At 43.0% G+C, this 277,273-nt stretch overlaps 15 protein-coding genes across 37 annotated transcripts; 5 read left to right on the top strand and 10 right to left on the bottom strand.

The window, feature by feature from the left end:
• Nucleotides 1-21,602: 21,602 nt before the first annotated feature.
• On the top strand, nucleotides 21,603-34,512 carry LOC118236671 (double-strand-break repair protein rad21 homolog A-like). The gene is made up of 14 exons (XM_035435229.1): nucleotides 21,603-21,758; nucleotides 23,363-23,549; nucleotides 24,030-24,159; nucleotides 25,692-25,791; nucleotides 26,216-26,322; nucleotides 26,729-26,929; nucleotides 27,353-27,478; nucleotides 27,625-27,753; nucleotides 28,544-28,767; nucleotides 29,169-29,322; nucleotides 29,519-29,667; nucleotides 30,043-30,216; nucleotides 30,466-30,549; nucleotides 33,463-34,512. Exons 2-14 carry the CDS (start codon nucleotides 23,406-23,408, stop codon nucleotides 33,652-33,654), a joined length of 1,914 nt encoding a protein of 637 aa, XP_035291120.1. The 5' UTR covers nucleotides 21,603-21,758; nucleotides 23,363-23,405; the 3' UTR covers nucleotides 33,655-34,512.
• A 390-nt stretch (nucleotides 34,513-34,902) lies between these two features.
• LOC118236676 (RIIa domain-containing protein 1) lies at nucleotides 34,903-37,948 on the top strand. The gene is made up of 4 exons (XM_035435241.1): nucleotides 34,903-35,323; nucleotides 35,578-35,654; nucleotides 37,296-37,342; nucleotides 37,521-37,948. Exons 1-4 carry the CDS (start codon nucleotides 35,243-35,245, stop codon nucleotides 37,583-37,585), a joined length of 270 nt encoding a protein of 89 aa, XP_035291132.1. The 5' UTR covers nucleotides 34,903-35,242; the 3' UTR covers nucleotides 37,586-37,948.
• Nucleotides 37,949-39,696: 1,748 nt separating this feature from the next.
• On the top strand, nucleotides 39,697-56,401 carry otoa (otoancorin). Of its 2 annotated transcripts, none has more exons than XM_035423561.1 (29): nucleotides 39,697-39,859; nucleotides 42,217-42,311; nucleotides 42,763-42,866; nucleotides 43,364-43,385; nucleotides 43,613-43,652; nucleotides 43,773-43,923; nucleotides 44,467-44,535; nucleotides 44,962-45,152; nucleotides 45,366-45,574; nucleotides 46,347-46,462; nucleotides 46,742-46,878; nucleotides 47,210-47,318; nucleotides 47,538-47,759; nucleotides 47,947-48,108; nucleotides 48,612-48,752; nucleotides 48,842-48,897; nucleotides 49,053-49,173; nucleotides 49,495-49,613; nucleotides 49,867-50,002; nucleotides 50,529-50,722; nucleotides 50,813-50,903; nucleotides 51,202-51,376; nucleotides 51,638-51,819; nucleotides 52,015-52,167; nucleotides 54,191-54,333; nucleotides 54,457-54,593; nucleotides 55,227-55,324; nucleotides 55,408-55,591; nucleotides 56,106-56,401. In XM_035423561.1, the coding sequence occupies exons 2-29, from the start codon at nucleotides 42,254-42,256 to the stop codon at nucleotides 56,186-56,188; spliced, it is 3,603 nt and encodes a 1,200-aa protein (XP_035279452.1). In that variant the 5' UTR covers nucleotides 39,697-39,859; nucleotides 42,217-42,253; the 3' UTR covers nucleotides 56,189-56,401. The 2 variants fall into 2 exon arrangements, with proteins under 2 accessions (XP_035279452.1, XP_035279443.1); XM_035423552.1 differs by having other exon boundaries at nucleotides 42,212-42,311.
• A 1,985-nt stretch (nucleotides 56,402-58,386) lies between these two features.
• Nucleotides 58,387-68,827, bottom strand: znf687a (zinc finger protein 687a). 3 transcript variants are annotated; one of them, XR_004765852.1, is made up of 8 exons: nucleotides 67,884-68,273; nucleotides 64,864-67,465; nucleotides 64,195-64,487; nucleotides 63,870-64,054; nucleotides 62,827-63,003; nucleotides 62,553-62,715; nucleotides 61,256-62,194; nucleotides 58,387-60,845 (listed from the first exon to the last, which is right to left on the bottom strand). XR_004765852.1 is itself a non-coding variant. In XM_035423536.1 (7 exons), exons 2-7 carry the CDS (start codon nucleotides 67,442-67,444, stop codon nucleotides 61,910-61,912), a joined length of 3,684 nt encoding a protein of 1,227 aa, XP_035279427.1. In that variant the 5' UTR covers nucleotides 67,445-67,465; nucleotides 68,291-68,827; the 3' UTR covers nucleotides 58,387-61,909. The 3 variants fall into 3 exon arrangements, 2 of the variants coding, with proteins under 2 accessions (XP_035279427.1, XP_035279416.1); XM_035423536.1 differs by lacking the exon at nucleotides 67,884-68,273 and adding an exon at nucleotides 68,291-68,827 and having other exon boundaries at nucleotides 58,387-62,194; XM_035423525.1 differs by having other exon boundaries at nucleotides 58,387-62,194.
• Nucleotides 68,828-68,878: 51 nt separating this feature from the next.
• On the bottom strand, nucleotides 68,879-74,514 carry LOC118230485 (26S proteasome non-ATPase regulatory subunit 4-like). The gene is made up of 10 exons (XM_035423574.1): nucleotides 74,409-74,514; nucleotides 73,361-73,501; nucleotides 72,521-72,635; nucleotides 71,378-71,464; nucleotides 71,173-71,241; nucleotides 70,692-70,907; nucleotides 70,435-70,543; nucleotides 69,847-69,984; nucleotides 69,441-69,511; nucleotides 68,879-69,313 (listed from the first exon to the last, which is right to left on the bottom strand). Exons 1-10 carry the CDS (start codon nucleotides 74,432-74,434, stop codon nucleotides 69,143-69,145), a joined length of 1,143 nt encoding a protein of 380 aa, XP_035279465.1. The 5' UTR covers nucleotides 74,435-74,514; the 3' UTR covers nucleotides 68,879-69,142.
• A 1,750-nt stretch (nucleotides 74,515-76,264) lies between these two features.
• Nucleotides 76,265-95,281, bottom strand: LOC118231811 (phosphatidylinositol 4-phosphate 5-kinase type-1 alpha-like). 3 transcript variants are annotated; one of them, XM_035426090.1, is made up of 17 exons: nucleotides 95,113-95,281; nucleotides 94,336-94,489; nucleotides 87,716-87,750; nucleotides 87,272-87,361; nucleotides 86,625-86,755; nucleotides 86,305-86,422; nucleotides 85,924-86,076; nucleotides 85,212-85,511; nucleotides 84,466-84,692; nucleotides 84,265-84,348; nucleotides 83,965-84,013; nucleotides 83,787-83,871; nucleotides 83,511-83,672; nucleotides 82,437-82,572; nucleotides 82,211-82,273; nucleotides 81,792-81,895; nucleotides 76,265-80,636 (listed from the first exon to the last, which is right to left on the bottom strand). In XM_035426090.1, the coding sequence occupies exons 2-16, from the start codon at nucleotides 94,379-94,381 to the stop codon at nucleotides 81,814-81,816; spliced, it is 1,761 nt and encodes a 586-aa protein (XP_035281981.1). In that variant the 5' UTR covers nucleotides 94,382-94,489; nucleotides 95,113-95,281; the 3' UTR covers nucleotides 76,265-80,636; nucleotides 81,792-81,813. The 3 variants fall into 3 exon arrangements, 2 of the variants coding, with proteins under 2 accessions (XP_035281981.1, XP_035281971.1); XM_035426080.1 differs by lacking the exons at nucleotides 94,336-94,489; nucleotides 95,113-95,281 and adding an exon at nucleotides 91,070-91,906; XR_004766160.1 differs by lacking the exons at nucleotides 76,265-80,636; nucleotides 94,336-94,489; nucleotides 95,113-95,281 and adding an exon at nucleotides 91,070-91,909 and having other exon boundaries at nucleotides 81,810-81,895; nucleotides 82,211-82,308.
• A 1,046-nt stretch (nucleotides 95,282-96,327) lies between these two features.
• Nucleotides 96,328-104,027, bottom strand: LOC118212491 (extracellular matrix protein 1-like). The gene is made up of 10 exons (XM_035390386.1): nucleotides 103,665-104,027; nucleotides 102,889-102,963; nucleotides 102,605-102,679; nucleotides 102,192-102,266; nucleotides 101,835-102,097; nucleotides 100,872-101,101; nucleotides 100,231-100,489; nucleotides 98,867-99,084; nucleotides 98,472-98,559; nucleotides 96,328-97,179 (listed from the first exon to the last, which is right to left on the bottom strand). Exons 1-10 carry the CDS (start codon nucleotides 103,735-103,737, stop codon nucleotides 97,000-97,002), a joined length of 1,536 nt encoding a protein of 511 aa, XP_035246277.1. The 5' UTR covers nucleotides 103,738-104,027; the 3' UTR covers nucleotides 96,328-96,999.
• Nucleotides 104,028-109,319: 5,292 nt separating this feature from the next.
• On the bottom strand, nucleotides 109,320-141,586 carry rorc (RAR-related orphan receptor C). Of its 2 annotated transcripts, XM_035389557.1 has the most exons (12): nucleotides 140,954-141,586; nucleotides 132,291-132,320; nucleotides 115,787-115,872; nucleotides 115,256-115,397; nucleotides 114,538-114,894; nucleotides 114,227-114,361; nucleotides 113,603-113,724; nucleotides 113,036-113,168; nucleotides 112,804-112,911; nucleotides 112,476-112,586; nucleotides 112,001-112,110; nucleotides 109,320-111,122 (listed from the first exon to the last, which is right to left on the bottom strand). In XM_035389557.1, exons 1-12 carry the CDS (start codon nucleotides 141,012-141,014, stop codon nucleotides 110,958-110,960), a joined length of 1,560 nt encoding a protein of 519 aa, XP_035245448.1. In that variant the 5' UTR covers nucleotides 141,015-141,586; the 3' UTR covers nucleotides 109,320-110,957. The 2 variants fall into 2 exon arrangements, with proteins under 2 accessions (XP_035245448.1, XP_035245457.1); XM_035389566.1 differs by lacking the exons at nucleotides 132,291-132,320; nucleotides 140,954-141,586 and adding an exon at nucleotides 130,452-131,465.
• Nucleotides 141,587-146,260: 4,674 nt separating this feature from the next.
• On the bottom strand, nucleotides 146,261-151,289 carry them4 (thioesterase superfamily member 4). Its single transcript, XM_035403056.1, has 6 exons — nucleotides 150,356-151,289; nucleotides 149,964-150,156; nucleotides 149,629-149,791; nucleotides 148,914-149,024; nucleotides 147,309-147,433; nucleotides 146,261-147,021 (listed from the first exon to the last, which is right to left on the bottom strand). Exons 1-6 carry the CDS (start codon nucleotides 150,509-150,511, stop codon nucleotides 146,987-146,989), a joined length of 783 nt encoding a protein of 260 aa, XP_035258947.1. The 5' UTR covers nucleotides 150,512-151,289; the 3' UTR covers nucleotides 146,261-146,986.
• Nucleotides 151,290-155,395: 4,106 nt separating this feature from the next.
• On the bottom strand, nucleotides 155,396-158,054 carry si:dkey-87o1.2 (uncharacterized protein LOC796684 homolog). The gene is made up of 4 exons (XM_035410088.1): nucleotides 157,613-158,054; nucleotides 156,895-156,949; nucleotides 156,189-156,294; nucleotides 155,396-155,549 (listed from the first exon to the last, which is right to left on the bottom strand). The coding sequence occupies exons 1-4, from the start codon at nucleotides 157,907-157,909 to the stop codon at nucleotides 155,516-155,518; spliced, it is 492 nt and encodes a 163-aa protein (XP_035265979.1). The 5' UTR covers nucleotides 157,910-158,054; the 3' UTR covers nucleotides 155,396-155,515.
• A 1,102-nt stretch (nucleotides 158,055-159,156) lies between these two features.
• zgc:174935 (uncharacterized protein LOC796019 homolog) lies at nucleotides 159,157-166,939 on the top strand. The gene is made up of 5 exons (XM_035410060.1): nucleotides 159,157-159,800; nucleotides 160,783-160,831; nucleotides 161,431-161,545; nucleotides 162,658-162,902; nucleotides 166,397-166,939. Exons 1-4 carry the CDS (start codon nucleotides 159,504-159,506, stop codon nucleotides 162,866-162,868), a joined length of 672 nt encoding a protein of 223 aa, XP_035265951.1. The 5' UTR covers nucleotides 159,157-159,503; the 3' UTR covers nucleotides 162,869-162,902; nucleotides 166,397-166,939.
• A 5,665-nt stretch (nucleotides 166,940-172,604) lies between these two features.
• On the top strand, nucleotides 172,605-176,871 carry pmvk (phosphomevalonate kinase). Its single transcript, XM_035410075.1, has 5 exons — nucleotides 172,605-172,893; nucleotides 173,021-173,084; nucleotides 173,498-173,650; nucleotides 174,147-174,276; nucleotides 175,431-176,871. The coding sequence occupies exons 1-5, from the start codon at nucleotides 172,796-172,798 to the stop codon at nucleotides 175,580-175,582; spliced, it is 597 nt and encodes a 198-aa protein (XP_035265966.1). The 5' UTR covers nucleotides 172,605-172,795; the 3' UTR covers nucleotides 175,583-176,871.
• Nucleotides 176,307-204,787, bottom strand: LOC118223441 (tropomyosin alpha-3 chain-like). 10 transcript variants are annotated; one of them, XM_035409997.1, is made up of 10 exons: nucleotides 204,508-204,787; nucleotides 202,824-202,949; nucleotides 192,870-193,003; nucleotides 192,023-192,140; nucleotides 191,863-191,933; nucleotides 189,151-189,226; nucleotides 185,359-185,421; nucleotides 185,207-185,276; nucleotides 184,965-185,043; nucleotides 182,402-184,020 (listed from the first exon to the last, which is right to left on the bottom strand). In XM_035409997.1, exons 1-10 carry the CDS (start codon nucleotides 204,619-204,621, stop codon nucleotides 184,017-184,019), a joined length of 855 nt encoding a protein of 284 aa, XP_035265888.1. In that variant the 5' UTR covers nucleotides 204,622-204,787; the 3' UTR covers nucleotides 182,402-184,016. The 10 variants fall into 10 exon arrangements, with proteins under 10 accessions (XP_035265879.1, XP_035265857.1, XP_035265921.1 ...); XM_035409977.1 differs by lacking the exon at nucleotides 189,151-189,226 and adding an exon at nucleotides 190,665-190,740 and having other exon boundaries at nucleotides 183,427-184,020; nucleotides 204,508-204,786; XM_035409988.1 differs by lacking the exons at nucleotides 182,402-184,020; nucleotides 184,965-185,043 and adding an exon at nucleotides 176,307-177,832 and having other exon boundaries at nucleotides 204,508-204,785.
• A 466-nt stretch (nucleotides 204,788-205,253) lies between these two features.
• Nucleotides 205,254-214,092, bottom strand: zgc:101785 (uncharacterized protein LOC450032 homolog). 3 transcript variants are annotated; one of them, XM_035409938.1, is made up of 14 exons: nucleotides 213,859-214,091; nucleotides 213,663-213,813; nucleotides 211,577-211,636; nucleotides 211,228-211,324; nucleotides 210,806-210,894; nucleotides 209,585-209,698; nucleotides 208,908-208,998; nucleotides 208,648-208,727; nucleotides 208,255-208,314; nucleotides 207,669-207,759; nucleotides 207,442-207,537; nucleotides 207,004-207,062; nucleotides 206,615-206,725; nucleotides 205,254-206,282 (listed from the first exon to the last, which is right to left on the bottom strand). In XM_035409938.1, exons 3-14 carry the CDS (start codon nucleotides 211,622-211,624, stop codon nucleotides 206,220-206,222), a joined length of 999 nt encoding a protein of 332 aa, XP_035265829.1. In that variant the 5' UTR covers nucleotides 211,625-211,636; nucleotides 213,663-213,813; nucleotides 213,859-214,091; the 3' UTR covers nucleotides 205,254-206,219. The 3 variants fall into 3 exon arrangements, 2 of the variants coding, with proteins under 2 accessions (XP_035265829.1, XP_035265837.1); XR_004764443.1 differs by lacking the exon at nucleotides 207,004-207,062 and having other exon boundaries at nucleotides 213,663-214,092; XM_035409946.1 differs by lacking the exon at nucleotides 211,577-211,636 and having other exon boundaries at nucleotides 213,663-214,092.
• Nucleotides 214,093-214,267: 175 nt separating this feature from the next.
• Nucleotides 214,268-276,876, bottom strand: LOC118223396 (rho guanine nucleotide exchange factor 2-like). 6 transcript variants are annotated; one of them, XM_035409900.1, is made up of 28 exons: nucleotides 276,742-276,876; nucleotides 272,295-272,386; nucleotides 271,742-271,998; nucleotides 269,077-269,260; nucleotides 267,943-268,078; nucleotides 266,808-266,847; nucleotides 266,358-266,565; nucleotides 240,491-240,653; nucleotides 230,328-230,395; nucleotides 229,405-229,468; nucleotides 228,667-228,796; nucleotides 227,050-227,159; nucleotides 226,696-226,839; nucleotides 226,252-226,502; nucleotides 225,502-225,627; nucleotides 224,713-224,830; nucleotides 223,962-224,210; nucleotides 223,417-223,493; nucleotides 223,042-223,214; nucleotides 221,824-221,891; nucleotides 220,603-220,791; nucleotides 220,209-220,307; nucleotides 219,968-220,023; nucleotides 219,700-219,741; nucleotides 219,394-219,444; nucleotides 218,936-219,265; nucleotides 216,842-217,016; nucleotides 214,268-215,851 (listed from the first exon to the last, which is right to left on the bottom strand). In XM_035409900.1, the coding sequence occupies exons 2-28, from the start codon at nucleotides 272,328-272,330 to the stop codon at nucleotides 215,772-215,774; spliced, it is 3,624 nt and encodes a 1,207-aa protein (XP_035265791.1). In that variant the 5' UTR covers nucleotides 272,331-272,386; nucleotides 276,742-276,876; the 3' UTR covers nucleotides 214,268-215,771. The 6 variants fall into 6 exon arrangements, with proteins under 6 accessions (XP_035265791.1, XP_035265795.1, XP_035265793.1 ...); XM_035409904.1 differs by having other exon boundaries at nucleotides 227,050-227,123; XM_035409902.1 differs by having other exon boundaries at nucleotides 229,405-229,462.
• Between the last annotated feature and the right edge of the window lie 397 nt (nucleotides 276,877-277,273).

The following is a 277,273-nucleotide window of genomic DNA, read 5'->3' as shown; positions in this document are numbered from 1 at the left end:
CAAAAATGGGATTCCAAGGAAGAAACCACTGCTGACCAAGAGGAACATCAATGCTCGCATGTGCAAAAAAGCACTTGGATGATCCCCAAGCCTTTTGGGATAACGTACTATGGACAGATCAGTCGAAAGTGGAACTTTTTGGATCACACAGGTCCCATTATATTTGGCATAAAGCAAGTACAGCATTTCACAGCAAGAACATCATACCAACAGTCAAACAATAATGGCAAGCTGTCCAGGTCCTGAGGCAGAAAAGCATCCCCAGACCATCACACTACCACCATCACAAAGGAACCATCTGTGAGCTGAAGTGCAATTGGGTTATGCGACAAGACAATGATCCAAAACACAACAGCAAGTCCACATCCAAATGGCTGACAAGAAACAAAATTAAAGTTTTGGAGTGGCCTAGTCAAAGTCCTGATTTGAACCCAGTGGAGATGCTGTGGCAGGACCTGCTTTCATTCAGACAAACCTCCCAGTTTGTCTGAATTAAAGCAGTTGTGAAAAGATGAGTGGACTAAAATTCCTTCACAGCTGTATGAAAGACTGATATCAAATTATAGGAAATGTTTGGTAGCAGTGATTGCTGCTAAAGGTGGGGCAACCAGTAATTAAGTTTAAAGGGGCAATTACTTTTCCACATGGGTGATATTTGTGTTTGATAATGTTTGTCGAATGTATGCATTTTGTCTAAAGAAGAAGAAGAAACGTGAGTATTTTAATATAAATGTTCTGTGATCACATGCCGACTTACTGTTTTAAATTTCACACCCCTCACGTTTCTTCTGCCTGCAATATCCGATTACACGAGGAACTGAAACGTAAAGCAATTAAGACAACACAACTGCTGGCATGTTATATTTGGCACTTTTTTCAACAAATAGGAGTTGCAAGAGGGACATAAGGTAGTAACAATGTTTCAACGGTTAGTGGCGGTAATGCTTCTTTGCCATTTCATTAAAAAGAACATTAAAATGATGCAACCAGATGTGCTCGTTGCCAAAGAACCGTGCAGTGGTTGTAGCATTATCAAAATACTGTACGCTGATGCAACCGGCGCAAGCACTTCTGCCGCGCGAGCTCATTGGCTGTTAAATGATCAGCAGCTATAATGGGCTGGACCAATTGCAACCAATAGGCACACTTTCGTATACGCAAGAAGCGCTTTTTCGAAGAACTTCTCAAACCTCACATGACCGTTTCAGTTCAGGGCAGGCTGTCGGGATAGTCTACAACATGATTCGTTGGATAATGTACGCGCTCTGTGGTAAGTGTCAATATTTTATACTTATTTAGATTAACCGAATTAGCAAACAACCAGTGGCGTAAATGGAACAAGCTAACAAGCTTGCTAGTTTCTCCCACGAGATGCAACGAAGCAGTATTAGCAAGAAACCAGCGCCTAGCAACAGCTACATTAGCCCGACATCGTAGCTACCGCTATATATTGTTAAAAGTGAAATTGTTATGACAATAACAAGAATGGACATAGCCGCTGGGTAGTTAGCGAACTTTATAACTGTTAGCTAATTACATAACTTATTTGTAGACAAACTTAAATACTTGGGGTCACCTGTTCAACGTAGCGGGGAGTGCGGAAGAGAGGTGAAGAAGAGAGTGCAGGCAGAGTGGAGCGGGTGGAGAAGAGTGTCAGGTGCTCACAGAGAGACAGGAGACAGAGCTGGAGGTGGCAGAGTTGAAGATGCTAAGATTTTCGTTGGGAGTGACGAGGTTGGACAGGATTAGGAAGGAGTAGGCTATATTAGAGGGACAGCTCAGGTTAGACGGTTAAGAGACAAAGTGAGAGAGGCGAGATTGAGATGGTTTGGACGTGCGGAGGAGAGATGCTGGGTATATTGGGAGAAGGATGCTGGAGATGGAGCTGCCAGGCAGGAGGAAAAGAGGAAGGCCAAAGAGGAGGTTCATGGACATGGTGAGGGAGGACATGCAGGTGGTTGGTGCAACAGAGGAAGATGCAGAGGACAGGAAGAGATGGAAACGGATGATCCGCTGCGGCGACCCCTAACAGGAACAGCCGAAAGAAGAAGATTTGTAGACAAACTTTGCTAGCGAGCTATTTACCATATCATGTATCTGACTAGCTTGATCTGACTATGATGAAGATTTTGTGAGTAAGGTATTCGTGTCAAATTTTACCAGTAACGTTCACCCACATCCAGCCTCTCAGTTTTTATTAAAAACCTCTGTCGTCGCCCGCGGCCCCTCGGTTGTTTACCTCCTTGGGCGTTGCTAGACTCCTTTTACTGGGGTACGTGCCCCAGTATTGATATGCTGTGCCCCTGTACAGTCTCATGTTCGAGACAAGATCCTATATTTGGCAGTGGATTAATTTGTATTGATAATAATGGGAAAAGAATGGATTTTTTTAAAATCCAAAATGTCAAAGCAACACAGTTTAACCCAAAATACAAGCTGAGGCGCGCACCTTGCGGTCTGGGTCCGTACACCGAGGCGCGCACATTACTGTCCGTGCATGGCAGTGTGCATTTCGTGGCCATTCAAGAAAAAAATAGTGATTTGAGTAATGGGGGCCCGGTGCCCCAGTAGAGCTTTATGTCTAGCAACGCCCCTGTTTACCTCTAACGCTATATTCACATTCCAGAATCTGCATTTCTCAATGTCATGGATGTACCTCTCGATCCAATTTCTGTAGCCCTTCAGCAACATAGTTCAGTCAAAACCTTGAAAACTTGAAATGCAGTATCATTGACGACGAAATAGTACCAGTAAATTCACAGACCATTTCTAATCATTTTAGCCTACATGTTTTTTTTTTTTTTTTTTTGTGAGATTTCTGCGGCTTGAAAATATTTAGACGTGGCTATCTAAGACATTTTAATGCAGGAAAAACCCTGAGATTTTCTGATTCTCAATTTCATACACATCAGTGATTCTCAAATGTACATTACAAACTCACCTGATGCCATATTTTGCCATTAGGCTATACAGTGACCTGTCCTTTCACCCAGCCCAACCCGATTGCCAACGTTCTGGATGGACAAACCCTTTGATTACAGTACATTACATGATTAAAAATCTTATTGTCGAATAGACAGATGAACAGATGAATTTGTTCATGCGCGCATCCTCGGTTTGAGGACTTTTCTAATAATTGTTTAAATGTTATCATATGCCTGTTAAAATTAAATGCACAGTTCTTAATGGGCACCAGGATCTGTGAAAAAATAACAGGCAATTTACAACATCCAAAACATTATCATGTTCAAGGTGTGTGGGATTTTATATCTTAGTTCAGTAGGAATTCTGGATTTTCCTAAGCATTCAAAGTGCATGTGGAATTTGCTTTATTACATGTCTCCTAACAAATGAGGAAGGGAGCCTGGTTGCTGAGGGCTCCTAATTGAGCTTGACTTGATGGAGGTCACAAGCTGCTGCAGCAGCAATGCAACTATCAGTTAGTTGGAAATAGCAGATTTATTTGTAAATATAGAGCAGATGCTCATCCTAATGGTGTAGTTTGTGTACTTTCTTTTGTAAATTCTGCAAAAAAGGTGCACGTAAGCACCGTATCAAATCCCACAGTTGTGCAGAATGAGAAGCATGAATGGGATGGCTGAACATTTAACGTTAGGTAAACTATTTGACACACAGTCTCAAGCCTCACAAAGTCTGATAAATTTCGGACTTTGTGGTTACCGTCATGTGTACTGAAGCGGATATACCACTGGGAGAATGTGTACAGCTGCCATTGCTGCGCAAAAATTCAAAAACTTACACCAGGCCATAAGCTTTATATTCATATTGGCAGGTATATCCTCTGGCAAGTTACAGCTTAGCGGGGCACTTTTCAGCATTTTCAACATAAATAACCACAGTGACTCACACACATTCACACGTCCACGCAATGAATACATAATTATAAATGCTCCGGTCCCACAATCAGTAATTCCCCCCCCCCCCCACTGGACGTTTAGCTACATCTGCCAATAACAACATGTGATCTGGAAAGTAGCCAATTGCAGGATGCTCGGATATGCATGCAAAATGGACATATAAGGAAGTGCAGAAAAAAAATTTGTGGTGACCAATTTTGTATTGTGTGGAAGCTAGTTTGCTTGCTAACAAATAATTGTCAAAAAATTAAAACCACTGCTTTTACAGCTGTATAACCTTTTGGAAACTCATTTATATTTCTGAAATGCACTCTCTATCATCTACAGATGTTTCAATTAATTAACTTAGACAGTGCATGCGTGAGTAATCTGGCATTTTTGTACATTGAAAATGTGTTTTTGTTGATGATAGTATTCACTGCCAACAATCAGTGTATTCATACATTGCTGTGCAATAAAAATATTTCACTTTATTGTTCTTTGTATGTTGTGAAAGAGCAAGTCTTGATAATCTCTATCTTTTATGAAGTTCTAGCCCTGCTGTCCTGTCAGGTAGTCCATGGCCTGAAATGTGAGGTGTTTCAGCATGCCAATGGCTCCACTTCATACAACCTCACTGGTGGGCAGTCATCAACAAACTGTTCATTTCAGTGGTCTGATAATGTAAGTAAAAGTCGGCCTGACCTTATTAATGTTATGATGCTGCTTTTATTTCCCACTCCAGATATCAAAGCCATAGCTGCCCCTGTGAAAAACTAATACTCGTTGAGTCACAGAATCCATTTTTTTTATTTTGAAATTTTGAAATTTATAGTGATAATAGTGTCTCATACTTTCTATTACTAGTTTAATAAATTATATGGTCTTCTCGTTTAGAATAGTATTTTTTGGATCTACACACGTTGAATGTATTTAACTTGGTCTTGTTTCCAACACTGGAGAGAGACCTGCTGAAGCTTGAAAGTTTGATGGCCTAGAGCCCAAATGCTTTCCCTTATTCCTGCAGAACGTGAGGTGTAAGTTGCCAGTGTGGAACATGCAGATCATTAGAACCCAAACAATAGGGGGGGGGCGGGGAGGTGTACTCTGCCAAGTGAGACCGAGCCTCCCCGAGCAAGGCTGTGACCTAATGCAACCCTGCAGGACTCCCAGCCACAGTTGATTCAACATGGTGCCAGTAAATGATGACTCAACAGTTAGGTTGTTCTGTTAGTAGACTTCCTGTGCTATTATGTTATACAGTAAAAGCAAAAACAAAGTGGCTTCTTCTATCGATGGGCATTTGAATGAATTTAGGTGAATTTTGATAGATTACTCAAGTGCTCATTTTCTCTAGGAGGGTGGGGAGGTGAAGAATGGTGGGGGGATTCCATCATTATTGCCATTTTTGGCAGTTGCATGACTTCTCACCCTTTTTCTTTTTTGCTTTGTAGTAAAATGGCAGTGACAATATGCTTCATCAAAGACTGAAACCTTGCAATGTAAAACATGTAGTACCAAACAAACTTTAAACAAATAAAATCTACACATGGTAGCCCAACCCTCTAATTATTTTAACTTTAATTATTTTAACTTTTGAACTTCAGGCACTTTTGTTACTGTTTCTCCAGTTGTGCATGTTATTTCAGATGTTTCATGTATGTAATCTATTAATTTAATAAATTAATGTTTTTAAAACACTACAACTCTGCACAGACCTCTCCTCCACATTGTTTTTGCATAAACCTCAACTTCCTTTAGTCTTATCAATGTAGAGCCCAGAATGTAGGTGTTGGAGTGACTCTCAACTTTGTTACCTACTGGTTTAACATAATGTATCTTACTCTAAATGTAAAGGTATACTTTTCTATGCTTTTGTAATACATTATTTTATGAATAGAGATATTGATCATAATTACTGGACTGATTGTATTATTACAGTTTGTGTAAAGGTTTAGAATAGTGGATTGTCTGCTTTATTTAGATGCAACTTTCTGAATTGCTTTTCTTCTTGAACGGCCTGTGAATTTAGGGGACAGTGATTGCACATGAAGATGAAATTGGGAGCGAGCAACATGAGGAAGTATTGTCCCAAGATTCTTACCGAATCCTTATGAAGACTTGTCGGGAAGGTGTCCATTACAAGGAAGACTGTCCTGCTTCAGGGGTAGGAATATGTATTTTTCTGCTTGTGTGTGTGTGTGTGACAGAGAAATGAAAAGCCATGGTATTCATATGGTATAGCCTATACCTGATCTGGTGAAAACTACAGTGTGAAAACTACAGGTTTTATTGATTTTCTCCATTTGCAGATGTGCTTGTGAATTAATACCTGGAGGAAACAATGCTGGTGAATTACCTTGTGCAATAGAACAATATTAATCCTAATTTAACTTGTACAAGGGGATGAGGGTGGCGTCATGTTTTGTTTTTGCTCTGTGTCCAAATTGCTTCTTGTCTGTCTAGTTTTGACAGTATGAATATTGAAGAGCATATGTCCATAACAGTGGTCTCCCTGGGATATATTAGTCTATTTACAGTGGTCCTTATTTTCATTTACCAGGTATTCAACAGCGTCCAATGTCCTTGTGAGTATAATCCACTTTGTTCTCTGTATTCACCTTGTAAAGTATGTGCTTTTATTATTTGCACATACTGTAGTCCTTACTTCATATCTCCTTAAACTATAGTACAACAATAAGCAGGAATACATTGCAAAAGTTTATGTTGTAGCTTTGTGTTTGGTGCTTTCAGTTTCACTTTAGTCTTCTGTTTCTAGTTAGAATGGAATGAGACTTCCCATAAGAGAGAAAAAAACTGATTGCCAAAGAAATTGTGCAGTCAGACAGCCCTGAGGTCATGTTAACTCCAGTTAGAGTGAAGTAGGTGTGTTTATGTAAAATGCATCCATGTGCTTGTATTTTACAGATAACTGCAGCATTAGAGATGCAGACCAACCCAAAGTAAATGGTATGGAAATCCACATCTCTGAAGGTGTACATGCATGTGTTCACTTGTGTGTTGTGGACCTGTTTTGTGCGGCTTCATTTTATTATCTATTTTTTTGTAGAGGTCAAGGCCTTATTTTACCTTACCGTTATGTGTTGCCTAAAATCCTGAACCCAAACAGTAACCTTTAGGATCATCTTGAATTACTTAAAAGTTTATTATCAATAATAAGTATAACAACAACAATGCATAACCCCCAGGTCCTAAGTTTGGGTAAGTTTGTATCCATTTGTGTGTTGAATTAGTCTCTCTTGCATTCCATCCATCCAGGGGGCTCTTACCGGACCCACATTGTGCCGATTGCTATTTTGATTGTCTTCCTTCTCTTCGTCGCCGTACTCACCATTGTGTGCTGCTGCAGGGGAAATAGTTCTGGGGGGTATGTACTTTGAGAGACGTTTATGTGAAAGAGGATGTTTGTAATATGTGCATTCATGCAATCTTAGCCCATTTTCTCATTCGTGGTTTGCAATAATTGTAAATCTTTTATAAAACGCTGTGGCTTATTTTTTTATCTTTATCTTTCAGCTGGTGTGCAGGAGGACTGAAAGGGGACAGGCACGGGTTCCTTGTCTAGGAGATGAGTACTGCAGCACACCGTTACACCACAGTGAAGGCTCAGTCGTCTGGACTGTGTTCCACGGCACTGAGGGACACATTCGGAAGCATGTCTAAATGCCACAGTACCATTCTTGCACATTTATGTGCGTTTTTATTGGTAGATTTTAGTGTACCATTTATCCTTTTTTCTCTGTCAACTTCCGTTGTTTTTTTAAGAATCGGTGGGTAAAAGGGGAGCTTGCATTTAGTTGAAGAATTACCTACCGATAGATAATGTAACCTTTTACAAAATCAATCAATGGTAAATGAATCAATGTGTGGCACATAACAGATAGTGGAAGCATTAGTTGCCTAAATTTGACATTGCAGACTGAATGTTCTTCTGTTAATATGGAATTATTTATTCTTTTCAAAACGGAATTATCTGTCATTCTGAGATTATTCATCCTCATCACTCTTGATGCTTCAGAAATTGGAATGAAGCTTAGAACAGAAAACCCACATACACAGGGTAGTCCAGGACTAGAGTCGAAAACCAGTGTTTAATAATGATATTGAAGAGCACAATTTTATATATAAAACACTTAAAACAATGTACTGTATATTTAATTATATTACCTATTTATATTTGATGCGTAAGTATTTATATGTAATATATAGGCTAGTTTTAATGAACATATTTTTATTATTACTGACATATTTTTTATTATATACAGAAATCCATAGCATCTGCCACACTGAATTCTGCAAACGTTAAAAGCACTAGGAAATGGCAATGTAATGGAGGCAGAAAATGTTTGTCACCATTTCTAAGCTTGCCAATTAAGATGTCTGTAGCTGTACTGTACTAAAGTAAGAGGTGGCCAAAAGTATTCAACCACCCCCCACCCTCTTTTTTATGATACCGCTAAATGTCTACAAATACTGCAAGCTGAAATGAACTGGTTTTTTTTTCAAAATTGTCAGAAAAAGAAACAATTTGATATAAAAATGAGTTTAAGAGCACTTTAATCATACTTTAAACTTTGAAGCCACGGAGTGCTATAGTATTTATTCAGTTGAAGCATTAAAACGGTTCCATCTTCACCGTATACCTGTAAGCATTTGTAAAGTGAATGGACAAATGCTACTTATGAAAACGTCTTGAAACATCAGTCTGGGCATTACTGTCAGGACAGTAGATCTGAACTTTTTTTTTTGTCCCCATGACTTGTGATGACACGCTCAACGCTCTGAAACCCTCTAGCTTGTGTACGCCTGCGACCGCATGCGATCATTTACATCAAATTACACTTTTTTCAATTCCACAACGGAAAGCTAATGGCTTGAAAGTGCGATGTGTAATCTGTGTGGGCGTTCTGTCAGACCATACAGTTCACATGATTTCAGAATTGTGGCAGTGGTGGTGGTGCCAGTTCTACAATTGGTTATTTAGATTGTCTGTGGTATAGTCGAATAATTCACCTGTGGGACTTTCATGCTGTGGAAGGTGAGGTCTCAGGCAAATGTACAGTCCATTTAGATAATAAATTGTCACATTCATTGCCTATGCTTGGGGTGCACAACTCTGGTCCTAGAGGGCTGGCCTGTGTGCTGGTTTTTGTTCCCATCAGTTTTCTGACCACTCTGTACACTGTGCTGGTTCACTCCTGTACTTGAGCGCAGTAAAATCTTTAGGATACACTTGTAGACTGCAGCTGGTGCTTATACAAATGTCAGTTCAAGATGTGATTGAGCTAATTGAATAACTGAGAGCTGAAAAAGGAATCGGGAAATGGATCGGCCCTTGTTGTGCACCTTGACCTATGCCTAATGATGCGTGAATCTTATCTTTCATTGAATGGATGCAGAAATATAGTTAGTAAGCCAAGGACACAGCCATTAATATGATGGAATTTCATGTCGTTGTCCTCAATTCAGAAGTTGCACAAGGGCAGAACAGACAGTGCTATGAAGTCAGAGATGACTGCTGGAGTCTCTTGTTTGAGCCGAGAAGAAATAATGAAGTACTCTTGGTAAATGGTAAATGGACTGCATTTATATAGCACTTTTATCCAAAGCGCTTTACAATTGATGCCTCTCATTCGCCAGAGCAGTTAGAGGTTAGGGGTTAGGTGTCTTGCTCAAGGACACTTCGACATGCCCAGGGCGGGGTTTTGAACCGGCAACCCTCCGACTGCCAGACAATCGGTCTTACCTCCTGAGCTATATCGCCCCTTACTCTTGGTCCCAGAGTCACTCACAGAATGACTGGGAGAGGGACATTATCATTGGTGTGCATGTTTAGTCAGTTTCAAGTGGCTTGTATAGGGTCAGGTGTAAACTAGTGCATACTGTTATACTTTTATACACATTAAATTAATTTTTTGAAAGTTGGCCATATTGAGCCTGAAATCAGTGTACCATTAATTGTGTTGCATTTTTTGCTATGAAGCATGAGTCCACTCGTCTGGGTCATCTACCGAGTTACATCTAGTTGTCCTCGGGCATAAGTTAATAAATAAATAATGATTTCAGGGGATATCAGTATTTTTCCATTTATTTTAATCAGTAGTGCCTAAACTAATTATGATTAAAATGTGGCACAAAACACTTTTATCCTAACAAAGGGCATGTCTAATAATTTGGATTGGCTGTGAGATTATGATCTTCCCTTTCCTACATTGTTGAGGGTCCAGCTTGTCTGCTGCATGTCAGTGTAGTAATAAAGGGTAATGAAGTGGGCTTGTAACCTAAAGGCTGCAGGTTAAATTCCTGGATAGGACACTGCCATTGTATCCTTGAGGTACTTAAGGTCCTTAGCCTACATTGCACAAGTTTATATACAAGTGTATAAATGGATGCAATGTAAATGCTATGTGAAAATGTTGTGTAAATCACTCTCGATAAGCTAAATACCTGTAATGGGGTGACCTCTTTTGCCCTCTGACATGGCAAGCTGCTCTGTTGTAGTGCTGATGAAACTTTGGGATCACAGGCTGGTCCTTGTGATTTCTAAGTCTTCCATCTAACATTGAAGGAAGCGATTCATTTGCAGCATTATAAAGGCTAGTCCAAATAGCTGCTTGAACAGAGTTACTTGTAAAAGATGAGTCTTGTAAGAATGAAGTCTAGTTTTTTTTACTTTTTCCCAGGGCCTAAGAATTTGTTCTAATATGATGGAGGCAATATGATCCAAACCTGTTGGCCAGTTCTAATGTCGCCCAGAACAGTTTGTGGGTCTTCAGGTTTCCTTTATTTGTCCTTCGATCGTCATGTATTGCTTGTTTTCTGGTGTTGCAGTCCTCAACCAGTGTCTGGTTTATAGTACTATGTCTTGGCTGACAACACTCAACTGCCATCTTTGGGTTGATGAACTGTTTATAAACTGAAGACATTGTAATGCAAGTTCCACTCTCAATAAAAAGCATACCCATCTAGGACAAGTAATTCATTAGAAGAAGAATGCATTAATTTTGGGTTTCAAAATGTTGACCAAGTGCCAATCCTCCTTTACCAACTACTGTGACTAGTAAACCTTTATTATGGTGTTTCAATTCAATCATAATACATATGAATATATAGCAATATATTTATTACAATTTAATCATAATACATATTATTATTATTATTATTATTGTTATTATTATTATTATTATATAATGCCTAATACATCAATAAGTCAAAAAATGTTAAAACCCAAAAAGGACTTCTACGACATCTGGTGCATCATTTTCCCACTCTAACTGATTCAAAGCTACTGCTTTAGCCTACTAACAAACAGAGGAGCTCCAGCTGCTTCTGTGTTTGTAAAAGGATCTCAGCAGGGTATGCTAGTCCCCTTGCCTTCGGATATTCTTTTTAAATATCAGCTTTGTAATTGAACTTCAGCTAACAGTTTTTAATGGCCAGAGCAATCGCAGGTAGCCATCTTGTTTTGAAGCCTAATAGAAAAGCTAAAAAAAGATTGGGATCATTTTTGATGTAATTGGAGCCTATGCAATTTAATTTACTGAAGGGTGATAAGAAGTGTCCCTGTCAATGTCATAGAAAATACAAACGAGACCAATTGCAGCTGTTATGACATTGCATAGGTGTGCACAACATGGCCAACACCTGACATTCAACATCTCATTCAAAATTACGGGCATTAATATTGAGTTTGTCCACCCTTTGCTGCAATCACAACCTCTACTCTTCTGGGAAGGCTTTATACTAGATGTTGGAGAATTGCTGCTGGGATTTGCTTCCATTCAGCCAGAAAAGCATTAATGAGGTTGGACACTGATTGGTGATTAGGCCTGGCTCGCAATTGGCTTTCCAATTGATCCAAAACGTGTTGGATGGGGTAGAGTTCAGGGCTCTGTGCAGGATGGTCAAGTTCTTCCACACCATTCTTTACAAAATCAGTTCTGTAGGGATCTTGCTGTGTGCCCAAGGGCACGGTCATGCTGAAACAGGAAATTACATTCCCCAAATTGTTGGGAATGCACAGAATCATCTAGAATGTCATTGAACACTGTAGCATTAAGATGACCAGTCCAAGAGGTGTCCAGATACTTTTGGTCATATAGTGTACTTTCAGTTAAATATGGAAAGGTTGATTTATGAATGAACAATGGAACTGAATGTTTGAGAAATGTGTGTATATGCAAATAAAACTATCAAAAAACAATATGCAAAGAAAATTTAGTGCAAAAGTAAATTTTTGATTTATAAATAAGCTATTTGAAATACTGTAGGTGAAGGTTGTGATCAGCTTAAGTGAAACTTTGTGCCACTGTCCCTTTATGTTGCATTTGTGATGTTTTATTAATCTTATCTGTCTCTATCTTTTTCAAATAAATGGTTGGTGTACAACTTCTGAAAATGTGGTCTTTGGTTTCGTATTTACACAGGCACCATAGTTATACATACTACATAAAACATACACATACTTCTTTACAATTGGCACAAGGTCAGTCCCTAATGAAGAACGCCCTTATTTGATTAATGCTAACCTTAAGTAATTTGTTACTATTAAGTGATAGTAGATGATGTGGAGTTGTTATTAGGTTCCTTGTTTTAGAATACTATGATATTCAAGTCATTGCTTCCTTTTTTACTCTCTACTTTTCCTTTTCTCCCTCAATTTGGAAGGCATAACTGTTCAGTAATTGCACACCTGTCCCATCATTGAAATATTCTTTGCACACTTTATTTGGGAGTGTGCACAGTAGCCATGTATACCGTGACCTCCAAAAAGTTTGGAACTATGGAAGAAAATAAGGTTTGAAAATATTTAAATTTAATAACATTCAATGTAACAGATTTGAATTTAACTGAATTCAATACATTTGAATTCATTCACTCGGAAATTTGTTTTGAATTCACATCTCAAAAATTAAGTTTCCAAAAATTCAAATCTTTTAAAACCAGGCGCCCAAAAATTTAAGTTTAATTTTCCCAGTGCCTCGAATTCATATTGTGATGCTCCTATATTTATACACGTTGCATGAACGGGAACACATTTCCAGGAGGACTTCGTAACACTCACCAGCGCCCACCACATATTTTTTTAACACGCCCCCAAACAGCCAGGCGACGTAAAGCACGCGTCGACACGCGATGTTTGACGCTGCAGACATGTGCCGTTAAAAACACACAGCTAGCAACTCGTCAACCGTATTGCCGGAAGTCTCTGTATGGAGCTGAGCGACGCCCGGCAACACGAGAAACTGGACCACCGAGCAACCAAAGTTGCCCACAATTGAACTTTTCGCGGGCATCAACTTTGGTCAACAGCCTATCAAAATTATTTTTATTATACAGTTCAGGGCTCAACCCAAACCACAGAACTGATTTAGAACATTTGCGTTCATTTGGATACAGAAGCAGTATAGTAGTCACTTAGCCGTGCTGGGCAGGTAAGTGCTACAATTATTAACCGTGACTTCTTTGAGAAGCCAACACTCAAAGTTAAACTTGATTAACGTTAACTAGCATAGCTGGTGTAGTATAGTGTCTACTCCAGATTGGGAAATGTGTGTATTCAATGTGTGTAGTTTAATGCACTTACCTCGAGTTTAGTGGTCCCACCAGGGAGGGCCCAGTGGTAGAGAGGACAATCGAAAAATTTATTTCCGGAAATTAACATAAGTATTGTGATTAAAATACCAGTTTACCCTTACATTAACGTATTGTGAACAGCGATAGTACATATATGGAAATGTGCGTAGGCAGAACGCCTCCTTATGTAGGCCTACGGCGCTGCTTAAATTACGGTAATCGTTCATTAATACTTCTCAATCTAATGGTAGTTTGTTAGGTGCATGTTTTTTTCGCTAGCTGATAATTGTTTTAAACATACCATATGACTATATATGGAGCCTGTCATGTTTGTGGTGGCTACTCCATAGGCAAGGGGTGTATTTCAAATTAAATGAAAAGAAATTGGGCAGTGGCGAGGATAAACCGGCAGTTTATAATTCAAAACGGGACCCGACGATTAGTACCAATGAATTAAATCTAGCTCGCTACACTCGTTAAAAGTACATATCTTTAAACTAAAAATACAACTGATACTTTACATATTGCGTTATTCATTAACACTGTACCATTTTATTTATATACCAACTACTCACTGTGTACCATTTTCCTATGACATGATTTCAGTTTCGAATCCGAGAGAGTAGCCTACACTAGACTCATCCGCCATTACCGTTGTTCATGCTCGCTATGCGCACTCGGAGCATGGAAGTATGCGGTTTGGGACACAGTCCATGTCTATTTTGTGTATTCCACACAGAGACTGTAAAAAATATGGACAAAGCTACTGTGACGTCACCCATTGCCTCTCCGTGGGTCTGTAAAACACGTTTTGAAGCTCAATGGCGGGCGCGGCCATGTTCTCGATTTGGAGCCAAAACCATAGAGTTAAGCGGTCTTGTGATTTTTACAATTTGATTGACAGTCCGGTGCGGAAAAGCCCATCAACCTGAACGAGGCTAGCTGACTGTCTGCCGTTATGTTTTAAAATATATTATCAGATGTTTACGGAGTTTAATTTCCATCCGTGACTGTACTGTGTCATGTAATCACGTTATATGTATGACATTAAAAATACAATTAGGCTATGTTCAGTTATCTTCAATTTATGTTTCTCAGCAAAACGAATATGCTTAGCTAGCATATCAGCTTGCCAGTGAGCTAGGTAGGCTATCCGTGGTTAGCTCACGCATTAGCAATATGAACCACAGGGGAAGAACATTGACTACACTGATGGTCAATCAATCGGGGATGTGTAGGCTACTGGTGATTTGACTAGGCTAATTTTCGTATAACTGTCTGGTAGATCTGCTGTTAACCGAGCAAGTTATCGTCGTAGGTTTTCGCCAGTCAGTTAATGAGCCTGCTACTACTAGCTACTCCATCGCCGTTTGTGGTGTTCACTTGCTGGGTGACGCTAGCTGACCGATCATTCGCAAATCACTTTCTACCGAATAAAAATTAACACTCAGCGGTGATTAACAAATCTACCAAGTATTTTAATAACTGATCTGCAGGCGTGTAAATATGACAACGCACTTTGTACAGCAAGTTTTCCACCTGGTGCATGAAGACAAAAATAATGTAGCCTACGTTGAATTTCTCATTATTATTAGGCTATTATTTTTTTCTTGTAAATCATCAAAACCAATGGAGAAAAGCCAATATACGCAAGGAGCCCCCAGAACCGATTCTGAGAACCACTGTCTTAAATGCCTAGCTTGTCGGTCTCTTAAATGCTAAAAACATGTTCCTTTCTAAATGCCGAGATGGTTAATTTCGTTAAATTCTGTGTGTGTGATTTCATCGTGTGTTGTATATTCAGCAAATGAACCTTGAGACTCTTAATTCGTTTCGTGAAACTGAAAAAGTGTTTATCCCAAAATCGGGATTATAGTACCAGGAAATGAGCTTCAAAAACGAAGTCTGGTTTTGGCCGCTTGATTCCACACAGAGACAGTCTCTGGACTCACCGCGTGTTTCCACTGCCACATGAAATGCATGTCGATGTGAGAGCGTTTCATACCGAGCCATGATTTGAGTGACACAGGTACGCGTAAGCTAGGTATGCGCGGTCACAAAAATTGAGCTTCGCGCGGACATGCCAAGGCGGACGTACGCTGAGGTCCGCTATTTCGTCATTTTGACCGCGCGGACCCCAGCTGAGTCCGGTCCGTGGCGGAAGTTCAAGATGTGAAGATATTTAACGATAAATTTTCTGTTTTTGCAGAGCAAAATGGTTGTGTCACATATCTCATTCGAGTGTGAAAAGATCCGAAAAGCCCCTCGATATGAGTACCTGCTACCTGCCACCAGTTCTGGAAACCGGTCAGACCCCGGCTGTGATGCATCTTGGACTCTTAAAGTAAGCAACCAAATTAATTCACCGAATTCCTGATATGATCGCATAAGTAATGCTTAATTTTATGCTTGAGGAAACTTGAATGGTGTCTAACGTTAGCTCTCTCCTTTTATTTGAGAATGGGACAGTGATTGCCGTCCGCGGTCCATACCCTAACTTCACTGCCCCTGCAGTCCATGTTGAAGATGACCGGCTTCTCACTGACCACTGTGAGAGAGATCTATTTTATCATATGGACTGCATCGATGGGGTAAGGTGGAGGTGTAGGCAAATAATGTTAACCTTACAATTATGATTTCGTTTTAATGGTTAAGTGATGTAAATGTATAACTTTTGCTGGTCTTTGGTGCAGTCTTGCCGATACAGAGCATATTGTGGAATATTGTTCAATATGGTGATGGTCTAATTTAATGGGTTTGTCATTTTACAGATTTCTGAGGAAATCCAGTTCCACAGTAAGTAGCATTCCATTTCATTGTTCCCACAAAACCATCTTAAAACATTGCTTGGATTTGGCTTGCATTCTCTGTGAACCACATACAGTGAGCACCATAATTCATTGGACAGTGACACATTTTTGTTATTTCGGTTCTGTCCTCTAGCACTTTGAGTTTGAAAGGACATAATGACAATGAGGTTGAAGTGCAGCCTGTCAGCTTTAATTTTAGGGTCTTTTCATCCATATCGGATGAACCGTTTAGAAATTATAGAACCATTATGCATGTACCCGTCTGCACATGCATCTGTAGCTCTCTGTGTCTTACCCAATTTTGTGTTGCAGGCAGTGACCCTACCAATGCTGCTGATAATGGTGAGTTGCCTATGCAGCCTGGTGCATTCATGCGACCTTTAGTTTCGTTTTAATGTAAAGAGGTGGCTCGTCCTAGCCCTGGAGAGCTACACCTCCTTTTTAAAATTTTGATGTTAATTCACATTTAGTTAACTTTAACACTTCATTCAGTGCACATTACAGTACAAGAGTGATCTGATGAGGTGGATCTTATTGCAGGGCAGACCAGTAATTCTACGTACATCATCCTCATTTTATTAGTGGTGTCCCTCTGTTAACCTAACACTATATGCATGTAAAATAAGACACAAAACTGTTGTTATTTACTACTTCAAGTACTCAAGTGCATGTAGTGTCCTGAATCCAAACTGTTTTTCATTCTAGTTTTCAGCTCTCTGATGAATGTTTCATCATCCAGTTAATTTTTGTTTGAACTTTTCATATCTGTGATCACTATTGCTGCACCACAGAGCCTGTTTTTATTTCCCCTTCTCATGGTTTGCAGGGTATTGGTGGATAGTTCTCATACTCATCGTCGTGCTGTGTTTGGCTGCCATTCTGGTATTCCGCAGACTTAGAAGGGGTCGACTTTTTGGGAGGTAAGTCTGCTTCGGACTTTGGTGTGCTGCAGATTGGGACCCCAACACTGCTCCTCCACAATTCAGACAGTGTCATCCCCTCAGAAGGTCCTTTGATTTGTCAATGTAGTAACAACAACCGATTGTGTGTGTGTGTGTACATGTATGTATGTATGTGTATATGTATGTATGTATGCGTATATATATATATATATATATATATATATATATATATATATATATATATATATATAGTCATTTACAGACACTTATACAAGGTGACTTGAATACTTTACATATGTTTACAGAAGCAGTTCAGGTAAACAAAATTCTGCTGATTGGTGCAACAGCAGAAGCCCATCAGGGATTGAACATGTAGCATATTCTAGTTATCAGCCTAGATCCTTCACCACAATTGTTGCATAGCGGAGGTACAGCAGTCCTGCTTTCCCTGAAAGTGTGAGGGTAAGATGCCGAGCAGGGATAAAACTGACATGTGTCAATGCAGTGTTAACCCACCCAAAAAACAGAAATCCCAAATGCAAAGCTACCCTTCGATGATTTTTACAGTAAGTATTCATTTCTACACCCCACCCCTTACACTTACAGGAAGGAGCCCTGCCAAAATGTCGACAAATCATCCAGCGATGAACCTCTGGTGTAGGAGCCACGAAAGACCTTTAGACAGCCCGTGAAACAGACAGACAAGGGGACGTTTGGGTGCTTATCTTTTCTTTGCTGCTATTCCTGTGAATTTTTATTGCTAAATGTATTCAATCAAAAGCATTGTGTTCAATTTGCTATTCAACAGAAATAATTTTACATCGTGCCAAAAGTATGACCTAATAGCCTTAACTGTTACGGAGCTTCATATAAGTTGAAACAGTGGACGTTATAGTGGATATAACTAAAGTGAACCTTAAGCATTCAGCCAAGCCGTTGTATATAATATAATATAATGTAATATTATATTATACAACGGCTTGGCTGAATACTTGATTCTGATTGATCCAAAGGGTGGGCATTGTTTGTCAGTAAAGGGACACCTCAGGCCTTTTAACAGTTCTAAAATTAATGTGCTACAAAAGGCTGCGGAAGAATATTTCACTTTGATTTGATTATGTCGATAAAAATCAATAAATATAAAGTAACCATATATTATATTATATTATATTATGTTATATTATATTATGTATTGGGGTGCAATGGTTCACAAAGCTCATGATTCAGTTCAGTTTCAGGTCTGTGCCTTTGGTAAAGCAGAGAAAAACTACCATTGCCAATGGCAGCCTGATTTTATCTGACATTATCCTGAGCAGATGGATGTGCTGGATTTTTTATTTCAATGAAGGCAGCATGAATTAACTGACCCTTGTTTTTGTTATTTTAAGTGTTGTATATCAAATGTAAATGGCACAAACCTATAGTTAGACATAAAGCAACATTTTTAAAGCAAGTGAACTGAACCTTGGGCGGTAAACCAAGCCCCCCCACCCCATGATGTTTTGCACTCCCGCTATATATATATATATATATATATATATATATATATATATATATATATATATATATGTGTGTGTGTGTACTGTATGTATATAGTAAGATTATGCTGTATTAAATGGTGTGATGTTATATGTACATATCAGAAGACTTAAATTTACATGAACTATATAATTTTATATACATATTAATGATGCAAAATGTATATTACACACAGACAATATTATATTCTCTTATTATTACAATATACATGCACAGTGAATGTGCATTGTACTAGGACTTTTCTAGGAGCAATATGAACAAATTTGATCATATCTGTCAGCGTCTACCAAAATAGATAGCGATTCATATAGAGCCACACTACTGGTGAAAAGAGGCTATAACCCCTCATTTGCAGTCTCACTCTATGTATAACTCTTAGCACAGCGGCAAGGTTAAAACATTATTTTGGAGATAATATTAAATGAATCCAGTTCTGGTAGCACCAGGTAAGACTACATGCGACCCTTCACCACTCTGATACACTACATGACCAAAATTATGTGGACGCATCACAACAGGTGTCCACATACTTTGGCCATGTCGCGTACTTCTGCTATTTGGTGTATCTGAATTGAGATTCTTAAAGTAAAATATGGACTTTGCACCAGAAAGTAAAACTTTACACAAAATGTGTATTATATTATGTAATCTGCATATTGCATCATTTAGATCTGTTAACCATTTTCAAATATATATATATATATATATATAAATATTTACAGTATACTGTATAATTTGTGAGAGCTACTACAGTGCCCTTTATAATGTTTAATAATGTTTTTATTGTTTTGCCTCTGTACTCCACAATAAATTAAAATTTGTAATTAACAATTCATGTGATTAAAGTTCACATTTCCAGCTTTTATTAAAGGGCATTTTTATAAATTGGATTCACCATGTAGAAATTACAGAACTTTTTGTACATTTCCAGGCATACTTTTTCTTTGATTTTCTTTCCTTTTTTTCTTTTAATACCATTTCTACTATGCTACTAATACTATATGGGCATTTTAAATAAAAAAAAAACAAACCCCTTGATGGTGAAACCTGCATCTGAATTTTTATTTTTTTATTTGCTTTGTTTGAACCAAGTATTTTAATAGTTTTCCAGAGATAGTTAGCATAATTATCACAAATAGATTAAATGTATTTGAGCAAACCTCTGAAAAATGGTGATGGACCCAGCTGTCACTATAAGCACCTTGCATACATATGCCTCACTTAAATGATCAACATTTCATATGCATGACCATGTATAATTATTTTCATATGTCACACGTGTGCTCCTTTTTGACCAGATATGTAAATGTAGGCTATACCTTATTTAATATTTAAACAACAACAACAAAAAAAGGGGGTGGGGGTAAAATAAATGGAGAATTTATAAACTACTGGCATGTATTTTTACGTAAACTTATAAACTGGAGAAATGCTATGTAAGGCAGTAACATGCTAATGTATAAGAAGCCATACTGATCCAGGAAACTACAGCCCTGTAAGATTACCTTGTATCTCATGTAAAATCTTGTAACCCATCAGGGACAATTTGGAATTTTTTCCTGAAAAAACATTATCTTACGGGACCACAAACATGCCTAACAAACCTCCTTGATATTGTGCGCACTTGAGGGGAACCACGTGACATGCAAGATACAAGCCCTCGAAGTACAATGAAAGGCAACTAAATTGGTTTCTGGTATGAAAATTAAAATTTTTGTTGAAAAACTTGGGACATATAGGGTCAGTTTCGCAGACACAGATTAAGCCTAGTCCTAGACTAAATTTTATTTTGAATGGAGATTCTCCAAGCAAAGCTCAATTTAGTCCAGGACTAAACTTAATCTGTCTGTGAGACCAGCCCTTAATCTATTCAAGACCCCCCTGTAATCCTTTTGTGAATTTAAGATTTATTTCCCCACTTTTCCCAGCAAATAAATGAGTGATCTTTGCCTAATGTGAGTTTGGGTGAGGTTGGTGTTCTTTAGCAAGGTGACAATGGATCTATCGCCTGCCACTGTGTGAGTATGTTTGTGTCTGCCCAGGATCTGTGGCTGAAAAAAGGCTTAAGTACGGTGGGAACCACAGAAATGGCAATCCCCTGTATGAATCTACAAATGCTCTTTCAGACTATGCTGCATTGCAATTACATGCACTGGTTTTTGTCCCAAACTCCTGGCTTAAGATAAGATAACGTAAGGTAAGATAACATTTGCTGGCCACTCACCGCTTCAATTTTTTGGTCAGTTCAGGATCTGCCCACTCCAAACATGGAAATACATTGCTTCAAGGTCAGGGTTCATACTAAAATGAAACCTGCTTTATTTATACTTTTCCTGTCCAAAAATGATTAATGCTAAACAACTACCATTCTTTAACAGAAAAGCACTCAAATTATATTTAAATAAAATATATTATCAAGATACTGCAACACTTAACAGTACACAGGCAAATATGCAAATAATTGCATATTGTCCGCGTGTTTTTCCCACTGACCACAAGATGGCACTCAAGGATAGGGTGCTTGCAGAATTGCGACGCTTTTCGTAGTCTATTTATCCATGTATTTCCCTAAAAAGATAGTCATCTTAATCACACATTTTAAAAAACAGAATCACATTTTAAAAAGCAGAATGATAAATGAAAATACGCGCATTGTTTTTTGCAGGGTTTCTTTATGGTCATACTAAAACTGGTTATAGTAAAATTCTACTTCTATAGGATCAGTATCTGTGCAAATAACTGTAATTGTAATAATTGCAATGAAATGTACATCTTTTTGTACAACTTTTTGTAATGCATTATCTTTTATTATGCTTTTGTTGCGGGATATATACATACATATATGTATAGGGCCCCCGCACCCCCTACTTGGATATTTTGACTGTAAACATCCTGTAGATTTAAAAGGAGTCGAGCGGGAGGAAGAAGAAACAAGTCGGCGCCATTTTGTTTGTTTAAATGTGAGCCCATTCGGAGGGAGGAGTTGAAAAAGTAACATTAGCGTGACATAGTACGGATACCTTAAAGCGAAGCCGATAAAAGGAGTTCAACTTGTAAGTAATATACATTATTTTGAATGAGCAAATCGAGAAATAAAGCGCCAGTTATTTTAACGTATTGGTAGCGGAGTTGCTCCAGTTATGCCTAGCTAGTCTGCTCTGTTTTGTCCTGTCGTAAGAGTCGATTAGCAAGCTAGCGTTAGCTAGCCTAGTTAGCTAGCTGAGCTGCATTCAGGGATTCTTTTCTCTACATGTTGTGCGTTTGCTTCGGTTTGCTTGCTAGCCTGCTTGCTAACATAATCTCGCTACAGAGATAGCACATTGGCTTCTTGAAGTAATTAAATGAACTTTGGCCACTTAGCTGCAATTGCAATTCGCGTGACCCCCTTTGTCAACCCAGTTTAGCAAGGAAGCTAATCTACAGAGTTGCGATTTGCCACTACCAATACAAATCGTGGGATGGGAGTGTTAGGAAAGTGGCAGGTCGCACTGGCCCGCTTATTTTGGTTGCTTGGTATAGAAAAATCCACTGCAAAATGACCACTTCTGTTGAAGGTTCAGCTAATCAATTGACTGCAAGATATGTTTCATTGGTCCAGTAACTGACTAATTATTTTCGCCCACAACGGTATCTGATTTGACCTGGGCACGTAACGTTAGCTATATGTACGTTAGCTAGCTAGAAGTTGCATTTTATCTTGGCACACGGTTTGATAATAATTGTAAATGAGTTTAAAATTGAGGATAAATTGCCAGGTCTTTAATGCGACCTAAATTAGTCGCAGTGTTTCATAGCTTTCCAACATCAAGGTACATTCTGTAATATTTTACAGTATTGTTAATTTGTGGGTAGTTATTGTCAGACTTACCAAGTTACAGACGAATGGTGCATACCATAAGCTGCTTAGTTATATCATTAAGTTACTTTGGTTATTATCACAGAGTATGTTACGGCTGGTGTGTAGAGTACGGGAGTGTGTTTCAACAAGCAAGATAACGTTTTTTTTGGCTAATGACACGGTTTAGCTGTACCTTTGAAACATTGTTTTCAATTTGTCATCTTAGCATGTCGTAATTACATACATGCTGTATTTTCATTTTTTAGGTTAATTTTTTATGTTTAGCCGCATGGATCAGAGATTCTCATGGCAAAAAACCTTCACAAAGTAGAAAATACATTTCTCTGTCAGATGCATTTAGCGAGAAGGTACCGTTCGGACGTCCTCATGGTTTTGTCTATTGAATTAATGTTTGTAACTTTTACCCTTCCAGAATGAACATTTTGCATACTGCATGTCTTTAGGATGTACTGTGTCGCCTTCCTCTGACGTTATGTTGGGAACAGAACAATCCAGGAGTAAAAATTCTTTTTTATAATAATAATAATAATAAGTCCAACATTTTTCTTGAATCCTAATTTCCAGAAATTGTTCATGACCTAGATCTCAAGCACTTAGGCGAAGACCACATGATGAAAGTTAAGCGTGTCATTCACCTTTTTCCATGCACCCATGCACATTTATATGGGGCATTACTTCTGATTTGTCCCTTCAGAGTAGCCAGCACAATCTTAACCATTTTTATATTCTTGTCACCACATTATCCCGATCTCCTTGTCTGCTTGTGTGACGTCTGGCGTAACTCTTTCCGACTTGCAGGTTTGGCGGTCCCCCTTGCTGGGCGTGAGAAGGAGCAGGGGCGATGTTCTACGCCCACTTTGTCCTCAGCAAACGTGGGCCGCTGGCCAAAATCTGGCTGGCGGCCCACTGGGATAAGAAGCTGACCAAAGCTCATGTGTTTGAGTGTAACCTGGAGAGCAGTGTGGAGAGCATCATCTCTCCCAAGGTGAGGGGCTGTCTATGCGTTCGCCTGCATACACCAAGGCTACCTGCAGTTATTCAGCCCTGCCTCTGGAGGGCTCTGGTGTCACAAGGCTTTTGTTCCACCCAGCTAATTTACCTCTTTTTTTTTTCTTTTTTTTTTTTTTACCTAATCACAGTTTTGATTGAACAGATGTAGCTTCTCTGTGTCCTTGTTTAATTTCGATATAGCGGACAGCTGTTGGATGTGACATGTTACCGTTATGCAGTACTAGAGTAAAGTAACCTCATATACATCTATTTTTATGCACATCACAATTCTTACCAGTATGTGGTGCTGTTTTATTTCAAATGGGAATGTAGATCCCTTGTTATTTCCTGGCTCGGTGGAAATTATTTTCTGGTCAATTTAATGTGCTTTGTGTACATTATAAAGCATAAAGTGTTACATTATATACTTTTGTCCCAAGTTTATTTCATCTTCGTTCTTTGTTTGATTTCATAGGTGAAAATGGCATTGCGGACTTCTGGTCACCTGCTCCTTGGTGTCGTCAGAATCTACCACAGGAAAGCAAAGTATCTGCTGGCTGACTGTAATGAGGCGTTCATCAAAATAAAGATGGCCTTCCGTCCAGGTAAAGTCTCCTGAGTGGAACTGTGGAATAGTTGTATTTTATCTGTTGGAAAAAAGTGAGTCGGCTATTATGTCTGCTTAACAGGGCCTTGATGGGATTTTACTGTCTCGCAAGTTGCAAATTCAGGATAACCTTAAAGTGCAATATGAAAAAGAGCAATGGGTTTGGTGTGTTTCTTTCTGCTTAGTCTTTTTCATAGGTGTCACAAAAATATGAATATAGCTCAAGATTCTGACCATGGTAATGTCACAGGATTCAACTTGCCTGTTATTTACTTCCTGTTGATTTTCATTGGTTACGATGTTGTGCTTATTTTCTTGCTTGTTTGGAGAGCCTTTTTTTTATGCTTCATTGGCAAATTAAGGAAAGAAAAATGGTGCTCCAGCCTCCCAGATGATGTGTCAAACTAAAGCCGCAGCCCTTTGTCCAGTGGTGTTAGTGGAAAGCTAACCGTGCCAGTGCCGACTGGCTGGGAATCCTGTGGGACCAATGAGAAATCGACTGTAGTGTCATCCAGGGAGGGTTTTGGACAGCAAATTGCTCCCGCTTCATTGCGCTTGACTGACTCCAGCTTGATCAGGTGCCAGCTGCTTGCCAGCTCCACCTGTGCTTGAGGTTTTGCTTTCCCAGTTCTGACTATGCAGCTGAGCTCTAGGACTGCAGAGATAAAAAAAAATATATATATAATATATCATACCTGCTCTAGAAGACATGCGTGGTAGTCTGTGCTTTTTACAACTGAAGCGATGGTATGGGGGCTGCTGGGTGGGTCATCCGTTTAAGGCACTGTTCTGTTACAATTACGGGCCTCGTCTGGTTTCTAATCTGGACTGTGCCAGTGCCGACTGTGGCTGGCAGCCTGATTGGCTCTGGCATTGCCTAGGAATGGGAGGGCTGCGGTTGAGATGTCCTAAGTAGAAAATCAAGTTTGTTTATAAAAATTGATGGTCTTTTGAAGTTTTTGTGAGGCAGGGCTGGGGGTGGCCACTGCTCACGTGGTGAAGAGACCGGAACAAACACGAAAAGAAGTGTTTGGCGTACTTCTTTTTATTGGTACAAAATGCCAACGCAACATAAACAAATCAAGAAAAGACCAGTCTGGCAACCAAACGGCTAAAAAGCCAAAAAACAAAAAAACTGGCAGCAACCCACCACACTGTATAACTGCATAACCCTACTCCCAAACACTATCACAGCTCTCTCCTCACTAGGCCTGTAAGCAAGGCCTCTTGTAGAGCCCATAATTAGGTAATGGGCCGCATCTGATGTGGTTGTATTGAACCACAGCTGGGCCATACCTGTCTGTCAGGCCGGTGCTGCCCCCTGGTGGGCAGCACCCAAATTTGCTTCCTGACATCACATTGTATAGCGGAGGATGTTCTGCCTCTGCAAGGGATGCTATATTGTAGGATCCTTAGGATGGGTTTTTAAGTTTGGTGGTCTTGCACATCCCTGTGCTTCTGTATGAGACGTGGGGAGCCTGACCAGCCGTGCATTATCCTGCACTTTGCTGCCCTTTCTGTCCACCTCAGGTGTGGTGGATCTGCCAGAGGAGAACCGGGAGGCTGCCTACAACGCCATCACCTTGCCAGAGGAGTTCCATGACTTTGACCAACCACTACCAGATCTAGAGTGAGTCCCTCCATGGGAAGGAAGTCCTTTGCATTTTTTATTTCATGGCATGTTAAATAAATAAATAAATGAAATAAAAATCAGTGTGCTTTATGCTTTATGTTTAGCTTTCCACAGGACTTAGTAGTGGAACAGATGTTTAAAAGAAAAAGAGTTTTATTTCCCTTATTTTCCTACATTCCCAGCTTCTGTGTCCACACATACTATACTTAAGCCCAATCTACAAACTTTATAGATGTCCATTGGTCAGAGCTTTGTGAGATGGTTTCATTTGCTGTTTATTGGATCTGATGGGGGGGGGGGTATTTTTACTCCAGATTAGCTGTGCTTTTTCTTGTTCCCCGCTTAATGTGTTCTGATAACGCTCAGATGAAGTTTTAATGATGCCGTTAATGTTTATCGCTGTCGTCTGGCTGCGCTCCAGTGACATTGATGTAGCGCAGCAGTTCACGCTAAACCAGAGTCGAGCTGAGGAGATCACCATGAGGGAGGATGTGGCAAGCCTCAGCCTCCTGCAGGAGAATGACTTTGGTATGTTCCCTCCAGCTCTGCATGCAATCCTACATAAGTAAGCCCAGGGTGTTATTTTAACCAGGGTTAAAACCAGGAAGTACCCGATACAAGTACAGCCTTTATGCTTGTCATACTTTATGTAGCTGGAGAAATGAGATAAGTAGGAAAAACTGTAGTCCTGTGAATGAATCATTATAGAATTTTGAACCAAAGGAGGCTGTGTATGTGTGTGTGTGTGTGTGTGACTGTGTTTGAGTGAGTGAGTGAACTAAAATTATATACAATTTCCCACTGGATTCAACTGGTACATAGCACATAAACCTACATAACCAAAGTGGCGGCATACTGACAGTGAACGTTTCTGTTTCCTGTCCGCTGGTGAGTATTTAGCAGTTTTGAACTGAACTGTGTTCTCCTTGCCCAGCTGACTTCGGCATGGACGACCGCGAGATGATGCGGGAGGAGAGCGGGTTTGAGGTGGACATCATCCACGGCTCCTCAGGCACCACCCTGCTGCTGGAGGCGGAGCCGGGCGCGGGCCAGATGGCCGAGAAGTCCAGCCACCTGCAGTACGACGACGACTTCGGGGACAACCCCATGGAGAGCAGCGAGGGGGGCATGCTGGGTGAGTGACTGTGCGGGCGCATCACGGTTAGTGCGGCGCATGAACGGGCACAAAGCCTTCGTCGCTTGAGTGGTTAGCAGGGCTGTACAGGGCTCCCGTTTTAGGAGCATTTGCCCCTGAAAATTGATGTGTGCTGACTGTAAAAATAATTCATGAGCACATCTACCGATTGGGATGCATTAGTTTAATTTAGGAGCATGTGATCCTTGTGATGAATGTTATTGTAGAGCCCTGGTTAGACAGAGGCTGGCTGGGTTAGAGGGATTTAGGGGGAGCGCAGTAGAACATTGACCCCAGGAGTGATTTCGGGAAAGTTGTGGAGACGTGTGGCGGGGATTGGTGTTCAGCTAGAATAACATGCAACAGTGTGGAATGGATAAGATGAGAGTTCTGCACTCAAGTTCCGGAAATTTCTTTTTTCAGTGGACAAGCTCCTCAGCAACGAGGGTGGTGGGGGCATTTTCGACGACCCCCCAGCCATTACTGATAGCGTGATGATGCCCCCGGATCATGGTGGCGACGACGAGGATGACTTCGACAACTTGTCGCGTATGCGATTTTAAACAATTTTGAGTGGGAATTTTGTGTTCACTGTTTGACCAGTGAGAGGGCGCCATTTCCATGCTGTGGATTTGAACGTAGCTGTTGCGTTTAAATAACGCGTTGCTTTTCGCTGTCGTTTTGTCTGTGTGTAGCGGGTGGGCCAGACAGCCCAGGCTCGGGTCCTGTGGAGCCCCTCCCCACTATGACCGATCAGACGGAGCAGACCACCCTGGTCCACAACGAGGATGAGGCCTTTGCCCTGGAACCCATTGATATTACTGGTGAGCACCTCTGCCTGGTGATTGGCTAGAAAGGCAAAGGGGGTTGTTAAATAGTTTATCCTGTCTACTTCATGAACTTGAGAATAAATAATGAAATTGGTCTCCTTGTACAAAATGTAATTTAACCACAGATTAACATGTATTTATTTATCAATCAATCAGTTTTATTTGTATAGCGCTTTTAACAAAGGAGCTTTGTCACAAAGCAGCTTTGCAGAGAACCAGCCCCCAAAGAGTAAGCCTAGGGCAACAGTGGCAAGGAAAAACTCCCTGACTGATAACAGGAAGAAACCTTGAGCAGAGCCGGACTCAGAGAGGGAACCCATCTGCCACGGGCGGGCGCTGGTTTGTTTTATTAGATAGACTTTTAGTGCTGAATACAAATGATTAGCTACAGCCCGTAGCACAAACCTACCTGCCTATTGTTTGGCAGGTGTTTTTTTTTTTTTTTTTTTCGTTTGTTTGTTTTTTGGCGCAGTTTCTCTGATATGTGACTTAGGCGACTCAAAAAAAAAAAAAAAAAAAAAAACACTTAGGCGGCCCGCCAATGCTGGAAAAACCCTGTCATGATACCGGAAACACCCAAAGTTCGCTGGCTAACCCACTTAGCCTGCTCTGTGATACAGGCCTCAGGGCACTCGAGTAACAGATTTTTTTGTCTCAGCGGTACAACCTGGTTACACAAATAAACATAAATCTTAACGGCTCCAGTTGTAACCGTTATAGCAGGCTTCCTTTAAGTGTAAGAAATCTGCGCTGAAATCATGTCTTCCGTCGGTGTCACCTGCAGTGAAAGAGACCAAGGCGAAGAGGAAGAGGAAGCTCATTGTGGACAGCGTGAAGGAGCTGGACAGCAAGACCATCCGCGCCCAGCTGAGCGACTACTCCGACATCGTCACCACCCTGGACCTGGCCCCGCCCACCAAGAAGCTGATGATGTGGAAAGAGACGGGCGGTGTGGAGAAGCTCTTCTCCCTCCCCGCCCAGCCTCTCTGGAACAGCAGGCTGCTCAAGGTAATGAGTCCAGGGAGGGCAGAAGGCTGCAGCGATCGTATCATAAAGCATTTGGAGCAGCATTGCAATGGGACCTACCGCACTAACCTGTGTGGAATTCAGTCCAGTTTAGCTGTCCCTGCCCTGTTAGCTGCCCTGATGGTCTGTCTCTCAGTGGCGTTACATTTTTACCACATTGTTGCTTGAAGTAAAGTAGATAAGCACTTTTACCCGATATTGTCATACTTCTTGGGGTCTGAGGAATGGGAGTGTGGTTTTTTAATTAATTTATTTATTTATTTATTTATTATATTTTATTTATTTATTTATAAAAAATGTTGTGTCCTGTTGCGGAAGCCATTTTGATCCCTTCTGGCCCTGTGGCTCACTGGGTTTGCGTGGGGAAAATGTGCTCTGCGCAGATGTTCACACGCTGCCTGACCCCGCTGGTGCCGGACGACCTGAGGAAGAGGAGGAAGGGCGGCGAGGCCGAGAGCCTGGACGAGTTCCTGAAGGACCTGGAGAACCCCGAGGTGCCCAGGGAGGAGGCCATGTCCCAGCAGAGGGACATCATCGGTGAGGGCCTCGCAGTGTGTGTGGCTGTCCCGCACGCCGCGCGGGTACGCTGGAACCCCCTCCTCAGGCCCCAATCCAGAGCGGCGCCAGCCGGGCTGTGCGGGACCAGAGCCTGTGGCCCGGCGGGACGGTAGGACACGCAGGGCGCGCATGAGCAGCCGCGCCTGACATCACTCTGTGTCCGTCTCCATCGCAGACCAGACCATCCTGGAGGAGCCCAGCATGCTGCAGGCGTCCACCATGGAGGGCAGCAGGACCGCCCTGGACGAGTCGGCCATGCCCCCCCCGTCCTCGCAGCGTGGGGTGAAGCGCAAGGCCCAGCAGGACACTGAGCCGGCTCTGCCCGTACGTGCAGCCCTTCACATTCCTCCTTTGTCTTCGTTTCAGGCAATGTTTTCGGGTGGCGACTGCTCTTTTTTTTTTTTTTTTTGACAAATCATAGGTAATCAAAATGGACTGCTTTTGTGGTCATTCTTTAAAAAATATAAGAAGGCATATAGTCTTTAAGACCAGAATGCATGAAAGTCTTCTGGTCGAGCTCCTAACAGAAATGCTTGTCTGCGTGTGTGCACGTGCGCGTGCATGCGTGTTTGTGTGTGTGTGCACGTGCGCTTGCGTGCGTGGGTGTCTCTGCGTGTGTGTGTGCGTGCGTGTGTGTCTGTGTGTGTGTTTGTATGTGTGTGTGTCTGTGTGTGTGTTTTGGTGTGTGTGTGTTCACAGATGGGGGCGCTGGAGCCGCAGACTGATCGCTCCGCCCTGTCCCAGCAGTTGGACATGCCCCAGGTGGAGCTGCCCCCGGAAGAGACGGCCAGCCTCAGCCAGCTCATGCCGGAGTTCGACCTGCTGAGCGAGAAGGGCAAGAACAAAGAAAAGGATGATGAGGAAGAAGAGGAGGTGAGGAGGCACAAACAAACTGTTACCTTTCAGCCTGCATCAGTGACATGGCGAGAGGGAGGGGGAATATGTGTAATTTGCCGTTACATTTCATAGCAAATTGGGTGCTGGTTTGTGAGTACAGTAGTCTATTCAAATCCACCAGAGGCAATGGCAGATGTGGTCATTTAAGTTGCCAAAGTACTATGTTGTAGTTTGCACTGGATGATTAGTTGGTGTGCGGTTTGATATTGCTTTTTTTTTCGCCAGGAGGAAGAGGGCCAGGCTGGGGATCAGGATCAAGAAGAGAGGAGATGGAACAAGAGAACCCAGCAGATGCTTCATGGTCTGCAGGTAAGCAAATGCAAATATCGGAGCACTTACGGACTCATAAAGGAGCAATAGGTAATTTGATACCCCATCTAGTGCCCACAACGGAGAACTACAATCCCAACCCAATGCAGGACACTGCCTCGCTAGTTGTTCTCCTGTGAGCGATTGTCAGGTTTTCTGGTGGTGGTATAGTGCTGAATGTAGTCTGAGGGGAAGCTGGCTATTGTAGCGTCCTAAATATCAAGTGATGAGTCTTATGCAAGCGGCAACAGCCCACCTCAATTTCTGAAGTCTTTTTTTCCCAGTGGCTAAAGAGTGAACAAAAAATATGAAAACACATTTCAGCATGTTAGGTATGTTAGGTAGCCAGGAGTGCTTGTGTAACTTTTCAGACATAAAACATATTAAAACATACCAGTGAGTTGGGCTGGGATCAGTGGCTTCTTTAGCTAGACTAAGTTACTGCTTCCAACAGCCAGCTGAAAAATCCAGGCCTGAATCTCACCTTCCACTACCCCATAGCAAGTGGATGCCTTCATTACAAGGCAGAGAGACCTAAAAAATCTTAGCATTTCAGCATGGTCGTACTGGGAGGGTCCTCTTGCTACAGGCAGCTGACAGCAGGCCTCTGGTTCCAGCTGTCCTAACCTGCAGCGAGCTGCTGAATGCAAGTGCATGTGAGGGAAATAAATTTAAAAAAACATGGTAATTAGCGTGGCTAATTCCTGTAGTCATGGACTCCACCCTTTCGCTCCACTGCACTTGTGTTGGTTGCAAAAATACAATGGTGACACTGTTTTGGGCTTCATGCCTCAGTGGGCACTAGCCATAGAAAATGAATGGGTGACGTCATCATGGCTTCGTCCTTTTTTTTCCTACGGTCAGAAGTAATGAATAATATATTTATATAGCAGCTTATTGCAATGCCACTGCACAACACAACAGCTAGGCCTGCTTTCGCTACCTAGATGCTTATACAGGCTAAAATTACAGAACGGGTTGCAAAATTCTACATCCACTATTATGTTTACTAGCTAGGCTAGCTCACTGATTGTCTGCATTCTGCACAACACAACTATTTCACGAGCTCCGAGTTAGGCTGCATGTGATGTTTTCACCACAAGAACTAGCTAACGTTAGCAAACTGCTGTGTCTCTACATACAGGTACCATGCAGTTCTAAAATCACGTTTTAGCCAAATATAGCAAATGTTCAGATGTTAGCCTGTCAGGGTCCTGTCTGACTAATGAGATCGTAGGCAAAGCTTGGGCTGGGTGACATGGTGATATCTCAATATTTTTATATTGAGCTTTTCTGGCGATACGTGATGTGTATCTCTGTTAATGCATTCTATGCTTAACAGAGTGATTTTAAATCAGAATCATTTACTTAATGGCCTATATACAAAACTAATGTATAACTGTCAAATTAAAATAAATTATTGCTCATTGGCTCGATGACATGGCATAAAAAGGTAAACAAAAATTCTCCCCAGTACACAATATTTTTTTCAATAGATCCAAAATATAGAGTGGGGTCTGTGGGATACACAGGTAGAAATAGTGCACTCTGAATGAGCACAAGGTACACAGAAAACAAAGTGCAAAAATGGCTTCTTTAAGTAATTTTTCCACATATTCCCTTTTATGTTGGCGTGCATGGGCCCTGACTTGTGTAAGGCAAACTTGTTCTCTGGCTGCTCAGCTCCTCTTACAAGTTCTTTTAGCCAGAAACACCAAGTCTGTCTAGTTTCTGGATTGAGTGATGCTTGGTGGCATGACACAATGTTGCCACTGGAACTAAATGCCCTCCTAGGGAGTACGACAAGCCAGGGCTCGTTCAAAAACCTGAGTCAACCTTGAAACTGCTGTCCTTTGACGGGGACAGCTATCAAGACAACGGAGATACAAAAATAGAACCTGTATATAAATATTAAACGGAGGTGGGACAGCAGAATTGAGAATAGAGGCGACTTTGTTTGTAAACACAGGACCACGGCAAAACTAAAACTCCAGCATAGTATGCCTTAAGAGAAAGTATTATTCATTAAAGCATGACTTGAAAAATGTAACTAATTGCGATTTCATTAACAATAATGTGCAGGGATTGTTAAGCATGTTTCTAAAGACAGTGTCTGAGCAGCCCGTTATAATCTGTTGGTGCACTGTGCGTAGAGCGCTTTCGGTGTTGACTGACATGTTTCAGTACCGCTACTTGTACAGAATCCCCAAAGGTTAGCGCACTGCTCCCGTCGTCCATGTCTGCCGAACAGGTACGTCTTCTACGTGCTGCATGGTTACGTCGACTGGCCGGGTCTTCAAGAAACTAATTTAGTCACAGAAACGCGCAGTATAAGCACATTCTCGATGTTGCTTATTTTGTGTCCCCTACAAAATGATGTTGAATATTTCAACAACTCTCAGAATCTCTCAGCTTTGATAGCTGGGTTTCTAGGGCTGGTGCTGGTTGGGCTCAGCTGGCTCTCTGGTGGAGCCGTGTGCTTACCAGCAACGTCAGCTGGCAACCTGCTATTCATTTCATTCATGAGAAAAAGATGGATGTGCTGTTGGGTCAGGAGCGTTGTTGGATGTGGTGACCTCAGTGTATGATGTCACAGACAGACATTAATGCAGCATTGTTTATGAAGTGTAAAATATATTTGAATTTACAAATTAGTAGTCAATATAATTTTTATTTTTTAGGAAAAGCAATACTCTTGTCTACAAGTTGAATAGCACAGCTTTAATAGTTGGCTCGGTATTAGAGGCATTGGGAAAGGTCCAGAGGTGATGATTGGTTGAAGTTGTTGAAGCAAGTTTGTTCTCGTTTATTATTATCATCACCATTATATTGTCTTTTCAGGATGTAGCTTTTTGAGTACGGCATACTGTTGTCGAGTGGTTGTTGGCTGACTCTTTACCCGGTTGTCCGCAGAGAGTCATGGCGAAAACAGGAGCAGAGTCGGTCAGCCTATTGGAGCTGTGCAGGAATAACAACAAGAAGCAAGCGGCTGCCAAGTTCTACAGCTTCCTGGTACTGAAAAAGCAGCAGGCCGTGGACCTCACGCAGGCCGAGCCTTACAGCGACATCATCGCCACCCGTGGGCCAAGATTCCACATTATATAGACAAAACAAAACCAGGGGGCTGGGGGGATGGGGGAGATCTTGTGACTGGCAGGTTTTATTCTTTCAATTTTTTTTTAATGGTTATTTTTTGACCTTGTGTTTTTGTGTTTCATGTGATTTGGGGGAAGGCAATGGGTAGGGTCAGGGATTGAGACCTTTTTTATTTTATTTTTTTATCTACATCTTATATATATGTGAGATGTTGCATTTTTACTTCACAGCCAAGAGGATTGTGTTATATTGGATGTTAGCTTTTGAAACTGTCAATCATTGAGGTATGTGTGTATAGGTCTTTGAATGCACTTGGGTCTTCTCTTCACTCCCTTCATTGCATTAAGGTCACTCCTGTGTTTACACTTAGTTGCAATATGTCACTTCCACATGTTTTTATTGAAGCCCAATGATGTGCACTCATTAACTTATCTGCTTTACACCTTCCCATGTCTTAAAAGGAGCTTATTGGGGGCAAAGAAAGCCCTGCATGATTTTTAAAACATATTTTGTAGATAACTTGTATTATATGCATCACTGAATTGCTTTTTCCCCATATAGTTTTAAATGGAATTATGTATTATTAATTGTTAATTTTAAGGTCATTTTCTTGTGACATCCAACCTTTATTTTAGACTTTCATTTAAAAAATTAAAAAATAATAAAAAATATGCATAGTGACCATTGCAGACATAATAATGAAGACATTTTTTGACAAAGAAACATGCATTCTTTTAGTCTTAAATCAACTAATTTGCTTGCATTAAATCACGTATTTTTGTTTCTTGACATTGTTATTTGTACATGTATACTTGCATTATTAATTGCATAAAAAGAAGATTAAAAAAATGTTGTTTGGTATTGAAAGTTAATGTTTGAGCAGCTTCTCCTTCCTCCAAAAATTCCTAGAGTTTTAAAACTCAGCAGCTGAAATATATATAATTTTTGGTGTTTGGCTGTTGGAAGATTACTAGTACTAAGAAAACATGTTGCAAATTTCAATTTTATTTGAAAACTGAAGGGGCCTGATTTTCATATCTAGACTACAGACTTAAAAAAAAAAAACAAGGATAGTGTGACAGTGACATCAACCTCTGATTTTCCATAGGCTTTCAAACATTTTCCATGGGCATGCAAAAAGCGTTGTGAAGCCATGGAAATCCCGTTTTTGTGGCGCTATGTTATAAATTGTAGCGAGAAACCACGCAGTACGGAAAAGGCGGTACCCTTATCTTGTTCAGGCGGGGTCCGGGTCATCCAGTAACCCCCTGATATACCGCCCCATGCCCCAAGTGACACACAAATCACATTCACATTTCCATTCAGTTGATAACTTACCATTTTTGCATTGATCAGGCTAGTCAGGCCACGCTTCAATTGGTTTCACAAATGTGATTATGTTAATCTCATAGATCTGAGCGCACAAATGTAAAACATACCCTATTATTTTCGAACACCGTTATTAGTAACAATAATAAAAAATGATGAAAGAATCCACAATTTCACAACATAACGTTAAAATCTAACGTGCCTTTCCATAGAAAGGCGTGGTTGCCCTAGGAACGACCAAACGACAACGACAACAGGTGGTAAAGAGATGGCGGAAAAAAGTGGTATGGAGAAACTAGATATTGGTGCACTGAGCCCAGAACAACAAGAGAAACTCCGCCAATTCAAGGTAACAAGTACATAAACAAGGATAAAAAACCAATAATAATAAATATTTAATATTATTAACATCAATAACTGGCCAAATGAACTAGCTAAAGACCTTACTAGTGTGCTAAGGTTAGCAGAAGAAAGCTTGCTAGCGAAAAATTGATTTTCTTGACTAGAAAAACTGAAAAGATGTAGCATGTTGCTTAGCTATAGAGACCGAACCTATTTACGAGTTTATTGATGATTTTCTAATATAGTTTCATATTTCTTTAGATAAACACGAGAATTGGTAACGAGAAATATCTGAGATCTCACCCGGAAGTGGAGGTGCTGTTGAGCGACTTTTTAAGGTAACGTTACTAGAGGTCAGCTGGAAAGCTATGCTCTGGTTCAGAGATCTGGAATTTTGCTCAACTTGACAGATTATGAATTGATTGTAAAGAATAAAACTGTAAATAACTGATTGTAAAGAATAAACCATAAATTGGATCCGAGACAAAGCCATCTTAAAATGGTTTATATTCATGTTACTGCACAAACCAGAGTGGCTCATTTTGCATGAGAGTGGCTGTTTGGAACAAAAAAATTAGCTAACGCCCCAAGAACAAAAATAATGTTATAGCGCTGTGTTAGCTTGTTATAAACAGCAAAATAACCTCTGACATGACTTTTCTCAAAATAGCCTCCTTTGCATTTAATTACAATTATATTATTGTAAGTCTGTCCAGTCGTTTTTCAAAGTGGGAGGTGGAGCGGTGGGAGGGAGGTGGAGGGGTAGTTAAATTTATTGAAATCTTATCTACCTTAATTGTTTTTAAACCACAGGTAGCCTAATACCATTTCCCTGTAGTGTGAATAAAATAGGCACTATAGCTACAATAAATATGGCGAAGGAGTTAGACTTAAATGTGCAGAGCCAAGTAAACATATTGTGGCAAGGTTATTCCCAGTGAGAAATTGCAAGGAAGCTTACGATTTCAAGGTGCAGTGTTTCCTTCTTTTTACTTCTCCTGTTAACATTGCTGCCCATCAGCTGGACCCTCTGAGTGTGTGCTCTGCAACTTGAAATCTTAAGCTTCATTGTAATTTGTTGGTGGGAATAAACTTCTTGCGACACTATGTTTACTTGTTCCCGCACATCAAAGCCTAACTGCATCTTTCTTGCAACTTTAGGGCCTACTTTACTTATACCTCATGCAAAAGGTATTAGGCTAACAATGGTTTTTAAATAATTTCTTGTAAGATAAGATTTCACTCAATTTAAGTACCCCTCCCCCTCCTTCCTACCCTTCACCTCCCGTTTTGCAAAACGATTGGATAGACTTACAATCATTTTTAAAATTGTAATAAATGCCAAAGAAGACTATTTCAAGGAAGGTACTGTCTTAAGTAATCTAATCTTTTTGCATTATTATAGGTAAAAATAGAAAAAAAATATTTATGCATTGGTTTGTTATTCAATAAATTCACATATACTAACTGAATTCTTCTCTGCCTAAAGTTAAAAAAATTAAATTAAAAAAAACCCACAGGTGGCTTAATATCTTTGGCCTGTTCTGTATATGCAATACGATCTTGTCCTACTTGCTATATTTAGTAAATAACGTTTGCATTACCTGCATTTCAGATAACAGATAACATCATGCAACTGAAAGACACTATTAAGAGGAATCTCATATCAATAACCCATTTTTGACCAAAATGTGAATTTGAACCCTGTAATTGTACAGTCCGGAGTTGGTTCTCCACTTGCAGTGGACATTCACAGCACAAGGCTGAAATACAGGATTAAAATAAGGATATATGAAAGTTTCAAGCTAAAATTCAAGACAAGGAATGTATTTAACGTAAGAGAGATCAAAATTAAAATGGAATTTAAGGTGAGTTGAGTTGACATAGCTTAAACCAACAGCAATGTCTTTGTATTGTATTTAAATTGTTACCTTTGTCAAACAAGATGTATTAAGTATTATTTTTCTTATGTTTGGCAGGGAAGTATTTTTAAAAAGACCAGCCGATATTCGGGAGTTTGCTGCAAGTAAGTATGACAAAATGATTTTAGTTATAGTACCTACAGTTAAAAATGATCATGAACTTATTAAATAACTATAAAGCTAGGGGCAAATACTGTAGATGATATTTGGAGAGGTTAAAAATGTTAGTATGAGTCAGTGATTGATTGATATTAAGTGCATTGTATGTTTGTTTTCCCTCAGATCACTTCACTGACCCAGACTTAGCGAAGACAATCTGCTCTAAGCTTCAAGGCAACTTTGATTGAAAAGTATTCAACTTTGATTGAAAAATTAAAGTATTTATCGAAGTATTATTTATTACTTATTAAGACAATTAAACCATGAGCTTATTTACAAGATTTTTGCAATCTGTATCTTTGTTTTAAGTATAGATTGCTGCCTGCATTCATAACTTTTGTATGTTTTTCATGTGAACTATAGTAGATCATGCCAGTTTAAAGAATCTTGTATACTTTTTCTCATTAGCCTTCTTTGATAATTAGACAATAGTATTTCCATTGTTGGGGGATTAGCAAGTTTGGGCTTGTTTATCTGTATTTAAAAAGACAATGCCACTCAGTAGTTTTTAATTTTGTGTTGTCATTATTAAACTCATGGTTTTGAATCAATAGATCTGTATGTTTTGTCCACCTTAATATGCACCTTCCCAAAAAGGTACTTTATTCCATATTTAGGCTTGCTACTCTTCTATGTTCAGTTTAATTTGTAATGTTAAGATTTCTCTATGGGTTAGAAGGCTCCTTTGCCCAATGTTGGGACTGAAATGGGCAGTTCCTGTTCACTGACATTTTTTGTGAATGTTAGCCCATACCCACAGAGCTTGGAATAGATGTTCTGAAAAAAGTGGGTGAGACTGTGCCCGAGAGTAAGGGGGGGGGGGGGGGGGGGGGGGGGTGTATGTTGACACGTGCTAACACGTTGAATGTAAGATCACTCTGAATATATTTTTTGTATTATTTTGTTATTTAACACTTAAGGCACAGGCAAGACAAAGCCAGCCGGACTCTTAACCTCCGCGTCCACCAGTGCCAGAATTCTGTTTTCTTGTTTGACCGGTGGCAGAGCCGTGGGCTGTTACCCACGGAATTGTGGTATTTTATGACAGTTGGGTGAAAGTGCAAATCATCACCGCAGCAGTAGAGGAAAAAACTCGACCGAAACTCGTAACGATTATTAAGACTGGCTTTATCTTACATCCTTAAATCCGGGTGCACTTTTATTTCTATTATGTACTGTATTGTTAACCAGAGGCAGATCTCTTATGTTTTTTTCTCTTTTATATTCCTCCTTCAATGTGTAAAAAGGGTTGACCATGTGGGATTGGGTGTACAGCTGATTTGATTGTTGTTTGTTAAGATCAACTTATGGTTACTTATGAGACCAGGCATTTTAAAATATATTTCTTTTAAGGGTGAAAAAAGTAGGAAATACAGTTATTTAAATGCGGTTTTTGAAATCCCTTAAATGTAATTGTGACAGAATATGACAGACACACAGTTTGGGTTTCGTCATTCCCCGCATGCAAATCATGACATTATCATCTCCGCCGGCTCATGGAACAATGCATGACATTTCTAGCTGCCCGCTTTCATTGTCCTCTTTTGACAATAGCATTTTATTTTTGCTCGTCTTCATATCAAACACTGTTGACTTTCCCACATTGTGTTCTGAAAATAGGAAGTGTGGTTTTTTTCCATTCAAAGACCAAAGGGTCCTTTCCCCAAGGTTCTTCTGTAGTTTTATTTTGACATAAGGGAGGAGGCTTGTCTGAGCAGTTGATAGGATTAAAGTTCATCCCGATGTCTCTGGTGTGAACCAACTGATACTTATCTGTCATAGTGAAATTACCCCGCGGTCCAACTTCTTTAATGCTGAAAGTTAAAGTAGAGAAACACTGGGTAGCATTTTAAACATCCATACACATTACATCCATAACATTTGATGCAGGTTTGATTTTGCTGGAAGGCACTGAATCCCTAAAATTTTTGAGCAATGTGAAACACTCAAAACGACATTGAACCAGAAATATTAAAATATATATATGTTGTATTTTAAAAGACAGGACGAGTGTAATTTATAAACTTAGTGTAGGTCTAATATGTGTCTGTAAAAGATTTGTCTAAGGGTTTTTGTATCTGTAAATCTCGTATACGTGTGCATTTTTTGTCGTAGTTACCATAATCACTATATTGCATATGCAGGACTGAAATATTAGCAATGTAATTAGAATGCTGTCCTTTGTGAGTAAGCTGTTTGGCCTAGCTTGACCTTGGTAATCCTCTGTTTTCATTTCAAAACACAATGTATTTCTGTACTGATACACACCCATACAACACATGCACCTGCATGCACTGCACACCTGGGCTCAACTAAGCTCACAACCTGTAGGACAGGAAGAGAGAGGGGCAGCAGGACTAGAGAAAAGAGAACGCAACGATCCTGCGGCGTCATTCTGGGGAACGCATGCTCTGCACCTGCTACACTTCCCTGCTGTTCAGATTTTCACCTCTAACGGGACAGTGAGTACACCTCTGTTTTACGTGGTTACAGCTAGTTTTTGAACAGTTGTTTTTAAATAGGTTATTATGAATTCAAATACGAAATCATTATCTGTCTAATAATAATCATTATTATAAATATGTCTGACAATATATAAAAACATGATTAACCTCTTATTAAATCCAAGTAAATAGGATATATTGATTACAGTTGACTTGGAACTTCATTTATGATGTGCGGAACTTGAAGCATACATTTGAAATGTGCTAGAGAACATGAGATGAGCTTCAGGTAGTCCATAGTCACAGGTGCTCACGGACTGGGAAAATTATGTAAGACCAAAAAAAGATTTTTATTGATCCACAAAAAATGTAACGTGGTATATAAAATTTTTTTTAAAATACCACGCATTGCAGCTTACAATTTACTGAGGGCGTGGACAAGTTGTTTTTTAATGCTCATTCACTCGTCTAAATAAAGGCTTTTACATCATACCCACACGAAGGCTTGGACATTTGATTTTTATACCATGTTACATTTTTCATGGATCTAAAAAAATAATTTATTGGTCTTACATAATTTAAATGTCCTGAAACTTGAAGAAAAATTCTGCCAGGCAATAATACCTTTTTTCCTCTTACATCAAATACAAATTATCCATGACAGAGTAATGTATGGAACAGAAATGTCTTGTTTTAAAATAATGCAAACTGATATTTCTGAAGTGGATTTAGGAAGTACAAATAGTTGTTATGAATGGTACAGCATTTTATTTAAGGTTTTATTGGTGGCTATTGAGTTGTTAAACAGACAAGGAAGGATGTGGTGCACAGACAAGAACATATTCAAATAAAGAATAGGAGGAACAGGAAACTATAGGACAATCACGACATGCTTCATTTTTTTATTTAAATCATGGAAAAATAATGTGATGTAGATCATTAGTAGACAAGAATAGAACATCGGGCCTGTCTTTGTTTATCTTTCACCTGTATGTTAAACAATTTCATAAACGCATCATTAAGAAATGCAACCGCAACAAAAAAACATTAAAACAGTACTGTATGTATTGCGTAAGTACAGGCCAATGTTTTTCTCACTGTGTTCCTTTTCAAGTCCAATGGGATATTTCCCTATGGGTGGGTATCTAGGCAGCTATGTACTTCAGGCCACAAAGGTGGAAGTATTAGGATGGAGGGGGCATTTATGAGTCAGCTCACATAGTAACCAGTACCATGACAACAGAATAAGACAGATTTCAGTCCTGTAATTAAGACATGGTAGCAACAAAAGGGAACTTAGAAAGAGCATGATTTTGTCTCAAGAGACATTTGCTACCCACAGAGAGGTTTTGTTCCTACTTTACATCAACCAAATAAACAGCAAGCACAATGTTTGAGTTGCTAGGGTTTCATAATGCAATAATTAGACACCTACAAAAAATTATACAGGCTTGGTCACTGGATACAGAACATTCAACAAAGAATACCTTGGACATATCCTGAGTTGTGGTCCCTCAATTTATTTTTTGTTTGTATTTTTACTTTATTTCATTTTCTTTTTTTTTTTCTTTTTATTCATCCCAATGAGATTAATATCTCTTATTACTCAATGTAGAGTGTGATTAGATGCCATTAAAATCTGGTGACAGGGATTTAAATGTATCATTGTTTCACTGCCCATTCTTTAAAACAGAGGAAATTGTAAAGACTAGGAGCCACATTTGAAACAATATAAAGCCAGGAGGGTGACAAAGTAGGCCTACTTCTTCATTTCAACACTTCAAATGATATTTCAGAAAAACGTTTTTTGTGAGAATTGTGACCATCATCAGTGAACTAATGCTTGTGTGTGACCCTTCACTGACAATAATGAGTAGCCCTGATTCTAGTGGTTGTAAGAGAGCTGCACAATCAACACCTCAAATTGAACATGAGAATGTGCCGCTTCTCTCCTTGGTTAAGCACCACTTACAAACCTTCATCTGTAATCAAATACTGAATCTAGCTGCTACAGTACCACATCAGTCCCTCCACGGTGATGATGAATCAAACCTATAGGTACAGAGAGATATTAGACCTTTCAAGTAATTACCTTCAACTTCTACAGTTACCTAAATTAAGTCTCTTATTAATCTTAATGAACTCTTAATAGTTTTATCAATACAAGCACAAGGGCCTCAACTTTGACCTAATGTCAGAGTTAGCACCTATTAATTTAATTCATTTCCACTTTCTCACTGGTGTGCCAGTTCTTCTCGAAATGATCTCTCTGTACTACAACCTCAGTCATATTTTGGTGCCCAGGGAGTGAGCAGCCCCAGAAGGATTGAGTGGCCTTTTCATCACATTCCCCCCCCCCCCCCCTTAAAGAACAAAGCTTGCAGAGTGAAGAAAGGAAGATTGTGATTCACCATGTCTGCATTGAGAGTGACAGTTTTCACCCTGTTCCTCACCTTCCATGGACTATTAGGTGAGCTTTCCAATGACCACATTCTGTGACACAGACTGTCTTCATTCAGTAGTCTATCTTTATGTCTTCATTAGAATATGAAGTTATGTTTTTGTGTCTTCACATCTTTGTTTTATATGTGGCCTTGCATGACATGCTTGTTATAAAATCTGGCGACTGCATCTGTGTGTTAGAGAGATGTTTTGGGACAATGACATTATATACTTAACTTGCTCCATGCTCAGTTTTATGCAACTTTGACATTACCACGGACAAATACAGTTATAACAGGGTAACTATAGATTAAAACATTGATTGATGCAATTTCATTGAGTGAGTGTGTTCACCAGACTCTCTCCCACTTTGTAGCTTTGTCTTTCTTGTACCTCTGTTTGCTTGCAATATCTCTGTTTGTCTATCCCTTTCTGAACTGAGATCAGTGAGTGAGAAAATGTGGTGTATTCCCAATCAGCTTTGAGCCCTGATATGGATTTAACCATGATGCCAGGCTTCAACGACTCAGTGATCCGTTTTCCACCCCTGAATCCAGAATTCATCAATGCATCACACGCACTGGTAACTCTGTTTTTTATTTGTCCCATTAATGCAGTATCAAGTGCTACAAATGCTTTAGCATTGTGCAATATTTTCACACTCCTTACTATGCCTGCTGGTCAAGCTGTCCATTACTTGGCCATAAGGCTAGTACGTAACACATAATGACAACAATATGACTGATTATAATCAAAATGTAATGCATGATTATAATGATTTTATTACATTTTGACAGTGGTCTGATTCAGATATGGTATGCACTGTGGTTAATTTTACTTTCCAATAGTGGTTTTACAGATTCCTGTATATACTTATGCTCACCTGCATAAGCACAAACATATACAATGCTGACATTCATTGGCTATGATAATGATTTGTTTGTTAACATTACATCTGACATCTGGCAGGTAAAGTTGTAGCAGTAGTGTGGTTGCTTTTTCACTGCATAATTGTGTTTATCGGAAAGAAGACCCTGACCAAAAATGTAATATACTCTTCCTGTCTTTGTGTCCTCACAGATGGCTAAGTGTCTGAAAATGGGTGAGATTATGATTTGTTATAGTTGTAGTTGCATACAACTTGAATGTGAAGATTCGTGTTTTATGTCCTCTAGGAGGAAGGTCAAGTAAAGAAGGACTTTAAAAAGTGTGTTTAAGTTATAGTGTGTATAGTGTGTGTTCATAACTTTCTGAGCAGTAAGAGTTGGTTTTAGGACTTGTACACACGACCCTTTTCTCTGGCTCAATTTTCCATGTGCTATTGTGCAGGACATAGGGTACCCATGATGATGTATGGAGCTCCAAACAGGTGATCACTCATGAATCATATTGTCATTGATCTCTGTCAAGCAAGATTTTACAATCTGTCAATTAATTTCCCCCACCCCCCTCTCTCCCCCATCTCTCTCTCTCTCTCTCTCTCTCTCAGTTCCATGGGTTTGGATGCCATGGTACCCAAACCAGTAGCTAAGCTTCACCAACTTCTTTCCTCATTTGCACATCACCCCATGGTTCCCTCCCATCCATCACCATCCATTATGCCCAATGGCACCATGGAGCCACCCTATGACATGGACTGGGTAACATTTGTAACCCCTCCCTGCTCCAGTGTGCATGCATATGTGTGTGTGTGTGTGTGCGTGCATGTGTGTATATTCGTGTGTGTGCATGTGTGTGTGTGCATGTAAGTGAGAGAGAAATACTTTTTTTGTTTTTTTTTGTTCTGTATTGCAACCAAGTATGTACAGTATAGATGTGTCTGCATGTGCAATATGTTCACCTGTTCTGAGTTGTCTGTCCTGCATTTGTCAAACATTCATATTCATCTACATATGTTTTACAGTGTCAGTCAAAAAGAGTATATTGCCAGAAAGAAATCCATCAGATGAATAGTGATATTTTACATGATATAATACATACATTCATTGATCCTGTCACCCCTCTTTGGTATGTGGTCAGGCACAGTTACTGGAGTCTGGAGCACTTTATTGTAGTCTGGGTGGTTATACATTACCATAAGGCATGACTGCTTTTTGACTGCCTGCAGGTATGTTGTGGGATGCCATGTATCTTTCATTTATCTCTCTTCTCCTTCTTTTTTGAATGTCTCTTCCTGCCCAAAGAACATGACTGAAAGGCTACAGAACTGCTCCAGCATGCCACACATGGTTGCCCTCATAAGGAACATTTCGGTCAGTGCTACCATGCCACTGTCGTGGCACATCCTCGCAACGGCCCTCTTTCACCTTTCTTTGCCCTGTTGTGCTTTGTGTCGTATGTCTTGTTATTTTTGCTGTGTCTTTTACTACCTCCATCTTACGTTACCATCCTCCATTTTGCCTTCGCTTCTCTGCCTCCTGCTTCTCACCTGTTTTCACCACACTCTTCTTTTCTGTACTACTCGATCTCCACACTTCACACCCTCCTTTGTTCTCTTATCACTCTCTGCACCCTCCCATGTCCCTCATTCCTCCTATTCTCTCCTGGACTCTTTCATCACTTCTCTTCTTTCTGCCCTGCTCTCTTTCTTCCTTGTGTCTATCGGCGTCTCCTGACTTGCTGCCCTCTTTCTCTTCTTGCACCTCCTCCTGACACACTCTGCTCCTCTCTCATGGCAGGATGGTCCACAGTGCTTCATGCGGGCTTTTATGGCTCCCTTCTCTTGGATGGTTCTGAAGGATAATGGGTCAGAAATTGACCCAAGCCAATTCAAGATGCTGCTCTGGGTGGCCAAGCCTTTCATCCAGGACATGCTGCCCTCTGAGCTGGTGCTGCCCGCTCACCTGCGCCCCCCACAACTGGCTGAGATGTGAGTCAGGGGCTCTCTGTTGGGGGGTGGGGCTTGGAATGTTATTCAGCTGGTTCCCAAAATGCCATGGCATATCCTTTGGAGTCCATATTAGATAGTAAAGTGGGCATGACGTGTGATGGACAGTTTTGGTGTTGGTCTCTCCTATGTCAGTCAGTGGAGCCATTTATTGTGCAGGTCAGTGGTTAATTTCTCTGTCTGTGTCTCTGTCAGGGTGAATATGTTCAGTGAGGTGTATAGCTCCCTGACTCCAAAGCATCATGATAAGATCCATAAGTGGATTATGGATCAAATCAGACCAAACAATGTCAACTGCAGTAAGAATCCACCCAAACCCACACAGCGTCCTGATCACACTCAAGGTCATGGTCCAGGTAAAAGTGAAGATCGACCTCAAATTCCACTTCCAGCTCAAGGTCAAGGTAAACTATTATTCCGAAATAGGGAAATTCAAGTGGTCACAGTGCACACAAAAAAAACATACATTTAAGATATCATACAGTCCAAATAAGTATAAAACTTTCCCTCATATCCCCCTACTGCACACACTCTTACCTACACAAAAACACCACACATGCACACGCTCAATATAATAAGAACCGAAAATGTAACTGTTAAATTGGTTACATAACCTAAGAAATGCATTGCATTGGAATGAAAACCACTTCTCTTTCTTTTAAATGGAAGATGTATTACAGTATAGTCATGTACTATATGTCTATAATGATTTAAAATAGTATGATTATTATTATAACTAACACAAATTAACCAGGACTTAATTATGAATTAAAAAAATTTCTTTATGATTTTTAAAAATTATTGAATATTTGTATATATATATATATATATATATATATATATAATGTCTGAGTAATTAAACTATAACAACTCAAAATTCTCCCAAAATGGCAATAGGAGCAAGCCCGCTTTGTGGAGCAGTGGGTGTTGACAACACATAGACAATGGGAGAGGGTGAGAGGAGAGGAAGAGGCAGGGACAGATAATAGAAACGTTGAGTGAAGCATGGGGAAGAAAAAACTGAAAAGAAGAAGAACAGGGAGGAAGAAACAGGATAGGAAAAGGGAAGAAATGAAAGAGAAGTTGTCAGTTGCAAATATATAAACAGGAGTCATCAGATGAGGGAGGCTGTGTTTGAAAAATAATCACCAAATTGCCCCCTACCCCACTCCCCAGATGACAATGGCCCATGCCAGAGGAAGAACTGGCTGAATGCTACAGAAATGGAGATGATGGGACAATTCGTCACACTTCTACCTGTTGCTGAATTTGAAAATACCCCTAAAGATGAGGTCCTGAGACATTTTCATTCTAGCTTTCTCAATATTTCAGCACAGTGAGAGCTGATTGTATAAATACATTTATGTGGAGGTTATAAGATCTTAAGAAGTGTGTGTGTATGTGTATGTGTGTGTGTGTGTGTGTGTGTGTGTATTCATTCTAGCATACATTACAGGATAATTGGGTACATGCTAGCAATATTTCTGACTGTTCATTGTGGTAATAATATGAATGGTGATGTTTAAAAATCTCCCCCCCCTCCCCCCCCCCCCCCCCCCCAAAAATCTCAGTTATGTGCATTCTTCTGGAAACCACGATTTCAAACCTCATTTCGTGGGGTAGTCCCTCGTCCACTTGGCAGGATGTTGCTCAAAATGTTGAAGAAGTGCTTCACCGAGAGCTCTGAGTTCCCCCAGCACCTGGACAGGTGTGTACCATGGTCCGATTTGAAATTTACAAATATTTTTAGCGTTTTGTTTTTGTGCTGTGCAGTTGGCAATGTTGATGACCCTCTGCCCAGCAGCATTTGGATTTGTCTTTGTAATTGAATAGAGCAGTAGGCTAAATTGACCACTAATAGTTCTGCTATTCACTATTGTTATGTGCAGGGGTTTAAAGGGGTTAAAGTGTATAGTAATCTTTAGGGTTGGAGATCTTCCATAGGATGATGCAAAACTATTCCCATGTATCAACCTCTTGAAAGTTCCAGCAAGTGTCCTTGACTGCACCCCCTGACTGTTCTATTCCTCACCAACCAGAATTGGCGGCCTGGCATGTTTCTTTGACGATCCTAAGGCCCTCAATTCATCTGAGAGCTCAGTTCTCCTCTCCCGACTCAGGGAATGTGACAACCCAGAATCTGTCATGGTAACCAGCAAGCACATTTTCTGTACTGGCCATTTAGAGCTTAGAGTTTCATATTATTCTTTCTAGTTACTGTTTCGTAATGCACTAAAAAAACTACATAACTACATAAATTTCCACATTTGTCATACCTCATCTCGTCTTTGTGTTTCATCCTTCTATTCCCTGGGTTTTGAACCCCCACTTTCGACACACTTCACTTTCCTTCTCTTTTCCCCACAGCTGAAGAAGGAACTGCTGATGAAGGTTTCCTCTCAGGGAAACGGACCTCTCAGTCCTGACATTCTGCAGTCTGTGGGCTCAGCAGCATCGGTCCTGTCCATGTCTCTGTTGAACAGGTTCACCCCGTCTGCCATAAGGGATAACCTGCCCTCCATGGGCAAGGCCCAGTGGAACCCAGCCCAGGCCAAGGTCCTGGCCGACATGCTCATGAAGGAAGCCACGGTGGGCTTTGGTTTTGTCTCTCCCACTAGCATGCCTTCTCTCATTTACTCTGGTGTGTTTTTTTTTTTTGTCTATTAGTTTCTCTCTCGTTTTTTTTTTCTGCATTTCTTAATATTCTCGTTCCCATTCTGTCTGTTGGGTTTTCACGTCCCCTGTCTCCTAAATTTTCTGCACCTCCCCCTCCCAGGAGGTGTCCGGAAACGAGCTGATTTCTCTGGGGTCGGTGGTGCGAGGCGTCTCCAGCTCGCTGCTGCGGAAGGCCAAGCTCACAGGGCTGCTGGGAACAGAGGAGATGGACACGCTAAGCCACAGGCTTTCCGCACTGCAGAGGGCAGCCCTGCTGGATGGGGTGAGACAGGGACGGGTGGAACACGAGCAGGGGCAAAGGGGAAGGAAACACGGGGGACGAGAGAATAAGTATGTGTATGGTGCAGTAGTGAAGCTAGGAAAAACACTATTCAGCTTAACAGCATCGCTGAGGAAGGCAGTTAACATGTCACATTACACGTCAAGAGCATAAACCTGAGTTATAAAGTAAAAGGTCTTAGCAGTAATGCTGCCCTCTTTTTATTATGTATATTTTTTATGTAATTCAGCATTCGTGATATGTTTCATTTGAAAGTTTGAATTCATAGTAGAGTGCATTTCCATCTCTCAAAATACATGGGCAAAACAAGGGAAAAAACTTTGGGGAAGGTTAGGGGGGCGAGGCAGAATGGTGAAGAGACAACATGACTTTCAGTCTGTACTCCAGGTCAGCTAGCTTCATACCAGTGTCATAGCACCATGGTAGCCATGCTGGGGGTGTACTTAGCACAGTCATGTCACAACCTTGTCCCCATCCACCCTTAGCTGCGCAGTGAAATGAACGCATCACAGTTGGTGCGTAGTGTCTCCGGGCCCCTCCTGGCCAGGCTGTCCTTGTCCACCCTTGAACAGGCTAACCTCACGTCTGTGGACCAGCTGGAGGGGAAGAACTGGACCAAGTCTCAGGTAACCTTCATTCCCTGGAGCCCCACCACCTCACTGTCGCGGTGCATCACGGTTTTCTGTACACTGCTTCTCTTTCCATGTTTTTGCAGTCTGCTTTACTGGTGAAGAAGATCCTGAAGGGGAGGTTGAGACCCAGTGACATCATGTGAGGGAGCTTCTCTTTTAGCTTTTTTTTTGCGTGTTGTTGGCGTCTGCTCTGGCATAACTGCAGTTTATGGTTATTGTGTCTGTGAAGATTAAAGTTATACTGGTGGAACCGTGATTATTTCATTTATAAAGTAAAGAGGCTTATTTTGACAGGAAACTGCAGTCAGCGGTGCAGGGTGTGACATGTCAGATGATTGACAATACCAATCAGAGTGACGTCAAGGAAGTGTCTCAGGCTCTAACAGGAAGCATGCACTGGCTGTCCAGGACACAGGTTCATATTATCTCAAGTCTGTCAGATGTGTGAACATCAGTGTATTATCTCTTTTGAATGTGTGGTGGTCCTCATACACACCCAAGTAAAAACAGTATATCCCCTTCCACTCATTTCAATTTAAGTAAAAAGTGTTGTATAACCATATAAATAACAAAAAAAATCAATGGCATACCATGATAACAATAGTAATAATAATGTTGATTGCAGTACTAAAACTATATTTTTACTTCCACCCCTCCCCCACTCTCTCCCTCTTTCTCTCTCTCTCTTTATCGCTCTCTCTCTCTCTCTCTCTCTCTCTGCTTCTCTCTGTTTTAGGTGGGCTGTGTTGCTAAGAAGCTCTACAACAGCCTGGAGAATGAGAGAAAGGACTACTTCAACAACATCACAAACGCTGAACTGGATGCCATTCCCACACCACTTCTGATTTACATGCCGTCAGTTCTGGGTCTTTTTGTGTCATTATGACTTTCTGTACAGTCTGTAAAGTAGTATTTAATGTTACAACTGCACATCTGCACCCTATTGGTCACTTTTCATCCACCATGTGATTTAGGGATAGATAGGAATTGGCTAAGTCATTTGTCGATTCTTCTGCATTGTCCGTGTAAACTAAATGTTATAAATCATTTTATTTTTGTCGTCTTTGTTTCTTCTTGCTGTTTCGTCCCCCTCTGTTGTCCCCTTAAGTGTGAAGGCAATCATGGCGCTCCCACGCTCTGTGTGTGCCCACTTCCTGGACAAAATGTCGCAGGCCAACCTCACCACTCTTCCCCTGAGCTCGTCCGCTCGCTCTGCCCTGACCAACAGATCGCTGAATTGCCTGGTAAATACAGAGGGACAGCTATTCTCACTTTGCCAATTGAGACGACTTAACAAACTTAGATCACTCTACCGCAGAGTTACATCACTGGAACAGCTGCTCCTAATCTGTAGGATAAGGAACAGCTTTTCCAATACAGGCCTGTGGTCTACAGATTTAAATCTGAGGTTTACTCTCGAGCTAAACTGGTTGCATTTACACCATTATGGGTGACGTTAGCTTATTCAGCTTACATGCACTTCCTGTGGGCTCATTCTTTCAGCTTCCCCAAAGTGCTGAATAGTTTTAGAAGTTTGTAAGGTTCCAGATCTATTGGCTACTTTTGCAGCATACATCAGTTTAGTTATAAATATCATGTTCTAAACTGTTCTGTGCATAAATGGTGGCCAATTTTCATTTTATTTTATGTTAATTAGTGTAAATGTTTTTTTTGAACATTGCTCTGCAACTGTGTTTTATTGTGATTTGACTGTGAATTCACACGTGGCGACACCGCTGACGTTGCACGCTTCCTTCCACGTCTCTACAGGGTAAGAACGTGTCAGATCTGAACGCTGGCGACATCACCAGGTTGGGGCCGCTTGTGTGTGAGCTGCAGCCTGCTCATCTGACTAACCTGAGTGCCGATGCTCAGAATGCCACCCTGCAGGCCCTGGCCAAGTGCATCCAGATTAACCGCCACCACACGCATGCCATCGTCACACTGCTCAAGGCACAATATGGGTAACGGATTTCTGTTTCCATAGTTTCATTCATCTGTTTCTGTCTAAAATTTTAAAAATTAAAACGTTTTTTTTCCTTGCCATGGGACAGACCGCCCTCAAATTGGTCCTCCAGCACAATGACCTCTTTTGGAAGTCTCCTTCTACTGAATGACACAGAAATCAACTCACTAACCTACAAGGTGAGCTTTCACACTGTCTGTATAATCTACCTTGCATTCTGTATTTTTGTATTTCTTTCACCCTTTGACTATATTGTCATAACATTAAAAAAAAAATACCATGCCCAGTGTTCCATCTTTTTTTCTCAATGATTTTTAATACCATGTCCTGTATGTGCAGTATTATGTCATTTCAACTGTTTTATTCCATGTAAGGTGACCTTGATTATTCAGAAAGGCGCCTGATAAATAAAAAGCATCATCATAACAGGATCCTAAATCTCTTCCATGACATTTGTCTTGTCATGTCTCCACAAAGTCTGGGCTGAAGGAATCCCTCATGGATGTGCTAGACCGTCTGCCCCCTGACCAGTCGCAGTCTGCTCCAGAGGAGTTTCGCATCAGGCCCAGTCTTTCCGCGGTACGCAAGAAGCTCTTCTACCTGATCACCTACCCTGCACAGCCCAGCCCTGCCGCCCGTAGAAAGAGAGCGGGTAAGTGCGATCACGCAGTTTCCTTCACCCTAATGCTGTGACGACCTCCTGTGGTACCACTTACCATTTCTGCTTAATATGTGTTTGGCTGCAGGAGTACGCTCAAAGAGAATGTTTTCCTCAATCTCCACGTCCTCCCTTCGCCCTTTAAACATGTGGCTGTCTTTCCCACAATCCCTCGCTTCGCTTCTCGCCCAAACTATTTCTCATCCCTCTCTCTCTCTGCCCAACTTTGTCCCTCTCTCTCTCTCTCCATCTCAGCTTGTGCGGACGCTCCCACGCTGTCGGCCATTATGGAACTGGGGGAGGGGAACGTCGAATGGACCCCGGCCCAGCTGGCCTGCATTTCCACAGACGACTTCAATAGCGGGGTGCAAATCCTTGGGGGAATCGTCAACTACAACCCCCAACAGCTGGAGGCTCTGAAGAGCAAAGTCATCCAGGTGCTGCACTGTGGGCAACAGACTGGAGGGGTAGAGAATGGGTTCCCTATTTGTTAGGCAGTGTTTAGGCGAATGGGGCAGCGAATGAGGACTTCTGTGTTTGAAGGTAGCCACTGTATTTGCCCCCCATGTGGGAAGTCCCCTGTGAATGACTTCCCACATGACAGGCCTCTCCTGGCGCTGTGCTCCCTGCAGGTGTGGGGCAAGCCGGGCTCCCTGTCTGCGTCGCAGGTGATGCAGCTGGGCTGCGTGGCTCAGGGCTTCTCCCCTGAAGAGCTGAAGGTGCTCAACATCACCTCCCTGGACACCCTGGAGCTGCTCGAGTCTTGCAACTGGACGCAGCAGCAGGTCAGGAGCCAATCATACCTAAAAAAAAGATAGTGTGGTGGTGGGTTGACAGTGGTGGAAAGGGTGAACATGGCAACCAGAGCTATCACAATGGTAACCATTTTGACTACGGTGATGGTGATCATCATTCTGATCATCATCTTTCTGATGAGGATAATGATGATAATGATAACAATGAGGATGTATATGGAAACACTATGAATGGTCCCCCTTGTTTCTCTGAGAACATGAAGCCCGCGTGTCTGAAAATGCAGTGGTGCTAGCTGAAAATGCAACCCTAACCCTAACCCTAACCCTAACCCTAACCCTACTAACCCTACTAACCCTAACCCTAACCCTAACCCTAACCCTAACCCTAACCCTAACCCTAACCCTACTAACCCTAACCCTAACCCTCCTAACCCTAACCCTAACCCTAACCCTCCTAACCCTAACCCTAACCCCCTAACCCCCTAACCCCCTAACCCCCTAACCCCCTAACCCCCTAACACCCTAACACCCTAACACCCTAACACCCTAACACCCTAACCCTAACACCCTAACCCTAACCCTAACCCTAACACCCTAACACCCTAACACCCTAACACCCTAACACCCTAACCCTAACCCTAACCCTAACCCTAACCCTAACCCTAACCCTAACCCTAACCCTAACCCTAACCCTAACCCTAACCCTAACCCTAACCCTAACCCTAACCCTAACCCTAACCCTAACCCTAACCCTAACCCTAACCCTAACCCTAACCCTAACCCTAACCCTAACCCTAACCCTAACCCTAACCCTAACCCTAACCCTAACCCTAACCCTAACCCTAACCCTAACCCTAACCCTAACCCTAACCCTAACCCTAACCCTAACCCTAACCCTAACCCTAACCCTAACCCTAACCCTAACCCTAACCCTAACCCTAACCCTAACCCTAACCCTAACCCTAACCCTAACCCTAACCCTAACCCTAACCCTAACCCTAACCCTAACCCTAACCCTAACCCTAACCCTAACCCTAACCCTAACCCTAACCCTAACCCTAACCCTAACCCTAACCCTAACCCTAACCCTAACCATAGCCCTAACCCTAACCCTAACCCTAACCCTAACCCTAACCCTAACCCTAACCCTAACCCTAACCCTAACCCTAACCCTAACCCTAACCCTAACCCTAACCCTAACCCTAACCCTAACCCTAACCCTAACCCTAACCCTAACCCTAACCCTAACCCTAACCCTAACCCTAACCCTAACCCTAACCCTAACCCTAACCCTAACCCTAACCCTAACCCTAACCCTAACCCTAACCCTAACCCTAACCCTAACCCTAACCCTAACCCTAACCCTAACCCTAACCCTAACCCTAACCCTAACCCTAACCCTAACCCTAACCCTAACCCTAACCCTAACCCTAACCCTAACCCTAACCCTAACCCTAACCCTAACCCTAACCCTAACCCTAACCCTAACCCTAACCCTAACCCTAACCCTAACCCTAACCCTAACCCTAACCCTAACCCTAACCCTAACCCTAACCCTAACCCTAACCCTAACCCTAACCCTAACCCTAACCCTAACCCTAACCCTAACCCTAACCCTAACCCTAACCCTAACCCTAACCCTAACCCTAACCCTAACCCTAACCCTAACCCTAACCCTAACCCTAACCCTAACCCTAACCCTAACCCTAACCCTAACCCTAACCCTAACCCTAACCCTAACCCTAACCCTAACCCTAACCCTAACCCTAACCCTAACCCTAACCCTAACCCTAACCCTAACCCTAACCCTAACCCTAACCCTAACCCTAACCCTAACCCTAACCCTAACCCTAACCCTAACCCTAACCCTAACCCTAACCCTAACCCTAACCCTAACCCTAACCCTAACCCTAACCCTAACCCTAACCCTAACCCTAACCCTAACCCTAACCCTTTCTCTGTGAACATGAAGCCCGCATGTCTGAAAATGCAGTGGTGCTAGTGATGGCGATGAAAAACGATGATGCTTAGAAAGTACTCTCCCCCACGACAGAGAGAAGGAATGTGGTGCGGTTATGTGAATCGCACCGGGCACACAGTGAGCACGCTGGGAACAGTGGAGATGGTGGGCCTGGGCCAGTTCATCTGCGGGCTGAGCCCGGAGGAGCTGCGGAACCTCAGCACCAACGCCTTCAGGTCAGACGCCGACATCGCATGGCCCGGCTGCGGCTGACGGGGACGGTGACGGGAAGGTTATGCCAAGGTCATGCCAAGATGAAATGAGGAGACGTGTGACACAATGAATTATATGTTTCGCAGGGAGGCCGTGAGCGACATGGGTGGCGTCAGTTGTCCTGTTTCCAAAATGGAGCTGCTGAAGAGCAAGGCGGTGCTTCTGTTCGGCAAACCCAAGGACTGGACTGAGGCCCAAGTCAACAACATGGGAAACATCATCGGTCTGTCGTCACATTTCCACTAGGATGTCACAAAAGATTTACTTTGGAGTGCTAGAAACAGAACATCATTATTCATTTGTAATTGAGAATTGGTCGAGGCATTTTAATGCAACCAAGGTACAGGGTATGTTTAGCTAATTACAGTTGCTTGTCTTAATGTGCGTTATTTCACTTTTCCCCCAAGGTCCTGTGCAGGAATATGTCCCTGTGCTTAACAACTTAATTTGAGTCATTTAGGTTATTGATAGGCTTAAGAGTCTTCCCACCTTGTTTTCAAGACCTACATTGGTTGCTGATTGAAAGGAAACCACAAACAAATGTGCATGCTGCAGCCCTTCAGTTTGTCTTTAGTACTTCCATAACAATGCTTATTTCCATTAATCAGGTTGTATGAAATGAGAAGTGATATAAATGCCAGAGGAACCTTAGCGCTTGTCATTTGTTCCTCTCCATGCATTATCTGTTTATTCCCATTTTGGGTCTTGCTCTGTACAGTACAGTACATCAATATTTGTTGGCCAGTGCTTGGCAGTCACACAGTTGCCAACCGTGCTCAGTATAATTTTGAAAGTGGTACAGAAATTAAACTGTTTTAAAGTGACACTGCCCTTATTTTCCATGTTTCTCTTTCAGCTGGCCTGAATGAAACAGAGCTGCAGAGTCTCAATGGGTCTGTCCTGTCCTTCATCAGACAGTCTGCCATTCCCCTCATCCCCCCGGCACGCTTGGCTGTGAGTTTGTGTTCCTCATTCAATCTTTTCTTTCTCTTCCTCTCGTCCATGCTTATGTCATCTTGCGTGCCATTTTTGTTCAGGCACTGTCGGTCAGCCAAATGCAGGCCTTGGGTGCTGACAATTCTGCCATGGTGACCACTGCCCAGAGAGCAGTGCTTAGTGAACAGCAACGAGAGGCCCTGGGGAGTGCTTTGGGGGTTCCCTACACCCGAAGTGAAGTCACCACCCAGAAAACCCCAGCTCCAGTACTGCCACCAAAAGGGAGTAAGTGTAATGTAGGAGATGCAGAGCAGAGGACCCAGTTTACACAATACTGAAGCTGAAGAGTGGAGCTGAAGAGTGGAACTGGAGACAGTTCTTAACACATTCAGTTTCTGTAGTGGCGCACCTACACAACTTCTCAATAGCAAATTTGATGATTGCACACACACACACACGCATATATATATATATATATATATATATATGTATGTGTGTGTGTGTGTGTGTGTGAAATCGTCACATTGAGAATTTGAGTATATACTGTATATACATATATATACATATATATATATATATATATATATATGTATACTGGATGGGTACATAATTAATACCACTACTACTTTGCAGAAATTGTTGACAATATAGTATGGCTGCATTATATAATTATATAGCATTTAGGGAGAAAATCAACAGAGCAGGAAGAAGGTTGCTGTGTTGTGAGAAGAGGACAGGAGACAGTGTTGCAGCACAAGTATGTAATTTACAATAACATAATTATTTATTTTTCTTTCAGATGGAGTCTCCAGGGTGGGAATTGTGGGAGCTATAGTTTTCTTGCAGCAATTCCTATTGCTTACACTTTGGTATGCTGTCTAGGTTATACTATGACATAGCAAACCTGGCTTCAAAATGAACTGAACTGTCTTCCTGTATCATTTCTATCCATAACCATAATATAATCAAAAGAAATATATGTACGAATGCATTACCTACATACATACAAGTGCTGTAATTGCTGACATATACTGTAGACCTAATCTTTTAAAAAGTGTGTATGTTTTATTTCCAATCTAATGTGCTGCAGTACTGAGCCAAAACTGCAAAAATTGTCACTCTCTCAGTAAAAATGCATTTAACTATACATGTATATATATATCTTGAAAATCTGCATATAATAAATGCTGGCATGATATCTGATATGTTGTGTTTATTATCTTCCGTGACAAAATGCTTGCGGCAGTGCTTTGAATGAGAAGAATGGCAGCAGCTATGGTTGAATGGTCAGGTGCTCCAAAGAAAAGCTTGCAGCACAGAGTCTGCCCTGTTCTTTACCTTTGCTCTTTTTAATGAAAAAGCATTGCAATATTGCTGTGCTAAACGTCCAGATACTTCATGGCATAGGATCATAGCTACCTTTATTTGATTATTGTCAGTGATAGAGCTTTTCAAAGTTTAATGGCAGAAAGCTCTATATGTAACATGTACTACTATAGCTGTGCATAATTTCTGGAGGCAAAAAGTGTGCATACTGCGTGCATAAGGATCCCCCGCCCCCACAACGACACACACGCACACACACACACGAGCGTGGCATTGCTACTGATGCAGCAAGCAATTCATTATAGAACAGCGCCTGGGGGTGAGTGATTGAGAACTATTCCAGCTGAAGAGGCTTAATTAATAGCGGCCTACAATCGACTGTTTCCTGGCTAAGCCTCTGTAAGCAGAAGCATCAGAGCCCCTACTGATCGGCAGACGGATTGATTTACAGAAGATAAACACTGGTTTCCGAAAATCAATCATGTTATTGAGAACGTACATTTCTGTTCCCTGCCAGTTTTCTCCGTAGGCCAGTATATCATGTGGTGAATGAAAACAAACATACACAGGGTAATGGAATTTACACCGTTTATTCACTCTTTGAACTCAAAGAAACGATCCTTCCATTCGGCAATTTTTTTAAAAATCCCATGGTTTTTTGAAGAGCAAGCACACAGCTGTGGCTGGGATTCGTTTTAATGAGTTTTCCAACTGAATTTTGATTTAAGGTATTCCATTCCATGTTGCCAACACAAATACACTTTTATTAATTCAATGGCAGTTTCAGTTTCACCCAGTGACAATCCAATTATCCCACCCACCAACGTAGCCTACATCTATGCACTCTGTGATCAACAGCTCTTGCGTTTGGACTGTGCAGCTGTGGGATCTTGCGCTCACCTGTTTGTAACTGGATATTGTTGTGTCCATTATGCAAAAGATGTTTGGTGTGTGATATCAATGTCTGCCATTTAGCTCAAAGAAGCTTTTATTTTTTTTAACTTTTATTAAGCTATTATATAATTGAATGAATGAATCATTGCATTTATATAGCACTGTTCCAAACGCTCCCAAGTGTTTTACAGTGATGAGCGGGAACTAACCTCACCCGCCATCAATGTGTAGCACCCATCTGGGTGATGCACGGCAGCCATTTTGCACCAGAATGCTCACCACACGTTAGCTAAGGTGGAGAGGGAGAGAACATATTTTAGCCAGTTAAATCAGGGGATGATTAGGTAACAAGTTTGAGAGAGCCAGGTATTCAAAACAATACACCTATTCAAAAAATATTTAACAAAATAATTTCAAATAGTTTTCATCAAAGCCCTGTGAAGTTTTGAAGCGCAAGTTAACAGCTATGACTAGTATTAATTTCAAAAACCTTTACTGTAGAATGTGGAAATCTGGAATTCTAAAATCCTTCATATTGCTGACCACAGTATCACCAAAAGTTTACTAATAATATTTCCAATTGTTTTCACAATATTCTAAAATCAAGATAGCTGGACCTTGTGTGATCTTTGAACGTGTGATCTTTTTATAAAGTGGAATTATCCTAGCCCACTTTAAGTCTGTACTGGTTTTGAGTTCTTGATTATTTATCATGTAAACAGTACCGGTTCATTGAGTTTATTTTATGTGGAAAAAGTTTTTTTAAACATTTTTTTATGTGTGACACTTGGACACCTGAAAGCTCCAGCTTAGAGCACCTGAACAAAATGCTATTTAAAAAATCTTACTCCCTCCCACTGTTCTGTTTCTACCTTTATTTTATTATGGAAGCACAACATAATCTTTATAAACACTCAAGCAAGACTGTGAAGGCAAACGGACAGGACTACCGATTAAATTTCAAAACTGGGGCCAACTTCAGCCTCTCGTCACACCGAGTAGTAATATAGTTGTTTTTTTCTCAGGCATAGTCACCTTCCATTCATGATAGTTCTCAAATATAAAACAAGACAAATGTGTTTTCAAATTTATTTCAGAAACCACCCAGATCTATATGCAGCAAGTCACTGCTGAGGGCAAAAAAACAAAATGAACAAAAAAAGAATGACAAATTTCATAGCAATCTATAAACATCACATGACTGAAGGTTAAAAAACACAAAAAGATCCTTTGACAGGGACACATATCACTAAAACCAGATAATATAAAATTGTATATGGCAAGAACTGACTCTGTGACCACGGTCGTGTATTGAAAATTTTGTAAAAAAAAAAAAAAAACATTAAATAAAACCCTCATTTTTATCTAATTTTAAATGATTTCATCACAATATATAATTACAACACCTCATCGACACTCACGCCTTTGTCTACACTCATTTTCGGCTCTCAAACCATTGAACTAATAGGGGAGATTTCAGGATTGTGAGTATGCAATATTTACACTTTTTCTAAGAAATGTTCCGCCAGTTGTAGCTCTAGAACAAAAGCAAAAATGGGGTGGAGATTTCTTCAGTTCAGGCTGAACAGGTAACATTGTTAACATAATTCACAATTAACCACACCCCTTTCATAAACATTCTATACAAAAATGTACACAAAACTGGGTGGAATTCTGCGCTTGTGGGAATTTGGTGCTTGGAATCCTTGAAAAGACTGACTCAGAAGTTGAAAGACAGAAACTTAGACCCTTAATTTGAATATAAATTCATTCACATAAAATAAACCATATTGATGTTTTTGCGTATATACACAGGTATACAGACACATACAGATAAATCAACAGTTATGCTACTGTGGCATTAATATGTAACTTTCAAAAGATTTTATATGCTGGTTGAAGTTGAAATAACGTTTGTAACTAGCATATAGATTCCAAAACCACACAGTTAAAAAAAAATGCATTTTCTGTATATTACTACCTCTATTTATTAGTTCTACATGAACTTAAGATTGCCATAAGCAATAGTGTCTGAAACTCACAAATCACAAAATTACAATTTCTCACTTGAAACCCAAACAGAATGGTCATCTTGGTGAATTTAGCCCAAGACATGGGACAGTGTTTCTAAAAAAAATCTTACAAAAAAGGACCCTATCAGGCACTGTTCAACAGCAACAACCTAGTGGTAAGACAGTGTTACTGCAGGAGCTGTTCACTCCAGTCTTCCTGCAAGGGGGGCCATGTACCAGGGACACTGCCTTCCTCTGTTCACAGCCAAAACCTGAACACCTATAAACTACAGACACTGACACTACTCCATAACAATCAGTTTGCTCCCTTCTTGTTGCTAAACCTCATTCAATGTGCTGTGTGTATGATGAACTTTATTATTTGAACTTTTTGAATCTTCTGAAAATATGGATAAACTGACAGTACTGTTACGCTCGAATAACAGTCAGAACAGCAGCAACAGACTGGGGCTAATATAGTGCATTACAGAAGACACATGCAGGGTCAGGTGATTTAGTGTTGCAGTACAGCTCAAGGTAAATGTAGAGTTGTAAGGATCAGTCTTACAGTCTTACAGTTAAAAAAAAATAAAATAAATAAAAAACCCAAAGAGGAAAAAAATCCAGAACTCAGGGAGCTGCATGACGGGAATCACACTGCCAATACACTGCTATTATAAACTGAGACAGCCAAAATGTGACTGTAATGAATTGAGGTCCCCTCTCCCCACCCTTCAGCAAGCCCTCCAGCATGCCCCCCTGAACCAGTGTGTGTTCAGCTAGGCTCTCCAGTCAGACTGTTCCCATGTGTGGAGTGCTGTAGTGGCATTTTAGTGTTATCGTCTCTCCTGTGAGCACGTCACTGACGTGCCCCAGGACTGAGACAGAGAGCTCAAGGCACAGGAAGGAGGAGAGAGGGAGAGACTGCAGAGGACAGACCAGTGGACTAACAGCCTAAGAAACTCTCCTGCCTCCCCCCCCCCCTCTCCACCTCTGCCCTCTGCTCTTAATGGAAGACCCTCCCTCCTTCCCTCCAGACTGGCCTGTCAGTCTTGTGTGCAGTAACGAAGGCCACGCCCTACGTGTGTTCAGAGGCTGCTGAGGACGGAGGCCCTGTCGAAACTGCTGGCCACACCCCCTGCGGTCGGCCCCGCCTTCGGCGCCCTCCCCCTCCTGCGGCCGCGGCAGGGAGTCGCCGTCGGCGCTGAGGTCAGGGATGTGCGGCAGGAACCCGCGTCTTCCGGCCTTTCTCAGCGTCTGCCGCACACCCACCCCCTGGCCCCCTGAAGCAGCCAGCAGGCAGAGCTCTGCAGGGACAGACACAGGCAGCGACAGGTGCTGGGCTGGGTTAGGGAGGAACAGAGAGGAGAGACCGACGGACTTCAGGAGAGCCAGGACTGACTCCCTGCACTGAACTTCTTACAAGTGAGTTACTGTGAAACGGCTGTAACACACCAAACCATTTACATTTTTCAAGTACAACTACAGACACCCTTACATTTGCCCCTGACATATTACCCATATATACAGCTAGATATTTATGGAAGAAATCCAGGTTCATTATGTTGTGTAACCCACCTGGAAATTGAAGCTGCAACCTGTGGCTTATGGGGTTACATCCTAAAATTACTCAAATGTGCAGCACAATTCTCAAAATCCCTCCTGTGTTAACTGGGCTAGTCCACATTAAAGGTCCAGCAAAGGTGGGGGTTTTGACCTGGCTATTTCCAGGCTGCAGGGGTGTCTGGTCCCAGGCTCTGATCTCATGTTGGACCCGCCCCCTCCGAACCGACCCGGCTGCTAGAAGGTCCGTTCTCCTGCCGTGCAAGAACCCGCACGCCAGCAGTGCCGCCGGTGTTCCCTCGTTAGCGCGCGAGAGAGAGACAGAATCCCTCCGGTGTGCGAGAGGGCACACGCTCAGGGGCACTGAAAGACTCTCCCAGGGCCCTGGCGGGTGGTCTGAGTGTGGCGCTGCAGGCTGTGGGTGGAGCTGAAGGAGAGCTCATACAAGCAACACGGGGGGTTCTTCATGGGCTGCGTCGGCCAGGAAGGCCCAAAGTGCACTCATCAGCATACGTGTACTGTACGTCCGGGGTTTACAACTGTCACTGTCCCTTTACATAAAAAAAAGTGTCATATAGGACAAAGAACAATCCAATAGGAAGTCACAGGGCTTTTTTGTGGCGGATATCACACTTGTTTTTACAGTTTTACGTGAAAGTATATTGTAAAAGTACCGTTGGCTGAAAATTTTACAAACAAAACAACAAAAAAATTTAAAAATAATAATAAATTATCAAAAATCAACAAAACGGAGCAGTCTGAAGGATGCGCTCGGTGCATGGCGCCCCCTGGTGGCCGTGCTCTTCCCTCATGTGGGAGACGTGGTGGTCCCTCTCTGCGCAGCGGGTTTGGCGCCCTCTCTCCACTCCGCAGGGGCCGCCTCAGCGGCGCTGGCGGGGTAGTCGGGGTCCTTCTTCCCCTCTCCGTCGTCCCCCTCCTCCTCCTGCTCCCCAGCCCACTCCTCCCCGTCGGAGCTCTCCGTCTTCGCGGGGGCCTTGGGTTTTGGGAGGGAGGAGGAGGGCGGAGCGGGGGCAGCAGGGCTGGAGACGGTGTCTGGGGCTTCCGGTTTGACGGACAGGGCCCTGTGAGCCATCTGAGGGAGGAAAGGTGGAAAGGGATCATGGGAGAAAGAGGAAGAGATGGAAGTTGACATAAAAGGAAGTGCTGTCAACCTGTGCTTGCTGTAAAAATGTATAGATTGTTATGCTCCATTTACTTGTGGTGTGGTATTTTGAGGATTTTAGTCCAGTATTGAAACAAAAAAGAACTGATAATAAACTTGCTTCTAGCAGACAGTTAAATGTTAATATAGCAATTGTGAATGAATTGTGAAGTTACAGCACTATATTTTTTATATGTACACATTCAGCACACATCATATATACACATATGACACTTGATTTCAAAATCCCGACCCTGACATATATGTCAAACAGAAATGTAACCCATACTTTGATGTGTTCCATCATGGAGCCCTTCTGCGCGTACAGCTTCGTGCAGTCGGGGCACTTGAAGACGTGCACCTTCTGCTTGGCCAGGTGCGTGTCGAAATGGACGTAGAGCAGGGGCTTCTGGGTAAAGACCGTGTCGCACATCACGCACTTGTATATCATCCTGAAGAAGACAGAAGACAGCGGGCCCGTGAGAACATGCACAGAAGGGCCCACGCAGTGCGCGGTACACAGATACGGACCGGGGGGGGGGGGGCTCTGCGGCGGCTCGTACTTGGCCTGCGGGGCCCCCAGGGCCGGGTGCTGGGTGCTGATGTGGGAGTGAGCGCTGGGCGCAGATTTGAAGGCCATGGGGCAGCTGGGGCACTTGTGGAAGACCTCGCAGTGGGCCGTCTGGATGTGGGACTTGATGGAGTTCAGGCCACCGAACACCACCTGACAACTGGAGCACCTGGATAGCAGAGCAGAGCAGAGCAGGAGAAAGCGGGTGAAGCGGGAGGACGAGGGGCGGGGCAACGGGGAGGGTCACTGACAAGTGAAAGCCACTGATGCTGCCCCATGTGGAAATTCTGGGGCTGATATTAATAACCATTATTCAGCTGGCCATTTTGGCCAGTTCCACATTCATGGAAGAAGTAGAGCAGCGCAGACTTAACTTATAAAGGAAGAAAATAATGCAAATAATGCTAATTCTGCTTGTATCACAAAATATTTCAACCTGCTTACTTAAGCAGAGAGCATGGGAGCATTTTACTGGTTGGTAAAAATTACAAGTAGTAAAATAATAATAGTAGAGGTACAAATGACTGATTAGGCTACTTCTTGGGGATGACATTTGTAAGCAGGGCCGGGCCAGAATACTGGCTCATCATATCGGCAATAACATTATTGGCTGATGCTGCTTAGTTTGTTTATAGCTATTAACGGCAGATACAATATGACCCTAACAACACTGTGCATCCCCAGCTAATGGTGTAATAAACCACGATTCACTGCACTGATGGATGACTCAAATTGTCCCCTGTGAATGAAAGACCGAGACGCCTGTGTGTGCGGGTACATGTGTGTATGCGTGTGTGTGTGTGTGTGTACATTTGTGTGTGTGTATGCATGCATTTGTGTTTTTGTATGCGTGCATGCGTGTGTGCGCGTGTGTGTATGCGTGTGTGTGTATGTGTGCGGGTGTATATGTGTGTGTGCGTGTCTCCGTATATGCGTGTGTGTGTGTGTCTGAGTTTGTGTGTGTGTGTGTGTGTGTGTGTGCATGTCAGGCAGCAGCTCAGAGACAGGCACAGCGAGGCGTGCGGGACAGCTGACCTGTAGCCGATGCGGCGGGCGAAGTGCAGGCAGGCCTCGTCCAGGTGGGTCTGGAAGCTGGCGGGCCGAGCCACGCCACCGCACTCGGGGCACACGTGCGGCGAGCGGTGCTTGTGGATGCGCTGGTGGGCGGCGGCACTGCAGGCGTTGGGCAGCATCATGGCGGGAGAGCACAGCATGCAGGTCTGCAGAGGAGGGCGGCCATTACAGTACTCACTACAACAGCTGCACTCAGGGACGGGTCTGATCGAGACCAGCTTTCACATGTAAACACAGCATACGGTCTCTGAACGCCCGGTTTGTACGCTCGTGTGTTGGGACTCACTGTGGTCGAAGCAGCTTTGACCTCCTGGAAGTGGGCCACCAGTTCCGTCTTGCCCCCGAACTGGGTGCGGCACTCGGGGCACTTGTAGTTGTGGTACTGCAGGCTCTCCCCCTTCTTGCAGGGCAGGGGCAGGAGAACCTGGGGGCTGTCGGGGGCCCGGCGGGCTGGGGTTGGCTGGGTGGCCTGGTCTTCCTTTGATAGGCCGGGGGCCGCAGAGGCCGCAGGGGCCACAGGGGGCACTGTTGTAGTAGCCGAGGCAGTGGCGGGAGAGGAGAGGGAAGGAGAGAGCATGCCTGTGACAGGCAATGAGTGTGAAAACGCTTAGTCGCCGTTTGACAAAGGACAGCAACAAACAGTCAAAGTAGACAAACAGGTAAACTACATTGCAGCACACGCAAAACAATTACACAAGTACAACTATCCATCAAGCTTTAGAGTTTGACACAGCACATCAGACTGATACCAACAGTCACAGGCACATATTCAAACCTGTAAACTTCAACAAGGTGAGGGCAACAAGACCACTGCAGGACTAGTATGATGAGAGGACCAATCAAAAGCTTTGATTCATACTTCTGTTCATGCTGTGAAAACACACTCCTGGACAGTGCCCTGCTTGCTGAATATTTGCCACTGAGAAACAAGCAGTCGAGAAGGGAAGAAACTCACCGATGGGCGTGGTGTCCTGCTGGCCAATCATCTGCTCGATAGAGACGGGCCGCATGACGAGGTGCGAGCACTGCATGACCAGGCCGCGCTCCTTGTGCTCGCGGGCGTGCAGCAGCAGGCTGCACTTGTTGAAGAAGGCCAGCCGCTTGGCGCAGTGGTTGCAGGTGACCTCGATGCGCAGCGAGCGGCGGTCGTAGTGCCGCGCCAGGCTGCGCTCCAGGGCGAAGGCGTCGCCGCACTCCAGGCAGCGGTAGCCGTTGGCGGGCAGCGGGAGGCTCCACTCGGGGGGAAGCGGGGTGGAAAGGTCGGGCCGGTAGCTGGGCAGAAGGTTCTTGCTGTTGAGGATCTTGTTGAAGGCTTCCACCAGGGTGGACTGGCTGCGGGAGATGACGGCGCCCGTGCTGTTGACGATGGAGACCGGTTTGGAAGCCTGCGGCACCGGGGCTGTGGCAGGGGCGCCATTGACAGTCTTCTGTCCCACGGGGCGCACACCGATCCCACTGGTCCCCGTGCTAAATTTGGGGGATGCGGCAGCAGTGGAAGAGGATGATGAGATGGAGGGGAGGGCTGCACTTCTGGTGATGTTGACGGCCGTTGTGGAGACCTTGGACTTTTCGGACGAAGATGCCATTTTGTTTTGGGCCTTGCTGGCCGCCATAAGCATGGCAGTGCTGGCATCCTGGATAGTTGACACTGGTAGGATGCTGCCTTTGGTGAAATGCTGCTGGGAGCTTGCTGCTTGGCCAGTGGAGGAGGGGGTACTAGTTTTCTTAGGCCTGTTGGCACCTTTATGCCCTACGGACTGAGCTTTGGAGGCATCCTTGGAACCCACGGACCCCGCCCCTTTAGCTGCCACCCTTGTCACTGTTCTGGTGATGCCCCCCGTGGAGCTCTTGACCGTCTTGATGCGGACTTTGAGAGGCCTGGAGGAAGCAGCAGCCGTAGTGGTTGAGGAAGTCACAGTTGTGGTAACGGTAACCGCAGAAGAAGCCTTACCTCTGGTAGCAGCTGCCCTACCAATATTCTCTCCATCATCCACGTCCATCTTTTCATCTTCTGTCCCGCCAACCTGCTCTAGCGCGCTCTCTGGGTTGAGTTTGTCGACAGTCAGCCCGGCGGCCTTGCTCTCCAGGGCCTCCCCAGCTTCTTTAACTCCCTCCATCTCCCTCTCCACAGAGCCCTGGCGGGCGGCGGGCAGCGGAGAGGAGGCCACGGCTGGGCTCAAGCTCCTTTTCAGGGATGTGGACACTGATCCCGTCGAGACCGCTGAACGAGGGGCTTCAGGCTCTGGACTTTCAGGCGAGTCCCGCTCCTCGATCACATGCTCCAGACCTCGGTCCCCATGGGTGGGGCTCTCTGCGTGGGGTGAGGGGAGCCAGCTCTGCGAGGCCTGGGGGCAGGTGGACGCGGAGGGCGAGGACGGCGCTGGGGCGACGTCTCCCGTTTCGGTGTAAGCGGACGTCGGGGGAGCTGGGTGAGAGTTGAAGATTCTGGAGGGGGAATGATGGCGACGGGGGAATTTTGGAGGAGTGCAAGCCGGGGAATCGGGGCTTTCCTGGATCACTAACGGACTCCCGAAATCAGGGTCCGAGTCCTCATCATCTGATTCCAAGTGACGGAATGCGACCCCTTGGCCGTTAAAAGGCTGAGAGGTGGGAACCATGGGTGAAGAGATGGTCCCAGAGGGGTGAGAGCCCACCTCATTCAGGGAGGACTGAGAGAGACAGGAAGCGATGGGGTGGGAGGATGAGGGGGTGGAGGGAATCGGAAGCACAGGTAAGGGGGCGGGAAAGAAAGCTGATGAGATCCCAGCTGACACAGGGCCATGAGAGGAAGCAGTGTTGGAAGAGCCCAGAGCTTTGGATGGGTCAAGCCCTTCCAGGCCAGCCTCGTGCTGCTGCTGCTGCAAATGCAGCATTTTCCTGGCCTTGCCTATGGGATCCCCAGGACTCTGAGCCATCAGGGGCTTCAGTCTGTTGAAAATGTTGGCGCCGTGTTTGCCGGTGCTGGCTGATTCCACTCCCAGCCCATTGCCCCCTCCCTCGCTGGCAGTTTTTGGAGAGCAGGTAGGCCATATTTCCCCGTTAGACTGGGTCTGGGCCTGACGCAAGGCGGGGTCGGTGGAAGCTGCCGTGGCCTCGAACCCATTGTGGACGAGCGGCTCTGAGGGGGCCATTCTGGGTCGGGCGCCCATGACAGCTCCTCCCACCCCGTTCCCTGGCCCAGCTTCTGCACTGCTGCCCAGGCCCTCTTTATCCAAGTCTACTCCCGCCTCTCCAAAAACGTCAGGACGCACCCTGTTCTTCACAATTACACTGACGACAGGGGGATCGCCCTGCGAGGAGAGACCCAAGGTTTGGGGGTGGTGCTGATGGTCTGGAGGGCTGGGGGGTCTTAGGGAAGGACCTCCGCTCCCTCCACCTCCTGCCCCACTGCTGCCTGACTTTCCCACGCCCCCCGCAGCTCCATGGTGTCCCTCTGCTTCCTCTGGGGCAGACTGGATAGCTTCTTTTGCATCAATGTCCGGAATGTCAAAAGCCGCCAACAAGTCGTCGAAATCTGGGGTCTTCATGTCCCCCATAACGGGATAACGGACAAAAACCTGCAGGACAAAAAGGAAAAACCAGATGAAAAAATGATCAAGTGTAAGAACACGAGCAAAGGAAACTCAAATTCAGCTCTCTTTGTAAATAGGTTCCGTAAAATTGTTCAGTAATTAGCGGTTGAAAGCAAATCATGTATATATTAAAGCAACTAAAGCAAAAAATGAGAGCACTAGCCAATTAAAAGTGCAAAGAGAACAACGAAAAAGCTGTTAGTCCTGTCATGGAAACAGTAGTACGAAGGAGGTACAATAGCATAGCATTGCGATACAATCCACTACGGTCCACGCATTGCAAACAAAAATTATGGAATAAATTATGGAATCAACGACCAAATAACCACTTTTTAACGACAAAAATGATCTTGATTCTATATATTTTTTAAATCCGTTCAAAACAGCCACAGTTTAACCTTACCGGTCCTAGAGACTCGGGGTGTTTCATTTATATTGTGATATCTTGCAGCGATACAGCCATTCACTCCGACTGTAATGAACTAGCTACTGTTTCCACAATTTTCTCCTTGTTGTACAAAAAACTAACAAAAAGAGCGACCACCGAAATCTACCTAAACAGTTTACAGCCATCTTATTTGCTGCCTGCATTAAGGCAGCGCTATAACTACAGACTAAACCCAAAAAATCTGCACAGCGCGAAGGGTCATACAGATAGCGGCCTTATCGGGGCTGCAAAGCTTTTGTTTTGAGGCGATCTGGCGTGCTTTGGTCCTATGCTTATGTTTCCACGTGCCTAAATATACAGTGTTGCGTAAGAAAACAGATTGCAATTTGGGGGTTTCCATGAGAAATGTTTCATTTGTTTACCTGGTTCAGAGACTCCCGACTTTCCTAGCTCGTTGCAGCGCCTGAGTTTGACGTCACTGGAGAAAGGCAGGTCCTGACAGCCAAAAAAATTTTTTAAAACGTAAATCCTGACCTCGTGTAATCATAATTATGTATTCGGTATGAATTAGTCTTGGAAAAATATCAAAATCACAATGATTTATAAGTCATTTACATTTTGCACGTCTTCATTAATCGTAATCAATTCATTAATCGTTCATTTTTCTTCTTAGACCTTAAACTATGACGTTTTTTTTTTTTTTTTTTTTACACCAACAGAACGTCGGCAGCAGGTTAAAATATTTACATTTCTTTAAGTGTTGCGATTGGACTCTAAAACACGCGTTTTTCCGACCCTCCACTCTGTGAGTGCAGCTGATCGATTTTGAACTGTTCGTTCGTCCATATAAATCCTACGGATTTGCTCTGATTGTAAACCCCACCATTTCTACACAATACATTTTTATCATAATCCAATATCACAACACGGGGTGACTACCGGAAATCCGACACCAAAGATGTAATACAAATAGTAACGGAGAGAAAAGGAAAAAGAGCCTTCATAGCTAAATTTGTTCATTTTTTTAATGGCAATGCAAAAAAAAAAGAAAAAACAAGGCGGATACGTAGTACATAAGGGGAAACGCGTTTGTGTGTTTACACGTTTTCGTTGAGGTCATCAATCAGTCATGATCAGAATTACCTACAACAAGGTGTGTGTGTGTGTGTATGTGTGTGTGTGCACGTGCATGTGTGCGTCATGAGATCATGTTTGTTTCAGGTTTTAAATGTGTGCTGGTCCAATTGTCAGTTAGTGAGGTCTCAGTGTAGGTCTCATTTTTTCTTCTCCTCATCCCTCTTGTCCTCAGGTGGCTTGGAGCCTGTCTGTGAAGCCAGGGAGCCCATGGCGTTGCGAATGGCTTCGTTGTTCGGATCCACGCCTGGCAGGTTTTCCAAGACGCTTTGCAGGAACTCCGGATCCTGCATGTCGTAATCGTCTTCCTCCTATAGAGGGGGGACAAACCAAACTGCCATTGAAGGGTGGAGGGGCACCACTGACGGCCAGTTATATCATGGGGAAAAAAAAACACGCATATAATTTACGAATTTACAACATTGAAATCAGCCACACCTTAACAACAGATTCTGCAGTCTCCATGGGGGCCCCAGTGTCCATGTCCAAAGACTCAGCTTCACCATACTCTGCTCAAACATATTTGATATTTGGTGGAAGAGGAAGGGAGGGAGGAGCAGGGAATGGGAGAGGGAGAGGGAGTGAAATTACAGCTGGCAGAACACAACACAGCATCCATAAAAAATGGTACGGGCTAGAAAAACAATAAATTTCAGCAGCGGTAACCCTACAATTTACAATTTAAACATTTGGATGCTTTTAGCCAAAGAGGCTTACAAAGTGATGTTAATCTACCAATGGCACCCCACTAAACACGGGGCAGTCTATGCGGTGTGAGTAAAAAGAGTGAGAGATAGTGTTGCGCTGTGAGTGAGGAGCAGTGTGGACGGTGATTGTAGCATACCACCACCAGCCCCCTGCAGGGACATCTGCATGGCATAGGCAATCTGCTCGTCCTCTGTCATCCGGCTGAAGTCCGGCAGGCCTGGGGAGCCCGTCTCCGGCTGTGCCACCGACATCTGCAGCAGGGCCTCGTCGGACTCTGACAGAAGGGGCAAACAGAGTGTGGAGAAAAGATCAGTATGCAGCACCCACCCAGATACAGCTCCAACAAGAGCATACAAAGGAGAATATTTTCAGCCTCCCCTCTCTTTTTTTCTAACTCTCCATCTTCAATTCAAATGCCTTTCATCCTAATGATCAAACTTTTTCTTACATTCTGCAGTAGATGAGGTTATAAATTTGAACAAAGGGAACCGTCCGGCTCCTGGTGAGCTGGCGTTGAAAATGGTTCCTCTCGTGTTTGGACCAATCTGTACTCTACTACTCTGAGAGCAGCAGTCCTCCTGGGCCTGCTGGAAATACTGTTTTCCACCAGCGCAACCTCTTGGGACAAATGTGTTATGACCCCCCACCCACCCCACCTCCTGCCCTCACCTCCTCCTCTTCCCCTTCAGCCTGTGATAGACCCTGGCCCCTGCCCCTCACTCACCGTCTCCGGTGGGAGTGGGGACGCTGACGTCTCCTGTAGACACAACAGCTGCCCTGCGCGCCTCCTCTTCCTGACGCTGTCTCTGCTCCTCCATGGACACGCGCAGCGCCTACAGACAGGGAGGAGCTGGCTCTGGTTACCGGTACAGCCACCACAGCATCAAACCGCACACCCTCAATTACTGCGGACGCATTTATGAAAGAGCGTCCTGATTTCATGTTTCTCTCTATTCCTACACCCTCCCTCTCCCTTCTCACCAGTGCTAGCTCGGGGTCCGCACTGGGGTCGACTCCAAACTCAAAGTCGTTGGCCCCCAGGCCCAGCACAGAGCCTCCCTCCCCAGCCAGGACGGGAGAGGACAGCAGGGCGTCGGCCAGGCTCGGGCCCGGAGACACGGTCACCAGGTGGGAGCCTCCGCCCTCCTTCCCATTCAGGGCGTTAACAAAAGCAGTCAGCTTCTCTGTGTTCCTCTCCTGGGGAGTGACCGACACGAAGAGTCCGCACAAGCGATGAGAAAGACACAAGGGAGGATGGAGAGAAGTGAAAGGGCGCATGAGTAGAAGAGAACAGAGTGAACATGGGTGCTTTAAGGAGGAATAGATGAAAGGTGATTCTGTGGAGGGTGTAGGCAGCTGAGCCTGGTGAAGGTGGGTGAGTGCAGAGAAATGGTCAGAAGGTGAGGGAAGAAACAGGGGGATTAAGAAAGAGGGGTAGTAGTGCTTGATGTGGCACGCTTACCTCTTCACCGAAGTTGATTACGTCCACACTGACTTTCTCTTTCTTCAACCGTTTGGCCATTTTAACCAGCTGTACAAAGGAACAAGATGGTGAATGGGTTAGAGATTTCTGGCTTACAAAACAAATACAAAGGGTTCCATGCATGCCTTTTGTCTTCTGGCTCAGAGAGACAGAAAGAGACAACACAAAGTGAAGGGAAACTCACATCCTTCTCGTTATCCTCCACTGGACTTCCCACGAACGCAATGATGCGCATCTTGTGGTTCTTCCCCTGCCTGTGTTTCAAAGCCAGCTGGGGAAGCAGAAATCAAGATGGCAAGTTACAAAGTGGCAGCCTTACTCGATAGTTGATCAACAGTTGAAAAGATCTACAGCATCACTATAGACATAGGTCCAGTAAAATTTCGAAAGCATGCACATCCTTACGAGAAAAACTTCTAGAATCACATTCTGTTGTAAATATAAGTCTCAAAAAATTTTAAATTTTTAAAGGAATTTAATGAGGCATTTCCTGTGTTTAAAACATTAAAGTATTTCAAATGCATTTTTAAAGGCATACTATGCATGAGTTTTACCTTGAAAATATTATGAAATAGCCATGAGGCATATCTATGATGCACTGGGTATCTCTGCCTTTACTTAATTTTGCTGAATGCAAATTTACCTGTATTTGTTATTCTACAATGTGTTTGGGACGCTTCCGGGCGCAGCACTCTTTTCTGTATCAGGAGGGTTGGGTGTGGCTACAGAGCAGCAGAGTGTTTGTTGCTAGCTAGCTAGCCGCTGTAATGGCTCAGATACAATGAAGCAAAAAGAAGCCGGCAGGGCTCATTCGGGAACTAGAGTCAACCTTGGAATTGCTTTTCCTCCAGGGTGTCAGCCGAAGTTAGCCAAGGGGATGAAAAGTGTTGCGGAGTTGGCTTGTTTTCAGTTGGACCCGTAAGTAACATTATCTCTAGCTATCCAGCTAGTTATCAGATGTCTGATGTTATTTCACCAGAATGTCCAGTTTTCAAATTATTTATATAAGTGGTTGTAATGTACAATGGAACAATGTAATGCCCAGTCAGAGTAATTGATGGGAGAAATTTACTGGTAGTTTCTAATGAATTTGTGTGTCTGTGACTCGGTTGGGAACTCTGCGGTGAGTAGACGGAGTTGAAGACAGGGAAAGTGACTTCTTTGATTGTAAACACAGGAGAGCAAGGCTAAAAAATTGCTGCGTAGTATGCCTTTAACCAAGGTCTTCCACTGTGTCTAAAGCTCTGCACTACAGTTGATGTCCCAGATAACGCCCTTGTTTAGTTACATGTCCAATATACAAAAAGAGTATAGCAGTGTTACTCACGTGCGCCACCCTAATGCCTGTGCAGAAGCTGATGGTGCCACGCAGCTGGATAGCGTGCAGTTTGGAGAGGATCCGCCCCGTGTCAGGGGTCAACGTAGTGAGCACTTCACAGTTACTACACACATACAAATACAACATTTACTTCACTACTATTGTACATGCCATTACATAGCAAGGGACAAACAAAAGATTCATAGAGCCGAGCATAGATATGACAAGCACCAGCTCATCTTGCACACAAACAAATTCGATTATGTGATCAAATGTAAAAACATATTAGTGTTGGCTAACAGTACTGCATAGTTCAGGATGGGCAAGAAAGACTGCATCACTTCACATACTTAATGTAAACTCCTGTTTATAACGTGACGAGGCAAATGATATGCATCATCTGTCTTTTAAGCTAAATTTACTGATAAGCTCACAAATCACGACTGACGGGGGTGCTGGAGCCTATCCCAGCATGCATTGGGTGAGAGGCAGCCTGAGAGGCAGAATACACCCTGGCCAGGTTGCCAGTCCAGTACAGGGCACACACACTATTCACTGACACACTCATACCTAGGGACAATTTAGACTCTCTAACCCTAACCTAACCTGCATGTCCTTGGACTGTGGGAAAAAACCCACACAGACACAGGGAAAACATGCAAATTCCACAAAGCAAGGCCCTGGCCAGGATTTGACCAAGGACCTTCTTGCTGCACCACCATGCCACCCATTGTGTGTTTTTGTGTGTATTATTTAAAAAAATAAAATAAACACTACTTGAGACATACATCTCTTTCAATAATAATAGTGCTCACAAATGTACTAGCAGACAGGCATAGGCCTTCTTACTTTGCCATTGTGATTAGGCCCACGTTGTTCTCAGGGTTGCTGCGGGTCTTGGAGTGACATACAATGTTGACAGCGTCCTGCTGGGCTTGCAATCTTGTGGGCAAGAAGTCTCCATTCCGCATGTACTCACTGTTGTCCACACTGAGAGACAGACATTACAAAGACCAATTCTGAAATTAAACTTAAATTTTACATGAAGTCGTCAAAGCTAATTTTGGGTCAAATACCGGGGCGTAATATTATTTTAGCAAGTGTGATTAAGCAGTTGACAGGCTTTGACTGAATTTAATCCATTTTGATATATTATTAACTGAAGTCAGTAGGTTAGGTTAATGGCGCTTCAAAATATACACAGCTGCCTAGAAGTATGTAGGAAATAAACATGGTGATTCTAGTTCTGACACTAGTAAGAGTCTTCTATGGCTTGTGAAATAACAGATGACTGACATTACCGTTCGCTCATGTCAACATTCTATAGCTAAATGCAAATATCACGGAAGAATAAGGAAAACGCGATAAACTTCCAAGGCTAATCGATAAAGGACATAACTAGCCTGGGAACAGCGATAAAAACAGATACTGGAGACAAAAGACGAAACTGGCATGCAAGCTACCAGGTTCATTACCAAGCTTGTAAAATAGACTGGAAACAAAACAGAGTAGCCAGTTAGCTCAAATAAATAAAAAAACATAAATGATTTAGGTTACGGTACCTCGGTATTTACTCAACCAGCCAACGTCGGATAAGTTCGATAACTAGCTTCTATTACTAAATATCTAAGCGTTTGTTTTTTTGTAGTTACCTAGCTTTCCACTACGTTGGTGACATTAGCTAGATGTCTTTGTCAGACAGTAATGACTCAGGAAAACAGCTAGCTAACTAACCAGACAGTTTATCCGGCTACGACACCCCATCCCCCGTTTATTGTAGCCAGCGTCCTTAAATCTAGCCACATTTCCCATCTTCACCAAATCAATACACATTACAACTTAACAGTAGCCACATTTTAAATAAAAGTTAAGCTGTATATTGCTTTTAGTTTCTTACCAGACCATAGTACTTTCGAGTACCATGTTTGCAAAGGCTCTACCGCTCACAGAGATTGGTAACTACACATCTTCCCATTGGCTACCACTAGGGCTCTGGGTCAAGCCAAATCTGTAACCCGGATACAAAGTAGAGGCGATGTATTCTGGTAAATGTAGTCATCAGGCGCTAACGGGCCTTTTCAAAAAAAAAAAAAGAACTTACTACCTGAACATGGCGAGGGCCTCCCCATTTCATCTCATTCGTCGGTTTGGTGTTTTATCCTCTGCTTCATCTCCTTACAAATATCACAGCAGTCAGGTAAATCCAATGGAGGTCTGTTCATAGGTCCATCAAGTCATGGCTAAAATAACCTAGACACTGCTGATGGGGTTGTAAATGGTAAATGGACTGCATTTATATAGCACTTTTATCCAAAGCGCTTTACAATTGATGCTTCTCATTCACCCATTCATACACACACACACACACTCATACACACACCAACGGTGAAAGGCTGCCATGCAAGGTACGAATCAGCTAATTTGTGTGTAGAGTGTGTCGGCAGAAAAAGCGTTTTTACTGTGCATTGCTGACATTTGACTGTGGGAATGTTGTTGTTATTCCCCATTCAGATTTTGTATTGTGCACAATTCTTTCCTGTGTTGGATCTCTCATTACAGGCATTTCGTGACTTACGCAGCTCTGTACATTACATTTACATAGTACACATTCATACATTACATTACAGGCATTTAGCAGACGCTCTTATCCAGAGCGACGTACACAACTTTTATCCATTTATACAGCTGGATATATATTGAAGCAATTTCGGTTAAGTACCTTGCTCAAGGGTACAACGGCAGTGTCCTACCCGGGAATCGAACCTACGACCTTTTGGTTACAAGCCCAGTTCCTTACCCACTGTGCTACACTCCGTCGTACTCATACAGCAGGATATACACTGTATGGCCAAAAGTATGTGGAAACCTGACATCCAAAACGTATCCAAAGTTATGGGCATTAATATGGAGTTGCTCCACCCATTGCTGCTATAACAACCTCTAATCTTCTGGTAAGGCCTTGTACTAGATATTGGAGCATTGCTGCAGGAATTTGCTTCCATTCAGCCAGAAGAGCATGAGTGAGGTTGGGCACTTATTAGGCGATTAGGCCCGGCTCGCAGTTGGCTTTCCAATTGATTCAAAAGATGTTGGATGGGGTTGAGGTCAGGGCTCTGTGCAAGCCATTCAAGTTCTTCCACACAGTCCTTGACAAAACCATTCTCGCTGTGTGCCTGGTGGCATTGCCATGCTGGAACAAGAAAGGGCCTCCCCCATACTGTTGGGAAAGCACAGAATTGTCTAGAATGTCATTGTATGCTGTAGCATTAAGATTCGCCTTCACCGGAACTAAGCCCGGTGACCTTTAGGTTACAAGACCAGTTCCATACCCATTGTACTGCACTAATCTCTCACTGCCCCATTGCATTCAGCCAGAAGCCTTTTATAAATGACAGCAGACAGTCAAGTTAGACAGGTTCTTGGAATACACCCTTTTGCACTGGACAGGCACAGGTCTCATGAAATGTTTAACTTGTTGCTAATTGTTTAGCTCTTCTTTTCAACCTTGCCATCAGGCTGCATTAAAAATGCATTCTGGAACCTGTATAATATTACATTTAGTTTTTATTTTTTACATTCCTTGATTGTATATTTGTACATTTCATCATACAGATGTGATATTGCATATATTTATAGCCTAGAGGAAAACTATTTTGACATTGGGGACACTACTCATAATTACTGAATCAAGGGTATCATGGAAGTCATACAGTCCTGGTAATGTGAGCTAAAATCAGCCACATGCATGCAGAATAAAAAATCCCAACACAATATTTTATTATATTTTGCTTACAGGAAAGACTTCAGCTACAACAAAAATATCCTTAACAAAAATACTATGAAAAATTTCCTTAGTTGTAGTACTCAAAATGGTACATTTTAATTGTTACAGTAATACAATCATGCTTAGTTATTTTGATGATTTATTGAATAAATAAAACTTTACCTTTTAAAATATATATCCCATTACCCTGCAATGACATTCACATGAAAATACTTTTTCCTCTTTATTTAAAATGAAAATGAGTATGAAAAATACCACCACCACCACATCACTAAAAACATGGCAGTAAAGACAAGTAATTGCAACAGCAAGAAAAGGCATTTCCGTGACTCCTATATACATATAGTTTATACAGGCAGGGTAAAAATATAATCACCGAAGCAGACTGCAATCAGCACATAACAGTGTAGATGGAAATATGTCTGATTGTGACATACTGACAGAAAAGGAAGGGGAGAACACTCTTTAGCCAAGAATACCTATAAAAGATGTGTAAAAACCCTCAAAAAATACAAATTAAAAGGCTGAATTGCCAATGACTCCCCTTCAGTACTGACTTCAGTATCAGAAATAATTTCTGGCAGAATACATCATAAATAATACAGTCATCTAAGATATATATATACTTCAGTAATAACCATAAATGACAAAAAGGTAAAAAAAAAAAATTTAAAAAAGGTATATAAATATAATCCTTGATTTCTATCTGTGTAGCTTTTTAGATGGCAGAAAGCAGTTTACACTGCAATACAGATGTAGGAACTAGACTCGATGTAGTGATTGAGAAAATCATATGCAATCATGAAAATCATGCAATTACACTTGCATATAAAGCATCTTTTCTGAGAGTTTGTTGGGTAAATTTACACAAAATTTTACCCTATCGAGCATAATACCAGATGGACCAAACAAAAGCTTTGGACTGACATTGTCAGAATGCAAATTACATTGGTAACATTATCACAAATACAAGCCCCACATATGAAAGGTGTGATTTGGTTTTTGCATTAAAAAAAAAAAAAAAAAAAGCACAGATTTTAAATCAACAGGTGAAATGATAGATTATGACAGGTGCCTTTGGCAATGAACACTGGGAATCCTGGGTCCCGCACTTTTTAAAATGTCGATACATGGGGGTAGAAATGATTACAGCAGAAATGATTTAATAAAAATATTGTAAAAATGAGCTAGCACTGTGGCACACACATATACCAGAACAAGCCAATGAGTTGCCCAAGTCTATACTTTCTTTAATGACTGCATTTGGTTATCAATAGCCCCCCCTTAACTGCTTGTAGAATTCATATGTCAGAAATAAATGCTTCATAGAGCACCTGCTAGAGCTGACAACACACATCTACAGAGAGGGAAATGAAATGTTTCATAGGATCCAGTCTCTCATCGTCAGCCTGAAAAGTAATGAATATGCCGAGACTGCCCATATCACAGCCATCTCCAGACCTTAAACAGCAGACAACTGAAACCTTATTAGCCGGGAGAAAGAATAAGCAGCAAGAATAAATGCATAATGTAAAATAATTGGAAACAACGCAACAGAAAGCCGCAGGCGCAATTGTTTCCTGGTAAATTTACCAGGCTGATCCCAGGCCTTCGTGTGCACCTCAAAGTTATAACGTGCATTTTTAAGCCCCGTCAGTCCCAGAGAAACCGTGACTTCATTGCACAGACTTCAAAGGCATTTCCAAATATGTCTGATGCCCTTGCTAGAAGTTGTCTGACATCTCAGGTTTGAAACCACACAGCCCACGTAGAAATAAACATAGTCCATATTACAACTCAGGTGCTGAACCGGTAATGTGCAGCTCATGGTTCTGAGGCTAGAAGGAAGCCACACATGCCTCAACTATTAAGCAATATGAATTAATTATGGACATAGTAATATTCTCCAAGGATTTGTAACTTGCACATTGATCTCAAAACGCACAGAAAATGTGAACACATTGCGGGATGCTTTACCTCCCTCTACTGTGCTCCTGCTTCAAAAGCATTCATATTGAATAGACTGCATGTCTACTGTGTGCAGATCCAGTTAAATGTAATATCCTGTACATGGTCCTGTTCATACATGGAACAAACACACAGTGCGTTGACTTAGCCAGCCCCTTTGTACAAAACCCCTGCCCAGTTCACCGGCGCAAGCACAATTCAAGGCCGGTCTTCACCTTCACCGTCCACTCATACTTTACGCAGCAGTGCGTGCTCCGTGTGGAGCGGCGTGGAGCACTCCCTTCTTAAGCTCCGGCCTGCACGTCCGTGAAACCCCAGGACTCAAACGCAGATGCTGCAGGAACTCTCAAACGTTCTCCTAACCCTAACCCTCATTTTTGTTCATCTCCCAATGGAAGCACAGATAGCATCACTACCAGTTTTATTCACACCCAGTGACCACTACTTTAATATTGGGGTAACACGTCAGGCAGTATTGCGTCGACTGCTTAAAGAGGAGGGCAGCAATTTACAAGATTGATCACACAAAAAAAATCCCCAAAAAATGACATAAAACCATCATTTAAAAACATTTCCCCCCCCCCAATAGAGCGGAGATTAGTTGGTCCATTTGAAGATCTCTAGCTATACTGACTGAATGTACTGTCGACAGAAGACACTGCGGTTGCAAAAAAGAAAAGTGGGGGGAAAAAGGCAGTGATGCCAACGTAAGCACTTTAGGGTCCACGTGCATAACGATCCTCACGTTCCCCTACATGGGCGGTGCAATGGTGCGTACGCTCCAACCGCACCGTATGAAAATCTCTGCTCCTCAGCTGCCCCGTCCCTGTGAACCGGCATTGGGAGCAGGAGCAGCCAGCAGGGCTCCAACACAGCCAACACTCAGACGGACGGGGATCTGAACGAGCACGGGCAGGCGAGCCATTCGAGCCGACTGGCTACTCGGAAAGGACAGACGCGCGCGGGCGCGCACGCACACACACGCACGCAAGGCACGGTTTACACGAATGAAGACAGACAAACGCACGCACTGCACCGGTCCGTCTCAGTCACACTGATGCTCCTGTTCCACCAAAGCTCTACACACCAGGCACCACAGGTCAGTATATCAATGTCCAGGAAATGAAAAGGTCAGTGACGCTTTGGTTTGTCGCTTCATTTCAGCCTCTGTGTTCCCCCCACTGCCACATGGGGTGAGGCAAGAGGCAAACTGCAGAATAAAGACACAAACAGGGAAGCAGAGCTGCGCCACTCGCACACTAGACTACGCTGGCCTCATTTCATTCAGTCCGTTTAAAAAAGCATTATTGGGAGAGGAAAAAAAAAAAAAAAAAAGAGAAGCAATAAGACAATGCAAAACAAATCATAATGACAATGTAAAATTAAACATCCCAGAAAAATAATACACCTTGTTTCAATGGAAGGCGATGCCATGAGAACATGTAGGAAATCTTACTGTCGTAAAGAGTAGAGAATGACTAATTCCAGCCAAACTGTCCCATTTCCTAAGCACAGTTCACCGTGAGCAGTGGGCAGTATTGTAGCCTACCACACTGTACCAGTGTGACATTATAGAGCAGGAATAGTACAGGGACAGTACAATCAAATACAAAAAAGAACAACAGCAGTCCTTACACAGACATGACCAACTATACATAATTGAAACATGGGAGCAAGACATTATTCGTAGTTGAATTTCACTTTCTTAAAAATAATTGCCAATTTGTTTCTTATGCCAGTCAATTCAGTCTTTTTTTTTTAAACCATCAAAGACCTTTCTTTATTTTTTGAACACACGTGATTCCCCTTTAAGTGTAAGCGCTCCACAGAAAGTCCAGCGGTAAAGCACACTGCTGAGGACCAGGGTATTCCCCCTGCCACACAGCTTTCTTTCACCCTGCAATGGGAGAGGTCCAGAACCATCACCTCTACTTCCCATCTGTCAACCAAAGACTCAATTCTCATACAGAGTCCGTATCCATCCTGTGGCTGGGACAGGGCAGCTTGTACTCACTTTCTTAACATCGCGTGGCCCTGTTTGAGGCCACGGGGCCGTTGTGACACTGGGACTCGGGCATCTGAAGTCAGTTCGGTAACACAGCACCTGTAATGTAGTCGCAGTTGGATTTACTAGCAGCAACACCCGTGTTGGGCAAGACTAGCCCGGAGATAGCCCAACCTCCTCCTGTTCAGCACACGCACTCCATTCTTCCATGTTCCCCCACTGTCCATTCAGGAGCGCTTCCCCAAATAAACTCCCTTGAGAAAAAGAGGAAGGGGCCTTTTTCCTGCAAGTTCTCTCACCCTCCATTCAATCTTCACTCTCTGAGATTTCTCCCTTTACATGACCAGTTCTCTTTTTCTTTGTGTTTACTGTAAGAGACACAGGAGGCAAGTCAGCAAGATAAAGCGTATATAACATGCAACAGTGTAACATTTTATTTAGCAAAGACAGAATATTACTACGAAATAACCGAAATAAAATCCTGACTCAGATATTCAGTTCAGTACTTGAACAAGGTGTGGCAGAACTATAAAAATGAATAATAAAAGTGGAACACACACAGGATTAACAAGGAAGACAAACACAGAATAGAGGCAGAGGGAAGACCTACCGACTGATAAGAGGTAGGACTGTTAGTGAGCCTTAATACAATATATGCCTGCCAAGAATTTCATGAAATGAAAATATTTTCATGTGCTTTGTATTTTAAGTGACATTACAACATTACACTTATTTCCATATAGTGTTCCCACAAAATTACAGGCAATAAATGAAATGAACATAACATATCAAAGTATGTCAACTAGCAAGCTCATCTTTGGCTTTTCACTTAAATTCATTGAATACATTTTCTGTTGACTCATTGTTTTCAGACGTGGTGGTCGACTTGGAGTCAGCCGGTTGTGCAACTGCGGAAAGCAAACTCTCGAGCCAAAAACGTCTTCAAAAATACATCTCATCATGGTTATTTTTGACCTGGTGTCATGAAGGCATTATTGCTTGCCTCAACATGCTTAAAAGAACCTCAGCCAATAGCAATGCAGGAACTGTGTGTAGATTAGCATATTGCATCAAGGCATGTGTTGATGCATTCTGTTATATTCATGAGTTTGTGATGTAGCCCTTAACATAAGTGTCCAGAAAGAGCTGACGCATTCTATTACATTCATAAGATCAAGCTATACCCCTTAACGTAAGCCATACATCTCAATCACCTCAACACATGAAATTTTATCACATCGAAAATGAATGCGTCAACACGTCAAATTTTAATGAATCAAATTTACACGTTGACACGTTCATTCTATCAGTCTAAACAGTTTTCCCATCTACGCGACTATTTTTCCCATGTCAACAGTTCTAATGCAACCTTGACGAGATGAACTTTAAGATTTTTGGCACTGCTGCCTTTCCAAATGCAATGCACATCAGATATTTCTTTCACCAAGAAGTCAACTGTGAACTGAAACCCAAGTTCAAAAAAAAAAAAAAAAAAAAAAAAAAAGCTTTAAGCCCAAACTTACTGGTTAACAACGAAGCACTCGGTCACATGTTGGTCTCGGGAACATTGCCCTTGAGTGAAGCGGCATCATCGCTGTTTGAGAGCTCTTCAGAGGTAGCTTCAACGCTGAGGGACAGATGGAGGAGCAGGCACTTATCAGCTCCTTGTCAGTACAGTTTGGGTGCAACTACAACTACAGTCAATGAAAAACCTCTACTGGGGGTTATAAACTCAAACCCTAGATTTTGCTTGATTGGGCATTTTTCAAAATGCTCCGATTATTATAAGGAACAGCTACCATCTACAATTCTGCAAAAATAGCAAATTACAAATTATTACCATAGCAGAGGTTGACTCAAAGCAACACACACTAATCCTTTGGGTTCTACACCTACACAGCAGTGGTGAAACATTTTGATTGTGTGCAAGTCAGTCTCCTACCTGTGGGGGGTGCTGTGTTCTTGATCTGTGCTGGCTGACTTGTGCACCTCCACTCCTACTGCCCTGTAGAAAGACGTTTGACGTGAGGGGCAATACACCTACAGAGTGATAGGGAAAGAGAAGAAGAGAGGACAGACTCATGGAGCGAGAGACAGGCAAGGAGGATGGGCAGATAAAGGCAGGCAGGGAGAGGAGAGATGTGGAAGACGGAGCGATGGAGACAAACCTGAGGGGGGGAGAGGTGGAGGCGGGGCCTGTGCTTCCCAGGGAGGAGGTGGAGAGTGTGGTTTCCACAGAGTCGCTGGTGACACCTTCCAGGGGAGGAGTCCTTGGAAGAAGATCTGGACGGCCCGACTGCATACCTGTACAGAAAGAAAAAAAGGACACAAAATGGCACAGTTGTGCTGAAATGCTGAAAGGCCAATGAATTTCTTATGCAGGACCACCTAGGTAATTTTAGCACTGGGCTCAAACATGTTTGTAGTTACTGACATTAAAAGCTGCATGCAAAAAATGCATTTTGTTCTGCAAACAGTCATAATTTTAAACTTCATTGCTCCAAAATCAGATGATGTTCAAACTCTTATTGACACTCGATTATTCTTGTCTGTGATGAATGCCTGTGTGTCCTGCTCTTCCTGCTCTGGCTGAATCTGTGTGGGAGTGCCCAACCAACGGTAATAACCGACTGCTGACTAACACACGGTGGAACCAGTCAGACATTTACCGTGCACCAAAAACATTCCCTTTGGCAAAACGTGTAGTGCAAGTAGTTAAATACTGTGACTAAGTTCGACAGCCACTGAATTCTAACAGGGATGGTAGCATACTTTTTCCAAACCCTACATGACTGGTCTGCACAAAGAAGATTATATTCAAATACTCTGAGTAATATATGAATCACCCAGAAAGCCTTCAGGATTTCAACTGGTTTTTGTTCTCCGAGACGCATCTAGAGCCAATGTACAGCACTTCGGTTCCCATCAACATTTTAGGTATTTTCACATGGAAAAAAATGGCACCAACTGTTCTTAAGGCTATAAAAACATGGCCCATTTTCTTTTTTAGATGAAATCCTCCCTTAAATAATATCCAGCTAACTGTGATGGTCTGGATAAACTTGATGCAAGACAAGCCCGATGGCGCCTTTCAAGGCCTCACCTGCCCTTTAACCCTGTCACTTCCTTACCTTCCCACTGCAGAAGCCTTCTCAGCCCCCCCACATCCTCCCTCTTCCCCCAGCATACGTTATCTTTTCAGCCTCTCTGCAGTCAGCGCCCTCCCCCCCCTCCTCACTCACCGCTCTCCCCCTCCGCCTCGGCCTGGGTGAAGTGGGAGTGGTAGACCAGCCGGGGCTCCGCCAGCATCCCGGCGGCTTGGGGCTGCGGCCCCACGGCCGTGCCGGTCCTCCGAGGGCCGCCCTGACCCCCGCCCCGGCTCTTCTTAGAGGGGGAGGACTTCACTGAGGGAAGGAAAGGGCGAGTGAGCCACGCGTTACAGACGGTGCACGAACACGCGGGAGAGAGATGTGCGCAGGAGGGTTCAAACTCTTCAAACGAGCACCGAGTTCACTCACGTGGGATCTTCTTAAAGACCGTGCTGCACATGAACTGCTGGAAGCGGTCTGCATAGAATCCGGGCCTGTGCACTGACACCGTGTCCTAAGGACAGTAAAAGGCCGTGTGTAACATGGGATTAACACCAGGACTGCAAATTCAGTTTGGACGAAAATGTAAAGCACAAAGCACACTTACCCCATCGTGAACCAGGGCCTTCCACGAGTGCTCCAACTTCTTTACGAACCTTGAAGCACAAAGGGGTTGCAATGAAGAGATGCAAATGGTCCTAGAGCAAATTAACTCGGTGTACACTTCCACAGATCTACAACCTGTGGGCCACCTGTACTGAGTAGTAGAACAGCTAAGAAAATCCGTTGGAAAGACCGAGTGTCTCCAAACCACTTTCTTCTGTTTAACATGTGCATTCCCCCCCCCCCCCCCCCCCCCCCCCCCCCCCCCACAAACCATCCCACAGCGCTGAAGCCGAGCGGTCACCTGTATGACTGCAGGATGTCGATGATGCCGATGTACACCAGCATTCTATCGCCCTTGCCATTGCGTGCTGGAATCCCGCCCAAGCTGTTAACAAAAACAAATCATCGCAGGTCATCGGCAAAGGCAGCAGGAACACCGCTAGTGATGACTCACCGACCCCAGCGTGAGCGGAGGAGGGGAGGGGCGAAAAAGCAGACTCACTAGTCCTGGTCCTGCTCGGAGTCCAGCGCTCCCTTGCCCCGCGCCTCCCCCTGGATGGACTCCATGGCGGTGCTGTACAGGGCTTTCTGGGCCTGAGGCCTCCTCTGGTCGGGCGTCATGGCCGCCTCGGTGCCCACGCCCTCGTTGGCACGCTCGCGGCACGCCTGGTCCAGGTTGTGGATTCCCATCAGCAAGCTGTAGTCCATGATCTTGAAGCTCTGCAGCAGCTGGGGACGCAGCAAGGACAAATAAGCATTAACTGTGATATATATTTATATATATACATATATAAACGGGAAAATGAGTGGTGCGAAAATAAAGACTTATTAGATGACAAAATATTTGGTCGGTCTAATTTGTTAAGGAGGTCCTCTTCTCACACGCACACACGTACAAATGCACGCACGCACACAGGTGTGCAGGCACGCACATGCACAAGCACAAACACACATGCCTACCCACAGAGACAGACAGACAGGCAGAGAGGGAGGGACACACAGAGACAGACATACTGAGAGGGAGGGACACACAGAGACAGACATACAGAGAGGGAGGGACACACAGAGACAGACATACAGAGAGGGAGGGACACACAGAGGGAGACAGACAGAGAGGGAGGGACACACAGAGACATACATACAGAGAGGGAGGGACACACAGAGGGAGACAGACATACAGAGAGGGAGGGACACACACAGGGAGACAGACATAATGAGAGGGAGGGACGCAGAGAGGGTCAGACGCACCAGGCAGTCCCTCTGGATGGTCTTGCTCAGGGCGTTGTAGTTCTCGGGCTCCAGCAGCAGGCCCTCGGGCAGGTCCTGGATGAAGTCCAGGTCCTTGAAGGTGGGGATTTTCTTCTCGCGCTCCTTGGGCGACGCGCGCCGCTTGTAGGTGGAGCCCTTCAGGTCGTACTTCAGGTGCATCGGCACCGCGCTGGGCAGCAGGTTGTTCATCACCACGATGCGGATGTTCTTGCCTCCGGCTTGCACGCAGTACAGTCCGTAAAATTTGGGAAGGAGTGTGCGCTTGTTTTGGTTCAGGTTCTAGAGAGGAACAGCAGGTTAGACCTTTTTTTTACCTTTGCAAAAACAGACTGAACCATAAATGTCCACCAAAATAACAAATGTTCTCAAAAATTGCATGTACATTATACAAACTAGTTACAGTGCAGTTCGTAAGTACTTAAAAGGGCTGCAATTCCTACATGGATCACTGGATATGGATGCAAATGTACTTAAACCTGAGAGTCTGCACTTACAGCAGTCCCCATATTCATTGCTTAATTTCAAATCCAATGTGATTGAGTAGAGACAATACAACAGAAACTGCTTAATACTTACAGACTACACTGCACATAGTCATGGCTAAGCCTGTTATAGCCTGCTAGACCTTAACATGATGAACACAGAGATATTGTGAGATGCTGTGTCACTGAGACACAAGCCCCTTATTCACCATGAAGTATCCAGGCAGCAGTTTCTGCAGGAACTCAGCCTCCTTGTGCTGCACTGTCTTGATGATAAACTCATCATCGCTGGAGACGTAGAAGATGGAGCCACTCGCACCAGAGTTCGACAGCTCAATTAAGGACTCATTACACAGGGAATACTGCAATGCAAACAATGACAGAGGCAATTACAGAAATTTCATAAACATCCTCTTTTAAAAATGCAAGCGATGCAGCTATTCGTACACCGATGATTCCGAAGACACTAAAGATCAGTGGTTCATTCTGATGTCATTCTGGTTATTATTTTCATCAAATGTACTTCCCATTTCTGATAAGATGTGAGAGTAAAAGAAACTGAAGAGTGTGAGTGCTTCACTGAGACTGACCAGGTAGTCATCTGGCCGGATTCCAAAGAGTTCTCGGAAATAGCGGAAAGCGATGGGGGCGTAGGTCTTGAACCTGAAATCGCTGTAGTGGTGCGCTGGCGTCAGGTTACTGCCCTCACTGCGTGAGAGACACAAAAAAACATAAGCAGGTGCTGGCTGGGAACTGTAGTCAAAGATAAACTTCAGATGCAAACAAAAGGTAATCACAACCAAAATCACAACGCAACCAAAAAATAACAAATGGCAACAGTCATGCCCCCCCTGCTGAATGGGAGGAGGAAACGCATGCGCGTGAGAATACATTCTCATTTCCCGCAGACCTTGGGAAGAATATGCTCTCCACCACCACAAAGTCCTGCATGAGAACGTCCCTCTCTGCTTTCTGGCTCAGAGACCCCACCGTGTGAGTGATGCCAAGCTGGATGGCACCTTTCAGGGCAGAAGAAGTTGTCTGTGGGAGAAGGGGCAACAGAGGATAAATAAGGGCACAGGGTGAGTGGGCAAAGATAGTACAGTAGAGGGCTCTAATTGGCTGCTATTATTGGCCAGTCTATTGTAAACTCATTGCTATACTTGCAGCGATGATTTCAAATATCAGCTGAGCACTAGAATCACCAGCCAGCCAGCCATTTCAACTGTTCTCACTTCATCCAAAACTGTAATTCTATGTGGCTGATCATTATACATTAAAATTTTTACAGTGGTATTTCTGATTTTTTTTTTTTTTTTTTTTTTTTGCTCCTTGCCGAGATTTGAAATGTGAGGTCCTTAGCGAGCATAATCTGGACTAAGCTCTGTGCTGCTCAAAGGCTTCTTTTCACCCGGTGCGGTTGGTCTTTTTCTTTGGCTCTTGTTGTCTCTTCATTAGATCCTGTCTCTCGCTGCAGTGTTAAGTCCTGTGGTATTTTAAGGGTCACGGTTTGCCACTACACTCTGACAGCGCGTTGACCTCTGAACACATGCTGACCTTCTTGTAGGTGGTCTCTCCGGTGGGGTCAACCCCCCGGTGACCGATGGTCTTCTTCATGGTCTGAGAGGTGCCCGAGGAGCCGGCCGCCTACAGGGAACAATACAGGGTCGTCCGGGGAGGCGGAGGGGACGGGGATACAGAAAACCGCGAATGCTACTTTTAAATAGCGGGAGGACTAATAATATTCTCTAAATGTTTTACGTGTTAAACTGATACAGCTAAAACTGAAGCATTTCTACCATGCACATGTACAACTAAACCAAAGCGGAGCCAGCCGGCTGCTAAAATGCAAAACTCTGCTCAGTGACTCACAGAAATAGCAGTCGGCTTGAAATCTGACAACCGCAGTGGTCATTAATCTTGGGATTGAATGATACCAAATAAAATACTCCACCGACAAATAAATAATATTACAGCATTAAAAGGTCCATCTTTGCTTACCTCTGGCGAGCCAACCTTTCGAGCTCCACTGGACCCTTCGGTGAGAAAGAGACAGACAGACAGACATGAGAAACTGTGGTTTAAAGGGCCTCCTTTAAAGACCGCCACATTTAAAAGAAATTCTCTTATTTTTGCTTTTCGGTATACAAACTACCTTTTGGCCCTCATGTCAATGTAAAAGCTGCTTTGAAATGTGATTTTTAAAATGGGACACTCCAGAAGGAAGAGACTAAACATCACACAAGTATTTTGCAGTTAGCACTTAAAATGCCTTCAGCCCACAGCAGCGATGTCAAACTCCAGTCCTGGAGTGACGCACTGTCTGCTCAGCGTGAGACCTTGAGAACAGGATGTGTAGCCATTCAACAGCTTAAACGATTCACTGGTGCTGAAACTCACCAAAAAAACCAGCAGACACTTCTGACACAACGATGGCCCACAGGGTTGCACAACGGGATTGTGACAGATAGCCAACTTGTCAATAATCTTAAAATTCTGCACCAAGCTTTTCAAACAGCTGACTTAACAGCTGACAAAGACTAGCTTGCATACTAGAGCCCATCTGTGCATTCAACACCAAAGGTGAATGATGTGCCAATTCTCAACTGAGAGGTTTCACCTACTTAAAATTATTTTCACAGTGGCACGTCATTACATGACATCTCAACTTTCAGTATTTAATGTCATGGCTTTGGAAAAACTTAAATGCTTTATTGGAATGAAAAAGGCTAATATGCATTTGGAAATAGATGCTACTCTGACAAAAATATTTCAAACATTTACTCAAAACTGTGGGAGCAGTCACAGTGAAACATCCTTTCTTGCTGATCCAAAACATAAAAAAACAAACATCTGAACTAATCGCAAATTTCAATCCTGCTTCGTCATTTAAACAGTCTTACGCACAGCAGCTGACGTTCAGCTGATGAAATGCACAGCGGATGGACTGACAGGAAAATGATATTTCACAAGACTAACAGAATCAGCCTCTGTGGCAGGAAAGAACACAGCTTGCAATTCAGCACGAACTAACACTCTTCATCACAGTTAAAGTTACAGAAATGAAGCTGCGCTATGCAGAAAAACGCCAGTGTGAATGAACGCTGTGTTCTTGCTCCCAACATTCTAGAGCAGGGGTCCTCAATCTTATCCAGAAAGGGCCGGTGTGGGTGCAGGCTTTCATTCCAACCAAGCAGTTACACACCTGATTCTGCTGATCAACCACTAGAGTCTTTGCTAAGGACCTTGATTAGTGGAATCAGGTGTGTAACTGCTTGGTTGGAATGAAAGCCTGCACCCACACCGGCCCTTTCTGGATAAGATTGAGGACCCCTGTTCTAGAGTGCTTGGCCCATACCACAGCAGCAGCAGAGGTAAGCTGTCCCTCACTCCAACCACACATGCCAGAGCACCAAGCTTGTTTCGTTAACAAACAACTCAGTAAGTAGTAATAGGGCGACATAGCTCAGGAGGTAAGAGCGGTTGTCTGGCTGTCGGAGGGTTCCCGGTTCGATCCCCCACTCTGGGCATGTCGAAGTGTCCCTGAGCAAGACACCTAACCCCTAATTGCTCCCAACAAGCTGACTGGTACCTTGCATGGCAGCCTTTCACCGTTGGTGTGTGAGTGAGAGTGTGAATGGGTGAATGGGTGAATGAGAGGCATCAATTGTAAAGCACTTTGGATAAAACCGCTACATAAATGCAGTCCATTTACCATTTAATAAGAATTGCAACTACCAAATGCATTATCAACAATAAAATGTTTCATGTTATATGACAAAGCAGTTCTCTCCTGTAATACATCCTCCTGTGTATGTATTGGAAATGCGCGGCAAGTAAACAATCCTGTTTCTTCCACGCCTCAGAGTAAACATTCCACAGTCAGTCCACAGTCCTGTCAAACTTGTTTTGACCATACTGAGCATCACGTATGAAAACAAGGGGAAATACCTATCCCAGTGTAGGTTAGAGAAACTGCAACCAACACTGAGTCCCTGTTGCAGCCAAAGCCAAACACGGGCTCACTGTAAACACTCCAACGCTACAGCTGAGGCCCTTCTCCCAACTACAACAGCAGGGACGAAAACGCCACCCCAGTGCTGGCACCGAAAAGCCTGTCCACTCAGAACATCTGCCAAAGAATTCAATGGGCAGGAAATGGAGCGGTATCGAATTCAGTCTGCGAATCTGGTGTCCAAAACAGAGCAGTGACTAAGAGGCTAGAGCGAGGGGAGAAGGCAGGCCCCTGCCGGAAAGAGGCAGTGACGAGCTTGGCTGTGGGACAGGGAGGATCAGATGGCCAGAGCGTCTACCAGTGCTCCTGTCCTTCAGCCTTAACACAAACTGAGCAGACCCTACGGGACCGTGTGAGAAATGAAGGAGGCCTGTACAGTACATGCGGCAGTGGCCAAAGCAGATGCTTGACATACTCGTAAATAGGGCCACCAAAATGTCTCTATGTGACCAGCAGGGATTTAAACTTGTATTATTTAATCAACTTAGATTATAAGTGGTGGTATAAATGGGATAATTGCTTGAGAAGGAGCTTGCCAAAGAAGCTATGGCGACCACTAGCTGGCAGAGGACTGACGAACCATGATAGAAAACAAGAGGAGACAAACCGATGAAGCACCTACTCATAAAGGACCAATGACCCCATGCACACATTACAGTTAACATCTCAGGTGTCTGTCAGAAAGACCATCTCAGGTGGCCCAAATCATGTAGGCCTGTCACACCCACTTGAATGGGACTACAGGCGTGTAACCACTAGCAACAATTATTTCAGGACATATGCTGGTACAAATACTACAAAAGCTGGTGTTTTTTGTTTTTGTAAATCAAGATAATAAAGACTCAGAGCGACAATCTAGTCAGCATAGAACCAATGAATAAATACCTTAAGACATGGGATATACTGTGAGACATCATAGCTGTATGAACATACGATCCAAATCATTCACTAAATCAATGAGTAGTAAATGAATTTCCACGGAGAAAAATAAAGACAAAAGCTTTAAGTTTCTGAAGATGATAATAATGAATTTGGATGCTGACATTGGTGCGTCTGTTAAAAGTACAGAAATGTTTCCTGCTTCCTGTTCAAAACATCTCTAGCTATCACAAATGCATCAACACCCCTGGAAAGCATAGGGCACACACTGAAGCAGCAGAGGGCCACGCTCAGCTAAAAAAATAAACTCATATGTGTAAAGCAGTGTCGAGATCATTCTACAGCAGGACTCTTAACTCACACACTGCGCGCACACGCATACTGCGTGCATACACACATACTGCGCACGTACACACATACTAGCACGTACACACCACAGCACAGCACTACCATGCAGGTACCTCTGCGAGAAGCTATTCTCCTCCAGAACTGAGTCCTCAGGTCTGTGGGGCAGGACATGTCAAGTTAGACATCATGGATACAGCACTCATGCAAAATGGTCACTCACCACATCATTCTAGGAGTTTTGAGCTGAAAACATGAAATCAGGGATTTGATATTTTCTCAACAGAAAAAGAGATGTCAGACAGTAGGCATGGAAACCTCACCATTCCATCACAAGCTATTCAAGTACCCTGCGGCTCATTGTTTTACCAGACAGGGCAGTGTTACTTAACAGGCACTTCGAACAACCTGTTTGGCTAATTTTTCATTTAAATTACCAAACTTATAATGCAGAGGCACCACCCTCTCCATTTTCACCCACCAGAGTATCGCGCCCTGTTCCAGTCCCATTTATGGGTTTAAATATAGAGCTGGAGAACTGCATGCATCACCTGATCCTCTGTGTTGTTTATCAACCTAATTTGGGGCTGCAGAATCACACTGCACCCTCAAAAACAACCAGACATGTTATTTTTCACCAGTGACTAAAAGGAAAAAAAAAAGATACTGGGCACCAGTAAGAGATCCAAACAGTCCTGAGGGAAGTGCAAGGTTTTAGGACTGAGGAAGGATTTAAGAAGAGATTATCACATAATGAATTGGCTAGACACTCAATTATTCCATCATGTGCATTTCATAAATAGGTAGGTACTGTAGAAACAGGGCCAAATTATAAAAGGTAGGAGCAAGAGAGCTTATTGTGCCCTTTAAATTAAATGCTTTGAAATGCAGACATGGACAGGAAGCTCATAATTAATATAATTTACTACCAATCTCTTAAAGGTTCTGAGGTTTTTTCATAACCCTTCAGCTATGGGACCCTTGAAGTAGGAGTTTTTTAAAAAAAATATTCCCTCAACAGTCCTGTTCATGTGTCTCTGGGACACAGTAATAACATAAATTTTACATCAATGATTGCAATGTTTGATTTGCATGAAACACTGACATAAACGTGTTTGTCAGATGTAGGCAACAATAAATAAATAAAAATATATATATATGCATGTCTGTGTGTGCATGTCTATGTTTGTGTGTGCGTCTCATAAAACTATGTAACATAGTCAGTAACTATGATGCCCTTAAGACTGGCAAAAACCAGTCCGCCAATGGGCGAATAGAAGTGCACCCCACTGGACCCCAGGTTTCAGCTTTTGTCCCCGATTGTAGGGGTCCTCACTGGAATTGCACTATAAATGAGATATGCGACTGAGGAACCCCAAGTAACATTCTTATAGTGTTAGAATTGGCACACACCCAGTTTTGTGTTAGGGGATCAAACTTAACCCAGCAGGTTCTGACATTACAAAGCACTTACAATACAATGAGTATCTACTATGCATAGGTCTACCTCATAACAAACTTACTGTTCATTCAAAAACATAACATCTACACTTCATTTAGTATTTTGTAGTCTTTTCCAGAGTAAATTGCTGGAGATTTCTATTCAGATTTTGATGCCGTATTTTCCTGGTTAGATTGAAATACATAACCTGAAAGGACAACAACCTCTGAAAGGGACCAGGCATTCCTTTAGGCTTCAGTACATTCAAGCCCTGGATTGTAAATATGCGGCAAGTGCTCCACCCATTTATCCCAAAGAACAAACTTGACATGGTGAGCAGGTCTTGTTTCATGATGGTAAAATGAAATAGCCTACCTCTCGAAATGACACGACATGGTCTGCAGCGACATAGTAGCACAAAAAGCTGCCTGGCCCGATTCGGCATCCCACAAGCAGTTTCACCTAGCTCTTTCCAGCTATTAGCAAGCATAAGGCTCCCTTCCATGTTTGTCATGGGGGCCCTCTTCCTCATCAGAGCTCCCTTAATCTCGGTCAGGATGATACTCAACATCATCCTCCATCCCAGACACTTTCTCCTCTCGTTCACTGTCATAATCAAAAATATGATCAAGAACCTCATGGGTTGTGAATCTAATTTGCATGTGAAATATGCAGATGCTGCTGCAGAATGAAATGGGGATCAGACCCCCCAACCCCACTACACCCCAACCTCAAAATATGGAGTGAGGGTGGGGAGGGGTAGAGTCCATGTAGAATCCTGTTTCGGTCAAATTTCATCAACAGAACTACCCATAACTTTTTTATGCTGCATGACATCAACAACTAAAATTCTTTGCCGGGTCAAATCTGGCCCATAACAACAGAGGCAACAAAATTATATAGACTTAAAATGTAATAAAATGGACAACACTGTATTTGTATTGTTTATATAATTATTCTTGAGGATATCATGAAGTATGGTTCTAATAAAACAAACTATATGGCATTTCTCAACTTGGAAATGGGTCAGAATTGACCATAACACAAGTGGCGGTTAAATAGTTAGTGATCTTACAAAACAGGTGGGGGAAGCTAGTTGCGCAAAATTTGTTTACTTTTTGATATGGTGGCACAAACATACCCGACCACAATTTGATCGAGATTTCACTGATAAGTAATAACTTCAACAGCTGATCAACAACTCCATTAGTCATAAATAAATTACTGTGTAACTAGATGATAACCGAACTTGTCCAACATTAGCTAGGGCTGGCTAATTGGGAAACCTGGAATGAAACCAGCAAGTTGCACAATGCCAGAAACATCGACCAGCTCAACTTGATTTACAGCAGCTAGCTGAATAGCACTATTTAAAAACGAAACTACCAATTAGCTAATTGCTATCCTGTACACCAAAAACGGGACTCGTGTATATTTCAAGTACAACTGGCAAACAAGCACACTTTGCCTAACCAACAGAATGTTGACGCGGGTTGATATCAGTAACTAGCTACCTAGCGAAGTTACCTTGTTTGCCAATGGAAAATTACAGTACTTCCATCTCCAGACTACGTGCAAGCACAACTGCCTTTAACTGGCCATTTAGTTAGCTAGCTAGCTTACTCATACAAGTAATGTAGCTAGTTAACTCCAAAACAATTACTCCACATACAGAGGTAGTTGACACAATATGACACACAACAGTGAAACAACAAGCTAACATAAGCTACCACACTAACATGATGGCGGATGTATAACTTCTACTAGTCTATGCCAACAATTTTAAAGTTTAGTTAGCTAGCTAGCGAACACAAACGTGTACGTCAATAGCCACTAGCTTGCTCCCTGTATACCTCCACAATTTCACACAATATGTCATATTTGTTTTTAGATATTCATAAATGTGTTAAACTAAAAAAATCTGGCCAGCGAGAAACATACCTGTTGGAGCCATCGATACCGAATCAGCTGGACCGGCAGACGCCATTTTGGTTTCGTTTGGCGTTGGATTTTCCTTACTGCCTTGATTCTATTCAGGCTGCACCCTACTGCACGTCCACTCCCACCGGTTAGATTAACCCCTTCTCTGTGGTGTCTTTCGTAAGGTTTGAGAAAAACGTTCCAAACGAGTACATGGGCACTATATGTACCATCGCCAAATAATTTCGAGTAAGATAAGCCAAAGATAAGCACTACACGTTATCACAAACAGCTAAATTAGCTAGACTAGTAATGTTCGACAACCGCCTAACCTATCACAAGTTGTAGACTATACACTGCATGCGGAACACTACATAAACATCACAATTCCATAGCGAATATAACAGACGCAAATGAATGTTAAATAAAATACGTGAAGAAAACTTCACAGTATGAACCAACTAGCTACTAAACCATTAAGTTACAAACACAGCTACTCAGCCTGCTACCTTACATCCATTTTCTTGAAAATGATCACTTCATCAAGATATCGGTCTGGTTGGCAAATAAAGTTCATATTTTGGATCGATGTATCTTAGATCTAGCTAGCCAGCTGAATAAATTAATAATGTCAACACGCGCATAACCAAGAATAGCTCTAGCTCGATAAATAGCTAGGCTAGCTCATAAATGTTCCAACAAGCTCAGGAGATATAGATAAATAACAGTATAGACTAATTTATCAAACCAACTGGTAACGACGGTTTATGGTTTGTAATTTTCCCACGGGAAGAATACACTTTGATTTCCCAGTCAGCTGTTGCTGGTAGTCTGCACCCAAGTCCAGATGAGTACACATTTAAAAAAAACATTCACTGTATTCCACAATTCACGTCCTGTGTGGGCTAGCTAGCATCATTATAGCTAGGTAGCTACATGTTTTTAAATCTACACGAGAATATCGTCAGGTTTACTGTCACAATACGCATGCGCAATATGAGGCAGTCAACCACACAACCGCTGCCTGTTTCAGTCTCACTCATTCAGTCACAGTAATGTACAGTATATACCGCTAGATGTACATCAACAAATCATTTCTAAACTACATATAGGTGTCATGCCCCATAACCTGGGGGCATAACTTTCTATCCTAATAATATGAAATCACCACAACATTCTATCCTAATAATATGATAGCACCATAGCTCCAGTTTTGTAAGATCACTCAACAGAACGCAAGGCCTTATTGAGTGTTCCGTGTACTGAGTACTAACCTGCAGATAGCTAGCCTACTTCCTGTGATCGTGAGAGTGGGTCACCATTAATTGTGGTAGTCTAGCTTCCCATCAACCAGATCATAATCACAGCCTTGTAAATGTTGAAAAGTCTGTCTTGCAACTGCATATGGACAAGCCACCATGATTAACAATTACGCACCTGACTGATGTATGACATTATTATTGATTAGTGTTCTGAATAAGGCCACAGCCACAATATAAATTTTAATCAGTCGAAATTAAATGATAGTGTGCAAAAGTATTGAACATAGCCATAATGTAAAACAAACCGTGTGACAAGCTTAAGAAACCAATTGTAGGACACGTGCATTTCTGCATGACATGTGGCCTGACATGTTTAAGTATGCCACCTGACTTGTCCACCCATTTTGAACAAGGTACTGACTGACAGCCCAAAATTAAAAGCATGCTGTGATCTTAAACTGAAATCCTTAGTAATAATTGGTATTGCTGACATCACCCCATTCTTGTGCATTGATGGGAAAACTCTCAGCACAAATTCAGTTCACAGTTTGGGTCAGCAGAATGAGTTGTATCAGCACAGAAGCACACAGCAGTCCAGACGCAAACTTTTAAATAGACAGCACCACAGACTGCACTTTCATAATTCTGCATAATGCATACACTCATGTTTATAAGCAATAATAACATAATGGGGAAAGACACCCTCCTTTGCCATATGTTTGAAAACCATCTCTCAAGTTAAAATAGAAAATAGTTTATGTTGAAAATATCTACATTTATTTTAATGTTTATTCGAGTACAAGATTGCAGACAGTGAAAATTAAGTTCTGGGAGTCAGAGATGTGCAAAAATACACTTATGTGTTTTGTTCTGAAACACTAAATACCTTTCCAATAAATGTATCTATAAACTACATTCAAAATAGTGGAAGCATAGGTTGTTTTGGAGGTGTAAATCATACAAAAAATAAGGACAACATCCCTTGTTACATATGAAATGCATATGTACAAATGCATATACACGTATTTGAACTACTGGTCATCCCAGCTAGCAGTGCTGAAAATGGTGCAGAGAAAATGTACCTTACAAACATGGCAAATAAATTCAAATATAACAAGTATCATTTTAGTGGTGACAAATACAAATATCAAATACAATATATTTAAAGCTATACCAGGGGGCACTTCTCCTTGAGTCCAGAATACAGCGTAACAGGTATCATATTAGTAGTGACAGAAATACAAATATCAATGTGCCCATGTTCTAATTATATCAAAAGAAAATATTTTACAAGCGCATAATTGATTATTTGAACCTGCAGAGACATTTTTATTCCAATTTCACCCAAATTTCATCTGAATACATCGATGATCATCAGCAGAAAAAAGCACTTCTGTGAAAGTCAAGGAAAATTAATCAGAAGCTAGACCAGGGGGCACTTCCTCTTGATTGGAGAATAACGTTTTGCTTTGATGAGGGCATCTTCCAGTAACTTGAAGAGACAGTTGGCTACAGGAGGGGAAGTCTGCAAGCAGCAGTCGGGGGAAACGGTTGGAGGCAGGGGTTCTTTTTCTGTACACATTCTCTCCATCAGGTCATCCAGCTATATGAAAAGAGGCAAGGTGGAGCAATTGTTTTTCACATGTACTATATAGTCTCAAACGACTTTCTGTCAAATATTTGGGGACTCATTTATACAGCTGGTGGTTAACCTTTAGACCCCTAGTAAATGATAAAACATCTATGTCACAACAGCATCTTTGCTGGTACGCAAAGGATTCTTAAACACTGCTATAAAGTACTGCTATTCCTTTGCCGTAACTTCAGTTCACAAAGAGACATAATCCAGAGTCTTTCTATCCATACTTCCCTTTGTTTTAAGAAAGTTTAATTCTCTAACTATAGTGTATAGAGCATGTTTTCTTATTTTACAGATTAGCTATTAAATAGCAATAATGTGCCCTTCAAAACAGACAAGACATTGGAAAGATACCAGGCTTAATTGTGATCCCACACAATCTATGGTCTATCCCTGTAAAGTCCACTCAGGACTGACTGTAACAGTGTGCTAGAATGAACTGATGTTCAAAATTGTTGAATACACCAGTAGTTGGATGGATGCAACGTATGTACTTTGTACAGAATTTGTATTTTTGCATTATTCTTGGTTACTTAGCCCACATAACTTTGCTTAGTGCTTTGTTGATGTTGCATCTGTACCTGCTGGTCTGGAAATATTGTTAGTAATGTGTGACACTATTGTTCATATTACATAGATGAACGTTCTCATACATCATAAATCACTCTGGATTAGAGCATCTGCTAAATGAATGCAGATTAGACCAGTGGTTCTCAGACTCGGTCCTGGGAACTCCTGCCTATGCTGGTTTATATTTGAACCACAACTGCAATCCCAAAATTTTATGAAGCAGGTTCATTTTTACTGATTAGAATGCTTTTTATATTTTGAGGGATTATTTACCCTCAGAAATAGAATGTTGTCAGAAATAGAAATATGCACACCATGAAGAATAAAAGTATTCACCTTGTGCTTATTGATTGCGCTGTATTGTAAATGATTACATAAAACGGTTTAAAAAAAATAACTGATCATATTTGAGGTCCATAGGCTAATAATATAATTGGTGAGAGTGTGGGCACCTAGCCATTAAAACAAACCATTTATTAAAAAATTAAGAATTCAAAGACAAAGCAAATAAGCCAAACCTACATTTTGTTAATAAGTTTAAGGGGAAAATGATTAAAGAACGTAAACTTGTGTGTTCAACAACCTGAACTGAGCAAGAGATTGGTTGTAACGGTTGTAACAAAAACCATCTTAAACATGGGTCCCCAGGACCAAGTTTGAGAACCGCTGGATTAGATCATACCCACCTCTCCTTGCACACATGCTGTTCTCTGAGCTGCAGGTAGGTGACAGCACTGACTTACTAAACCTTTAACGGGAAATGGCACAGGAAATCTGTGGGAAGAGATAAGAGCATCAAGTCCACCACTTAATTGAGCCATTTGCATTTTCTTCTGTAAAAAAATACCTTTGTGTTTTTTTTTTTGTTCAAAGAGTCAAATTTAACGTTTACTAAATCTCAATAAAATATATGCAAAGAAGACCATGTAAAGAAGTAAAACAACCTTGGAATGAGATGATAAAAGTGTATTCAGTCTTATTCAATTTTATTCAAATTCTCACAAAAACATTCATGTCATACTAGCAAGACTGATTGCCTCTCATGTACCTTTTATAGGCAATTCGAAAAATAAAATCTTACTTCTTTGCGAGCAGCTTGTGTGTGTCACAGACCAGGTCGAGTTTGACGAAAACAGAGTCGATCGGTCTTGGGCGTATTTCATATGTGTATGTTGAGTCGGGTGCGCTTTCCGAAATACAGCTGTAACGGTCTTGTCCCTTGGGCATATCACAGCAGGAGAAGACATTGCTTTTGACAGACCGCTCCTCCTTACAGTACCTGTCCATCTCCGCCTGCCACTGAGAGACCACAGGAAACAGAAGATCCAAGGCTCAGGTGAATACGAAATGCACCAAGACCTGATGACAGTGCATTCAATATGATGGGGCTGCGACTCTGGTCAACACAGTATATTTCTGTGACATTTGATGGTTAAATCATTTTTCTATTACGAATGTGTGGCACGGCACATCACTTCTCAGCCAGCTGTAATAATTGATACCATATCTGAAATCGAAAGTATGCCAACAAGAGGATATATTTTACAAGATTTACCATGCCATAACACTAGGTGTCACTGAAATGCAATTTCAGTAAGCCAATACACTCTTTTCTGAATATCACTTCATTAGCAATTCCCTTCGCCCAATTTTTACTTGCATTTCAGAATCCAAATGCTATACCACCCACACCCATGCAGAAGAGCAGTGCAGCTGAAATTCATGCACTGCTCCGATAGGCTCGCCCATAAGCCAGGGCCTATATTCCACACAGCAGGCCACGCAGCACTACAGGAGAGTTAATGCGAATTGAAGGAGGAGCTGATGATGCACTGCAGGTGCGTCATTGGCAGGAATTCACAGAGCAGTTACCTGGAATCCTGGCCAACTTAAACACACCTTTTCCTTAAATGTGATGAAGCCAATTTGAGCTTACTACTGCCAACTCTGGAACATAGTAGATGGTTCTGGTTCTGGTTTTAAAAAGTCTTGGGTATGGTGCCCAGCCTCCACTAGTGAGTAAAACACTGAACCACTCCCTTTCTCGTTTTACATGTTGATTTCCTAACCACATTGGTAACATCACCACACGTAGCTATTCAATAATCAAATATTAATATTCAAGTACAAGTGAGGTGTAAGTGTTTATATACATTCACCAGAATGACTTAACAGAAGATATTTCTGAAGTCTTTAAATTTGGTCGTCTACAAACCTTTTAGAAAATCTATTCCTTTCATACGCAAATGCAACTGTTTTCCAAATCTGGTGCAAATAGCAGCATGTCCCAGCAAATAAGAACAATAAAGTAAGATTTGTCTATCATGTTTGGGCTAGCATAGCTGTGCACACCTTCACATGACTAAACAGATAGAAGGCAAGAAAAACAAGTGGTGAAGAAATATACCACATATCTCTTTCAGAGCTCAAACGGCTTTCCCTTACCTTTCCATCAGCACAGGCCAGCACCTCATCCTGCCCCTTACAGCACTGCTTTATGCCCTTCTCCAACCTGTTGATGGCCTTTGACTGACGTGCAAGCCAGCCATATCTGTCACTTGGCAGACATTTGAGGTCGTATCGGGGGCGGATCTTGCGGAGATCGCAGATCATTCTTATGTTGGAAGAAGTGGGCCTACCAGGTGGGAAGCGGATGTCTGGAACTTTTGGATCTTCACGAAACTCCCTGGGCTCCAAGTCTGTCCTGGAGACAAAGAAAACGTCTGTGGTGAAGAATGCATTCTGAAACAGCTAAGACCGGCTTTGGAATGCCCGAAATGTACAGCCAGAGTCAGAATAGGTTCTCCCAACATCAGCTCGCTTTAACCTTCATCATCTACTCAACCTTAATTTGCAGTCGGCTTCCTTCTCACCGAACAGAAAAATACAAATTCCACTTGCTCTCTCTCATCCTTTCCCTTTCCTTTCATCTTCATCTTCTTCGTGTCCCAACTCTTCTTCAAACTCACCTAATTGTTCTTATCCTGCTTCTCTAATCCATGTTCATCCTCCCTTTTCTACTCCCACCTTAACTGCCCCTCGTTTTCCTTTCTCAATCCCTTCTCCGCCCTCTTATATGTACATACCGCTGGCAGTTGTCGGGGTTCCAGTTAAACTCTGACTCTGAAGGTGACTTTGGGGCCACTGAACCCTTGCTGGTAGGCTGGTAAAATCTGTTGGTAGGCTGGTAAGATTTGTTGGGAGCGCCCTTCTCAAAACAGCTCCACCGGGCTACACTCCGCTTCCTGCAACAATGGTAATGGTTGGTCTTGATGGAGAATTCTTCATCACAGAAATTGTTGAGAGCATGCTCCCACTGTAAAAAAAAAAAAAAAAAAAAAAAAAAAAAAAAAAAAAAGCAGTCTTTAAATGGTAATACATGAAGATGGTTCCTGTGACAAACACACTTGAAGAACACCCATACCTTCTGATATTCACATACATTCACTGTTCATTGTGAAGCACAGATCACAGATTGAAAGTTCCACTGTATTACTTCAAACAAAAAAAAGTATGTGCATGTGTATGCATATGAGTGTTAAACAAGACTTCCCGGAAAAAAAAGGTGGGGTAAGAGCCTTCAAGAAAATAACACCATATCTGCAGAATGAGCTGAAGGGGAAAACATGACAGGACAATACCTTGCTTTGTCTACATGCGTTTAGATTAGTCTAAACGGGAAAACAGAAAGCAAAGCCCTATTATTCCTCTCATGCCGTAAGTACAGGCAAACATCATAATACATTTTATGATTACGAAAAAATGGTAGTCCTGCCCGTTTGTAATACAGGAGAAAATGAAAAATTAACATGGCATTTTAGATCACATATCCAATGCCAGTAATGCTACCCTGGGCCACATTAAAAATATGTGTTTTTCTGTGCTATTTTTCCATAAGGTAAACTTTTTTTTTGTTTAATTGCAAATGTCGCAGTTTGAATTTCACCTTACGGTTCTTTACAAGTGTGGCGTGTGCCACCCTAGAATAATAGCACTGCGAACACTCTTGAGGTGCAACAGATGAAGCAGAAAAGGACACGGTGACTCACCGCCTGTTGAGCACAGCAGAGGGAAAGCTTTGAGCCCAGTGTCCCATTCTTCTCGCAACAGAAACTGTACAAGGACTCAACATTGCCGATGGCATCTCCCTGTCTTTGCAGGTGTGTGAAACGATCCTGGGGGAAGGAGCTTCGTGAGTATTTATGGCGACCCTCACCATGGTGACAGATGGCAGGAAAGTTGTGCAAGTAAGGGCGGGCAGGAGGAAATGGCAGTTTGGGTTCGAAGGAGCGAGGGAATAACATTGGGCGATCTGAAAAGGGGTGACATGGACAAAAATCAACAGTTTTATTCAAAAGAAGAACACCAATCTGTGTGCAAAAAGTCAAGTGTAGAGACAAGCCTACCTATTTCCTCAAAATGACCATCGAGAACAGGATCCACCATCCTTTGTGTCATATCTGGTTCCCCCCTCCTGGATCCTGAATGCGACCACATACAACACTGAGAAAAGTCTCACTCCCTGGGTTATAACATTACGTACACAAGCATGTATGATTAAATGCAAACTGTTCATGATCCAGTTGAGGCAGTGTAGTTATTTTTCATATCAACATACAATACAACATGAATGCTTTTTGGCATAAAGAGTCAGATGCCATGTCAGCAACCTGACGATTCTGAGGAACTAATCACCCAACTTAACTTAACAAATACGATTTTTCTATGGGAATGACTTATGGTTTGTGTTGCAAAAGCCTTAGGAAAAGAGCAGATCGATACTGTGATTTAGCCATCTGATGCCTGTCCAGGACCCCACCTCTTTCTCTCAAAATTTTGGGAAGGTCAATGGTCACTTCTCTTTGGGTCACATCAGGGTCAGCTTCTGGGAGTTCTGGAAACATATTATAGAACATACTGCAGCGTTATCTTTGTGCAGGTACGTATGAGGGAGATGCAGTAACCATCAACATAATAAACTAGTTTAAGGAAATGTTTTCTATACTACGCCTTTCAAAACATGACATGATATATTGCTGTGCAAGAGGCAGAACATATACAAACACAGAGCACTTGTATGTACAGTTAATTCAGTGGACAAACCTATGTGTTCCCAAAGATCTTCAAGGTCAAAGGTCACCTCTCTCTGGGTAATGTCAGGGTCAAGCTGACTGGTACCTGAATGAAATGGAAATAAGTGTCAATTTCAGTACTGAACATATGTAAACAAGACAAGCACATTGTACAGACGTGTATGAATGCAAGCAGGCTCACACATGCACGCACCGTAAACGTGTCTGAAACAAAATGAACGTCATTAATTTAAAAGTCTACAGAACAGTTCAGCTACCTCACAAATGTCATCTCTCGCTGGGTCATGTCGGGTTCAGCTGGTTATTTTTTTACAGACGATCAGACAATAACAACATCAGTAAGCTATTATAAATTGCGCAGTAGTTACGATACATTCAAACCGTGGATAAAAGCGTGGCATCTCAAGGGTGTACAAAGCAGTGCTACAACAAAAAACTGTTTTAGCTTTTATTCCCATGTTATTTTCTCCTGTGGCATAACGGTTGTTAGTGCATGATGTGACTTCATCCAATGCCATAGACTGAACGTAGCGCAAATCACTGCGAATTCAACTTATTGTTAACAAGAAAGGCGATGCACTGGAGGACTATGACTACGCAGGATTCAGAACGTAGTGACCGACCAACAGCAAATCCGACATGCAGGGTAAATAAACATGGGAACAGAATGAGGAAAGAACATGAAGAGAAGACATTGTATAAAAGATGTCTACAAGAACACAAAGGTAGTGTATAAACGAAGAACAATAACCGGATCACGTATTATAAATACACAATTATAAATACCTTCCAATGCCGAGCAACCAAATTCCAGAACAGCGACTACTACCAACAAACTTCTGAGGACCAAAGATCCCATAGTTAAGACACAGTCTGTTTGTCCGTGCCGTTAATTGACTACTCGTAGTCTATGATAAATATGTAAGGCTGATAGGGAGACAAAACGACGTCTTCTCCTTGTGTGCTTTCTTTTTTTCTGTCTTCCGTTGTTCCAACCGTGGATGCCCGTTTATATTTGAGCGTAGAAGTGCAGGAAACGACGCGAACCAGTTTTAACTCCCACAAGTATAATGCATTGACAGTAAAACAGCTAGGTAAACGAATAGCCTACTGCTTCTAGGTGCTGTGGTTGCGCAAACTCTGAGGGTGGGGTGGGGCTGGGGGTGGGGACTGATATGGGTTAGTGAAAAAAAATATTTGGAAGCTTTTATGAAAAAAAAAAGCCCGGAGAAGAGACCGGAAAAAATGGCAGTTTTCTCAAATGAGTCATCCGATATAACTCTGTTATCTGACAACAATTCTGGCGTGCATCCGTTCCATATAACTATATTGCAACCACTTCACAGGTCAACAGCGTGTATAGCCTTATCTAGGTTTTTATGAGTCACCAAATTTTGTTTACAAGAATGTAACTATTTCTTTCCTAACCACGTGTAGCATATATTCATATAGGACATCTTCTCTGATGGTCACAGGCAACTCTCAGATGCAGCCAATCTACTTTCTGTCTTGCCAGTTTAAACTGAAAGTGCGTTCACTAATGATATTGTGCAAAAAGTTGTGTAAGTCGCTCTGGATAAGAACGTCTGTTAAATGCCTGTAATGTAATGTAATGATGTGAAACTGGATTTCCAAAACATTTTAGGCTACACTAAACGGAAGGCTGGGTTCCCACGAGGCAGAAACGTGTGAATCATGGGAAATGTGACGGGTGACGATCGAGTGGCCACGCTGTCAAGGAATATTTTGGAAATAATCTAATACCGAAACGACATCAGTACACCCGAGAAACTCGAAATTGTTGACAGCCTAAATAATAGGCTATATCTAGATGAAATGTCATTCATTCGCTACTCTGCAAATGCAAATAGTCATGTGGTGATGTTGAAGAGAATTTAACATGGCACAATTTAACGTTCAATTTAAAGGAAAAATTGGTCGTAAAAGGAATATTGCTAGTTTGCTACAATTCTTAGCAATGAATTTGGCTACATCTTGTTTTTTTTCCGTGAAGCAGGTCAGGGTCAAGAGACGATCATGACTGAATGAAAATCCGTCAGGATCAGACTGTTCCGCCCACGCTTATAAATAAGCTGGAGTTTCTCAGCAGTAGCCAGAACCGATCGCACGGAACACTGAGTCAGCACTGTTTGTCTTGGCCAACACAATTACGAGAACTGGCTTTAAAACGCCCACGAGAATCTCAAATTGAATGAAAAATAATTCTACTGAAGTTAGCGTGGTGACGTATCCGATGTTTCCCCCCATTAAATCATTTTATTTTGAGAATTTCTACGAAAAGTTTTACATGAGTGATTGTGATTTCCTGACAGGGAACTGAAAGCCATTTAGAATAGCCGGACAAGTCTTCTAAGTGATACACATTTGTACTTCTTAAAGTATGGGCCCCATCCCGGCTGGGAACCAGATGAAGATTAGGCTACTGCCGATTAGCTGCTTAAAATATTAAAATAACTGTAGGAGCGTAAATGCGCTCATCCGATTTATTTGAGTAGGCTAATAGTGTCAACCTGGACAACAACATAAACTGACCCAGGAGTTTACATGTAGAATCACAAAAGCAGCAATGCAATTAACATTCACATTCACGATTTAACAAATCACCTATCCCAAGCAAGAACCAAAATATTATCTTGCATTCATAAAGATTACATCCATTACAAGTCATAAGAAGACAAAGCTAAAATCATAAAAAATATCTTAACCTGAACTAATACTGAAGTTAGGAGTGTTTGGCGAGGATGTAGTCTGAAGAGTTTGGTCTCTTGATGGACAACGGTTCTGCTGTCTGGATCATGAGTTCATTCCATCACTCAGGGGGCCAGTACAGACAGGCATTGTGTCTGGTAGGAGTGACTTCTGGCCTGGGGAGGACACAGCCAGTCGCTCTGAGATTGTGGAGATCTGGCTCGGGTATAGGGTTTAAAAATTGACTGGAGGTGTGGGTGAAGCTGTTCCGTTCTCTGCCCCCTTGGCTAGTAATTTAATATTTTAAACTTGATGAGAGCAGCCACTGGCAGTGAATGAAGTCACATGAGGAGGAAGCAGTGTGACATGAAGATTGCTGGCAAGTCATGTGGCTGCCTTGTCTATTAACTGCAAGGGTTTCATGGCACAAGCAGAAGACTGACAAGAAAGCAATTGCAATAGTACCAGGACTTGGACTGAGAGCTGCGTAGACCAGGTGGTAAGCGAGGGGCACATTGTCTGACTGTTGTATAGAGCCTGCACACCTGACTCTTTGCTGTTATATGGAAGGAGAAGGAAATCTGATTAACTAGGTTTAACAGTATATACCCTTAACAGAATAGTGCCCTCTTCTAACATCAAGACTGAGGGAGAGGTCTTTCAATGTTATGGACTTGGTGGGAATGAAAGCATTTCAGTTTTGGGCCCGGTTGAACTTTAGTAGACGATCGTCTAGCATGAGACCTCATTCCTGCTCAGTAAGACCTGTGCGTCAGACAGAGGCAAGAAGAGGAAATGAGAACCCATTGGAGGACATGACAGACCGAAGAGACTGGATATAAAGGGAACAACATGAGGGGACAGTTGCATTGGTATGAGGTCACTCACCATCACAGGAAACCATAAATGACTGTCTAGAAAATTAGGGCTGAGTCCACTTGGGCCTAAGATCCAAAGTGTAATTAGAATGGAGAGGAGGAGCTTGGAGTCTCAGTGTTTTTTTGTTTTTTTAAACAAATGTAATGCCTACTAATCTCACAACTTCAAACCTGGCATCGTTTGACCCTGTTAATGGGAAAGTTGCTAGATTTCCCCTAAACTCTTCCAAAATTCCTACAAGCGGAATAATGCTAGTGGGAAGCTGATTTGGCCTCAGTGCATTTGCCATCTGCAGCTGTCTTTTCAGTGTACTCAGGTTTCGTTTTCGGTTTGCAAAGTTGACCACAGGAGAGAAACGTTTCTTCATGCACATGCACCCTTTGTGAATAAATAAGAGGTGTAAGCCACCAATATTGTTCTCACTTTGTTTTAGAGGAAAATGTTACAGAGAAACAAGAAATATGAGGCAAAGTTAATATAAAACATTTAAAAGTTACTCCATAGCATATAACATTCAGTATTGGTATAAATTGAACCCACTTCATGAAACCTTTTATATTTTGGTTTTGACTCATGACCATTATTTTAATATGTGGTGATAAAGAGCAAGAAATATCTAAATGAATTTAATTTTCCATTAGAATGTTAGGGAAATTGGGATTGTACATGCAACATGAATTGACGGAGTTGTGGCATATTCCCAACTTGGAGAAATGATCTGAAAGCAGGGTTAGTTTGGCTTAACTAAGTTTGTACTTGTTCATTCTGGAAAAAAGTGGGAACACGTAATATGTATGCCATTTCTAGAATATCTATGCATATGTCCTATATACCATAGTACCATATGCCAATTTAATAATTATATGCATGCCTTATAAGCTGAATGATGTTATAAACTTGCTATGATCCTTTACAAGCTGCTCCTGCCTACGTGCTGAGGTTGCTGATATTGTTCAACTATGTTTCCCTTTATGAATTAGCCTGTATCGCTAACTTTGCTGCTTTGTTATCATTAACTATTAGCCTACTTCATTCATTTCTGGCTTTGCGTTAGTTGAGCGTTGGAGAAAATGTTACCTGATCAAATGGGCAATGCAGAGAGGAGAACTACCATCAGTCCAGTCTGTTCATTTAATGGATTGAAGCCACTAATGTTTGCGCTTGGCTTTAAAGGGGGTTGCTCGATGGTATTCAATAAAAATTCATGGCTGACATCCCAACCTGGATGGCTAGGCATCACCTGAAGCTCAACCTTGAAAAGAACGAACAACTCAACTTCATCCCAAATGGGTCCTTGCACTACAAGAGCTTGCCATCACTGTCAATGGTACTACAGTGGCTCCCTCCCACAAAGAGCCTGGGGGAGGCCCTGGATCACCGGCTGGACTACAATGACCAAATAACTGCAATCACAGGCCTACAGGTTCCTCCTGTTCAATTTCAGGAGGATTCGGCCATACCTGACCACTTTCTCCACCCAGCTACTCATCCACACCATGGTAATCTCATGTCTAGATCACTGCAACTCGCAAACCTATGAGCTTATGCCATATAGTCACTACAACCAGAATGCGACTGCCTGAATTCTCTACATTCAAAAATTATTCCACGTCACTCCCCTGCTGAGGTCACTCTGCCTGGTCGCCGCCAGGGTCAGGTTCAAAGTCCTTGCTCTGCCCTACACTGGAGCCAATAGGACAGCCCCTTCCTACATACAGGACATAATTCAGCACCACACACCAGCCCAACCACTCTGCTCTGCTCCAGCGGGGCGACTTGCACTTCCTGTCCTCCATGGGAATGGTTTTCACTTGTCTCGAATGCAGAGCTTCTCCATCCTACCTCCCCAGTGGTGGAACCACTCAGACTCTACCTTGACTAACTACCACTACACTCCTCTGCAGGGAGTCGAGTGTAACACTTGTATCGAGCTCTTCTACACTTTCATGTTGCACTCTTTCATCATATCTCCACTAGCTAATCATGCCTCACTTCTAGCTTAAGACTCAGCCATAACTTTATTGACTTAGCCAATGCTTTACTGTGTGAACTAGACATTATGCTCATGGCTATGGATAGCTGCTTCTTTATGAGAATTGTACTTATCTGACCTGTGTTTGTATTTGTTTCAGTGACAAATTGGCAAGTACATTGGTTTGGATAAAAGTGTCTGCCAAATGAAATGTAATGGAATTATGAAACCACAGATGGTGTGGCAGAGGAATTGTGATATTGCACAGCAGCTGTGTAGTAAATATATCAATAAATATAATTCCACACCATGTCAGTACAAGCATGTCTTTGCTTAAGGTCAGTACAATTCTCATTTTATACATCTAGAACACAGAAAAACATGAATATTTTCAATAAGATTGCATTAGGCCACATCAAGCTGGTCAGTCAATTAATACATTTCTTGTGTTTCAGAAGTTCAAATCTTCTGGAAAAGAAAAACAAAATTCCCTTCTGTAAATCAGTTTGTTTAGTCAAACATCCAATTAATAACAAAAGACTGAACTATATGTGGGTATAAAACAGGGAGGCACTCAGCTGGAGTTCTGAAAAACTAAAAACTGAGTTCTAACCACGATGCCACTGATTTACAATTTAATTTTTAAATGTTTCCAGGATGGAAGATTGATGGTGATGTTTTTTCTTGCTATTGTGGCCTCTGGCTTGCTTTGTGGGGGTTTAGGCGAGGGTATACACGGGTATACAAACTGTGAAAAATTCTTTGGAAAATGCACACTATAACTAAAATTAGATTGGCTGATTGAGCACCCCCATGGCACTTGAATAACAGTGGGTGTAAGGGGATCACCTGAAAAATTTACCTGAAAGCAGAACACACACTGCCATTTCACCAGTTTATTACAAGCTTCTCCTTGGCAGAATTATAGATACATAATTAAGTGCTAACAAATAGAGGTAAATTGAGGGGTTAAAACATAAAGAGCATTTCCAAGAACGGACCCACGAGTAACCTTCATGTTAAAATTAAAACTGAACAACATGAGTATGTGACTAAGCCACACTAATCTTTCCACAGTATCATGGTGGAACGCTGACAGGAACATGTCATTTTCATGAGGGATAATTTGGTTCCTCAATTTTGTAATTTTGCTGCAATCATTTCTGGGTATCCGCAGCTTCCCCAAAACAGCCAATCAGAGCCCACTGACAAACTATGGATCTGTGGCAGAGCCGACTCGAGCCAATACACGACGTAGGCAGCTGCTTAGGGCCCATGATTGCCAGATATATAATTAACATATATATCATTTATAATTTTGGGTTGGGGGGCCTGTTTAGGGTCCCTCGAAGGCTAGGGCCATTACTGTCTCTGGTGCTTGTTTCTAGCCGAACTTGAGCCACATTCATCCAGCAGATCTATCGTTCAAAGCATCTCTAAACCCTCAGAATCTCCAGGAACAGCAGTGGACACCAGTGCTGTATTATCAGGTCTATTTTGAGAGTAACTGGGAGTAATGTGACTGTCGCAAAGTGCAGATTTTAAGGATGGGGTATAAACTCAACCCTCCTGCCCTGCTCTGGAGCCATAGTTCTACTATTAACACAGCCATTACTCGCAAAGTAAAACAAGAATGTGGTTGATTTAAAAATGAACAATCTCCAGACAATGGAGAAGCTCCAAACCCCGTGTGACTCTGGTGCTCAAGCACCAGAGCTGGATATAGTAGCTTAATACATGACAATGCTAAAGGGGTAAAATAATTGACCCTGTCTAAAAACACAATAATTGCATGTTCAGATAATGTAATGCATGATCTGATGTTATTCAATTCCAAATAACACATCTCTTACTGATAGCGCCATATTCGTATTTAACGTAATTTTACAATGAGCTGTATTTCTTCAGTACCTGATTATTTGCTCAAGAAAGGAGCCAGACACTCACATTCACAGAAGCATACCCTCATACACAGTAAAACACATCTTATCACTATCAAATATAATCAGCAAGATTATCATTCCCAAAATTGCTTAAAACATTTTCTGCAAATTCAATACATTTTTTCTGCAATCAATCAAAGCCTTCAAATACCTGAATAATTACTTCACAAAACATTTAACCCTATAAAATTATCTTTCAATAAAAATAATTTCAATATCAGTTCTCATCCTACTATGTATTATAAATGCAACTATTTTCATTTTTCTGAATTACAAAAATATAATTACACAGCAGGTAGACACATTGATTGGATCACCTTTTTACCACTTAATGTGCATGTGCTTGCATATGTATGTGTTTGTGCATGTGCGTGTCTGTGTGTATGTGTGTGTAAATTGTCATTTATATATGTCAATGTTTAGCAACAGCAGATTTACATCAGATATCAAATAACCTTCCACATGGCAAGTGTACTGACAGCAACAAAAAAATCAATGCGTCTTCAAGTAAAATGTCAAAATCTGAGTAACACTGTCAGTAGAAGTACATGTGACTGGGGGGATCCATGATGCAGTTCAGTGTGTGGCCAGAGGGGGCATGTCTGAGTCTGAGCCAAACAGCTCTTTATATAGGGGAGGGAAGAGGGAGTGCACAGTGAGAGGATAGAGCTGCCGGAACCAGCGTAGTTTCTCAATGTGTAGACTGCACAGGGATTTCAACATCGCCACCTTCTGGTAGAGCTGGGGAACAAGAAAAACATTTAAGCATTTAAAGGTGCCATCAGGACAAACACGATACTCATTTTATTTAATTTCATCACTACAATTATTTTCATTTTACTTTCACAGTTTGACATCCTCTGAAAGTAAGGGACACATACTGATAAGGGTTTTAACAGCACAGATACATCTTTTTACAGCAACACAGCCAACAAACAAAAATAATAAGTAAATGGGATTTTCTTCATAATATCAACATGAAATAAAGTTTTTAGATATAAAATTATTTAGATAATTGTATCAAAAATAAAACATAAGTTTTAATTTTGATATAATCTGCTTTGTATTAATATGAGTTATTTTTTTTGAGATCACTGTAAATACATTAATAAGGTACACCTATGTTGATTTTGAATCCACCTGTGTTCAATTACATGATTTCAGAATAAATATCACAGACTGTGATGTCTCACAACTGAAACAACAGATCCGAGCAGTCACACTTACATGAGGACAAATGACTTGCGACTTTGAGATGAAATTGTTAAGAGGCAAATAGTTGAAGAAAGTTGTTTAAAAAGTTGGCAAAGCCATTTAAAAAATAACCCTCCTTGGGGCACCAATTAGTGCAATGTAAAAACAATAATAAAAACGACCCAAACCAAAATCCGGCGGCAAAACTGAGCAACTGGACAAGAAGGACAGTTGTCAGAGAAGTGACCAAGAAGCTAGCTACAACACTGACAGAGTAGCAGAAACCACTAGCACCCGAAAATATTCAGCAATGTAATTATTGCCAAAGGCCCATCTACAAAGTATTGACTCTGTGGGGTCAATACTTTTATGAATGAGAAATGTAAACCTTTTATTTAAAAAAAACAAAAAAAAAAACAGCTCACCTTGTGCAGTAGAGCCTCCTGGTTATCTCTGCGCAGAGTGTGGTTGAAAGCCAGCTCCACCTCTTTCCTCGCTCTCTCAACTCTACCCCTCTCCTCCAGGCATGGGCGATCTACACACACACACACACACGCACATGCACACACACACACACACGCACGCACGCACGCACACACAATACAGTAGTTTTGCATTTACATATTTCCATTAATACAATAAGCAAGCGTCAGGAGCTTCACAATCCATTCTTTACACTGAATGGTTGTAAGTCTGTTAGATGTGTGTGGCACACAACGACTGCAAAGCTTCAATGTGCAGGATATAGGCTGCTTCTTAAGTAAAAGAAATTGAGCAACTGTAGGAGTTCTAGTGCTGCAAGAGTTCTGTGCAAAAAACATGACAGTTTTTCTGCTCCCTTTTTTGGCCTAGTGCAGTGGTGTGGATGGAGCCTCCTTGTATTGTTGGTGTAGTTCCTACCTTCATTGATGAGCACCAGGGCACTGAAGAGCGCCACCTGCTGTTCAGTCAGCCGCAGAGCACACAGGCTGTGTGCAAGGTCAAACACTGAAGTTATCAGGTCATTGCAGGCTGGGAGAGAGAGTTTAGGGGGGTATCAGTCAATATTGAAAAAGTGTTCAACTGTCAGACGGTGTGTGTGTATTCGTTCATCAGTGGATGGTCAGCTTTTTAATTAATCCAACATCTCCCCTGTAACTGGTTTGGTGTTTTTGTGTGTCAGTCAGCCGTGTTTGTGTGTGGGTGTGTCATGTTCATGCCAGCCAGCTGTGAGGCTTTCATTTCTCACCCAGGGACTTGAAAAGCTCTTTGCCGGCAAACTTCCCGTCAAAGAAGACTGTACTGTTCTCTGTATTAAACATTCTGCTCATCCTCACCAGAACCACCTCCATTGAGCCTGACAGAAACAGAAAGAGTGAACACACGTAGCGCTAATCCTCGCTTTAGTCATAAAGACAGGGTTGGCATAGCAACCCTCACCGCCCGCCCACCCCATCCTTGGTGCTCCATCCTGGCCTCACCGGACTTGAGCAGGACGATTTGGTCGTTCTGACAGAGCTGGCGGAACCCTGGGATGTGCTTGGCGAACTCCACCACGTACTGCACCGCGTCCGTCAGCCTGAGCGCGCAGTGCTGCCACATCTCATCCACCGACTGCAGAGGGGGGAGAGGGGAGGAGGAGGAGGAGGAGCTTCACTCAGGAGGCTACGTGCCCCTGTTCCGCTGGGCTCTGCAACAACATCTGCACAACAAAATTCACACCTGCCCCTACTGAGAATGTGCTTTATCATTCCATCATCTGTTCCGCGTACAACAGCGCTGGAATGTTCTTCCCCGTTCCTACTGCTATTGCTGACAATGACGCCCACTGCCCTCGGGAGCTGAACCGTGAGGGAAATAACTGAAATATAAATGGCAATAACTGCATCGGGTGCCTTTGTGATTTGCTTTTGTGCTTAAGCTGTATCACAGGACTGTTCTATGTACTTCCTGCTTCCTCTGCCGTGTGACCTATGACCTCAGGGAGCTGCACGCTGAGGGGTGGCGGAGCTGCACTCTGGTCTGTCTGGCGTGCTGGTGTACGGTACCTTGCTCTGGTAGGCGTGGATCTCCTCTCTGCTGAAGACCTTCCACCTCAGGGCCTGCAGCTCCTCCACCCGGTACTGGCTGGTCTCCCGGTGAGAGCGCACGATGCTGGCACACACCTCCTCTGCACAGCCACACGAAACCGACAGAAAATCGACACGGCCTTACAGTCACGAGAATGCTAACGCCAAGTGCCCTCTGTGTGGGATAACGCAGGGTCTGCGTATAAGCAGTACTAAACAACAACACGGCACAATCAGCACACACCACAGGGGACACAACCAGGCAACACAGTTGCACATCATCTGAAGGAAGCCAATGGTACTCCCACTCACCAGAGAAAAAGAATGATTGAGCTGTTTTTTTTAAGGTAATACATACTACCATCAATGATGCTGCATCTCACTAACTAAAAATAGAATTACATTATCACAGTGACATGCCCACAAGGTGAGTCAGTGTTCAGTGAACATTTGTCCTTAACTTTGACTCAAGATTTAATATGTTCAGTTCTTTTATTTTCTAAAGCAATCATGAAATAAATTAGCCACACGGTGTGAAAAAAAAGAACTGTTTAATTTATTGCGTGAATCCTGGTCACAGCCTCCTCTGGCTTGTGCTCTCACCTATGTGCAGCAGCGACGACGTGGGGTAGGGGCAGAAGATGTCCTCATAATTCACCCCAATGTCCCCTCTGGACATTCCCAGCCCAGGCTGATCAGGGGACCGCTGCTGAGAATCAAACACTTTAAACCTCTGTCCTGTGGATGGGGTGACAAAGGGAGAGAGGGTGGACAGGGAGGGCAGGAAGAGGCAGTGGGACAGAGGAAAAAGGGATGGAGAGGCAATAGAGGGAGGGTGGAGAGGGAGGTGAATGAGAGATTTATACATGCTGATAATTTGGGCATTGTGTGGAGAGAAGAACCAGCGCACACACCTCTCCCCTCTCCCTGGCCACCGCAGTCCCCCCGGCTCTGTGAGCTGGGCACCGGTAACATGAGCGAGTGCCTGTAGGCCGAGGCCAGAGCCGGGGACTTTCCTTGGGAGCAGCCCAAGTAGACGTGCATGTCAGGAGGGCAGGAGGGAAGCTCTGGTTCCATGTGGAAGGGGTAGGCTGGAGCGGCAGGCTGGTCCAGGTGCGGCGAGCGGTCACGGGGCTCCTTGCTGTGGTACGGCAGAGTGGGCGGGGCCTCGTCAGGGCTGGCCTGGAGCTGCTGCTGCTGCTGCCGGTGCCTCTCCACCTCAGCAAAGAGAGAGTCCCGCTGCCGCTTCGACATGCGACCAAACTTCACAGCTGCAGCAGAGTTAGGAGTATCAAGGAAAAGATCAGCCGTGCAATCTTTTCCTTGATCACCTTTCTGTCTTCTCAAGCAAAATGCCACATTGATAGAAAAAATAATTAAATGGGCTGCTATTAATAAATAGCTGAAGTATAACAGTAATGACAGCAACCATGAAAGCAATGATAGCCACTGATACTGAGAACATTGTGACGTCACAGTCGCCTGCTCACTCACTCCCCTCCTTCCCCCTCCCCACACACACTCTAATTACAGCCCCATCTCCTGTGTCCCTCGTGCCCAATGACACCATCTCTCCCTGTTAGCGTTCGAGAGTGTCTTTCCGCACGCTCAGCCCCGAGACGCGAGCCTCACCGTCTCGACTCATGCCCTGGGCCACGCACTTCTGCAGCCGGCAGCTCTGGCAGCGGTTGCGGCTCGTGCGGTCGATGGGGCAGTTGCTCTGGCGCGAGCAGGAGTACGACACGCTGGACTGCTGACTCCTCCGGAAGAAGCCCTGAAAAACAGAAATCAAAAGAGGGGGAGAAAGCGAGAGGGAGAGAGAGGGAGGCAGGGATGGAGAGAGAAGTGGTTTACAAATGAGGAAAGGCAGCAAGCAGCAGTGGGAGAAACCACTACTGTGCTACCAGTAAGACACGTTAGGTTAGGGTGTTCAATTTGCAGAGTAGGATATAAGCTGGAGTCCTGAGTGAGGCAGTGTTCTTAGGGCTCTCAAGCAAGAGAGACTCCCTTATTTCTTCAGCAAATATTCAGACGTGTTAACAAATAATGAGTAGATTCATGATGAGGACGGGCATTTTCTTTTTGCCAAGATAATAAATGTTGTGATGTTATGAACATTAATGAGGTGGCTGTTAAGGCTGTAGTAAGGAGTAGTTGACCCACCTTGCAGCCCTCACAGGTGATGACTCCATAATGTACTCCTGATGACTTGTCACCACAGATCTTGCAGGGAATCACCTCAATCTGAGCTGCACAGACGAACATAAACAACACCCACACAATTACAAAGAACCCCAGATGGAAAGCAAAGCTGCTGTTGAATATATTGCCCAGCAGGGGGTAGCGGTGAGTGTATTTTCTGTAGCAGCAGTCGTTTCAATTCTCTTCTATTGCAATCTCCCAAGTGTTCCTTTGTCTCTCCAATAAATACACAGAAACATGAACTGACATCATAACAGCACAAAGGGAAAGGTAGGCTATTGAAAAGAACAACATTCGCAGTCCATGCTTCCACAAAGTGAACAGGGAATATTTACTGAAATACCCACACGTGCATGTATATATGCGCGCACACAGGCATACACAAATGTTGCGTAATGAAATTAATCCTGTGCGGCCACAGAGAGTAATCCCACTCTAATTGAGAGAGCGGGAGATGGAGAGAGAGAGAGAGAGAGAGAGAGAGAGAGAGATCAGGGTGGGGAGTAGGAGGAAAGGGACAGTTAGGGGAGTTAGCAAGGAGGGAAGGCTGGGGAATGGTAATGAGTATAATGAGGACATAAAGAACATTAGTAAAACAGACATGTAGAGCACAAACACCTTAAAAAAAAGAAATGGCCTATGGGTGCAGGTGCTCCATGTGTGTGTGTGTGTGTGTGTGTGTTCTACCATGTATATTTCAGTAAATCTAGCCTGTTGACTTCTTGGAAGCCTGGTCTGTGAATGTGGTCATGTGGTCAAATGCAAGTGGCCTATCACAAACCAAGCAACTGACAACTGCCACACACACAAATGCGCTAAACAATTTTTTCAGCAGAATTTTATTTTTTGCAAGGAAACCCACTTTTTAATAACCGCCGTAGCGACACTGAAAAAGTGACTTGTGCGTCAATGCCATTTCTGCACATGCACAAATCAGTATTTGATGAATAATAACAAGGATCAAGCCAGGATAAATGAGTAATGTTTTCAAGGGACTCAAGTCCCTGTTATGTCATTTTATCTGTAGGGTGGATTACGAAAGTGTGCCCCTTATCAGACCCCCAAAAGAAAACAGACTGTGTTTACTGTGTTGAAAGGGAGTCTGCAGGGGTACATCTTACTGGATCAGCATTAAGTGAACCTTAGTTTCTCCACAATACAGTGTAATCATGGTATGCTTACAGAGACAGTGCAAGCAGATTTCAGTGATGTACTGTTTAGTTATGATTGTGTCTTTATTTGATGGCTTGGGGTTTTCCTTTGATCTTTTTTTTGGGCATATAAGGGTAAAAATGTAATGGTTCGGGGAGACTCGTCAGCACGGCCTCCTGCGCATCATATGCGTATAGCCATTCAACTACGCACGCACTTTTGCACCATTGCATATTTCCATTATTGAACGCACTGCACTGACCTGCCATTTCTGTTTGACTGTTTTTAACACCAAGCAGTTTTAAGGTCCTAAGATATACATAGAACTCTGCACACCGTAGTCACTCACCGATACACTAGTGTTAGAGCAAGATACACAATTATATCTATGCAGGCTACACAAGCTAGAGGCATGTCTGCATATACCAAGACAGACAGCGATCTGTACAGAGCCACACTACTGGTGGAAAGCAGTCTCCTCCTTCTATGAGTAACTGTTAGCACAGTGGAAAGGGTAGAATTTTGGAGTCCGATAATCGAGATACCATTTACTGAATCCCATTCCAGTAGCACTGGGTAAGACTACACGCGTTCCTTCACCACTCAGATACTTCCACTGTTTGGTGTATCTGAGGAGTTTCCTACAATCTGATCAGAAAATAAATGCTTTTAATAAATGCTTTTATCCCAATATCCAAAATCATCAGTCAAACTGTTCATCCATCCATGAAATTTGATTTAGTATTTCCAAATTAATATAACAGTGCACACCAGACAACATTATGCCAAAGATGATGAGATCACAGGGCAGTTACTTCTTTAACAGTGAGAAGTGATTAGATTTAGTTTCACACTGGAGAAAATTAAGGTCAACATGAAACAACATGAAATCTTGATGAGTGATAACACTGAATACTCAACTGAATGAATTTCTGTAATCATCATATTTATTCTGTTCTTTTATAACTACTTTTACTGGCAGTTTTATCTTATCTTCAGCAATTTCAGGATGTAAGTTCCTATTTTAATTGTTTTCTGTTTATCCACACACACACATATATATATATGTATATATATAGAGAGAGCGAGAGAGAGTGTGTTTTTAAAGAACAGAATAGTGTACAGGACTGTTGCCAAGATAAAACATAACATTGAAAAAGCCAAAAGATATCAGAAAAGGGAGAGGGTGGAATATTTAAGGCTGGAGAGAGGCGGAGGCTTCGTAGGTGTCAACCTCAGGGTCTTTTTAAGTGGTTTACTGACTACTCTTTCGGTCTGACTATCCCTCTTTCAAGCTCTCTATCTCACTCTTTCCCACTCCTTTTCTCACTCACAAAAGACAGGGCTGCCAGTAATACCGTCTTTCATCTCTTCTTCAATTGCCAGGAATCCCCATCCCCCCCTTCTCTCCCCCCAGTTGTCCTCTCCGCCGTTCTGTTGTTCTCTCTCTCTCTCTCGTTCTTTCTCCCGCTCAACCTATCTGTAAACCATTACAAAAAATGAACAGGAACCTACAAAATAGAACACAATACAAAATAATACAGTATTATCCCCCAGTGGTTACAAGAACGTAGATATGTCTGATATGTACGACATAATCTAAAACAGGTTTATTATGTCTGACAAACCTGTTTTAGCTGCTATGAAGCCTGTAGGCCAATTACTTATCAGCTGTTAAGACATAATCAAACTACTCATAATTCAGTGGAGGTACTGTACCATCTAGGCATTCCTAGATCACACCCATAAAGGTGCTCACTGATTCGTGATCATGTGAGGTGTGCCCACGGTCAGCGGTACGCGTAGGTTTTGTGTGAAGACATCTTCGAGGGATAGCCAGGAAGTGGCAGAGAATTTTAAATGAGTTATTGGTAAGAGGGAAGTGGAAACCACATATTGAACCGAACATAACGGTTTCGCTTTGCAAGTCCGCTCGTTTTGTACGCCAAGACATTACTTTGCATTACTTGTGCAATCACAAAAATATATATTGTGCAAAGGGGAACACTGACGGCCTTGAGTCTGCACTACATTAACACACATATGAAGTGTACCTCGAATATGATGTTGACGTATTTGATATTATGTTGTATATCATTTTAGTTTCCCATTGAAGAAATGATAAAGGCATAGCTGCATAAAACTGCAATCACCTTTCACACAGCAATCCAAACTGACCTCGATGACTGAATAAAACAGGAAGGTTATGAGGAAAAGCTAATCCATGGCCATGTGTTTGTCCAGAAACAAGATATTTCAACTCTCGCTAGCCAAGTAAAGACAGACGTTGAAGGAAATTAATAAAAATATGGCCCCTGGTGGCCATAGGCCTGCAGGCCGACACAATGGCAGGTCTTTATACTCCATTGATGCGGTAAGCTGCATGAACTTCTCAGCTGCTTTCTTCCCGATCCTTCCTTTTTGTGTCATCTTGTCATTTTTGGAATATTTTCGATTTATATGTTTCTCAATGTACCTTATTTATCCAGAAGGGCACACACCGAAGTGGCTGTTAGCCAGGTCAAAGGCTTTTTCTGTGTGTCTCGTTCATTCACTACCTTACACTCCCACCACTCCTGGACCACGACTGGCTGGCCGTCTTTCCAAATGACCTGTTTGGGATGACTGAGTATAATGCATCGCACAGGTCAATGCTGATTATTCTGGCGTGGATAATTATTCCAATTTTCCAAACAGGCCACCAGCTTGCTCTACCAGCTTAACCAGCTTGGTCCAGCTTGAAGCCAGCTTTGATCAGCTTTGATCAGCTTTGATCAGCTGTAGACCAGCTATGACCAGCCACAGACCAGCTATGACCAGCTAGAAACATCAAAAACACAGTTTAAACGATGTTAAACCAGCTTAGAATCCCAGCTGCGTTCAGCTGGAATTTTCAGCAGGGTTATTTTTTGTCTGTCACAGCATACTCCCGCTACTTGTTATATAATTTTTCACAGAACAGTTTTCCATTCTCAAGGATAGCTTGAGTACTCACTACTTTTTCTGCATAGTTTTTTGTGCCATGGCATAATCTTCCCAGGCAGGGAGTGACATTAATTTTTTGCCTCAACAGCCACTGAGGCAAGTGGTTTCCCAAAGTCAGTAGCCACTCAGCATTTTCACCAGCCCAAAATCCCCCCCTCCCCCCAAAAAAGTAAAAAATATAGCCTAGGTAATTGTATCTGCATGCATTTGTTTGGACATAACATTTTATTTGTACAGAACGATTACAGCTATCCAACCTGAGGAAACAGTCTGTGTGTGTGTGTGTGAGTAGAAAAATCTGTCTAAAAAATCTAAAGTTATCTTTAATAAAACATGCACTTCTAAGATCGTTTAAATTTCAAAATCTGTACACTGCAGATCTTTGCCACAAATATGAGAGTTGTAGTATCATGAAGTATCACCACGAATTGACTTAACTATTTCAGATGCCTTTTGGAAACTACAATAATTGATGCTATCGAAACATCACCCGCCAAAGTGGCTAGTAAGAATGAACGAGTTGCAAGCCATTACCAAATTGTACCCGCATAATGTCAAACCCTGCTCCCAAGACTCACTCAATCTGTGGTTATGCAGCAATATGAAGAAAAAAAACGATCCCTAACATGTATACAAACAAATGCAGACTTGATCAAAAAAAGGTATCGGAAATGTTACACTGTTTGAGTCCTTCTCTGTGTTTGTGCTATTTTAGTGTGTCAGTGTGCCAAAGCATGTGTGTCACTGTGCCGATTTATATGCCCCAATTTTATGCACAAGGAAGGAACTCCCAGAAAGCACTTGAGAAAATAGGCCTGCAAGCACAAAGGACGCCTAAGGGTGACACAGGCATGGTGTTTGATGTAACACCAGTACAGCTGAAAAAATGTGAAATAACCAGACAGTCTCAACAATTACAATGCAGAGGTTTGCTTTTACAAGAGAGCAAGGGTGTGGTTGTGCCAGCTTGTGGGAACAGTGAAAACCTATGGCCACATATTAGGCATATATGACCAAGCAAGTAGGCATCTCAAGTAGAACAGCACAACATTTTGTCTCTGTGCACTCGGAAACCTGGGAAACTGGGATGCATGTGTTTCTGTGCGAACAAACGTGGGTTTGAGTGAATGCGAGAGTGAATCTGAGTGCCTGACAGTGACTTTGAGTGAACAGTGAAAGGTTGTGGGTCAGGATGGTTTCCTGTTGTTTGTGGGTGAGAATCAGAAGTGAAATACCTGAGAGCTGAGACCACTGAATGTCTCTCTTTCCAGCCCCCTTGTCTCTGTCTCTCTGTCTCTCAGACACACACACACACACGTACACACAAAACAGACACACACACACACACACACACACAAAACACACACATACACACACACACACACACACACGTACACACAAAACAGAGACACACACACACACACACATACACAATCACATACAAAACACACACATACACACACACACACACAATCACACACAAAACACACACATATACACACACACACACGTGCACACACAAAACACACACACACACACACACACGTGCACGCACACAAAACACACACACATACACACACTATCACAAACCCACTCACACATTCACAAGACCAATATATGCACACAGGCCAATGCAAACAGAGAAACATACACCCACAGTCACATACAAATATCAAAGCGCTTTGACCTTCATTAGTTTTCTTCAATCAGCAATTTCTAAGGCCTGGAAATACCTCACCTACTACATCAAATAAAAGAGAAAGGGCTACAGAGAGAAGTATTCACATCTCTCCTTTGGCTTCCTTTGGTTTAAGCATTACCATAATACTCTACAAAATCCATCTGAGGTTAATTTGAGGAGAGGGATATTAACTGCAAAAACCAAATGACAAATGAACAAATGAGAACTGTGTTGCATAAGACAAGCTCAATTTCAGTACATGTTGACTGGCATGTTTGTTAAAAGGTACTGAGTCCATGCAGGGGGAAAGCTATAGCCACCTGATGTACCCCCCTGTTCACTGAGAAAGGCTCACTGAGAAAGCTTTTTCTCTAAAATTCAGATGCCACTGCCCTCGGCCCTATATGATCACCATCTATGCCGCTACAATGACACATTCCCTGTAGTGAAAAAACAAGGCTGATAGAGAGGGCAGGAGATTCTCACTGACATGGAGTTTAAACAAAATTTTTGAAGCTAAAGTTGAATCCCAAATCTGCTGATATGGCCCTGCAACAGAATTTGTGACACTCAAGCTTTTTCAAGGTTAACACCCGAGGCCCACACTGACACCACAAACCCCACACAAAGCCAGAGAATAACACTTACTCACACACTTGCATAGTTACCCACTGAGTGCACAGAGGTATCCACATTTAATGTGCAAATAGTATATTTCAGAAACACACACACTCACTCACTCACTCACTCACACACACACACACACACATACATTAACAGACAGACAGAAAAACAGACACACAATATATTCTCTCTCTTTCACTGAAATTAGATCAGTTGCGGCAGTACCAGCCACATTCTACAGCCAGATTATTTGAATTCAAAAAGGGCACAAACTGTGGACGAGCACTCGCAGGGCACAAAACTGCTGAAAACTGCTGTCTCTCCGCAAACCGCTGCTACATCAAACCAGCCCAGATATCCAAACATCCCCTGCCACCTCAGCTCCAGGCCTCAACCGACACATCCTCTCGCTCGTGACCTTTGGGCGCTTTCAAAAACAGTCCTGAGGAAGAGCACAGGGCCACGAGCAGAAAAAGACGGGAGGAACTGGACGATGATTGCTCAGAAAAATAAAATGCACGCGAGGAAGAGGAGGAAGACGTAGGTAGAAGAGGAGGGCGAGAGTGAAAAGGTGGAAAAGGAAGTTCAATTCAGCAGCCTTCTGAATGAAACTCAGCATCGATTGGAACAGACCCAATAACTACCTACTCCGCCTCTCTCTTTCTCCCTCCTCTCGCTAACCGAAACCACAAACTGATAGAGGACAAATATCTCTTCATTTTCCTCTGCCTTGCTGTCTGTGTCTGTGTCCTCTCAAACCACATGCTGATACAGGCAAAAATGAAGCTGTGCGATCACCTCTCCAGCTCTCATTCTTTATCGCTCCACCCCACTCTATCGCTCTTTCTCCAACCAAGACCGCACAATGATAGAGAACAGAAGCAGATATCTTAAGTTTTGACAAAAAAAAAAGTAACCAGTGGAAAGCTGGTTAGTTCAGTATCTGATAAGAGATGAGGCTGATATGTGCACCTCCCTGCTCTCTTCGTTTAGTTTTGCTCCTGAAAACTGATTAAAATACAAGCAAAAACAGAAAACGGGCTTCACTCCCAAAATTTGTTTGAAACTTTCAGAGTGCTGGACCAAAAAGTGTAAATCAATAGAGTCGGGAAAAAAAGGGCCGCACTTTGCGTAATCTGATTTAATTTTTTATTTTTGTCAGAACGTCTAGGCACAGACGCGTTTCGCGCCGACAGACGCGTTCGTGCCGAAACGCGTCTGTGCTGAGACGTTCTGACAAAAATAAAAAATAAAATCAGATCGTGCAGAAGTGCGGCCCTTTTTTTCAACTTTATTAAAACACAAGCAAACCGCTGCTGAAAAAATCCATCACAGATATATATGAAAGTCAGCGTTGTACAGGCCCAACTGGGTCTGTGTACCTGGCTTTCCCCAGTATGCTGCATTTTCGCAGTGTCATCTAATCTCCGTTCAAATTACGTCAAGTCTTTGTTGGTTCTTTACAACTACAGTGTAAAGATATGCGCCTGGCCAACATGAACAGTGTACTGTGGGAGCTGTGGCCATGCAAGGAGAACGGCTCGGTTATCGGCAGTTTCAGTTGTAAATATTTACAGTTGAGTTCGGATGTATCTCGTTCGGCAATCTCATACGATGCCAGTTCACTTCACAGAAGTCTTGAGTAAACCCACAGAGGCCGTGGGAGCAGTATGAACAGCTGAATCAGCAGTAACGGCCTCTTTTAACACGTACACCGTATGCCTATCTAAAAACACATCAACACCAATGACTTAAGACCATTTCTGTTGTGTCCCTGATTTGCTTCCTTCACATTCAATCAAAACTCTGCCTTAGTCACATCTCTTATCAGTGCTATGAGGCATTAAACAGCAAACATACTATACTAACTTATGTAATTCATCTGAAAATCATTATATGGTGCCCTTTGCAGACTACCGGTTTGTCCCCAAGTTATCCTGGCTCAATATTTCCAAATATTTACCTAGGAAACCGACCCTTTTATCAGCTTTACTCAATTACAAAGCCTGTCACAACAACCCAAGCAAGCTCAATGAGAACATGGGGTCAAATTCAGAAGACACACGCAAAGCCTTGCAGAAGAGAGAGAACCTGGATGCGCAAGAGAGATGTAAAATGATTTAGTGACGGTGATAAATGCTACCATTATGCAACTCTGAGCCGCAGACAGATTGGTAATCACTATCTCGCTCTGTCTCTCTGTACCTCACTCTCTCACAGTACCTTGCTCTCCTACAGTAAATACCAAATACCAGGCAAACGAGAGATTTTTGTCAGTGGAGGATCCAGTGAAAGAGAAGGACAAATGGAAATGTACAGAACAGAGGAAGACAATGGAAAATTGTTTGTAAAATGAAGTTTCTGGAAATAATTGTTCAAAGGGTTTAGTAAACAAACAAGCTCATGAGACACACACATACAGAACAAGTTGAAAGTCATAGGGGTTAAAAAAAACGAAATCAGCAGTTTTTGTTTTCAAAATTCCCCCATCAGCACATTGCACGGTAAACTGCAGAAAAACCTCAATCTTCCACAGACGGAAACCCTCCGTAACTACAGAAAGGAACTCAGACGTGCCAACATGTGACAACAGAATTAAAAAAAGTTCAGTACCTATACCAGGTAAATGAAAATGTTCAAATAGCAACACCTAACTTCTGGTGTTTTATATGAAGCTTATGCTCACAAAGTGTTAATCTCTCTCTCTCTCTCTCTCTCTCTCTCTCTCTCACACACACACACACACAGACAGACACACATATACACACAAACTAGATGTAAATTATGACACAAGGGCCATTTTAATTAAAACAGACTATGCCTTGACAGATTTCAAACTTCAAATTTCAATGCTGTCATATAGGTCCTAGATGTCAACTTCTGAAGTGATATAGACAAACAGGGAAGAACGCTCATATAAAAACAACAAAAAAAAGACATAAGACACGCAGACATAAGCACATTTAGCTAACAATCTTTGGTTTCCAGGAAACTCCTGGAAATATTTTTTTAAATTCCAAAATGTAAATTTGTCCCATTTGCTGGATGTCCCTTGTTATTTTTAAATCATAAGGAACACTGTAGTAATATCTTAGAACACAATTCCAATCTTAATTCCAGTCGGACTCAAATTTGAATCATAGGCGGCACTGATGGCTACTGATGTCAAATTCATCAGAAAAATTAGCAAGGAACCTTGCATTTCAGTTTTTGCTTCAGATGGCATTACAAGTATGCAACATCCCTGGAAAACATTTATATGACTCTACAGAACTTGCTTAGAACAATAAATTATTTCTTAGACTGTTCGGAGAATGTTCTCATCATAACACTATCTCATAACCAAAAGGGAATCTAAACAGATTTCTCCCCAACGGCCTTGAAAGGTTTAGTATTAGCTTATCAAAACCAAGTAATCACACACTTATAGTAACAGTTACATACAATCGGCACACCTATGCACTTACAAATTTGGGTACAAATTTAATCATTCAAGAACAATATCTAATTGAGCAGGAATGCCAAAGTGATGAAGAAAATAAACAAAAATAATCATTATAACAGACAGTCAGAATACACAGAAGGTATAATAAAATCTGAAAACAATTCAGATAAACAAAAAGCATTTAGAAAATCCATCTTGCTCTAGCATGATTAATAAAAACTGGAAAGAATGTACTACATATACAAAAAAGGTTAGTTCTTCAGAAAATGAATACTCTGGATTTGGAGAAAATATTAAACTAGGAACCCCATGGTAACATATCCTGCAGTTAAAAAACTTAGTTTGTATAAGTCTGCAGAATGATTTTAAGTACTTTTTTATTTTTAACAATGTACATATTTCATGACCAATTATGTGCAGGAACAATTATGTCATATTGTGTTTAATTAAATCAAAACTTTAAAGGTTCCTTCAACACTTTTTTCCAGAGTAAACACAAATAAATTGTCTACATATTTTAAACCAATGCATGGTTTACCATCAGTAATTAGTATATCTAATCAGATAGGGTCCACGTTTTTACTTCAAGCAATCAAGACCGTTCAGCACCAGTATCAAGACAGACAGGAAAGATGGAGGGAGGAAAAAAATGTCAAATTATAACAATCATACTCTCACAGAGAAAGTCTCATGGTTGTCATCAAGTTACAGAAAGTGTTTGCGTGAAGTAATCAAGAGTTAATAGGCGGCTGAGAAAGTAGAGGTGTAGGAATAACTTAAAAAGGTAGAAATGTGAATGTTCTCTTTGATTTAAACGGGTTTTTTGCAAATATAAAAACTATGATTTCAGTATCTTCTCTTTGAAGTACAAGAAAGCTTAGCTTAAAGGTAGTGACTGCATGCATGACTACAAGGCAAGCACTTTGATCTGAGACACTCATACTGAAAGAAAAATCGCCCCCCAAAAACGACATTTACCTAAAGTCTACAGTTCTATTCATTTTTTAAAATCTGAATTTGTCTTGTAAATATACTATAGTGAACTTAGATTTATACATTGCTATTATATACAGTACCTAAACAATAATCCACAAATATATGATGAAAAAAAGCAGAATGCATTTCTGTGCACTGCTCCTGATGTTCAACTAGGTGAATTAATGCAGTAATTTGGGAGACATGTTAAGTTGAATTTACTGGGACATTTTTTAATGTACATTATTTTTTGTGAATAAATCTTTGACATCTAACAACAACCTATGAACATTTGCGTACTTAATAGTAAAACACACTCCATAATAGCCGTAATCCATAGCCCAAAAATAGTAGTCAGTTTAAGTGCCACAATTACAGTATTTATGATTGTATTATATGACATAAAGTCAGCATCTCTCGATCTCCAGCAGGTAAAATAAATTCTTTTGTCACCTTTTGTAAATAACACCAATCATATTGCTCTGTACAAAACTACTCTATTTGCGTAGGGTTAACATTTCAATAATATGAAATTATGCAATCCTACGTTCAAAATGTTAGTGGTTCATGTATGTCAGCACCAAACCAAAGACGTGTATTTAACTTGAAAGCAGTGCTGTTTTAGCTTAATCCCACTGAATCTGGAGACAAACGGCAAAGGGGGAGGTCTGAGTGGGCCTGCCCGGACTCAAGGTTTTTAACCGATATTATGAAGACAACACCCGAGAAAATGTCAGTGTGTTCGGACCTAAACCGAGTCCACTGCTCAACGTCAGGACTCATATCGGCTCCATAAACATCTGTGGCACCACGCCCAACGCACCATTATCTTCCTAATGAAATCAAGCCGGCTAAATTTAAGCGTCTAAAGATCGCGGTCGGCATTTACGCTCGTCCGCGAGCGCTGTAAACTGCAGGAGCTCTCAGCACTGTGACTGCGCAGAGCTGCCACTGCCGCTGTAACCACAGCACGACAGTATGACTTAAACGGTGAGCTGCCGTGTCTCCGGTGACATGACGGCAAAAGGGCAATATTACCGCCGGGATCCTAAATGGCCTTCGCAGCCACACGCCCTGTTTAAGATAGATGTTGTTCCAATACAGGTGTGTGCCCCCCCCCCCCCCCCCCTTGTGCCATGAGGACCGGAGCTGCAGCCAGCTGCATTGGTAGTGCATCGCCCGCGTCGGGAACAGACGACCACAGCCAAAAGCAGCTGTGCTCTGTTGCCCGAGAGCGCGGCAAACTGGTGCAGGGTGAGAGCTGTGGTTACTCCGCTCATCTCCAGCGAGGCTTCAGACTGCAGTATTTATAAATGTAAAGTTTATAAATACATCTTTAAGCTTTTCCTGTGATCCCTCTGCCTCGCACATTCACAAGGCTGGGTGAGCCAGCTATCGCTGCGCTACCTGCCTCAACATCAATCTCTCCATCAATCACTTCCTTTTAGGCACGAAAATGCACATTATCACCATATTATGTCTCTCCAGCGAAATGGTGTGCTTGGTATTAAATCTCTCCAGCAAAAGGTGTTCTTGGTATCAAATGCTATGAGATGCGTTCACTGACACCCTTAGGTTCAAGTCTTACTTATGGCTTGCAATTGTTCCACCAACAAATGCTGTGACTGTGACAATTTCTCTTAGTACTAGATTTAAGTCTTGAATATGGACCTGGAAACAATCATTCCCTAATTATTAAATACAATGTAATAATTCAGTTACCTAATATGAAGAGGACAAGTGACTAAATAACTAAAATTAAACTTACTCTTAAACTGCTTGCAAAAATATGCACAGGAACATGCCTAAAAAATCGCTCGACTCCGTGGTTTTTGCCAGTGAGTGATGTGGGGTGACACAGGTGGAATTTTTTTTTCTGTTTTTGATACAGGTTTTGAAAGTGTTGAAAAAAGGAAAAAAGACAAAATATATAGTCATCTCAAAATAGAGACATTTACCACAAAGGTGAGACGTGTGCTTCAGAGCAGAAAAAGTGGTGGCTGATTATCCACACCAGCTGCGTGACTCAAAATACTTAACAATCTAAACTCAAATCACACATATTTCAATTATATTACAGTCTTCTTATTTTACTAGTGACAACCTATCACAAAGTAATAGCACAGTATCCTGTTAATACAGGCCACGTATCCTTTCAGATTGCATAGCAATGTATGCAAGCACGCAAACAATGATTTAAATGTTTAATATGACTTGATTAAGAAGTACGTTAAAATGAATAAATGACTGTGTAAATGCACATAGAAAGAGATCAGAGTGAAAAGGAAATATTATAAATCAAACTATAGTAGCACATTACACAATGCATATGCAATATCCTATTATTTAAATGAGTTTAAGTTGAATACTATGAAAGATCCTTAAATTTAGCAAATAGAAAAAGTTATAATTGGTCTTTGAATTGAAGCTTATGAAAGTAGCTTAAAATATTTAGCTATTTATTTATTTTTGTCACAATACCTCCTTATTAAAAGTAAAAGAAAAATATTATGATAATATATTACATTTATATTATTATTGTTGGTATTATTATTATTATTATTATTAGTGGAAGCAGCAGTACTAATACTCATATTAGTAGGCCTACTATTAAACTCATCGTATCATTACTGGAATACCATTCCCGTAAATAACATTGATGTCATCAAAATTGCAACACTGATTTTGTAATAAGAAAGTTGAAGACATTAAATACACAGAAAGAAAAATAGAACAGAATGATAGAAAGAGAGAAATAAAAGAAAGTGGACAAAAGATAATCTATACTTGTTGAGAGAGGATGACAGCAGACAGACAAAAGAACGACCTGATCTAGTTCCTTCTATGTTGTGTTTCATTTGCGCATGGTTCATAGCACAGAAGTGGTTGGACAACAGTAATATAACTCTGGAAACCAGTTCCATTTCATGATACCTATTTTTTAGTCTAAGCTCTGTGGTATTCAATATTAAATGCCAGAGCAAGTAATGTGGACAATCAACAACTCAAGCAACAACACATTATGTAGAAATCAATGCAATTCAGTATGAGAATGAAGCAAACCTGTGGGTTTCAGAGAAGTTACATTTATTCACAATATAGCCAACAAATACAATTCTACCAAATATTCTAAATTTACCTATTCTAAATTTACCTGCTTTTAAAAAATCCACATCCAAGTAAAACAAAATCAGAAACAAATATCTTGTCATTTTGGAATTTATGTGACTTTCATATCCCTTCTCTGAATTTTGATTTTTAGTGTTTGTATAGAATTTGTGTACACCGAATTACTGATAGATACAAGTCCTATCAGACACAGTAACTTGACTGGATGTAATAGATTCTATTTTTACAGATGGACCATATTCAGCCAGGAAAATAGGTGGGAGGGTGATAGATCAATACAATTCATCTTTGAGATTATAATTTTCTTTTAGTTTTTATTTGACAGCAAACACCGTTATCAGCCCTACCAACAAAGAGTCTGAGGGGGCAGTGCTAAGGATATTGAACAGAAAGTGAGACAAAAGATCAGATAATTTCATTAATGAGTTGATCTGGGAAAACGGAAGCTATGCATTGACATTCTACAGCATCCTTCTACAGCTTCAGTTTCCTACAGCAGACCAAACAGACTGCACAGTGAACACTGGCATTAAAATCGTTAAGCAAGAAAAGGTATTAAAGTCGTTAAGCAAAGGTATATTAATGTTCTGAAATGACAGTGAATGGTAATAACTGCAGCAACCCAAAAATCCTACCTCTCATGTCTTCACTTCAATTTCTTCTGGTCTTCTTGACTTTTCCTTCTTACCCTTGATCTCTATATTCTCTGTTTTTTCTGACACTGAAACTTTGCTCTCTTTCACCAAAACAGTGACTTGTTCTGACTGAAGCCTCTATCAAGAGGTTCAGGCGCTTGTCTCTCTTTCTGTGTCTACCTTACTTTTCTCTAGACCTCAAAATAAGAGTAGGTGGGCCTGCCCCTGACTGTGTGCGCGCGCGCGTACACACACGCACACACTCACACACGCGCGCACACACACACACACATACACACACGCTCAGATACACACACACACAAAAACACACATGCACACACACACAAACTACTCAGTGGTTTTTTGATCGTCTACTCGCCCCCTTCTCTACATCTATTTCCTTTTCCCTTCTGTTTTAGCACCTGAATAAGCAAGCTTGAGAGAAACCACACTCAACCAATCTAGCACCTGCCTGCCCCCGTCTTCCCCACTTTGTGTCTGTGTTCCTTCACCAACGCCTGAGTGTAATGCAGCAAACACTGCATCCTTCTCTCTTTCCCTATAACACCATCTCACCCATCAAGTCACGGGAAACAGCTGGGATGCAAACCACGCCCATAGCATTGATTGACATCATTCATAGCCAATTGTGGGAAAGTGGAGGAAATGCCATGCCATTTAACAGTAAAGTAATGAAGTAATAACTAAAGTAGTAATCGTTTCCAGAATATAAATAATGGAATTACATTTTGCACACCCAAATACATTTCTCAAAATATGAATGAGCTCAGGTGAAAGATTGATGGGTATCTACACATTCATCCACAAAGAAAAACTTGAATAGGTGAAAAAATATGCAAGGAAACAGCTGCAAGATAACTATTTGTTTGATGGCGTCAGTAAAATTTGCACAAAGAAACTTCCAAAACATCACAGGTGTGAGCATTCACCCGCTAGCATATGTTAGCACATACAAGCGTGCTGTTTTAACCACACTCAAAGCAGTTATGCACAAACACATACACAGAAACATATGCACACGCACAAACACTCACGCATGCACACACACACACACACACACGTGCATGCACACACACACACACACACACGTGCATGCACACACGTGCGTGCACACACACTTAAGGGGAACTATGACTAATCGCTGACAACAAAGTACATTACATGAGCAAAATGTTATATATTGTATCAAAATATGTAGCATCAATTTCCTCATAAAATTTTCTCAGGCAAGTGTATCTGAAATGCATGATCACCATGAGGAATGTTATAAAATATATGCACTACCTCTTCTTGACTATATTTTTAAATATATAAAATACATGGAAACCACAACCACCTAGATAAAACGATCTATACATTATGCCACAAATAGTTAAAAATAATACAGCACAGATGTATATAGACAATACAAAATGCACATAGACAAGGCAAAATGTAACATAAAAAGGCATTCATCTGTATTACATTCAGACAGACAGACAGACAGACATTAGTATATCCAGGGTGAATGGGTAAAGAAAAGTCTTAGAGGTAAAGGAAAAAGTCAGACACTCGCTCTTCATACGCCATGATTTATTCATTTAATTATTTTAGGTATACCCTGTTGAAGGCTCTCTGCCAAAACGGTGGTGGCTAAAATGAATCGCGGTATACTGAGAGTATGCGTGCGTCTTTTTCCTTTAGTTTTTAGACTTTGTTCCGCTGTCTGCACCTCATTGGGTGTGTGCGTGTTCTTTCCTTTTTCGTAACTAAGGCCGAGTCCTAAGCAACAAAATCACAATACTGTAATAAGCACAGCGATGAAAGGACTGTACTTACTCAAGTGGGTCTTCTTAGCCGCTGCATTTCCTGTGAGAGAGAACGGTACACATTAGAGTCCATTCACACACTCCCGTGCCATCCACTTCTACGTCACACTCTCGACAGTGCCGATCGGCGTGCTGTAGGAACACAGGCCCAGAGTCACATTGTTACCACACAAGAGAAGTAAAAGAGCATTGAACTCACAGTTCCACAGCCTGCAGTACTCTCGGACCGCGGGACTGAGGCTGCACTGCCGGGCAACATTAGTTTTCCCCCCCTCTGGCTCAAAACAAGTATCTGAAAATTCCAATCGAAGCTGAAGTGCTTTATGTCGAGGATTCTTTCGCCCCTCTACACCTCCACCTCTAAATTCCAGCCTCTTCTCTCCCCTGGCTACTGTACCACCCGCAGGCCAATCCCTTGCACAAAGGCTTCCATACTGTGTCTGTATGACAGGAGTGCTCAGTTTATGCATCTCAGCGGTCACAGATTTGGAATGTGTGAAATCCATACAGTCCGTGTGTGCTGTTCTTACTCTAATTCTGCGGATTAGTGAATATTTAGCAGTGCTGGCTGATCTTGGCTGTAGTGCCAGTGCAGGCTCCTTCCCCCCTACTGTGGGGTGGTCTGCACAGTGACCCTGCATGTGGTCCATTGTGTACATGTGTGTGTGTGTGTTTGTGTGTGTGTATGTGCATGTGTGTGTGTGTCTTATAAGTGCAGTGGAGGGGAAGCTGTGGACTGAGTACACTGCATGTCCATGTCAGCATGCCAAACCTTGCACATCCAACTGCGCGGCATTATTACATCACATTGTTTGTTTTTTTCTGCCTGTAAAGGAAACGGCTTAAGAATCTTCAGCCCTGCGCCACAGGGAATCTGACTGTGATGCCGACTGTGAAGGAATTCATATGCATTACCATAATGTTTTACACATATTCATATACAATTATGCATTACTGCTATCTATCTATCTATCTATCTATCTATCCATCCATCCATCCATCCATCCATCTATCTATCGATACAGACAAAATATAGTTATGATACTGTGTATGTCACACATACACAAGCAGATATTCACACAATAAAATGGACCTATCATTATTTGAAAAAATGATGAAGAAACAAGTTTCCATCACAGAATCTTCAACAGAATCATTAAATCATTCCAATGAAACGTGTCGGGAAACTGCTGCTTTACACACAAGAATGAATGGGCGGGGGTGTTTCTGTTGGCGCAATAAGACCCCTGCCTGACCACATGTTTGAGAAAGTTAAAACTGGATCATGTTTGGGTGGGGGGGTTGTTTCCGATATTTATTTTTAGTGCCATTTGCGTGTCTAGAAAGAAAAGATCAAGGAGATAAGCATCAGTGGGGTGAAGCAGAAATCACTCTCCTCTTTGTCTTTACCTTTGAAGGCCTATGTGGGTTTTTTTTTGTTTTTTCATAAAATCGGTTTTGCTTGTTTGGCAGAACGCAGTGGAGCGGTGTCACACAGACGCGTATGGAAACAGGCGCGCCTAGCTACACACACACCGACACACACATACACAGACACACTGACAAGGCACACAAAAAGCTTAAAACACTCTTAAGGGAACACTATATTTTTCACATCACATAGACAGCTGACAACAGGCCCCTTCAGAGATGGAGGGTAAGTGGGCAGAGAGGGAGGAGGAAGAGAGGGGGGCATGGAGGACTTTTTTTCACTTTAATGGTTTAACTAAACAGCAATCGCTGATGAGCTCCATATCTCGTTATCATCCTATCACATATATCTAATAAAAACAGAACTACATTTAAGCGAAATGTAAAAATTGATAAAATAATAAATAATAAATTGATAAAATTCTCATTAAATGTAGAGGTTTTTTTATTAACCTAATGGGAAGAGAGCTGCTCTCTTTATGCAGTCTCCACAGCTCAGGCCCTCTCTGATCTAGTCTGTCAGACTAACACCAGGTCATGGTGACATCACTGCATTTATCCCCCCGACACCAAAACCTGCTGCTGCCAATGTGCTATTTTATTATGTAAAAGATTTGCTAATTAATGTAAAATACAGCCAACAAAATAGACTGCTCATAAAGTACCAACATTGGCAGTGCTTTTGCCCATTGATTAACAAACCAAGACAGAATACTACAGGAGCCAATTTCCAATGCTTAGCCTGCTGCCTGTTAAACTCAGGAGTCATATGACAAATGCACTACAACTGTTGGCTAGTTTTACTGTATGAACGTGTGTCTGTCCCCCTCTATGTAAACGGAAATATGGCACAAGACAAATTTCGGAAAAATCTGCACATGAAGTATAATCTAAATCTAACAACCCGCCAGTAGGTACTATAAGGGACACTAAATTAAATTGGTAACCCCTGCCCTTCACCCATGTGAGTCTGTCCCACAAGACACATCACTGAGCCCCAAGAATGGGAGATTCGTCATGGCGATGGAGAGCGCTGAGACAGACACGCGCAAGCGTGCACGTACACACGCACACAAACACATACACGCGTTGCCTAACACTTTTCTTTCCATTATCTTGTCCTCTTCACCTTCGTCTGTCACCTTGAGTGCACACACAGGTCAAGAGCGGTGGGAGGAATTTTCAGTTTAGTTTCCCACAGTAAAGAAGCGAGACTTCTCGCTTATTAGATAAGATAAAGTTTATTTATCTTTCTTTCCTGCTCCACTGCAAACAACCAGTCCTATATTTTGGCCTACAGTAACACATTGTCGAATTTAAATTTAGTGTTTAACTCATTTTTATTGTCTACAGCAGTGTTTCCACTACATGGCTGTGCTTTAGGAAACTACCGATTTTTTTAGTTGAGACTTTGCACGGTTCATGAGCACATATAAAATGAGGCCAATAGATAGTGGACGGAAATCTACATTTAAATAGGGATCTTTGCAAATGTTCCGTCTTTGTGTGCATCACAGGTGCGTGATACTTTAATGAATGTCCATAGGAAAAGGCTATCCACACACTGTGGCTCAACCCTCTTCCCCACAAAAGTCCAAATTATGCCAGAGTATTTTTCTCTTTGCAGTGATCTTCAGAATAGGAAAACTAATGTAAAAAAGGAAGCCACGGGGGCTGCTGGGCTGCTCGTTTGGTTAAGGCACCACGCTGTGGTGCATGGATGAGTCCTGCAGTCTCCGATCGAATCCAGACTGTGCCAGTGCCAACTGTGGCTCGTAGCTCCATAGGGCGATACACAATTGGCAGTTATGGGAGGGCTCAGTCGGCTAGGGTCCGCATTTCCTCCTTATCTAGCGACCCCTGCTGGTCAATCGGATGTCCATGGGCTGCATGGTCTTCCTCCGAACTCCGCTCTGCGTGAGCTTATCTGTAGCATGTGGTGTGTAAAGAAGCAGCTGTCTACACTAAGTACAGAGGATGTCTGCACTCTCCGAAATCGGCAGTGGGGTTCGCGCATGAACGCAGCCGCTGTTGCAGATAGCTGAACGTACCAAAGCTAGGGTGGGAACTGGATATGTACAGCCCCACGTTGGGTGCTAAATTTATAAAAATGAATACATTTAAAAAGACAGGCGCAAACACCTCAGTCACAGGTTTCCATTGGTGAATGGTGAGTCATATTCACATTCACAGCGATGATCAGCGATGTATATGGACACACGGAAACGTTTCCAGATGACTAAACTGGTGTTACCCGACCCTTCATCTCTCTGCCTCTTTCTCTCTATTTTATATCATGCCTCCTCTCTCTGTGTACCTATGCCAAAGATGAGCTTGGTAAACCTGTGCCCAGACCACAAAGCAGGTGCTTCTATTTTCCCCTCTCTCATCACCATTGCTTTTTCCTGTATATCTATTAGTGCAACAACGTAGATGCGACATAACCACACTGACACACATACTAAAACACGCACAGGCATAAGACACGGACACAGACGCACAGAGAGACAGAGATTCTCAGCCCACTGACACAGGAACCGACATTATCAACTTCTCCCACATACTCACAGAGTGACACTTGTGGACTGACAGACACAACCATACCAACAGAGCGACGCACACACTGACAAACAAGCTCAAACACTCATGTCTGACTAGTCACAATGTGAAAAATGTCACAAATTCATGAAAACTGTCACACACACAAAAAAAAAATGCATACACACTGACACAAAATAAATTAGTATGGACTCTGCACAGTCACACAAAAGCACATTGACATACACACACCCCTGCAATGATGTCACAGTCAGCCAATGAGGTGGCATCTGTCCTCAGCTATGCTGAGTGATTGTTACATAACAGCACTCGCTGCAAGGTCCCCTGCAGCAGCACAGGCAGCCCAATGAGAATGCCTGTCAGGAATCATTGCATGCCATGTACACGCCTCTCCTCATTAATGAATAACTCTCTTTAGCAATCAGTTGCTCAAAGTGTCCTTTAATGTTCCCATTAAGTGTCTCACAATGGTTATATTTGCACATGTCTTTTATGCCTTTTAATCTGATGTATGGTCTATTTACTGACCTTTATTCAGCTGGTAAAACAAGGGGGTCTCAGCTACAGTATTAGAAAGCTTGAATGGGGTATTTAAATTTGGCTGCTTCCAACAAGTGGAGGGATGATTATGGTGCCTACTGTGTGGCAATGTCAGAGAGAACTGTCACACCATTACAAAAGGAATAAAACTGTGTGTGTGTGTCTGTATATGTGTGTGTGTGTGTGTGTGAGAGAGAGAGACAGGGAGAGTGAGTAACAGAGAGGAAGGGACTGTACCACTGAAGCGTGTGAAAGGCAAATACGGAGATCACAGAAGAAAAGCAAACGAAAGAAAAAGTGTGAAAGAGTGTGAGAGCAATTTATGTGAGCAAAATAGCACATGACGGGTAGGCAGTCAATGAATGACAAGACAGAGCCTGTATGACCCTACAATCCATTACATTACATTACATTACAGGCATTTGGCAGACGCTCTTATCCAGAGCGATGTACAACAAAGTGTATAACCAAAACCAGGAACAAGTGTGTTGAAAACCCTAGAGTGAAGAACAGTTCCAAGTGCAGGGAACGACCACGTAGTTTAACTTGGACCCTGTAGGTTAATCTGATTAACACAACAAAAACAGCAACAAAGCAGTCTATGCAAATAAAACAAGCAATAGTTGAATAGGCACAAGTGCAATAACTAAGTCAACTAAGATAAACAGCTTACCTAGCTACAACCCTAAGATCACATAGTCAATTAGAGACTACAGGGATGGAGAGGAGAGACACCACCGGCAATAATAATAACACTATTTATAGACTGCTTTTCATACATAATGCTCAAAATGCTTTCCTAAAAGGGCTTTCCAACACTATGGTATCAGCAAAGAGCAATCAAGTGAGGGTGGGTGAAGCAATGGACTTCGGTGTGTGCTTCCAGATTAGTGTGTGTGCCCTGTGAGTGGACGAGAGGGCGGTGATGTAAGCAGCATGCTCAGCAGCACTGCCAGCTCTTCTTGGTGTGTCAGATTAGTCTATCTGTACGTGCTGAGCCAAAACCCTCTCTTGCTGGGTTGGGCCAAAAACACACTGTTGTTTTCTGTGGACACCGTCCAGCCTACAGCCCTGTGCTGACATCACTCCGTTCACACACCCATCCGCCGTCGACTCTGTTCGGGTCTCAAAGTAACAGGCCAACGCTCCAATCACGAAGGCAGAAGCTGTCCGCCTCTCCCTCTGTTTCAGACACACAGTCACACACAATCGACAATCTGCGTCGCTCAACCATGGGTGGAAGCTCACCACCACACACTTGCAAATTCTACTGTTGTCTTTTCTTGTTTGATCAAAGCAATTCAGTATGGGCTGTCCCCAACTCAAACAATCATTCTAATTATGAAATGAACTGCCCCTCCTTCTCCTCCTCCTCCTTGTCTTGCTTCCATCCCCTGTCTCAATTCCTGGCCGCTCTTCTCCTCAGTCAGAACCACACACTCCCACACCTCTTCCCCAAACACTGGACTGCCCTACAGGTACTCTGGACTGCTTGGCAGACTCATTAGTGTCCTCTGCACAGAGAGGCAGTGCAAAGTGAAGCTGAGGACTGGAGTCTGAAATTAGACAATCAGCCCCCTAGAAATAGAGCTGGACCAGAAACAGACACACAAACTGCAAATCCAGAGCTTAGACCAGATTAAGTCCACTCATAACCTACGGCGGTGTGACTGGGAGAACATACACACACACACAGACAGAACAGACATGTGCACACACAAACACACACACACACACACACACACACACACAAACAGAACAGGCACATGCATGCACGAACACACACACACACACACAAACAGAAACATGGTCAATGGATAATGAGGAGTGATAGAGGAGCCTGGGAAATTGTGAGATGAAGCATTAAAGAGAGAAAAATGAGTCACAAAGAAGGGCTCATATTAAGGTGGATGAGGCTGAAAGACTGTTAGAAAGATGAAATGCAGAACAGGAAAAGGAAGAAAAAAATGAACCAGTTTTCATGAACATTCTAAATAAAAAAGCTGAAGAAAAAGAACAAGCAGGGGAACTCTGTAATTAGGGGAATGAGCTTCTATAAATCTAACAATGCCCACTGCTGCTGTCCCCTATAAGAAAATTCATATGAATTGCTTCAGTGAAAATGCAGCTATATAACTGAATGATATGTAAAAACTTATGTAAGAGCACCCACTAAGCAAATCAATTATGTGATGTCACAGAGAAAAGTGAACAAGAATGAGAACTGGGAGGCCACAGAAATAAGACAGTGACGAATGAACAAACTGAACCAAGAAAGAGAGTAGGGGGAAATTATAGAGAGAGAGAAGGGGAGAAGGGTAGATAAGCAGAAAAAGAGTTTAAGATATAAGGGAATTAGGAGAGCAAGGGGGTAGATAAGCCTCTGCCTGAGGCACAGGGGGGCTCACGAAGACCTGCATTACTCCTGCTGCAGTCCATGTATATCTACTGACAGCACATTTAGTTAGTTTACAGCACATGTAAACGTAAGTCCATTTACAGTAAGACTTTTTACCCGTACCGCAACACTTAACGATCGCATGTGGACCAGGTCACTAGAACATTTCACAGAGGCCCCTGTTGGGTCACAGTGACAAGTCAGAGCTGATTAACAAACAGACTTGTCATGTGTAACCCAAAAATGCCAACAAAATACATAAAATCTGCAGAATATTAAATAATATAATAATGAAAGACTAAATTTACTTTTAACAGCTAACTTTTTAGATAATGCAAATGTGATGAAAAATAATGAGGCCTACCTTTTGCAGTAATAAGACCATTTTGATGGCTCAGGTATAAAGGATGTGTACTTTACCTACGCATATGAAACAATTACTGGATATCTTTAAAGCTACACAAGCACAAGACCATGATTTCAAATTGGACTAAACTGAAAGCCATCTTCAGTCACATCCTCAATCTGCAACTGTATTTTAAATACTATCCACGTAGTCTGCTTCCATGACAAGTATACGCAACCACACAGAAAAAAACTTGCCAGTTAAGAGCATAACTATTTTAATTCAAATTTAAATTCAAATTATCTGTTTTTGCAACAGAAAGAGTTTGTGACTGTTGTTCTCCACTTGGCAAAAACTGTGTATTGCAAAGTCTTCTTCACTAAATAATTTAAGTGTACACTAGAATTGAAATATATTGATCTGATATCAGTCTGGCATCAATCCAAGGAAGGTAGCCTTGGCGTTACTGGCTTCTGGAGTCTGACTATATCTACAGTATCCAACAGTGTTGCTGGTGTAAGTGTTGTGGTGGAGTTTTAGCTTGATTGCATAATAATTTGCTGACCTTTAGCAAAAGACAAGGAACAGAATATTCTGCAACACTGCATTTGAAATCTTCCTGGCGCACTCCTTTCAGTTTCTCACATGTTCACCTGCTGTAAAGGCTCCAGTGAAAATGGCTAATCACTCAAGTTATTGTATTAAAAAAAAAAAAAAGCAGCATTAATTTTAAATCAGCATGAAATGATTATATAATGGGTGCTATTGGGAACCTACATATAAAAGGCCGGCTGCAATATACCTCTGAGTGGAGAACAGACACAGGGCACACAAGATGACCGTGTCACAAGTTTGTATACTCTGTCCATTACTGTGATGTCACTGGCCTTGGTGCATCCGTTTCATTATTGGTGCCTTGCAAGCACGTTTAAAAAAAAAAAAAAAAAATCATGGCCTACTAGTCACTGTTTCTTTCAATTTTCTCTTTGCATGTCTGCCAGTGCATGCCCGAAATTCTGAAAAACTGATCGTTCAGAAATTCACACGCACACACACACTCCCTCTCTTACACACACACATACACACACACACAACTAGTAAGATACATTAGTACACCACCCCTCTATTTTGCATGAATATTGCATCATACCAAATTTACAGTATTATAGCAGTGTCCGGGAAACATCTACTGCTCTGTAGATTAACGTCATTATACCTGAAAGAAACACTTCAACTAAATGCTTTTCTACAGAGCACAAATGGTTATTATTATTATCAACAACAATAATAACAACGTTATTGTTATTACTTGACTATCGTTGTTATTATTGCTGCTGATGGCAATAGTAGCATTTACAGCGCTCGGTGTGAAAAGTAGTGATACAATAAAAATTCTCACCTTTCTTGCATGGTGCGTCGCTGTTAGTTGGGTCCGGTGACTGCGGGTCGTCATTTTCCATTACTTTTCGCTTGCCACACTATCCACTGAAGCCTACCGCCCTGAGAATATCTCACTCGCTTTAGAGAAATAATACAGGTGTACTTCCTACATTTAAATAGTTATAAACGCGGGCCAATGTTAACTTCTGATAAGTATTTGCTTGAAAGCAATACTTATCTGTACAATCCAGAACTACTGCTCTAGCGCCCCGGCCGTCGCAAACGTTTTAATAAGTCTACTGCCATTTCACACTTAATCTTATAAATATTTATCTCGGTTTTTAGTGTTGTCTGGTTGCGGTTGTTGTTTTATTATTATTTCTGTCACGCTCTTTAGATCTCCGGCACCCTCTTCGTCTCCCCCTTTCCTTCGGCTAAAGTTGGACTCCAGGATCAATTCTAAGGGAGGGAGAAGTAGCTGATCGCAGAATAGTGCAGGACGACAGAGCAATGAACTTTACCGTCAATAAACAAACCGCTTTAGAATGGTTGCAGCTCACCCACTATTTTGTTAACATTTTTGTCGAAAATCCTCTTTGTGTCAGGTCAAAAATGGGCAATTACGCAATACTGAAATTTTGGGTTATATACTGTTCTTCGTGATGAGGTTAGAGATTACGCGTGCTGGCTGTAGTTTTCCATGCACACTAGCTACCAATAAGCCTGCTACTATAATGATGTACATTCGGCTGATGATAGCCGAAAAAAAGTATTTCATAGAAACTAATGAAAACATATTTCAAAAAATTGTTTTGCGTTTTTTGCGCTAGGTAGGTACATTTGCCTAGAGTAGCAGTTTAATAAACCAAGACATATGATAACATGAGCTGTAATGACTGGCTAGTTGTGACTGATTGGACCTACAAAAATGATGGGATTCGTGCTCCTACATTTTTGTAAGAACTGACAATCACTATTAGCACACTCCGAGTTCATTCCGAGTTGAAGCTGGACAACCCGGGGTTAATATCCCAGTCGGCTCAAGCTCACTGTTATGTAATCAACAGCAAAGCACAAATTTACTTTCGGTGTAAAACCGAATTTTGAACACGGAAGCTGCACGTTAGTTTCTCGCAATATATTTGCCTTGTGCTGTTGCGTTCACTTCTAAATTACTTTCTAACTATTTCAGTGCACGGCTTGCAGCGTTCTGTTTTGAGGGCTCACTAGTACTTCCTAGACAGATGTAATCCAATGCAGATGCACTCGAGCACACAGGGAAACGGAGCTACTTTTCGTGTGGATTTCTTAGAACCGGGGTGAAACACAGGTTGTCAGACTTTGGCTCTTAACGCCAGAGTGGTTCGAAATACCCATTTTCTCCGTATTGACCCATGCCATTGAAGGCTAGCATTATTTTTCATGATTGCTTGGATTAAAAAAAAACATTTTTAATGAGATGGTTCTGTTTTTTCTTTACAGGTGATTTACGGTCGCATTATTTGCTGGCCAGTTTATTTAATCAATCAAACCAGAAGAGAGAAAAACTAAACGGAGACCGGTGTCAAAATTCATTAATTACTAAATGACCAAAATAAGATCACCCCATTCTTAAATATAGGCTAATGTATTGTGTCGTTTCTACCAGTAAATAAAGTTGTAAAACTGTATTGTAATGGCATACTTTTTCTTTAGTTTTCAAACAGTTGATGTACCTCCAAACCAAAGCATGTAATAAAACACAGAAGCATAACGTAGGACTGGTTCTCCACAGTAAACCATTTGACAGCAATGGAAATTATTGCCTTAACTTAAAAAAGCCCTTAGTGTCGGGTGGCAGCATCAAATATAGGACAGTTTTGTTAATCCGAAGGTTCGCCTAGGCCATTAAATTATGGACAGATGCGCAGATGTTGACATAGGTGCAAGTTACATTTTTCATTTCAATATCATTATATTTTTGAATGTCCTGTTTTAAATAAACGGGCCTATGTATTAATTTTACAAGTAAAATAAGTTTTAAATAAACAGGCCTATGTATTAATTTTACAACTAAAATAAGTTACATAAATAACACCCCGTGGTTGTTTGCATTAAAAACATGCATAAAAGCAGCTTTGTATTGATTTCATACCAAATCCCTTAAGTTGACCAGCTGTCAATTTAACAGTTACAGTAAAGAAGATCATCGCTTAATCTGCTATTTAATGAGGACAATGACTCTGTAATCAGCCAATACAGCCTTGCGGATTCAGAGGAGTGGAGTGGTTCTGCAGGGACTTAAACTACAAGTAGTAAGGTTGCACTTCTAAATAAGATTGAATAAAAAATTAAGAAAGTGGAAAGGAGCTGTTATCAAAACGAAGACCTGCATCCACCATTTTTGATCAAGCATCCTTAACCAATCAACCCCAAGTGGAGGGACACAAAATTCAATGTTTCCGGTAACCGTTTTCATCAATCCAGCACATTCCACCCACTGTCTGCTAGCATTATGGCGCAGACCCTTCTACCCTATTTCACAACCTTGCGTAAGCCAGACTGTTAAGAGTTAATTTTTGTTGTTTTTTTGTTGGGGCTGTGTGCGTACGTGTGGTTTCCTCTGGACTTGAAACAGTAACTGATTTTCACGTTTTCTAAAGTGCATAAAATGGAGCGCAACAAAAACATAAGGTAATCTGCATACCTTTTCCATGTCTCAGTGTCCCTAGGCATGGCTGCACATCTCTATATTGATATCTGTATCTATGTGCATTTGTGTTTGTGCCCAGACACCAAAAACTATTAAAATATCTTCAAATATCGGTGCATTCTACTCAATAAACAGCTTTTGGTAGATATCTAAAGTTTTCCTGAAGCACATTTTGGGTGAGCAGTTTTCATGTGTATAACATTAGATTTCAAAATATGAGAAGACATACTATTTCATATAAATATTTTGACATAAAGACATAGCTTTGACTCAGGTATAGTTTGCCAAGCAGTGATACTGGAAAGTTGCTTCCTTTCTGTTCAAATGCTTGGGATAAATTTACAGGAGTTACTTAGCTATAGTCATTTTCCTTGTGCCTTTAATTAACTTGAAGTCTTGTTCATTAAAAAAATGTTTTTTAATTACATTATTTGGCATTTAAACATTGGAACGCAATTTGTCTAATATAAAAATGCACTGGCATTACTGATAAATATTTTACTATGTTAAAATTTTTTACTTGGCAGACAAATGTACTGCATACCTGCAAAATTAAAAAAGCATACTGCACCACCTCAATGTAAAGAGGTACAGTAATAGTTATTAGACCCTTTAGGCCCACCCAATGCAAGCTTTCCCCATTTTTGTTTTACAGCCTGTCGAGAAGCATGAACAGTGCTCTCCAAAATTATTGAAGCCTTGATGAAGAGCCAAAAAAGGCTGCACAGCTGACAAGCTATATTGTATGCTTTTTTGTAAAATTTTCAACAAAGAAAATTTTATGTTGAATTACATGCATAACAAGTAAAATGTAATTTCTGTGGATCGGGATTCTCAGTATGATCCAAGCACACCTCACAATGAACCATAAGGATGCACGTGAACACCCTCTGGTATACTAATCTCCACACGCAGCTTTAATGTAAAAAGCAGGCCCCGAAACGCATCCGCACGCCCCCTGCTCTTTTCCTGACCGCTATCACCCAAACCAAACCCTTATCTTGAGCTATACCCTCAGCATCAGCTATCTGTAGGCCCCCGCTGGTGTCCTAAATACCTTCACCTCACAGCTATGTATGAGGGGCCTCCATTAGTATGGATATTCACAGCAGGTTACCACAGAGGCTCAGACAGCATGAGACACGACGACACTGAAAACCACACCAGCCAGCCCAGACTCAGGGCATGGACCAACGTCTGTCAATTCAACCGTGTGGGTTCTCGTGGAGGGGAACGTGGGGGGTTAAAAAAAAAAAAACTGAAATTTGACCTCTTTACGTTCATATTAAATAAGTACTAGTGTTGCAAGGGAATGTCGTTATCATCCATTGTTAATGTTCATTACTTTCCAATAATAAAAATGGAGAGACAGTATCATTTGTATCAGCATGGTATACAGTTCTGATCAAACAGACAGGGTTAATTTCAATCAATGAGACTATTTTACATACAGTACAAGTCAGGGGAAACCAACTATGAGAACGTAAATATCTGCATAATTATCTTTTGCAGATATACTGCTTCACCGGGGACAAAGTTTTTAATGACTCATTATTTCATCCTTTCATAACAACTTTGTTATTGGTCTAGAACACCATGTGGTAGTCCTGAGTGAGTAATCAAGCGTTTGATCTGGTGGGGCTTCTGTTCAAAAGCGTTCTTGAATGAGCTGTGCACCATCAGATGTGGACAACGTCTCAGTTGTTACAGTAACATTCGGCCAGTTGTCGCACAAGCATTACCGGAACATCTCCATTCATAAACTTAGAAGTTAAGAGAGGAGCGTGAGAGAGTGGGCGGACATGAGATCCTTTTATCATCTCATTACAATTTCCTTGCCTCTCACCTCTTCTCTGCCTTTGTGTGCCTCTGACTTAATTCCATAGGTTTTTGAAACTGCCTAGGTTTGTCAAACTTGGCAGTCTCGGGTCCTGGAAAGCCCCATACCAGAAAATGTTATTCACCTGCAAGGTCTAACTTTCTTTGTGTGTGTATGCATGATTTCTCACATGCACACACACACACACACTAACTTGATGATCCATAAATGACATAAGGAATCAAACACTGTTAAATGTCTAGTACAGAAATTAACTTTTCACATGAATGTCTTTTTGACTTTAATGCATGCACGATAAAAGCAGACAGAACCTGGGTAGTATGTTTTTCATACATACACTAAACAGGCCATGTCTTAGTGTAGTGCAGTCTTTTTACTTTGTTCATTCACACCAATTTTGTGACTTCATTAAAAATCCCATTACCTAACACACAGAATCCGACCATCCCGTTGGCTCTGGAATAATCTCCTGCGGACTTTACAGCCCTATATCCAGCACTGGTTTCTATCAAACTTAGCAGATATGTGAAAGCTATTTGATGGCACCATCTCTTAAAATGTGTATCTTGCGGTCAAAATGCATTTGGAAATTATTTAAAAGTGTGATGTACACAATAAATTTACACTAGCAAAGAAAAACACAGAGTGTGTGCTAGCGTTTTTTGCTGGTGTAAATTCAGTGTCTATATCAGACCTTTAAATAAATTCCAAATGCATTTTGCCCTCAAGGCTAAAATGTATAAATCTTTCTAAGTACATTTGGGACAGCATTAATTCACAACAAAGCCTTTGACTTGGTGTTCAGATCAATGCGATTTACTAGCAGCAGCCAATGACCATAAACAATTTAGCAAAACTTGAAACAAGGCAATAAATGGGCAATACATATTGCAGTACACCACTGTTTATTTCTAGAGTTTTACTGTTTTTCCTTCACCATGCAATCACAAGAAAACTAAGAAAATTCAGAAAACAACCAAGCACTTTTCATATATATATAGTGTAGAAAAATGCCCAAACTATTAAAAACGGTCCTATATATCAGTCATTATTATCCTTCACCACGATTCACATTTTTGTTAGTTTAAAAAAATCTTTAAAAAGTCCCCACCAAACCAATAATATCCATAACTTAATAGTAATAAATTACGTATGTAGATACAGTAGTTACAACAAACTATAAAATACTTTAAAACATTGGCAATGAATATGCACCAGAAGCTACAGAATGCACCTTTGATGTCTAGTAAATGTGAAACAAGCAAGAACTGAAAACACGATAGGAGTCTGTAACAGAGACGTTGGAGTCAATCCATTAAGAATCAGGGATTACTCAGTGCGAATATGGAGACACCAGGTGCATCGTGCGACTGGCAGAGGTAAACCTGTTGCTTGTTCATTAATAAAAAGATTGTGCATTCAAATTCACCTGCACTGACCACAGGTTTTTGACCAGCACAAATGCTATTACTCTATCCTGACTATGGCCATCGCTGTCCACAAACCAGGCATGTTGTGTCTCAGTAGGTTGTCTCAAATAACCGAATGAATAAGGCTGAAGGAGAAGAAAAAGAAAGGAGACAGTCAGAGGGTGGAACACATCAGCGCGCGCCAATCCTAAGGTAAGGGGAAATAAGTCGGTCAGATAATTAGCAATTAGCATGTGCACACAATTCTATTGTAAAACACAATAGGCTCTATAGTTCTGCAGCAGTGACAGAGAAAGACAGAGGGCTGTGTGGAAAGAATGCAGCCTAAGAAGAACATGCAGTCCCTGAAAATGTGTCAGGTGTGTAATATCAGCCATTAAGCATGTGGGAACCACATGCTGCCATTCTGTACCTGTGGCCTCTGTGTGCAGCTTGGAGCCATCTGAGCTGGTCACCTGACAGGAGATGAATATCTTCCGCCCCTCTATTTTATCCAGAGAAGAGTGAACCAGCACCACACTTCCCAAGGGGATAGGGCTAAAATGAAAGATGGAAACAGTTAGATCATACCGTTCTGGCAATTTGAAAGTTCTAAGAACAACATAAATGACAATAGAAGTGAGAACCTTCTCCTATGGAGTTCCTGTCTCGTGGAATAATCTGCTTTTACAATGATTATCTTCTCCAATATATTCCGCATATCTCCCATTTTGATTTCGCCCATCTTCAAAGGGACAGTTCATATTATTTCAGTTTTAGTGTATGCTATTGATTGGTCCATATAGTTTTCGTATGCATTGAAGGATATGCAAGATATTTAGAGAGGTTTCAGATGGCCTGCTGGGTTTACAATGATAGGTACAGGATAATCCGGGGTTTGTAGTTTAAAGCAACTAAATATTCAAGTCATTCCAAAGCAGCTTGTGCAGCAATGTTACGTCTCCAGAGAGTGTACACAGGAACAGCTCTATTTTTATAGTATTTATTCTCATAACACAAACATCAATTTAACTTCTTTCCTTGAGCATGGTGATCTCAGGTTGCATGCAGCACAGAAAACAGTTTCACCAAAAATTATAACTGTAATTTTGCTATTTAAATATAATTTTTGAAGAATAAATGCATACATACAACCTCTTTAAAAGCTGCTTAGAGTTAAACTACTTGAAGCATACCTTTTTGCTTTTTGACCACAAACCCCCGAATGCTCTATGCCTACCACTGTGAAGCTGGCAAGTTATTAACTTCTTGAAGTATCTAAAATATCCTTCATTGGCCTGTCTGGGCCAACTGAAAACATGAACTAAAACTGAAAGTATATCCAAAAACCCCAGGAAGTGAACTATCCCTTCAACTACTGATACTGAGTCAGCCAGTGGAGAATGTGCTCCCCCTCTACAGCCGGGTTCTTCCTATTTCTTCCCAACAGGAAGCTTCTCTTGCCACAGTCGGAGTATTTTTTTTCTTCATCCCACTAGGGATTTTTTCTTTTAACCTCATTGGCTGTTTTTTTTTTTGTTGTTGCTGTTTTTGAGGACAGTTGGTTGTTCCCAATTTTCCTCCATTTCCTGTTTTTTTTTTCTTCTGAAATATAGCACCATCTTAGTGACAGTGTGTAAAAATCACTACGCATATAAGAGTAAATACCAAAAACTACTGCAGACCAACACATGCAGAAACAATGACGGATGGGGTGTGGGGGGGGGGGGGGGGTGCAGACAGATACTGAGACAGACAGAGGAATGAACACACCATTCAAGTCACACAGCTTTGATTGTTCAACTGGGCATACATCATACACACATATTTCTTAGTGCCTCTTGTTACTTCCACATTGACATTTCCACACATATTATTCATCATGTTGACAACTCGCTCAGTTACGATCATTAATGCATTTTAATGCTTTATTCATTTTTTAAATAGCAGTAATCGAGAAGGACTACTGGTGAATATAAAGGTTGCGCACTTAACAAAGGGATAGCTTCATAAAGAAGAGTCGTTAGGTTGCAGATACCTGCGGTAATTGATGGTGAGGTTGGCAGTCATGGCAGGTCCAGAATGGCACGTGGCATGGGTACCCGTCACAGAGTCTATTATGGTAGCTATTGCCCCTCCGTGGACATGCCTGCGAGTAAATGCACCAGTTATGCTGTGCTTCTTAACGGAATGTTTCACAAACCTAGTTAACTTTTCAAGAAAAAAAATAAAACTTCTTTAAATTTCTTTTTACTGATTTTGATAACGATAGATCTGTTATGATGATCATATCTCCTGTCTCCGGTCAAAATTCATCATTTTGACATGAGGTGGTGCCAGAGCTTCAAGGCTAAGGCTGAGGCTGAATGTGGCCCACAGCTCTGCAGGGTGATTTATAACGTGCTGTAGTGTCACTGTGGGAGGGAGAAGTCAGAATCCTTGATCAGCAATACTCCCATCGATGCATGAACAGCAATGACTGAAGCTCAGTGGATGGACAGAGTGAGATGGGGTGGTGGCTGACAGAATGCACCTCCCTAGCCAATCAAGACTTTTTAACTGGGCGTTTAAAAAAGAAAAAAAATGTTTTTAAAAAAACAACACAAAAAGGTCATTAAGGTACCATTAGTGATTACTGAGTTAATGAAACATAATGTCCATGCATGGAAGTGAGAGTGAACAGACCAGAGTTAAGAAACCCTGCAAAAGAAGGTTTTAGAAGTGAAGTGTGCGTGATTTACACTTGCACTCACCCCGGGGGACCCTCCAGCAGATGTCCTGCCTGGAACACACAGACGCACGTCTTCTCCTGCTTGTTTTCAAAGACAACATACTCAAACCCTGCCCCCTGCTCCTCAATATTCCGGGTGAAGAGCCGGGCCTTGGCCAGCAGGAGCTTGCTGAGATACTGCCCCCCTGTAGAAACGGAAAGCGACTGAGACAAAACAAAAGATACACACATGTAGGCACGCATACACATGCTCTCCCTCACAGATTCTTGTATAAACACAAGTGTAATGGTCAACCCTGGCAATTTAGCAACTTATACAAAATGTTACAAAAATGGTTACATTGATCAGTTTCATACCAGGGGCATACTTCAGAAAACGGTTATAGCTGGGCAATCTCGTCCATTGTCCCTTGATCTTGTCACCTCGCTCTGTTTCCACTTCACACATGATGTTGTAATGTTCATATAATCTCAGCATTTCTGAGCTCCAGGAAGTGTTTGGTAAACTGTAGTCACGCGGCTGTGAGGAGGAGAAAGGCCGTGGCGCCATCTGTTGGTCATTCACGGCAATAAGACAGTTAGAGGGACACTCTATTACTTAGACAGTTCTCACACACAGTCACGATAAAACGACCGAACATTGCTTACCTAAATACACATACACTCAGTTGTTGTTACGTTACAATTGTGGTTTCAGTACAAAAGCAACAGTGCAACGTGTTAGCATTATAACACAATAATTCCCTTACCGTAACTGCCAGAATACTCTGGAGGCATGACCGAGTGTACCACATGTCGCCGGTGGGATGCTTAGTTTTCAAGATGTTTCTGAAGAGGCCAGTCGATAATTTACAGGCCATGAACTGACAGAGTGCCCTTGTAATGTATAAACGATGTCGAAGCATGACTAATACAAACGTTAGACAAACACTGATGCGTCCGATTAAAGTGTAGTTGAGTAGCTCAAACCAGTTTTTCGATTAGCTGCCTAACCAGGTAGCTAATATAGCTTCCCCGGAATTTCACTAACTTTAGTATTCGCAAGAGCCAACAGACTAGCTTGTGGCATACCCATTTAACCAAAACCACTTAGCTGAAAGTAGTCTCGCTCTGTATGCTAAATATGAATGAATACCACTTAATAATAACCATTATAAAGCGAGCGTTATCTCACAAAACATTCGTCAGCATTGCCGGCCGGTAAACCAAATGACCCCGTGAAGGACTTGACATGTATAGTGGAGGGGGGGGGGGGGGTCATTTCCTGGGGTACGAACAATTCATTTGTAGGAAGGGACGAAAACGCGTAACTTCATGTCGTGTTATAGAAAACACAGAATACACATGGGCGACGGGACGTCGCTTTTTTCAATGGGCGAAATGCAATGAACTATACTGGCGAGAGATGCGAAGCCGATCCGTATTATTTCCTGTTCGGCCTCTCGTACAATATTGCGCAGGCGCCAAGTTTCTGGTTTCTGAGGTGTCCTCCTTGTCGTAGCTGCGCTGAAGAATTAGATTACAGCATCGTGGTTTGAACGTAAAAGTAGTTCCGATTCACGAATTATCTTAGAAATTTTGATGTATAAAAATTTTCTTCATATTTTCAAAACGTGGATGATAGTTCCACACTTTCAATGGGAGGTTCATTTTAATGGGCGCTCCGCTGTTTTGCCCTCAGCGTGCGCAGTACAGCTGTACTTCCGGGATTTAGCCGAGGACGTGCTCAGGCTGTCTAGTTCATTGAGTTCAGTGGTCTAGTTAAATATGCATGTCTATTAGCAAGCTGATATATATATATATATATATATATATATATATATATATATATATATATATATATATATCAGATATACCATTTTGCCAAATATCAGTTTAGAACATTTCCCAGTTCCTTTGGCCCTGTACTATATTATAACAGGATATTTGGAGTAAAACGTGCAACTGCGTGTCTGGAGTACACACAACGTAGGTTCCTCATGCGGATCCCCTTTGTCGCACATAACATCGGGATTTTCCACCACTTCAAGTAAATTACCATAAAAATATTTTTTATTGCGATGCCAAATTTGTGATGTACATGCGGATAATACATTTATTTAATAAATGAAGCAAAGCAATGCAACTTTTACTTTTAGGTCATTTTGACCATGTTGCAAAAAAACAACATTATTCGGTATACGGTATTCAGTGGTAGTACAGCCATGTATGTATTAGCTGACAATAGACTCACTCCCTGCTACCACCATCATTCCCCTTGAAAATACAGGAATGATAGCAGTAGCCCTCTGTTTTACATGAACTGTAGTGTATTGGAGGGTGACTGACCAGTTTGGCTGGTTTAGCCGGACTTTTCAGCTGGGAGTTCCCACATAGCATGGCCTTTTCCCAATGCTGTGTACTCTCGCGGATCTTTAAACAATCTGGATACCTTCATGTATTTACTGAGCCCAATCCGCATAATGAATATGTCAACCAATGTCCACAGAACCTGGGAAACACTCATTCGAAAAACTAATGCGAGTGTCACGTTGTCTTGTTGTTACTCTGTTGCCATGTCAACGGAGAAGCATGAGAACACGCCGTTAGCTGGCTAATGATGGCTCGTATTATATTTTTTAAAAAACAAGATTGTTGATAGGTAGTAGTTGCATATCGTTTGCTTTAAAAAAAAAGAAAAGAAAGCTGTTGAATGTAAACGTTCAACTCAGATCCTAAAGGTCGTGTTTTTGGTGCATATAGCTATCACTAAGGTAAACATTAACATAATGTTTCATGTCCAAGGAAGAGAGAAGGCCCAGACGAAGGTAATAATCGGTCACCCACTGGGACAGATAATATAGCGTTAGATAGCTCGTTAAATAGTCTAGATGATAATAAGACGTTCGCATTCGCTAGCTGTAGTCCTGAACTGTACTACTGATGAGCGTTGTATATTTTACAAGTGTGACATTTGCTTGCTGTAGACTAAGTTACTAGTTAGCTAACGTTAATATTTTAATTCCCATCACACTGTGGCTAGCCTTGGTAAAAAAACTACTGCTGATCGTTGCATATAGCTAGCCAACTACGCTAACTTAGCTAGAATGAAAACGGTTTGACAAACCTCCCTAGTTAACGTAAAGAGACTTGTCAATTGCCGTTTGTGCTCTTTCCGATGATACAGGACGGCTTTTGTCATGCACGGTGCAAATGAGAACTTAACTAGCTAAACTAATAAAGTTTAATATTTATTTACCTTGTTAGGTGTCTTTGGTGTCGATAGTTTGTAAACGTAGCTCTAGCGCAAATGTAAAAGCTGGCTAGTTCGCTCATCTAGCCAGTGTAAATATTTTAATCTCAATCATTCCTGGCTTTATATCTGGCCCGTGAAGTTTTCTTTTTTTCTTCATTGTTGTAGAAAATCGCAGAGATGACAGCGCCAGTAACAGAACTCAACAGGTGTGATGCTTTTTTTTTTTTTTTTTTTTTTTTTTTAAACCTTTAAATCTGTAGTGTTGTGAGACTACGACCTCAAACAAAGGCATAGTTGTATGAATAATACTCTCTGGGTGAGAGCCTGCAATGTAATGTAATGTTTCAGTCCTTGATTATATGGGGACTACCTTGCTTGTCAAACTATCAGCAAACCACAAATCCTGAACACAGTACTGACTCCTTACCCTGTTTACAGTCTAAGGGAAGTTGTTCAGAAGATGCAATCAGAGTGCCAGGCCCAGGCAGATTCAGCTCAGTCCCAAAGGGATAGAGGGATGCAACTAACACTGGAGGGAGAGACTACGCTAGGGAACAAAGCACTGACCATGGTGGGTGAATGTGTGGAGTGATTGTGTTTGTTTGTGAGAAGGAGCATGGGCCAAAACTGGGAGAAAGACCTTGAAAAATATGAAGAGAGTTGGATGTTGTGGTGCTCATCAACTTCTTCATGAAAATTTGCTTAATATTGAGCCTACTGAATCGGTCATAAGTGAGGTAAGTATGGATTGGATTGGAATTAGCGGGATTGTGAATTAATGTATTAATTACAATACATAATTAATGTAATGTATCGTAATTAATTTGGAATCTATATGATATTGTTATTTTGGGATCACATAAATCCAAGGCTTGGATACTGGCTTGTATGAAATGTTATTTTAGTAGTGGTATAGTAAACCACGTCACAGTACAGTCTCCACTTGTACTGAAATTAATGAATAATGTCTCCCCCTGTAGGTGCGCAGAGTGGCACTGCAGTATCTTCTGGAACAGGAGCAGAAGCAATATTCCATGGAACTGGGCCTGATTGGAAAAGCCTTTTACCAACAAAGAATATAAACCCTAGAATCTCATGCACACATACTTCTAATAAAACTTCTAATAAAATGTTAATTTCACATGTGAATTTTACATTTTCACGTCTGAATTAAAATATTCACATGTGAAAAGAAAATGTCTTGTGAACTGGACATGTGATTGGCTTTTCCACATATGAAAAAAATATGGGTCACAAGGGAATAACATATGTCCACATGTGATTGGCTTTTTTTACGTGAACTACAATTCACACATTCGAAAACAAAGCATGATACAAAATCACATGTGAAATTTGTACCTTCACATGGGAATTCCACATTTTCACATGTGATTGACTTTTTCAAATGTGAACTATAATTTTCACGCGTGAAAACAAAGCATGTGACTTAAATAGCATATGAATCCAGTCCACTACCACCACTGCGCTTACATGGCTGAGAGCGGCACGTGCATTCTCCCCAATACATGATAAAATCTGCCTTAGTCTGCAGAAATGTCATTCCAGAGTACACTTTGACACAAACTTTCAAAAAGAAGCCAGTATGTCTGGGTATAAACACAACAATGAAGGTGCAAATTCATAACACTCAGATATTCTTGGTCCTAAATGAATAACACCAAACAAGTGGACCTTGAGGCAGTCGCGAGATTATATAAAGAAGGCCACAACCAAGCTTTCTATTCATGTATCAGTTTTAAAAATGGAGACACAGTTTTTATGATGCTGGCAATTGGTAATTGGTTATCTATATAACACAATAATGTACCGGAATTTGAAAGCCAAAGGAACAGAAAATGTTTTATTTCCTCATGTTTTACCCATGCTGTACCAGTAAAATGTATTTTAAATCAAACTGGAATTGCAGTAGCAGTGATTCAGGTAGAGCTTTGAGTATGTATCACGGATTGAAATGGGAATGAGGCAATTGAATGTCAATGCACAGAATGCAGACAGACAGGTTTGGCTGTGAGATAGCCCAGATCCTCTATTGTGTGGGCCAAACTGGCTCAGCTGTATGAATGCAAGCGATTAATTTTATTTTTCCATGCCAAAGCTAATGATGGCAGAGCCCTGAAAACAACACATGGGTACGCACTGTGCCACAACGCTGCTAAACATTACACACTGGGCATGTTCTCATCTGCTGTTCCAAAATACCGAACACCTGTTCAGGAGAAGACTAGCACCTTAGCATGCACACATCAGAAATGTGAAGCACTTACCGCAAAAACTGGATTGTATTAAAATACCATTTACTAGAGCTGACCTAGGACATTAAAGACCTTTTAAAACACAAAGACATATACCATCCCCCCTCCCTCCGTTTCAGTACTTTCCTTTTCTTCTCTCTGCTTCATTTCTGCTTTTCTGTTTTGACTATCAATATTGTGTCTACTTGTTCCTATGCAAGTTCTCTCCCATGCCATATATGAGTGCAAAAACCCAAATCAGTTGAGAAAGAACATACATATGACTGTTCAGAATTAGTGTCAGTTAAAAACGTTTTATTTCAAAATATAGGCAGGTTACAGTAGGTTTGTGTGTGTGTGTGTGAGCATGTATGTGTGTGTAAGGGGGGACAGAGAGGGCATCAAATGTAATCCTGTAACTTCTATTTTGGGGACTCAGCAACTCCACACAGCTTTCTGAAAAGCAAAGACAACGCAACATGAGAGAATACAGGGCTGAAAATAAAGACATCTATTCATCAGGAGAAAATGTTTTTGCCACACCACCTCAATGTTGCCTGTTGCTTTTAGAATCAACTTTAAAGTTTCCTTGACATACAGAGCTTTACATGGTTTGAGTATATTAGTGAATATTTAACTTCCTATAGTTCTCAGAGGCTTCTTGGTTCTGCCAGCCTTGGATATTTGGCTGTTCCAGAGTCCAGGTTAAAGTCAAGAGGTAATAAAACCTTTGCTGCAATGACCCCCTAGGCTCTGGAACAGCCTTCCATATAATATTAGTTTACTGGTACAGCCTCTGTTTTTGAACCTAGCCTAAAAACTGATTTTTACAAAATTGCCTCCTGTCATGACTGGTTGCTATTTGCTGTGCTTTTTCCTGTTTACTTGCTGGGGTTTATTGCTACTGTTTTATCTTTTTTTTTTTTTTTTTTTTTTTACTGTGTCTTACTTTTACTGTGCTTTACCTTGCATTTTAATTTGTACCTTATTCTTTAATCTGTTCTGGAAAGCTCTTTGTACTCTATGCTTGAAAGGTGCTATACAAATACAATTAATAATAATAATAATAATAATAATAATAATGATAATCCTTACCTTCCTTGTTCCTGTTTTATGTCCACAAATTCACACAACTTGGTGTCCCTGTCCAGAATTTGTTGTTTTAATTTTTTTACTTCCTCCTCTGCTTGCAGTCGTTGAACTGCAGAGAGAGCAAGAGCAACAGGGAGGGAGAAAAAGAACTTTAAACCCTTTTTTTGCTGGTCCATTTGTGGTCTTGAATATCATACATGCCCTTTAACTTTTCCCAGAAAAGGTAGATGCTTTTTTGAACAGACTGGGTTCACTTTTGGAAAGGTAAATGTGTAAATAGTCTTAGGAAAATGGTAGTCCATCAGTTTGGGAAGATGCACCAGCAGAGGTCCCACAGTTACTGTGACAGAGGGCTGAACAGCACCTGCTGAGTAGTTATTAAGCAATGATGTGTGGATGTGTCCTGTTGATACCCCCCCCCCCCCCCCCCCCCCAGGCTGTAATGACAATTATTCGTCACCCTGGGGGTCTCCTGGCTTGTTTTTTGGGGTCTTATTTTGTGGATCAGGGTGCATCATTACAAGAAGATCAAGTGCCTCAGCTGGATTTACCAGTCAAGTGGTCCTGAGGATGTTTTATGAATGAAAGTGGAATGAAGTTACAGGTGTATCCATGGGGCTGGATTGGTCCAAAGGAACAGCAGAAGGGCAGAGTGGTTATGCTTAATTGCCTTGCTTGGGTACTTTAAGCCCTGGTTAGGACACCTTACCTTTTGAGTTCTCGAGATTTTCAAAAGCATCATGCATCAAACTCTCAGCCTCCGTCTTCAGGGGAGAATTAAGAAAAGAATCGAGGATTGACAGAAAGAGTGGTGGGGTGAAAAAGAGACCTTGATTGTGATTATAGCAATCATACATTTGGCAAGACAAAATTAAGTCAGTGTGCAAGGTGAAACTGTTAAATAATAGGAAGCTGCAATGAGCTGTTTCAAGGCTTCAGAAACTTTGTTTATCCTGTCTTATGACAGACTATACAGAATAACATAAAACACATGTTAGACAGGTCTGTGCCACATAATTCTCATCAATCTAGGAAACTGGATGTCATATTTTTGGTAGCAGTGAGCTAAGGTTTTATGAAAAAGAATTTGAAGCAATCATTAATAAAGTAGTCACTATAAGCCCTGTGAAACAGTCCAAGTTCAATATGTTTGAGATGCAACTCAATGTCTTACCATTATTATATTGTATTATTCATTTTTTGTCATTCAACACTCATCAATTAATGGTGACAAATGTATCTTACTCCATGACTCAGAGAAACAAACACCACACAACCTCAATTACTATTTTGTTTTACTATGGTTGTTTCCATTGACTTTTGATTAAACATACCTCTTTATATCCTCGAAAATACTACAGACTGAATACTGAGATGCCGGAATGCTGGGAGGGAAATGAGGATAATTGTGTGTAAAAACGCTGTACCTTCTGAGTCTGGCATTCCTGGATATCCTTCAGAACCAAGGCCCCAGCTTTGCCCATATCCTGATTCTTCTTTGCCAGCTCGGCTTTCTTGGAGTTGATAGGAGAGAGGTGGCCGTTGACTTCCTGGATCTTCAGCTTTGCCTGGACGATCGCGTCCTCGTATTTACGCACCTGGCTGCCTGCTTTCTCTATGTGGTCCCTGAGTGCCTGTATAGACAGCTCCTGCCGAATGGACTGGATCGACGACACCACCAAGACACCGACACAGAGGAGCACCAGCGCAGAGACAGCCCGCATCGTGCCACATGTGAATTAGGATGGCGCGTGTGTGTGGCGCGAGGATAGTTTTCTCTTTTTCTCCCTCTCTCAACAAACAATCATGTCTCCCTTTCTCTTCCCTGCACTCAGGCTCTCTGTCCTTCTTTCAATTCATTGCCTCAGATCTAGCAACTTTTCCTGTTTTACAGGTTGAGAGGTGTGTGTGTGATTGAGAGAGAGAGAGAGAGAGAGAGAGAGAGAGAGAGAAGGAGAGAGAATGCGTATGGAGAGATGCTCTCTTTTCCTGGTTCCCCCCATAACCACAGAAAATAAAAAATCATAGATTTAATCAGAACTTGTTATTATTTTACCAACAAAAAAATTATTTATTCATTCACTTTGAAGCGCATACAGTATTGCCAGGGGGGATTTCAAGTGGAAACCAAGGTGAACTGACACTACAGCCAGCAGCTTAATTATTTCCAGAGTGTATAGTGAGCTCGTGCTGGCAGAAGTAGTTTGGCAGGATGAACCAGATTGCAATTGCATTTAAAAAATGGTTACAATTCTCATTCTCTTTAGTTTCTCTGTAACCCCAACCACAACCCGGTTTCGGGAATCTTCCATCAGAAAACAATGTAAAAATCAGGAACGCTTATTCATATCTATGTCCACTGTCGAATAGGTTACAGTATGAAACGTGGGAGTAGAGAAGAAACACTTCCACACGAAATTACTGTATCTATTATGGCTACTTTTGAAAAATAGACAAAAGGCACCAGACTACAAGGCAAACGCACTTTTAAAAAATTCATCAATGTATATGTATTTACAATTTTAGGACAATGCTTGCAAATAACCAACTGAAGGCTATTTATTAGCTTCTGTTTAACTACATTTGAACGCAACAATCCCCTGCCATAAATACCCGTTTATGCTTTTAAAAAAGGTCGGCAACATTTCTGCTTTGTGTAGTCATTGCCCCCTGTTTTCATATAATACTAATATCATCTCCCCGCAAAATTAAAGAAATACGAAAAATACAATACAATAGAAAATTATACAGTAGCTTACTACTTAAACAAATAAATATTTTTAGGTAAATGCACGGAAATCTATTAACGTGTCTAATCAAACTTAAAACGTTTTTCAGTATTAAAGCAAAGCTAAATATCTTGTTCTGCGAACTCTTGTGACTAAATATGTTAAATAAGTATTTGATATTTAATGGCGGTGATATCTGAGGGAATCCACTCATTACACATTCGCAGGTATTAGTGTGCTTTGTTGCTTGACTGGGTTTGGAGGGCGGAGGCTGCAACAGGTTGGTCGAGAAACCACTTTCAATGAACCATTCATTCTTCGGCAGACCAGGAGAAGGAAAGAACTAAGAATCTATCTGCATCTGAGAGAAAACGTCCGAGACGAAAACTCGTGGATATAAGAGCCAGAATACGTTTAACGGAAACAGAACGCGGTAGAACGGCAGAGGAGAAAATACAAATTTAGACAACGATCCTCGTCATCCAGGAAGAAGGAAGTGGACGACAGGTAGACAGGAGAGGGGAGGAATAGAGGGGGGGCACTTGCGAACGCTTCGGGGGCCCATCTGAACTTTGTGGTTCATATCATCATGAAGGTGTCTGCTGTGATAATAGTAATTTCTGTGACGATCAGCATAACTTTGGCAGTGTTCATGTACTTGAAGAGGAATGAGGAGGAGAATATCGTTAAGAAAGCCACCTTCATGGACATAAAGGTTCGAGTGACACATGATGTGCTGGGAGAGTACCAAAGTGAGGCGGAGAAGCTGCAGAAGAGCCTGGATGAGGGCACCAAGGAGCTGGAAGCATTGAACTTGGCTCTAAACACTGGTCAGACTGAAGCCAAGGAGAAAAATGCTGAACTGCAAGCTTGCCAGAATGATTTGGTGAGGAGGGGAGAGGGGTACAGATATGAGGGGTGGAGGAGGGTTGAGGGGGCAAGAGTAAGGTAAGTCAGGGGTGTACTACAAGGGCTGATCCATTTCAGGATTTTGTGCCAGCATCTGCTGTTAGATATTTAAATAGTTAAATCATATCTTGATCTGACATTTGTTTTGTATAAGCACCAGCTACAGCCGCAGACTGCAAATGTATCAGATTTTACTGTGTTCAAGTAGAGTAGTGACCCAGCACAGTTTATAGAGCTGTCAGAAAACTAAGTTAACTGTTTGAAACAAAAACCAGCACACAGACCAACAATCCAGGCCTGGAGTTGCGCACCCCAGTGGTAAATAAAAGTGTGGAAGTAGAAAAAAATGTATATAGAACCAAGGACATAAAAGAGGAGTTGACAGTTGCAGTGAACATACCATTATTCATTTAGCACATGCTTTGTACCCAGTAACTTACAATGCAAGGAGCATAAGTGCATCCAAAAGAAAATAATGACAATTATGTGCAGTGATATAGGCCGGGCTAACAACACTCTGAAGACCATACAAATTTACTAATATAAGTGCTGAGAAGCTAGAGAGAGGAAGCACATAAAGGTGGCATGGAAACGGAAGGTAGCCAGGTGTAGGATGCAGTAAAATGAGAACTGTCGGGCTCTATGGACACCCATTCCTTGCATGGCAGTCAAGTAAAGGATCAAGACTGTTAATACTGCTTTCAGTAATGAGGAAGTGGTGACATACATGTTTGTTTATGGGCATAACAAGACCTTTGTGCTTCTTGTCTATTGTTTCTCCCTTATTCTTGTTCTTTTTTGCCTAAATGTGGTGGTGTGGATTGCAGAGAAACTGGAACGAATGAAAATCCAAACATTCTTTTATTGTATTTATATTCTGGTTCTGCCTGCAGGAGGTCACTAAACACTCACTTTAACATGAAATTCATCTCTCTCTCTCTCTCTGTTGTTGTTTGTAGAAAAAAATTAAAGATGAAACTGTTGCTACAGAGAAGGACATGAAATCTGGTAAAACACTTTTTTTAGCTCTAGCTTTTATGTGTGTGTGTGTGTGTGTATATACATTGTGTATATACAGTCCTATATATATATATATATATATATATATATATAGATATATATATTATAAAAACACCATGCTTGAAGAAGATTAGTACTCAAAACTTTTATCGGTACCCTTTCTTCTGTTGTTGTTTCTTGGACCCATTTGCATCTGTAAAAATGTAGTTCTTTTCATCTGTAAAAATGTAGTTCTTTTCTTGACCACAAGTGGTCATGCTATTATGTGACCATCAGCAATTTGAAATAGTATGCCAGCCAAAAAACTGTTTTCTTTGCATGAATATATTCATTTTATTTAGAAAAATACTAACACATATAGGAATTTGAAATGATTAGTACTTGTTTAACACAACTTCTAATTTTTTTAATTCATTTTTGTTTTATTTTGGTACTGTATTTATTGCATTTATTATGCCCAAAGAAGATCACTGCATGCAATTAGGTGGTTAGTAGTTAGGTTTAGCAGGTTTAGCAAGTTGCCCTGGATAAGGGCATCTAACAAACAAAGCAAATGGTCTAATGTGTTTAATTAATGCCTCATCTAGATAAACTTGTGAAGGAAAAGGCCAGCTGGTCCAAGGAGATTGCTGACCTCGAAAAGCAACTGGAGCAGAAGAGCAAAGTTTGTGACTTTGTGAAGAAGGATTCAGCAGAGGGCATGTAAGTAGTATACAGTCTTAATCTGGGGCTCTGGACTATACACAATCATGAGGATCCACTCCCTTGGCCCATCAGCTTGGGATTGTTTCTAGCTTTGAATATTCCAAGTGATGTTCAGGGTTGCCAGAGTGGGAGTTAACCCCAAAATGTAGGGGAATTTAAAGAATTCATGGAGGAAGTTCACAGTGAAAATGTATGGGAGTCAATGACAGGTGTGGGATTTTAAAAGGAGGCATGCGAATTGTGGGAGTCAATTGAAGATGTAGTTTTGAATAGGTTTTTTTTTAAAGGGCAATTAATTCAGATGTCTGGCAACATTGCTGACATTCCCAAATCTGAAACACATTCAGATCAAGAAAAAAAAAGAAATGCTAATTTGACCAAGACAACAGACTAAAAATGGTCAATTTAATCACTATTGTCCTCAGGACTGGCATAAATCCCCTCTTCAGATCAATACAGACACTTATAAATATAAATTAATGTAAAATTTGTTTCCCATTAAAGCATTAGTATCAAAAAAAAGTTAGTATCAATTCACTTAAATTCTGTTCATAACTGTTCAATGACTGACAATAGAATGATTAAACAATTAATATTTTATTTCTTTATGATTTTCTATGTTTCTGTCAGTAACACAATTTTTATCGTAAAAAAGTGAAATTATCATTAGCATTACAACAAATAATCAGTAAAATTAGTTTGAACAGCCTCTGAAACTAATGCAAACCAAGAATGGTACACATTTGTATGAAACAAAATAAACTGCTACAGAACTAATCAGGCTTACCATTACCCAGTGATGACAACAGCGGAGTCATCCTTAGCTAATGGTAAGCATAGTTTCCTCCCTAGTTTTTCTAAAAGCCACATCTTTTGCATTGAGTTTACTACGAATGTAAGTTGTTAAGCAACGCTCAAACGGAAAATAGGTGAGTAAACCCTCTGCCTCATTTTAAAAAGGTGGATAAATGGCGTTTACACAACACTGGTTATCACACAAGGTTCCTCAAAGTGTGTAAAAAAGAATGTAAAGAATGTTGTGCTACACTTGAAATTAGAGTTCTTAGAAATCAGAAATGGTGACAAAAATTAATTGTTATTCATTTCAGGAAACTGTGTGGAAACCCAATTCCAGAACCCGCCAAACAAGAAGCCCCAAAAGCAGAAGCCCCAAAAGCAGAGGCCCCAAAAGCAGAAGCCCCAAAAGCAGTGGCCCCAAAAGCAGAAGCCCCAAAAGCAGAGGCCCCAAAAGCAGAAGCCCCAAAAGCAGAGGCCCCAAAAGCAGAGGCCCCAAAAGCAGTGGCCCCAAAGCCAAAATAGAAATAACCACCCAATCAAAAAACAAAACGCCCAGGTAGGTACATTTGTGTACATTTTTCATGTTCATGTTGCTGTGTAGGTAATATGAAGGAGTGGGAAGCATAAAGTATAAAGTTGAATGGAGGTTCTATTAAAAACCATGAAGAAGTTGAAAATGCACAAGCATCCAATTACTTGACCAAAGCCAATTACTTGAATACAGTTGAAAATTTCACCTGTATTTTCACCAAGTTTTATACCTTTAATTGCATGAAATGTTTGAAAATGCATGAACAGTTAAACTTGTAATATGACACTGAGTGAGTTTTAATAGTATAAAAGAAGTTGAAAGAGGAGCAAGAGGAGGAAGGGTGGAAGGAGTGGTTGGAGCAGTTGGAAATATAAAGCTGAATGGAAGCTCTATTACAGAATGTGATGGAATAGGAAATGCACATTTGCCATTAGCTCTTGATATTAGAATGCATTACAATTTTATCTGCTAGTGATTTTTGTTGAGTTTTATTAATTGGATAAAAGATAAAGTGGTTGCCAAGGTGTTCCTAGGTGGTTGCTAGGATTTTACTAGGTGATTGCTAGGGTCTTACTAGGTGGTTACTAGGGCCTTACTAGGTGGTTGCTATGCAGTTACTAGGTAGTTGCTAAAGTGTTTCTAGATCGTTGCTCTGGTCTTACGAGCTGGTTGCTAGAGTATTATTAGGCAGTTGATTGCTAGGTACTCATAACAGCCAATCAGAGAGTTGATTTGAGGTTCTGTTTGCATAATGCATGGAGGTGGAATGAAAGTACTATAAAGCTGCTAGAGTGCATTGGGACATCATCAGCTGCAGGGGCCAGAACACAGCTGCTAGAGGTCTAGAGGACAATATGACACCACAAGGGTCAACATTCTGCCATTCATTTGAATGATATTTTTCTTCCCAAAAAAACTGGTATATCTTGCAACTGGTATATCTATAAACAGTGTCAATAACAAAATGTCATAACATAAACCTAAAAAAGCTGCATATTTTGATATATGATATGTATAGTCTTAAAACTATAGGAGATAGGTGTACTAAAATTGTTTTGCTTGAAAGCAAGCACACTAATAACAACAAAGATGTATTCTCAGCTTGCTACCTTTTTGTAGAACTCAATAATATTGTTACACCCTATGATCTATATATACAACAGAGAATGGAAAAAGTTCCCTTAATGGGAAAAATAATGAATTCTAGACCAATGAAACTAGTTGGCCTATTTCTTTCAGTTTCAAAGTAAAAAAAAAACAAAAAAAACTGTATACAAAAAAAGGATAACAACCGCTGTAACATAATACATTTTTACAAAGGACTTGAAAAGCTTTTCTGAGAAATGAACAGTGATCCCACCTTTCTAATGAAATGGTCTGAAAAATAAAACTAGAAAATTTAGTATGTCCTGCTCTGTTAACATGTTCCACTGGTTCCACAGCTGATTAGTAGACTGGTCTGTCAGCATTCAAGCATTTATCACCCATCTCTGTTGTAACCTCAATCTTTCTCCGTGGCTATTGTTCCCTCACTCCATTCAAACTGACTTTATTAGCACGAAAGAGATATCAGCAAAGCATTTCAGAAAATGGAAATATGGTAACTCCCCCCCCCCCCCCCCCACATATAAATAGTGAAAAAAACTGTTAAAAAAAAAAACTATGAGAAAAAAACATAAAAATACATGAAGATTCCTCTCAAAACATATTAGCAGCAAACTGCTGTCCTGACTGCACTGCTGGAATGAGCGTATCTGCTAAATGGTTAAAAGTAATGTAGTACATAGTGTCCTCAGCACGTGCGTGCACCCACCCACACACACACACACACACACACACACACACACACACTCACATTTAACACCTATGTTCAAAATATGTGGGCTATGGCCCCGTACATTAGGCAAATTTATGCCACGTGTTATTTGTATGCGTGTGAAACGTGTGTGCGGCACCTCCAGGCAGAAAGGTATTTCTGAAACTGGCTTAACAGCCCTCAGGAGCATAGCTTTTAAATCACACGCAGGCTCTTTCGAACTGGCTTCAAGTACACCCAGGCTAGGGAGAAGGCAAAAATAAGCAAAAAGCTTTTCTCCAACACATATTTATAGATAAATCATATTCATTTAATTTAAATAAATTAGTTTATATAGTATTACGTATTATATTGTATAATGAATCTTTGCTGTTAGCAAAATATATTGATTTCTAGAACCAATTATTAGTTTTATAAAACATACATGATGAAGGACAACAATGTTTTTTTGTAAACACAGTATCCAGGCTGAGTAACATTGCCTCTATATAACACATAATGCTAGTGCACAGCTGGATATTTCCTAAGGGAATTAATGTTCAGTACAATAGTACAACAGCTATGTTCCCTCTTGGACTGAGGCCCTACAAAAGTCCTTATTTCACAACCACTGAACATTGTCACTGATAACTTGCAGGCCATATCAGCTCCGCTGCAGAAATAGGAAGGACTGAGGGGTTAGACCTCTGAATTTAGTATAGAGTCTTTTCTCTTAATCAGGGTTGACACAGGACAGGCTCAGATCCAGTTTACCTCAATACAGCTCACATATTGGCAGACCAATACATTTTAACTCTGACCTCACCCTGGATAGCTCTGTCTCATACACATGCACACCTCCCCAACACATACACGCATGCAAAACATGCATGGTTAGCTAGATATTAGCTAGAGCAAGAGTTACAAAAGTTTTAGTGACACTAAAAAAAGGATGAACCTGACCTGAGGATCATGAGTTAAATATAACCAGAAGTGTGTCTTTTCACTTTTCACTAATATGCAGACTCACCGGTGCCCCCTGCAGACCATTGTATTCATAGCAGACTTGCTTCTTCCTCCTTTTTGGCTGGACCACAACAGCGGGGCCAGCCCTACAAACGCGAATGTCTGTGACTGAGTGACTGAGTGACTGTGTGAGTGATGAAGTTACACCATTGGTCGGCCGAGTTATGAAGTTACACCATTGGTTGGCCGGATCACGTGTGATAGGTCCAGCCATATACTAGGTTTTGACCTGGTCTTGTTATATCATCACATGATGCTCACATACTTTTTTTTACACTTTTTGTCTGTAATTCAGGTTTGTCATGTACTGTGGCAATGGGTCTTAACTTGAACAAACATGGTGTGTCAGTGTGCGTTTGGTTTTGTATGAACTAATTTACTTTGTAGACATTGTTTTCATTTTATACCATACAGGATATTTTGTATTGTTTACTTCAATTGGTTTATTTAGTTGTTCTGCTTTGTAAGGACCAGTTATGATAAAAGTCAAACTCTCAAAAGCACAGTCAGCTCTCCCTCTTCTCAGTTGATCTATTTCTTATCCCTTCCTTCTGCATTACCCAGTAGTGTTTACATATGGAGGCAATAGTCAAATTATGATCAAAGACCTGCATGTTTTGTTATGATGGCAGATATTTGAATGTGTGCTTGCTATTCATGCTCAGCTGACACAGGTGCGTTTCTCTCCCCTTTCAAGGCAAACAGGGATGGACACAGACAGAGGGAAAAGACAAAGAGAAGCAAACAAGGGGATGAAAACCTTCAGCAGGACATTTGTTTCCCTTTCTCTCCTCTGCATTCTTTTTCACCATAGCAATTTTTTTCTCCACCTCTGTACTGAAAGTTTTGTGAACAATGAAAAAAGAAAATCACTGAAAGAAATAATGTCACACACATAAAAAAGTATAACACCTAAATGTTATACAGTCTATAAACAGCCTGCATAACTGATAATACATAATGCATATCTGTAGCAAACTTAACGCTGTTAGCTTTAACTATATACATTTATATTTCAACAGTAAAATGATGACATGTGTTGTGCTCCAAGCTCAATCGCCAGAGTGTGCACATAAATATTAGACCTCTTGGGACTGAGAAAAATAAGGCATTCTTTTTTTGGGGAAGCCATATAATTTCCTTGTACAGTGGTCCACCCTCCTTTATGGTTTGTTATATTTGAGTGGGGGAAAGGGGGAGGAGTTGTCCATGATGTAACCAATTTTTTGTTTTACACATACTCATGGATTGATATTGAATGCCGTTACCCCGTACCCCATGTCCTGTCATTAACCTTGCCTGGACTGTGTGTGTCTCTCTGACAACCCACCCCACTAACCACACCCCCTGCCTTAGGGTATGCCTATGCCACTTCTGTACATTTACGCATGTCTCTGTTCACTTTCATTGACCATTTGGGAGCACTGTATCCTCTCCCTGTCAATCCCCATTGTCATCACGGGGTCACCTCGTAATGACTGTTCTATTGCTCTGGCAACCAACCCGGTAGCCAGATGTAGGAGCCAATAAGGAGGTTTTAAAAGAAATTCAAGACATGATGAACATCTTAAGGCCAAACAATATGCTGATTGCTGTTAACTTTACTTGGTGATGCAGAAAGCATAATTTCAAAGCCAGTGTTGGTGGACAGTCAGTATTTATGAAAGATGCGAAAGGGTAAATATATTCTGGTATAAATTCACCAAGAATTTGTGTTGCAAGCTGTACAATGGTCAGACTAGAACAAGACAGCTCCAAACCAACTGTTAATTCAGGGAAGCAGGGTTCTCCTTCTCGAAACAGACATTTCTGGTACAAAAACACTATCAACATTTTTGTACTGTAACTAAGAGAATGTGAATAATATGACATTGAGTGCGTCTACACTACAAAGCACCTCTCTCCCTCTGTGTTTACCTCTCTCCCTCTCTCTCTTTCTGCAGTTAGCAACACTGCCCCAGGCTTACAATTAGGAAAGGAATTAGGTCACCACCATTCCAGCCCAACTGATCATAGAAGGTCATTGTTTCTGATAGGGGTGATAGGGGGTGCGGTTGTATAACAAACAGAGAGGGAAGTGTAGGTGGCATGAGGGAAGCGGAAGCAACTGTAAAATCTTATGTCAAAACCAAATACACAGATCAGTGTGATAGGGTCATGTGCTGTATGCACATTGTTTTTGTTGGTTGAAGAGATAAAAAGAATAATGTGCTTATTTACAACAACTGGAAAATGCAAATTAGCTGGGGGTTTATGTTAAATGAAAAGAAATACTGCCAAAGCAGGCAAGAGACAACAGGCTGCATACCTGCATACTCCATACCTGCATACTGCATATGCAGGCTTCACTCCATTCTATCTGGACAGTCTGAGAACTGAACCTAGCCCAGCAGGCAACCAATCACACGCCAGCTTTTTATATCAAATGTGACTTTTCATGCATACCTTTTCATGCTGTTTCATTTTGACTAAAACACTATATGTATGTTGAAAAATTTAAATAAAACCACCCTCTTGACGTGAACAGTGAAACTTAAAAATGAACACAAAATATCTAATAAATAGATAAAAATCTATTCTGCATTTATTTCAGTATTTATTTCTTGATTAATTAATTTCTGTATTTATTTTCATATTTATTTATTTTCTATTTTAAGCTCTTTGAATTGCAATGAATTTAATTTAGTAGATTACTTTTAGCATTGTTACAGGCACAGGTGATCAGACTACTTCAAGTTGGGAAAATTCTTCAGGTTTTCTTCTATTTTCTCACATCAGATATGGTGTGAAATCTTTATAACAACAATGTGTTTAGGCAAAACTCATCAGGCAGCTAAAATCTGGTGTACCTGAAACTGTTTTTATTTATGATGGCTTGTTACATGTCACATAATGATAGGTAATACTGTTAAGTGACTTATTTAAACTGTTATGTCTAGAGGAGTAGCACATCATTGCATGATTGATATGAAACCGTGACCTTCACGGTCACTCGCATGTGAAAGACAGACTGTTCATCATTGAAATAGTGGGGAACTGAGCATAAGGTTTCATTAATCCATGTGATGGTCACTGTAGGGTAAGGGTAAATAGAGTTGGCCATGGGGGGCTGCTGAACTGAGAGTTTCAGGATAGGATACTCAGAATACAGCCTTCTTGATGATTTTACGCACCATGGAGCACAATTAAATATTACAATAAGCAGCATTAAATACTGTAACGAGCAGAGCTCTGCGTTTCCTAATTGGAGTACTGCCTTTCTATTTTAGTCTGACTTTTATATGTCCTGAATTCATAAGTTAAAGTAGATGGCTCACATAATTCTCTTTATTCCTAACAGGGAAGTACGCCTAATATTTCCTTTTCAAGGCTGTGTTGCTGTTTTTTGGTGAATGTAGTGGTCGAAAGCAGTCATTTTTTCACAGACCCAAAGAATGTATACGTAAATTAAGTTACACACATACGTAATATTCATATCTGCATAGTTTTAGGCTGCTGAATCGGTGAATTTGAGTGTGAGAGTTCATGGCTGAATGGAAATCAGCCCTATTGATCCCATAATGCAGGGGGAAGAGCAGCAGACCTCACTGATCAATACATCATTAATTAGACAACGAAAGAATCCATCTGCTGAGGGGCGTCCCCATACCAACTTGGGGTATAAAAACACTGTCGTACACAGGTATATACACACATACTGACACTCACACCACTACACTGACATACAACTTCAGTGGCACGCACACACACACACACACACACACACACTCTGTAGGGACACATTTATAGCGTTAATATGCACCGCTATCAGGAAAACATTGCTATACTGAAATAACAGATCTTAACACTGACACATGCAGCTTACTAATACACACCTGCTATGTTCTGGAGCACAAACCATCATATTTCCACACTTACACTTCTATACAGAGACTCAAATTGCAACACTAATACCCTTGCTGCTACATTGATACAAATAACACCACGCTAATAGATTAGTGCACTAATAAAGCCATTCATTTACATGTAAGAGTAGACCATGCATGGTCAGCACATTTTCCACACATTCATTCAAATTCCAGTATAGGACACATATTGTACTTACCACTATACTGACACACGCAAAACACCATAACTTGTAAAATATGAAAATACCTTCACAACGAAATGCACATTATATTTGCCAGGATAAATAGACTGGGAGATAACAAACAACACTAACTGTAATCTGTGACAAAAAGGGACTTCAAGTATACAATGCATGATCAGAACAAGGATTCTTGTACTATATTTAATTGCATGCTAAATGATTACATTGACCTATTCTCTATTTCTGGGGACTACCTGGCCACCAATGGACATCTTGAGTGTGAGTACAAATGCCAGCATTTGTTTGTGTCTCTGTGAATGTTCTAAACTGTCTGCAGTTGAATGCGGTGACCAGAATCATGGTGTGCTTACCTGCGTCTGTTTTGTGGTTGTGCCAGTATGAATATATGACTAATCACTAACAGTGAACCTGTTTGGGTGTGGTTTCTCGCCAGACTTGATTTATTGCAACACAAGTGCGTAACATCCTATCTTAACCTTGCCTTTCGCTTCCAGGATATTTCTGTGCCAACCCTTCCTTAGTTTAAATATCTGATTTGTTACTGCTTTATATAGTATTTCCATTTCCGTTTTTTCTTCTGTGTACTTCTTCTCCACTCCCCCCGCCTCTTCCTCCTTTCCTCTCCCACCTGTATTGTAGAAACCCCCCCAATAAAATAAAATCCCTCAAATTTACCTTTTAGGCAGAAGGATAAAAGGCCAGGCTCCATCTTGCCCAGGAGCTGTGTGATATGTTTGATATTCGGTTGTTCTCCTGTGCAACAAGTCAACTAAATATCAGACATATTCCTACAGAGCCTGGACACATTCTGCAGAGATGGCAGGGCATGCAGAAGATCGGAACAATGAGTGACACAAGTCACAACCAGTTGTGATTATAATGTAACATTCCTCCCATTACAGAAATACTTATCTGTGATTATCCTTGTCTTTGCTAATGTTGCGTCATGTTTCTCAGAGCAGATTATACTTAATTTTTTGGGCTTATTATACTTTTTAAAATTTACAGTATCAAAATTTACTGCTATGACTTTCATCCCATAATTGTTCATTAATGATAAACATAGTTAGTCTATGAGAATATTAAACTGTGCTTTGCTAAATTAAAATGTTATTTCCAGAGGATATATGCAATATTAATCATTACAACCATCAGAGGATTCACACAAGTGAAACAGCTTACAACAGCTGTACACATTATCCAAAGTGTTTTAGTAGAAAATGAACTTAAATAGCCACCTGAAAATGTATACAGGTGAAAAGGATGCCATGGATGCCAATCACCCTTATTGTCAAAACTGAAAAAGTCATAGAACTCTGAAAATTAAACCTTTACAATGAGAAATGTCTGGTGCTTATTAGTTTACATATAATAACAAATGTAACCAGAAATATGTCTTTCTTGGTGTTTCATTATGTTTTAATAAAAAAGTAAAATGATTTAATTGCTTACAGGTATATTGTCTTGGATTTCCCCAAATATACTGATTCTTCTAATAATGCATTATGAAATATTTGTCACGTTTGTAGTAATCCTGCATTTCTTCAGGTCCAATCAAAATAGAATTAATCTACATCATTTTTGCAGTTCTGAAAATCCACCTAGCTGACGCTCTTCCATAGATAAAACCTATGACTAGATCCTGATCTTTTCGCCACCACATACAGTTATGAACTAAGGCTGAGGCTATCAAGAGCATAACATATTTTCTCTTCACTGTAATTACCAAAACATTCAGGTAGTATGTTAGATAAATTATTATTCAAATTTATTTGGAAAAATAAACCTCACAAAATTGACAAGTAATGACAAGTGAAATTACAAATGTTTTAGACTTCATGTTATTTAATTTGATTATAAAAGCTAATTATAATAATAGTTCCAAATTATGCATTTCAGAAAGTTGGTGGCCTACATTTTTTACTTCAATGTCTTTATGATGTGGGGAAACTTCACGTTAAACTTGCATAGTTTCATAAGAAAGCATTAATATAATGGTCCATGATGTTCAAGTACAATTTTCCCCACACAAATGTTTCGTTTGGAACAACAAAGAAAATAGAAATCAAAACTTAATTGTATGGTGGAGCACAAGCATAGACATTCAAATTTAACTAGAAAGGCTAGAACGCCTTCAGCTAACCAAAGCTTGTGACGTCCCGGAAGTAAGCCTGTACTGCGCATTCTGAGGGCAAAACATTGGAGCTTCCATTACAATTTAATGGGAAATATCAGACATTTGAAGGCAAAATAAAACTTCCCCGATGGTATTCTGAAACTCTATTAGCGATCGTTACGTTTCAAATGAAAAGCAGATTGTAAAAATATGTGATATGTCATTTCTTATGTAGACCATTGCCTCCTACCGTCTCCATTTCCTATCTGCGCTCCATGGGCTGAAGGCGTGCTAAATACATGTCCACACGAGGGACGGGATCATTATGAAGATGGGGGACGTATAGCAGTACGTCATTGTCAATATGTAAATTAATTAAAAATGGAAATGCATGGAACCTTAACTTTTAATTTTAGTATTTTATCATTTTGACGGATTTCATTTATTGATTTCCGTCTTACTTATTTACAACATATTTCATTCTACTTTCGACATGCTTACCCCAATTTTTCGATTAGAATACGATAGTCTATGGCACGACTGTCTTCCGATGTTACCGTAAAAGCTTGTACACTGTGTTTTTATAAATTGCTACTATCGCTAGCACTTTACTCACATGGTCCCATATTACAATACATTGGTCGTACATAATGATTAATGATAACGTAAATAATGCTACATTATTCACTGTCACACGTGTAACGTAATTTGTCGGAAACATTTAAATAAACACCAAACTGTCTACACTGTCTATGATTTACGGTAATTACAGAGTCAGTGCGCTGTGTTTGTCATTCACTGTGGCACTACTGCAATATGCCGAATTGTATAGCTACCGAGTTCGTGTTAACAAAGTTTGAAATTTGCTAATGGCAACGATGGTGGTGGCCAGACCGAAGCTCATACTTCTTTTCAGCGGCAAGCGTAAATCCGGCAAAGATTACGTTACAGACTTCATTCACCAGAGGTAAGAGATTTACAGCGAAGTTAGCAAGCTAGCTACCGTGTTACTGGACTAGCTGTCATCATAGCATTGCATTGTCAATAATATTACAGTTTCTGATAGATACTATTCTTTCTGAATCTATCATCAGACTTGGCAATGAAATATGTTGCATCCTGCGACTGTCTGCGCCACTCAAAGAACAGTATGCACGGGTGAGTTGGCATGCAGCCTCCCATTCATTTTGTGATTCAGAGCTAGCCTATATTTCAACCGATTCGTTAACAGAAGCGAAGATAGAAAGCTACTGTTGCAGATCATTGATTTGGACTATACTTTTACGACCCTGTTATTATAGTACATTATTCATAAATGCTATTGAAAACAAAAGTGAACACGTGCTTTCTCCCCGACCCCGTCTAGTTGGCTAGCATCCCTCATCTTCATCACACCAGCTCCCCCGTGTCTAAGTTTCTTACCCTTATCTCCCTTATCTTATCTTTTCTCATCTTACCAATATAAGAGGTCTTGAACCTTAACTTACTTTATCACACGTTTGTCACGTTGTGAATTAATAGAGGTTGCCCAGCCTGTAGTGACAGCCTTACAGCGACTGTAATCGACACAGGAACGGGGACTGGACTTCGAAGAACTGCTGGGGTCAGGGCAGTACAAGGAGCAGTACCGTGCTGACATGATCGCATGGGGCGAGAGGCGGAGAGAACAGGACCCAGGGTTTTTCTGTCGCCTTGCGCAGATGGGCGTCACACAACCTGTGTGGGTGAGTCAACAGAAAGATATTCTCACCCTTAAACCGAGGTGGGCAAAGAGGGCCGTATCTGTATCATTTTTGCTACATTTCTCGATGAATTGCATGAATGTCAGCCAAAGACGGTTCTTATGTCCCTATGTGAAACACTTTACTGTGATAATCTGCGAGTGAACCAGTGTTGGTGTGCCCAGTTAGCTGATTTAGCCAGGTTAATTTGTGGAAACAAAAACCTGCATACACGCACGGCCTTCCAGGACCAGAATTGCCCACCCCTGCTCTTAAATGTATATGACGTAGTGTGTCAAGCAGGTGGAAAATTCAGGTTAAGAAAGTGAATGCCATCCCCAGTATTTTGTTCCTATCGCATGGATTTGCTAGTTAGCAAAATATTCCAGCCAGGAGGTAGAATTAATTAGTGAAATCAGCGGCACGACAGGACTTTTACTTTCTGACCCCTGGACTTGCCACTACATTCACTACTTTGTTTTGCGATACGTTGATCCAGATTGTGAGTGACGCCAGACGCCTGTCGGACCTACAGTGGTTCAGGACGGAGTATCCAGGTCAGACGCGCTGTATTCGGGTAGAAGCTTCGGAAAACACTAGGCGCCAGAGGGGCTGGGAATTCACGCCTGGTAAGTAGGCTACAGTGAAATGCTTGTTAAATGGTAAATAAATCAGCACATTGCTTTAGTCCATCCATTCCCACTAATTGCCCATTTTTATGAACTCATTTCAGCCTGCCTTCCTCATGTCGGACCAATTTTTCTTTCTCTTACACCAGGGGTCTCAAACTCCAGTCCCTGCTGATTTCCCTTCTATCAGCAGTCACTTCAGGCCTTTGAAACAAAGCATTTCTCTTTAGTCAATCAGTGACTGAACAAAAGCACTTAAGTGCAGGTACACACAAAAAACAAGCAGACACAGCGGCCCTCCAGGATTTCTGTACGAGATCCCTGTCTTACACCAATCCAGTCGTTCAGTACTTTAAGACAGGGATACTCAAATCTGGCCCTTGAGGCCTGTAGTACTGCAGGGTTTCTTTCTACCTGATGCTTGTTAATTGATCAATTAATGCCACTGACTGGCCAGAGATTTAACTCGTGATTTAACCAGGTTTAAATCAGTCCTGTTTAAAGGAAAAGAATGAGAACCAGCAGTAATGCTGGCCTTTTTGAGTATCTGTGCTTAAAGACATGCTTACATGCACAAACACACAGCAGAAAAATCAGGACAAATGAATCACTGTCAGCCAAAGAGGAAAAACCCCAATAGCAGGGCTGCACAACTCTAATCCTGGTGGGCTGGTCTGTGTGCTTTAAAAAAAAAAAAAAAAAAATTGTTTCAACCAATTACCATATCCTGGCAGCTCTATAAACTATACTGGTTCACTCCTGTACTTGATCTCAATAGTCTTTAGGATACACTTTTAGTCTGCAGCTGTAGGGCGTGCTTATATAAATGTCAGATCAAGATATTTAAATAATTGAGAGAAGTTGGCACAAAATCCTGAAATTGTTGTGCACCCCCGCCCTACAGAATGGCTGACCGGAAGGATGTTAAAATATGAGGGTGCACTTCTACACCTTCGGCTTCCATTTACATGCTTCTCAGGAAATGTAGCTATAATGTCAGATGGCTTAAACGTTAGGGCTGATTAAGTAATTCAGGCCAGAAGTCGGCATGCAAACCAGAAAACAATACAGGTTTTGTTGCACACCTCTGGTCTAATGTTTTTACCGGTCCCTGGAAGATTTTATGAATGCCACTTGCCTACCTCTTTCTGCAGGAATTGATGATGCAGAATCAGAATGTGGGCTGGACCATGGAGTAAATTATGATTGGATCATCCATAATGATGAAGATGCTGTGCCACTGGAGGAACAACTACAAGTGCTCCTCTCATTGGCAGAGCAGAAAGCAGGATCAGAAGCCAGCTGAGAACAGCTAACCTATGCAATGAACTGAAAAGCATTTTAAACTACAGAAATTAGAAGCAGTTGACCATATTTTTGTGCACAATACTGTTAATTTTCCCATGCAAAATACCAGTGCGTAACCAGGTATAACCAGGCTGCATTGGATGAATGTTGCCATGGTGGTAAGCATTTATACAGAAGAGAACTTTCACCATGTCTTCTTAAAATGCTTGTATCACAATTTAAGTTTGAAGATATTTCAGGTAATGCAGCAAAAACATAATGGTAAAAGGAAACAGTATTGCAATACTGAAATGTAACTGGTATACGTTAGTGACATGCTCAATGCTATACCAAGCTGAAATAACTGAAACCGGTAGTCTCACCATTAGTTACAGCACATTGGTATTGTTCGCTGAACTTATCGACCCAGAGTGGTACTGGCCTTGTACAGAGCACCAAGTATACAATTGTGCTTTTCCCACACCATTTCTCTGTTGCATGTAGCTTTGCTGTCAACGGAAGGTCCATAGGGGGACAATACTGCAAGACATTTTTGATAAACCATGCCTTTAGGGTCCACAGAGTATGGTTGTCACAATTATGCATTTTCCAACGGAACCTTGTAATGCAATTAAAGCATTAAAAGTCTCAATGCGTATCTCCATTTACAAATAAATGAAAACACAGCAGAGGGGGGAAAAAAATAGTGGTTGCAAAAAGACAACATGAGCTCAGTTTGGAAGTCAATAAGAATCTTGGTCCTTTATTTAAAAATCATTTGTCCATTTTTTTAATATAATCATGATTACTACAATGAAACATTGACTGTAACAAAAAAAGTTTACATCTTTAGCTCTGGTGAGATTCCAGTTTAAAAATGTTTGTCAACTTTAAGGTTTCATTTCACTCTTAGAACAGTTACACTGACAGGTGTACACAATACCCTTTTACTGTACTTGCACTTCTTTCAGTTGGCCTCTCTAATTTGGCAGTTTTTTTATTTTTTTTATTTTACATTTTTTAGAATTTTCTTTAATCTTTGAAATTTCATACAGCCCTCCCCCTCCTTTTCCCTGCTCTCATCCTAAAATATCAGCTGGTAGAAGGAGGAAAAAGGCTAAGAATGTCCCTATTTAATCCCTAAAATGTTTTGATAAATTGATCACTGGGCTACGCTTCGTCTCGACACCCCCCTCCTCCATTTTCCCTTATGAAATTTGTAGGCGGCGGAGGGCAGGTGAAAATAAAACCGTTCCATGTTAGTACAGTATTTTGAGATATTGGCCCTTTTTGGAACATGGATCAAAATAAAGAAAAAAAAAAAAAGAAACTTCATGCAAGTAAACTTTAGAAATAGCTCCCTTATAAGAACAAGTGGTCCCCCTGTACCTCTATAATGCAACATACACAACTAAGGTAACATGGTCATGGTCCCAATCGGTTGGCACAGTAATGCATGTACACATGGCCGAAATGGTACTTATAAAAAAAAGGAGGTCCAGGGTATAATGGCTCATAGAAGTAGCGTAGGGACAGGAATGAGAAGCATTTGGGGGTGCAGGGGTAGTGTAGGTCAGGAACAGCAATGGGTTAAATGTCGTAATCCAGTATGTTACCAGGCCCATATTTTGGTGGAGATGTACAGAACATTTGGCTATTAAGAGCTTTTCCCAATAAAAATGATCTACCCGACCAATTCCCATCCTCCCATTCACATGAATGAAGGAGGACTTGAAAAGCGGACTCAAAGAGCCTCAATACTTAAGAACATACTCATCAGCCAGAGAAGTCAACATGGAGCAATCAAAATGGACAAATCAAAGTCCGGTGGTGATTTTAGTGCACAGTTGTTGGGATGGGTCCATCAACAGCCTTCAAATGTGGGATGTCTACTGAAGAACCTGTTGATTTGGTTCATGGTGGGATGAGTATACACAAGAAGCTGGGAGGACCAGGGGTGCAGATGAATGTAATCAGATTGTGAGGACACAGGCACAGAATGCCGGTCAAGGTTTGGACTGTTTTCAATGCTCCCTTCACCCAAAAGAAATACTATCCCCTTACCCCTTCCTACCCAAACACACTCACCCAACAGACAGGACAAGGTGGGGGATATGGGGTGCGAATGGGTAGTGAATAGACGAGGGAGAGAGGGAGCAGAGGGACAGTCCCCAGCTCCAGGGGGTTCAGAAGCTGTTGAGGTCCTCCAGGGTCTGGTCCAGGGTGGCATGGATCTTGATATTCTCTTCCTTGGCGGTAGCCAGCCTCTCTGGAAAAGGGAGACACACAGGTGAGACGTGGAGGCAGACATGGAGGACGTGTCACCGGGCAAGGTCGGATACATGTGAAACTGTTCATCTGGTCCAAAGGTGGAACATAAAAAGGCTTCCTTCGAGTAATGTCAAGTCAAAGTATCAGAAATAAATCAAATAGTTATATAAAAGATCCACTATATTTCCAAAAGTATGTGGACATCCCTTCTAATTAGTGGTTTTGGCTATTTCAGCCACACCCATTGCTAACAGGTGCATACAAATAAATAAAACAATCAAGCATAAAGTCATGCAATCTCAATTGAAAAACATTGGTAGTAGAATGGGTCATACTGAACAGCTCAGTGACTTTCAATGTGGCACTGTCAGAGGATGCCACCTTTCCAACAAGTCCCATCACAAAATTTCTGCCCTGCTAGAGCTGCCTCTGTCAACTGCAAGTGCTGTTATTGTGAAGTGAAAATGTACAGTGGTAACAACAGCTCAGCCATGAAGCCGTAAACCAATCACAAGCTCAGAGAACAGGACCGCCAAGTGCTGAAGCATTTAGCATGCAAAAATAATCTGTCCTCGGTCGCAACACTCGCTACAAAGTTCCAAACTACCTCTAGAAACATCAGCACAAGAAATGTTCGTCAAGAGCTTCATGAAATGGGTTTCCATGGCCGAGCAGCCATACACAAGTGTTAAGATCACCACATGCAATGCCAAGCATCGGTTGAAGTGGTGTAAAGCACACCGCCATTGAACTCTGGAGCAGTGTTTTCTTAATGCTACACCACACAATGACAGTCTATACAACTGTGTGCTTCCAACTTCGTGGCAACAGTTTGGGGAAGGTCCCTTGGCCCTGTAATATCCCAGATCCCTTGGCCCTGTAATATCTGCCCATGGCTTGTCCTATCACTCCTATGCCGACGACACGCAACTCTTTCTCTCCTTCTCCCCATCGGACACACAGGTCCCTGCCCGCATCTCCGCTTGCCTGAGGGACATTCAGAGCTGGATGGACAATCACCACCTGAAGCTCAACCCGGGAAAGACGGAGCTAATCTTTATTCCTGCTCTATCCTCTCCCCTCCTCGACTTTTCCATTTCCCTAGGGGACACCGTAGTGACATCATCACCCTGCGCCAAGAATCTCGGAGTGGTGATGGACAACAGGCTGTCCCTCTCCAAGAACATTGCAGCAGTAACCCGGGCATGCAGATTTTTCCTGTACAACATCCGCAGAATCCGCCCCTTTCTCACCACCTACTCAACCCAGCTCCTGGTCCAAGCAATGGTTCTATCCCGCCTGGACTACTGCAACTCACTTCTGGCTGGACTACCGGCATCTGCCACCAGACCCCTGCAACTCATTCAGAATGCTGCGGCTCGTCTGGTCTTCAACCTCCCCAGACACTCCCACGTAACTCCCCTGCTCACTACCCTCCACTGGCTGCCTGTTATAGCTCGCATCAAATTCAAAACATTGGTCCTAGCATACCAGGCAGTCAAGGGATCAGCCCCAGCATACCTCCACAAGATATTCAAACCCTACATGCCAGCCAGATCCCTCCGTTCTGCTACCTCAGGACGCCTAGCACCTCCCCCTCTTCGCACCTGCACTTCCAGAACACGTCTCCTGTCTGTTCTGGCCCCACGATGGTGGAATGACCTCCCTGTGGAGGTCAGAACAGCTGAGACACTGACCCATTTCAAACGACGACTGAAGACTCACCTCTTCAGGCTGCACCTCTCCCCATCCCTCCCTTCCCCCCTGTAAATGACTAAACTTAGGGTTGTAACTAGGCAGCTGTTTCGTAGGTGACTTAGGTGCATTAACTGTCTTAACGACTACTTGTATTTTTTCCATAGATTGCGTTGTTGCCGTTCTCGTTGTTAGTGTTAATCAGTTTAACCATCAGGGTCCAAGTTGAACTATGCGGTTGTTCCCTGCACTTGGACCGGTACTTCTCTCTAGGGTTTCGTCATACTTGTTCCTGGTTATGGTTATACACTTTGTTGTACGTCGCTCTGGATAAGAGCGTCCGCCAAATGCCTGTAATGTAATGTAATGTAATGGGAAGGCCATTACCCATTTCAGCAAGACAATGCCCCCCATGCACAAACCAAGGTCCATAAATGGTAAATGGACTGCATTTATATAGCGCTTTTATCCAAAGCGCTTTACAATTGATGCCTCTCATTCACCAGAGCAGTTAGGGGTCAGGTGTCTTGCTCAGGGACACCTCGACATACCCAGGACGGGGATCGAACCGGCAACCCTTCGACTGCCAGACAACCGCTTAGCTCCTGAGCCATGTCGCCACATAAAGAAATGGTTTGCTGAGTTTGGTGGGGTACAACTTGACTGGCCTGCAGAGCCCTGACCTCTACCCCATAAAACACCTTTGGGATGAATAGGAACGCCGACCGCAAGCCAGGCCTTACGTCCAACATCAGTGCCCAACCTCACAAATGCTGTTGTGCCTGAATGGATGCGAATCCCGACAGCCATGTTCCAAAATCTACTGGAAAGCCTTCCCAGAAGAGCGGAGGCTGTTACAGGAGCAAAGGGGGGATCAACTCCATATTAATCCCCATAGTTTTGGAATGAGATGTTCAACAAGTACATATGGGTGTGATGTTCAGGTGTCCAAATACTTCTGGAAATGTAGTGTATAATAGTTGCTTGGAAATTACATGCATGAGTTTACAAAAACTTCTGTCATGCCCCTCCTACAGGCATACAAGAATAAATCATGGGCGTTAAGTTAATTCAGGTTCACTTATTTTGGACAAATTCCATCTTTTTAGAATTACATAAAACCATGATGACCAAAATCATTGATACGAGTCACATTTGCAACTCCAGTGGTTTTCTGCAACCAACATCTGTGATGCAATTACTCCCACTTGTAAGAACTTCTATTCCAACAAATCACTGGTGTGTCTAGTTTTGACTTGGATTATGCCAAAATGTATTATGCAATTTGCCTATATAAAATATGCAATAATTCATAAAATACTTGCCTTATGTTAGCTAGCACCCTTCAAGAATTACAAGGGTACATGAATTCATCAAAATTTCATTTTGTATTTTAGGAGGATGCAATTTCACTACTGGGAAATGTATGTCAATGTAGCTAGCAGCTCTGCACTTTGCTGTGTTTTTATTTGTCATTTCCAAACATTAATTTTTTTTCTCCAAATCTGTAATGTCTAATGGTATTTGTAGGATAGCCATTTCTGAAGTGTCTACTGCCAGCTAGTTTCCCATCCCAATAACTCTGCAGCCGACTAGCTGAGGTGTGCTGTTAGCGTATCAGAGATGAGTACAGTACACTTCATGAAAACCCAACCCTACCGGGAAACCGGTGTGTAATGAAACTAGCACTGTACCACTGACGGTACCCTCGTCCCTTGGATGCTACACCCAATTATGCACTGCCCTCCTGGGCAACCAGCTACAGTCCCAAACGCGAAGATTCGCATTCAATAATGACCATGGAGTTAATCCAAACACTGCTGCCCAGTACCTTTACGAGACAATCCATATAGCAACTCAATGGAAACACAACAAATGGAAACAAGTTTCCTAGCATTTCAAAATACAACTATATATGATGGGTGTCCTGGTCATTTATGGTAACCGCTTCCACCTGCTGGTGAGGTTGTGTGCATCACAGGCAAGTAAAATTGTACATTATGGGCTGTGCAGTACAAGCAACAGGTGATTCCACCCTAAACAGAGCTGAATACAACAACCAGCTTCAATTGAAAGTACAAGGCCAAGGATGTATTAATGGGACCAGATGGTAACTCATTCCATGATCACCACTGGGAAGACCAATTATGTGGTTTTAAGTTGTACCTGAAAACACCAGAAGCACATCCGAAATTTCAGCAGCTGAAAATAAATTGCTCATATTATGGGAATAAACCACTGACAGCATTGTCTACAGTAGGACGGAATAAGTGCAATAAGCTTGGGACCTCAAATCACTGAAAATACCTGGCTAAACCACAACTAAGTTTGAGGTGATTAATCAGTGCAAATCTAGATGAATACCACAAGCTGCAGAAAATGTTAATGATTTCTAAATGAAATAAATGGTATGACAAACTGCAAGTCAAGTCAAAATACCAGGCATTTCACAGATAATAAATAAAATGTTTCATACTGCAAGTCATTCAGGAGCCATTTTAAGGCTGTGAGTAATGTCCTTTTCAGCTAGGCTTGATGTAAAAAGGATCTGAGCTGTCTTCACTTGCTTTCACGCTGGTCTGAAAGGCGCGGGTGAATTGGGAGAACTGGTTGGGTACCATAAACTGAGTTATGCTGACAGAAGAAAACAGCTTTCTGTGGCTGAAACATGCTATAAATTGGAAATCCATTAAAGCCATTCGCTACAGGCCGCAAAAATACCGAACTGGGTTTCAGGAATTACAACGTCTCAGGGTTTAAATGTCTGCAAACCAATCCAACTTGAAGCATTAAATCCAACAGACTTTATGAACCCTCTCTGTGTCATGCTATAGTTGTATTTTGAATAGTACACTAAATAGCTGTACTTTGGTATTTTGGCTATGCCAGGTTTAACGGCCCAAGCCATATATTAAGCAAATGAACTAAATTCAACACATCTGAAATGTGGCTTCAGGATCTTTTTTCAGAACACGCACAAAACATTTGAACACCGCATTTTAAAAATGAAACACTTAACAAATTCATACTGCATTATTCAATTTGAATAAGCGTAGGGGTGCAAGCTAGTGCTAACAAAGACCCAAAATTTAAATGTTCTGCTACCTGCTGCAGGAGAGGCACACCAGATATCACCACTAGAACGATGTCACCACATGGTGGCACCCAACACTACTCGCAAGCAAGTCACTGCTCTACCACTCAAAGTCCTGTCTCTGCATGGATGAACCTTGGTGTTTATACGTCAAATGGTAATGAATATTCTTCAGAAGCAAGGCAAATGCATGTCTGATCTGGATTGAATTTCATGTGAAGAAATGTAACCAGCAGTCATTCACTTGAACTCTTTTAGGACTTGGTAAGGTCTGGGGAAAACTCAAGTCGCTTGGACTTGTAGTGTGTGTCCAAAACCAGATGGAACACAGAATTTCAAAGTACACTAGTGAATTTGTATCTGTGCAAGGGGAAAAGCCAGATTAAAGGAAGCAGGTGTGTTAAATACTGTGGCAAATGGAATGACAGCACCAGTCTTTCTGGAGGTCTTCATGTATCAGGGAGTCTTCTTTGATACTGCACACGCACATCAGTCAGCTGAGTCAAGACAGAGCATGTGTGGTTCTGATCAACTGATGTGAGTATGGTTTAATGTACATCTAGACAGCATCATTCATCAAAATTGTTGAGGTGATTTTGGGTACATGGATTATGGAAATGTGAATGCATGGCTCCAACTTCAAAAATGGGCAAAAAATGTTTTTTTTTTTTTTTTTTTTTTATTCTGTGAGACCTAACTGTGACCACACATTTACTTGTACCTCTTGGGTGTGGAGAGTGGGAGAGTGACTGCATTTTGCTCAGCAGCTGTATTCGTGTAGGCATTGTACATGATTTTTAATGATGATAAGTGGCAACATTGTACAGACTATCTGCATAGTATTTTGTGCCCAGTGTCACGGTTCTTGAAACACGTACGTTTTGCCTGCAAATAGCAAAGCCAATCATCTAAGGTGATGCAGGTGACATGATTCATGCTCAAGTGCAAAGTATCATCCAGACAGTGAACACAGTGATGGCAAAAGTCTTTGATTTTTGTTTTTTCATTCCTTCATTGAACTGTACAGAGTGTCACAGGCACAGAGTGAACCGAGAGCAGTGCAACAGAGAACAGCGCAGACGTGTGGAACAAAGACAAGGCAGTAACCCAGTAACACAGCCAGTCAGCTGCTACTGAGCCACACACAGGAGGGAGGGAGGGACAGAGTGGAAAAAGGAGCACATGAACAAGAGATAGAACAGACAAGGGGGAAGAGAAGAGGCGAAAAGGACAGGCACAAGGAGGGAAAGTAATGAACTGGAGACAGTAAGGAAAAAGAGAGCAGCTTAAGAGAGGCAAAACAACCGAGATGGACGTTGGTGTGGACCAGAATTTGCAAGCCCACAAGCAGTCAGAGCACACAAGGGCCTCACGATACACAAGAGTCCCACCGTTATCTGCAATAGAGAAGGTGGAGCAATAGGCTTTTAACATGGCTGCTCAGCTCATCAAATAATAATAACAGAGGTTATTATTATTATTAGGGATTAAAGGGAGTAAACCCACAGCAGACCTCAGTCCATGCACCAATGACTCCACAGCAAAACATAAGCCCTCTGTCGTGCAGGATTTTGCTTAAGTGCATTATATTTATGAAGTGGTTTATCAAACCTTTCCGATAGATGTAAAAATGCTGTGCTGAGCCATTAAATGTTAAAGACCACCTGGTGCCTGGCTAAAATGTGTGGGCACTGATATCTGTACTTACAACTCACACCCCACCTAAAAATAACAGTATTCATGTGCTCTTACTCAAAACTGTGCAGCCGTGTGGTTGTTAACGGGTGGACATGTTCCCCAGTCTGCATCTACATACGGTTTCTCTGTTCCTCAACCAGCTAACTGGTCCTATCTATATGTGAGGATCTGTGTTTATCTCTGTTGTGCCGTTACCATGGCTACAGCTAGTGGCAGTTACTTTGGAGAAGTTAGTGCAGAGATAAAGAGGAAGCTCGAGGTCTCCAGGAGAGATCTGTCTTCCGTTGCAATTTGCTCATCGATATCCTGGTGTGCGTGTGTGTGTAATTATAGACTTCAGTACAGTCCAATGGCAGACAGGCACATGGAGATCTGGGCTTTGTTATCAGAATAAATACTACCCTTGACTATGCAACTCAACATTTATGTACATGAAAGGGGTACGTATAGGCATACACACATTGTGTTACCCAGCAAATTTAATCTGGATGTGTACAAAATGACATCATTCTCTCTGTGTGGACAACAACAAAATCAAGGCTTGAAGGTGTGTGCAAGTTAGTGCAATCATGTCACACAGACCACTCCCTCGCCAGCTCACAGCAAACGCAGGCAACACGTCTAATCAAGAGAATGAAATTACATGGAGGTCATGTCATTGAGGGCATGGTCCAGTTCTTCACTAATGGCCTTGTACTTCAGTTTCTGGGCATACAGCTCATCTGTGGGCACGCAGGAGGCAGAACGAGAGAGAGAGGTGAGGGAGGGAGAACGAGAGAAAGGTGGGGAGAAGATGCAAAAATAAAAAATAAAAAACCCCAGAGAGATGGTGGAAAAAAGGCAGGGGAAGAATTAAGGGTAAAGAGGGTGGAAAAATGGCCCTACCTTCCAGGTCGTCGATGGTCTTCTCCAGCTTTGCCACTGACCTCTCGGCAAACTCAGCACGGGTCTCCGCCTAGAGGAACAGCAGTCACACATTAGCACCCACAGCACCGACCGACGACGTCAGCAGGCCCAAATGAGGAATGGAGGCCCACCTCTTTGAGTTTGTCGGTCAGGATTTTGATCTCTTCTTCATACTTGTCTTCCTTCTGAGAGTACTGTAGAGACAGAAAGGAGGGCAATCAGAGAACCCCTTGGTTCATGACCATCAGTCAGACCAGACCATGGTCAGGTCTGAATTCTGCAGCACAGACAAGTGTGACAGAGAACATACACAGAATGTAAAGCAAGGACTGTACAATTCAAACACCAAAAGGACCAACTTTTTTGTGGCCCCAACAGAGCTCGTCAGATGGGTGTTCATAGAGCACCCAGGTCAGATTTAACAGCAGCTGCAGTCTAGCCCAGTGCATATCAGTCCCTGACTATGGAAGACTGACTACTCTCTCCAGGCTTTACAGATCCAACATTTGAATATTCATGTGCTCATAGCTCCAAGACATACTGGGTGGAAAACTGGAACAAAACCTGAATGTGGAGATGAGGAACAGAAAACCAGACCTTTGAGAGGGATGCCCTAGTTCCGCTCAGAACCACCTTTTCCCATTTGAATAAAAACAAAAGGAGAAGAGACCGAGCAACTGGAAGGCAGTATATTCTGGTACAAACACCTACATTCAACTCACAAATAGACCCTGTTCCGCATTTCCAATTTGCTTTTTAAACCTCAACCTGCCATTTAATGTATCCATAGCCCCACAGCATAAACGGTAATTTTACCTCGTATTTTTCATAATGTTCCGGATCAGAGCAGCAGTGAAGGTTAAACACACTGCAACACCAAAAGCTCAGAATGTGACTGCTGTGGAAATGGCTAAGAAATGGCTTTCTTCCTGTGACCAAGCACTGCCATTCAGCAACAAACACACATGATGTGTAAACAAACATTGAGCGGCCAACTAAAACAGCCAATTGTAGACATTAATCTTCACACCAGTTAACAGATCAACAAGCATACTTGTTAAGGCCAGAAATGTGTTTACCCCAACAGAGCCAAATGTCAGACACCTACATAAGGTGACATATGTTCCTGGATTACACACTCTGACACTCCAGAGAAAGTTCCAGAAGAGCCCGTTGGTGTGGTTCAGAGCTCTGCGATCACACAGGAGGGGGCGAGGGAGGCAGCAGACACGGCTGTACAGGCCCTCTCTCTTCGCGGATGAGTGGCGCTGTTGTTGAACCCAGTGCCGTCACTCGGGGGCGTGGGCCAACATTCCTGCAGCTGTGCGAGCGAGGGGTGTGGCCACGCGAGGCCAGCTGTGTGTGGCGGCCCCCGTGCTGCACAAGCCTACAATCCCCCCTGGGGTCTCGCCGCCACGCTGTCCCGACGTGCGGCGGTGAAAACAGCCCAACTATGCACTGGTAGACCAACAGGTTGGACTGCCGGTTGCCATGCCAATTCAACGCTGAGCTTCTAAAGTCTGTAGAATCACATCAGCGATGACTAATGACAGGACAGCTCTTTTGGTCTCCTTAGCGATGTGTGACGCTGACCTACATACTTCTTCTGGCTGATTCTTCAGGATTTACCAGTTTTTTTAAAAGGCTGTGGATAGATCTAGACCAGAGATTCTCCAGTCAATTACCATCATATCCCTTTTGTAATGTTTAAAAAAATTTTTTTTTACAGTGAATATGACAAAGACTCTCGTTATTTCTATTAGACGAGAACCACGTCCACTCTACGTCACAGACGAGCTGCTGGCATGGTTCACCAGCAGAAAAGGACCAATACCACAGAGGTTCTACAAATAGGCATAGCAACCAATGGTTATGCCAAGTCTAATTTTTCAACAGAAGGCATGGGGAGCCTGAAAACCTCTCTTCTACTGCAGAAGAGTCCAAGACAGCGTAGGCCCAGTCTGTTCCATTAATATTTGATTGACGAATTATTGATCGCGCACAATAACGGTAAAACCAACCAGGCTCTGTCAGCAATGCCCAGCAAGGTTGCAGCAAATGGCTCTGGTCAGCATGGCCATGTTAGCGGGAAAAGAGGCTCTCAAAGCTGTGACCGGTAGGGGTGGGAGCCAGCAGGGACCTCACGGTACGATATTACTGCGGAACTTGGGCCACAATGCGATAAGTGTATCGCAAAAAACCACATCACAATACTTAGTATTGTGCTTGGATATGGAGATGCATTACTACTTTTAAAATATTTAGTTTCTAATTTGACTGCAGTGGAAAGTTGAAATCGTACGCATGTGAAATGAAAAATATGCCAAAACTCATTATGTCCCATTATAAAAAGTGCTGTATCAAAATGAAATTTCACTTCTAACTTTTTACATGTGCAAATGAACACGTGGCAGCCTGTAAGAACATTCAAGAATATACGGGCCCTTCAGCAGCTTCACTCAAAAGTGAATTCAAATTTAGGGGAAAAAAATAGAATAAACAAATGATGAGCCTCATCCAGCACCCTGTCAGCAGTTCTAGATGAGCAGCAGACTATCTGTCATTTACATCAAATACATCAGTTACACCAACACTGAGCTAGCTAAGCAGTGTGGTGCTGGCACGTACCATATTCATTCAATTTAGGAAGCGTCATCAGGTAGGCGCTCAACTGAATGAAGACAGTTTAGCTAAGGTTCTTCTATGACAAATTTGAAGCATGGCTAGCCAGCTATCCATAACAGAAAAACATAGTGAAAGACCATTTTCAGTCTGAATACTGAAAAATAGTACTCGTATTTAACAGTCCTATTAATTTAATTTTTTTATTTTTATTTTTTTTTTAATTGTTCATTAGGAGGCCTGTCAGAGTTAGATGCACTCTTGTCTACAGTGAATCAAGTCTATATGGGCTGATCCACCATGTTCCCAACCTTCTTGTTCTTTCATTTCCTGCATTAATTATAAATAGGGCTTATTTGTCAATATACATTTTACTGAGCCCGTCTTACTGCGTCAGCAGCAAGTCTCAACTAAGCATACAGTCCAAACGGCTCTGAAGGAATGATCAGCCAATTGTGTCATCATCACCACAGAATCCCAAAGGAGACCAGACAGCCACACTACATCATCCAGCTCAGCAGTCATAAATAATCTCGCAATGTGGTTTTGACAATTACCATTTTTTGGGGTATGTAAAAAGGCCACATTTAAAACAAATAAAATAAACTATCCCACAAATAACTGCATTCTACGCTTAACGCAATGCACTCAATAGCAAATACAATAGTCACATTTAACAGTTGTGAAAGATGGATTATCAAAATTAACAAAATAACAGATGAGAAAAGTACATATTTCACAGTATAAGATCAAGGGAAAAAATACTGAAGTAAAGCTAAACAAAATAATAATAATCCACATGAAAGAAATGCATGCACTGAACATGTGCAGTGTTCTGATGAGTCCACTTTCAACAAAGTGAGAGCAAGCTAAAACTATTATATTTGAATAATTGTCATACTGGAGGGACAGAAATCCTTCACTTGGTACTGAAAGGAACTATGGGCTGATCTCCAGTCATCCTCAGCACCCAATCTTATGTGGCACAATGTATCTGATAACAGCCAATGAGTGTGCTTAGCAGGGTGCTTAGGGGAACTGACAAGGACAAGACACACCCTGCTAATCTGATTCACTATTAATGAACACAGCCTGTAATGCAGGCCTGGTGATAGAAAACAGGGCTCAAGTCTCTTTACAAATGCTAGCTGGACTCAGAGGATTTGTAATAGGACGGAGCACCAAACGGAAGTTTGCGAAATCTATCAAGGCAAAGATTTATCTCTAGGCCTGGAACTGATGGTCTGAGACGTAGCGCCCGGGCGCACATGCATGCACACGCACACCTCGCTCCTTCCTACCTTTTCAGCTCGAGCCTCCAGGGATTTTAAGTTATTGGTGACATTTTTCAGCTCGTCCTCCAATTCGGCACATTTGCTGCAGTTTACGTTTTAGTTTGGTTTTGTTTTTTTTGCGAGGAAAGGGGGTGCGATGTTGGGGAGAGGGAGTGATGGGAGAGGGGGAGGAGTGAAAATAGGAGAAAGGGGGAATGTCAGAAGAAATGATAAAATGGGGAAGAAGAGAGGAAGAAAGACAAGGGGAGAGCAAAATTGAATGGTGACCAAGAGAAGGGTGGGGGAGAAGGGGGTTGGAGGGGGGTCGGAGACAAAAGAGACGGGAGAGATTTACAACGAGAAAAAACAGGAGAGAAAGGCATGAATTTAACCCCTGTCAATCACTAAAGAAAAAGAAAATATATGGAACTCAAAGGCTACTACTGTCAGCCTCCTCAAAACAAATATCAAGCAAATGCAACATTACTGGAATCTGTATTGCATTTAAAATCAACATAATTTGTATTTTAGTGTAAGAGATGAGCATGATCCAAATGAAGTGCTGATCGGAGCGGACTACGGGTGCAGAACTTGGGAACATAGAATAAATATGAAGGACGGGAAGCACACGGGCACGTCTGGGAGCAGGAAATCAGGAGTTTGAAATTAAAATCATGGATGAAAATGAGAACGAGATGCTGGGAAGAACCGGAGACTGGGGATAAGAACGTGGTCGCAGACTCTGCTTTCACACATAAGCTACGTGGTAAGTGTTAAATTGTGCATTTCTGAGAGAAGGCAGAAATGCCGGTTAACTCATGCAGGAGGTATGAAGTTTTAAAGTGTTTTAAAGGAAGAGAGGAGGGGAGAGAGAGGGAGGGAGAGAGTGTGGAGAGCGAGGGGAACAAGCAGCAGATTACTATGAAAGTGAAGCAGCCAAGCCTACAGAGGGGCTCTGGGTTTTCAGAGTCAAACTCCTAAATCCTCAAAGGGGGCTGGAGGGGGCAAGATTCACCGGACTCCTGGTATCCTTGTGCAAGCAGCGGTCTGCACGGGTTCAGCGGACATAAGCGCACACACACACACACACACACACACACACACACACACACACACAGACGCACACGCACACACACACACACGCACGCACACACAGACACGCACACAGACGCGCGCACACACACACACAATCTGTCAAAATAGAGGAAGTGGTTTGTAATGAAATATCCCTGGGCGTTCCCTCCTTCAACTGAACACGGTTCTAACCCCTGCCAGGTGTAGAGGAGTAAGCTTCTTATCCGTGCTCATGCGACAGACGCGCTTCATGCTCCCTTTACCGCACTTTACATCTCAGGGGTGCCTTACTCTCTTAGTATGGCTCAGTAGGGCCTTGCTCTCGTCCTACACGTCGCTGCAGGCACTAGAGCAGTGAGAACGGGGCTAAAGCACCACGGAGAGTCCGAGCGGAGCCTCGTCCTGAGCAGAGTCGCCCGTGAGAAGGAACACGGACTTGGGGGTGGAGGAGGGGGGAGGGGGGGTACCTTGTCCTCTGAGGCCTGCAGACTCTTCAGGGATTGGTCGTAACCCCTCAGCTGTTCCTCCAACATCCGGGCTTTGCTGTTAGTTGGGGGAGGGGCACATGACACAGAAGCGCATGCAGAGAGGAATGGGGAGAGGGCCATGTATGAGGTTTGGGTGAATCCAGGAAAAAATGTAATTAAATTAAATTAAAAAACATGCAAAGACATGGAACAGATAGAAGGGGAGGACAGTTTCATAATGTTATGACATGGCATTATGGCATTCCCACTTTTATGCCATCTTCCTTCCTAGCAAGATTTTTCAGTTGCATTTTATTTTGTACTAAAGCCTTACGTTGGTTTCGTCATTTCCTCTAAAACAGGTTGACTGAAACACAATGCTCTCTCTTTAAAGCAGGTAAAGACAAGCCTGTAAAATAGCGTTGGCCCTGAATGCAACCACAAGCAATCAACAGTAAGCGGCTCAAATTAAACCAACGCACAGTAATCTCTTTGACACCAGACAATTAAGCAATTTCAACGCTGATTAAGCAGATCTGCAATTAACTGATGACAGCTTAGGCTAAAGGACACACTACCATAGAAGTGGGCTTGCACTAGTTTTCATGCATCAGGAATGCAGGAGTTGCATGCAAACAGGGAAAGCAGCCCAATGCCTGTCTTCACATAAACCTGACCCCACAGCACCATGTGGACAGGTCAGAACACTGGAGCATAAGTGCTCTAGGCCTGAAAACAAGCTCTGTGGTACCTGTAGTGGGTAAACCCTGACGTGCAGTCGCGGGGTCTCAAGAGCATTACTAATAATGAGGATGGGTGAGCATGCCTACGCATCACTGCATCACTCTGAGAAAATGATTCGGTGTGTCAGAAGCAGTTAGCGGTGTGACTGTGGAATAGGACTCCGCTCGCATGTGCCTGTGAGGGTGTATCTATGCGTGAGGCGCTGTTCCAAGACTTCCCACTCGCACGAAGCACCGAAGCAGTGAGCGCACTTGCGTGCGTGCGTGTCGATCTCCCGTGTGTTCAGGTCCCCCTCTGGCTGTAGCTCAGCACATACAGCAGGCACTGAGCACAGCGGAGAGCGTGCATTTGCTCAACGGCGTAGGCGTACGAGTGTGTGCTTCTGCAGTCGGCGAGAACGCTCCCGGGAGACGCGCGAGCGCGGTGTGTGGGCGTCGACCGGAATGCGACTCACGCCTCCGCCAGCTCTGCCCTCTCCTCCGTGCGCTCCAGGTCTCCCTCGATGATCACCAGCTTCCGGGCCACCTGCACCAGGGATACAGAGAGGTGTTGCTAGCGGTAGCGGGGCAGGGGGGAGGAGAACAGCCTTTCCCGGGCCGGCACGGAGAGCTCACCTCCTCGTACTTGCGGTCGGCCTCCTCAGCGATGTGCTTGGCCTCCTTAAGCTGGATCTCCTGCATCTCCATTTTCTCCTCATCCTTCAGGGCCCTGTTCTCAATCACCTTCATGCCTCTGTGTGCGTGCGTTAAGAGGGAAATGGGCGGTCAAACAAGCCTCACCGTCTGCCTCCACCACCCAATAACAATATAATCAATCACTGCAGGGCCATACATTTGGCTCAGAGTAAGTTCTGGATAAACTGAAAGCCAGACTGTTAAATGTGACCCTGGCTATGAGTTTGCCTCTGTTCCAGACAGCACAAAATTCTGGTTCAGTGGACAGCACAATTCTTTTATTTTTAACAGGGAGCAGGTAGTCTGCCCTACTTTTGCATTTTTACTTTATTCAGACAGGAGGAAAGCAGAGAAGGTAACAGACAGAGTTGGGGTCACAGCACAGAACATTCAATGATGGAGGATTGAACCCCCAACCAATGCCTGTGAGCTGGTGGCCCTATGGACTGTGCTACACACCTCGCCAGTACAACACAATTTCATGAGTTCTAATGAAATCTTGCAACATACTCAAATACCTTTGGACAGGAACTCTGCCAGGTTCCTAACGAACACCAAACAGTACATATTAAGTCTTGATTTCTTAGATCTTTAAATGCGAATCATTATTCAACTCTGAGAGGATTCTAGAGTGGATTCTGAGGAGACACAAAGACAGCCTGGAGGTGCAGCCGCTCCCCTATTGTGGAGAGGAGGCTCTGCCTGACCAGAGAGGAGGACCCAGCGTGAGGTCGCTTGGGGGGCCACGCCCATCAGCCAGCCGGTCAGCAGGGCGCACCGCGCTCACCTCTCGCTCTCGTCCGCGGCCTTCTCCGCCTCCTCCAGCTTCTGCAGCGCCGTGGCCAGCCTCTCCTGGGCCCGGTCCAGCTCCTCCTCCACCAGCTGGATACGCCTGTTCAGGGAGGCCACCTCTGCCTCGGCCTGCGGGGGAGGCACAGGGGGAGACGGGGGGGTAAGAGCACTGGAGGACAGCACGCTGCAAAAGCACTCCACTGAGCTGGAGGACAGCGCGTGGGAGAGAGTGGGGGCGGGGCCTTCCACCGCCAGTCAAAACGCATACATCACATTCGGCCCCGTACACGCGCTCACGCTAACGACGTGAAGGTGCGCTGCAGGGCAGGCCAGCGCACTCCCAGACCCGGACTGGCCCTAATTCAAGGCCACCGATGCGGCTGTTCCTGACTGAGTCAGTAAAGCCGGGTTCCCTGCAGTACTCGACAGGAGGAAGGAAATGCAGTGGGCTCATTACAGAGCGGGGGGACTGTATGAATGTTTTAGTACGCTGGATGGAGCTGCCTCATTCCATCTCCTCCACACGCCTCCGGAGAGGAGAGAATGTGTGTCAGAGGAGGACAAAAAATGCAAGCTTTGGCAAGAGAAAGACGAGGGACGAACAAATACTGCAGTGAAAAGGCAGGCTATAGACTGACAAGTGCGGAATCACACAATCAACATTTAAGCCAACTCTGCATTCTCATAACGGAACGATCACTGGTACTGCATTGTAAAAACTGCCTGAATGCAGCCATGTGCATAGCCAACACATATTAATAACAGTGCAAATAAACCAAACTGTCAAGGCAGACTCTCTCAAACACATACTTCAGGATGCAGGATTGATCCTGGTTGCCATGGCACTGGTGTGCGAGAGCGTCTGTGTACGCATGATGGTCGACATGAACTGTCCTCTCGCCAACGCAGTTCTACAGCACTCATTTGCAGGCGATCGCCATAGCAATATGCAAATCTGTCCACCCCTGCATCTCATACTCTCACCCCCATGTATACAGTACTCATCACACCTTTGAAGGAGTACATTTGTAGCCCCCAATGTACCTTCTGCAGACAGGGTTACATATAATGGCATTTGGCAAATAAGTGTTTATTTAGTAACCACTGGACAATTAAAAGATCAACAGAGCAAAACTGATAAATATAGTTAAATAGTAACATTACTGTAAGAACAGGTGGGTGTATAAGCGCCACACCCTGAGAATTGAAATGCAGTTTCAATAACCCCTACCCAAAAAAAAAGCATTCATTTAACGAATACTTTCACAAGAGCAGACACCAACGAGTCACTGAACAGAAACGGGAAATACCGACTCAGACACCATCTTTTGCTCTCTATATTTTCTCCCCGAAACAAAACTGGAGGATGAACAGTAGCAGGGGGTTGGGGAAAGAGAGTGGTCCCATTGGCTCAGTCATTTTAAACCGAGATGCCAAGAATAAAATCTTCACAGTCATTTCCTCACTGGCATCAGAAAAAGACTCAAAATAGTCCCCACAATCAGTTAAGACATTTCCTGTGTCACCACAGCATGACTGTGCAGGAGCTGCAGGCCTCTCTCAACGTCTCTCAACGGCAGCGCCCCATTTTCAAAAACTACAGCCAGCAGTTGGCACACTTTATATAAAAAATAAATAAAACGTTTTAAAAGGGCACAGTGCAGCTCACATCATTATCTATTCAATTACATGGCCTCTACATTTGTTGTTAAGCATTTGGTACTACGCGAGAAAATCGTATTTAGCGTAGTTTATTTCCCTACAAACATACCCACTGTCAAAAACAGCACACCACCAACACCAAACTACCACCATAACTTTCTTCTTCTAAACCTACTATCGATGCTCTTTCCAGACAGTTCCCAGTTACCTACAACTCCTTTATACCCCGCCCCTGTAAAACACCCACCCTTAGATATGGTGGAAACACACGATGCACTTAATCACTGTAAGGCAATTATATGTGCAATTGCTAGCGCCACTGCCGTTCAAATCTATTTTACAATCTACTACTTAGTGCGTCCGCTCGACAAAGATCTTAGCAATAGGTCCATGTCAGTGTTCCGGTTCTCGTAAAGTAATAAAGGCTAATCACTAAGTACAGTTATTAAAAATGAGAAGGCCTATGAAAATATCAACAAGTTCATATGGAGTTTTATTGCTAATCACATGTATGTGCGGATGCATGCACCTGTGCGCACAGGTAAGTCGAATACCTCAACCCTACATCCACGAATAGTTTTGGGCCAACATTGGGGCAGACATTCCTAGCGACGCACGCTGCGTTGTGTAACAATGCATTCTGCACAGGTTACTGCCCTGAGAGAAGGAATTTGTCGAATTGTTGCCGACTAACAGTTGAGCAAACCTTAGGAATTCCGAAAAGGAATTGGGAGTATACAAAAGTGAGTGTCTTCAAATGGGCCTAACACAGTGTGCGGTTAGCTAGCAACTAGGCCATTTTATGATGACATAATTAGCATTAGCCAACATAGGCCAATGAGCCAAGTTACACTAAATTAGTTCAAATAATGCAGCTCGCTACCTGTACAGCTAGCAATTTGTTACAATTGGGATAAGTAACTCACATAGTCAATGGGTTTATCTTTTGCATTACGATGTATCTATCAGCCCGTTCATTCACAACTAGCTCGCTAACGTTATACCAAGTTGATGCTGCACAATACCATTAGCGAAAATGCCACTGACTGAGCGAGCTAATCTTTTCACGTTCACGGCCAATATATAGAAAGCCAACTATAAGAAGTAAACGCAAGAAGTTAAATATGGACAATCATTAACCGCGTAAACGTTATTGCAGAGCTAAGTCCGCTGCCGCTCACAAGCTGTTAACGTTAGTCAGGTAGCTAGCTAAAATCTGGGCACATTCCAAAGCGCACTAGCTAGCTATACCTAACCAGTAGCTCACCTAACCACCTAGCTCACAAAATGTAACTTTAGTCATCAATATCAGCAAGCCAGATAACTATCGATAGCGAGCGGTTATGAATTTACCACTAAGAAATAAGTTAAGTCATTAACCAGCCAACAAACTCAGAAACATCCGATTTACAATCAGAAGCAAGCTCACTATCTAAATTTGCAACTACTCGTGTCACGTCGAGACAATGAATTAGTCATGACGTGAAATTGGGAGTAAACTGGCAATTATACTTTAATTCACGTTAACACACTAATATTTCTCGTTTAAAACAGAACCCAGTAAGCAGATGACTGGGGTAGCCAGCCATCGATATTAATGTAGACTATTTGCAGAAAGTCACGTTAGTGACATCAGTCTCTCAACAGTTGCTCACATGTGAGGTTAGCAAGATACATTTTATTTTTTACCTGTTCCCTTTTCCGTTTCTCTTCTTCGACCTGTCTCTGCAAATTCTCGGCTCTCTCCTCAGCTTCATCTGCCTGTTGCTGCAGAACTTTAATCTTTCGCTTCACCGCTTCGACGCTGTTCACCCCGGCCATTTTCTATTAATTGTGGGTGTTTTGCTGAAAATTATTACTTGCAATATACAAACCCAAAACGGAATGTTATCGAGCTTTACTGCTGGAATTTAAGATCGGTGTTGGAATAACAGAACTGCTGTCCACTTTCGGAGTTAGCTAGCTAGCGATCTAATTTTCCAATTCAAGGGTAGGCTTTACCGACAAGGCAGCAACGCCCCGCCAACGAGTCAAAACTAGAAAATCTGAGCCTCTCTCGTCTCTTCAGATCACTTAGGGAAGCCAGCAAACTAACGTTAGTTAACTAGCTTTCGCTTTAACTTAAACCAGGAATCTATGCGTTGTCTTTCGCTTTCTTGAGGGTAACCCCCAATCCGCCCAATTACTGAGGTGTAAACTCTGGTTACTTTTTTGATAGCTAATAACTAAATGTCTATGCTATCTTAGCTCACTGCCTAACCCGTTAGCTACCGAAGTTGAGGCTAACTAAAATATATATTTTTATTAACGGAATAAAATGCAATTGACTTGAGAAATACGTATCAAATAATGTCTGAATGTACGTATTTTCGAAATTTAGCTAACCGTTTGGGGAAAAAAATATTGGAAGCGATTTTACAATCCTCCCCTTAACCGCTCAATCACCTCTCTCTTTTCTTCCTCCTTTCAGCTAACTTCCGGTTTACTCCGCCCGGTTTTGGGCAGGAAGTGACATACTTCCTCCCGCCATACTACGTGTGCGTCATTAGACAGGTGCAAATGATCTTTCATTAAGCGGTAATTCAACCATTTTTGCTTAATTTATGGCAGAGCATACTATGAACTATCATAACACTGCAGGACACTAAATCAATAATCCACACAGACTGCACAGGAACACTGTACTCAAAGGCACACACAATGACCATCTGTTACAGTGTCTGCAGGTTTTTGCGGGTTCCTTTCAACCTGATTAATTCTTTCGTCAATCTATGACCACTGGTGCTGAGGACACCCCGAAAACCAGCAGACAGTGCAGCCCTCCAGGCCTGGAGTTTGGCAGCTGTGCTCCTATCGTATGATACCTATAGAAGGTTGATATGCAACAGTAATTCTCAATTAACCAATTTCATTGTTATGGTGCATGGCTATCCATAAAATTAAAGCTCATTTTATGTTGCCACTCATCAAGTGTTCACCATAAAGTCTGTGAAATGGACCAATGTAGTGCTACTCATCTCCATTTCCTGTAGGCTACAGTGTCTGCAGGTATTAACTCCAACCATGTAGTTCACCACCTCAGTTCACGAATTATTTTACCTGCTTGGTTCAGGAAGTTCATTGGTGAAATCAGGTGGTGTACTGCATGACTGGTGCGAATAACTGCAAACACTGTGGCCCGCAGGACTTGGAATCCAGTAGCTGTGGGTTAATGGTTGATTGTATTGTTGTCGACTTGAATAGGTATCGCATGTAATGTCAATATTTGACCAGCAGATGTCCAGATAGTCAAACTATGTGATCTTGCTGTTCCAGCAAACGGATTTTCCATTGGACAGTTGACTGCAGTGATATAAATCAATTCTTAAATGACAAATCTAATTGTTTGAAAGGGTCAGATAATTTTGTATTCAGCCACCCAAACCCTGTTGAGGGACTCATGACTTGAGCTTTGAGCCAACTAGCTCAAAGATTTATCAAATGACTAAACTGGAAATTGTAATTGTAAAAAATTGATTCGGCTATACCTCAAAATGACCAGAGGGTTTGAATCTCTGAAAATGTAGTTTAAATTTCTCCCAAGGTATACCTAAGCCTGGACTGGTACTGGTGTCTCTCAGATAAGAGCAGAGAAGTTGGCCCGAATGAAGAAGTTACATGTGCACTACAAGGATCACACCTCTTAGTCACCACCAGTGAGCAGCACCTGCTTGGCTAATGCAGAGTTCACTCTGCCCGACACATCTTCTAGAGTGGTGAGGCAAGATTTATTTAGCAGACTAAACTGGGAAATAATTGTGGGGCCAGACTGAAGACCGCAAATTTGGTCAGGGCACTAGGAACACCCTCCTTTGCAATGCGGGAACTTTAATGACCCGTAGTCAGGACATCGTTTTAAGGTCTCATCTGACATCCATCACCCCCATCACTGCTCTGAGCATTACTTAAGCATAGGTGTCACTGGGCCAAATTGGCCGGTTGACCTCACTTCAAAGGACGCTATGTTTTTCCCAGGCCGTCTCCTGCATTCCTTCCTGTCTTCATCTCCAGTATCATGTAGTTAGGGTTCATTTTTGGCAGCAAATGATGGAATGATTCCAGGCCTGTAGTTATTTTGTGCCTTTCTGACAGGGGATGCTGTTGTGCTCTTGAGGAATATAATTTGCCAAAGTGGTTCCAATGAACATACAACTAAAAAATGGCAACAGAATATTCAAGAACCCACTAGCATTTAAGCCAAGACATAAAGAACATATAATAATGGTTGCACGTATTCCTATTAAAAGGGCCAGACTAAATGAGCTTGGCACAGACTTTGCTTGTTGTGCATGTACATATATTGTCATAATATACCCATGGCCACGTACAGAAAGCATACAACACTTTGGGATCAATAGGCCAATCATGTACGGGAGCCTTTTCAATATCAGTTATTTAGAAACAACAATGTACATGTATTATTCAGAAATAGCCAGGCTACTTTGAGCTAGTTTGACTGAATAAAATACGAGTAGTTAACAGAAAAATGGAAACACAGCACTCCAGGCTTCCGGTGGCTTTGTAAATGGAGTTGGGTGCAATTTCCTGGTATGGTTTGGGTGCAATCATGCCCTTAGAAGGCAAGCTAGATGTCAGCCATTACATAATGGTACTGCGTGATCATCTTCACCCTGTGTTAATGCACTTAATTCCTGCACAGAGACAACAATACCTCTGTTCACAGAGCATGAGTAGGCAGCCAATGGTTTGAGGAAAATTACACTGACATTACTCATATGCCAAGGCCTTCCAGTAGCCAGATCTCAGTGTAATGTTTTGGGATATTTCGGAACAACGTTTGAGACAGCGTTTTGTACTTCCATCACCCAACTGTAATTTAATTGGATTTCTTTTCAACAATTGCTATCATTCAAATTCCTCTTGCAGAATAGTGATGGCTCAGCACCCTGTCATGTGAATTTACATTGTTGTTTCCATTTTTCGTTCACTGCCTCTAGTGATCTCATTAATATCTGAGTTTTTCCCTTTTCGAAGGAGCATTGTTAAGGACATGTCTATCTGCCTAAATAGAAAGAATGACTTCAGACTGGCATATCACAGTGACTTAAGTCACATTGCTTGAGGTCTAGCAGCATTGCAATACAGCTGCCACACCATACCATGTCATGTAACTTGTACTGCAAAGCTGAAGATCTGTGAGGTTGGGTGTGGTTAGTACTTGAATTAGAAAAGTTTTGAAAACCATTTTGCAGCTGCTGGGAGTGATTTTGATTGGCCAGTAGGGGGAGGTCTTCCTTCAAATACAGAGTTGGGGGTATTTTGCTATAGAGGATTCTGTCCTTTTTGATCAGATATGAAACAAAGGGCCTGACTCATGGTGGTCATTAAAGATCTGACTGAATTTACTGAAGGAATAGGGCTGTTCCATCTTGTTTCCTGGTCAAGTTCCCAAACGAGTTCCCAGTATCTTGAAATGTAATCATTACCCCTCAACGAGACTGGACAAGAAATCCCTTCCGTTCCTGACTCATTTAATTTTCCAGGTTGATAGTGCAAGAGAACTGAGGCCTCAGTTGAGCTGCACCGTTAAATAAAGGTCAAATAATGAAAAATAGTATCTTCTCAATAAATTTCAGTGAATACGTATATCCACCATCCAGCACTGACTAGAGCTAGCTATCTAATTAGCTGTATATAAAATGACTTGCACACAGACCCCCCCCCCACCACACACATATACACACACATACAAACACGCAGAGGGAGAGAACACACTAGTTGTGGGAATTGTAGAATTTTGCTCCATTAATGAAAACGTAAACATGCTGAAAATCAAGAAGGTTACAGATGTTTTTATTGAATTATATATGTTACTTTTATCTATGAAATAATTTCTGGAATTGGGATTCACAAACATTTAAAATAAGAAGATTTGGTTTAGAAAGTAAGTGCCTGCAGGAAAGGCATTTCACTGTCCGTTTGGCTCAGGACAGAAGCCTTCCATTCCCAGGATGCCTGAATCTGGTTGTCGTGACTCAGGATTCATTAACATTGTATTATTTTTCCTGCCTGTGAAAATGGATAGCTTAACTGACAGGATTATATGCGTAGTGGAATTTGGTATCATCAAAATTCACTTGGGTTGTAGAAGAAGTGAGGAAATCCCTGGCAATGATGACAGTAGTAATAATAGCAATATCATCACCTCAAACATAACTAATCCCTTACTTTACAGACAAGGAGCCAACTGGCCAATTGGGGCAGCTCACTGTCTAAATCTGTTTGACCCTGTTCTTTAAGAGAACAAGCAGTATAAACTAAGGACTAGGATCCAGTTGCACTGGAAGCCTCTTGTGGAAGGCCCTGTGAGTCATTCTAGGTGTTGGATAACATCTGAAAGACACAGAGATTAAAGACTTGAGAGCACTTTGCCTTTCCTAATTATCAGCATATTGGTGTCCTGGGTCTGTGCTCTGTGAATTTATGCAAGATTAGGGAAGATATTAGCGTCATTCTGCAGCAGAAAAAAGACAAGTGGCAGCGGGAAGCTTGCTTGGCTTTATCCATCCTGTAGGTGGGAAGCCATTCATACTGTCCTTGCCATTCATATAGTCAATTATGCAGGAGGCATGTCCACTTTGTAATAAAAAAAGGGAATGTGCATGTTTTTTGGCCATGCATATGCGATAATAGGCGTAAAACTTTAGCTCGGTCATGTATATAATTAACCTTACAATATGACTCCTAAAGCCTTGGGAACCTGGTCTGCTACTTATTTTCTGCATTTGCTATTGATTTTGCCTTTCTCAACCTGAAATATGAAGAAATAGCTAATTATCTATTTACTATATTTTGCAATGTACAATATATTTGTCATGCTTTACTGCGTGGTCATCATTGATGTTGTTCATGGGTAAAGGGGAGTATTTAGCATGCTCTGCAATACTGTGTCATCTTACAGACCTGGATCAGTGCAGCACCATTTGCAAAGCTATCTGCGCATACTGCTTCCCCTCCACGCCCCATCACCTTCTGTGGGTCCTCGGGTAGTCTGTTTTAATCCCCTCTGGTATTTTGGCATGACTTGTCCCTGCATGACTTTGCCATAACAAGGCAAACTATTATTGCAACAGGTGCGCTTTCTATATACGGAGCGCGCTGTCCAGCCAAGGCTGTTTAATCACAGCCATGGAGGACATTGGGAGAGAGCTGGGGAAAGGGTCAAAATCCACAATTCAGCAATATGGTAGTACTGCTGTTTTGGCCAAAATGTTTGGCCATCTTTTCTTGCTGATTGTAATTTGTTTGACAGATTTTTGATAGACACCGTGAAGTTAGCTACATAACTAAATATTTGATTTTCAGCCGTGAGAAGCTTACAGACTGAAACACCTATGACACAAATATAAAGGATATTTACAGTACATGATCAATATGTTAACTGACTATCTAACATTGATAGACTGTACAGCTGAGTTGGGGGCAAGTCAGTGCTTAGGCCTGGCTCCTCCTTCATCCTGCTGGTTTGAGGTTTGGGGTATTAAAACGTTTATGCCAGCAATGGATAGTTGGACAGCACAGTTATAACTTTATAGGATGACATCATTGTCAAATGAGAGGGATCAGAGTGCAACAGCTGTGAGGTAGAGAATATCAGCGAATGAAGGGAACAGGAGGCAGAGCTACAGAATTGTACATATATGTCTACCTATGCATGTGCCTGGATGCATGCAAGCATTTGTGTTTGTGTTTGTCTGTCCGTCCAGATGTGTCTGAATATTATCTGGGTAGGGGTTGGACTCTGAAAGAGTCAAATTTTTGGCGTGGATAAGTCTAGAAAAATAACACGCAAAATTTAGTTTGTATCTTACAGTGATCTTTTTCTGTATTTATACTGAATTTTTTACTCTTTGAGGTGTGAGATCACAAAAAACGTGATTAGAATGTTCATAACTGAACATTCCAATGTTGATGTAACAATAAATACTGGTAATTAAAAGCAGAGTTCTAGAACACTGACTTATAATTTTGGAGAAAATCCAAATATGTACCCTTCAAAGGTTTAAAAGCATGTCTGTAGAAAACATTGATTGATGTAGCATGCAGAGTTGCCCTTTGGTTTTTATGTGTATTGTTCTGGGCTCTGCTAAATTGTGTTGCAGCTACAGAATGTGCAGCAGCCGGCTGTTGACTGGCTTGCTGTTGTTGTGAGTGAGCTCAGCAGGCTGGATGCAGTGTTGTTGCATGCGCATGCTTGACGGCCCTGCGCAGCTGTCCTGGCACTCACGTCTGCAGCCTTCTTCTCCGCCAGATCCAGCTTCTCCTGGGCATCCTTGAGGGCCTCAGTGTACTTGTCCAGCTCATCCTCTGTTCCCTTGAGCTTCTTCTGCATGGCCAGCAGCTCTTCCTCATGCTGAGGGAGAAGAGGGGGACAGAAAGAGGGAGAAGAACATTATATGCAGACAGTGGAAGAGGAGAAGAGACAGTCAGAGGACAGGAAGTACTGGAGGTGAGTGACTCGTAATGAGCTGATAGGTAGAGTGGGTGAGAGTGGGAGAGAAGGAGAGAGACTGTGGGGTTAGAGAGCCAGATAGGAAGAGAGAGAAAGATGAGTATAGAGAAATACACAGAGATAGGTAAAGAGGTACGGGGGAGAAAGGAACATTATGAAAAGAAATCCAGAAGCCAAAACTGTGGACTATACTATAGCTGATTGCGGCTTAGATTAACATGATTTCTGGACTGTAGAATCAGAGTGGCAAAGCCAAAAGTAGGAGTGGGCTTGGGCTGCGCAGAGAACCTGATAATCATCAAAAAGCGATGCATGTCTGTACCCAAGTACATATAACAATGGAGAGGTATGCTATGTTGCCATGCCACCACAGAGTGGGTATAAATACTCCCTCTGAGCTCTCATCTTTCACTCCTGCTGAGTAAAATCATTCCTCTCTCTCTCTCTCTCTCTCTCTCTCTCATACTGTTTTTACCCCGTTAGATCACCAACTGTGGATTGCTGCCTCTAGGGAGACCTGGCCCCTCACTCCCGTTATAGTTGTAGCTGTAATTCCTAAAGAGTGCTCAGGGCCGTTACAGCATAAATACAGAATAAATACAGTGTCAGTGCCGGACCTTGCAATTATTAAGTGACATGGAACAAATGTAGCATTTCTTCTGTGTACACATAAGGTCAGTATGTAGATGAGAGGTAGGCGACCCTGGTCCTCAAGTGCCAGAGATGGTCCTGGTTCCTGCTCCATCTAAACATGTAACTATACAACTGGACTCCTTTGAATGAGTTGTAGTTAATCAGGTTTAATGAATGCAGGAGACCAATGCGCTGGACGTACTCGGCATTGCACCATTCAGAATATTCAGGCTCAGACTTTTAATCATCCATCAAACTCTGGTGATCAAGCTCAGATGGAACAAATCCCCAAGATGTCCCAGACCAGGGTTGTCTATACCCTGGCTCAGAACAACATCTAAAGTTGGGAACCCCTTCATATTGCCTTTTAAGGAGTAGCAGGAGATTTTGTTACATTCTGTGCTACACTATGCTCAAGGCATGCTTTGTCCCTGGAACTGAAATGTTCTGCTTCATTAATAAACTTAAGCTTTCCTACCATTCAAGTAAAACAATGTTAATAATTTATTTAGCTTAATTAGCACTATTAATTGAAAGTTGCTGCATCAAATTGCATTTAGTTTCCCATTGAAAGGGTACAGAATATTCCAGTTAAGTCAATGACACATAACGTACAGTCCTTATTCCTTTAACAATGCCTGTCCACAAGCAATTTTTTCTCATGACAGGTTATTAATTTTATTATTTTTTTGCCTTATTTAATTCACTGTACCATACTAAATTCAAATCTCTACTAGGCCGGAGAAATCACACAAGTTGACCTGCCTCCTTGCCTTCGTGATTTACATTATATTTTTGGCAGAGAAACATCTCTGTGCTGGCCCACCTGCTTGCTCCTCTCTTCCGCCGCCTTCTTGTCGGTTTCTGCCTGTTCGGCCTGGTCTAAGGCGTTCTCCTTATCCAGCTTCAGCATCAGCATCTTCTTCTTAACGGCCTCCATTTTTGCTGGGTTTCACTGAGCTTCTGAGCCAAGGAAGATGGGGCAGAAAAGTAATGGACCACTAACACTGTAGGACAGAGAAAGAGCACAAAAGGAAAGAGAGAGAGAGAAGCTTTATGGGGCCAAGGGCAGAGAGAAAGAGTGTCCAAGCCCAGACCACCACTGAGTTGGGGTTTTTCTTTTTTTATATCCAAGTTGTAGGATTAGCTAGCCCCTCCCACCTCTGTATTCCCAACCACTCCACATTTGTATTAGCTCCTCCCTCATATTTTGTCCCGCCCTCTTTTGACATCAGTCATTTTTGGCACTCACTTTTATCCTTCCTTTTGCTTCTCGATTCTGCTTCCTCCATTCGTACCTCCCTTGGTCTTCCTTTATTCTAATTTACATTCACACACACAAACACACACAGTTGTGACAACGTACATTGAAATAAATGTGATGTCCAAATAAAAAAGTGTGATGTAGCAAAGCAACACTGTCTGAATTCACTGACAGATTGAGAATTTGGTGTTATTATAGACAAACTACAGTGAGATTCATAACAATGTTGATCACAATTATGAGCCCTAATTATGATATTGGTGTACAGTTATTCAAATTCGTGAAGTTAAAAAAACAAATGACAGAAATGCATCAAAAACAATTGCTTTATTGTGTTTGATTTAGACACAATAATATACAATAATCAAACTAAATCACAGTCCATTATGTGAGAAACACAAATCAATGTAAACATCTCAGGAAACTCTCTGGAAATTGGAGACAATAGTAAAAAATGCTCATTGCCCCCTATGAACAAAGACAGTCTCTACATACATTTCTACCTGACTCATACAATGGCCAGAGAGGATGGCCTCATCTGGATATGTGAACCTTTATATAACTCAACCCCCCTGCCTGCCGCCCCCCCCAAACAGGAGGGAAACTCTACTCCCAGTCTGCAGCTGAAGATTGATGGGTCGGGAGAAATGGCAGCTATGCACGGGGATATTAATAATTGTCTCTTGGCTGACATTGTCTTGGGATTTGTGAGATCAGAGAGAGGCGGAGCCTAAACGTGAAGAATCCCGCACAGTTGCCCTCCCGAAATCCCTCGCACTTGCTCTGAGGCGGGAGGGAGCCATGTCTGCACGCAGTCCGGAAGTTTTCCGACATGCGCATTCGCGCTCTTTGGCTATAATGGAAATCGAATTAATGTGAAAATCTTTAAGCCATTCAGCTGCTGGAGTTCAGAAGATCTTTTAAAACTAGTGGCGCACAGGAGTCGGGGCTAGAGAGAAGCTAAATATTCAGAGAGTAAGTTCTGGCTTTTCCATTAAGATGAACAATGAAACTCGGCCACTTAATGCTATGACTGAATTGTGCCGTGCACAAAACCAGCCATTTCATCTGTACATCAAATCCTACCTGGATAGCTAGGGTGGCGATGAACATTAACGCTGGCAGATCAAAAACAGACCATGTCTGTGATTACAGGATGTAGGCGGGTTCTGTGTGTGAATAAAAGCTGTGGTGTGCTTCAGTATGTAGGTAATCATATAGAGAGTATATATTTGACGACTGTTTGTTCTTTTTCTCTCTGCCCCTCTGTTTGGCTACACGTCTTCGGCCCGGCACAAGGCTAATAGGGCCAGCTGAAGATCCCCCTTAAATTCTTTCTGTGGATAGAGTGAGATGAGAGAGGACTTACATTAACACCTCACAGTAAAACAGAGAACAGCTAGCTCCTCTGAGTAGCACTAGTTTTTGGTATCATCATTCATCAATCATTCATTTGCATACGACCGTGCATACAGTACATTAATGCGCCCGCAGTATTAGCATAAATCATTGGCTCAGAATATTTTGTTGATTCTTGTCAATATCTTTATTTGGAATATAGATGTGTTTGAAGTCCACAAGAAAAAAATGTGTTTGTATTTTACAGCAGATGTGTGTCTGAACTGTAGAGCAGTGTAAAGTAAGGTATGAGAGCTGGTGTTGGTGTGACCTGTAGAGCTGAGTAGAGGGAGGTATTGGTCAATCTGCGATATTCCACTCTCACGCTGAGAAGATCCTCCTCACTGCGAGAGACCAGGATACCAAACAGCACATTGTTTTTCTGTAACACACACACACACACACGCACACACAAACACACGCACACACACACACACACAAACACACACACACACATGCACATATATGGGCATGAGGGGAGATATGTTTAGGATACATCCAGAGATATTCACAGAACGAAACAGGCAGGGAGAAATTAATGTCTGACTATAAGCAGATAGGCCAATGGCACCAACAGGGGGCAGCCCACACAAACTGAGCTGGTGGGACGGGGCAACAGCCAGATGCCCACACAGGCATGACGCACACTCAGATGCTCACCTTCATGCAGGCCTGCAGCCGCTGGGCCAGGTATAGAGGGGTGTTCTGGATAGTACGAACTGAGGACATGCACACACAGTGGAATAATGACCTCAATACAACATGTCTACACCCACAATCAAGCAGCTGCAAGCACGCAACAGTACACACACATGCACCTGCACACATGTAAATGTACACACACACATGCACCTGCATGCACGTAAATGTACAGGCACATGCACTTGCAAGCACGTATATGTACACACACATGCACCTGCACACACACAAACATACATACAAACGTGCACCAGCAAATGTACACACACAGGCCCCTGCATTAAAGTAAACATACACACATGCCCTGTACACATGCAAATGTACACACACACACACATGCCTGCCTGTATATATGCTTGCCAAAGCATGCATGCAGCAATTACAAAATGATTACCTTACCCAATACTCGCAACCCCAGTCTGAGGTCCCCAGAAAAGTGCTTCTGCAGTGCTTTGTCCACAGTCTCACCCTGAATACACTCCCACCTGAACAAGACTAAACAAGAAAGAAAATAAATAAAGAGAAAAGAGTGAGAGAGAGAGAGAGAGAGAGAGAGAAAGAGAAAGCCAGATGCTCCACATGTTACGCCCATTGGACAGCAGGGTTGGCAGGGAGACACACTGTACCTCTGTCAAGATGGTCATAATCCCTTGTCGTGAGTACCCTGATCCAGGGGATAGGGTCCGCCTTCTTACCACTGAGGGCTTCAGTCAGAGTCTGTGCACACGCACACACACACACACACACACACACACACACACACACACATACACACACTCATCAGTGACCTGTTTTACTGTTTCACTCACACTAGAGCCAGAGAAGAACACAAATAAAGATGAGATGAAGTTGGTTTACTTGCCAGCTTATGGGAAGCAGAGATATGATTATTACAATTACTATTATTACAACTATTATTACCAGCAACTGTTGAAAGGTCAGGTTGGACTGCATGGAATAATGAGAGAACGAAATGATACATTCAGCTATAATTAATCATTTGGGATTGACAGACCTTCCCCCACAAGTCACAACTCCAGCAGATGGCATACTTTCCGTTTCCAATGGATGAGAGTGATCCAACAATTTCAAACATCAAGCTTTTTTTAACTCCTATGTGTGTCACCATCAAATGCTGGGAAAGGACCAGTTAAAATAACAACAGCATAACAGTTCGTCTTAACAAGACAGCCCTGCTGTGTGGAGACTCACCCTGACGTCTCGATCAATGAGCTGGTATTCGATAACCCCCTGCATGTTCTCCTGCTCCTTCTGTTGGTAGGAAAGATCAGAATCTACAGCAACCATTTTATCTGCACTGCCACTGTAAAAGCCTTCTAAAAAAATAAAATTCTCAAGATGACGAGCAAATGGACGTGTGTAAGTTGCCATGGCATTCCATGGGCTATGGCGGTTGCTTATTTGCCATCTGTATTTGGCACTGTAACCCCTACAGGGTCGTAAATGGATGAGGTTGTCTGGCCCAAAGATCAAGGGGAGGGTAATAGCAGAGTGCAGGGAAGAGGGAGGCAGTGTCTGACATGCAGGGATCATGCAGCAGCGGCAGGTCTTGCACTTCCTGTTTCTGAAGGGTCGGGGCCGTACCTTGAGTATGGAGAGGATCAGGTTGGTAAAGACCTTGCTGCTCTCACTGATCAGGTCATTCTCCAGATACCGTTTAAACTCTGCAGGCAAAGAGCACCATCAGTCCACCGTGTGTGTGTGTGTGTGTGTGTGCGTGTGTCTGTGTGCGTGTGTCTGTGTGTGTGTGTATTCAATGTGCAATTTGGCTGGTGTTACTGATGTACAGATACTGTACTGCTATGGCAGTTAGGAATATTTAAATCCCTAAATAACTCTCTCACCTTGCTTGTAGGCTATAGTGATATCTTTGAGCTGCTGTGCTGATCTGGTGCACAGGACCTCCAGCAGAGTCTCCTCGTCTGTTCCCAAACCCTGCGCTCACACAGGCACACAAACACATTTGTAGAAACACAGCTAAGCAGGCACTGAGATGTATTACACATGCACAGTCTGAACCACGTACCATTACACAGCCTACCTGTCTGCAACCTGTCATTACACATTAGCATCCGCATTACCAACTGCCACTAAGTTCACGCAGACTTGTTGAATTGAAAGGCCATATAACATTTTGGAATTTTTCGAAAATAATGTCAACTTAATATCAACAGACATTTTGAATTAAAACAGCAAGAGGACTTGTTTCTGGACTGCTACAGCCATATTTATGTTTTCTTAGAAACATAATTGCAGTAAGAAGCCAGTTAGAAGTTTCTCACTTACTCCAAAGGGAGCATCCTTCAGGACATGGGCTTTTTTGGCCATATAACGTCATTGCTATGACAGGCAGATAACATTGGTCAACTTGGGATCTGTAAATCAACCTGGAAACCCAATTTCAGGCGTCTACCTCTGTTTCCTTCTGGCTGTCTGCCCCTCTTTAGCTTGTACACAGTCTACACCCTCTAGTCTGATCATGTTCACCCCTCTGTCCACCGGTCTGTGTCTGCCCTCTTACGTGCATGGCTTGCCGGAGGCGATGAGCGTCAAATTGTGCGGGGGTCATCAAGAGGCCCAGCAGAAGGTCCACCAGTGCCCCAGACAGCAGTTTCTTCAGAGCTTGACTCAGGTCCTGGGACAGGAGGAGAGACAGACGTATCTGCTTTATTGGAAATAGGAAATACTTAGTGGAAGATCAGTGCTTTTCTGTATACAGCACTACTGTCTAGAATACACCTGTTGAGTAAGAGTATGTGTAGTGATGGGATGAGATGGGATCCACCCTTGTCTTGTAATAAAGAGGCAATCCAGTCAGAAAAACATTTGACACTAGATCCAATTATGAAGGTCTTCATTTCTGCAGAAATAGCAGGCATGCTGACAGAGTCAACGGTGTGCTAAAAAGCCTTATTTACAGCAACCCTTTATACACTCTAAGAGGGACTCTTAGCATCAAGGACAACCACCTCATTTGATAAGAAAATAAAACTTGCTCTCTTCTTCTCCTTTTGTCTTGCTTCTTGCTCAAGGCTCATAGGAGTAGGAGCATTCCAGCCTGTGATATATTTGTATTTGGCTCAAACAGTTACTTAGTCATCCCCCTTTGTATAGAAGATACAGTACACGCAGATTTGAATAGGACAAAATGCATTATTTTATATAACCTGTGAAAACAGAGGTAACCAAACCTCCAATATTCTTTTTACAGCAGTGGTAACCAACTCTGTTCCTGGAGGTCTACCAACCTGTAGGTTTTCAACCTTAATATGACACACCTGACTTGACTAATTTGCAGCTGAGCAAGATCTCCAGATGTTGAATGAGGTGTACTTTGTTAGGATGGGAATGAAAACCTACAGGACGGTAGACCTCTAGGAACAGGGTTGGTTACCACTACTGTAAAAAGAAGAAGAAGAATAATAATAATAATAATAATTATTATTATTATTATTATTATTATTATACTTATAAAATACAGATGACATGTTAGCCCTGTATAAATAAATGTTGAACAGTTTGTGTTGCATACTATGAGTAGTATATTTTTATTTTCATTATTTTCATTTAACATTAAATTCAGAAAATGAGCCTTGATGCATTGCAGCAGAGTTTGCTATAAGCCCGTTTACATCTGCAGTCCCCAGTCATATAGCAGCAGCAAGCACAGGACAACAGAGAGCAGCATGCAGATGAACTGAACTGCTCTGCGTACGAAAGCCCTGACTGAGCACAGTGGTACCTGCTGTTTGAGGGTACGGAAGGCCTGGGAGATGTCTTGTCTCTGTGCATTGGTGCGGTTGGTCAAGATCCTCACCAGAGTATTAACATCTATCAAGCAAACAAATCCCATCCAATGAATAACACCACAGCTGCCAAGCTCACAGCAACAGACAACAATCGAGTGACCTCATCTCCAAAATAACAGGTACTTAAAAGACAAAAAACAACACAACAACAACAAGCATTGAGCCCGTAATGGGGAAATAAAATATGCACATTCAACAGATGCTGGAATAAATGGTATGCATAGAACAATCCAGTCTTGGTATCCAACACACCACTATACCATGATACTGTATGATACAACAGACAGTAATCCAGTATCAGTACATAGTGGACAGCATGATATTTCTGGGCCTGAAACTGAAGATGCCACAGTACCTTTCTTCTCCAGGGCCACCTGGATCTCCCGAACATCCTTCTCAGGTTTGAAATTTGGGAAGGGCCGCATAGTGCCCAACGTTCCCCACCACATCTCCTGAAACAGATGGGCGAAGGGGCGAAGGGGAGAAGGGGGGAAGGGGGGAAGCTGCCATTAGCACTTCTTCCAGAAACTTACAGGCAGGGTTCCAGTAGCACTGGTGAGCTGTGGAAAAGGTGAACTAGAGGGTAGAAGAGGGATACGTTTAGAAAAAACAGAGGGAAATGAGAGAGGGGGAGAATAAAGAGTGAGAGGCAGATAGAAAAAACTGAATCTGGAATCCGAGAAACTAAACGCTGGCCGGCTTACAGGCTCGGTGACTGGCACAGTCTCAACCGACTTCAACAGAACCTCCATGTCTTATGGGTCCTAGAGACAGAGAAAAACAGTGGAGGTGGTTCAGATTTGCACATGAATATGTATAGAGTACAGAAAACTCTAAAACAGTAAAACTGCAGTGCTTAGAATTCATCACACTCGTCACATGACGTGCTTGACAACAGGTCAAGTATCAAGCGTTGTTCATCCGAATGAGACCCAGAGTACCACTTGCCGCCACTGAAATAAACCGCAAGTGACCAAAGTACAGTAACCGTCAGAACAGCAGCATGAATACCATTCAGATTTGCTTTCAAAAGATTATGGCCTCCATGCAAGATTTTAAAGGAAGAGCAAGGCATACAGGGAAAACGATTCTGTGCAATTTCATAATTTCAAACTCATTTCAGGGCTATTTGCCAGTTTTTTCACCTTTATTTAGAAAAACAGTGTTAGTATATGCATGCCAAAATACATCATTGCACCCTAAGTAGTATGCACCTAATTAAAAGCTGCTTCCCCAGTCTTCAAGCCTGATTTAATGCTGTTCCTGAACCACTGAGACACACCAATGTTCCGATACAAAACTTTAAGAAATACGAAACATTTACATTTTCTGAAGAATAAAATGAAATTGCAAATACAATTGATTTATTTACAAAAACAGTTAGCTACAATTTTTTTCACCATGGCACAGGAGCAAATTTTAACACGCACCTCGGTTAACTTCATCTGGAGCTATGAATTGTGACACATAGCTGATTGTTTGTTGCCCCCCAGTGGTGGAGCATGTTGCCCCCACTGTATGGGCCAGTAGTCAGAACATCAGGGGCACAGACCACCCTTCAACACACACCAAGAACTCCCTGAGCTACATCTAAGCATCCTCAATTCAGACTCACCAATCAAAGCAATATCCAGGATTTGCTGAACAAGTATTCAAGTAGTTCTTGACTAATAGAGCACTTTGCAATCGACATTTCAGTTATCTTACATTTGACTCGTTACTTGCAGTAAGAGAATAGTGATATCTCTGTCACTATGTCACTTGTGTATGATAACATGTTTGCAGCACTGTGCAGCGTTCAGAGTTCTGAATGCTTTACACCTGCACTGAGGTTCATCCAGCCTAATTGCTCGCACTGCTTTGGAGGTTTGTTCTGGAAAAGACAATTTGCTAAACCAATAAATGTAAGATATGCAACAAACTGCACATGGTGCCACCTACTCCTTTAGTCTGGATAAATTCCCCGTAACGCTGAATCATTTCTCAGCTCTCCCTCTCTCTCTCTGGGAGGGTTGAGGGAGTCGACCCTGGCAGCAGTGCCCCATTAACAGGGAGTGTCTAACGCCCCTTGCATTCCGGGAATTCCAGGTGAAAGTGAGCTCAACACAATGAACAGGAGTGGCAGATGCAAGACATGCAAGACCAAGGGTGAGCACACCTGTATGTGTGCTGCTGGACAGAACAGGTAGCCAACCCCCTGTGAATTGTGTAGGTGTGGCTGTGACTCAGTGCTACGGATATTGGACTCTCAATCAGTTTTGATTTTAGAATAATTGCATACCTCCAAAGTCAATCTTTTTGACACTTTGAACTATTTAACTGTTTCAAGGTAATCTTACTTCACACCAGCCCAATATAATTACCAAAATATTCATTTGAATTAAAAAGAAACGTCGATATTTTCCATGTCCTATCATTTGCAAGTTTTCTCGTGAATTGCATTTAAACCAATACCTTCCTTTAAAATGTATTAAATAGGCTACGTCAGAATGTAAGTACGCACAAAAATGCACTAATAACGGAAAACCTCATTTAACCTGTGATCAATCAACTGTGATGTCACCGATACTTAATACAAATAGTTCAACCAAACACTCGAAGTAAGTTCGATCCGATTATCGATTAAGGCCTAATTATCGAGGACTAACATTTTGCAGCAGTTGTAAGAAAAAACGGTTGCATTTTCAACTAACAGCAACTGTTGTAATTTTAGGCCAGAGAATACTCCGGAACGTCTACGGTCATTTTCTTTAAAACAATACTACAAAAGAGCAATCAGCCATTACTTACATCAGTTTTGCACCGGGCTGTGCGTTGTCTTGCTACTTATGTTGTCCTAAGCGTCTGGTCCCCCTCCGCCAAAATACTTTACCGACTGTTATTTACTGTTCCGTTGAGGCAGTCCTATTTGATATCCGTCTCTCTGTAAACCCGTGAGCCGCTGAACCACACTAGCAACTTCTAAAGCGGATGTGCAGTCAGGCACCTGAACCACGACGAGGAGAGTATCCCGTTTGGATAGCGGACTGGGACTGCAGGGCAGGCAAACAACCTGCTCATAAATCGGCGCTTTCGGGTGTGTCTCTCTCTCCTGGAAAAATACCTCACTGGTGCACAAGAGAGTGAATTTACTTCTCTTCCACCTCTATACAATACTATATTTACTCATTTACCAATAGGCCACGTGGATAGGGAAGCGAAAATGGAAATAATAAACATTTCCAACATTAATATATTACTTCTTGTTATGTGCAAATAGAAGAGAACACCTTAAATGAGTGACAGTGTGCATGTTTTGTGTGCAAAGCAGGTTACTAAACTCAAGAATGACATTTTATTTCAGTGTTGTGAAACTTTTTCTATATCAAACAGAAAAAAATACAAACACAATACCATTAATTTCTGCCAGATTTATGAATATAACACAAACCAACCAAATACATAGTCAAACAAAAACAAAACTTAAAATTAAAATAAAATTACAACATAAGTTTAAAAAGTCAACACTCTTTTTTTCAGCACAGATCGGATATCTATACACAGAAATACATACTTTATATATATAATATATATAATATGATATAGAAAAAACACTACTGAATTTCTTTTGCAATTCAAACAAGGAAACACTATAAATCCAGTTTATCTACTACGTTCCCTGTCTACTCTACAGCTGTTCAGAACTGAGGGAAGCCATTAAAAAACACACTGGCTTTGAGTTCCAGTTGATTGCTTTGTGAATACATAGAAATTGAAGCTTCCAGTTAATTAACCAATCCCTGGAATGAATTCATAAAATGAAAACGCTTTTTAATTCCAAACTGAAAACTAGTTGGGGAGGTAGATGACAGGAAACTCTGGGTGATAAAGGCAAACCTCTGGTGGTTTAGTGTGCTGGATTATTCAGTTACCAATATTTATCAATATTCAAATCTAATGTATGCACCAGTGAAAAAATCCAGTTAAATAGTTAGTGCTCGTATGATTCCTTTCTGATAAAAAAATTAGCTCCTGCATTTTGAAATGATAATTATTATAAATTGGCTTTGGTTACATTTTTAAAGAATGTCCCACGCAATTCTGAACAGTTAATTGCAAGACCCCCCCTCCCCCCCCCCGCCTCAGTAAAAATCCATTCTTAATTCTCCCCACCCCCTTCATAAAATGTAAGTAAAAAAAATTTTGGTTTTTTTTTTCCTTCCAAAGTACAAGAGAATTCAAGTGTACGTGTTGAAACAGGGGAGGTGGGTGAGAGCAGATCTTTACCCGCACAGCATTCTAACATATTTATATACAGTACATATCACTATGCCCCCCTCCTCCCTCCCCCAGCCCTCTGCATCTTCCTCCCAAGTTCTGCCTCGTGTGAACATTGAGCTTCAGTCAATGAGCTGTCCAGACCACAGAAAATGCAAGGATACTGGATGAAATGACAGCTAAAATAGGTTAGCCTATTATTAATCATACTCTATATTTTAGTACACAAACAGCTCCTCAAATCTACCTTAGAATCCTATCGTTGGCGTGGCTACTGCTATGCTCCTTCCTCTCATCTCCTTTTGGCATTTGGCATCTATCTTCTTGATAACAAAAGGGATGGAATGAAAGGAGGAAGGAGCAAGAGGAGCAACTGAAAAGAAACAAGATTCAAAGGAGGATTCTAGAGACATAATTTAAACTAAAATGATAGTATACCATGTGTTATGAACTGTAGCACATCTCCATTGCAGGTTTATACCTTAACATAATATGATAATTGCTTTCTAGATGGACTTCTATATACAAAATGAAAGGTGAGTTCAGGATTGCAATTCCCTCTGAGATGAGACCATGGTTCCCGGTTCTAGGTTCCAGGTTCCCGGTTCCAGGTTGTAGGTTCTAGGCCGGGTGAGGCTGTCGTTAGCTGTGCGTCTCACAGTCTGCTTCCGTTTCCCGCAAGTCTGCTCCACACTCGCTCTCCTCGGGAATGTCCTGCAGGTCTGGAGGGAATTGTGGATAGAAGGAAAATGCGTGTCACGTTATTTCTCCTAATCTGTCATTCCCGCTAACTGTCAATCCCCCCTTGCTAAGAGCTCTGGTCCAACATAAATAGCCATGTAATGTCAATAAAAGCTTCCTCCGAGTTTGACTTGGACAGCTTTGGAGCGAAAGCAAATTGTGAAGGCTTCGGCAGCGATGGAGAGAGGGAGGAATAAATAGGACAAAAATGTAGGGGGTTAAATATTGGCAGTGCGGCGCTATCCACCCACACTGCAAACACAGCAATGTAGCTGGAGAGACAGGATTTCTCATTCTGACACACCTACACAATACACAGCGAGAGAGCTGGAGCAATACGCAGGGTGAAAGGGCAGGGGGAGAAAACGAGCGTTTTTCTGTGTGCGCGCGACTAGTTACAAAATCAATTCACGTTACATAAAAGTGTGTGGGCACGCGGTGAAACCTAGAAGTCTGAACAAAAGGTCAGGGTCTCTCCCTCTCCTGAAATAAAATAAATGGGCTTTGCGCAGAATTGAGGGCTGTCCCAAAGGAGGAATTTTCCTCTTCCGAGTTTCGTTAGAAATTTTTGACCACGGCCGCAATTTTTTTCTCTCGCCCTCTAATCGGCTGACATCGATAAACCTGCTAAACTAAAGTATCTGAACTGTAAAAGTAAAAAAAGAGAAAGTTAGAATACTTTGAAGTGGGCATGTTTCTAAGAATGCTGCATGCAGCTGATTAATATCAGCTTCAGAACCGTCAGCTGCATATTGCTATGGTATATATAGCAGTGTCGGCTTTGGCGGTTTCTCCACGCCGGGGTGGTTATATTAAGACGGAGGCATTTGAGCTAATTCTGCGTAATGAGCGGAGGCACAGACACAGCGTTACCATGGCAGCAGTCCGTGAGTGCGTCTCCGTTTGGGTAATAATAGACATGGGACAACCTGCGGCCCCGCCCCGCCCCTGCGCCGATGCGATGCACTAACCTCGGGGGCTGTCGGACCGCGGTGAGATTCTCACATCGTCGTCGTCATCGTCGTCGGAGTTATCGTCCACGTCGCTGCTCTCCTGCAGGCCGTCCAGCTGGTCGACGGTCTCCTCGCTGGCCAACGGGGCCACGGGGTTGGGTTCGCCCTCGCCCCTGCTGTTTTGGAGATGAGCCTGCGGAGATGAGGTCGAAGGGGAGGGGTCAGGCACCGTTCAGCAGTTCAGTGTTCAGTGACGCATACACTGCCTCCTGTACACAGAAAGGCTGGAGAAACTGTGCATCAGCTTCGACTGCCAATCGCTTTGCTTTGATCTGCACACCGGCCAATAAGGCGCATGCACGCCAGTTTCCAAATGAATGCCCTTGAATCTATATTCAAGCCTCATAAATACTTATGATCAGGTAGCATTAATGGCAGGTGGGTATGACAGCTGACTACACAGAATAGGGCTGTGAACACCGGAGGCACAATTCTAAAATAGTTTAAATTATAAGTGGAGGGCGTTTAAAACATCCATCTTGATTGCACATTGTCTCTGCATGTCCTAATTAGACTCCTGTGCTGGATAGGTGGCAAAATAGGTGGCTGAAATAAACTTTTGCTTTTGTGTGTAAAACTTTTAGGTCTACTGCATTATAACTGAGAAAGGAAAATTGTTGTGCTGCTCTCATGTCCAACAACTTACTATTCAGTCACATACCATGTTCATAAAGAGCACGTATGTGCTATCCATCTACAAACATTCTACGTATGGATGTGCGGGGACAGTACGCAGGAATAGTGTTGTATAATTGTTTCAACATAGACAAAAGTAATAAACCATTTCCCCTGAGGAGGAAATACTAAGTGCTAAAAATGAATGACATTTTAACACATTAGTATATCAAGACAAAAATTCCATGTGCTATTCAAACGCATATAAATCATATCTATTACACTCATATCTATCTGCCATTTGCCGAAATTGCACTGAACTGATGTATATTACATAAATTGCCTCAAAATGATTTTTTGTTGCTGGTGGTAATGCCAAGCTTTCTGCTCCCTGACTTGCCAGAGCCTACACCCACTCATGGAGATTGGCTGGATGAGATGGTTGAATTGGCCTTCAAGTGTACCTGGCACATACCAAGTCAGCCTGGAGCTATTCAAAATTCAAATTTTCCAAATAGTTAAAAAAAAACTCTGCAGGTATACTCGATATATTCCCACACCATCAGAGATTAAGTACTGGTACTTCACCTCTTTGAGGAAGTTAGGAAACACAAATGCTAAATAATGGTACTGCAGATCATGGGACTGCAGATCTACTTCACTTTACTTACACAACAGAAGAGTGCTTTTTTAAACAGATTGCTGCTGCTGTACTGGAATTAAAGTTCATTCCAGCTGACTACAGTTAAACTGGACTGCCTTTGCAGTAATAATTAAGTTGGACTTGGAACTGCTCAGTTACAGAAATCAAAGCTTATCGTGTTTATAATGAACACTGTTGTAAGTATAGTTTCATTGGCCATGTGATGATGCACACTCCCCTGCTCTGTGGATTTAACAGCTAAGTATCCACTTGACTCAGCAGCACCCCACATGCAGAATACCGGCCCCAACCCCCCCCTCAGGCTCTACCAATGCAGCTCCCTATTTAGGGAACTATGTCCATTATCATAAGAGCTACAACGTTTCATTAATTACAACATTTTGTTGAACCAACAAAAGTAGCTTTCAGCATTCCAATTGTCCACACCTTTTACCCAGTGTCATTAAACTCCTCATAGTCACACAATGTAAAGAAAGACAAAGAGTTTCCTTTGATGTAAGGTTAGCTCTGGAAGACGTGTGCCTTTTCTGTACAAATGAACACACCCTGATTCCACAATCCATGTCAAAACAAACACTGCTACTTCTTCCCCACCAGCAATGAACCACATTGCATGTCACATCAGAGTGAGCGAGAGAGAGGCTACTACTAATCTAGGCAGACCTACACCTGGAGGCAACATAACCTTGAGACAACCTTCAGCTTCTCTACCGTTACAGAAGAATCCAGATCAACGTAGACACACCTTCATTGGTTGGAAGTTTGACGCTTACCTGCTCCAAACCTGCACCGTCCACCGGGGCGGCCTTCAAGTCCTTCACCTGCTTCTCCAGCTGCACGCGGGCCTTCTCGCTGTCCTTCAGCCTGCCCTCCACCACCCTCAGCCTGACCAGCTCCTCCTGCAGGAGGCTGTGCTGCCGCTGGAGCAGGGCCAGCTCCCCCAGCGGCGCCACCCCCGCGCTGGCGTCCAGCCCCGCGTCGCGCGACATGGAGCGGCACAGCTTGGCCGGGGCGGAGGACAGCGGGACGGGCGTGGTGGGCGTGGAGCACGGGCCCTCCCAAAGACTCAGCTCCACGATGGAGTCCTGCTTTATGACAGTGGCCTGAACAGAGAGGTGCGGAGAGAGAGAGAGATTAGGGTCAGGTAGGGCACAGGTTTAAGAGAGAGGGAGACACAGGAGGAGAAATGAAATGACGGAATAAACATGGAGATATTGGCGCTGTGGCTCACCTGTAGTGCGTGGAGATGGGCACTAAGATTTACCAGCCTTTGACACACCTCCTGAAAGAAACCCGTCAACATGTGAGGAAACAATATACTACATTCTCAAATGAAAAACTGAAACCGTAACAAGCGGTTGTGTAAAGTTTTCACAATCCAGATTTTCCAGGCAAAAGTCCATTATGCTAACTGGAGAATTCCTTGCCAGTTTTTTATGGTAGCCAGGATTCACATGAAAAGGTTCTGACAACACAATTTCACACCTCTCTCAGGGATTTATGAAACCTTTAAAACTAATAAGTGAATACAATGTACCTCATTTGGGGGCCTGTCTTGCAACTGGTTCCCATTTTTGTCCTGGAGAGGATTAAAGGCAAATACAACTTTAAATATAAGACAGCTTTGCACTGTTAATGTACAAGATCCAACACCCAAACTAATACAATGACTACACGGTCTACTCTTTAAAAAAATGAACTCAAGTTCCCAGCATGCACACATGACTCATTGTTTTGAGCTGAGGTTTAAGGTTAAGAACAGTGGAAGGTATTTGTTTCTTCTCCACCCCCTCCCCCTCCCTCACCTTAGACACTGGGCTGTTCTGGTCATGAGTTCCATTGACTGATATTTCATCTCCATCTGTTCAGGAAGGAAAGAGATGCAATGGAAAACAAGTAGCAGGAATGAAGAAAACTTTTGCTAAATTAGCACAGTATTTCAGTGATTTATGACGGTCAGGCATACAGCCAGGAATGGAGGCAGAGACCATTTCACTGGTCCTCAAAGACAGGATTCCCAACAAACAGACAGAGAGGGACACTCACTGCTCACTGGCTCCACTGTGTGGTTCTGGTCACCATTGGAACTGCAGGACAGGGGTACTTCAAGAGACGAGCCCAGAAGCAACTCACTCAGCTTGTCCACTGAAAGGGAGAGAGATGAAGAAAAGTTAATAAGTAGTTCAATCATTTTTCAGTGCAGACAGCTAGTCAGTTCACATCAGACTGTTTCCGTATCTGACTTACTCAGTTGGGTCTTGTATTGCATGATGCTACTGTATACATAGTTACATCAGTGAGTCAAACAAATCTTCCAACTTTCATCTTCCAACAAATGTCAAAATTGTCATCCTTGGATATACCACAGGATGAAGCTACTCCAAACACTGTGTGGAAATCATGCCTCCCCCCCCCCCCCCCCCGACGCCCTCTCTCGTACCCTCAGTGATGGCTTCAGTCAGCAGCTTCTCGGCCTGCGGGGCCTGGGGGGTGTCGGCCCGGAAGAGGTTTCGGGGATTGTGGGGCAGGGCGACCTCCTGGCCTGACGTGACCTCGGCCAGATCCGAGAAGAGGGTGACCCTCTCCTGCAGGAGCTCCAGAACCTCGCGGTCCTTCTGCTGGATATCGGCTGAGAGAAGGACAGCCCAGTCACACACCAACAGCGCGCCCACAGCACGTAGCACGTCAACCAGCCAGCGAGCTCGGGTGACGAGACGGCGGCGGGCTAATCAGAGGTAACTCAACAAAAACATCCGCCGTTATTTCAGACAAACGCTAATTTAGTCCATCAACCCCCTTCAGCAGGCAGGGGCACAATGTCCCTTCTGCGGCAGATAACTGAAAGGTGGGAGGAGAGAGGACAGATGGGGAGAGACGTACGGAGACTGATTAAATGTACGCCAGTGTGTGCTGTACTCAAAGGGAGAGAGTGCAGGAGGCTAACGCTTCCTCTGCTCCGAGGCTGAGAGGGAAGGACAGGCAGAAGAACAGTACACCACACTGGGCTCTGCACAGCTCTGCCACCGCGCTGGAGCGAGTGGGAGGGAGAAGCTAACACACTGACACATGGCAACAGCACACTGACACAGCGTCGAGCTGCGGGGAGGGAGAGACTGAAAGAATGAGGAAGAGACAGAGAAAGAGGGAACGCAGAGTTAGCAAGTTAGTCAGAAGTGAGAGAGTGGGAGACAGAATGTGCAAATAATGGTTCCTAGAGTACAGAGCAATAGAGAGAAAGAGGGGATGGAGAAGAGGAAGTGCAGCGGATGATATCACCGTGTGTGAGCATGAGTGTGTGTGTGTGTGTGTGTGTGTGTGTGTGTGTCTGTGTGTGTGTGTGTATGTGTGTGTGTGTGTATGTGTGTATGTGTGTGTGTGTGTGTGTGTGTGTATGTGTGTGTGTATGTGTGTATGCCTGTGTGTGTGTGTGTGTGTGTGTGTGTGTGTGTGTGTGTATGTGTGTGTATGTATGTGTGTGTGTGTGTGTGTGTGTGTATGTGTGTGTGTGTGTGTGTGTGTGTGTGTGTGTGCGTGTGTGTGTGTGCGTGTGTGTGTGTGTGTGTGTGTGTGTGTGTGTGTGTGTGTAAGTGTGTGTGTCTGTGTGTGTGTAAGTGTGTGTGTCTGTGTGTGTGTGTGTGTGTGTGGTGGGTTTAGTGCTGACCTCTGAGCCGGCGCAGTAGGGCCTTGTCCTCGGTCTCGATCAGGGGGAAGTCCTCTCGGGAGGGGCAGCTGAAGGAGGGGAGCAGAGTAAGCGGGCAGTTCAAGGCAGTGTGCCGCCTGTATACCTGGGACCTGCAAATACTGCCCCTCCACCCTGAGGAGACCCTTAGGGCATATATATGCATCTCAGTCTTCAGACCGAAACCCAATAGAAAGTTCATGGTGTGAATTGAAGAGGGCAGGCCACAAACCGAGCAGGAGAAATCTGAAGGATCTGAGAGATTCCGTGTGGAGGAATAGTCGAGATCCCCCTAATGTTCACCAAGCTAATAAAACACCATAAAATTCAAAGTACAGTAGTGTACGTAAGGCGCCATTGGTTCCGATACAGAAAATATTGTCCGTGAAAGCATTTAGTAGACACTTCAAAGGGACTGATATATTAAGCACTTCATACAGCCACGTTTCTATGGAGGATTTCATGGGCAACCCATAGCAACTGTCAGAAGAACACAAAGTCCCCACATTAAATTCATTTCTGTTGGAATCCCATGGAGAATTCCTTTTTCTGCCGTTACTGACACATGAGCCCAGCAGCAGCTGATCAGGGGTGTGCCAGTACATTGCTGCCTCACAAAATGGCTCAGAAAATGGTCGTGTTGCAGGCCGCCCTCTCAACACTGAATACCAGCGAATGCCAAATTAAAACTCTATACTGAGTGTAGATGAGAATAAAGTGAATTAAAACTGTTGGCTCTACAGCAGCATTTTATAAAACGACAAACCAAGGTTTGACAACAGCACCTTGTTCCAAGTTTCCTTCCTTTGGTTTTACGTAGCAATTATCATTTGCTTCAGCTGTGCTGTGTGAAATGACTCTTATGCAATGTGCCACTTTGGCAAAGAAGTGAACAGTTTTTCCCTGGGCATAAATTTCATTTTCAAATTTTCACTTTCATCTTCAATTACTTTGAAACACAGTGCATATTTACAGAAAATTTAATTTAGGTAGTAACAGTAATACGGTGCAGAGCACTCACCCACCAATGAAAAGCTGTTTATACCAAATATATCACTTATTTTGCATTTCATGGGCTAATGCAAATCTGTCAGGGCTACTGAGCAGTCGTCATGCGAGCACGCGTGTGCTTGTGTGTGCGCGCGTGTGCATGTCTCTGCATGTCTTTGCATGCGTATTCGTGTGCTGCAGTTTCCTCACCAGCTGACGGTTTGCTGAATGAGTCTCATCCAGGTGTTCCTGTCGTCTTTGGAGGCGGCGTGGATCTCGTACATCTCCGGAGGGGTGGAGTCACTGATGAGGAACATGCCGCGCTCCTGATTGGCTATGTCTCGCACTATCAGGTTCTTCAGGGAGAGCACAGCGGGCTTGTCCTGCGAACGGAGAGGCGTGTTCTGCTTAACATAGCAGGGTGATGCAGAGAAGCAGCGTTTGTACTCGCAGTGAAGAGTACAAAGATCACTGTGTGCAAACTCAGATTATGCGTCAGTGCACAGTGAAGACAGAGTGCAGAGATTAGTGCGTGTGCTAGCTCAGACAATGGTGCTAGTGCATGGTGAAGAAGCTGAGACTGACCAGGCACGGGAAGATGAACTTCTGGTCCTTTTCTTGCATGAACACCAGGATGTCTGTCATCAGCAGCACCTGCACATCTACACATACACAGGGTAAAACACATGTAATTCGCCGACACATGCACACACGACTGCAGCCTGGACGCACCTTGCTTTTGTGTCCTGCTGTGTGGAACGATTGCATTAACAGTGATAAAAGTTATCGTTCTCAAAGACCTTCGCCCACACTATTACACAACGAATCAAATGCGCACACAGTCACCCACATCCACTCTCTCCCTCTCTCCTCCGCATCCCTCCCTCTCCTACTCCTCTCCTGCTTTCTCTCTGTTCCTCCCTCTCAGTCCTCCCTTTCCTTCTCTTATCTTTCTCTTCCATGCTCTTTCTTCTCCCTCTCCCTCTCTTCTCCCCTTTCCTTTTTGAACTCTCTCCTTCACCCTACCTCTCCCTCCCACTCTCTCTACTTCTCCCTCTCTCTCTCCCGCTCTCTCTCTTCCCCCCCTCTCTCTCTCTCTCTCCCCCTCTCTCTCTCTCTCTCTCTCTCACCTTTCAGTCTGGACCCAGCAGTCTTCCACAGCAGGGTCCCCTCGTGAATGAGCCCGCGCCTCAGTAGCTCTCCTCCTCGGAACACTCCTCCTCCTCGCACCTCCGTCTCTGCCCGCGGGTCCAGCCGGGCCCGGATCTCCTGCAGGCGCTGGGTCCGCTCCAGCTCCAGGACCTGCTGGTCCACCGAGCTCAGCAGCTCCCGGATCTGCACCAGAGACTGCCTCAGGGAGGAAGCCTCTTCCTCGTTGCCTGTGAGAGCACAAGACCGAGCCAGGATTCAGCCCCACTCCAATACCACAACCCTCATATAATAATAATAATAATAATAACGAAAATAATCATCAGCATCACCATGATCATCTTCATTATCATCATCACCATCAAAATAATTATTATCATCACCATCATCATCACCATCACTATCACCATCATCATCATCATTCTAATATCCACAAAGCACCTTTTCGTAAGGACACTGTACAGGATTGATACATGAACACCCTTGACTGAACACCATTCTCCTAAAGATCCGACACTGAAGCTTTTTCAGAGAAACTGAACTGATCTGCCGGATGTAACTGCGTGCATGGTTACCACGGTGATGATGATGGATATTGCTATGTTAAAGTCAATGAGGGGTGAAAGTGGAAGCGGGAGATGTTATTCTCTTCTGACTCAGCTAAAGCCCTCAGCTGACCTCCCCGGGTCTGCACTGTGTTATAACCCAGCGCGCTGTGCTGTTCAGTCTCACCCTTGGTGTTGTCCAGGATGCGCTGGATGAGGACGGGGTATTTGGTGATGCGCTGAGTGACCAATAAGATGCACTCCTGGACGCCATGGCGACGGAGCAGGGGCCCCCGGCTTACGCGCTGCCAGGGGGGAAAGACAGGTGTTTTTATTTACACGTCTCCTACCGCGTGTGTCATACGTCACCTACGCAGGGCCAAACACACGTTCTGCAGAATAACGTTTAAGGAAACAGGACATGATTGTGACTGCGATTTGAGTGATGTCGCCTTCTGTCTCACGTCATAAACGGCCCCAACAGTATAATGTATATCTGCACAAATAGCCTCCTCTCTGTTCATTGGCTCACACGCTAACCTTTCCCCTCCGGTCCGAGCCAGTGGAATGTTTTGTGTCTGGCAGACACTTCCTGGTACAGCTACGTAAACACACTCCTCTTTCTGCATTCCTCAATCCCACTCTCCCTCCCTGTCTCTCTCTCTCTCTCTCTTATTCCCTCTGGACATCCCCCTTCTCACCCTCTCTCTTCCCCCATCTCAGTTAATTACACCGTATCATTCATTTCCACATTACTGCATGTGGAATACCATTTCCATGGAAACTTTCACAGCTTACTTTTACATTGCATTCACAAAGGAGATGAACATCACTGTTCTGCCCAGGGACTCCAAATTTACAACTTTCTGGTTAAAAGTCCCGCAGCCCCTCCCCCCTCTCCTCTGGCTCTCACATGTATGAAGCGCCTCCTCCCCCTCTCCTTCCCTCTCCTCCTCTCTCTCTCTCTCTCTCTCACCCGGATGAAGTACTGGAAGCGCTTGTCCCTGGCCAGCAGCTCCTTGTACAGTTTGACGGCCTTCAGGTGTCGACTGCAGAACTCGGCGTAGGCCTTCCTCATCTCGTCTGCGTTCTGCCCTGAGAACTGCGACACACACACACACACACACACACACACATTTCCCATAAAGACAGCTGTGACAGCAGGGTGTTCAGGCTCTGATACAGCAGGGTGTTCAGGTTCTGACCCAGCAGGGTGTTCAGGCTCTGACATTAGGGTGTTCAGGCTCTGACAGAAGGGTGTTCAGACATTAGGGTGTTCAGGCTCTGATAGGGCAGAGTGTTCAGGCTCTTAAACAGCAGAGTGTTCAGGCTCTGATACAGCAGGGTGTGGAGGCATTAGGGGGTTCAGGCTCTTAAACAGCACAGTGTTCAGGCTCTGATACAGCAGGGTGTGGAGGCATTAGCGGGTTCAGGCTCTTAAACAGCACAGTGTTCAGGCTCTGATACAGCAGGGTGTGGAGGCATTAGGGTGTTCAGGCTTTGATACAGCACAGTGTTCAGGCTCTGATACAGCAGGGTGTGGAGGCATTAGGGTGTTCAGGCTCTGATACAGCACAGTGTTCAGGCTCTGATACATTAGGGTGTTCAGGCTCTGATACAGCAGCGTGTTCAGGCCCTGATACAGCAGGGTGTTGAGGCATCAGGGTGTTCAGGCTCTGATACAGCAGGGTGTTGAGGCATTGGGCCGCTCAGGTTCTCAGCGTACCTGCTCCTGCAGCAGGTCTCCCAGCTGGTCGATGGTGAAGTTGTTGGTGCTGCCGGGCGCCAGGCTGTGGTTCCTCCGGAGCAGCAGCTGGGCCAGGAAGCGGGAGTGCAGGCTGAGCAGCCGGTCCAGGCAGGGGAAGACGGCGTGCGCCACGCCCGGCTCCAGCATCACCTCCTCCAGCATCCCCCGCCGGAACACCCCGTCCATGATCCGCAGGGTCCGCACGTGGTGCAGCTCCGTCTGGATCAGCTCTGCGGGCGAGAGGGGGGCCCGGGGCCCAAACGGCATTACTACCTGGGTCACATAATGGGCCCCAGACAGGGGGTAAAGAGAGAGAGAGAGAGAGAGGGAGAGACAGAGAGAGATAGAGAGAGAGAGACAGAGAGAGAGAGAGAGAGAGAGATATTTATATGCACAGGGAGGCAGAAAGTACCACGCCCTCACCATAGATGACATCCTGCCTCTTGATGACATCTTTACGGTGAGCCTGCAGGTAGGAGGAATCGACCGCTGTGCTCCAGGAGTCCACCTCAAAGTCCCGCCCTTCCCGCTCCAGCTCCTCCAGCATGGAGGCGTAGTACACCTCTCCTGAGAGAGAGAGAGAGAGAGATAGAGAAAGAGCACACTCATTAAAACTACAGCTAGCTAGATAGTTATTCATTATTTTTTGTATCTCTTTACCCTTACCCCTTACCCTCTTTCCCTCCTGCACTCATCATCCTCTCCACGGCCCTCCCCCCAACACTTACTCGCTCGCCCTTACTGCACAGCTCCCTCTCTCCTCTCTGGCCCACTCACCTTCGTCGTTGAGAGACTCCATGGACATGGCTCGGTTCCGGAAGTTCAGAGAGTCTGTGGACTGGGACAGGATCCTACGCAGCCCCAGGGGAGAGTCATCATTCAGGTTCCTGCATGCACACACACACATACACACACACACAGCAAGGAACACACAAACACACACACGCACAGCAAGGAACACACAAACACACACACAGAACAAGGAACGCACACACACACACAAGCAAAGAAGGGAATATACACACACACACACACACACACACACGCAGAGCAAGGAACAGAGAAATACACATACACATACACACACACACGCAAACACAGCAAGGAGCACACACAGAGGGACACACACAAAAAACCCAAATAGGGATTGACAGATGGACATACAGACACACGCACAGTGAAACAGAGGAGACAAAAACGCAGGGGGGAGAGATGGACAGACAAACAGACAGAGAGGCGTGGAGAGAAAAACGCAGGGGGGAGAGATGGACAGACAGACAGACAGACAGAGGGGCATGGAGAGAAAAACACAGAAGGACACAGACATAAAGCCACGACGGATGGATGGACACAGAAAAAGAAAGACACACAACACACGGAGATAACACACAGTCATCATGCACATGGCACATGCACAGAGAAGCAAGCAAGCCAAGCACAGGCAGCAGGACACAGTCAGCAGGACACAGGCAGCAGGACACAGTCGGCGAGCATGAAGAGGCACAGGAACACGCCCAGACAGATGCAGTTTAGCAGAAACAAAGAGGCCCCGCATGCAGATCGACCACATCAGACAGTGATATGGGAGGCAGCGTGAGAACATACAGAAACAGACACACCAAAAAAAAAAGAGACAAAGACACAATGATACAATTAACTACGGCACGTCAAAACCAATGAAGTACAATCCAGTGTAGCACAGTACAGTACAGACTAATGCATTGACACAGACAGTAACACACAGCCAGTGTAATGCTTTACTATGCATAGCACACCAACTCAACACACACGTTCACAATGTGGCACACACCGCTGAGCTGTGGCGGGTTAGACTACAGCAAATTCATCACCGGATACGCACGTTACTCGGACGAAAGATTTCAAGGGTAACATGAGCTATCTATTGCCCTGTATGTGCATGTTTCTGCATGCAGGTGAATGCGTGTGTATGTGTACACTGTATATGTGTGTGTAAATTTAACCTACATCCTCAACCTAAATACAGCACATCTAGTGAAAGGTATCGGTTCAGTGAGGTCAGAATCACACCGCTGCGCAGAGCGCTCGCGTAGAGGAAGCGCACTGGAGCTCGCTTCCTTTCGCCCGCCCGTGCTAGTGACTCACAGCTGCTGCACACACCCGAGGTCATGCGCGGAGAGCGCGCGTGCGTGAAGTGCGCGCTACGCGCGGCTCGCTTCACCTCCGCTACGCGAACGCCCCGCGTCCCGCGTAACTCCGGCCTAACGCCGCTAGTCCGCCACCCAGCAAAAGCCTGACACTTCCGGGCTATGGCCCTGTCCCCTGTCCCCAAAAAAGATCTTCTACCCGGCACCCCAAACTCCACCCCCCTCCCCACCCTTCCTTCCCAGCCCCCCCCCCCCGCAGCGGGCTCACCCTGCGATGTTATTGGTGGAGACGCTCTTGGAGAGGGAGAGGCCGGACCGGCCGCGGCGGGTGCCCAGCAGGGACTGGCGCAGGTCGGAGGGGTAGATGGCGGAGCTGGGCCTCTCCTTCAGCATGGGGCCTGGAGGGGAGCGAGGGAGCGAGAGCGGCAGGGAGCGGAAGGGAGGGAGGTAGGGGAACATGGAGGAGAGAGGGGGGGAGAGGACCGCAGGCAGAGAGGCGCAGAGAGAGAGTGAGAGCTCCGTGAGTCGTCCGGCGGGGGCAGATAAAGGAGCATTTCACGTGGAGCTACGGGGCAGACCGACACAGAGGGAGAGCGGCAAAGAAAGGAACAGAAACTACTTGTGTTTACCAAAGTCTATAAGCCAGGGACACATAGCGAAGCACAATGTGATTAAGACCATGTCGACACATGACCGTCATCTATGACCGGCACGGCCTGTTCCCCCAGCAACGGGCGCAGCTATGTTACTGTTAGAGCTGACCAGAAAATCACTGTGTCCAGGCGGTGAACTGCAGCCCCGAGGTCTGACCAACAGGTGGCAGCACCACCCCGTACAGCACTGACATATTCACCTCTGCCGCCGCTACTGAGCGACTTCGTGACAGAAACAGAAAGAAAAGAATCACACAGCATGGAAAAGTTGAGCGAAAAAAAAGCTGAGGCAAACGACACTGAAGTTTCAGATAAAAGTGGGAAAAGGAAAGGTAAACGAAAAACGCACTCACTTTTTGTCCGAAGAGCCACGTTCTGTAGTGCTGAGCTGTTCCTCACTAAAGCCAACTTCTGTTGCTGGAAGCCAGATTCATTATCAACAGCGAATCACAACTCACATTTACACACAGTGGCAGTAGACTGAATCTGCACATTGTGACAGGAGAGGCTGGCAGGCATACAACTACATGTACAAAAAACAAGCCCTGAAAAGTACTAAATATGACTTCATTTCATGTTCATTTACCCAATGACCTTTCCTCCACTTAAATGGGGGGGGGGGGGGGCTATGTATGTAAAGGGCTGTAATTCCTACATGCATCACTGGATGTAAATATTCTCAAATTAAAGCTGACAGTCAGCACTTTATCCTCATATTCCAGGTTTTATTTAAAATCCTATGTGCTGGATTACAGTGCCAAAACAATACAAATTGTGCCACTGTCCTAATACTTTTGCAGTTAACTGTATATGCCCTCTACACACTATCTCCTTTGTATTTATATTAGACAGACATTTACATTTAGATGAGCATTTAACATGGTTACAAGGCCAAATTCAATAAATGTAGTTACACCCTTGAACAAGCTACTTATAGCAAAGTACTTCAGCACATATCCAGTAGTATATTTGAAGTGGATAAGAAAGAATGTCCATGAAAGTCCAAGAAAGAATGGTAATCTATGTACGTTGCCCTGGAAACTGTTGTCTGCAAAACAAATTAAGAATGCATTCTAACACAGCCCTTGATCTGTGTGAAGAGCTTGTAACAGTGACTAAACGTCTACATTCTTAAATTACACTACACATTCTGAAGAGTATACCAATTATTGCACTAAACATCACAGTAAATGTCCAGAATATTTACTGATTGACTGGTGTCGTAGCTGTAGTATGACAGTTACACTGAGGGCCGAAGTGGTGGCCTGGCTCTTACCCTCTGCTTCATTTTGGCACAGTTTGGCAGGGTGTCTCGGCAGCGGTTGTGGATGGTGACATTGCAGGCTGAAAGACACAAAGGAAAAGCAGATCAAAACACTACCCCGTTCCAGTAACACTACAAAGGACCGGGAAGTCAAAAGCTAAAGGCATTTACACATAAAGGCTGTGAAAGCGCGGAGGTCAAGTAACCGGTCCTTCGTCTCCATACAGTACCGACCGGGACAGTGCCAGTTAGGCCCGGCAATAAAAACACCGGAATCCCTCACACGTTTTACATTGATTAGTGACCGACTACAACATTAAAGACAAACACACACTTAACGGAGTGAGTTAATGTAAAACGCCTCACAGCACTGTTTGGGTGTGTAACAAGTGTAGAATACTGCACCACAGGGCATTTGATGACAGACGTATCAGGGCTCGTTCAGGACACGCGGCCGATTGGCTGATTTTATTCACAGGACTCGGCGGGCCGGGCCCTCGGTTTCGGGGCGTTTCGGCAGTCGCGTCGCCCGGCGTCTGAGCGCTCGTGTGACTCATCGCTGAGTCATGGCGGCAGCGGCGGCGGCGCAGTTCACAGCTCCTGCTTAGCTGGGCTAGCACACACTGCCCAAACTGCGGCAGCATTGGACCGGGGGGGTGGGGGGGGCTAACACACCGCCCAAACTGCAGCAACACTGGACCAGGGGGGGGGGGGCACAGAAACCCCCCCCTCCCTTTCCTTCTCCCTTTACCTCTTCACCTTCTTTATTCCATTCCCCCTTAACCCACTCTCTTAGTCCGGTCTATTGTTAAAGGGCCCCCACTTCCTGTGCAGTGTAGACAGGAAGTCCTCTTTAAACAGTGCTGGGGGAATTCAGGGAAGGGGGAGGGGGGGGGGCGGGTGTTTGTGTCTTGGGAACAGCGGGTAAGAGCTGGGGAATGGGGAAAGTCAAAGGGGGTGAAAAGGGAGGTCCTCAAGAGGTTCTTAAACACTGAGAGAACAGCTGGTAGCATTAAGCTCCTATTCATTCACAGTGCCGGGATGATAACATGCATCAGTGTACCAGCGCGCCAGTACATAAGTGTTCATTTATATGCATACATATGCCATTCAACCCTCCCTGTGTCTCTTCCCATGTCATCTATTCTCTTTCTCTTACACACAAAGGCTTCTGTGCAAGTGCAGAGTCCCTGGTTCAGCAATACTCTGCCACTCAGCCTCTCAGTCACTGTGCAGACATAAAGAACATGTTCTCTTTCCAAGTATGGCACACATCGTTCTATTTACTGTACATTTTACAAATGAGAACACACTCCTCTCAGGGACATCTGTTTCCATGACGGTACGCGTCTTTGACAGACAGAAATTCAGTTTCGTCAGTAAAAGCAATATTTATAAAAAGCCTAGTTATGAGAAAACAGATGATCAGGAGGTGGCGAGGTCACTTCCTCCCAAAATGAAGCGGGGGAGGGGCGTTATTTCAGACCGATTGCTCGGCAAAGTGCTGAAAAAGTGCAAAATTAGATGCGCGCAAATGCTTTAAAAAGACTGAATACAAACTTTAGAATTTCAAGAATCAGTCCATATAATTTACAGTTTAAACATCACAGAAGATTAGATGATAATTGGAGCAAAGTGCAGCAGACGAGAGACAGCAGAGGTGTCGGTGGTGTGCAGTTTGTCACTTCCTTAGGTGTTCATGTCTACGTGTGCTGAACTGTCTGACGTAAAGGCAGAGTGTAGATACAATACTGCTCCATGCGTACGTGGTTGTAGGTACACTGGGTCATAGTGCAGCTGATACATGAGTGTGGGTGTCTGTGTGTGTGTGCATGTATCTGTCTGTGTGTGTGTGTGTGTGCGTGTGTATGTGTGTGTGTGTGTCTATGTCTGCGTGCGTGTGTGTGTGTCTGTTTATGTGTGTGTGTGTGTGTGTGTATGTGTGTGTGTGTGTGTGTGTGTGTGTGTGTCTGTTTATGTCTGTGTGTGTGTGTGTGTGTGTGTGTATGTGTCTGTGTGTGTGTGTGTCTGTTTATGTCTGCGTGTGTGTGTATGTGTCTGTGTGTGAGTGTGTGTGTGTGTGTGTGTATATGTGTGTGTGTGTCTATGTCTGTGTGTGTGTGTGTATGTGTGTGTGTGTGTGTCCGTGTGTGTGTGTCTATGTATGTCTGCGCGTGTGCGCGTGTGTGTGTGTGTGTGTGTATGTGTCTGTGTATGTGTGTGTGTGTGTGTGTGTGTGTGTGTGTGTGTATGTGTCTGTGTATGTGTGTGTGTGTGTGTGTGTGTGTGTGTGTGTGTATGTGTGTGTGTGTGTGTGTGTGTGTGTGTGTGTGTGTGTGTGTGTGTGTATGTGTCTGTGTATGTGTATGTGTGTGTGTGTGTGTGTGTCTGTGTGTTAAGCAGGACAGGGCTGGCCTTGTTCTCTCAGACTGTGGCCCCAGGCCAGGACTTGTGAGCTCATATGCACCAAACCAGACACAGACGACCACTTATACACAATTACACACACACACGCGCACACACAAACACACGCGCAAACGTACACACACACACGAGTGCATGCTCACACACGTGCACATGCACGCACGCATGAACACACACACACATATGCATACACTCACATGCACACACATGCGCACTCACACACGCACACACATGTGCACGCACACACACACACACACACACACACCCTGCTCACACTCCCTCCTGTTCCCAGATCATTAAAATCACAAGCACACTGTGCTCTATTCATTGCCCAGACTCCAGACACACATACTCACCAACTCCCCACTCAGCCCTAAATAAACAGGCCTGGTACTGCCTCGCTGAACCAACAGGGCCTGTGCCTATGCTAGAACAATCGCTGCCTTTTCCACGGGTGAAATATGTTTGGAAATAGGTCGTCCCAGAGTGCAAATCTAAAAACATTTTCCCCGAAGGGAAAAAATCTCTCCCCTCTCTCCCTGTTCAGATTTTAACTTCCCACAGCGCTCTGAAAAACAGAAGCACCTTAACGAAGTTACACAGAACAAATGTTCCACAAATACAATACAGCCTCACACCTGCTTGCTGCCACAGAGTGTTCTGTACAATATCATATTATTCCACAGGACTACTGCATGGATCTGACCTCTGCTGCTCAGTAGGCAGTCTCTTCTGCCCAGAGCAATAAGTCAATGAAGTTACGTACAGCTGAATTACCCCTCGTGAATTTGAGGAGAGAAAAAAAAAAGATTTAGACAATAAGTGAATCTCCAGCAGATCCACAGCTAGAGAACCGCAACACGTGGTGTTGGAATGAGGCTGAAATGCACCGGCTCATGTTTGCTGAAAATTACACTGGCTTTACCTCTCCTTATCATCTTTATAGATACATCTGACTGCAGCCAAAGCACTAGTCCCAGAACATACTCATACAATGCTTTTCTATAGGGCGACAGAAACATGAATTGCCTCTTATTGCATGCGTTAAGTCTAAACTGTTTATTACAGCACTACATGCTACCGCACAGTGTGTTGATATAGAACACCCTTCTGGTGTAATCTGCCCGCCTGCGTAATCTCAGCCCCTCAGATTAGGCTTTGGGGAGTGAAACAATAGGGCTGAGCCAGGGCCCGTAATCCGGACATTAATCAGTGTCTGTGGGGATAATCCCGTGTGTACTGACACAGCGTTGCCGGGGCGACCCGTCTGTCTGTACTCCGCACCCTCCGGCAGAACCGCTCTCGCCGTGGACCCCCGCTCCGACCGCGCGCCCCGTCTCTCCACGGGTCACACGGACCCGTGGTGATGTAATACCACCGCCGCCGCTGCGCGCGAGCGGAGGCTAGGCTACGCTAACGCATACGCATTCTCATCTTCGCTGTGCTACCTGGACGAGACCTGCTGCAGAATCAGCTGCTGCTGAGAAGATAAACGTGAAAGATTGCAGGTGTCTTACAGTCAGCGCTGCTGGGCGTTGCTTTCATAGGCCCAATCGCACTCTGACGCCAGGTAAAACCTGCTCACGGTTCCACCTCCGTAAGGCTGGCACCCAGAATTCACACACTCACAATCTGTGGACTTGACCGTTAGGTGAACTCTGATCCAGCGTACCAGAGTAATGCATTTACATTTCTACAGCACAGTAAATCACTCATGATGAGAGCGTTTGCTACATGAATACAATATGTCATAAAATATGTATTAATATTTACAGGTAAATCTTAGTGTGGTGGCAAAATTCAAGTTCACTTTGCTCTTCTGGGTGTGTTTGGCACCATATAAACACGATTTTAGGTTGGCTTTGTAGTTCATGGTTAGGCTCTGTGTTCACTTTTGTATCCATGCTATGCTGCGTTTAAGCATAATGGTTTGGCAGTTATGTACTTCTCCTGTGCCTCTGTTTTTCTGCTCAATGGCTTTTCAATGCATCTGCTCCGTACATAAGCGGCTGGTGCTGTTCCTCCTCCTGTGATACGTATTTCAGGTGCAGTACATACTCACTTTAGCAGAAGAACGCCCTCCTGAAAAATGAATAATTCTCTCTTTTTCGTTAAATTCTTGAGAGCCATACTTCTCACTGTACCTGCCATCGCCTTTGTAATACCAGTCACAGCCGTAATTGTGACAAGGACTGAAAGTAATTTCCATGAGAACACACACACACTCACACACATACACACACACACACTGCATCACACCAAATACAGCATTACCCTAAATCATTTCCAGAGACATAGGATCCTATCCCAAATCATGACAAAATCCTGATACTGTAGCATTGACCTGTCTGCCATGGTAATACTGCATTATACTGCATCAATCATTATGCACATTTTAAACACATACATTCCACCATTAACCCTAGAGAGGGTTAAAAGGGTTGAACCAAGCCAATATATCATTCGAATTTAAGAGCTGTAAATGGCAGGTATTTTAGATATGAAAGTATGGGGGGAGGAGGGGGATTGGAGGGGGGCGACAGACTGGCGGTTAATCACTCGCACCCCCATTGGAATCCCCAGATGTACTAATTCTGGATTATAATGGGGACTGACAGGGAGGTGGGGGGCACTGGGGGGGGGCTGCAGCTGTGTATTAGAAAAGGGGGAGACATAGATACGGCAAACAAAGAATCTGAGTACTGCAGATTGGCACAGGCCTTGTCGTCAGCGTAGGCTGCACACTGTGCGACGGCCTACGGAGCTCACCATCCCAGAATGCTCCTCTTCCTCCCCATGACAACCGCTCGGACCATCGAATGGAGCCGAGACCGAGGATCTGAAGCTCATTTCAGATTGATGGGCTGGGCAGGGGGATTTGCATTTCATTGTACTTAATATATAAGGGCAGCAGTGAATCCAGCAAAGGTCTGATGAAAAAATGACTAAAATTATATGAATCAGAGGAGAAAGGGACTGTACCGCCCACAGGAGCAGGTGCACTGGGTTAAAATTCACCAGTGCACAGAAGAAACCTTACCTCACTGTATGACAACTGTGATGACGACTGACTGAAAGCCTAGCTAAACAATCGCAAACTAAACACTGGTATTCTTACGAGTCTTTCCGTGTGATTTTTGACAAATTTTTCCAGATAAGTGCCCTTTGCCGGAAATGCAAATCTGCATTCCTATTCATTTATTTATATTCCTCTTCTCTTTTGTAACTAATCGCAATTCATGCATGTGTGCTCAGAAGGGCCGGTCTGAGTCATCAGCAGGAGTAGGAGGCTCACAGGCAGCGGGTCGGAATGCGGAATGCAGGTGCTGGTGGTAGCTCTCTTTACGCAGGTAGACCCCCCCCCCCACAGGGGGACAGCTGTTGGGAGTTACAGCTGCAGACACACGCAGTCCAGACCCATGCACAACGGTTCAGCTCCAACGGCACACAATGCAGCGATGGAAGCCAAAGTTCACACGACCCCGCAGTACGGCCAAGGCTCACAGACACGCGGGGCACAGACTAGTCCCAACGCCCTCTGGCGTGCAAATAATCACTACCTCTCCATCAAGGTTCAATAAATGAAGGACACTCTTCTTCTCTTTCTCTCCCCCTCTCACTCCATCCCTCCAGCTCATTTCAGCCCCTCCCCCCCCCCCCCCTCCAGGGGGGTCCACAATGATAATGTATTCATGACACGCCCCTACCCTCACTTACCTCCAAAATGTAATTATACCCCCGATCCTGAATCAATAACCTCCCGTCCTCCCCCTTGGGATGCAGCTGTTGTTTTAACGACTCCCCCTGCCATTTCTCCAGCACCTCCCCCCCCCTCCCCAAATACCCAAACAAACGCACAGAGACCCCCGCCCCCCGCTCCCGTTGGCAACAGACATGTGTAATTACTCCCCCAACCCAAAAGGCTACCCCCTCCTGCTCCCTCTGCCCCCCCCCCCCCACTGTCTGTCTCTTTGAAATCCTACTTCAAAACCCCCCCCCATGTCAAGGTGAAACAGCTGAGGTAGACTTAGCTCTACAAAACGCATGTTCTGTCATGTCTACAACACAAAAATGCCCCAAAACAACACAAGGCTTTGAGCCATGAGGCTAAATCAGGATAAGCGGTGACTGTTAAGAAAATGTAAAAACGCTAATGATTCTCCTCTTATCCACTTCGTCTCTCCTCTCTCCTTTGTCTGTTTCTGTCTGTGGCCTAGCGTGATCCTTTCTGTCTCCTCTTTGACCTTCTGGTATTTTCTGTTCTGCTTTCACAGGTCTACCTTTGTCTCTCTCTGACCACAGCTTTGCCTCTGGCCATGAGCGTGAGGCTACATTCAAGTGTGTGCGTGCTGGTACACTCAGAAGTGTGTGTGTGTGTGTGTGTGAGGGTACACTCAGAAGTGTGGTGTGTGAGGGTACACTAAGACAGCGTTTCCCAACCGGTGTGCCGCGGCACTCTGGTGTGCCGTCAGGCGAGGTCAGGTGGTCCGTGTGAAAAATCCTTTAAAAAAAATTTTAATGTTCAAATTAATTAAAAAAACTTAAATGAACAAATCCCATTAACAAAAGCCAAAATAAATGTATTTAATATGCATATCCATTAAGTGAAACGTTGGAAATGCCGCACTAAGAAGTGTGCATGTATGGTGTGTGAGGGTACACTCAGAAGTGTGATGTGTGTGTGTGTGTGTGTGTGCGAGTGTACACTCACAAGTGTGTGTGTGTGTGTGTGTGTGTGAAGGTACACTCAGAGAAGAGTGTGTGGTGAGTGGGATCACACGTCACACTCCCCATGGAGTGGGCTGCTTCACAGGTGCAGGTGCATTGTGGGGGACAGAGGACAGAGGTGACACAGGGACACGGGGAGCCGTGTAGGTGAGGGCACTGAGCTGGGGCTGGGCTGTAATGACAAGCTGATGACAGATGCGTGGGGCGGAGCCGGACGAGAGACCTCCCCCTCCAAACTGAAAACGACCCACAAACACCCAAGTCCAGCTCCTCCGAGCGGATCCTAAACCATCTGACTTCTACTACTGCTGTCTACATGCACAGCATACACCCATTACTCAGACTAGGCCCTCACCTGCACTTAACACATAATCCATTTATACAGCTGTCCATTTTAACAGGGCAAGCTAACTACCCAGCACGGGAGCGTAACAACAGGTCCTAAAGTGGAGTTTTGACCCCCTCAGGTCTCCTACACCTTCATCCACACTGTTTTACACCATTCCCCATTACTTCCTGTTTCGGCCTATAGCGTGTGCTCTGTCTATTCACCCCGTTCTCTCAGACCTCCCCTTCAGTCTTCCTTTCACTGCCCAGTGAGCAGGGTTTATATATGGCTGCCCTTACGCTGTCTCTCGGCTCTGTCTTCTCCTAGCTATCGCTTTTTAATCTGGCCTCTAGTCCTCCCATGCTATTCTCCTAAACCTATATGCTACAACTTAAACTGTGCCTCTCCCCCCTCTTTCTAAACAGCGCTCCTGCTCCCATCTCTTCCCACCCCTTTATTTGTTTGCCCCTCGCCCTGCCTGTCTCCTCCCCCCCAGCTGTTCCTCCTCCCCGGTGGGGAGGGAGGCAGGCCGTCTGATCTTCTCTCCCCACACACTGACACCATTGTCTGGGTGGTGCAGAGGGGCGGGGTAGGGGTGGGTGGAGGGGGGTGGGGTTGGGGGTGGTGCTGTTGGAAGTCAGCAGCTGATTGATTTTCCCAAAAAAAAAAGAAAAAAGAAAAAAGAAGAGGGAAGTGGACAAGGGAGGAATCACTCCCGTTTGCTCCCTCGCTCCTGTTCTCTCTCTCCCTCTCTTCTTTTGATGTCTTTTTATTCTTTTTTCCCCCCAAAAAAACCCCTCTGATCCGACGCTGCCTCATCCCTTTCTAGTTCCCTCTGTCTGGCCAGTGCACTGATCAAGCACTTCCCCACTCTACAGCAAAGCTGCTTTACGGGAGGGGTCTGATGATGACAAATCGCACAGGCTAACGCAGTAAGCTCCCATATGTGCACAAAATATTATCCCTCTGCTGCAAGGTGCCAGTGTGCATCTGCGCAGGGCAGTAAGGTGCCCCAGTCCGATGTATCAAACCCTGCTTATGTAGTGCAGCGCACTGCTAGTCATTAATACCGCTGATCACATTTAATTAGCACTGAGCAGTGTCTAATGTTGCAATACAGAAGGCTAGTGTGCTGTATAAACTGCAGTTAAGCAACGCAGAGAAAACACTGCGCCGGACTTGAGCTTTTTCCAGTAACTCTCTGATTGTGATAGTGAGAAGGAGGCTTCTTTTCTCGTTTTATATTTCATAACCGTATGACTGGTCTGCAGAGTACTGAAAAGCAAACACCCCCATAGTCCTGTTCTCAGTGTTTGTTACCGTGGCAATGAAGGCCTGCAGTGTGATCCAAGTACAGACCGTGTTCATACACAGCCAGTTTAGCCATAATTTAGATTTTGATTTAGGTAGTTAGCAGACATTCATCCAGAGAGACTTACACTGCTCATATTTAACATATAATACATTCACATAGCTGGATGTTCATTTATGCAACGTTAGGTCAAGTACATTGTTTAAGGGTTCAACAGCCAGTGTCCCCCCCGGGAATCAAACCTGTGACCTCTACACTGGCTTCCCTGGCAAAGGTGAGGCTTCATCCTCCTCATAATATTTGACACCACCGTGGTCACCCAATCAGACTCTAATAAACCTATTGAAAGACTCTGCTCTGCACTGCAAAACACTGATTGGTTCAGATGCATAAGTAACTGCTACAATGTGACAGCACCAGCCACTCAGTTGTTTGTTAAGCTTCATCGTCCCATTGCTACAATTCAGCAAAACTACGAGCTACTCCAAACTCTGGAGCACACCAGAGGTTATAAGAACCCACTTCGTAAATAGCCAGTAAAGCACATGTATAGCTAGAATAAATTAAGATATTCAAGGCTTATTTGTTACTTCATGTTGTATCACTTCAAATATTTGGGTTTTTGTACCGACATAGTACAAACGTTCTCTGTTGTAACTTCATGTTTGGAGGAAAATGTCCTTTATTTTCACCTCTGTTCTCCGAGCACGAGCCCTTTTAATCTTGTTGCATAAACGTGGCCATATTTATAACTATGCGCTGTGTAATCTACACATGTTCCGCACAATTCCAACTTCATACTCATTACTTATCAAAGCCAGCCCTTTTGAACAGGGGGTCACGGTGGTCGGGGCCTCCCGACAGTGACCCCCTCAAACTGCCGCTGGTAATTCACGAGGGCTGCGTGCCAGAACAAAAGGCTGAGATCCAGCGTGGCAGAGCGCATCGCGGCGAAGCGCGTAAACGCATCGGCACTGCGCAGTCGCGTACCGCTAACCTCCGCCGCTCAGGATCGACTTCAATGTTTAAAATGCTGTTACTGTTGGCCCCTTTGACGCAGGGCAAACACGCAGACATTAAAAGCCAGAAGCAATTCCCCCCTGGATGAAGGCAGGCGCTGTTTATTATAAAAAAACATCACATACCAGCATGCCACATCCCAGCTACGATAAAATTCTCCGACAATGTTTTGCCAAAGTTGTAACCACTACATGCCAAGCAACATTGTGAGAATGTTTTCTGTTATCTGGGATTTTAAATACAGAACATTTTATCATAACTGAGTACTATATAACGATAACATTCCAACAGACAACCCAGATTTCGGTTTATTAACTGACTTTGTTTAAATTCACTGATATGTTAGAGTCTGGAGTCACTCACTGGGGCAGCTGAGGGCCTCCTTGGCAGTTATGCTCTTGTTGCAGGCAGAACACAGCGTCGTTCCCGAAACTGTCAGGGAGGTGAACAGGTGACCGTTGCTGTACCTCGCCTCCCTCTCTCTGGCCTCCTTCTCTCGCTCCTTCATCCTCTCCTTCTCCTTATTCTGAGGGGAAAACAGGATCGCAACATCACACATCAGAACCGATCTTTCATTATATTACAGATGGCAGCATCAATCACATCCGAAAGAGAACTGTAAAATCCACACAAATAATCCTTTTGAACCGATTATGCATCTGAACAATGACAGAAAAGGTGCATGCATACTGTAAAACAAAAAGATTTAGAGATACTGTACAGTTTCATATTTAATTCAGAAATGTGTAAATTCCCCAAACAAAATAAATTTTGCTTCAGATATTCAATTTGCAGTAACAATACCATTGTATGTTTTAAACCATAGTGTAGGCCAGAAAAGTAAAAGTAATATTTTACAAACGTGCACAAGCACATAAACACACATACACAGAATAAACTCAAGAGCCAAATTAAGACGTGTTTGGATAAGGAATTGCTATCCTCTTAATAACAGTATGTGTGCTTGCTCATGGAATGACCAGACATGTACAAAAATTTCCAGAAGGAATAACAGGAGACAGTAAAAACAACAAACGCGCACATTTACAACAAATTTACATTTACTCCCCAAAATTACCGTGAAGTTGAAGATATTTGCTTCGCTATGACTACTGCTACTACCGGCAAGCAGTGGTCCATGCTAAATAATATTTGAGAGGTTTCTAAATCGCTCTGGATTACGATTTCCATAAAATTCAGGAAGTGAACATGAATGCTGCATTTGCAACTTCTGCAGGAAATCTGAATACAATCAAACCAACACAATTGAATGTGGTTTGTGGATTGAATTTTTTTCCCCACTGTCATGCATTTTTTGTTAATTTTACCACGAATCAAGCTCACGGGGTTGTATGGGGAAAAACTGGGGCAAATACGCGCTCGAGCTGATTAATCAAAGTGAAGAACAAAGCACAGTTCTATCAGATTCAATGTGGCCTACAGTCCTCAACACATCAGCTGATCAGTTCTGCGGGAGGAAAATTAATTCCACATACAACAAAGCCCATAAGACCTTAACCACAACATTATACAGACCTGTCTCTACCCAAAAATGGAACGATACTGAATTACTTATTTTTTCTCTAGATTTTAGTTATGTAGCAGACACTCTTGTCCAGGACAACCTACACAGCTTACATTATTTTACATACAACCTATTTATATGGTATGATCTTTACTAAAGCAATTCGTATGAACTACCTTGCTCGGGGATACAGCAAGAGTGCCCCACCTGGGAATCAAACCCGCAACCCCAGAGCAACAGCTGACCATTTCCCTAACCATTTATCTACACCACAGACTTACATTCATTATCAAACCTTTTTTTTTCATTTTGATAATGAAATTTGCAAAGAGCTTCTCGCGGCTGTTTCAACAAAAATGTTGCTGCGGTTTTTACGCAACGCTTCAGACCGAAGGAACAGCGCGGGGGAGATACGGAGACGAGAAAGCAGGGGAATTTCGAAACAGGTCACAGGAACGAGATGTGAAGTAAGTAGGTTTCTCCTGTGGTTCCGCAGGCAGGACAGATAGACAGATAGGACCCTGAATTTTTAAAGAGAGACACTTAAGCCATTGTGAGCAGCGGTTTGCACCTGGGCAGTGAGTAGACCTGTGTCAGTGATGGGGCGCTGTGGACACAGCTGATGAGATCTCAGTGTTGTGGCTGGTCTCTGCGAGGCCCAGCTGTGGCTGGTAAAACATCCCCTCTCAGCCCACCCGTCGATCAGTGGCAGGGAAACCCTAAGGTATGTGCAGTGGGGTTCGGTCAGCTGACAGCAACGGTACAGTCACGTGACTGAAGTACATCTGCTCTCGGTCGGAATTTGGAATCAAACCCCTGACGTATGTAAAGCCCCATTTTTCTGCTCATATCACAAAAGATATGAATGCATATCCAAGCTCCTCAAATAACCGAAGCCATTTTTGTGTGAAATGAACAGAAATCAGTTTTGTGATCTAGAGAGAACATTTTCTCACAAACAAACTGTAAGGTTTAAAGTAGTGCTGTTGCAATCCTCTGGCAGCAAGTTCAGGCTAGATCTCCCAAACTAATGTTATTGCTATAATTACTATTATAGTGATATCATATCAGTAAACATTATTACTGTAATGCATTTGCACAGGCCTTATTTTTATCAATGTAATTCCTCTCTTTTTATATACAATATACACAAACTCTTGCTTAATAATACACTTCTGGCAGACGGTTTAGCACGCATGCAGAACAGGGTTAAATCCCGTCACCATCAGATGAAGCATTACTCCAACGTTGCACAGCTGGAACTAAAGAGAAAATGCGCTACGGCTGATGTTTTTTTGCACTGCGATCACGACACACGTTCAAAATAAGGGAAAAGGCATGAAGCATGCCAGGGGACGTTTGCACAAGCCGACCATTCATTTCCACCAATCACAGAGGGCGCAGGGCAATTTCACACCCGAACCTGTGGGCCCAGGCAATCCCCTTTCTCTCGGACCACGGTTCGTCCGTGTGGCGAAAGCGTTCGCAGTTCTGGCAAAGTTACGCCATCTCATACTCTCACATGCGTTGTGTCAGCGTGGAAACAGACTCATTAAGGTGTTACACGAAACAGCCTCTCTCGTATTCAATTTCTCCCAATACAGTATCTCAGGCTATAGAGGGGTAGGTTTACCTAAGGGAGGAGAGGAATCCTTAAATCACTTTTACTGAAAAACGGCCAACAGCAAATTACCTCCATATGGTATTTAACAGCTCTTTTGAGCACAGAACAAAGACAGGGGCGAAAGAGAAGCCCATATTGTATGTGTGGGATTTGCAAACCGCCAGATGCAGGTGGTTCTGGCTTTTTTTTTTTCTAACCCTGGTCCCAAACTTCCTCAAATTGTTACATTTAGGCACATCACCTCTAAGTGAAGAGAAAGGTCTCGGATAATGGGCAGGTCTTCAATGCTTTCAGACGCTTTGTTCTCTGTCGCCTTTCAGCCAGTCATTGGCAAATAGTAATGCAAAAAATCTATCATCGGCTTGTTTATTAAACTGTTGAGCCCCCCCCCCCTCCCCTCTCCCACCTCCATAAGTGCCTGTGCTCTCCCTCTACTGGGGCCTGTCAAACACATAATCATGTGATAATTACGCTGAGGCAGGCGTGCACAAGATCTCACAGGCGCTCGGTCACACGAACACACAAACCTCACACAACAGACCTTATCAATCAATCTGACGGTGCCAGATCACATGAGCAGCGCCAGACTACGGGTCAGACTGCATCTAAACTCCGAAACTTTGATCTTACACAGGCAATAAACTGAGATAAGAGTCCGAGGACAAGCGATGAAAAACAACCTGCCATGCAAAGAAAACAACTACCATATCCAGAAACCTTTCAGGCAGTTCATTTCAATGGTCGGGTCACAAGGGGGAATTCCAAGTTCCGGCAACAGGTGAATGATTCGGTTCAATTATTAATTGAAAGGCCGCTCAGATTTGTGGCACCTGGTAGCTAGCGTGGCCTCACCGAGACTAGATTTGGCCAGGCTAACGGCTGATGCGAGGCGGCGAGGCAGCGGTGTGAATCCAGACTGACCGAGGCAAGCGGCGAGGGGGACGGCAGACTCAGGAGGCTCGCAGAGGCCAGGGCCTCTAAGCGCTAAAATGGAGCTCTGCGTTCGGCAACTCAGGCTGCCGTGTTCAGGAAGTTTCAGTTCCTCCTCGCGGCTCACAATCTGCTGCTGCTGTGCTGGGAGGAAACTGAACATATTTAGAAAGGGTAACCAAGCTGGGTGGGGGGGGGGGGGGGGGGGGGGGGGGGGGGGGGGGGTTTCCTTGGTTCTGTGAATGCTGAGATTGCACTCAATGAGAACCCATAAGAGCACTCTTGACATTAAATACAAGCCACGTGCACACATCCTCCCGTTCTTTACTTTACCTTTTCAGAAAACATTCACACCTTATACTTCCCACTTTCACAACAACATCCTCCTAAAATATACTTCAATACCACAAAAATGTCACAGTGACATAAAATACCACCATACTGTTACAGTGGTACAAATGATACAATATCATTTTTGCTTTGTTGCTTCAATCGTTACATAAATAATTATATCTTGCTTCATGTGCAAACACTGTTAAGCGCTAATGCACCAAGTTGAAGGACTTTTTCAGGAAAGCAAGGGTTAAATTCTTTTGCACTTCGTCTAAGCATGGGCTAATTCATTTTCTCGGTTGATTTGTTTCTGCATGGACAATGCATTCGCCAGTAGCACTGTATCCTGCACAGGAAGTAAACTGTGCCGACTTCCTTCTTCAGTCCTGAGAGGGTGGGGTTTGACGTTGCCATGGGAACGGGAATGGGGGGACGTAAAAGACAGCGTTGCTAAACTAGAGATATGGCCAGAGGAAGACAGATATGAGCATTGCACAATAACAACGAAAGCACCGGGTTCACAGATGGCGAAAGCAAGGAAGAAGAAAGAAAACACCCATCTATATAATATGTGCTTGGCAGCATGTGTGTACATGAGAGTGTGTGAATATGAACCTGTGTGCATGTGTATACTATTAGCTTCACAGTGCTGAACAGTACCGGCAGGATTGGGCATTAAGGGTTCTAGCAGACTGTAGCTAACACAAGGCATGTCCATTCAACACACTCAGATTTCTGAGAAAGATGAGGCAGTAAACACCAGCACCTGATTCAGCTCGGTTCAGTGAACTGGAATCTTCACGCCCTTATCTGGGCTGAACTGACGCTCAGGCAACACCAAAAACGGCCCTATTAACAAGATTAACAGTAATTTTACAGTGATGAATAACAAGACTAATCGGCCTGTACTTCATGTACAGGTGTGTGCACATGCGCAAACACAAACACATGCATACACACACACGCACAGAAAATTAGTAGTCAGACTTACGATCATCATTTTCAAGATTTCTGTTTAAAGACTTATGACAGTCTACAATCATGCGGATAGCAGTTAAGTGGTTCAGAAATACAGGCAGTCAGGTAAAAACAATTAACATGATAATTTTATTTATTATGACAATGTTATTTATCACTTATTTGTCATGGCAATGTTATTTATCATCGGAACAAAGATTGTGATCAGCTTGATATCATTACCAGAATAATATGACCCATAATTACCACCCGCTGCCTACAACTGTTTGTAAACAATGCGCGGTGAAAACAGTGTCTGAGTATCAGGTGGATCTACAAGAAAACTCGCGATGTAACAGTGCTTTGGCCAGAAGAAAATAAAAATCATTACATAACTTGGCCCCTCGAGCAGCTTCACGGTGGAGGGCACTGTCAGCGTTGCCCAAAAACTGCAGGAGCACACACCGGCAGCGCTAGGGCTCCCAGGCCCCGCGCACACATGCTCCGCGGCCGCCAACCTCGTTAAACACGACCCCTTCGTTAGGAGGTTAGCCTTAATTACCAGCACGCCGCTCCCCCGTGGGAGGATGGGAGGGCTGAATGATCTAATTACAGGCGACCAGGTTTTCAGTGCGTCTCTGTGCCACTTTCACTCCGCTCCACTGCCGCGACCCTACGCTGACGTCACCTGACAACGAGCTTCCACCGCGATTCTCTTCAAGGGCTGTTCCAAACGCAGTAACTGTAACATTCACAGAGGTGTGGTGAGGCACTTTGAGCCTCTTAATTGCCCTGTTTAATGCTCGGCTTCTTGGCTAATTGTATTGTGTTGCCCGCCCTGCCCGTCTGGAATCTGTAAGGACGGTGCTGGCAGAGTCATTCAGGAGGTGGCAAGTGAAACATTAAGGATGATTCAGTGAATCGTGACAGGGTTCCAAAACCGGATAAACCCGTCATATGTGCCAGCTACCGAACGCCACACGGACAGAAAGTCATCCTTTAGATACAGCTCAGTATGTGCTACAGCTCAGTGCCGCACAGGCTGCAGGTAGGCTGCACTCAGGCCCTGCTTGTGTTCACGTACGGAGAACCTTTCAGCACGAAGGAGGCCTCTACTGAAAACACACAGGGGCCCGATTGGGCTTCTCGCCATTCCTCCTGCACCTTGACCCGGAGCACAGGGTCACCCTACCGGGGGGCTCAGTAACAGGGCGGCTTTCAGAAGACCCAGCAGCTGAGCTACAGACCTGACCTGAGAGGGGGAAGAGAGAGGGAGAGTAAGAGAAGGGGGAGGGGGGAGGGGAAAGGGAGACAGAAGCAAGGAGCTCCAAAAATGAGAATTGTTCTGGAAAGCGAGGGATTGAGAGATGTGAAAAAACATATATCTATTCTCGGATGAAGCTGTGGTAGAGCTTAGTTAACCTCTTTGATGAGAGACAGTTTTGGTCAGTGCTGGTAGCCCAGAATGCACTGGGAACGCTGTGGTGTATCATTATATCCCTGCACTTGTGACATCATTGTTTCTTTATTGCTATATATATGTATACTTTTATAGCACAAACATGTTCTTATCCTGCGAAAGAAGCAATGCATGAGTGTGTGTGTGAGCAAGAGAGAGAGAGAGAAAGAGAGAGTGGGGGGAGGGGGGGAGACAGATGGAGAAACAGATACATCAGACAGACGCCCCAGAGAGAGTGATGTGGTCAAAAAAAAAACGAAGCAAAGGAGAGGATAAGTGACAAAGCACAGGAGACGGGCAGGTAACCTGATTTCAGTGTGTGCTGATAGCCCAACAATGAGGGCATTAGGCAAAAAGAGACGGAGAGAGGGGGGCAGAAAATGAGAGCCGTGATAGAAGGGGGAACCAGAGGAGACAGAGAGAGGTAACAGAATGTGAGTAACAAAAGTTTTGGACAAACGCTTATCTTACATAAAGAGCTTAGCTGTATTCAGTGATCTATTTGCCTTTGAATGCAGGTCACTTTAACCGGGAAAGTGAATTTAGCCGAAATGACTATTTTTTACGCCCACAAAGTGTGTTTATCTGTGGTTTCTATGTGTGTGTGTGTGTGTGTGTGTGTGTGAATTTATTTGTTTCGTTGGTTGAGTGTGTTTCATGTGTCCCTACATTGCATATGATTATGTGACGTGTGTGAGCCTGTGCATTCACGTGGACCTGCAGACCGTCAAGAGACAGATGGCCGCCAACACACAGTTTGGCGCCCTTTGACCTGTGTGCGTCAGAGGCCTCACACACAAAAGGACCCCCCCTGTGTCTGGTAACGAGGATAAGTTCGTTAGCGGCATTTTAAAAAATACTAGAGCAAGAAAGCCGGACAAACAGTCTGTCACTGCAATGGCCAGCGCATAATGAACAGTGGGGACTGCTGCTGACAACATAGGGGGAATCAGTCCTCTTCTACACACTAACACACTTATGACACCCTTAGTAAACTTGAGACTTCCTGTATATCTTGGGCCAAGTGCACAGCTGCACTTGGTCTTGGTGACTGTCTCCATTTAATTTCCGTCTGTCTCTGGCCCAATCCTTCCTTCCCTCTCATTCCGCAAATCCACCTTGTTTTTCAGGTTTTGAGTTTTTCTTTCCATTGCGTGTTCCTGGAAGGGGGGAGGAAGGGGGACACGGTCCAGGCTCCTGACCAGGCGCCTCGCTCATCAGCTGACCCAGAACAACGCGCGAGCGGAGGTGGCGGGATGAAAGAGGAACAGTGCACTGTGGGTCCCAGAGTTCACCCAGGGTGTTTTCTATGGGCAAGCCTTTGGCGCGGCCACTTCCTGTGGCGGTGCGGCGGGATCTGTAGCCGTCACTAATGCCGGGCTGTGATCCGTGAGCCGCCACCAGCCAGCTCTCGCAGACGACCCTGCACAAGCATACACTCCCGAACGGGCCCGTTTGTTCGTTAAACTTATTTTTCTGTATCAGTACCGCCCTAGACAAACGAAGGCACTTCCTCCCTAAAGAATGGCTCCATTACAGTTGAAGTTGCCACACTGAATTAGTACATTTTGTCAGATATTGTACTGGTGTGCAACCTGGACATAAAAAAAAAAACTTTTGGGACTATGGAAAATAGGAACTGGAAAATACATGGTGTAGCAGTTAGAGCACTGGACCATGCTTCTCGGATATGCCCTTGACCATGGTCCCTCGTCTCGACGGCTCCAGGTGTGAGTGAGTGACAGATGGTCTAAGGTGTAGCAGCACACGTCACCCCGGAGGTGGACATCTGTTAAGCAAATAAACAGCGTGATGCAAGCCGCAGTCATCTGGGCTAATCCTTCAGGATTACGCACTGAATTGTGCAATACCACGGTCCATTGTAAGGGCTGAGACGCTGAGCATGTGTTCCCTTCCCACCGTGTTCTCAATCCCAACTCATCGTGTACTGACGCTTGGTCAGAAGCCGTGGCGTCACTGTACAATGCACAAGGAGTCCTTCGGCATCACTTCTGGACTGCCCAGGTATCCCCATAGACTACAATAGAAACCCTCAGCATCTTCATATTGACGCCAAGGGTAGACGGGGGATGGGGGAACGGTATACCTTTTTTGTTCGTAACATCGTGAAATACAAAAAAACAATATTTACAACTACATTAGATTTTAATTTCGGTTATGTCACGATCCAGCAAGATACACTGTTTCCGTTTACCCTTGGCTTCGATACAACTTGTTTATCCTTGGCATCAACATAAAGATGCAGAAAATCTCTACTGAAGTCTATGGGGATACATGAGGCTTCCAGATGTGAGGTCAAAGTACTGTCAAAGTACTACGTGTGCATCGTATGGCGACACCAGGGCTTGTGGCCAAGCGTCGATATAAGTTCAGAATGGGAACGGGCTCCCCTTCCCCGGGTCAAGCATAAGCCAGTCTGCCTCACGCGTAGATGGTTTGATTTGAATTCACACGAGAATCACGCTTTATTTCCTATGCAGTGTCCATCTTTAGCTCTATGGTGTTCACATATGTCGTTTGGCCACACGTTGAATCACACTACGAAACGCAAGAGAGGTCACTGCTGCCTTCCATTACTAGAAAGATATTTTTCCACTTTTAAAGAATTAGGCTGTTACAAATTGAGTACAGATTGATATAATAAGTTTATTCTCCCACAACTCAGGTCCCTGTGGAGCTCTCAGCTGACCTGACTCTTGCTGAGAGCATGATTTTCTTCCTCCTTCTAATAATCTACAAAATGTATTTCTTATTTCATGCACTAATTCTCCAGTGTCCTTTCAGCGTATTCAAGATTTTTAAACACCATAACTGATGCACTATGGAGTCTGGAAGGATTTGGTAACATTAGCAACAATAAACCAATAATAAATATCTAATTATTTACTTATTAATAAATAACAATGTTTCTTTTCACCTCATCTGCAGCTGAGCTTTAATCCATTTATTATACATATTTGTTTACAATTGGTAATAACAGATAAATTGATAAAAACAGAAGAGAAAATTAGCTAAGCAGGGCATTATGTGGCAATTCCAACTATAGCAAACCTGGATATGTGGATATAAATCCTTAGCCTCCATGCTTGGCTCAAATACTGCCATTTCCACAGCTAGTCAGTGATAACTGCTTTGGTTTGAATGGGCTCAATGTATGACAACAGAGTCCAGACTACTGATAGTTGTGTAGAAACCCAGCGAAGGCAAACAATGCAGTAAAAATATCAAAGCGTTAGGAATTTAGCTCCTGCTACCGAGTCTTCAAACGTCTAAATCTTATCCAAACACGTTCACATTTTTCCCATCTCCTCCCTCCCTCTGATCTCTTCCTTTCACTGTCTGTCTACTCAGCTGTTAGGTTGTTTGGACGTGTCGCAGAAATGAATGATCATACCTAACAAATGACAGCCATAAAATGCCAATTTTACAATCGCATGTCACACACAAATCACATGTAGAATGCGACAGGGAATGTGTGCATGCCACTAAGAACAGACACAGACACGCACACAGACACAGACACACACACACCAACACCATGTCCATGTGATTGACCCTATGTTTGTACACCTTTCTCATAGTTTTTTGTGAGAGTCTCAGTGCTTTAATCTACTTCAGGAGAAAGCGGGAGTGCTCTATCTGTCCCTAACCTCCCTAACCTCCATGTAACTGGACTCCTCACTCTCTCTCTTTCTCTTCCTTTCTCTCATTGCGTTTTTCCCCCAGCTCTCAGGTTGCAGGCCTGAAAAGACACATTGTAGAGGGGGTAACAGGAGAGCAAAAGATTGGTGAAACAGGTGTGTCAACGAGGCAGCTAGAGAATGCTGTAACCACACAAAAAAAGCGGTTAGTATCTCTACCTGTTCTGCAAAATCAGCATTCAAACGCTTTACAGAGGGGCAGACCGGGCTTTTTTAAACAGACCTCACCGAATAACACCTCTTTGTGTAACTAATTCCAATCGAGAAGAGATCAAGAGTACGTGGCCTGGAAGGGCGATTGTTTTGAGTACGTAGTGTATTAGGTGTCGTAGGGCTCTTTTGAAGTCTATGAGAAACAGGCGTTTCCTGCCAGGCGGTGAGTACTGCAGGATCTCTGATACAGAGCGACTGGCCAGGGCAGCCATGTGTGGAGCCGCTGTCCTGAACACCAGATTTTCACCCTGGGAGGAGACGGTGCTAAAATAACAACACCCCCCCCCCCCCCCCCCGATCATAAAACCCCACCCCGGCTGTAAGGATAAAATACAGCTCACCACTGGCTACAAAAATGGGTTATATTTTAGCCAGGCGTTTGGTACTGACATCACGGTCTTCGTGCCACAGTTTTACTGCCATTAGCTCAAAAGTATTCCCGCATTAACGGCATTTCTAGCTTCGCTCAGTTTCACTAGTTTTGCTTTGTGGCCTCATTCCAGATCCAAGTGTATCATCAGCGTGAAATTGACAAATGCCCAGTTGGTCAAGAACGTTGTAAGTGTGACTCAGCATCTGGTCTCTAAACCAGCTCTACATAACTATGCACACAAATATAGAAAGGGCAACTGTAAAACTGGGAAATGGATTTTCTCCTTCCTTTGATCGTAGTCAAGAGTACATAGCTTTAATGAACATGAATGATGTACGATGTACAATGCCAGTCTGATTACAATTAGCCACACAGAAGAATTATTATCATTGTTTTTAGTTTTACATTTACTTGCTTAACATACTGTATGCTTTAACCAGGGAGATTACATAGCTTGAATTTAACATGTCCATATCCATATTTACTGTAGCAGTTCAGTATAACTACCATGGGAGTGGCCTAGAATGGGTACACCCCACACATCCCACCAGTACTGTGGGGGAAAGGCTTCTCTTCCACACATCATGGCTCCAGGCCAAGGCTAAGGTTTGGACATGGTCAGGAGATAAGCACCGGCGGATGTCTGCTGGAAGCTAACGCTCTAGCGGAATAACACATCATCAGTCCGGAAAGTTCTGCTATTGGCTCACAGTGTGACTGGGTGAGGACCGCAGCCCAAATCCATTCTGCAAGTGTGTGGACCCAACTGTCAGACACTTGAGAGGGAGAAAAGGTCCTCCATGTAAATCCTCCCAGCTCACAATAAGCAGCCCGTGCTGATAAAGAGCAAACACACACACACAGGCACGGCGCACAAATGTGAAATATACACGTTGCACGCACACACACACACACACACGGCTCCTTCTACTGCACAAAGAAACTCACTGACTCACTACCAATTGCGCATCCAGACACACTGACTCACAGACACAAACACTCAGCCACCTACACACATCAGTCAGAAAGGACATCTTTGCTTCAAGGTTTCAAGGTGATATTTGATTCATCAGTTACTAATATATGTAATATGTAAACCTGCTTTAGCAACACATTGGATAGTTAGCATTGACCACACTGTTTAGTCATAGAGAAGCGTCTGTTGGACAGTACAATGTGATACCTCCGGGACTCCAGTGGATTTAACTGGTCAACATCTCTACAGATAGAACTGAATAAAAAAACTGCAGGAAACACAATAGCTGATGAACGACATGAAACTATAACCCAACCCCCGATCCACGAGGGACGGACAGGATTCGACTATAGAGGTACGATAATTATTACCTGCTGGTAATGCGAGTGGGCAGACAGCAAAAGCCTTTCCCCCACTGTAACAATGGCAGGGTTGTGTTAGCACATGCTACTGTTTATCTCTATGCAGTCTCAGGAATCCCCTCCCCCCGTATCCCTGGACACAATCCCACTCTGTTCTGCGCTGTACCTACCTGCCCCGAGGGCAGCCTCATTGTGTTTAATACCCTCAGGGTGGGCAGAGTGCATTCAGAGAACAGAATCTCCCCCTCTACTCCGGGGGAATGGAGACAAGAGTTCTGCTGGGCTGGTATGGCGGGGTCAGAATACGCTAGCACTGGTGATACTGCGTTAAAGCAGATCCGCTAGCCAGCGGTAAACCTTCAACGGGCACTGCTCTGGCCGTGCGGCATCTGCAGTGTCGCCTAAAGGGAGTAAAGATGGCTCGAGTACTGGAAGCACTCGCCACATATTCCCACACACACAAAATCAGATTGGACTGACCGTGGCATCCATGTGACTGCAGACAGTCAGAGAGAGAGAATGAGAGAGACTGTGTGAGAGAGAGAGAAAGACAGAGAGAGAGAGAGAGAGAGGTACTGAGAGAGAGAGAGAGAGAAAGTGTGAGCGAGATAATGACCTTCCTTACATATAAAATGTGCTTCAGCTGGGTGTGTGCGCATGGGTGTGTATGTGTGTGAGTGCATATGTGTCTGTGTGAGGGTGAGTGTGTGTGTATGGGTGTGTGTGTGTGTGGCCACATGTGTGTTAGCCCCAGAGGAAAGGTAGCACTGGAAAGCTCCATTACATTTGGTGAAGCGAATAAAAATCCCACTGTTATATACAGTGAACTCTCTGCCCAAATTGAGTCACAGCTACTACCCACCAGCACTTCCTGTACAAACCCGCTCTCTCCCTCTCTCTCTCGCTTGCTGACATAGTTGCTGGTCACACACCCACACACACACTCCCACACAGTGAACCATTAGAATTCACTAAGTACACTTGCATTGTCCTCCATCTTTCTGCAGCACTTCCCTCTGCACCTGTACAGATTCACTTCACCACACCCCCCCCCCCACCACCCCACTCATTCTTCCCATTGCCTCCACCGCTTTTCTCTCTTCTGACTGTGTCACTGGTCTCTAGAGGCATGCGATTCCATTTCTTCCTGCTGAGAGGTGACACGTCGTTCTCCACTCCTGGCTCTTCCTAACACAATGCTATGCACGGTGTCACAGCTCTCCTGGAAGTAGTCCTCTGGTATAGGGATATATACGCCATCTCCGAAGTATCAGTTGCGAAACAAAAATATTCCCGCAAACATGCAGACTTGAGTTTCCATGGAAACCACAGCAAACACGAAGCACATATATTCAGACGTCGATATCTCTCGCTCACAGATGAACGCAGTATCAGAGCAGTGTGCACAGGTGCACACGCACGCCGTGCCCACACCTGAGATCAAAACGAAAGGTCATTCCAAGCATGATTTGCATTTTACCAAGCTTCCGGAAAGGCAGTTCACAGGAAAATGCCTTTCACCAAGAAGGAAACACTCTTTCCAGAGAATATGTCTTTAGAGAACAGAGGACAGAAGAGGAAAACAGAGAAGATGGGCTCCAGATTTGTCTCATAGCTGGGACACAGTGAGAGGCAAGCAGTGCATAGACAGAGGGAAGGTTGGTAAATAAAGGAAAAGAGAGGACAGGCTGGTGGGGATATGAAGTACTCAAAAAACAAGGAGGGTTGAGAAGTAAAAACAGGAAACAGAAAGAAGAAGCAAATGTTTCTCAACACACTGGCAGACAATCACACAATAGCTCAGCCACATACACACACACACACACATTTGCAAACACATGCACACACTCCAAACTGATTTGTAAAGCGCTTGTTACAGGGACACTGTCACAAAGATGCTTGACAGAGAAAAAAGAAATGAGAAAACTAGGCAAAAACAAGGGCTGAACCCCCAAAAACAAACAAGTAAGGTAAAAAAAAAAGAAGAAAAACACTTACACACATACACAGGGAGCCATGGTCGAACAATCATACAAAAATGATTAAACTGATCAGTATCTCACAGTTAGATACCCCAGCCCCACTCCCTGTAATGCACATAGTTGAATGTTAAACTGACAAATCAACATTGCACACACAGTGGCTCTACTACAAAAAAATACTAACACTGCCACTAATACAGTTCTCAAACACAAGACACAGTAAATTTGGGTTGCCATTTTGAAAAGGTAAATGCATAAACAGCCAATCCACACTCATATCGATCTTAACAAACATCTCATTTCTTGTGTGCTGGAAATTCCCTCCAGCTGTCATGCCCGTGCCCCGAGCAAAGGGCAGCAGTATCTATAAAACAAATCCTTCTTCAATAAAACTCCATAAGGTCACGTGGAAAGATTACTATCTGGACAAAAATGTGCCCTTGAAAAACTCAATAAACATATGAAGATCCCAGTGCTATAAAAGTAAGGTTGTGTGTGTGGAACACTAAATCAGCCATTACATTACTGTCATCTGCCGTATGATTGAATAAAATTAATTCAGATTACTGCTATTGTATTTACTGATCTTTAAATACGGTTGGCAATGAACAATCATCATGAAAATGGGGAATCAACTTTATTCACAAATCCCTACATGATCTCAAAATAGGCGACAGTAGGATAACACATTCAGTAACATAGGTCAAATTCACTAGCCTATCACAAAAACACAAAGGGGCAGACCGTCGGACTTTTTGTGTAGAAATCATAAATTGATACTGAGGAACTTGAATGCTGTTTTGAGGATACACGAGTCACGTCACGTGACCTTTGCTTGGAACAATTATACACATGCTTCCAACACGTTACATTGCAGTTTACTGTCGCTGATATTGAAACTAATGTATGTAACAGCACTTTCAAAGAAACCGGTTGTTCAGGGAAGCGAACGGCAATTTCTCTCGCGGAAAATCAATAAAACAGAGTGCTCAATTCAAACTTCGTCCCGATCCGTTGCCACACACCCGCGACCCCTTGGTCACTCTCCCCTCACGCTTTCTCCAAAATCCACAACGTGCTCGGGGTCTGTAAGGGCTAAGCTACTGTGCTACACAATAACTTCCACCTCTGCACAAATACTTGCTAATTAGCGAGCTGGCTGGCTACATAACGCGCAGTACGGTCGTCATATGATAGCATATACATTCGTGATGTACAGTCCACAGAACCTCATGCAAACAAGCGAAGTAATAGCACAGAGAATTCTATTACATAGCCCATTATCTATAAATACACACATTAACCGGTACACATGGTACTGAAAAGAACGTAGCCTACCCCCTCTGCTTTCCACTCGTAAAATAAATCGACCTCCACGCACGATGGGGAATTCCCATTACAGATGAAAATTCTAAATAACATTTAATGTTTCAGCACTATACACAGACAGGCTACACATCAATAGGCTATTATAAATAGATTAATACCGCAAAGCACAGACATAGAAAATACAACCCCAACAGAATTACAGGTCCATCATAGATTTCTGACAATACACCAACAACAACATTAAACTGTATTTAATTTCACTTGTTTAGCCTACTCACCCGTAAGTTAATTTCTCTCATTCTCTCTTGTCGTGTTTTTGGCAGAGGATCCGTAACACGGGACATAGCGTGGTTTCCTTTAGCTAATAAAATTAGCTAGTAAATATGATTAATACCCAACTGTTTATTTGCTACGTATAGTGTTTTTTTTTTCAGTCTTCTCGCCAGTTCATTTAATTCCGGCTTTGTGACTGCGACGGGTTAGGTAAATTCTACGAATTACACCATGGATAATAACCCGTTAACTTTTCTCTATCCTATATGAGACTCTCTCGGATGCGCCGGAGCAAGGTCTTCACTTTTTTCATACAGGAAACTCGGAGTAGGTATGTCTCGCAGAAATTCCACTTCGTACAAAGCCACGCCCTCTAGGGCGGGTTAGAAGTTATTAAACCAGCCCTTTTCATACTTTTGATCAATAGCAGCGTATCCTTATTGCATGAGCCAACCTCTAGACTCTGTTGGTAGAGTTCATGACCAATAAAAATCTCAGCTCGTATTTTATTTTAAATAACACCGCCTTCTGCATAATGAAGCGGTTCGAGGTGCGGGTTTGCTGAGTATTTCTCTATAGCGATGTTGAGATGGGCAGGCCACGTCTGCTTCTTTCATGTAGTGTGCTAATAGCTGCGGTAAAGATTCTGGTTTCCAGTACCTTAATGTACCATTGATTGAACAGCGCTCACAGACGCAGTTAACGTTGAGGCTACTCTATCTGTGTGGCAAACATATACTTCTTAGCCCGAAATATTCCGGAGTGGGAAATGTATGGACCTTGGATCTCTCGTTCACATAAGTATGTTATTTCACGGCTAAGAATCATGTTTAGTCATGGTCAAATTAGCATAGGATCCAGGCAATGCTGGCAGCCCGTTAAGCTAATAAATATTTCCGATGCCAGCTGAATTTACTTTGCGTGTTCTTCGCTCGGAAAAATAAAAAAGTTTCTACCGTCAGCAAAACATTAATCCGTCAGCAAAACATTAAACAACTGAAATTATGTAGGCTACAAGATTTAAATCAGTTCAGTAATGTGGGAGAAAGGCAGAAAAGGGATGCGCTGAAGGTAAGTGGAGGCAGGAGGCAGCGAGAGAACCCTGGTCTATATTTAGAGAGCAAAGGGAGAGAGAGGGAACGCCCTGTGCCACAACCGCACTCGCAGCCAAAAAAAAAAAACACTATTCTGTAATTTTCTCTCCATACGAGCATATACACCCTCCATCGGGCCCACACAAAACTCACTCTCCATGTGTGCATGTGTACCCAACAAAAGTAACTCTCTGTCCTTGTGTGATCTGGTGCGCCATGAGTGTACACATTTGTCTTTTTAGCATATTACACCAATTTATGTTCTCTAGCTCACTCTTAAACCCTTGAATGGAGGACAATGAAATAAATTCACCCAAAATGTGTTTCTTTAGCAACTTCACCCTGCTCACCCCTGCCCCATAATTCCATGACCCAAAATGTGGCCATGTGCTTCCCTGAGTTCATTTTGCTGTTTTGTTTCTGTTTGTATAACTGTTGGGAACTTCAGTTCTGACATTACTTCTGTGCCGGAGAACTGCTGGCAACTGTTTCCTTGATGAATTATTCTCCCTCACAGAAAAAAAACTACACAACGGACACAAAGTCCTTCGAAATGTGTCACTAGAGACCAACGATGCCAAGACTTTTAGCTGAAATTGCATTTACATTTCCAGCTATGGATTTATTTCCAGGAACTGTAAAGTCTCTTCTTAAAAGATATCAGCCTTTATGTATTTTTACTGCGAAATATTACATCTACACGGTCTGGACCTTCTCAAACAATTTTACTGCATTTGTGCCATGCTTTACAGGTGCTGTTTAAAATAATTATTCACAGTCCTTCTGCATTCTAGCTACCATGCCTTCATCATTCTTCAGTTAACTGTGGGTTTTCCTGAACATGTAAATAGGTAGTAAAATCATTTTTTCTCTTTCCCACTTTCTTTTCTTTCTCCTCTTTTGAAAAGTCCTTCTGCATCTCAACCCCCCCACCCCACACCCCACCCCCCCATCCCTTTCACCTCAGATAAATATAACCACCCATTAGAATAATAATGAAGACAAATTGTTCCGGGGGTGGAATTCCGCCCAGTAATTTAGAGTCTCTTCATTCCCCCTCTCATCAGTGTGCTCTTCACCGTTCAGTCGCAGTGCTAATCGCTGTCACCGGCCCCACATCAAGCAGCCTGCACAGCTCACGGCCTTACAGCTCACAACAGCCTGCTCTCCCCCGTTCTCCCCAACCCTTATGAGCGTCCCCCAGTCTCGGTCTCTATCTCACACTTCTCAACAGGCAGTGCGGCACCCGTTACTGTACAGCAGGGCGACTGGACCCAGGCCCCTGGGCCAACACAAGGTTCTGGGCTCTTCCCACCCCAAGGCTGCCTGTGGATTGTTGGATGCTGGATGAGATCAGAATTTTACCTGGTTTTTAACCCACAAGTCTCCTCTTTGACAGTAAACCTGTTTATGCAGCAACACCCACACTGGAGTACTTCAGGACGGGCCTTCAAGATCAACAAGCATTGCCCTGGCTGGGATTCGAACCCGCAGCCCCGGGCTCTCCAGCGCCATAGGCATTGCTGGGCATAGCATCAGAACGGGCCCCTGAGGGTCCCTGCGGGGAGGCCTGCTGGCCCCACAGGCCTGGCCGTGCCCCGCTATGCTGAGCGGAGCAAAGCTACAGTGCAGCAGTGGCTGTCTGTTACGGTCCGGAATGGCCTGTGTCAGCTGGCCTGCTTGGCCCCGCAGGAGCCTCATCTACAAGTGCTGAGCTGGTCTTCACTTAAACGGTCATAAAACTGTTTGGGTACAGAATGCAGTTCTGGTGGAGGCCTGGACACACCCAATGGCACCCACAGCTGCTTCAAGTGCCACGGGAAATACCAGCCATCAGCGCGACAGCTCGGTCCTAACCTGGTGAACTACTGCAGTAATACAAAATGCACCGTTTAACACTCACCTTAGCTGAATTATAATGCATGACAGCTGATCAGTTTTTAGTCAGTCATTCAGCAAAATATCCTTAAAGCACAAATAGGACATTTTCTTTGCTTGAAATGTTTGTTCTAATTTGATATTTAATAATGGAGTCAAAACCATCCACATGATGATAGTTATTGTAAATACTGTCACCTTATTAAGTCTACGTTTATAGCATCTCAGTGGAAAGTTGGCACCAATGGCCCAGGCAGATCGTAATAATAATAACATTTGAGTGACATTTTTATAATCTCTACATATTAAAATGACTTGTCCCATAATTAATGTTATCTGCTTGTTTGTTTGACAATATTATCAAGCAGCATTCTCTATTGCAGTGCCACGATTCTCATTTTATAATGAAAATAATATCATATAAAATGTAGGCAAGCATCTCAGACTACAAAGAGACTGACTTAGCTATATTCTAGAGCTATATTTCAATACATCCGTAGTTACAGTGCAGTGTGTAAGCAGTTGGACAGTGACACACATTTTTGTTGTTTCAGCTCCGTACTTCAGCACGTCGCATTTGAAGTGAAACAATAAATATGAGGTTAAAATGCAGGCTGTCAGCTTGCAGAGGGTATTTACATCCATATAAGTTGATCTGTATAGGCAGCCCTTTTTGTACATAGTTCCCCCATTTTGGAGGAGCAAAAGTAATGGGACAACTGGCGGCCCCCGTGGTTTCTTGGTCAGCTGTGTGTCTTTGTGTAATTAGTTCATGCACAAGAAAGCAAACAAAAGGTCTGGAGTTGATTCTAGGTATGGCATTTGCATTTGGAGTCTTTTGCTGTTGTCCATCAATATGAGGACCAAAATAAGCATCAATGCCAGTAAAGCAAAAAATCATGAGGTTGTAAAATCACAATAAATCGATCACAGCAAGGACTTGCTGGTGAGCTCAGCAAGAGCAAATGACCTGGTGGACTATGGAAGACCACTGCAGTGGATGACTGAAAAATACTTTCAATTGTGAAGAAAAACCCCTTTTCAACTGTTGAACAGATCAATAATACTTTCCAGCATGAAGGCATAAATGTGGCAAAGACAACCATAAAGAGAAGACTACACCAGCATAACCACTGGGGGTTCACTGCAAGATGCAAACCACTGGTAAGCCTCAAGAACAGAACGGCCAGGTTTAAATTTTTTTAAGGAGTTCTGGAACATGTCTTATGGACAAATGAGATGAGTATTAACTTGTACCAAAGTGTTGGAAAGAGGAAAGTGTGGACTTTCATGATTCAAAGCAAAGCCTGACCTGTGAAACATGGTGGAGGTAGTGTTATGGTTTGGGCATGTATGGCTGCCACTGGAACCGTCTCACTTGGCTTCACTGACGATGAGACTACTGAATGCAGCGGTAGAATGAATTCTGAAGGGTACAGAAACGTCTTATCTACTCAGATCTGATGAGTCCAAACATACCGCTAAAGTAACCAAGAAGTTTTTCAGGGCCTAAAAGTGGAATGTTCGTGATTGGCTGTTGTGAATCCAATTGAACATGCATTTCACTTGCTGAAGACAAGACCGAAGGCAAAATGCCCCAGGAACAAACAGGATGGCTGCAGTACAGGCCTGGTAGAGCATAACCAGGTAAGACACCCAGCATCTGTGCTGGGGTACAGAGCCAAAACAACAAAAATTGTGTCACTGTCCAAACACTTACATACATCTTTTTAATTGTACTGTACTGGTATTAACATTCAGTCAGTATATGCTGCTCTACCGATGCTGCAGTCCAGTTGTTAAAACTCTACAGCCCTTTGTAAGTCAGTTGCTATGGGTTACAGCTGAGCTGCAGTGCTAGGGTGGAACCGGAGGTGCTCTCCACAGCTGAGAGGAGGTGTGTGGGATCTCACTGTGCTCCTCTAAGATCATGGCCAGGTGTTGCCAGCTGCATAGACCTGCTATTCAACACACGTTCACTGACAGGCACTCGCTGTCACACGGCACTGCTCATAAAGAGGCATTGTGGGGAGGACAAACACTGCAACACACAGAGGGATGAGCCAGAGAAGAGAGGGAGAAAAGAGAGAGAGATGGAGATGGAGATAGAGCGAGAGAGGGGGAGAGAGAGAGAGAGAAAGAAGGAAGAGAATGGAGTGAGACAAATAACGAGGGATAAAAAGACAGGGATGCTGAGACTGGGTAGAGACAGGATAGAAGCAGAAAACAGTGAAAGGAGAGGAAGAATCTGGAGACAGAGAGAGGAAAGAGGGGCGAGGAAAGAAAAGAAGAGGAGAGAGAGGCCAGTGGAAGGGAGGTGGGAGTCAGTGGACAGATGTGGTTAACCTGTAATCACGCTGGGTAAATTTACTCAAAATTGCTGTTCTGCCGCTGGCCATACAGAGCTCACTGCAGTCTTTACTATGTTCAATATCCGCTTCGCTACGAACAGCTCTCAGCTCACTCTGCCGGCCGTGCACTTTGGGCTGCTTCTAAGTGAGACATCTGACTGGGAGAGAGGGAAGGGGGAGGAGGTGGGAGGAGGAGGAGGCAACAGAGAGGCTGTTCCTGCTGATGCAACTCAACCACGCCACACGAAAAAGGCCAGACAGCGAGAGGAAGGAAAACACAGGGAGACGGGGGTGGGGGGGGGGGGGGGGGGTGGGGGGGGGGGGGGGGGGTTGGGGGTACCACGTATGCACACACAGGACACCGTATAGCACATGGTGTGCTGGATATTCGGATACATTCACACATCAGTGAAATAGAACCCTAACCCTAACTTTTACAGACACAGTAAGCTATATGCCACACTCACAAAAGCTTCTCAGAGAGACATAAAAAGTACTTATTCAAAATTTAACAGTTAACTATGTTAAGCAGTTTAATTCTAAAAACATAGTCAAAATACACAACACAGTGCTGTCTGTGTCTGATTAAACAGCAAACAACTAAAAGAGAGACAGCAATCTACATACACACACACACACACTTAACAATGGTACATATGTTGACCAGATGTGTGCTAGCTCCTTCTATGTGTGCATAATAAGTGTGTCTGGCTCTCAGTATCACCTTGTGTAATTATACGCATAATTATGCACTTCTAATCTTTTTCAAAATGTTCTTAAAGCCTGTTTCCTAGCATTGCTATGCACAACATACAAATACACAGTATTTGCTGAAATGGTATCTGCTTAGCACTTGACCACTAACTGAGCGCAGGGGTGGTCAGTGTCAGCTTGGCGGTGAATCACAAGCTCCTGCAATTTTTACAAGGAATACCTTGGAATTATCCACCCACTAACAGCGGTCCACAGGTGGGAAAGACAAAGCAAATTTGAGCTACCCTGTGAAATGTAAGCTGCCGCAAAACACACAGCTTGTAGAGGGCTTTCAGACAGTAATGCAAAAAGCTGAGTCCAGTGTGGGTGAAGTGACAAGTACAGAGGTACAATATCAGCGTTATGCAACCTACTGATTCTGATGCTTTGATATAGCAATGAAGACACACAAACATACATAAATGCAAACCTGCGAATCACGAGTACACAAAGCATGTATGCACACACACACGCGCACACACACGCGCGCACGAACACACATACACAGACATAGACAAAGACACAGTTACGCATAACCACAAACTTAAGAATATTCATAGTTATACGCTCAAGCAGATATAAAATGAGATCTTCCCACACAAATACACACACAACCGCGCACAAGCACAAGATCCAGCTTGCTGACTTCCTGCCGCTTGTTCCTGTGAAGTGAGAATTGTCAGACGGTGCTCACAGTGTCTGTGTTTGCCAGGGACAGGGATATGAGCTCAGAGCCTATGCTGGTATCCCAGGTACAGCACACAGTCTGCGTTCGTTCCAACGTCGTTCCGTGTCAACCTGCTGCTACCCACATAACACCAAGCCTGCAAGGCCCCAAACCTGGCCCATTACGGCCCACACATGCATACACAAAGACACCCTTGCAGCACAGAAAAGTACAGAAGAGGCTGGTCTCTCTGTAACACAGTCTGGAAACATCCTCCTCTGTTTGTACCATCAACTTCTCCATTACAGGAAATCATGACGACTGATGTCATTTCACAATCAAACCACAGATCGAGGTGCTAAAGACTTCACTGTTCTTTCTGTCAGGGAGGAAACCTTCCCCTGTCATTAATCCACACTGGTAGTGTTAAGTACAGAATGTTACAGTCAGGCACAACAAGTCTCCACATTTTGGGAAAAGGAGGGACCAAAACTGCAGGACCCAGTTGAGCCCCAGGGGGGCTCCTGGGAGGTGTAGTCCCTAAAGACACTTGCAGTGCAGACTGAGCCCCACAGCTAAGACATCAGAAGCTTCAGCCTGGTTCATGACATAATGCTAACTGTGACTTAGAGTATGTCGGGCTCCTTGGGATACCACTGGATAATACGCCCACTAGTGCTAGCTCTCTCGTAGTATGCTGTGTGACTCCTTGCATGGAAAATAGTCCCTGGCTTATGGCCAAGTGTACCATACCAGAGGAGTACATATACTTTAACTCCATGGTTTCCAGCACAGGCGTGGGTGGTATAGATACTGCAGACATAAAAAAGTTTGCCAATGATTTATAATGCCTGTTTCTCATTAGCTGCAGTGTGGTGTAGGTGGTTCATAACTATTAGGCTTGGAGCCTTTCAATATTGAGTTTAAATACCTCTCACCCAGCCACTATATACCGGTTGTTAATACAGCATCGGAAGGAATCTGGTTTGTGTGTTTGTACCGCTGCAAACACAGCTCTCTGTACGGGCGCTAGTGTGAAAATAGACAGCTATGGGAACTGACGCACATAAAATGATTCAGCAACTGCTGATCTTCATCATTTAGTCTTGGTTTATGGGGGGGGATGAACACAGGGTGGAAACTTCCTCCTTCTTAGAAGCCAAACAAGAACTTTGACCGGCCACTTTTTTTTATTCTTCTAATACGCTTTTCCTGTGACGCAATAAAATAAACAAAAGGCATTTCTTTGCGGCGTTGTTTATTTATGGAAGGCAAGCGGGAGCTGGAACATCCTGACTTGCCACGATGCGTAACAATAATCATGCATCATGCCAACTTCCACTCTTCCCCGCTCTTTGTCACATCAGAAAGTGAGACTGCTGTCTGCCTGATTTTTGAGGTGTACAAGGGAAATATGTATCCATGTATGAGAAACCATACAGAGATACCGTTAAACTGTACAGAATGCACCGCGTGTGTCCCCCAGATAATTGCATACACATAGCTCACGCTTCAATAATTTGCAGAGACTGTGTCGTGTTTTAGAGGGAGCTGGATGTGAACTCAGCAGGCATGCGATACAGGGCAGGAACATACCCTGGATGCAGCCGGGCCCATTACATGGTACATGTGCCGAGAGAAAACAAGACGTGCAACCAGGAGAGTTTAGGTTTCCAGCCCCCCAGTGCAACACTGCTATTACAGCTGAATCTGACCTGCCCGAATAATAATAATATGCAGAGGTGAGAATAGAAAAGATCAAAGTCACCCATGATAATACTATGAGCTGAGTAAATAAATATGCAAGACAATGCACAGAAGGGCAATTCAAATAACTTGGACAACACAATTTTGGACAGTGGCGGTGCCTAAAATGTATAAGAACTTCATACAGAGCCAGAGTCAAACTCAGTACCTATCTCACTCCTTGTGCACCCCCCACCTCAAACACATGGCAAGGCGCATCGCTGAAGTGCTCTAACAGAGCCTGACTGCACATTCTGTATGCGGGGAGGTGCTGAGTACTGCTGGTCATCAGACAGTGCTGCAGCAATGCCCTAATGAATTCACAGGAAGTCTGATGACGAGAGATTACTGGGTTCCTGATTTCTCCTCCATCCACAGCACTGTCATCCTGTACAATCTTTTTACTGTGAACTTCAAGCGCCTTTACGGAAAATGATGGAATAAATACTGCCCTCTGCTGGTCTTTGCCAATAATCATGCAAAAGTGCCAAAAATGTTGTACACTATTAATACACCTCTCATGAACCCATAATACAGTTTGATACTTTTCAGTAAACATCAGCAACATCAGCAATTTCAATAAATCTAAATAATAATTTGAAATGGAACAAAATCTACAGCAAAAATACTTCTGAAAATGAAAAGCATGTGGAAGTAGTTAAGGAATTTAAAAAAGTACTGCAAAACAATAAGTCTCTTTATGCATGTTTACTGTAGCACATACAGCTTTCCAAAGCACTAAAGGCAGGAGCAATGTCGCTTTCTTCATACATGAGCCACGTCAAACAGCAAGGCCAGAGAACACAGCCATGCCAACAAGAGAAGAGAAAGTGATAACAGTCCAAGGTACACAGAGACAGTCTCAAAACAAATAACTGAGATAACTTAAGTACTTTATGTTTGCCCTTTCATCCATGCAAAATCTTGTTCAGTTCTACATTGTAGGTAACCAAGGGCATGAGCACTTTAAAATAAAAATGATAATTTAATATAGAAAATGTCAGCTTAAGATAGTTTGTTACTTTCAATATGCAATATCTGTGCTGTATCAATAATTACATATCTGTATTCTTATTATGTAAAAAGTCCAATTCAATTAAAGCTGAAAGAGGGAGCAGTTAATCTGTAACACATCTTTTACATATTAAAAGTTCTTAGTAAAGTATCCAGTAATGTGAATGGTATACCCAAAATCCCATAATTCATCATTTTTTAACCCAACTCTAAATTTTTAAATATATTTAGGATCAAAGAAACAAAAAAATAAATAAAATGATGATGATTCTGAAATGACAGCTGATATTTACTGAGTTATGAGACAATTTCCCTGTAGCCAGTTACGAGAAGAGAAGATTTAAACTCCAGAATCACAGGGGTAAGGAAACTGCGTTTCAATAGAATTACTGAACAGACCACAATCACCTCACTGACCTACTCAGTTTCCTCCACATTGACTACACCCAGAGGAGGAACCTAGCTCAGTCCCCAAGTATTCAACATCATCAGCCTCTGCGAAAAAGTACACAAACTGTACAACTAACTCTCCAATCAATTGTACAAGCCCTCTCCAATCAACCGAAACAGAAAGTCAACTGCATTCTCTCTGCACTATACACATCAGTCAGAGGGAGTGATTACCTCTCTCTCTCTCTCTCTCTCTCTCTCTCTCTCGCGCTCTCTCACCTTGCGAGTCCCGGCCATCTTGCGCAGGAAGCTGAGCGTGCGCCCGAGCGGGCTGCCCGTCTTCTCCTCCCTCTCCTCCTTGCCGCCCTGCTGTCCCTCTGTTCTCTCCTCTGTCCCCCAGTCCAGTGAGCCCAACTCGCTGCCTGCATCCACACTGAGGGTGGGGGAGACGGGCCGGCAACCAATAGAAAGAGACATGCTTGTTGCTCTGCACCCAAATCAATTAAACAGACATAAAACACGCACTATAAGCTTAATGCAAACCTCAACAATAGCCTTACAGAACTTAATGCCCATTGCTTAACCTGGCCAAGCGGGAGTTCGGTTTCCATACAGATCAAGCCAACAGAAAGCTCATAAAAGCCACAGAAGTAGGACAATGGGCGAGACGGAACTGCGCTGAAAATGTTTGCAGAGGAAATGGAGACACAAGCAAAAAGTCTCGCTCACCTTTGTGTGGAGCCTCCAACCACAGAGTACAGAGAGGTTTCTGAAGAGGAGAGAGAGGGCGGTTATTAAAACACGTCCACAATGAAAATTCCCTCTGATGCTATTGCAAAACAGTGCCCAATAGTTTAAGTTGAAAAGAACAGCCAACATGCAAACAGTGGCCTTGGTAAAGTCAATAAGGAAATAGAATGAATAACAAGTACATCACCTGGTCACCAGACTATTCCCAGGCCACCAGCTGCAGTCAAATGTTTAATAATAAAAATGTAACAGGCAGAGAGGTAGGCAGAGCCCATGAGAAGAAGGTACACAGCCCGACAGATTTATAAAGAAAGAATGACAGCAGCAGAGACATGCAGATAAAGATTGAAGGTATGAGAGAGAGCGAGACCCAGGTTAATACAACAGAGAGAAATTAGCTTCTGCTTTATAAAAGCAGTAAAAGCAACGGACAAACAAGCGGAGATGGAGACGTGGACAGGAGACGCCGCACACAGTCTTTGTACGCTAACGACTGACACAGGCACAGCAGAACAAACACAGGAAGACCACTTCCGCATTACTGCACACACACATGCGCGTGCGCGCACACACACACACACACACACACATACACCTGCAAACACACACACACACACACACACACATACATGCACAAACACACACACACACACAAGCGCATGCACACACATACACACACACACATACATGCACAAACATACACACACACGCACAAACATACACACACACACACAAGCGCATGCACACACACATACACGCACACACACACACATGCACAAACATACACACACACACAAGCGCACACACACACACATACACGCACACACACACACACATGCACACACTCTCACATTTATTTAAAGGAAATGAGCAAACGGGCACACCCACTGATACAAAAACCATGTTCCTGCTGAGAAGTGCACAGGAGCTGCAGCCACACAGCTTCTCACACTAACAAGAGCTGCCTGACTCCAGCCTGTCAGCCTCAAGCCAGCTGAGAGACGACCCAAAACGGACAGCGTGAGAGCAGGAAGGAGGACGGCCCAGATGATGACTCCCAAGAAAAGCGAAAGTAAGGCCCCGATGACCCCGTGACCCTGGAGCGGGAGCTCACCGTTGTAGTGGGAGTAGGTCCGAGGCTGGGGGCGTGGCCAGGGGCAAGTGGCGGAGCTCTGCGATCGGGACTCGGCCAACGGGTCGCAAAGAGAGGGAGCTGAGGCGCTGCAGCCCTGCAATTGGCTGGACTGTTCCTGTGGAAGATCAGAGAGATACTGCACAGAGCTGCTAACAGCACAGAGATATACTGCACAGAGCTGCTAACAGCACAGAGATATACTGCACAGAGCGGCTAACAGCACAGAGAAATACTGCACAGAGCTGTTAACAGCACACAGAGATACTGCACAGAGCGGCTAACAGCACAGAGAGATACTGCACAGAGCTGTTAACAGCACACAGAGATACTGCACAGAGCTGCTAACAGCACAGACACAGAGAGATACTGCACAGAGCTGCTAACAGCACAGAGATACTGCACAGAGCTGCTAACAGCACAGACACAGAGAGATACTGCACAGAGCTGCTAACAGCACAGACACAGAGAGATACTGCACAGAGCGGCTAACAGCACAGAGAGATACTGCACAGAGCTGCTAACAGCACAGACACAAAGAGATACTGCACAGAGCTGCTAACAGCACAGACACAGAGAGATACTGCACAGAGCGGCTAACAGCACAGAGAGATACTGCACAGAGCGGCTAACAGCACAGAGAGATACTGCACAGAGCGGCTAACAGCACAGAGAGATACTGCACAGAGCTGCTAACAGCACAGACACACAGAGATACTGCATAGAGCGGTTAACAGACGCACACAGATACCGCACAGACCTGCTAACAGCACAGACACACAAAAAGACTGTGCAGCACTGTCTCAGCACAGACACACAGAGACTACACTTCAATCACACTTCCTACATGGCAAATGTTCCTAATGGTTCTATCAGTCAGGATGGGCAATAGCCCAAAGTACAAACTCAGGCAGCCAATCACAGCTCCTCACTGAACATTCTTTAAAATGGAAGTTAAACTCTTCCATTAGCCCCAGCAGTTTGACTCACTATTTTCAGTTATCTTGGAGTCCTCTCCTGCACGTATCATATTTTCATTTTTAAATAGTATTTAGAATGCTTAGGTCTGAGTGACAGCCAGGTGGGCTAATTACACCTGTCTGGGCCAAACCTCACCTCTAGCAGTGAGAAGCGCGGTGGGTCAGGGGCCACCTCCTCCTCTGTGAGAGACAGCAGGGACCCAAAATCCTGGGCATAGTTGGTGATTGGAGCGCGCCGTGGGTCCCGCCCTGTGAGCCTGCCCAGGGCCCCGCCCACCAGCTTCTCTATCTCCTCAGGGTTCAGATCCCCCATACTCACACTGAGAGAGCGAGAGAGAGAGAGAGAGAGAGAGAGAGAAAAATTAAATGACGGGATGGAATGGGGATGGGAATGGGTGGAGGGGGAAATGGACAGCACAGGTAGAAAAGCAGAAGTACAGAGACAGAATGAGATAAGGAGCAAAAGAGCAGGTGAGAAAGATTGATGGTCTTTGCAAATAATCTGTTCAGCAAGCAGCTCTAATGATCCCAGATTCTGCTTCTACTGCATTCACAGTTGTGCTCTACCGCTCCCAACATGCCTAATAAACCTGCCATGCTGCTATTGCCACTGCACTACAGACCTTAACACCACTGATACAGCAACCACAGCTGCCGCCACCACTGCCAGAGCTGTCACCATCACTGATATCGCTGCACAGGTAACAGCTATTGCTACGCCCACTGTTATTGCAACTCCTATTACTGCTATAGCCACTGCCACTCTCACAAGGAGTTTCTCCATCCCTGCTTCACACAGCTTCAGCAGTTACTCTTCTGTCCGTCGGCCCAATAGCTGCACTCGTTCTCACAGGAGCATCTGCTGCTAATGGCACCAAGGTGAGAGCACGTCCACAGCGGTAAGACAGCCCGATACGTGTTCACGGCTGGGCGTAGCTCAGACTGCCCCTCCTGCCAACAGCTGTCCTTCCCTCAGTCTCCTCAAACCTGCTGGGCGACTTCCTGGACCGGCGGTGCCAGCGCAACACTGGCACAGCACGGGACAATGGGACTCAGTGTGGCGGGAGACAATGGGGCAGCGGGGGGGGGGGGGGGACGGCGTGCGCCTCCACACACAATAGGGACAGTGAGCGCTCCTCTTCCTCACAGCCGCTCACGCACTGGCACACTTCTGTTCCCAGAGGCCCTTTAAAAAGCCTGGTGAGGAAGCCCCCGGGCCCCTCAGCGAGACGGTCGGTCACAGCGGGGCGCCTGGGGCATCTCGCACACTCCGTCACACTTCTGATGACAGGGACAAGAGCTCCGCTCTCTAAAACACCACTGTTTCATGGAACTTGTGTATTTATTCATCTGTTGGGTAGAAAAACTCCATTGAGACCGACATCTCTCTTCCACACACAAAAACAATAAACTCTACACCATGAGTTACATTACAATCACTATGTACTCACCAGATATTGATCAGTAATGTGATTATTTATTAAATCACATGCACATATCTCAAACAATAATACCTTGCTCAATGCCATTTAACCATAAAGAATGTTGTTGTAAAAGAGCTAGTGCTATTTCCACATCACTGAGGTTGCAGTATAGCATACCAGCTGGGAAACTGGGCTTGTGCCACAAAGGTTGCAGATATCATTCCCAGCTGTGGCATTGTTGTACTCTTTCACAAGATACTTAACTCTTCAGTAAATATCCAGCTTCATGCATTAATCAAATGTTAATGCCAAACTATCATGTGATGTGACTGTGGAACAGAAGGGAAGTGATATGCAAAGCTTATGAATGAAATGTCCAGCATGTTGTGGACTGCTGCGACATATGTAGGTTATGCCAAATATATAAGAATATTGTATGGTAATATCATTAATTACATCAAATGTGCTTTTACTAAAGAACAGCTACACTTAAAAGCCACCAAGAAAAGTATCTATCACTGACATACCTGTTATCACACTCAAAGCAAGGGAAAAAAAAGTCATCACTGTAATTTTGAAGACTACTGTACGGATAATGGGAATATGTTCCAGACAGTAGTGAGGTAAGGTAAATGTGTGATTCACAGTTTGATAGTGAGAGATCAAGGCAATTAGCCAGTGTTAGTTTCATTTACATTACATTACATTACATTACAGGCATTTGGCAGACGCTCTTATCCAGAGCGACGTACAACAAAGTGTATAACCATAACCGGTGACAAGTATGACGAAAACCCTAGAGAGAAGTACCGGTCCAAGTGCAGGGAACAACCGCATAGTTCAACTTGGACCCTGGAGGTTAAACTGTTTAACACCAACACAAACGAGAACAGCAACAATGCAGTCTATGCAAAAATACAAGCAGTAGTTAAGACAGGTGCATTAACTAAGTCACCTACAGAACAGCTACCTAGTTACAACCCTAAGCTTACAGTCATTTACAGGGAGGTAGGGAGGGATGGGGAGAGGTGGCAGGGAAGTAAACGCATACTAAGAAAAAGGGGGGGCGTCAGTCAACGAGGTAGTTGTGTACACAGTAAATCAGGATCTATCAAATCAAGAGAGAAGTAGAGTGATAAGGCAGTCAGAGAGAACACAGTTTGTAGTCAGAAAGGCAGTTGATAAGGCAGATGATGATAAGAACTTGGAGAGCCAGTTGTGTGATGAGGCAGTTGTGTGATAAGGCGAACTGGAGTGTAAGCACACGAAGGGAAGTCCATTAACAGCGTGCCAATTAGAAAGACATTACAGGTGAGCCACAGACTGGGAGAGATTTGACGAGTGAAAGGGCAGGTGGGTCTCAGAGGCGCCCCCTACCTGAGATCCTCATACTGCAGGTAGCCCAGCACCGCTGCCCCGGGATCCCAGCTGTGTCTCCGCTGGGGGTCCGGCAGTCCCAGGAGGCCGGAGCGAGGGGGGTACAGAGGGGCCCCCACAGGGCAGGAGCTGTTGCGGGGTGACATACGGGGAGAGGGGCAGGGGGAACAGGGTGGAGCGGCAGGACAGGGCACATGGCACCCTCGTAGCCTGGGGGAGCCAGGGAGAGGTGGGGAGGGGGGAGGCGTGCTGATCATCTGCAGGGAGAGATGAGTGTCAGTGGCATACCGAATTTTCCACAGAGAGCGTTCGCCGGTTTCTAAGGACGGCCACGCGTGTCCACACATCACATGATTTCTCTTCAGTAAGTTATTTCGTCGTCACGCATAGAAAATATGCAAACGGCGAACATAAACTCAGGGTAACATACGGGCCGAGACACAAAACAGTCACAGACATAAAGCCTGGCAACAAAATGAGTTGGTCAAAGACATTAACGTGCACCGCATTTTTTACACAGTCTCTCATTGAACCGCGCAGGATCAGTCAGTACCGTGTTTATCGGTGCACAGTCTTTCTCAGGACCCATTGGGAAGGGAGGGTCACAGCGCCCCCTAAAGGTAACCGACCATCCTCGCCGTTTTACTGCAGACAAAAGAGAGAAACACCAGGGCCTTAATAAATCATTCGTTCGGAAGTCTAACGTTGCTCTTGGGCAATTTTACACAGTCAAGTTCATTTTATTTTACACAATAAAGCCGTATATCAGGAATTTGAATAGAAAGACAGATAGAGAGACAGACAGAGAGAAAGGGTTTTCTTTACCTTTTGTGTACACCTGCTACCCGTCAGAAGTGAAGAAGTAAAACAGGTATTTCTTAGGACAGACCGCTGATGGTATCGTCCTTTTGTCATGCTTTTGTCCTACTCTCACATTTCATACGTCAGGGCTGAATTGAATTTTTCTAATTACCTTTGGAAAACCTTCCCTGTGTGTTTCACCTGAGTCATCACAAGGTGAACCAGGTAACTCTCCTATTGTGATCTTTGAATTTTGCGGATGACTGCAACAATATGGCCTCTCCTTAGAGGAACTGAATTACTGCTTAATGTTACATATCTCGTAAATTTGCCATTAACACTTCACACTGTCTCTGACCACACACGGAATCAAAAGCCACAGTTCTTTACATCATCACAAGGAAGGCTTCCCTAGAGTCCGTACGCTGATCTTATAACACTTTACACCGAGCCCCAGTTTAAGTGCTAACATCCCCCTGTTCCAGATAGATTGGTTTAACAGATGCAGATAGTGTTGTCTCTACACACCCCTTGTCCAAAGCATTTTATCTCCGCTCTTTGTTAGCATCTCAGCACCTCAGTGAACACGGACTACCCCGAAGAAAGCCAAACGAAACTAAGAAACAAAAGTCATTCCAAATCGTTAAAATATAAACGCGTGTGCAATAGTAGTGAGGTTCATATGATCTCAAGCGAGTTTCAGCCATTGATGTGAGGGACTTGCGCACTACCTGCTGGAGTGACTGGAGCGCTGCACATGCACATGCCTTATGATAGACTGCCACAGGAGAAGGTTGTGAAAGGAGAGGGTTAACCATGAACACACACATGCTGCAGAAACAACACAAAAAAGCTGGGATCAGCTGAAGCGGAGGAAACTGCCTGTTTTATGGGGCCATTTGTGTCAGGCTGCGAATGGGTTTGACTGGACTTTGTTAACAGTTACACAAATATTTACCAAAATGTGACTATGCATCATTTTTTCCTCATTCCAAAAATGTCCAGTGAAAACTCCCACTGTAGTTGTTTACATAAGAGCTTTTCTGACAGAGGACCAGGCACAAAGGGAGTCTTATTCCCACCCCACTGTCTTTCCTAATGCATGTGTTTGTATGCAAGTGCAGGACAGATATCATGTCCTGACGATTGTATGCAAATGTGTGCATACATATACAGTGCCTTCAGAAAGTATTCACCCCCTTGAACTATTTTAGTTTTTCCTTTTACACCTTTTTAGAGCAAGTTCAATACTTTACACAAAAGCTTTTGGCAGCAGTTACAGCTCAGAGTATTCTTGGGGATGACTGCATGAGCTTTGAAAATTTAGGTCATGTAAATATATTCGATTTTATATTCTAATCTGATCATGTAAAACACAGCAGAACAAAAAAATCAATGAAATATATACCTTTTAAAAGAACTGTATGTGCTTGACAATAAAAAATTTTTTTCCTGGTATTAATATATGGACACAAGTTAGTCTGTGACAGTATGTGTGCTTTCATATACACACATACACACATTATATATGAAAGACAAATCATTATACATTACATTGACAAATTATTTTATACTGCCTTCATTAAAAGTAGCAGATTAGGCTTCATTAAAAAAAAAACTGAATCCAACACTAATGCCAGTTTAAGACACTGCCACTGGTTTTGTATTTTGTAATTATGTACTGGGCCAAACTTTAGGTGTAGCCTCATTTTCTATTCATATTGCATAGACCAGTAATGGAATGTTCAATAAACACAATAATAACACTTAAGAATGGGTCTTGCTCTGATGAACAAAAACACCCAAACGACCTCAAAGAGTACACAAAACTATGAGCTGGAATTAACCTTTGTTATATTTTGTTTGAAATGCGCATTGCTATAGCAAACGTTGTCCATTACAGAGCAGAGCTTGTGATTTCACAAATGCGCATGCACAAGTTTCTATGCACAAGCATCTACTGAGAGAGCCTCATTCATACAGCCTACAAGGTAAACATCTCTGATAAAAGCCTATTTAGATCCAGCTGGGGATTGTACCCCATTACACAATTCCACTGGACACACGTCCACTATCAGGCAGAAACAGGGAGTTAACACTGTCCATGTGTTTTCCCTTCCCACACCTCTGACATACTTGGCTTTTCAATTCAAACATCTGATCCATTTAGTGTTTAAAATTTTTCTTATTTCTCATAAATGTTGATTCCCTCTATCCTACACTTGAACGTAAATCATTAAAACCAAGGTTATGACTCACCAGGGTTATTGAAGACCACAGGACACAAGGAAGTTGGAGCACTAACCCTCTGGCTCTGGCTAAATTCTGAAGCCAACTTTTTCAAATTTATAATTTATTAAACTGCTGCTGATTGAATATGAAAGCCCTGTTGTTAACTCTTGTGTGTTCTGACTAAAATAAAACATAACGTGGACCTGTCTGCCTGCAAAGAGAGGAATCCACCTGCTTCCTATCTTTCCATCTTGTGTGTGAGAATGTTTGTTTGTGTATGCAAGTTAAGTATGTGGGTGTGAGCTTATGTTAGTGCACTGTGTGTGTGTGTGAGTGTGTGTAGGTGTATCATAGGCCCGGATTCAGTCAGACATTTGTACTTAATTTCTACTAATAAATAAACATGGATGAAATATTTCTCTTCACAAAATTTAGCAAGTTAATTCTAGCGATCTTGAAACAAAGCTCTATGACTAACTTACATTTAATTGTGATTTAAACTTAGGGACAAATATATAATTGATCTCATGTACAGAGCAAAGCTTTGGGCAGACTGCAATCATTATTATATCAACCTTTACTTGCTTCCAATGGGAATGAACCACTTTTGAAAAAGGTTCACAATTACAATGAATGAATGAATTCTGTTAGAATCCAGAAATCTCTGGGCAAAGGTATTTCCTTCAGAACAGGTGTATTTGTACATACTGTATGCAGCATTGTGATTGGACAAAGAGAGGGGGAGACAATGGTAGAGGTACAGCATTTAAAATTGGAATACCCAACCGCTGAAACTCTGGGTTTGTCTATCCTCACGTTTCCTTGTTTGTACTCATCATATGTCTCTATCCCCCACCTCTTATCAGTCACCTATAGAAACAAACATCCCCCCTCTCCTTTGTCTTCACCTTCCTTTCCGCCTTGTTTATTCTGGAGTTTGGCAACAGCTAAAAGACTTCTGACACTATTTATAATGTTTAGCACCATTAAATGGAAAATAACAAAGAGGACACTGCCTCAACTTCTCCAGACCAGCAGCCACACGTCTCCATACATGACAACTACAGGAATTCAGAAATATGCAGGAGGTCAAACACAACAATTCTTTGCTGTCACTCTTCCCCCATTTTGTTGCTTGTACATCTTTCCCTCCCCATCTCTCACATTCTTTACATAAACTGTACTGTGAGCAACCGTGTAAACAAGGTGAAACAAGACTGCAGGTAGACAGAGCTGCAGGAAGTCTCCCGTGCACATCTAATGCTCACCCCATCCTGTCTGTTTATCTCCTCACAATCTCTCTCTCACACTCACACACACGGAACTTGGTCTCCCGCATATAACGTATCCGTAACAGCTCTTCTGTAGGCTACACACTCACTATACACGTCTGGTGGAATCAATCCTCAGCTACGGCTTTGTTGACCGGGTTTATGACTCAACGAATTTGGAATAATTATCTGTCCACCAGACTGAGTAAATATGAGTAACACTGTATGTACACATTTTTATTACAGTTGAATGTGCAGTGACATTATCATTAGGGCTATATTAAGGTCGTGTTGCACCAGTGATCCGTCCTGTAGCCTATTATAATCGCAGTTATAGATTTATTAAGGCGTCGATTGATGGAAGGGCGATATTGCGGTAGCGGATTAGTTTAAACTTTTTTAATGTCTTAGAGCTAAAAAAAAAATTACGTTAAGATCTAAATATTCAAACATGTAACCTATAAATCAGCTAGGCGTGGTGTTAATCAAGATAAGCACAGAGGTTCGGCTTGGTGCTTTACAACAATTAGCACTTTGTTCTAAATGTCATGCTTCAGGCGAAAGCGCAGAGGCTTGCCCACTTCGACAAAACTGAATCACCATGGCAAAAAGCATACGTTTTTTAGATTCTTAATTATTACTATTTCTGAATGTTGCCAATTTGTTATCAAAAAGATATTCGCAGTATATAGTCACCTGTTAGATCGATTTTCTCTCGTCCGGGTTGCCCAGTGAAGTTTGGCTGTTGTATTGGCAACCACCTCCCTCGCCGCCGCGGTAAGCACAATTTCAGGTCATAACATAGTCTTGTTTTATCTGCAGAGTGAAGGTTTCAGACCATCTAACCACCTCTATTTAAGATTTCCCGTGGCTGTATCCCATATGTATTCCCCGTGCCTGACGACGCGAAATTGGTCCACAGGTGGATGGTGTCACTTGACCCGAACACGGAAATAAGTTAACCATTTTTTTCTGTCTAGTCCTCTAAGTCGCCACTCCCATGCATATCTGTTTTCTCAAGTACCTGTCCGTGAATGTATCCTGTTACAGTTTCGCCTGAGTGTCTGTGTATCTATCTGTTCATTTTTTCTACCTCATTATATTGATGTGGCCATTGCTTTTTTTACAGTCGATTTTTAATGTGAGTTTACCTGAAATTAACGTACCTGCTGACGTTTATCACTGTTTTGCTGTCCTTTAGTGTGCGTGTTTATTTCTGTAGTTGACA

This window comes from Anguilla anguilla, chromosome 1 (assembly GCF_013347855.1).
Source record: "Anguilla anguilla isolate fAngAng1 chromosome 1, fAngAng1.pri, whole genome shotgun sequence".
Classification (NCBI taxonomy): domain Eukaryota; kingdom Metazoa; phylum Chordata; class Actinopteri; order Anguilliformes; family Anguillidae; genus Anguilla; species Anguilla anguilla.
Note: the sequence above shows the minus strand (reverse complement) of the source record. Positions and strands in the feature narration are given on the sequence as shown.

Excerpts from the sequence above, each read along its gene's own strand:
- LOC118236671 (XM_035435229.1), top strand. The coding sequence starts at position 23,406 with ATGTTCTACGCCCACTTTGTCCTCAGCAAACGTGGGCCGCTGGCCAAA. Across the intron at positions 24,160-25,691 it reads AAAGATGGCCTTCCGTCCAG|GTGTGGTGGATCTGCCAGAG; the intron begins GTAAAGTCTCCT and ends TGTCCACCTCAG. Across the intron at positions 28,768-29,168 it reads GGAACAGCAGGCTGCTCAAG|ATGTTCACACGCTGCCTGAC; the intron begins GTAATGAGTCCA and ends TGCTCTGCGCAG.
- LOC118236676 (XM_035435241.1), top strand. The coding sequence starts at position 35,243 with ATGGCGGAAAAAAGTGGTATGGAGAAACTAGATATTGGTGCACTGAGC. Across the intron at positions 35,655-37,295 it reads CTGTTGAGCGACTTTTTAAG|GGAAGTATTTTTAAAAAGAC; the intron begins GTAACGTTACTA and ends TATGTTTGGCAG. Across the intron at positions 37,343-37,520 it reads TATTCGGGAGTTTGCTGCAA|ATCACTTCACTGACCCAGAC; the intron begins GTAAGTATGACA and ends GTTTTCCCTCAG.
- otoa (XM_035423561.1), top strand. The coding sequence starts at position 42,254 with ATGTCTGCATTGAGAGTGACAGTTTTCACCCTGTTCCTCACCTTCCAT. Across the intron at positions 48,753-48,841 it reads AGAACTGGACCAAGTCTCAG|TCTGCTTTACTGGTGAAGAA; the intron begins GTAACCTTCATT and ends ATGTTTTTGCAG. Across the intron at positions 55,592-56,105 it reads AGTACTGCCACCAAAAGGGA|ATGGAGTCTCCAGGGTGGGA; the intron begins GTAAGTGTAATG and ends TTTTTCTTTCAG.
- znf687a (XM_035423525.1), bottom strand. The coding sequence starts at position 67,910 with ATGAAACACCCCGAGTCTCTAGGACCG. Across the intron at positions 67,466-67,883 it reads ACCCCGAGTCTCTAGGACCG|GTTTTTGTCCGTTATCCCGT; the intron begins GTAAGGTTAAAC and ends TTTGTCCTGCAG. Across the intron at positions 64,055-64,194 it reads TCAAAGCTGCTTCGACCACA|ACCTGCATGCTGTGCTCTCC; the intron begins GTGAGTCCCAAC and ends CCTCCTCTGCAG.
- LOC118230485 (XM_035423574.1), bottom strand. The coding sequence starts at position 74,434 with ATGGTACTCGAAAGTACTATGGTCTG. Across the intron at positions 71,465-72,520 it reads CAGGCATTAGGGTGGCGCAC|CTGGCTTTGAAACACAGGCA; the intron begins GTGAGTAACACT and ends CTGCTTCCCCAG. Across the intron at positions 70,544-70,691 it reads CGGACCCCGAGCTAGCACTG|GCGCTGCGCGTGTCCATGGA; the intron begins GTGAGAAGGGAG and ends CCCTGTCTGTAG.
- LOC118231811 (XM_035426080.1), bottom strand. The coding sequence starts at position 91,127 with ATGTCCTGCCCCACAGACCTGAGGACTCAGTTCTGGAGGAGAATAGCT. Across the intron at positions 86,423-86,624 it reads GAGAGCATATTCTTCCCAAG|TGAGGGCAGTAACCTGACGC; the intron begins GTCTGCGGGAAA and ends TCTCTCACGCAG. Across the intron at positions 84,349-84,465 it reads TCCGAGCAGGACCAGGACTA|CTTGGGCGGGATTCCAGCAC; the intron begins GTGAGTCTGCTT and ends TTTTGTTAACAG.
- LOC118212491 (XM_035390386.1), bottom strand. The coding sequence starts at position 103,737 with ATGGGATCTTTGGTCCTCAGAAGTTTGTTGGTAGTAGTCGCTGTTCTG. Across the intron at positions 102,964-103,664 it reads TGGTTGCTCGGCATTGGAAG|GTACCAGTCAGCTTGACCCT; the intron begins GTATTTATAATT and ends CATTTCATTCAG. Across the intron at positions 99,085-100,230 it reads TGGCCTGTGCTGATGGAAAG|TGGCAGGCGGAGATGGACAG; the intron begins GTAAGGGAAAGC and ends GTGGTCTCTCAG.
- rorc (XM_035389557.1), bottom strand. The coding sequence starts at position 141,014 with ATGGAAAATGACGACCCGCAGTCACCGGACCCAACTAACAGCGACGCA. Across the intron at positions 132,321-140,953 it reads CGACGCACCATGCAAGAAAG|GAAATGCAGCGGCTAAGAAG; the intron begins GTGAGAATTTTT and ends TCTCTCTCACAG. Across the intron at positions 112,111-112,475 it reads CCTGGTGCTCATCAATGAAG|ATCGCCCATGCCTGGAGGAG; the intron begins GTAGGAACTACA and ends GTGTGTGTGTAG.
- them4 (XM_035403056.1), bottom strand. The coding sequence starts at position 150,511 with ATGCTTCGACATCGTTTATACATTACAAGGGCACTCTGTCAGTTCATG. Across the intron at positions 150,157-150,355 it reads AGAGTATTCTGGCAGTTACG|ATGGCGCCACGGCCTTTCTC; the intron begins GTAAGGGAATTA and ends AATGACCAACAG. Across the intron at positions 147,022-147,308 it reads GCTGCACACAGAGGCCACAG|CCTTATTCATTCGGTTATTT; the intron begins GTACAGAATGGC and ends CTTCTCCTTCAG.
- si:dkey-87o1.2 (XM_035410088.1), bottom strand. The coding sequence starts at position 157,909 with ATGCGGGCTGTCTCTGCGCTGGTGCTCCTCTGTGTCGGTGTCTTGGTG. Across the intron at positions 156,950-157,612 it reads AGGAATGCCAGACTCAGAAG|ACGGAGGCTGAGAGTTTGAT; the intron begins GTACAGCGTTTT and ends TCTCCCCTGAAG. Across the intron at positions 155,550-156,188 it reads ATAAAACAGGAACAAGGAAG|AAAGCTGTGTGGAGTTGCTG; the intron begins GTAAGGATTATC and ends TTTGCTTTTCAG.
- zgc:174935 (XM_035410060.1), top strand. The coding sequence starts at position 159,504 with ATGAAGGTGTCTGCTGTGATAATAGTAATTTCTGTGACGATCAGCATA. Across the intron at positions 159,801-160,782 it reads AAGCTTGCCAGAATGATTTG|AAAAAAATTAAAGATGAAAC; the intron begins GTGAGGAGGGGA and ends TGTTGTTTGTAG. Across the intron at positions 160,832-161,430 it reads AGAGAAGGACATGAAATCTG|ATAAACTTGTGAAGGAAAAG; the intron begins GTAAAACACTTT and ends TGCCTCATCTAG.
- pmvk (XM_035410075.1), top strand. The coding sequence starts at position 172,796 with ATGGCAACGATGGTGGTGGCCAGACCGAAGCTCATACTTCTTTTCAGC. Across the intron at positions 173,085-173,497 it reads TCAAAGAACAGTATGCACGG|GAACGGGGACTGGACTTCGA; the intron begins GTGAGTTGGCAT and ends TAATCGACACAG. Across the intron at positions 174,277-175,430 it reads GGGCTGGGAATTCACGCCTG|GAATTGATGATGCAGAATCA; the intron begins GTAAGTAGGCTA and ends CTCTTTCTGCAG.
- LOC118223441 (XM_035409997.1), bottom strand. The coding sequence starts at position 204,621 with ATGGAGGCCGTTAAGAAGAAGATGCTGATGCTGAAGCTGGATAAGGAG. Across the intron at positions 202,950-204,507 it reads CGGAAGAGAGGAGCAAGCAG|CATGAGGAAGAGCTGCTGGC; the intron begins GTGGGCCAGCAC and ends CTTCTCCCTCAG. Across the intron at positions 185,044-185,206 it reads GACCATCGACGACCTGGAAG|ATGAGCTGTATGCCCAGAAA; the intron begins GTAGGGCCATTT and ends GCGTGCCCACAG.
- zgc:101785 (XM_035409938.1), bottom strand. The coding sequence starts at position 211,624 with ATGGAGGTTCTGTTGAAGTCGGTTGAGACTGTGCCAGTCACCGAGCCT. Across the intron at positions 208,315-208,647 it reads TGATCCTCTCCATACTCAAG|AAGGAGCAGGAGAACATGCA; the intron begins GTACGGCCCCGA and ends TCCTACCAACAG. Across the intron at positions 207,760-208,254 it reads TCATTGATCGAGACGTCAGG|ACTCTGACTGAAGCCCTCAG; the intron begins GTGAGTCTCCAC and ends GCGTGTGCACAG.
- LOC118223396 (XM_035409900.1), bottom strand. The coding sequence starts at position 272,330 with ATGGGTCCTGAGAAAGACTGTGCACCGATAAACACG. Across the intron at positions 240,654-266,357 it reads AGATGGCCGGGACTCGCAAG|AATAAGGAGAAGGAGAGGAT; the intron begins GTGAGAGAGCGC and ends TTTTCCCCTCAG. Across the intron at positions 215,852-216,841 it reads GCGGTCCGACAGCCCCCGAG|ACCTGCAGGACATTCCCGAG; the intron begins GTTAGTGCATCG and ends AATTCCCTCCAG.